Here is a 285,641-nt window from a genome sequence, read left to right on the forward strand (position 1 = left end):
CCCAGCCCCAGCAATCTCTGCAAAGGTGTCCCTTCTCTGGACTCCAGGATTCTATGGTAACTGTGTAACATCTCTAATGATGACCATATTCTGGGCCCAGCGGTGTGGCCTAGCGGCTAAAGTCCTCGTCTTGAATGCACCGGGATCCCATATGGGCGCCGGTTCTAATCCCAGCAGTGCCACTTCCCATCCAGCTCCCTGCTTGTGGCCTGGAAAAGCAGTTGAGGATGGTTCAAAGGCTTGGGACCCTGCACCCACGTGGGAGACCCGGAAGAGGTTCCTGGTCCCGGATTTGGATTGGCGCAGCACTGGCTGTTGCACTCACTTGGGGAGTGAATCATCAGATGGAAGATCTTCCTCTCTGTCTCTCCTCCTCTCTGTATATCTGACTTTGTGATAAAAAAAAAATAATAAATCTTAAAAAAAAAAAAAGACCATATTCCAAGACCCCACGACACCTGTGCAGAGAGCATTATGTGAGGTGCATATGCTGGACAGGAGGGCTGTGGCGGGGCAGGGCAGGTCTGTGCTGGGTTATAGGCCGCAGAGTCACCAAGCTCAGGAGGAACTAAGAGCAGTTCACCCGAGGTCAGAGGAGGAGGAGGAGGAGGAAGGCATGGGGCAACCAGCCCTTCCTGCTCCCACACAGTGGGCCACAGGACAACCCACTACCATCCCCGCTGTAAGGGAAGCTTCCCGAGTTTTGCCTATTATTCCCCATGTGTGCTGAGGGCTTCGGCTACAACAGTGCGTGAGGAATAATGAGACAAAATGGCTCTTTCAAAGTACCATAGAAAAATAGTGTTCACTGGTTTATTTGTCCCAATGAGCAACTGGCTATGTACAAATAAGTGGATCTCCAATGGTGTGTATTAAAAAGAAAAAAACAACAACAACAAAAACAAACATGGCGAGCCTGTCACTTTTTGGAACCTACGTGAAAAACAAAAATTTATTAAGGCACATTTGATCTGTGAATTTTCAAACAAACTTCCTGGTGTGTGATGACGGATAATGTTTCACTTTTGTCCCCAGAACACGTGAGCACCAAAATTCTCCAAGAACACTTGATATTGAGTAGGACAATGAGGAATGTCAAAATCAGGGAGGGGAGGAAGTGAGCCGGAAAAGAAACTCTTTGGGGATGGGTTTTCCGCCAACAGGACGTGCTACCTGCCTCCTGGCACACATAAATACTACCAACAGCACTCAGCCATGGCAGAGCGCGAGCCAACGGAGAGTAAATAAATTAAATGCATTGGAAATACAGAGGATAAAACAAAACAGCTACCAGAGAGAGAAGCAGCCATCTCCAGCAAGGGCACGGACAGCATGACAGGAACAAAACCAGACATTCCCCCCAACATTTCCATCAGGGTTTTTTTTTTTCTTTTTAGCTTATGTAAGTTAGGTTTATTACAATAATTCTTCTTTGTCATTCTAAATATTAATATTTTAACCCTTTAGAGAGAAGGGTCAGGAAGAGGAAAAACAAAATTGTCGACTCCTTCTCAAAACGCGTGGCCAGAGGGATGCCAGCCGGGACGGCCGCTGGCCTGGTGCAGTGCCTTCCTCGCGCCCTTCACGTTAACCTGCCACGAGCCCACACCAAGCACAGTCCAGCTGGGGGCACAGCCACAGCCCCATTTCCTTTTACGGCTGGAACACAAGATGGCTTTCAAAGACAAAGATCAAAACAGGAAAAAGAGAAGACAAGAAAGGTGGAATCTGTGCGATGTTAGAATCACAACACAGCACTGACGGGCGCCAGTGCTGCGTCATGGTAATACTCTGTGGGAGGCTGGAAAGGAAATGTCAAAACAGAACAAAACAACAACAACAACAGAAAAACCCAAACCACCCAGCTTTGTTGGTCAGACACATTTCAAGTCAGAATCAAGCAGTTCGGCTACGGAGCACTGAGCGAGAAGAACGCGTTCAAGGCAAACACTGATCACGCTGTTTTGTTCAAAAAGCTCAAAGGAGCCCTGTGTAAGAAAAACCACTGGTAAAATATATATCCTTGTGTGGACTGCAAAAACAGATCGTACAAAAACTCTTGAAAAATAAATTAGATAATTAAAAAGGTCTCTCCAGCAGCGCTGGGCATCAGGCTGTCCTCACGGAGCCGCTGGTATTGCTGCTTTTACTGTAGCCCGGGTCGTTCTTCTCCAGCCACATCTCTGCCAGCTGCTGGGTGGACCCATACGTGGACGCCTTGGACCCTAAGCACATCTTGTACTGCTTGGGGTCCAGATTGGGGTCACAGAAGACGGGGTGGTGGATGTGCACGACGCCGACCTCCTGGCTCCGGAATGTCTGCAGGCCCGCCTGCACCACCTTGTTGAAGAGGTCCACGTCCTCCAGCCCCCAGCCCTGGATGGAGACGTCGAAGCCGCCCACGCGCACCAGGTCCCCCTTGTAAATGCAGGTGATGCCAAACCCATAGTTCCTCCAGAAGCCAGTCTTCTGCGTGAAGGCAAAATGGTTGTCACTGGGAACCTTCCCGTTATAAACAATCTTTGGATCGTACTGGCTGAAGATGACCGGGAAGTATACCTGTTGGCCCAGAACTGTGTTGGCGCGACACCGCTGCAGGAAGTCCGCGGTGAACACCAGGTCCACGTCGCAGAAGAAGAGCAGGGACTCGTTGCTGAACTGGGAGGACCCCACCTCCAGGGCCAGCGCCCGGGAGAACTCGCCCGCCACGGGCAGGATCTGCATGTCGGCCTTCGGGTACTTGGCGCGGTAGTCGCGCATCAGCTCCACCTGCTTGGCCTTGTCGGGGTTGGAATCCGAGTTGAAGAGCAGCACGACCAGCTTCACGTTCTGATTGGGGATCAGACACGTCTTCTCAAAGTTGCCCATGAACCGCGCGAACATGTCGAAGCGGCCCGACAGCGGGATGAGGATGTTGATCTTGGTGTCTCTGGGTTCTCTGTGCTCCGTCTTCGACCCGGGCAGCTGGAAGGGCACGAGCTTCTTGAGGGAGTTGGACAGAAAGGACAGGGACCCAGACTCCTGGTTGATCTTGTTGGCCAGCTCCTTGGCATCCAGCTCCTCATGCTCCACAAACTGGACCCGGCTGAAGGTCTGCTGCAGGTAGGCGTGCCTCCTCACGGGCACCGTCATCTTCTTGCCTTTGTGCTTCTTGTACAGCAGCAACAGGTCCAGGATGTACTCGGCCCCGTACAGGGGGTTCACGCGCCGGTAGCCGTACTGGATCTCCTTGAAGTCGATGATGCGCCCACGGGTCTTGGCGTTGGCATTGATCATCTCCATCACCTGCATCACAATGTCGTCCAGGGCCTCCCGCTGCGCCGAGTCCATCCCTCGGCGTGGGGGCTGCCCGTCAGTGGCCGAGTACAGGTACTTGCCTGTCAGAAACTCCCACTCGAGAACCTCCTCGCGTTGGCGGGCCTGGAAGCGCATGAAGGAGGGCGGGATGCCCAGCTGCAGGTCCTCCTTGTGGGCCTCCGTGTTGCTGTACTTGCTCATGAGCACAATCTCCCGGTGCAGCTGGATCGTGCGGTGCCGCAGCTCGGCTATTTTGCGGCTCAGCATGTAGCTGTGCAGTCTGTACTGGTAGGGGGGATTCTTGTTGGGGTGCAGCGTGATGGCTCGGTGAATTTTACTGTTGTGGAGGTCTCTGATGTACCCCTTCTTGTTCTGCTCGTAATTCTCATAAAAAAGCTGCTGCATCTGTTGAGGGAAAAAAAAAAACACTGCTTCAGTCTCACAGCCTAAGAGCTCCTCTGGTTGGGCATTCCTGGGTAGCTCTGAAGGCTGACACCAAAATCTAAGAATGAGAAATGCACGTGGGCCACAGACCCCGGAGGGGCCCAGGGAAAGCCCAGGCAACAGTCCAGCAGAGGAAGACACATAATGACTGCCTGGAAGAAACAAGAATTCCCTGAGAGGCAGTGCTGGCCAAGGGGAGGTGCAGCCAACAGACGAGATAAAGAAGATTCCCACCAGGGAAGGGCTGAGCCATGCACAGCAAGCAGGAAAAGGTGCCCTGAGCTGAGGGCTGGAACAGCAAGCCTGCAGCTCCCTTTCCACAGCAGAGACCCCCTTCAGACAGCTCCAGGAGCATCCTGCACTGGAAGGAGGCTTATGAGACCCCCCTCCCAGACTGGCAAGCCCACCACATGCCTGCAGATGAAGGGGCAGTGCCTCTCACTTAGCCTGCTAGCTCAGCCTGGGTCCCCAGCACCCACATGGGCCTGGCACCTGGGGTGCTAAGCCAGAAGCACAAGGCTCCATATCCCAGGCACATGTCCCTTTGTGCTAGGACTCACGCAGGGACAGCAGCCAGCACAGGTGAGGGCGGACGGGGTCCGCACAGCTTGTCTCTGTGAAGAACCCTGCCTTGCAGAAATCATGTGGCAAGCCAGCACCCAACGAGGGTCGGACAGGGCCGGGTCACTTATGTGTATCACTGACAATTGCATGGGGCAGGGGTGTGCAATCTCACAACCAATTAGGAAAGCAATGCCAGTTTTGTTTTGTTAAGAGAATCAGAGCCCACCCAAAGGAGGAGGATAAAACCTAATCCTGACTTTCCCTGGCTCTGCCAGGAACCAAGGCACTGCAGGCCCTCCAAGTGGTGCAGCAACTGCACCTCCCCTACTCCCTGTGTAAACTCCAGGCCACAAACATGAAAAGGATTTTTAAAAAATTATAGAGTGTATTTTGAAAATCCTCAAACACAGCATATTTTGAGTAGTCCTCAAATTTAGAATTATCATAGGCATGTTAATAATGTATGATTTGGCTCATTAAATATAAGCGGAATGTGGAGGCAGGCATTTGGCCCAGCAGCTGAGGCACCTGCTGGCACGCCTGCGTCCTCGGGTCAGGCCCCAATGCAGGTTCCCATATAACACTCAATTCTGGTTTCTGCTTAGTCACCCATACGGGGACCCAGCCTTGGCCCCTGTAGGCTTTGGGAGACATGGGGCAGCAGATGGAGGAGCTTGCTCTACTTCTCTGCTAAATTTGAGACAATTTTAAAGCACTGTGGAAGAAAACACAGGTCAGCGTACACGAGTTATTTAATCATCACAGGCTACTTCTTGCTTTTAAAAGAAAAAACAACTACAAAACCTTGCCGAAATATTCTTTGCGGAACGCAGGCAGCAGCACTGACTTAATCAGCCTGTAATGGTGCTACTGCCAAGCGTCTCGGCAGCCTTGACTCTGGCAAAGCCATCGTGCTCACCAGGGGATGTCCCAGAACCCTGTGTCATTCCACAGCAAGTCTGAGAGCGACTGAAGCTGAGGAACTCCCAGGCCAGCTGGGAATCACCTCCAAGTTTAACAAGTCCCTTCCACGGTCCTCATCAGCCATGGACCCTGGGACGGGGGGCTTCTGGGCTGGGTCTCCCTGCTCCCCCCGTGGAACGCACAGTCCAGCGCACAGGCACTGACCAGTGCCCCGCTCAACAAGCTCTCATTCAGATCCACACGGTGTTCCACTCGCTGCAATTACTCTGTGTCCTCATTTCTTCCACTTGGAAAATTCCTTCAAAGAAAACCTGAGTGGGCTAACCACGCAGACGTCTTCACTGCCGGTTCCAAGAGCCAGTTGCCAGTTTCTGAGTATTTACAGTAACATATGGCCACTGGCAGAGTTCTCAGATAACGGCCCAAAGCAGGTTGAGACTGTTAACAATTAGCCCAGGAACACAGGCTCTGGGGACATATGGTTACCCTGCGTGACCCTGCTGGTCTCCCCTAATTAGTTCTGCATAGGACCTGCCAAATTTCATCTAATTAAGTGCAGAGATTAGGTACTTTGCATTTTAAAGACTCCATTCATGAAACTAAATGTTCCATGGGAATAAAGCTGAGACTCTAGAGTAAAAAATGGGAACTCATTCACATCAATGAGTGTAACGGTTGGTGTCCAATTCTGGAATCTAAACACCTGTTGGACAAGTCTGACCCATTTCAAAATAAATGGGGATTAAGCTTGGCAGAGTCGCGTAAACATGGCTGGCAGTCAGCAAAGGCTTCTGCACAAGGCGGTAAGGGATCCAGCAGGAACAACAGACTTTGCAAGGGAACAGTCGTAGTACGAGTGGAGAGAAGGAGAGCACCCCCCGCCCCCCAGCCCCTCACTGCCTTTCTTTTTAAGGGGTAAGAAGATAAGGAGGCAGCTGTGCTGGACAGGCGGCGCTATCTTTAAATGAACATGGTCCCTGACAAACACTGCGCTGCTGGGATTAGAACCGGCGCCCATATGGGATCCTGGTGCATTCAAGGCGAGGACTTTAGCCACTAGGCCACACCGCTGGGCCCAGAATATGGTCATCATTAGAGATGTTACACAGTTACCATAGAATCCTGGAGTCCAGAGAAGGGACACCTTTGCAGAGGTTGCTGGGGGTGGGGAGGGAGGAAGGGTTCTATGGACGAAACCAGGAAGGTGCAAGGACTACAAGCGGAGAGGGAGAAATGGGCAGCAGGGATGGGGGGGCTGCACCTCAGCCCCAGCCCAGGCAGCAGCGAGGGCGCAGACAGAGCTGTTCCTATCTGCTTTTACAAACCCCACTAGGTGCAGGTCTCCTCACAGCAACATGTCCTCAAGCAAGCTAGTATGGGCCACTGACCACTGTCACACTCTGAAATATGTGCAAAAAGTTTTTATGTGAAAGGCAGAGTTACAGAGAGTGGGAGATACAGAAAGAGAGACACAGAGGTCTTCTATCTGCTGCCTACTCTTCAAATGACCACCAACAGCTGAGGCTGGGCCAGGCCAAAGCAAGGAGCCTCTTCAAGGTCCTCCACATGGATATAGGGGCCCAAGCTCTTAGACCATCCTCTGCTACCTTCCCAGGCACATTAGCAAGGAGCCAGATCAAAAGTGGAGCAACTAGGATTCGAACTGGCGCCCATATGGGAGGCCACTACTGTTGGTGGTGGTTTAACGCCAACGCCACCAATGTCACATCTGACCCCTGCCCAAATCTCTAGATGATTAAACGATTCAGACTGTAGTAGGAAGGACTGCCTAAAAGTAAACCAGGACAAAAATATAACCAAAAACCAACTCTCAGCAGCAAGGTGGATACAGAAGAGGAAGGGGGGCGGGCGGCGGAGACACGTGGTAACAGGCCCGATGTGGTTATGGGGACAGGGCAGGAGAGGAAAGGGGCGAGAACCACCAGGCTTTCACATTCATTTCCTTCTCACTGTCGAATGTCATTTCGCATGTACAAAGATGCTACACGTCACTTGAACTTATGACTCATGTCAAGGGTTGTCCTCCCAAGCTGCCCCTGCCCAGGACTCAGGGAGCAGCTTGGCGGCTAGAGGCCCAACACACCAGGAAAATAAATATTAAATAGCACCAGATGAAACGCTCAGCCAAAATATACAGAGAACTACTAAAACTCAGTAGGAAAAAACAGTTGAAAAGAAGCCAAAAATCTCACCAGACATCTCAACAAAGAACTCGGAGATGGCAAATGAGGGTATGAAGGGAACATGACATTTGCAGCACACCTGTTAGAGGGGGTGAACGTGGAACACAGCCATCAGCACACACTGTGAACATGTGGGGCAGCTCGTGCTTGCATGAACCCAGAACACTCCCCGCACCCAAGCAGGCACTGTGGTGCAGTAAGCTAAGCTGCCAATCACCACACTGGCACATACACAGGAGTGCCAGGTGGAGGCCCGCTCAACTTCTGCTCCAGCTCCTTGCTTGGAAAGAAACAAAGGATGGTTCAAGTGTTTGAGTCCTTGCCACCCACGTGGGAGACCCAGGTGGGATCCCTGGCTCCTGACTTTGGCCTGGTCCAACCCCCCGCTGTTGTGGTCATTCAGGAAATAAACCAGTGGATGGGTGATCTCACTCCCTGTCAGTACTCTTCCAGTACTGGGGCCACGGCAAGTCCAGGGGAGTCGCCCAGAGGAGCTGAACACTCATTTCCCATTCAGTCTCCCAAGCAGCTCCTGCCCAAGAGAGAACTTCCTCTTTCCCAGCAACTCCTCAGGCGTCCTCCCCAAAACAGCTGCTATCTCAGGGTCCAATTACGAGCGAAAGAACACAGAGGAGCACGGCCCCCCGATGTCACGGAGCAGCACCACATCCGGAGAAGCACAACTAAGACGGTGCAGCCCACAGCCATCAGCCGGCACAGCAGCATACCCAACGCATGCTGACCCCGGCAGTCCCCAGAGCGACACCTCACTCACAAGCAGGTACCCACACAAACATGAACTACAAGTTGTGCTTTATTTCTTCCCAGAGGAGGTGGCATCCTCCAATTTGAGATTTTTTTTCCCTCTCAATCTATTTATAAAATTGACAGCAAGCTCATTAAAAGTTTCTTCTTTGCAAGTCAAATTAGGCTATGATAACCAGCAAGACACTTCAACATCTTTCCACCCCCAAATGCAAGGATGTTTGAAAAGCTTTACTTAGCACATCAGAGAAGGGAGAGGGGAGGAGGGGAAGAAGGAAAGGGAGTAGGAAAAGAGGGGAGGAAGACAGGAAGAGGAAGAGAGAGAGAGAGAGAGAGAGAGAGAGAGAGAGGGGCCTTCCCAGGAGCACTCCCAGGCAATGGATCTTAGTCTTAGCAGAGCAGCTAAGACTTCAAACCAGAGTTCAGACGTGGAAGGCCACTGCCACGGCAGGCTGAACTGGCTGCCTGTAACACAGACCCCAAATGCAAGTTTAATCTCAGCCGCATGTCCAAATGCAGTGCTGGGCTGGGGGCATGGCAGGGGACAAAAAGCCACAACAGAAACTTAGAGGAAGACACTAAGAGAGCAGTGCTGGTCTGGACTGACGCGTTCACACTGCACTTTGAGACAAACCCAAGTCCTCATTACATCTTCTGTTGCAGTCAGAATGATTTTCCAGGAGAAAATTTAGATCAAGTAACTCAGGAAACTTCCAACTTGGCATTTACATAATATGAAATTATAAATTTATATAGTTAAACTATAATACAGCAAACACAAAACCAAAACTGCAAATAGAATATCCTAATGATGGGGTTCGAACCACTAAGGACGCCTGCCAGTGGCAGTGTCTGCTGGAAGTCTGTTCCCAACTCAGGGCGGGAGTCCATTAAACCGTACTGTGCAATTGCAGGCTCTGAACCTCCGGCCTCGGTGTGCTGCCACGCATCCAATGCCATCACCTGCGACTCGAGAAACAAAAACTTAACACAGAGAGAGAGGAGAGGCCAAAGCCACGAGAAGGCACTACAGGTTGTGATCAGGCTGCGATCTGCTGGCCAGCCAGCCTCTGCCCTCACTTCCTGTGGCTCCGGCCTCCTGTCCAGTGAGCTCTGACCACACGCTCAGGACCTCCCCGGTGCCATGCTCCCCAGATTTGCCTCCCCTGCAGTCTGAGTCAGCACCCACAGGATCCCCACCCAAGGAGACTGGGGAAAAGCAAAAGGGAAGAGCCTGGAGCTCCAATGCCCATGCACAACAGTGTCCCATCACCCTGCACTGCTCCTCTGCAGGCAGATTCCTGCTCATCCCCGAACCCTGTCTGCTGCTGGTGCTCTGCTGCAACAGGTCGTTCTTATCAGAAGCCACACGAAGTAGAAATCACCTGCCATGTAAACAACCTGTCACTCAATGCCAACTTCTGGCATCGCTTGGCAGCCTGTGGGACAACTCCTACCTGGTAGAGAAGGCAAGCTTGGAGGAACTGCCACTTGACTGAGCTCACTGATGCCAAAACTATGGCCTAGAACAGGGGTTGGCACACTGTGCCCAATGCCCAATCTGGTTGGCTACAGGCTGCCACTGTGGTGCAAGGGGCACAGTTGCTGCCCAAGATATCACATCCCATGGGGTGTCAATGCACAACCCAGCTGCTACATGCCCAACTCCCTATTAATGGCTAAGTCTGGCAAAGCAGAGGATGGCTCAAGGGCTTGGGCCCTGCCACGCATATGGGAGACCTGGATAAACCCACTGACTCCTGGCTTCAGCGTGGCCCAGTACTGGCTTGTGGCTATCTGGAGGAGTGAACCAGCAGACGGAAGATCTTTCTCTCTGCCTCTCCTCCCCTCTATTAACTTGACCTTTCAAACAAATCTTAAAAATAAAAAAGACTGCTGTCTCCACTGAGGCTTTCCCCTCCACACTGCCTCCTCTGGAAAGGGTCCGAGCCAGAGACTTCATGGGAAACCGCCATACTCCCCAACCGAGCCCCTCCTCGCTCTCAGCTCCCTGCCACCCAAGCTGCTGGGCACGGCCAGCTGTGTCTCCCTGTCACCAGCCGAGACACTTCTGCCTTCCTAGCCCTTCAGTGCTAGCAGAACTGCTTCAAAACCATAATGCTAATTCAAAACAAAACAAAAACCAAAGAACAGCTCTGGAGATTGGCTGCTCACTAACCTGAGTATGCTGAATACTACTGAACTGTACACTTAGAAACGACCAAGATGGCAAGTGCCACATTATGTGGATTTACTATAGTTAAAAGCACATTTTTTAAAAGTCATTTCGGAGGCCTCCTATGGCACTCCCTATGGTGTTCCCCATTGGGAAATCCTGCCTGCCCCCTTCTGATCCAATTTCCTGGCTGTGTGCTTCCTGGGAAGACAGGGAAGATGCCCCAAGTACTTGACCTCCTGCTGCTCCTTTGGGAGACCAGGCTGGAGCTCCCAGCCCCTGGCCCAGGGTGGAATTCCTTGCTCCTGTCCTCAATCCAGACCAGTGTGGAGCTCCCGACTCCTGGCTTTAACCCGGTCCGCAGCCATGTGGGGAGTGGACTAGCACAGTGATGTCCTGCAAGTCTCTGTCACTCTGCCCTTCAAATAAATAAATTACAGAAAAAAATAAAAGGTCATTACAAAATAAAAGTCTAAAATCTGAGACATACACAGTGGTGAACATGTGGCGCGGTGGTGAAGCACCCCTGGGTCAGACCCATCACAGTGTCAGTGGGCCTCGCGTGCAGGCAGGGTTCTAACTTCTTTTCCAGCCTCCTGCTAGTCTGCACCCTGGGAGGCAACAATCATGGCTCAAGCAGTTGGATGCCTACCACCCACAGGGCGACACCATTGGCCTGGCCCAGCCACAGCTGTCGTGGATACAAAACAGAAGACAGGAGAGCTCGATTTCGCTCTCTGCCTTTCAAATAAATAAAAGGAAATGATTTTTTAACAAGTTTACGTTTGGGGTAATCACACTACTGTGACTGCCTACTGCACATTAAGTCCACTTATGTCTTTTTTCCTAAAATATGTACATTAAGCTAAATGAAAAACCTGAAGGTGACAACAGAAGAAGCACAAAACGTTGCAGCAAGTTCTGCACGGCCTTATTCTTTGTGGTCTACATTCATTTTACTTTGGTTTTGCGCATAAAAGGCAGTTTCCAGAAACTAAAAGCAGACATAGCACTCCCCAAAATAGAACCCTGCAAGACCACGAAGAGCCGAGTGTGTTCATTCACCCCTGCTTTTAGCCGGGATTGCAGCTACATCAGCAACTGGAGAGAAGTGAGTCACAGAGCCCTTGGAAGCATGTTCTGAAGCATGGCCCGGGACGGGAGGGCTTCTTCCACACTGCTCACTGTAAGCACACACAGCGCTAACAGCCAGCAAATGCCAAGCACAACCATATGATTTCCAATATTTTGCAGCAAATGCACACACACACACACACACACACACACACACACACATTAAACTGACATGTAGGGCCCGGCGGCGTGGCCTAGCGGCTAAAGTCCTCGCCTTGAACACACCAGGATCCCATATACGTGCCGATTCTAATCCTGGCAGCTCCACTTCCCATCCAGCTCCCTGCTTGTGGCCTGGGAAAGCAGTCAAGGATGGCCCAAGGCTCTGGGACCCTGCACCCATGCGTGGGAGACCCGGAAGAAGTTCCTGGATTCTGGCTTTGGATCGGCATAGCATTGGCCGTTGGGCTCACTTGGGGAGTGAATCATCGGATAGAAGATCTTCGTCTCTTGTCTCTCCTCCTCTCTGTATATCTGACTTTCCAATAAATAAATAAATCTTTTAAACTGACATGTAATAGTTGCACTTATCTGGAGGGTACACTGTGATGATCTGACACACATGTACAATTTGTAGTGGTCAAATCGGGGCAGCTCTGCCTCTTAACACATTAGCTGGTTGACAGGTTCTGACCCCTCCCTTCTAGCTCTTTTTAAGACTGACAGTTGCTTGTAAGGTACAGTTGCCTACTGTGCTGCACTGAACACACCTTCTCACCACAGCTGTCCAGGCTGAGAAAGCGGAACACACCTTCTCACCACAGCTGTCCAGGCTGAGAAAGCGGACGGTGGTCCCACAGGCAGACAGTCAGAAGCCCGCCTCTGTGCAGGATTTCAATGCACAAAGTAACAGAATTCTTACACAACACCGCTGGCCAGTGCTGTTGCAGAAGGCAGTCGGTCACACAAGGAACAGGAGAGACAGGCTGGAGCCTGCCTGGCTTCCTGCAGGCTCTGTGGGGTGTCAGCCCAGGGCACAGTGGGAGGATGGACACAGTCTTCTAGAATTCCCATGGCACAACAAAAAATGGCACCAGGGAGGGGCTTGGCTGCTGCTGCATCCACAGGAGACACAGCTAGGGGACCTTTGTCTTGGCAACACAGTCCCTGAATCCTCCCAACACCCCACCAGGAAGACGTTTGCAAGAGGGAGTGCCACAGCTCCCCTGCAGTGAGGTGGGGGTGAGGGCACCCAGGAGGATGGCTGAGCACATGCAGCTGGTGAGCGACCCAGCCTGGTGAGCAACCCAGCCTGGCGCCTCCATGTCCTGACCCTGCAGTACAGCAGGAAAGTGGGGCTCATCTTTAGCAGGGCTTCAGGCTGTATGGAGGGCAGCTGGGGGGCAGGAAGTCAGAGGAACAAGTCTCAGTGAGGGCGGCAGAGCCAGCAGCCGGTAGGACAGGCAGTGAGTGCCCCAAGTGACTCTCAGAGGGGACCGACAGGGCCCAAGTGATAGTGACTCAGAGGGGACCAACAGGGGTCGGAGACCATCTTCCATGTGGTAGTCAGCCAGCCAGGGATAGGCCACAGCCACAGGGGTCCATCCTCTGGCCTCTGGATACCCTTCAGCTTTCACTGTGGGTTCATGGAATGGGGCAGCCTGCTGGGCACCAATTTCAGAGGCTATGGAGGACAGAGGCAGGAGGTATAAAGGGCTCCTACTGAGGAATCTTTTTTTTTTTTAACTTTAAAAGGTTGACTCAGGGTCAGTATTGTTAACACAGAGTACCACTAGACACAATGCCAGCATCCCATAATGACACTTGAGTCCCAGATGCTCCATTCCAATCCAGCTCCGTATTAATTTGCTTGGGAAAACAATGGAAGATGACTCAAGTGTGCTTGGGAGCCCTGAACCCAGGAAGGAACGTGGATGGAGTTCCGGGCTCCCAGCTTCCTCTGGCCCATTGTAGCCATATGGGGAGTGAACCAGTGGATGGAAGATCTCTCTCTTCCTCTTGACCTCTCTCTGTACCTCCACCTTGCAGATAATCTTTTTTTTTTTTTAAATCATTATCAGGAATCCTAAGGAGGTGGCTGGGACTAAAGGACAAAGATGACAAAATGAAAACAAATTAAGCAAAAGGCCCCATTCGAGAGAAACCTGAAGACATTGGCGGGACACGTTGTTTTGGCATTTCAGACAGCTTTTTACAAACTCCGTTAAGAACCAGCTGTAAGCTGGGGGACGTGTCACAGTCTTCAGACTTTCCACGGGATGGAGACCCAGAGTCCACCCTTTCCAAGTCCATTCTGCACTGCTCCTACAGACTGTCTGTCCAGAGAAAAACCTCCCAAGTGCACAGACCCTCCAGCAGGACTCGGGAGCAGCTGTTTTCAAAGAAATGAGAAAATCAGCACAGACCGAGTCTGTGAACAGTGTTCACAACTAGAGCCAAGCTTTAGGGTAAGAGGCTGCTGGGTCCCAGAAGCTACAGGGCAGAATCCCGGGCCCACCTGCCACCCAACAGCCACATCCCGTCCCCCTCTGCAGCACCAGCTCAGATGCTGAGGTCAAAGCCAGACACCCATTCAATGACACGACCGACACCTTCAGGCTTCCCCCATTCACTCAAGCTTTCTTCCAAGAAAGCGAACATTCACCACCAGACCCTGCCTAACCCAGCTCAAAATAAAGTGTCTTCTGGATGAGTCCAGAAGCTGATAAATGCAGCAACTCCAAGTAACAATCATCAGTGGGTGAGAGCTGGCAGAGAAACAGGCTATCTCGGGTCTCGGAATAGCTCCCTCTAAGACAGGCATTAATCACGGGGTTCGGGAAGTCCTTGTACAGTGGAGACACCGCATGGGGGTGAGCTAACACAGCCACCAACACCACGCTGACACCCCACAGGCAGTGAGCTAACACAGCCACCAACACCACGCTGACACCCCACGGGCAGTGAGCTAACACAGCCACCAGGACCACGCTGACACCCCACAGGCAGTGAGCTAACACAGCCACCAAACACCACGCTGACACCCCACGGGCAGTGAGCTAACACAGCCACCAGGACCACGCTGACACCCCACAGGCAGTGAGCTAACACAGCCACCAGGACCACGCTGACACCCCACGGGCAGTGAGCTAACACAGCCACCAGGACCACGCTGACACCCCACGGGCAGTGAGCTAACACAGCCACCAGGACCACGCTGACACCCCACGGGCAGTGAGCTAACACAGCCACCAACACCACACTGACACCCCACGGGCAGTGAGCTAACAGTCACCAGGACCACACTGACACCCCACGGGGCAGTGAGTAACACAGTCACCAACACCATGCTGACACCCCACAGGCAGTGAGCTAACAGTCACCAGGACCACACTGACACCCCACGGGCAGTGAGCTAACACAGCCACCAGGACCACGCTGACACCCCACACAGCCACCCGGACCACGCTGACACCCCATGGGCAGTGAGCCAGCATGACGCCCTGGAACAGACTGATACCTCCCAGGGGTCTGTGAAATGCTATGCTGCAGACAGCACAGTGCTGCTCAGTTGTGGGCGACACCGGCCCACCCACTTGCCAGTCAAGGTCACGGACAGCAACAAGCCTGGGTGAAAATCCACACAGCACATGTGGACCCCACGTGGCACCCAGGACACCTGAGGCATCTGGCCCTCTGCTGGGAAGGACGTTCCCAGGGCTGGTGGTGAAGTTGCGAGTGATGTCATTACCCGTCACTTCCCCATCTGATGACTGCACTCTGTTCCTGGAAGTGAGTGTGATAATCTGGGTGAAGGGTCAGCGCAGGCACTCTGTGTAGGCCTACAACAGTTTCAGAATTTTTTTTTAATTCATTAAAAAGAGTAGTTAAAAATGACCATCTGGAGGAGTGACAAACACTGCCATTTGGCAACCATTAGAGTAATTAATTTTTGCAATACTTCAGACTCCATTCACCAACAAATAAATCATCCAGTTAATGGCAAGAAGCTGCTTACATGTTCTTTACTCAGATTTTCAAAAGGATAAAGCAAGAAGCTTTCGATCCCAATAGTCTGCTTGCAGACTGATGTTCCAATATTTTGTCTTTGGATTTTTCTCCCTTTTTAAAAGGTAATCAGTATGGTAACACCTCATTATATACTCTGAGGTTTCCTAGACAAAAACCTGTTACTATTTCTGCCTCTAACTCATCCTTTTTGCTCACTGTGCTGTGGGCACAACATCAATCTATTATAACCAATAATTTACAGTGCCTCCTCGTTACTAAATTGCCACCATCCATACCAATGACTCAGCAGGGAAAAGCCAGGACACACTGCTACCCGCACACGCATGGCTTCTCCAGCTACCCCTTGGCTTATTTGCCTGCAGAGAGCACCAGAGGAAAACAGCGCCACCAGCCTTTGGGGCCACACGCTCACAGCCTGTCCATCACCAGACCCCACTGGTCTCATGCTGTCATTGCAGCATGTAGCCCACCCAGGTCTCGCCTGCTCCAAGTGCAGAACCCTAGTCCTCAAGATGGCTTAGCGCATCAGTCTGCTGCCCGTGCTGGCTGCTGTTCTCTCCCCTTTCAAGCCCTGCTAGCTGGTCGCAGCTTCCCTGGGCTATGTGCAAGGTCACGGTGCTCGCCAGCACAAGGAGTCGCTGGAGGATGAAACACACAAACCTGAGTGTGCGGCACCCCATAGCCTCCCCCTCAAAGAAGGGCAGTCTGAGCTGCGGGGCTGATCTGAAAGAAGCTCCTGTGGCCGTTTGGGGAGTGAACCAATGGATGAAAGAGCTCTCTCTCTGTAATTCCTACTTTTGAATAAATAAACCTTTGAAAAAAGAGGGAAGCAAGAGTGGATGACACATGACCAAGGGAAGCCTCGCCTGCACGGTGCATCCTCCCAAGCTCCCTGAAACAACATGGCTGTTTGGCAGCTTCCTCCTGCCAAATGCATTCTATACTAAGAGCATTTCCAGCCAGAAAGGAAGACACCACTCCCGACCTGCAGTGGGAACAAAGGGCTTTTCTTCTATACTTCCATACTATACTTTGATACTTCTATACGTTTTTGGCTGCGAGAGGAGGGAGGGAAACCTCTGTGTGCCCCTCAGGCCAGCCACCCTCGGCCACAGCAAGGCCCTCTGATGCCTTCCACGGCAGTCCACCAGTACGTGGGCAGGACACCTTCATGCTGACACGTCTGCTGTACGTGTCCACAGGCCAACACGCTGGATTAACCTCAGAGGAGTGGAACGCCGAAACGCTTCACAATGGAGAATGACAGAGCTGACAGGCAGAGAGGAAACAGATCCTCAAAGACCAGACCACCAACTCAGAAATACTCTGCTTGGATACCTTTCCCAGCAAGCTTCTGGAATACTTTCCAAATGAGGACTGTGGCACGGTCGGTGCTACCTGGGACCAAGCAACCAAAATCAAAACCCGCAAGGCAAGACGGATTAGACTGCCCGAGTCCCGACTCCCCACCTCCAACCTTGACCTTGAAACAAAAAGGCCCTGGTGGGGTCAAGCCAGACTGGGTCCCATGATGCGGTGAGGACGGACAGGTCCAGCAGTCCAGTGTGAATGTTGGAGCTGAGAGGAGGTGCCATTTGGGCTCGGGGTGGCCACAGCAGGGGCCCTGGTGGGGGCTCAGGGCCAGAGTCTTACCAGGCAGCCAGGCAGGTAGGTGGCAGGCAGGAAATTGCTCACATGAAAAAGAAACTGATGCCACTTGTCCATGTGCAGCCATAGGAGCAGGCCTTCTGACTGGTCACAGCAGGAGCTGCAAACATAGGACGGTGGCAGCAAGGCATAACCCTTCAAGTTCAAGTGGATTTGGGGTCCAGCCTGACTCGTGGATGGACACACAGGTCACTCAGGTGTTGCTGTGCCCTTTTCCACTAAAGGGAAGCAGGGTCTCTGAGACAGTGGCCTGCAGGGCTGGGGGCCAGGACAGGCACAGGTACTGGGCCAGAAAGGAAGAGGCCACTCAAGGGACAGCAGGGGCAGAGCCAGACAGGGATGACTGGGACACAGCTGTCAACACGAGATGATAACCCACCGACATCCATGCGCGCGCGCGCGCACACACACACACACACACACACACACACACACACACACACACACACACACCCCAACAGGGACAAGATGCAACTCACAGAGCAGAAAGAATGCAGGAGGGACGCCACAGCCAGCCGGGGCGAGCGAGGGGCATAGGGAATGCCCAGGTCTCCATGCACCTCCCTACAGCGAGGCTCACTGATTTGAGAGCAGCCTCCCAGCGCAGGAAGCTGGCGGATGTCCAAGCAATGAACAGGTGGAACCTGGAACTGTAGAACCTGACGCAGCATTGTGCCAGTGCCACTTCTGCCAACAATCACACACACCTTGATTCTAACAGAAAAGAACGAAAAATGTGGGACCGGTGCAATGGCCTAGCGGCTAAAGTCCTCGTCTGGAATGCACCAGAATCCCATATGGGCACTGATTTCTAATCCCAGCAGCCCCACTTCCCATCCAGCTCCCTGCTTGTGGCCTGGGAAAGCAGCTGAGGACGGCCCAAAGTCTTGGGACCCTACACCAGCATGGGAGACCTGGAAGAGGCTACTGGCTCCTGGCTACTGGCTTTGGATTGGCTCAGCTCTGGTCATTGTGGCCACATGTGGAGTGAATCAATGGATGGAAGATCTTCCTCTGTCTCTCCTCCTCTCTGCATATCTGACTTTCCATAAATTAAAAAAAAAAAGAAGAATCATAATGCAAATAATCCACTATCTGGAATCTTCAAAAGTGTCATGGTCACGAAAAAACAAAAAAACCCAAAAGACAAAAAACAAGTTGAAGGGTTGATTTCAGAAGGAAAGTGAGAAAGAGACTTAGATTGAAAATGCCATCCATTCTCACAGAAGCTAGCTTTTACCAGGTTTACAGGGAAGCCACAGGGATTTACGCCTGCAGGCCATGAAGCATTTCTTCATTTTCAGGAACAAGGGTTAAACAAAAACTTTCATCTCTGATGCTCAATGGACTGGAAAATGTTAGATCAATTCAATGTTCCATAGGAAAAAACTAAATAAAAACAGCAAACACAAGGCCAGTTGCTATGCAACAGTAAGACTAGCCCGCACAGTCAAGAAGGGAGGAGCCGAGATGGCCGCCATGGATCTTGCTCAGTCGGCCACACAGTCAATTCCAAGACTGCTCCTGCGAATGGCTACCCTCTGAGCACACACAGTGCTCACAGCAGCAGGAGGCTGGGAGGCTATCAAGGTGAGAAGCAACTCCACGGGACTGGCACTGTGGCACTGCCGGCTGCTACTGCCCTCTGGGAGTGTCAGGTTGAGTGCAGGCTCCTCTGCTGTCAGGCCAGGGTCCTGCTAGTAGGTTGAGACAGGCAGAGGACTACAGCCCAGGGACTTGGTTCCCTGTTCCTCAGGGGAGACCTGGATGGGTCTCATGGTTCCTGGCCTTAGGCCTGGCCCAGCTGACTGTTACTGCCATTTGGGAGTGAACCAACACGTGGAAGGACTTCATCTCTCCCCTTTGTCATTCTGTCTTTGTCTTTTTAAAGTCAATAGACTGGGGCCCGGTGCGGTGGCACAAGTGGTTAAGGTCCTCGCCTTGCACACCCGGGATCCCATATGGGTGCTGGTTCTATCCCGGCAGCCCCACTTCCCTTCCAGCTCCCTGCCTGTGGCCCGGGAAAGCAGTCGAGGATGGCCCAAAGCTTTGGGACCCTGCGCCCGCGTGGGAGACCCGGAAGAGTCTCCTGGCTTCGGATCGGCATAGCATCGGCCGTTGCGCTCACTTGGGGAGTGAATCATCGGACAGAAGATCTTCCTGTCTCTCCTCTCTATATATCCGCCTTTCCAATAAAAAAAACAATAAAAATAAATCTTAAAAAAAAAATAAATAAAGTCAATAGACTGAAAATAACTCCACGGCAGGCATTTGGGACAAAAACCAAGCCACCACCTAGGACACGGCTATCTCACAGCGTAACGCAAGTTACATGTGCAAGTCCCGGCCCTGCACCTGATTCCAGCTTCCAGCCAAGGTGCACCCTGGAAGGTCGCACGCAGGTGAGGGCTGCAGTCCTTGGCTTCCTGCTGCCCATACAGGAGACAAGGATGGATCTCCAGGCTGCTGCCTTTTGCCTGGTCCAGACCTGGCTACCGGGCACATTTGGGGAATGGACCAGTAGTTTAAAAAATTACCGTGTTTGTCCCACCTCTTTATGACTTTTCAAATAAAAATGATTAAACAAAAAAAATTTTTTTAAAGAACTCTAAAACAAAATGACACTTGACCTGATGACAAGCCAGTTCCATGCTGGGTAGACCAGGGCTGTCTACCTCCAGGGATGCACTGCGTCACCGGAGATCCATTTGGGATGTGTTACTACACAGGACATCTACCCGGAATACAGTAGGACACACGTGCTCTCCTGAGATGTAATATGACATCTGTCCTCTCCTGGGGCCACACATTCCATGGCACGGGGAAATCCTTGTCTTATTCATCTCAGATTTCCTTTGGCTACAAGATGGAGGCTACTTTTTATTCTTACATATTTGCAATATTTCTAAATGTATTCTCCAGAATGCCTTTCCTCTGCAGCAGTCTACTCCATCACACCACGAGCATTCTGCCCGTCAAGGGAAGGGGTCAGTATGCAGCATCAGCTGGGCAAGGCACACCCACGAAGGCCAGGAGGCCAGGACACGCAGGCTCTGCCACATGACAGCAGCCAGCTCAGACTGGGACCCCCGCCGTGGCCCTCCACAGTGGCCACACTCTGCTCCAGGTGAAGGTCCCATGCCCCCGAGCTGCCAGTCCAGGAGGGTTACGCTTTTGGTGCTGTGCCTGTGAGAAACAAGGGAACACTCCCTCCCATGCACACACCGTGCACGGGGCAGTGACCACACGGCACACCGCGCACAGGGGCAGGGGCCACACACGGCACACCGTGCACAGGGCAGTGGCCTGTGGCTGAGCCCAGTGACTGTCACAGAGTAGGCACAAGCATTTGCTAAAAGTCAACTGTGCTGAGTATTGAATGAATCACAGAAACACATCAACATAGGGGTTAGTGACAGGTGTAGTATGCTAATCCACCGTCTCTGACACCAGCATCCCATACCGGTGCCAGTTCAACTATTGGCTGCTCCATTTCTTACCCAGTTCCCTGCTAACGTGTCTGAGAAAATAGTGGGAGACAGCCAAATTACTTGAACCCCTGCACCTACTTTAGAGACCATGACAGAGCTCCAGGCTCCCAGCTTTACCCCAGCCCCAGGTACTGTTGCCATCTGGGAAGTGAACCAGCAGATGCAAGATTTCTCTACAATGGTACTGTTCAAATCTGTCATTAACTAAACTTCATAATGGTGAGAGTGGGCTTATGTACACTCCCTCGTCCCTTTGCCCAGCTCCATCCCCCCCCAATAGAAGGAATGAACATGAATGAGCAATTCACATATATCTTTAAAATCTCCGGCTGAATTCTCCTCGGGTATGAAACATGGCACATGACCACCTTCTGTGAACTGCTCAGACGTTTTTAAGGCTTGTGTCGGTATACTTAGGGCTAAGTACACTGGATGAACAGTCCAGGTGCCCAAGCATATGGACAGCCAGAAAACTACTTGCCAACTACAAAGTCAGAAACACATAATCAAATAAAAACACATCAGCAGACATTAACAAGACAAAACAGGACAGCAGAACAGCTAGAACCCAGAGCACCCGCTAGGCTGGACGGAGTGAGGGTGAGCCCAGAATGATCACTTAGGCCTTATCTCCTCAGGAATGCCTGGAACACCCTGCAGGAACCACTCCAGCCTGTCTCAGCCCACCAGGGCAAGCACCCTGAGCTACCGTCACTCCTCACATGTGCCTTCCAAGATGCTGCTACCTTCTCTCATTCCCGCGCCTGAAATGTACGGTCACCTGTCACACGGAAGTGATCCAGAGTTGTGTCCCACCAGGAAGCCATCTGTCAGACACTCTCCCCACCTACCCCCTCCAACTTGAACTCAAAAGCCTCTGATTCCTATCCTAACAGCTCTGACAACATCAGTCATGGCTCAGGCCAGAGAGCCACTGGAATCTCACTCAAGGATGCTGGCCACGCCACATGCTGCAGCCACGTGGCAGCGCCTTCCAGTGGTCTCCTGAGGCTGATTGGTCTCACAGGTGGTCCAGCAACCACGCTCCGAGAGGTTTACCCAGTCGATTTAATATATGTTGACACAAAAACATGCATTTGAGTTTTATGGATGTTTACAGCATCTTTAATCATAGCTTCCCCATCCCTGAAGCTCCACCAAGCAACATCATTTGGTGATGAAAAGGAAATAAAAAGGACAGGAATAAATTAATGCACACTCCCAAGTGAACGAAGCCAGTCAGAAAAAACCTGTGTAATTCCAATTACACGTCACTCCAGGAGAGGCAAAACCAAAGAGGCAACAAAACCTTATTGGCTGCCGAGGGCACTGTGGGTGAAGGTGGAGGAAGCCCTGAACAGGGCAAGTACAGGGACCCCTAGGGCAGCAGAATTCTTCAGAATGCTAGATATGTGACATGGAGCTTTAAGGAGAGTCAACCATCTCATATACATCAATTACTACAAACAAAACCTTTGAAGAGGTTAGAGATGCCAGATGGCAGTGACTGAACAATATGACTGAATTTAAAATAACAGGACCCCTCTGGGAAGAGGCTGGAAGAAAAGAGAGCTGACCTGAGTCCCTCCAGACCTGAGCCAAGCCTGAAAGACTAAATAAAGGCTCTTGAACCCCTAAACAGCATGGTGCTTCCCATGCAACATGCATGACCACGCCTGAAGCCCTGGATCACACTGGAATGGAGGAACTGGGCCCATGGACAGCAGGTGCTGAAGCTGACACTGGCTGCACTGATACACACACTAAAGTTTAGAGTTGGAGGCACCATCAACTCACATTGCCCTTAATGCAGGTTGACGGCCCGTCAAACATTTAGGCATGCACGGCTCGGGGCACACACACATATGCATTTTCTTGCCCTGCACCCTGAGGAGGTCTGGAACGAAACAGCATCCCAATAACCACAAGCAAACAAGTGCCCAGATCTTGGTGCCCACGGCCTTCTCTGGCAGACAGGGCCTGTGGGGCCTGGGCGTCGTGAAGAACTAACTGATCCTGGGAAGAGGGCAGGGAACACACAAGATGGTCCAGAGCGGCTTCTAGTGCTGAGAGCCAGCAAGGCAGGTCCAACCCACAGAGCACCCAACCCTCAAGACTGGGAAAATTAGAGCAACCAAAATAAAGTGCTGCATAAGCCAAAATAGGAAATCAATACCCACAACCTCATACTAACATAAATAAACAACTGCACAGATAGAGGGTAAGCCAAGGCTCCAGGAGAACTCTGGATTAAATGTCTGGCAAAGTGGAGCACAAGGCCTTCTCTGGGGGTGGCAGGGAGTGAAGCAGACATGCAGAAGAGCATCACACAAGCACCTGAGCAGAACGCTCCACACTGCCAAGGTTGCCAACAAGGACAGCCTAGGATTGCCACAGATCCGGGGGCCATGAGGACACAGGTGAGAGCCAAGAATCTCTGGGTGAAGTGTGGGTAGCTCAGCAACTTTCCCAAGACCTCTCCTGTTCGCCCCCAGCCCCTAGCCCAGCAGCTCTCAGAGTGGGTCTGCCCATGAGACCCCAGACCTGTGATGCGGAGGCACGCTACAGGCTGAGCGTCCTGATATGGGAGCGGGTACCCAAGGAGCAGGTGCTGCTGCAACTCCTGGTCCAGGGATTCCACCCGTAGTATCAGAATCCTGCTTCAAACCAGCCAAGTGAGGACGGTAGCGGGGACCAAGGGCTTGCCATTAACACACCAGGCACCAAGCACAATGGAACTGTGGGAACCCCACTGCCTGGAAACAGAGCTGGGAGTCACCCCTGGGCCTCTCAGAGGCCTGTGCTCCAGGAAGTGCTGAATTCCCTTCTGGGTACTTGGCACACAGACATGTCTTCCCTCTCAGTCCAGGGACCACCCCTACCTGTTCTGGGATTGCAGCCACATCTCTCCAATCCCTATCTCAACCTTCTTGTTCATGGGTGTCAGCTCTTCCTCTGCCTCCCTCAGAACTCTTGGGATGGCCCAAAGGAGGGTCCACACCGCAGACACTCAGCCTCAATCCATCTGCAGAGGCCCTTTGCCAGGCAGAATAACACCCACAATGCCCAGGATTAGCACCTGCTTCCTGGGGGAACCACAGTTCAACCAGCCACAGAGAAGTCAAGAAAACGGCAGAGAATTAAGATTTCTTAACAAGCACTTGTCAGGCTTTTTTCATTCTTGCGATCACCTCAGAATACCACACAAACCTGACTGCCCATGGAGTATTCTCACCTTCTACTTTCTCAAACCCAATCACATGGTTAAAAAACACCCACTGTCAAACAGCCCAGAACAGGCCATGGAAAGTTACCCACTGACATACATTTGGCATGGGTCAGGGGAAGACCAGGGTGAATCTGTCCACGTCATCCACTGACAAACCCAAGCACCAGAACAGTGTGGGTCGAGCCAGGTTTGGTCGCAACAAAGACTAGTGCACAATATGGAATGCTAAGGTGGGTGAGGTTGCCTGTACCGGAAGTGACCACAGCGCCCAACCAGCAAGCGTGAGAACAAGGGGGCAATGCCGGCAGGGGAATAAGGGGTGGTTCCTTTGCTGGACAGCTACTCCCGCTGGAGAGCATAGGCTGGGATGGGGGCAGACCAGACTAGGCAGGGCTATAACACCTGTATGCCTCAGGTGGACTAGATCAGGGAAAAGCCAGGCTGGGCTGATTATTCCTAATGGTGCAAACAAAATTAGAGTGGATGAGGGTTGTTTGGACTTAGCCACAGCATCAGCTGGCAGAAGCTGGCACTGGGGGCTAGTTCTGTCAAGTCAAACCACAGAACTACCTGGAGAGTGCATAATCTGGGAGTGGGAGAGGCCTGGGAGGGAAATAGTGGGCTCCTCCCTCTAGGGTTACCACTTCCACGGGAGGGCATAAAACTGGAACAGTGGCTGGGGTGGAATGGGGTGTGGGACAGACAGGACTACTGCTACACATACTGGCAAACCAGGGTAGGGGGCAGGCCTGGTGGGGGTTATTGCGGGTCGCTCCAACCAGGCTGCAGCTCCCACTGGTTTATGCGAGGGCCGAGTATGTGCTGGGCAGAACCAGGCTGGACTGCAACACCCATTGATTGCAGTGGAAGTCGGGAGTGAAAACAGAACCAACCCAGCAATTGCAACCACCAACTGATCGGGGCGATAGACTGTGCTGGGCCCTGTACTTGCTAGCACATACAAGAATCTGGTTTGAGAACACCTCAGTTTCTTTGGAGATCTCCCCAATCTAAATGCTGGACTCAGAACCCTAACCAAGAAAAGAGAGAAGACAGAACAGGTCAATCAACCATCTCAGCTATATGTTGGCAGCAAAATACGGGGCAAACAGAAACTCTATGATGGACTATGTCAACCAGTGGATTCTTCAAGGACCTCATAGTGCTTGGAGTGGCAAGATTGGCAGCAATTTATAACTGCTGAAATATCAAACCACCTGAGCAAGAACCTCAGAGCATACCCTACATCCGAGATCTGGGGAGGGTGGGAAATTGGGTGGGCCTTCTCCCTTAATACCCCCCTTTAAACATGAAGGAAAAAATATGGAAAAAATAATAGTCTTACCCACTTTCCTGTAGCCCTTGAACCTTTTTACCCTAATTAACTATGTAAAGATTGTCAAAATATAATAAAAAATAATAAAAAAAAAACACCCACTGTCGAGGTGGGAGGATCCAGAGACCCTGAAGGTATTTTGAGGACTTTCTGTTGTTGTTGTTTGAGCAACGGTCCAGAACACTGAAAACTTCCTAACACAGAGTCTAGAAACTGGAGATCCAAAATCTCCAGTTACAATACTTTCAATAATCCAGCTGAACCACAGCCTTAACCTCCACCTCCACACTGGCTTGGCAAGACTAACAAGCAACGCTGGCCAATGCATGACACCTATTATCACCCTAACAAATTCCTAAACAAAGGAACAAAGGGGCTGGCATCACAGTGTGGCAGGTTAAGCCTTGACCTGCAGCACTGGCATCCTCTATGGGTGCTGGCTCCAGTCCCAGCTGCTCTACTTCCAATTTAGATCACTGCTGATGGACTTGAGAAAGTAGCAGAGGATGGCCCACATCCTTGGGCACCTGTAGCCACATGGGAGACTGGGAGAAGCTCCTGGCTCCTGGCTTCAGACCAGCTCAGCTCCAGCTGTTGTGGCCATTTGGGGAGTGAACCAATGGATGAAGGATCTCTCTGTCTCTGCTTCTCTCTCTCTCTGTAACTCTTTCAAATAAAAAATAAACAAATCTTTGAAAAAAAAAATGAAGATACTAAAAATTACTCCAATAAATAAATTTAAGAACCATAAAAAGTCTCCCTTTGTTTAAAATCGTCCACAACCGAAAATGACTGGTTCAAGTAAATAATGACAACATGTACCAGTTAAAAAAAGAACAAAGATTTGCTCTATTTATTTATTTATTATTATTATTTTTAGATTTGCTCCATTTAGAGTATACTGTACTCACACCTATAAAGAGTGACTGATGAGCAGAATCGCAGGCCCTGCAGTGCAACCGCCCAGATCAAGTTCCGAAGCTGTCCTTGCAAGGAACGTGGCCTTGAGTGGGTAAATTAAGTGGAGAAGAGGAAACAGGCTTAGGAAAATACAGCTTAGATGAGTTTTCTCTCTACGCCAAAAAGCAAATGGAGCCTCTTGACCTTATCCATGCCAAAAAAGAAAAAAAAAAAATTACTGGAAAGCTGAATCAATGTTCCATTGTTACAGTCTCCTGAAATCAGCACTGATTTCTAAGTGTTCATTCAGAAATGCTACTGACCTACTGTGACAGCTAGAGTGTGACAGACGGCCTGGCGAGGGAGCTGCACAAACAAAGGCTGTGCCTGGGCCATCCCTGGGGCTCCGGGAAGGCCGTGAGCGACTTCCGAGGGACACACAGAGCTCTAAACAGAAAGCAGCTTTCTTCTTAGAAGAAGGCAGTTTTAAGTGGGAATGTGAACGTCATGCTACAGTCAAACCTCTAGCAGAGCTCTCTGCCCAGCTCGCAGCTCGCTACTCCCACCAGCCACACTCAGCTTTCATCCAAGGTGCTGTCCCCAGCCACCCTGCAGACTGGCCAGCCAGCTGTGGGAAGAGGGGGTGCACCCCTGTACCCTGTCCACTCTCTGAGGGTGCTCTTTTTAAAGCAAATGCTTGCTTTGATAGCATCTCCTCCACTCTCTGGGACATGACCCCAGGTCTCTCATACGTCTGGCACAGCAGGGCCAAGGTCAAAGGCCTGCACCTGCTGAGTGCATGTTGCTGCATCAGTCCACAGCTGGACACAGAGGACAAAAACAGGCAAGAGTAGGCCAAGGTCACCTTGCCATCAAGCCTACCCTGTGGCAACTCTCCTCCATTTGCGGGGCTGGAACCCTCTGGACCTACTGACTTCTTACAAGGCCTGTCCCCGAGCACTGTCACACTGTTCCCAACACATAAGCCCTGGAGGTCTTCTCCCCGCCAACTGCCCTTGAACACCATCCAAGCGCGGCTGACTCCAGCTTCCTCCCCAGCTTTGCCCACACTGGTGACTCCAAGTAACTCAGCATCTTTCCCCTCACTTCCTGACATCCCCGCCGAGAAGCCAAGTCAAGGGAGAGTGGGAGCAGCACTGTGTCCAGCAGACACACAGTTCTCATGTGACTTTAGCCGCTGTTTAAAAAGTGACGTGTTTGCACTGTGTGGGGTGTTCCGATGTTCACATTCACCTTACCTGATGAAATGTGTAAAACTCTAAGTTATTATAGAGTCAATTTATAAACACCGAAATGACAAACAGGCATTCCTCAAGGAGGCAAGAACACACTTGATAAAAGGCATCAGTATGGCTAAGAACATAAATCTGGAGTCCCTGGTGTGGGAGACACACTGACGTATTAATGAGTGTGCAAAGAATGCCTTCAGTATTTCCCCAGCTCAGCGGCTTACAAAAGGAAAAGTTTCACAAGTCAGGGCCCGACACCAAAGAAAGTATTTGTGCTGATTTCTTTTATCCTTACTCTGAGGTATGGAGAAAAAGCCCATAGGAAGTCATTTCTGATTTCTTTATTCCTTCTCTGAGACAAAACTCAGAAGCCAGACACTACAGGGTTACCCGCGATGAGGTCAGCAGGAGCGCTGGCGTTACACTGCTGAGCGAACACGCAAGGATCCCTTTCAGCCGGGGGAAGCTCTGCTCTAACGGACCGTTACACATTTTCTGCAGTAATAACACGGTTCATTATAAGCCCGCTCAGATGATAAGCTCTTTATGAGGTCTCCACGCCTGCAGCCCTGGCAAACAAAGGCCTCCCTGTCTGCTATTTCCTAGAAGTCTCCAGGCTCCCCGTCACATCTTGCACAATGTCCACTCAGCCACAGAGGGCCCAGCGTTCTTCGGACGGGCAGCAGGCATGGCCTGCGAGGCTGGCCCCTGCTGCCAAAGACTCATGAAAGCCAAGATGCTAGAACCCAACTACAGACTTCCTCCTGATCTGTCCCTGCCCACCGTCCCTACCCTCTCCCCGTCCAGAGTGCCACACGGCACATGACCATCACAGTCCCTTCTGCTCTCTCCTCTCTTGAGAGAGCCCTGGCCAGGCGTCCTGTAAAAGGTGCCACCCTCAGGTAGGTGTCGGGTTTTCTCCTGCCCAGGTGGGGTGCTGGGCCGGGAAGCCTACACACCCAGGATGTGCTGTGGAAATGCTGAAGGATGCAAGGGGAGGCGGTGGGCTCTACCCCCACAGGACGCCCTCCCGCCACCGCAGTCACCCAATCACACGCCCTAACTACTTTGTAAAAAGTGCAGATCACTGCATAAGTCAATCTGAGGCTTGAGAGAGATTTCTGACCAGATCACCCAGACACACTTGAAAAACCAACTGCACTTAAAATTATCTTTTAGTTTCAGCTTCTGAATGTCTGCCGGCTTCATCTATGGCCACAAATGCTCTGTTTTCAGTGCCTGGTCAACCCTGGTCTTCCTGCATGCTGCCCACTGACCTCCACTCCCTTCCAACTGGTACGCTACTTAACAGCTGCTACCACAGCCTAGAGGAGAGGAGGAACACAGGCTACACGCATGGACGCAGTGCAGATCTCTGTAACACAGGAGCCGGGGGTCTCTGTAAGCTACAGCTGGCTGCTTCCCACCAGTCTTAATCCAGGATGGTCATGGCCAGACCCAAGGCAGGCTTCTCTACCACCCAATCCAGGGACTAGAAGGGAGATGTTCCCAAACATTGTTGTGTCACAGATGTTTATCTGACTGTGGACGAGCAGCAGCAACTGCTCTTGAACGGGAGCAAAGGCACGAGTCACCACGGAAGCCAGTGTCCAGTGCAGGTCATTGGATTCCACCTGCAAGATGCCAGGCATGGGGCCCAGCAATCTGCTTGTTGGTGGGCACGTCACCTGGTCTTGTGCCTTCCACAAGCAGCTGGGTGGAGATGCAAGGGCAACAGCATGTACTGGGACTGTGAATGCACATATGTGCACACACTTTCCCGACCGAAGCTTCTGCATCGCTCAAGCTTGAGCAAGGCTGTCTTACACGTGCAGACCTTCTGCAGTGTCACCACCACTTCCCTAACGCATCACAGGTGCGTCCTCACTGCCCCCTTGCCTACCGTCAACACCTGCGCCATCGGGCCCACCTGTCACCTTGTCACCCCACCTTAGTGTGTCCCCCCCCTTCTTTCTCCACTTTTGTCCCTCTGCACTCCAAGTCCCACCAGGCTAGAAGATGGTAGAGTCCACTTCCTGTGCTGCTGGGGCCCCAAGTGGGCAGTGTGTTGCTGCCAACAGACACCATAACTTAAGTAATAAATGGATATGCAGGCATGTTGTAACTAGCCGGTCCCAAGTCTTTCTAATTCTTAAGGCACAACACTCTGACTTCCCAAACAGAATAGAAAGGGATACTTAGGAGAAGCTCACCTAGCCACACAAAGCAAATTCAAGTGTAGGGACACCGCAACGGATGGTCTCGGGTGGCTTCAATGAAAGGGAAGAGTTTTATTAAAGACCCCCCAAACATCCTTTCTTCCAGAAAAGTAGAGAGACCACTGCCAAACACTGTCAGAGGCGACCATTTCCGGGCTCTGGATTTGAGCTGACAGTGTGTAATGATATGGAGTGTTTATGGGAACTAAGCTTTGTGCCATTTTTAACTTGCCCTACTCCCATCCCCCACTTCCCGGGTCTGCTTTGGCTTTCAAAACCCAAGCCCACAATCACAGCGAAAAAAATGCAGCCTGAAGCCACCACAAGGGTCACGGGGGGCGCGGGGGAGGGGGGGGCGCTGGAGCGCCTTCAAAGTCCCATTCCTAGCAAACTGCCATCACGCAACCTCTGTGGGGTCCTGAGGCCTCCCTGACATGGCTGTCCTAACCAGCCTGCCCAGAGCTCCCTGCAGCCTCTGCGTATTTGTCAAAATCAAACACAAGCAACTGCTCAATACTGAACTGCCCGAGGGTGTGGCAGACAGGGCAAAGAATGGGCGAGAACCACTTCAGAAGAGAAGCAGGGGAAGAAGCTGTCCATCTGGGGCTCTGCAAAGTCCCAAAGTCTAGATTGCTGAGAGCCCAGAAGGTCACAGGCACGCAAGGGGTTGTTGACAAGCTCAGGAAGGAGGCTGAAAGCCCCGTCACTACCTGACCTCGAGGCATTGCACAAGCAGGAAGTGACGGCCAAGGCACAGCTTTCCACTGCCTGGCCCGTGTTCAGGGCAAGCACCAACAGGTACACACTTTCTCGGCCAACACAAGGATGTGTCTCCCCTCCGGGCACCCAAGAGATCTCTGTCCACTAAGCAAAGCACGCGGACGCCTGAGACCACACACGACAGGGACAGACTTCACCGGGCCACTTCTGAGAACTTGCCACAGCAGCGGCACCGCCAAGCCCTGGGGAGGGGCCAGAGTCTGACATCTCAATAAATCCTCAGATCCTATAAGCAGCTGAGATGGGCACAGAAACAAGACAGCATGGCTCACTCACAGCCGAAAAAGCGCAGCACTAAACAATCAGACATCACTGTTATTACTATTAGGACTATTATTTTAAAGAGTCCAGCAACATTCTGGAGCTGTAAGGCAGTTTCTAAATGAAAATCTCACTGCAGGGCCCAGTGTGGTAGCCTAGTGACTAAAGTCCTCACCTTGAGCACGCCGGGATCCCATATGGGCGCCAGTTCTAATCCCAGCAGCTCCACTTTCCATCCAGCTCCCTGCCTGTGGCCTGGGAAAGCAGTCAAGGACGACACAAAACCTTGGGCCTCTGCACCCACGTGGGAGACCCAGAAGAAGCTCCTGGATCCTAGGTTCAGATTGGCTCAGTTCCAGCCGTTATGGTCACTTGGGGAGTGAATCAGTGGATAGAAGATCTTCCTCGCTTTCTCTCTTCCTCTCTGTATATCTGATTTTCCAATAAATAAATAAATCTTAAAAAAAAAAAACCACCTCACCTCACTTCACCGCAGATTTGAGCAGAGGAGTCAGTGTAATAACCAAAATCGATTGAGACGACCCATACAGAAAAGTTAACAGAGACCAGCAGATGTAGGATGGACTTTCAAGGCAGTGGAGGGTGCGGTGGAAACGATATCTAAAGAAACGAGTGCTACGCGTTCAACTCCAAAGAAAAGCAACCTGCACACCCAAAAAGCTTGACAAACTCCAAGCATGGCAGACCCAAGGAAGTCACTCCACACTGGGCGGCGAAGAGAAGAGCTGGAAGCTGCAAGGGAGTCAGATAACCACACAGAGGGGTTCCGAGCAAGTCTGACACCCAGAAATCAGGGCTGGGGTGGGCATTCAGCCTGGCATGAAGCCATCAAGCAGGACGCCCGTATCCCATGGCAGAGTGTCTGATTCAGCCTTGCTCGTCATTTCAGCTTCTTGTTAACACACAGGAATGATGGCTCTTGATGGGTGGTCAGCTTCCTGCCACCCACATGGACTTGAACTAAGTCCCAGGGCCCCATAGGGAGTGCACCGGTGGACAGGCTGGGGCCCCTGCACCCACATGGGAGACTCGGATCAGCTTAACTCTGGCTGCTTGGCCATTTGGGGAGTCAACCAGTGGATGGAAGATTTCTCTCTGTGGCTCTCCTTCTCTTCATAAATTCGATCTGCCTTTCCAATTAAAAAAAAAAACTTTAAATTAAAAAATAAATAAACTGAAGAGAATGCTTAAGCCATCTTTTCGTTACCTATTAATAACAGTATGGTATAGTGTTTCACATGTTTGTCTAAATAAAACTGCTTCAATTATTTTTCAATGATGTTTCTCAAAAGATTCTGGAATAGTCCGAGTTTATACTCCAACCGCAGGCTGGTGTGTTGAAAGCTCCTGGGCTCAGGAAGGAGGACTCCTGAGGACTCCAGCGGGCGGCACCCAAGCCCCATGGAAAAGGAAACGGAGAGGCCTGAGCACACAGCAAACATCCCAAAGGAGAAAACCTTTATAAAGGACAACAAGAAGCTGCAAGGGAGAAGCTTGCAGCACACTCAAAAATACACCGGACAGACGTTTGTGGCCCAGAGAAGGGAAGAACTCCTTTTAATGAGACATACAGAGCACAAGCCACGAGGAGAGAATGGAGTTGTGATGTGCGTAGAATAAAAACCCCACCAGGAAGAATAGTGAATGACACTGGGCCTGGATTCACAATGCATGCAGAGTAAAAATCCCATGACGCCATCCGGGAAAAGACATCGCTTCCAGAACAAAGTGCTCTAACAAAACCATCATACAGACAGCATCCCAGCAGATGTGGGGCCAAGACTGCAAACAGGCAACAGACAGGAGCAGGGAGAGAGCTCCCACAAGGCAGATGGAGGAAGGGGCAGGCACAGCCCCTGGAGAGCCAGCTCAGGAACTCTGCTGCCATTATGCACTCAAAGGACCAAAAAGCAGAAAGGGCCCTTGACTGGCCTACCCCAGGGTGGACCTCAATGCTGCTGTCCCTGACACAGGCCCCAAGGCCACTTGCAGGGAACATTAAGTCTAAGGGGTGACTTCAAGCACCCAGACAGGGTGACGCCAGGCCCCCTGAATGTAGGGAAAAAAATGGCTGAAGATATCCTCTGATCCCGTGGCCCTTGGACGACACCAATTCCATCTTGGCACTAATCCTACAGCCAAGTTCGTGATAAAGTCCAAGATCCTGGCTCTGCTGGATGTCCATGGATCATTAGGACTGCATAAGACAGGTCTTACCCAATGCAACTCCAGCAAGGCTTCTAAGTGCGAAGAATTCCAAAACACACAAAGGCATTACACAGTTTCACTGTAATGTTATCACTGCGTAAAATTCAGGATATACCACAAGTGGGGGCCACCAGCCTGTGTGAACATCAGCTTGAGTCCTGGCTACTCCTCTTCTAATCCAGCTCCCTGCTAATGCGCCTGGGAAAGGCGCAGGAGACGGCTCCATTGCTTGGGCCTCTGAACCAGTTGGGAGATCTGGAAGAAGCTCCTAGCTCCTGGCTTTGGCCTGGCATAGTGCTGGCCATTGTGGTCATTTGGGGTGTCAACCAGTGGATGGAAAATCTCTCTCTTTTCCTCTGTAATTGTCTTTAAAATAGATAAATTTTAAAAGATACTGCCAGGGCCTGGCATAATGGCTCAGTGGCCAAAAGACTGCCTTGCCTGCGCCGGGATTCCATGTGGGTGCCAGTTCGTGTCCTGGCCGATCCACTTCCCATCCAGCTCCCTGCTTGTGGCCTGGGAAAGCAGTAGAGGATGGCCCAAAGCCTTGGGACCCTGCACCTGCGTGGGAGACCTCAAAGAAGCTTAAGATCAGCTTAGCTCCAGTACAGCAGCCACTTGGGAAATGAACCAGCAGACTGAAGATCTTTCTGCCTCTCCTCTCTATAAATCAGCCTTTCCAATTTAAAAAAAAAGATACAACCAGCTGTAGTCTGCATAAAACAGAAAGAAGCCCCAAGTAACTTTCTTTGCTGCATAAACCCTCACCAAGAGGCTTCCCCTGGATTGAGAACAGGTGTCTGTTCACCGGGGGATTGGGGCTGGATGTGCAGGATCACATACCAATTGTAACTTCATGAATTTACCATCTAAAATCACACGGAAAAGCACCCTTGAAACCCCACCCACTACTCGCAAAGAAACAGTCACAGCAAATGTGGGATGAGAACAGTATGGGCAAGAACTACAACCTCTGCATTTGGTGCCTGTCGCTGCGTGAGCGGGCTGGCAGCCCCCCGGGCCCCTCGTGAGGCCCACGGTCTGCCCCTCCTGACACCGCATGGCTGGCTTCCACGGTGCAGGCCAGGGACACACACCTGCCAATACAGTGGCCAGCTCTAACAGCCCACTCCCCCGACACCTAACAAGCGCAGCTTCTGTGGACGCCGCCCTTTGCATGTCAGGAGAGCTGAGAGGTCACCAGTCAGCCTTGATGAGAGGATAAACAGAGTGCCCTCAGACAGGATGACCGACCCCGAAGCCAAGGTCCAGGTAAATGCAAAATCAATCCCGGCCTTTCACCATCACTCCTCGTGTGGGCTCCTGCCCTGCATGGGCCAGCATGGGAGGAGAACGGGCCTCTGGGAGGCTGGAGCAGAGGACGCTGGCACTTCCACACATGGAGCTGGCACAGGTCAGAGAGGACGACTTGCAGGATGATCATGAACACATCACTGTGACGTCTCTGTCTCTGGAGGCCCCCCACTCCATGCCTCACTGACCGACTCCCCAGCACTGTTAAGGCCAACAGTTCTTCCTACAAGGAGGAACTCTGCTCTTACCTCGTAGGACCAGACGCACTGCACGCCAGCGAAGCGCCGGACACACCTCCCCACCTCCACGTCCTCATGCGTGGTGTACATCTCCCGCAGGCACTTTCCGATGTGCGGGACCATCCTGCGCAGGACCTCGCGGCTCATGATCACACCAGGCCCCCCCATGCAGAAGTTCTCCCCGGGCTCCAGGGCTAGCTTCCCCATCTCCTCCGTGGTGCCCAGGCCCGTCTGCCCCAGGAAGAGGGGCTCGCTGCTGTTCAGACTCCTCAGGAAGTTCTCCAGGCGGTCTCCTTTGATGTACACGTCGTCGTCCGCGCGCATGAACCACTCATACCGGTCCAGGTAGTGGTCGTGCATGTACTTGAGCATCATGAATGACTTCTTCTGCGGAGGGTACGAGTCGTCCACGCCCCGCAGGGGCACCACGGGGATCGGCCCCGATGTGTCCGAGCCCTCGCTGGAGAAGAACTCCACCTTCCCAGGAATGCTCTTAGACCACGTTCTGGAATTAAAGGAAGTATCGGTTAGCCAGCAGAAGTTCCCCAGTTGCCTGCCCTGAAGCTGCCTGATCTGTCTACTTCCTCCTAATGGCCGTTCAGGCCACCGGGAATCGCGGAACCCGCCCAATCCTTAGAGAATCTTGGCCTAAGCCCTGGCTCCAGATGAAACCCAAATGGCCAGGGCAGTGAGATCAGGATGGGAAGGTTCATTTTCTGAGACCACCAACTCCCTGGCCACAAAGCCCCCGCTGCATAAAATCACCACCAGCATCTCCACCAACAAATGAACTGCTCACTCAGCATGTTTTCTCTGCCCAGCAGGTGCCAAGCACGACCCCTAACACACAGCTGACATCAGGAGACGGACAGCTTTCAGCAGAGCCTGCAAACTTGAGACAAGTTCCCCAAGAGAGTGGGGTACAGAAGGCAGCCCAGGCTCTTCCAGGGCAGAGGGACGGCGGAGGGTCTGAGGCAGAGCCTGGCGTGTGGAGGGAAGCAGCGCTGTCATGCAGACATGGAGGTAGGCCCCTCAGGGCCTGGCAGAGCCCACGGAGACATGGGCATCTCTGCACTCTTCAACCCACAGAAGGATAGAGAGATGAGGCAATACAGGTGTGCTCTGAGGTCCCCAGGATGGGGACAGAGAGAGTGGGAAGGAAGCAGCAGGCAGCAGGGAGAAGAGCCATGTGCTCCCACAGCAGTGCAGACTGAGGGAGGAAGGACAGGGTTTGCCCATCTGGCAGCTGGCTACGGATGCGGCATCAGAGGCAGGCACCTTCCCACAGCATTCCTCCACCCTCCCTCTGGCTGGGTGCTGAGAGCTGAGGGCGTACAGCCACGACAACCACTGCTCCCAGGAAACACACACAGAAAGGGGAAACTGCAAAGTCAGGATGAAGAAAGTCACGGATGCACACTTCTGTTCGTCCCAGGGGATGCTGCTGTTATCTTACTTCACTGTTGCAGTTGTGTATGTTAGAGTGAAAAAGTGACTTGAGGAACCATGTACTTTGTTTGAAGGAAAGAGGGACGATGGGAGAGGCAGAGCATGAGCACCTGTACTTCAAATGCCCATGGTGGCCGGAGCCGAGCCGGGGGTCAGCAGGGAAGCAGGAAGCTGGAGCCACGAGCCAGGCCCAGGGACGGCAGGCGCTCTGCTGTGCTGGGCTAAACAGCCACCCAGAGAGCAACCTGAAAAGGAATCTAACGTGTGGAAAGAGGTACATCGCGGGCAAAGTGGGCGCAGCAGGTGGGAGGAGGTGGGCAGAGGTGATCACTGCTACCCTCACATCTCCGCATCGGGAGGGATGCAGAGTCAGGGCCAGGTACGCTCCCAGGACACAGCGCCTCCGCACCTCAGTACACTTCCAAGGTACGAAGCCTATGCCTGCTGTGTAACCGTCACTAACTGAGCCACAAAATTTCTCCCTGCCTACAAAACTGATGTTTTCTTTTTTTTAAGATTTTTAAAAAAATTTTATTGGAAAGGCAGGTTTACAGAGAGGAGAGACAGAGAAGATCTTCCATCCGTTGATTCACTCCCCATGTGGCCGCGATGGCCAGAGCTGTGCCGATCTGAAGCCAGGAGCCTGGAGCCTCCTCCGGTTCTCCCACACACGAGTGCAGGGTCCCAGGGCCGTCCTCGACTGCTTTCCCAGGCCACAAGCAGGGAGCTGGATGGAAAGTAGGGCTGCTGGGATTAGAACCGGCGCCCATTTGGGGTCTTGGCACATTCAAGGCCAGGACCTCAGTCAATAGGCTACCATACTGGCCCCGAAACTGACATTCTAAAACATGGAATTAGTTAAGTTTAAAAACAGTTTACGGGCCCGGCGTGGTAGCCCAGTGGCTGAGGTCTCCTCGCCGTAACACCTGTAAGATGTGTCACGGTTCTTCCTACTGAAAACACGCAACAGCCACTGTCACCCCGTGATGCAGCAACTGTAAAATGCACCCTCGTTTCAGGGAGAGCCCAAGGAGGCAGAGACGCCCATCCTAGTGGCACTGTGGGGCTCAGGGGGCTCCATGTGTCCTACAGACACGCCCCGTCCCCTAAGCAGGAGCCCCGGTTCCCCCTCAGAGAGCCTTCACAGCGTCCCCACAGCGTCACGGTGCCTCTGCCCAGGGATCCTTGGCTGCCTTCTAAGCGACCCAGGGAAAGTTCCAGGGCACCCAGCTGTTTCCTGGGGACTGCGGAGATTTCTCTGTAGGAAGCCTGCACGCTCCAACCCCAGCGAGCGATGGAATGATCTCAACTACTGGGACAGCTTCAGTCGCACTCTTAGTGGAGAGCAGGACAGGGCAAATGAGCACCCCGGGCTGATGCCAGGCTGCTGGGGCCCTGTCCGCCTCAGCAGCAGGCCAGGTTCCTGGAGCGTCACAGTGATGGTCAGCCTGGTGTGACACACCCGCCCCTGTTCCCGGGGAGCTCAGCACGGGCGCAGGTCCTCACTTGGAAGCGCCTTCCCGGTGTGCCTGGCTGTGTGCACCGGCTGTCCTACACATTCTGCCTCCCCAGGGGAGGGGTGTATCCAAAGCTTAGGAGAAAAAACTACCTAGGCGTACTCTTTAATGTAACAAGCAACCAAAGCAATGTTAAGGACTGATGAGATTTTACTTCTGTGTAAAAGAAATATTTTTTCTTTATGTAACAGGCACAAAACTGAGAGAAAAACAGTAAAAGGAGTTCTAAGTTTTGAAGCATGTGACTTCCACTCCCCTTTGCTCACTAAAGGATGGGGGACTCAGCAAGTTTCCCCCCGCCGCTGTTACTCACTCATCTATGGTCACAAAACAGGAAGTCCCAGGCGCTCAGGACAGACTCACCTCTCAAGTGAGAGAAGACAGGAAAACAGGGTTTTCCATGGTAAAACTTAGATATTTATGCTCTTCCCTGTACAAAAAGGGGCTTAAGGCAACTAAAATACCCACAGGATAAGAAAAATCAGCAAGGAAATGAGGCCTCAGCAAAGCAGGAAGGAGAGCCTCAGGGCAAGGCACACAGGCCCCAGCCCCGTGGGCACCGCCCCATGGGCATGCCCCACCTGCTGCACACCAGCATTGGAGCGGGACTGTGTGCCATCGTGACCCCCAGCCGGGCTCAGACAGGCCCGTGTGGCCAGCAGCCTTACAGCAGGGAACCAGGCAGCAAGTCCCTGGGGACACGTGCCCAGGCTCAGGGGTGAACCCTGCTTCCAACACTGACCCTAGGAACTCTCATGGCCCCTGCTCCATGGAGGAGGCCAGGGGCCACCTGAAGCACCTCTGGTTGGTGTGTGGACCCAGTTTGGTCCCCAAAAGGGACACGGAGGGTGGAACCCCACTGCCAGTGGGAGCAGCACTGGTCGTTCCTGGACAGCCGGCAGGAGGTGACTGGCATTGCCAGGCCCACTGCCGCGGAGCTCCGCGTGGGTCCCCGCAGCGCAGTGAATGTATTCAGTTATAGCTTCCCCTCCCGAGAGTGTGGTTTCCGGCTGTGTGGTTTCCTCTTTTAAAATGTTCACTGTCTCGCTGGGCACGTCCTTTGGACATGAGCAGTCACAAGTGCTTTGGGGAGGCAGAACAGAAATCCTGACGTCACATCACACTCCTGCCAAACCATAACACACACGAGGCGAAAGCCAGCCCTACTGAGCCCACCTCAGCATCGGCCTGGCCACCAGCAGGGGACGCATCTCCAGGGCCTTAAGAGCAAAGAGGCACCTGTCCGCCGAGCCCAGGTTTTCAGCAGATGATGGAAGGGTTAACCAGTGGCGACCACAGATATGTCCCACTCCAAACATGAGAATCCAAGCAGACAGGGTCAGAGACAGCAGGTGAATGCTGCCGTCACCTCACCTCGCCTGCCCGCTACTGTGGCACATGCCAAGCATGCCATGTCAACAACACCTAACTGTAACGGGGGAGCTGGAGCTGTGTGGTGCAGACCCCTCTGCAAGAGAAGCTTGCTCAACAACCACCAACGGCTACCCTTTAACGGAACAATTAATGCATTGCAACAACCCATCTCGCATAGCATCTCCATGAGGTGTGGGAGGTATCATTGTGCGCATTTAATGGGTGAGAAGACCAAGGCTCGAGGCCAGAAAGCTGAAGAAGCTCCAACCGTGCTACAGATGGATTGGAGTGACGGAGTGCACTGGCCAGCCCAGGCAGCAGCTGCTCCATCCCACACGTGGGTGCCAGGGGTTATCACCCACATTTTTTTCCAGTCTCTCAGCCACTACTGATAAGGCTGCGGAAACAGTCCTCACAGATAAGGTAGGCAGCCTGACACATACTTCAACCACTTTCACAGGCCCTTTGTCTGCCCGGCCTGCACAAAAACCTGGACAAAACCGGCCAGTTACCAACTGGGGTTGGACTGAACTGAAAGCAGAACACCTGATGCAGACATTAGCTTCTGAAACCCTCTGTGTGTGCTGGACCCACGGCCCAGTCGGCACCTGCCACGTGCCTGTGGCCACCACCAGCATCGCACGCGCGATGCCCAAAGCTCTTCCAGCTGCACTGCTCCTTCCGGGCTCTGGATCTATGACTCCAGTCACCCCTGACCTTCTGGTTCCCAAGAACCAACTGGATGAATGACATTTAACCATCTGCACTAGTCTATAGGGCAAATGTTGAGGCTCCCTTCAGCAATGTCCTCAGTTAAGGCAAGCAGGTGACCTCCAACACTTTAACTCCTACCTGGGTGTCTTGTTCCTCAGAGTCTGCCTAGAATCAATGGCCGCAAAGGCCAACAGCAGGTGGGGAAACTCTGGGGTCCTCAGTGAGCAGCCACAGCAGGACCCATTCACCATCAGGCCAGCGATGAAAGCATAGGGGGTGAACTGGTGCTAACTGTGCTGGGAGGGCGGGCCCCGGGAAGGCAGGTTCTGGGGTCAGGAGGGCCCAGAGTGCCAGCACATGCAGCACTGGAGGAGCCGCGAGCAGGCCGCCAACCACCTCTCCTTCAACCCTCCACTCTCTTAGCCTGGAAACCAGCCAGCGGAAAAACCACCAGATGTAGCCCATGGGAGTTGGCATCCAGGGCTGGCCAGGGGAGCGTGCAGCCCCCAGGCCACATGAGGCCCACGGCCACACAGGGTTCACAGCATCATCTGGTCCTGCCTGGCCAACATAACCACAGGCAGGATTCTAAATTCCACACATCTACAGCAGGCTAATATATAAGTTGGTAACTTTGTACAGCCTGAGAATGCTGCTATAAATGGTTCCTGACAAAAGGAAGTCCTTGCCACCCACTTAACAGTAATGCTGCTGGCTGGTCCTCTAAACACAGATCCTGTGCAGGTGCCCTCCTGCTGGACTGTGTCCCGTCAGCTCCAGACACCTGTAACACAAAACCCACGCTTCCAGGACCAGTCTTGTCCACAGCCCACACCTCACACCCACAGAGCCGTCCCCTCTCCCAGCTGCTTCCCGTGGCTGTCACTGCTCACTGTAGGGGACCCACTGCCGTCTCTGCATCAGCATCCTCCAAGACGGTGACCAGTCCGCACAGTGGGCACAGCGACTCCTTCAGGCCCCTCCACTCCCAGAACCGCCATCCTTTCCTGTCGTAGACTGCACTCAGCAACAACTGGGACCTCTGTGTCAGCAGCAGCTAAACAGACCGGGGAAAGGGAAACCAGCAACAGGAGAACGCCCAGCAAGTGGGCACCACGGGGCAGGAGGCACCAACATGGGAACCCCCGGACCCTTTCACGGAGATAGGGCCCCCACTCTTCACCTCCCACAGAACATTCACGGCCTGGACAGACTGCGTTGCCCAAGTCCACCTGCAGGCTGCTGACCGGGAGTCTCCTGGTCAATGGGTGCCAAGGTGCATTTTAGCCAGGAAAGTGAGCAGTGCTCTAAACTGGTTCTAGATAAACACAGTTTACTCAACCCAAGAAACAGGAAACGAACTCGGAGCACGATAAGGCCGGAGGAGCTTGGTGAGGCTGGGAACAGGAACAGGCGGCCTCAGCCGGAGCCTGGGAAGAGTCACTGGCCAGTGCGACGCGATCGGGAAACGCGACGCGGGCACCTCAGAGGGCTTCTCCAGCTTTCTTCCCACAGGTCCCCGCAGCCTGATGCCAATCTCTGCCCTGCGGCCCTCCCAGGGCACGCACTGGGAAAAAGCGGCCACCTCTTTTCTCCTGAGAAAGTAAAGAACAAGCCTCGCCCATGTGCGGCCTAGGAGAGGTAAGAACTGAACTAAACCCAAGGTGCTGGACCGACCGAGGGTGAGGGCAGACGCCTGCAGCCAGGTCTCAGCAGCAGCAGAACTCTGCAGGCACGGTCAGGTGAAGGAGCCAAGAAACGTTTGAAACAGATGGGAATAAAGAGAATTTCATTTACCGGATATTAAAATGTTACTCAACCTCCAATAATGCCAAAGGGTGGTACTGGCACAAGATTAGAAGGAGAGATCAATGGAGCCAGAGGAAGTTTGAACGTGGTAAAGATGGCATTTGGAATCAGTAGGGAGATGAGCGCTTACCCAACACATGGTGCTGAGACAAGGCACTGCTGGGGGAGGGGGCAGTTACAAGGCTGACACGACGCCTACACTTTCTGAAGTCGGGAAAAGTGAACAGCCACTGCCTGCAATGCTGGCAGCTCATACAGGCACTGCTTCGAGGCCCATTCTGCCATTTACAATCCAGCTCCCTGCTAATCTGCCTGGGAAAACAGCTGAAGACGGCCCAAAGCCCTCCCTGGACCTGCGTGGAAGACCCGGAGGAAGTTCCCAGCTCCTAGCTTCAGGCCAGACACACCCAGCCCGTCTCTGCAGCCACTCAGGGAATGAGCCAGCGAATGGACAATCTCTTAACTCTGCCTTTCAAATAAAAAATAAATCTTAAAAATAAATAAACAGAACTCCCCAAGGCAGTAATTTTCTGAGCTGAAGTGGGGATGAGGGAAACTAACCAGAAAGGGAAAGTTAGACATCAAACTACAAACTCCTCATAGCCAAAATGTAACTAAGAAATCAAACTGTGACTACTAACTAAACACAAGGAATCCTGCTGGAGTCTTCCCAACTGGCCATTAATTAGCATGATAAACAACTCTGGTGGGGTCCAAACACAAACACTGCATCTGTGGACTGCCAGCCACCCACCTGCCTTTCCCACATCAAGGCCCTGGTAGGAGTGCTTTCTCAAAGAGCCAGGACATGGCCAGAGGCGATGGCCTTTCTTGTCCAGGTCTTTCCCAGTCCCTTCTCTCCCTGCCCTGCAGGAAGGCAGCTCCAGCCTTGCGCTGGCATGTCCAACCGGGGATGCCTACAGGAGGCTGCTTGCTGGCACACCTCAGCCTGATGCCATGCTCCCTGAAGCCTCATGACACCCAGAGCAGGGAGGACATCACCCCACCCACCCCTCCCGTTCCAGCACCTATTAGCAGCCAACAACCTCTTTGAGTGGCTTGCCCTGACCAGGAGAGAAAGCCTCTGGGTGATGCTATGCCAGGCTCTCAGGGTCAGGCCCCGCAGGGGTGGCGTGTGGTCAGAGCTCTAACACAGCCTCAGGGCAAGGCCAGCGGCTCCTGGGGCCTGGAGGGTGAGACAGACCACACTGGTCTCTGACCCACACTGGCGTCTTTGAACATCTCCATCTGCTCTGCGATCAGCTGTAACCGCTTCTCTCTGGCGGTGGACCCTCTCTCCACTTTCAGTGCAAAGTGACCATGGGCAATGGCAGGACTGTTCCGCCCATGAAGGGCAGGGTCTGTAACACACACAGGCCCATCTCCCCTCACAGCAGTGATTCGTGGGGGGTGGGGTTTAGCACTTATGGCACCCCAACAACCCCCAAGAACCTGCTGGTCACTGGTCCCCAGACCTAAGCTCTGGCATGGCTAATATCTGGTACCACAATGTCAGTGTGGTGTGCCCTTCATCTGTAAGCCAAGCAACGGTTAACTGGAGCCTCTACTCTTAGACAAAGAATGGATTCACTTTCTTCTGAGAAACACACCTTCCAGCATGCCCGGCTCCAGACCCGGCTCCATCTTGGCCTGGAAGATCTGAAACCTCCTTTTTTGTGAACGGGGCACAGCACTTCCAACCTCAGAGACAGAACAGTATGAAACCTCCAGCCTCCCTCGGGCCTCTCCTGAGAGGTCCTGACAGCTCAGGGCGCCGGCGCCACGTCCTGCAGCCAGCCTAAACAATCGCAAGGTGGGCGAGTGGATGGGCCGAGGGGCAGGGGCCGCCCTGGGAACCCATGGGCCCCTGTCAGATCCGGAAGAGAGAAGAGATAGGAGGTAGCGTTGGCTTGTAGCACAATCTTACATCCACAGTTAAGATCAGGTGGGAGATGTGGCAAGGCGGCCAGAGGTAGCACAAAGCCTGAGCTCCTGAAAGCCATGCCCAAGAGCACAATGCCAACTCCGGCTGGTACAACGCTGCGCACGGTCGGCGCGGTTCTGTGACCATACACGCGTTATTTGCTGGGGCCGGGGGACCAGGGATCACCTAACGACCCGGACGACCTCTTTTGTCATGGCCCTGCAGCTGGCCGCTGGTTCACGGTGACCTGCCACCAAACTGCAAATCCAACAGTGGAGACTCACCCTCAGCCTCTGGCCTGTGTCTAGGAACGTAGCGACCTCAGACAATTTAGGACTGGCACCAAACCCTGGGAGCTGGCCACGCGCATGGCTCCTGCCTGCTGCACCCGGTGCCCGAGCTGCATTCTAAGCTTTTTAACAGAGCCCTCCCTGGCACAGCGCTGGCCCAGGACCTCAGCCAGACACAGGCGGCTCATCACCTTTATTCTCAACCCTTACCTCCTCCTCTTTAGGTGAGGAAGATCCCAAGGGGTTTTTTTTCTCCTCCCAACAGCATCTAGTGCTTCAAATCCCAGCCCCGCCCGGCCAGCAAAGGTGCTGCTTACAAGCGAGGAACCTGGCCAGCCTTGCTCAGCACCCACCGCCCCAGGATCCTCACACAGGGGAACCCAGCCTCTGTCACACAGTCAAGCAGGTGGCCTCCACCCACCTCTGCACTGCTTTCCCACTCCCACGGAACCACGCCTGCCTCTCCAAAACCACCTCCCAGTACTAAAGACTTGGGTTAATCCCTGTTAATCCCCGACGCGCCTGCAGTCACTTCCAGGACTCCTGTGAGGGGAAGCCTGCCCACACTGCTTATTGCCTTGCACCGGGGGCCAAAGCAAGACGCCTTCCATTGAGCCCAACCCGCTCTTGGGGCAGCTTGGTCCCCGATTCTCTTTCCTTGTGTTCAACAGAGCCGGCGTCGCTGAGCTGGTGCAGCCGGCGCCCTGCCTATCCCGTACAGGAATGACTCCCACGGGGAAACCTAAACGCATCCGGACGTGGGCTCGGGCTTTGCACGGGCAGAGAAGCCACCACTGTCACGGGTGCCGGCTGTCCGTCTTCCACAGCCCTAGAAAGCAAACACAGGGCCCTGGGGCTCTTTCAACAAGGGGACTTGCCCGACAGCTCAGTGGGAGACACACACCCAGAGGGGTGACCCTAGTCCCCGAGTCCCTACAAGCCCACCGCGATCCCGGGTGCCGCACACCTCTGATGCCCACGCCCCGCACCGGCCGGGGGAGGGCACCCCGATCCCACGGGAAGCCCCGGAGCCTTGGGATGCCGCACGCGGGAGGAGCGGGGCTCACCTGTAGGCGGCCACGGCGCGGGTCTGCAGGTATTTCTGCGCGGTCATGACTCCCACGAAGAGAAAGTTCCTGTCGCGCGGGCCGCCATCCGGGTCCGAGCCGTGCGGCCAGAGCTGCGCCCCACGCGCGTCGCCGCGCGCCCCACCGGCCTGGGACGCCACGGCCGCCTGCCCGGGCCGGCAGCTCTCCGGGCTGGCGCGGCGCCGCGGGCCCGCTCGCTTCAGCTCCGAGGCGCGGGGCAGGACGAGCCGCGAGGCCAGCACGAAACCCAGCACGAGCCCGAGCAGCACGCTGAGCCAGGCGCGCCGGCCACGCGCGGCCATGCCCGCGCCGCTCCGCCCGCCGGGCCGCCGCCGCCGCCGCAGGCTCCCCGCGCCCTCAGCCCGCCGCCCCCGCCCGCGGAGGCCAGCCCGCCCTAGCGCCGCGAGGTCCGGCCCGGGCAGCGCCGCGGCCGCCGCGGGCCCGCCGCGCCCATCGCGGCCCCCGAGCCGCCCGCAGGCCCCGCGCCGGCGCTTTGTTCCGCACGCCCGCCCCCGCCGCCTGCGCCTTTAAGAGGGGACCATGCCCGGGCGCGACGCGGCGGCGGCGGCGGCTCCTCCCGCTCGTGCGCGGGGGCTCGGGGCCAGCGCGATGGCGACGGCTGTGGCAGCCGGGCCCGGACCCCCGTCCCGCCCCGTTGGCGTCCCGCGGCTGGCTCGGCTCGGCTCGCACTGCGCCCGCCCCAGTCCTCTTCGTGGCCGGCGCCGCCGCTGCACATCCTCCGGCTTAGCTCGCCATTGCAACAGGAGCCCCTCACGTCACGCACAGCGCGTTATGAAGCGCACCGGCGGCGGCGGCAGAAGCGGCGGGCCGTGGCCCCTCTCGGGATCCGTCCGCGCCGCGCGATTGGCGCAAAAGTGAATGGGGGGCGGTTCACGTGGCTAAAGTTTGACCAAAAAAAAAAAAAAAAAAAGAATCCCCGCGCGCGCCCCGCCCACCGCGCGGCCGGGGTCGCGGCGAGGGGCGGCGGGCCTCGGTGAGGCGATCCCGGCCCACGAGCGGGCTCCGCGGTCCGCGCCCGCAGCGCCGGCCCCGCGGTCGCGCCCCCGGCTCCCGGCGCGAGGCGTCGCCTGAAGGACGGCCGGGGGCGTCGCTAGCCGCCGGAGCGCGCCGGCCCGAGGGGGTTCCTGCGGCCCCGGGACGGTCCACGGAGCGCACGTTGCCCTGGCCGGGGCTGTCCTCAGATAAACCCCGGCGCCCCGCCCGCCGCCGGGCCGACCTCCCGGCTCGGGCGCCGCGCTGCCCTCCACACTGCGGCTTTGTTCGCGCCGTGAGGCGGGCAGGAGGCGGCAGGCCGCGGCGGCGAGGCTCCGGGGCGGGGGAGGCCCGTCCTTCACGTCTGTCCAGGCTCGCCCCGGGCTCCCGGGTGCAGCGGGCGCGGAGGATGGGCAGACCGGGGCGGGGCCGTGGGAGCGGGCGGCCAGCGGGTACCCCTTGGCCGGAAGCCACTTGTGAGGGGAGCCGGAGGATGCCGGAGAAAGGCAGGCTAGGGGTTCTGGCTTTGCTGTGGCCCAGTTTGAGGGTCTCCTGTGAGACACTCGGGGTGCGGGTCCCGAAGGCGAGGCGCTGCGCCTAGCACAGATGGTTATGTATAAACGGCCCGTGGGCGGGAGTTTTCTAAGGAAACGAACTGGCCTGCTTCCTTCAAGATGCTCTCAACCGAATGAACCCAAGAATTGGGAGTTGGAAAGCAGGGTACTCCTCGGCTCGCTGGCCACTCTTCTGTGGGCCTTGTGGATCTCCGTCCTGCGTCGTCTTTCTGGGGCATTACTGCTTTGTGACTAGTATAAAAAAAAAAAAAAAGCCATTCCTGAACCTTCCCACAGCCTCCCTAAGAGGTGAGCTACGTCTGAAAAGAAAACGCTCATTGTGCAGGCCCCGCGGGCTGTTCCTCTGCTGGTGAAGAACAGTTAGCCAGGCAGAGCAGGCTTTGGAGCCCAGAAGGAGAGGCAGAAGAAGATGGAAGGGAAGTCCTTCCAGGCACAGCGGGGGTGGGAGGACAGCGCACCGGGTCAGGCTGCTTCCTGGGAATTGCACACAGTGGCTGGTGGCCAGGTCCCGCCCCCTGGTCAGGAGGATCCAGATTGTTCCACGAGGGACCTGGGTCAGGAGGCTGCGTGCTTTCCTCGGTGCTGATCTCATGGCCGGAAGTAAATGCAAGGCGCCAAAGACTTGGGTGACAGATTTCCCAGAGCCCAGACGGCCAGTGACTCAGGGATGGGGCCCCTTCCAGAGTCGGCCAGCTTGACCCGCAAGAGGCCCCGGGGAAGGGAGGCTGAGGAGGGCTGCAGGTGCGTGGAGGTCAGCGCAGGGGTTGCAAGACCAGGATCTTGATTCACTGTGCCGGCAATCTCTGCCGAGTGGCCGGTGGCATTGGCCATCTTCCTTGTGGTAGAAACAGGAGTTGTGGTGTTACTCAGGGCCAGGGGTGTGTAAGGGAGACCCCCGACTCGGAGTTGACTCCATGAGACCTCCTGAAGGTGCACACTGCACCCCAGTGTTGAGTCTGCGAACCCCGCTTGGGCCACACTAGGGTCTCCTGTCTGCACCATGGGGTGCTCAGGCTCCTCCACTGGCACTTGCAGACAAGTTAGAAAGCCACCCAAGGCTGCAGGATCGCCTGACTTCCTGTTAATGCAGTGTGATTCCCAAAGATGTATTAAATCCCATCTTTTCCTAATTGTAGGGGTTTCTGAAACCTTTAGGGACCCCTCTCTTGAGAGGACCTGTTCTTCCAGAAGCTTCTGTCCACAGCCTACCAGGGGAGAGCCTCTCTATCGAGCCCTCTCCTGACACAACCTCCGACTCCAGGAAGCCAGCCAGAAAGGTCCTCATTAACGTCCTGATTTTGCTCAATTTTCCTTTCCTCTTTGCAACATTTCCGGTAGCAAAGATGCCAGGAAGGGCCCGTGAGCTTAGAACTGGGCCACACACATGGGCCCGCACTGCTTGTGCCAGGCTGTCCCACGGCTCCTCATGCTCCCTCGGCCTGCTTGGGTGTGTGCCACAGGTGAGAGAGGAAACGCAGCTGACCTCTGACTGCTTTCCGGGCGGGGATGTCATCTTTCCAGAAACCCTTGGCTGCGTCTGGGGCAGCAGCCTGAGTGATGTTTGGAGACCTCACTGCGGAAGCAACGCAAGCTTGATTGGCAACAGGAGTTTGTCTCTCCCATCCGCTGCAAAGAAATGCGCTCACTTTTAAAGTGCTGCCAGTGTCCCGCAGGCTGGAGGGGCGGCTGGAGCACCAACTTGCCTTGGCCTCAGAGCCCGTGCTGGTCAGCTGGCTGACAGCCTGGCCACCTGAGGGCTTGTCCCAACTGGGGACAGCGCCCGGCAGATACCTTTGGAGCCATGCCAAGTGTGTGGCTTGTGTTTGTGCCACATCTAGGGTAGTGTAAAATTGCTGGGGGAACACACTCAAGCTGCAGAAGTTTAAGTGCCTAAGGTGTGTGCTCCCTCCCCTGAGGTTCAACACAGGGCTGAGAAGAACACGCTCTCACAGCCTCCGGGTAGGCTGTCACGCCCACGCAAGGGAGGGCCAATGGGTGACAGTGCCATGACACCTGCTCTCAGGAGACCTCACAGGAAACAGCTCTACCCACCTGTGGAGGGCCAGCGTGTGCAGGGCAGCTTTGCCAGCATGGCCAACCACAGGTGCATTTACTGTGGGCCCACAGCCCTACTTCCAAGTTTTCTCTTCCCACCATCTTGGGATACAACAACCATGGTACAAGACTGTCCTTGTACCCAATGAGGGGCCAGGAGGGAGGTATGGAGTGGGCACTGTGGGGCCAAACAGTGGTAATGGAAGGGTCCTGGGGTTTCCTCCCAAGAGCTGCCTGGAAATCCTGGCAGAGGAGGCCCTGCCTGACAGTTTGAGCTGCTCTGGTCTGAAGCAAAGCACACCTGGCCCAGTGGAGACAAAACCAGTGAGTGAGGCATGGGGCCACTGCCGTCGTCAGCCAGGGTCCCAGAATCCGAGCCCAGAGCGCCTCGCTTCCTCCTTGCTTTGCTTTAATTCTGTTTATCTGGAAGGCACACGTGTGAACATGCACACAGGTTCCATGTAAGTTCATTTCCCCCACCGCCTGCGACAGCTGGGCCAGTCCAAAGCCAGGGTGCCTGGAACTGAAGCCAGGTCTCTCACACTAGTAGCAGGGACCTACGTACTACACCCTCACCTCCTGCCTTCCAGGGTGCACGTCAGCAGAAAGCAGGAACTGAACACAGGGCCAGGGCTTGAACCGGGCATTCGGCCAGCCGACTTAACCACCTGGCCAGATGCCCATTCCGTCTCTAAGCAAGAATTCCCAGAATTTCCTTTCTCCTTCCACATCTTGTCTCTCCTGCCCTGGCGACTGCTGATGGGGGTTGAAAGCACTCGCTGGCCTTCTTAACCTGGGCTCTCCAGACATTTTCTTGCAGCATGGGAAAGCGTGTGAAAGGGCCTTCTCAGATGGCCAGCTGCTTCTTCCAGGTGTTGCATGCTCCTCCTGAAGCCTATTCCTGGGGCTCCCATAGTCTTGGGTGCTGTGCTGTGTCTTCTTTTGCCCTTAAACACACAAAAGAGGGAAGCCGTCCAAGTTTTCTCAGCTATCTGCCAGGAGTGCTGGACGCCACCAAGGGCTAGTGCGGGTGATGCTGGAACTTCATGACAATGGCGCCCCCTTGAGGCCTCAGCGATTCCTGTTGGGTAAGGATTTCTTTTCATCTCTTACTCAATGGTCAGACATCTTATTTTATGGTTAACCGTAACCTATTTGTAATTATTACCCAACCCAGCATTTTCAAAGGTGATTTCCTGGCTCTGGACATGTGGTTAGCTGGCTCGTGGTGCTGTAAAGCCAGAGGAGTTTGCATTGAAGAGCCATCTGCTTAGAATCTGCCCCTTGCCTCAGGAACTTAGCCGGGGAATTCTGGGTGAGCAAGGGCTCATGTCTGCAGGTTTAGGAGGTGCCCCCCACCCCAGGGATTCTGCCGCTCAGATGGGCTGGGGAGTTATGACTCTGCTTTTGTGTGAGAGATGGGCTTGTGAACTGTCAGCCAGCCAGGCCAGGGCTCATTGTCTCTGATCCTAGATGCTGTAGGGGAAACTTCTGTCTTCTTGCCCCTTCCTAGGGGCCACAGGCAGGAGAGGCTGGACTTTAAGGGTCTGAAGAAGCAGCATCTCCATGGCTGTGAAAACTGACAGCTGTTCAGGACGTTCTCCTGGTCATTCTGCCTGCTCTGAGAGCGTCCAAATATGCAGGTGACCTAGCAGTCCTCGCAGGGCCGTCCCCCTGCCTGGGAATTCCTCCTGTGGACATGGAGTCAGGGTGGGGCAAGGGAACAGGGTTAACAATCCAGGAGACTGTTCACACTATCAGGCTCTCATTGGCCTCCCTGGCACCAGACCGTCGGCAGGGAGCACACCCCTCTCCCACGACGCACTGCTGACCTCCTCGGGGCTGACCTTCTGTCCTCTGCAAATTCTCCTAAAAATGCCATTTTCCATGTTTTCACGTGCGAACTGCAGGCAGAGCAGTTTTCTGCCCAGTGTTGGCCCTGGTTACATCCCCCAGGAAAGGCCCTAGACCCCGGTAACCCCTGAGCTCACAGGGCCCATCCCACCCCAACATGGCTTTTCTTACCAAGTAAACGGAAGGCTGATTCAATCAGATGCACATGAGTGCCGTGGCATAATGGGTCAGTGCCGTTACCTGTGATGCCAGCATCCTATATGGGCACTAGTGTATGCCCCGGCTTGCTTCACTTCAGATCCAGCTCCCTGCTAACAGCCTGGAAAGAGTAATGGAAGATGGCCAAGTGTTTGGGCCGCTAAAGCAATTGGCTCATGGCTTCAGTCTAGCTCAGCCCTGGCCATTGTAGCCATTTGTGGAGTGAACTAGTGGATGGAAGATCTCTCTGTCTTTTTTTCTCTATTACTCTTTCAAATAAATAAATAAATCTTAGAAAGGATCACAGATGCCAAGTGACCTGTAGACAGTTGGCACTGCTATTTGCTGAGAATCTTGGCACTTCAGGGATGCTGAAATTTCACTAAGTGTCTTGATATTGTCCAGTTAATGCTTTTACATGGCTACAAAATGCACACACTGGGGCAGGCCTTTGGCAGGGTGGTCAAGATACTGCAGTTGGAATCTGCTCCACTCTCCATCCAGCGTCCTACAACGCACAGCCCGGGAGGCAGGATGGTTCAAGTTGTCGGTAACTGCCACCCACGCACAAGCCTCGGATTGAGCTCTGAGTGCCTGGTTTGGGTCTTGGCCAGCTTCAATTGGTGTTGGCAACTAGGGAGTGAATCAGAGGATGGAAGATCTGCGTCTCTTTCAAATATTTTTTTTTCAAGAGAACATTCATGCCATTTATTAAGTCAGACATTTATGCTAATGCAAAAAAACATCTTAGCATTTAGTGGCAATAAAGCCCACTGCTTTGCCCACCAAGAACAGAGATAAGAAAAGCAAAGGTGAGATGTGTCACTTAGGCTCTCACCTGCTGGCCTGGAGGCCCAGGCCAACCAAACTCAACTTTGATGATGTCGCGGGAGCAGAGCTCACAGGCCGCAGGGTCTCACAAGAATCACTCGTGTCCTGCAGGAGCCCAGGCAGGGGATAGAAACCCCGCCAATTGCTGGAACAGAGAAGATTTTTCCAAGCTGTCTTATGGAGCTGTGACTGAGATCCCATGGGCTGCATCAGCTTGAACTGGTACATTGTGGGTGCCAGCATGGTGGAGTTCTGGTGAAGGACTGCCTTAGAAGCTGCAATGGTGATCCAGATTGGGATAAACATTGCAGATTGCAGCAGGCATATGAGAGCTGCCAGAGCTGACTCTGGAGCACAACTCTGAGAAAGACCAGGCTATCCAGTACCCCCAGACCCACACCCCAGCAGCAAGGCCTCGCAGCTCCTCCCATGCAGAGGCAGAGTCCTCCATCAGCCTTAGTATTGGTACTGCCCTCGCCACCTGCCTTGGACAGTGGGTCAGCAGCAGACTGTGAATCAAGCAAATGCTTGACAAGCTCGGGCACACTGTTCTTGGAATTGAACCACTTCGTCAACAAGCCTGGGCTGGCCTCCTCTGCAGATGGACAAACACATGAGCCAGCCATTGGCTGCTGGCAGGGAGGCCCCTGGGCCCAGCCAGCCTCCAGCTGAGCCATCAACTGACCACAGATGCTTGAGTGAGTGCGGCCAAGATCAACTGTGCCCAGCCCAGCAGAGTCTGGCTTGTGCCAAGTCATTCCGAGGGGGTGTGGGATGCTCAGAAAGCTGACCCGTCTTCCCAACCGGCCAGCTCCACTCGCTGCACTCTCTGATCACTAGGCCTTATCCCTGAAGATTTACTGATGCCCGTGATGATGGCAAGGGGCCTGAAGTGAATTTTGAGGACACAGCTTCTGAGGTCCGGCACGGTGTGGACCAAGTATTGAGCACTATAGCTTCTCCTGGTTTGTGGCTCTTACAGACCAGTATTTGTGTTTCCCTGAGCTTCATGTGGTGACATCCGGAGGCAAAGCCTTGGGGAGGTGGGCAGGCCATCAGGGTGCAGCCCTCAGAAATGGGACATCCTCAGGAGAGCTCTTCACCACAGAATTTGAGGAGTGGTCAGCTGTTTGCACCCAGGAAGAGGACCCTCACCAGAAACCCAATCTGGGCCTCCCGGCAAGCCACCAATGTGCAGTGCTTGGCCAGAGCAGCTCAGCAATGGGCTTTTCTAAGTTATCCCCCAACATCTCCAACTCCACAAAGGTCAGGCCTGTGGCCACAGAGCACAGATGAGAGGTCCTTGTGGGTCAAACCACTTACTGCAACCTGTACTTTTTGCTGTGGCTTTCAGCCCCATCAGTCATCTGGCTTGTCACTATGCACGGCCCGTCTTCCCGTGACACAGGGTAAGGCCAGTGGGGCCGGGTCTGCACCTGTGTGCTTCGTGGTCTCCTCTGCACTCCCTGGCCTGCCTGGACGCATGTCATCTTTCACACATAACATGACATCGGGCTCTGGTTTATGCTCTAAGTATCTGCACGATCCCTAGGAGATACCTTTGCCCATTGTATGGAATCCACAAGGCCACTTACTTCCAGTGACATCAGAATAATGGTGACCTTCTTGCCTTCTCTTTTTTTAAAAACACACTTTGTTTGAAAGGTAAGGTGAGTGAGAGGGAGGGAGAGAGAGAGCTTCCGTACTCTGGTTCACTCCCTAAATGCCCAAAAGAGTTGAGGCTCGGCCAGACCAAAGCCAGAGATGCCTGGAACTCCACCGGGGTCTCCCAAGTGGCAGACAGGGGCCTGAGGTCTTGGCCATTCTGCCGCCTTCCCAGGCACATTAGCAGGGAGCTGAATGGGAAGTGGAGCAGCCGACACTAGAACTGCTGTGCCACAATGCGGCCTTGTTCTTTAGGGGACTTAACCATGTGATTTACACAACTGAGGAGGCACAATCAGTACCAACAGCAACAGGGAGAGGGCAGGGATAACACCCCTGAGGAAGGGGTCAGGGAGATACAAATGTACTGCTCAGGCCTCTCCTCCAGCATCTGGCCAAGGGCAGGCTGCCACCTGCTGGAGCCTGTCCCCTGGAGAGCAAGCACCTCTTGCCTTCAGATCTACCACAGCGAGGATGGGACTGGACCACTGACAGCCCAACAGCTCCCCAGTGCTCCCTGGCACAGCTGCCAGCCCCACTGCAGCCTAACAGCTCCCCAGTGCCCCCTGGCATGGCCGCCAGCCCCACTGCAGCCTAACAGCTCCCCTATGCCCCCTGGCACGGCTGCCAGCCCCACTGCAGCCTCTGCAAATGGCCAAGGCAGTTGGGAGATGGCCTGGATCTGGCCCAGCCTTTTCTGCCCCAGAAGCCTCAGGTCCCTTCGGGGGGGCACTGCCTAGCACGTGTGGTACACAGCTCTAACCTGCACTCACTGCCTCACAGGACAGTGGCTTCAGTGGGGAGTGACTACACCCACCTGGGTCACCCAAGGCCCTGGGCTGACGGAAACAAAAGGACTAACCTGACAATACCAATTAGGGCCTCGGGCAGATGACTTAACTCGTCTAAGCTTCAGTTCCTGAAAACCAAGGTTAGCAGCAGTACTTACTCACAGGATTGAAGTGGGATTAAATAGAACTGTGTGTACCTGCCACGTGGTAACTGCCCTTCAATGCTGTCACGTGTACCAGGCTCCCTGCCCGCACATCCAGTGCTCGATGTCAGACATTCACAACCCTATTTTTTCACCTGTATTCATGACCTATACTTGGTGAATTTCTGGGGAGAATGAGGCTTGAGGGCAAACCCTGGCGCCCGAGATGCCAGCTTGCCCTCAACCCCAAATTCCAGCACGCAGACAGCAGGAATGGCAGGGGCCTCTGCTTCTACAATGAATATGGACAGCCCCTAAACACAAGAGCTCAACTAAAGAAAACAGATCACAAAAGGATTTTATTTGAACATGAGCTACAGAGAAAGAGATCTTCCATCTGCTGGTTTACTCCCCACATCTGGGGAGGCCAAAGCCAGGAGCCCTACCCAGGTGACCCCTGAGGGGCAGGGGCCCAAGCGCTTGGACCATCTTCCGCTGCTTTTCCCAGGGCAATGGCAGGGAGCTGGATCAGAAATGGAACAGCGGGGACATGAAATGACACCTACATGGAATGCTGGCATCTCAGACAGTGAGTGGCTTTACCTGCTCCAAAGGGAGAGTATTTAAAAGTCTCTTTATGTCCTACAAGGCTCTCTCTCGGAAGTAAACAACAAATCGGGATGGGATATTTTTATAAATCCACTCTCGCTTTGTAAACCTTCCATGCTGGCAGAAAGCCAATCCCATTAAAAAATGAAAAGCAAGAGAAGGATCTCCAAACCTCACAAGACTTGTCCTTGTTCCCAACACTCTCTTGTCTGGGCCCACCTCCCCAACCCGCATTTCCTCCTCCGAAGTGGGGTTCTGTAGTTGCACAGCTTGTCTCCTGCTCTCCCCAGTGCCTCACCCTGGCTTGGAGCACACTGAGGCCCACACAACTTGACTGTACTTTGTCTTCTATCAAGAGACAGAGAAGATTGTCAGTATCAGATGCGAGGACAGTGCTAATTAACTGTCACACAAGATCACTCCAGAATGTTCCATCTCATCCCTGGAAAGGTTAACTTCGCTCCTTCTGTGGCCTGTGCTCTCCTGCAGGGGTTCACACATGGCAGCATGCAGGCCACGTCAGCCCACAAGCCAAAAGTCTTCTTAAAAATGATTTTTAAATTAAGTTGAAAGAGAATCTTCTATCTGTCGGGTCACTGCCCAGACGGCTTCATTCGCCTCCCAAATGGGTACAAAGACCTAAACATCTGAGCCATCTTCTGCTGCTTTTCACAGGTCATTGTCAGAGCACTGGACTGGAAGCCAGGCAGCTGGGACTTGAACACGTGCCCATATGGGATGATGGTGTTACAGGCATCGGCTCTGCTTGCTATGGCATGACACCGAGCTCTAATACGTATATTTTTAATGTGAAAACTTGAGCTGATAAAGGATTTTCACTCTGGTTTGACTCAAGACTGAAGAGATTACAAAAGATGCCATCTTTTCCCCTTACCCACCTTCCTTTTGGATCCTCCCCTGGGTGCCACCCTGAGTAGATGACCCCAGGCTGGGTAGGGAGAATCCTTTCATGAGTCTTGATCTTTTGTTTTCTAAATACAAAATTGTAAGGACAAGGACTTGGGCGGCACAGACGATCTGTAGCCTGTACATCAGCACCCCTTTGTAGAACATCCCCAAGAGCCTTTACCAAAGGACTCAATCAAGGGGATGGAAGGGCAGTGGTCCACAGAGACCACAAAGTCCTGGTCAGCTGTGGTCACCTGAGGCGAGATTACTTTCATCTCTTTTTAGACTGATTTGAAAGAGAAAGGGTGAGATAGGACATGTTCCATCCATTGCTTACTGCCTAAATGGCTGGATCTTCCAGGCCATATCAGAGTCTGCAGCTCCATCCAGGTCCCCCTTGTGGGCACAGGGGCCCAAGCACTTGGGCCACCTGCTGCTGCTTTCCCAGGCATATTAGCAGGGAGGTAGTTAGGATGTGCAGTAGCTGGGATGTAAACTGGCACTCACATGGAATGCTGATGTGGCAGCTTAACCCACCATGCCAAAAAGTAGGTGCCTCCTAACTTACTGTACTTCCTTTTTTTTTTGATATATTTTGAATGTCAGAGTTCTGGAGACTGAGGAAGAGAGGAAGGAGAGGAGAGATACCTCCCATCCCTGGATGGCCATAATGGCTAGTGCTGCACCACCCACAGCCAGAAGTGTGTTCTGCTGCATCTCCCAGGCCATTGTTAGCAGGGCGCTGGATCCAAAGAGGCAGAACTGGGACGTGAACCGGCATCCAAACGGGATGCGGGCGTCTCAGGGGGCCTTGGCCCTCTGTGTCCCGTGACGGCTCCCCCAGGGGGCTGGCTCCTGCAGACAGACCCCAGGGAGTCAGCCATACGCCACACGCATTTGTGAGGAAGAAGCAGTAACAGCTGGAGACTGAGAAAGAAAAAGCTATTTAATCTTTGACAGATTTAGGTCTACAAACAGAATTAACAAGGCTGCTAGAAATGTTTTATTCACTTTTTTTTTAAATATTTATAGTTTTTTTTAAACAAAGTTCTATACACAAAAATAAATATACAGAAATAAACCCCATCAACTGTCTGCATCAGTAATCCTCACTGGTGGGCTCACCATTTATAAGGAAGACATCATTCCACACACCCTGCCACAGCGACTCCTACCGGCCAGGACCTGTACTGTAACGGATCATTACTAGGCTTCCTTCATCAACACTGCTCTGCGGCTGGAGAGCTTAACCTACCAGCCAGAGCTAACCCTGATCCAGGAGTGTAACCACCATCTCTGAGTGGAGTGTGACAAAGCCTAGTGCTAATGCCCATGCCCTATGACCGAAGCCCTTCGAGACACAGGTAGGATGAAGAACAGAGAGAATTCCCACCTCCCCTTGGCCAGTCACTGTGAAAAGTGTGTATAAGGCAATTGAATGGAGGGTTAAAGACTCTCTTTGCTAATGTCCAAAGTGACACTAGCAAGATTCTTAGCCTCATCCACCGGATGATGGGCCACCCCTGCGTCCAGGTCTCCAGGAGCAGGTTCCGCCTCCTTCACCAGTCAGAGGGTTATAACCTGGGGTGGGAGAAAGGAAGCAGAACAGTATTGATGGCTGGGAAATCTGGCAACATTCCACATGCAAAACAAAACTAGGTACAGCAGCAGATACAGAGGCCAGCATGCCCAGTGCTGCAGGATGAGGATTCAAGGTCATGAACAGAGTCCAAGGCCCTTCAGGACTTTAAGCTTCACGTTGGGGCCAGTGTGGCGGTGCAGAGGGGAAAAGCTGCTGCCTACCTTGCCAGCATCCCACAGGGTGCTGGTTCAAGTCCTGCCTGTTCCACTTCCGATCCAGCTCCCTGCTAATGGCCTGGGAAAAGCAGCGGAAGATGGTACAAGTGCTTGGGCCCCTGCACGCAGGTGGGAGACCCAGATGAAGCCCCTGGCTTTGACCTGGCCCAGCCCCAGCCATTGAAGCCATCTGGGGAGTGAGCCAGGAGACACAAGATTTCTCTCTTTTGCTGTGTAATTCGTTTAAGTAAATAAATAAATCTTACTTTTAAAAATTGTTTCCTATTGTGACTGTGTTGGCACTGACTTTCTGGTGGTGAGGACAGGACAGCCCTGCAGCTTCTCAATCCTGGAAAGCTCTGGCCATTCAAGCTGCAGTGGTGTTCTATCACGGGCTGTTCAAGCTACAGAGATGACCCCACCAGACCGAAGCAGCGTGGATCCGTGAGAGCTGGGCACCCATCAGCTCCTGAGTGCCTGCACTCGGAGCCAACCAGAGTCAGCTGCTTTTGCTCCTCAGCTGCTGTGGAGTTATGGAATTTCTGGGCCTCAGTTTCCTTTATTTGTAAAATCAAGGTGGTCCCGGACTGTGGGAACACTGAGCTACTCATGGACATAAGCATATCACGTGCAGTTCGTTCTGTAAGATTTCCTCTCTCCTCCATCTCACCATGCTCTCCCCAGATGTTCCACGTCCCTGGAGTGAGCCGAGCCTTAAGGTCAGCCAAGTGCATGGCCATGCTGCCCAGGAGCCCACTGCCCAGCCTCCCCCAAGGACTCAGACCTGCTGCCCAGGCCTCGGCCTGACCCCCTCCTGTGGAGGAGAAAGTGCTCCTACCCAGAATGCCGGCATTCCTGCTCTTCCCTTCTGTGCGTTAACTTGGAATTTCTGGGCGGTCACAAAGGATTATTCGTTTCTGTTTTTTGTGCAAGTCCCATTTTCCCAGCTGTGAAACTCAGGCACAGGGTGGAGACAGACGGCCAGGGCATTCCCCAGAGGGCAGGGCTGGACTCCGAGCACCACCTGCCTACCTCTCCTTGGGTAAGTTATCTACTAGCAGCAATGTGGCCCTGGAGAGAAAGACCTGAACCATTCATCGTCCCGCTGCAGGGCTGTGCTGGGAGGGGAGCACCCTGCACCGGGAGGGGAGCACCCTGCACCGGGAGGGGAGCACTCTGCACTGGGAGGGGAGCACCCGCACCGGGAGGGGGAGGCCCCAGGCCCTGTGCGGTGCCCGCCTTTGTGTACCCTTCACAACCTGAGCGCGTGGTCACCCTCAAAGAAACAAACAGACCCGTGTCTACCAGTGTCAGCATTCTTTCCCATCTGACAGCACCGGGCGCTTACCCCCGCCCCGCAGAGGCTTTCGGTCAGACTTCCGTTTTGGAATGGCAGACGATGTAGAGGGTCCAGGACCATCTTCTTCCTGTGGGGACAGACACAGGCTTAGGAACCAAGCAAGCCTCCTGCTCCGAAGTCAGCCCCGACGGAATCTCCCGGTCCTACCGGCTGGGGCCTCCTCGCTCGGCCTTGGTAACTCTTGCCTTCTTGCATGCTGTCCCACATCTCAATCTTCTGTCTCCTCTTCTCTTCTTCCAGCTGCAGAGGAATCGGAGGTTGGCCAGGGAGAACACAGCAGCGGCCAGCCATGCACTGAAAGGTCCTTTTAAATACATCTTCCTCTGCATCTCCCTCAGGCACCCTAAGATGTGCAATCTGGTGGTGTGAGCTGAACTTGCAAGCTAGTAAGGCAAGCAGCAAGCACAGGACCAGTCCTAAAACACAGGCAAGTTTGGCCACGCAAGAACTGGGCCAGGCTTGTCGTCACCTGGCTGCTCAGGCTGTGAGCATCAGAGCAGACCTGAAGGTGCTCCGCCAAGTCGAACCCTCCAGAAACCTAAGGCAACACCAGCCTCAGCAGAAAACCACTGCATAGCGAGCGTGCAGTCCCTTAGTGGATGGGCTCCCAGTACGCAGGCTCAGGCACTGCGTGGCACTCCTCGCAGCAATGTCCAGCCACGCCACGGTCACTTCCACTTCTCACTTCTGTTAGAATTCAGACTTAGCCGAGTTCCTCCCTGTTCCAATCATAGCATGATGTCCCAAGGCAATGTGAAAGGTCACCTTGAAAAATACACATCCTGGAAGTGGTGCCATGAGTCCAGTCCCACCACTGCTCCCCCAAGACCCTGTCTGCCCTTGCTCCCTGCCTGCCTTGCCTGTAAGCACAGGAGGGCCTGAAGAGCTACCCTGGAGGGCAGGTGGTTCTGAGCGCCTGGCAGGCTGCAGGGGAAGCCAGAACACAGCCACAGCAGACTCCACAAACAGCAGGTCCCATGCAGCCACAAGCTGGCAGACCCAACCAGAACTACCTAGTTGGACTATTTTAAAACTCAGCTGCCCGCTTGAAATTTGAGGAGGTCCACACTACAATTTTTAAGTTCCCTCGCACACTTTATTTCCACGACATAGATTTTTACGTCATGATTTTGTTCAAGCATCTTAAGAACAATACAAGTACCAGCAGCGGCAGTGAGGCCTGGGCTCAGGAAACAGCAGGGCCACTCGCCACACCCCTTGGTCCTCCCTCCCACTGCACCACTGACTGCCTCATCTCAAGAAACCTTTGAGAACCCCAGCACTGCTCACAGGACCCCTGGTCAGGCCCTCAGCTACGGTCTCTCCTGGGCTCCAGCACCTCAGGGTGCGTGCGCGACAGGGCAGGCAGCAGGCCGTGTCCACGGGATGCCTGCCAAAGCAGCCATCTTTGCTGCCATCCTCCACCCGCACCAGCACAAGTCGGCAAGTGACTCGCAGTTTCCCTGCATGTTACCAGATTCACACGGCCTCCTTCCCAAGCCACAGCCAAATCTCCCTCGCTATCGTCACTACTCCTCACAATGTAGGCCCTAAATTACTGGCTGCTTCTGATGGAACAGGACTCCACTCTAGAGGCCGACAAAGAGCAGCAAGAGGAGCCGCCGTTGCACTGTCCCTTACAATGCCGGCATCCCATGTGGGTGCTGGTGAGACCTGGCTGGCCTGCTTCCCATCCAGTTCCTTACTCACGTGCCTGGGACAGCATCAGCAGATGCCCCGAGTGCTTGGGCCCCTGTCCCAACATGGAAGATCCAGAAGAGGCTCCTGGTTCCTGGCTTCAGCCATTGTGGCTATTTGAGGAATGAACCCAGCAAAGGGAACGTATCTCTAACTCTGGCTTTCAGATAAACAGCATTGAATCTTATTCAAACCAAAGCCACTTCATACCTGTCTTAGTTTTTCCTTATGTTTTTCCACTTGCGCGTTTAGCTCTTCCTGCATTTTCAAACGAGCAGCTGCTAAAGCCTCCTGTCGTTTCACGACCACATCAGGCTCTAAAACATGAGAAAGGGCGAGATAAAGTGTCGGCAACTCGGGTGCACACATCACAGGACCAGCAGGATCTCACAGCAGTAGTCCCACCTGCCCTGCGCACATCCCACAGCTGAGGGGTCAGGGGACGGCCCCTCAGCTCTAAACACCCACATCCGGAAACGAAGGCCTCTGGGCTCCTCCTGGCAGTCCCACACATAAGCATATTCGCCTCGTGGCTGCCCAGCGACGATCTGATGGCCACAGCGAGGTGCCCTTACACAACGTGGACGCCTCCCTAACAGGGAGACAACTGAGGGAAGAGGAAGCTATCACCAGCCCGGTCTGCCACGTAATGAGCCCAGATCTGCATGGGACAAAAGTGACTAAGCAGAACAAAGACTACTCCTTTCATCCAGCATTCAGAACAGACAGGGGCACATGGGTGCCCAGGGGGAGCTATGTGTCTGGCTAGTCCGTGATGGGAAGCCTTCCTCAGTAATGAACGACTCAGGGGAATGCCATCCGCACTTGTTTAATTACACAGGCTCTCAAAATATTCCTCACCATGGCCTAAGTCTCAGCCTGCAGCACCGGCATCCTACGTGGGTGCTGGTTGGAGTCCCTGCTGCAGTGCCTGAGAAAGCATGGCCCAAGTGCTTAGACCCCTGCACCCACATGGGAGAACTGCAATAAAGGTCCTGGTTCTGGCCGGCCCGGCTGCAGCCACTGCTCTCAGTTAGGGTGAACCAGGGCATGGAAGATCTCTTATTTGCTTGTAACTCTGCCTTTCAAATAAAAACAAACAGGGTTCGGTGTGATAGCCCAGTGGCTAAATCCTCACCTTGCATGCATCAGAATCCCAGGTGGGCACTGGTTCTAATCCTGGCAACCCCACTTCCCATCCAGCTCCCTGCTTGTGGCCTGGGAAAGCAGTTGAGGACGGCCCAAAGCCTCGGGACCCTGCACCCATGAGGGAGACCTAGAAGAATCTCCTGACTTCAGATCAGCTCAGCTCAGGCCATTGTGGCCACTTGGGCAGTGAACCAGTGGATGGAAGATCTTTTTCTCCATCTCTTCTTCTCTCTGTAAAGCTGCCTTTCCAATAAAAACAAATAAACCTTTAAAACAAAAACAGATAAACCTAAAACAAACAAAGCCCACACAGAGTCGGCTTCAGAGGCCTGGGACCTGTTCCCCTCACACAAGGAGACTCGCATACTGCTCCCAAGGAGCTACGTGGAAATATTGACAGATGTGGGTGTGGACCGAGGCTTCGCGGATCCGGGATTCCAGATTCCGGGCCCAGCACTCACCTAGGGCGGCCTGGGCGCGCTCCTGCTGCCGCTGCCTCCAGGCCCCGAGGCGGGCGGAGAGCTTCTGGAAGACCACGTAGAGGAGGATGCCGCTGAAGAGGATGTACCAGCCATAGCTCGCCAATAAGGAGCCCACTGCAAGGAAGAAGGCGGCAGGCTTCCAGAACCGGGAACCAGTGACCGCGGCCAGCCTGGGGAGCCGCCGGGCTGCGGAACTTGGCCACCCACGGGCATACGGGGGCGGGGGAACCCGAGAGCCACGGGCTGGGGAGGACCCCCAGGAGGTTCCCGACGCAGGAAGGTCACGCGTGGGGTGGGGAACGAGGTGTTTCGGGGGACCCGGTAACTGCAGCCGAGAGGCTCGCTCGCCCAGAGCAGGGCGCCCCCGCTCCAAGCCGCGGCTTCCCCTACGCCCACCCGGCCAGGCGGAGGTCCGGCTCGGCAGCCCGCCCAGGGCTGCGTGCGGCCATCCACGGTCGTCCAGGCAGAGGGCGACCCACCGATCATGGCGGCGCGCTGGGCAGCGGCCCGCGGCGACTCACCCGTGACGTGCAGGAAACGCAGCCCCTCGGTCTCCAGGGCCGGTCGCGCGGACAGCACGTCGGCCTCTGCCTCCATGACGGCCGCGGCCGGGCGCGTCGCCTCTGCAGCCGGCCGCTTCCGGCTCGTCCCTACGTACACGTGGCGCGCCGGGACGAGCCAGCGGTCCCAGCCACTGGCGGCCCGGCTCCGCCCCGACGCCCGGCTGAGGGCGGGCCGGTGCGGTGGGCGAGGATGCTCTCCTCAGGGCCAGGATGCTCTGTGTACTGCTCGGGGTCTGGGGCCCTGGAGGGCAGGGTCGGCCAGCGAGCCTGGATTCTGCCGGCCTGCCCCTCCCCGGGTGTGAGAAATTCGGGCCTCCGCCTTCTGTTTGTCTGCCTGGAGCCTGAAGTGTCTCCCACGACCCTCGGGGTTCTTGTTCTTCAGAATCAGAAGTTGACATGCGACCAGCAGGAGCCTGCGTCAAGGGTCAGCATCCTGGGAGTTAGGCCCCCACCTGCTTCCCTGCTCTCTCACGCCGGCCATGTCCACTTGCAGATGTGTTCCCACTTTTTATTTCAGGCCCAGGGAGTTCAGTCCTGTGAAAGGCAGGCATCCGGCACTCTGGAGCCAGGTGGGTTGTCCACTCTGGTCACTCCTCCACAGTGTGTCTAATTCCAGAACAGTGGCTATAGAGGACTATCCCAATTGCAAAGACTGACTTGCACGCTGTCCCCTGTCCCCGAGGCCCGCGAATTAATCTGTTATCACAGATGCTGACGGGGGCTGCCTCTGATCACATGGAGGGAAGTCCTGGCTGCTGGCTTGCTTTATCCACCTGTTTCTGTGACATCTATAGTCATGCAAATGGGATTGCCATGGGAGCGTCACTTATGGGGGGGCACTCCTCAGGGTTTTGCAACACAAAATGAAAATCGGCACAAATTCATGAGAATGACATATACATACTGTATATACATACTGTAGTACCTGGATAGGGTTTTGTTTCAGTTCCTAGCATGTTATTTGCATTTTTTTAAGATTTATTTATTTTCATTGGAAAGGCAGATTTACAGAGAGGAGAGACAGAGAAAGATCTCGCATCGTCTGGTCCACTCCCTGTACTGCAACACGAAGCTTGAGGCAGGAGCCTGCAACTCAATCCAGCCTCCCGGGGTGCTCATTAGCACGAAGCTCGGCCTCAAGCTGACCTCTGACCCAAGCTCCCAGTTCATATGCAGTGCCCACCTGTGCCAGCACCTTGTTGTTATGGTGCCTTTGACAAGTTAGGCTATGAGTACATTTGTCCCTTTGACTGGGTGCTACCACGCTGAGCTCATCTACAGCCACAAAGGGCCTTGAGCAAACTTGGCTCAGTACAGCTGCTCAGACGCTTGCCTCTGTAGACCGGGGCAGATGACCGGAGTCTACATGGCTGGCCTCACTGCTGACTGGCAGCCATGTCTGTGGGAAGGTCTTGGACAAGCATTTCTCCAGCCTCTGACCGCCCTGGTCTGAGTGAACAGCGAATGCCAGCCTCTAGCGTTTACTTCTCAGGTAAAGTTGAGCCAGGTGTGCTGTGAGCACAGCCCGAACTGTAGGGGTCAACAGTGCTGTAGCCTCAAAGCCTTTAGTACCAAGGTAGTTAGGCAATATTGTTGTGGTCCCGGCAGAGTGGTAAATCGCCAAACTGGACCTTTCCACCCAAGTACAAACAACAATGGGAATAGAGGTGTGGGTAGCTGAGAACAATCGCCAAGTGTTCCTCAAACATGACCAATGCAAGGGCCCAGCCCAGCCAGTGACCCTCTTGGAGGCTCCCAGTGTGACCTTTACATTGTGCTGATTATGTATGCATGCCACACCTGGTATCAGTTTCCTAATTTGATGTGTTTGCAGGCCCACAGAACAACAGCATTTACAGGTGACACCGCCAGCACAGAACATTCCAGTCAACAAGGCAGCTGCACGTAACCCAGTTCTTCTGGATGTGGCGTGCCTGTCGTCTGAAAGCTCCTCCCAGGTTAGACATGATCCTGAATGCTCCTCACGCACAGGCGGGACAAACCTAACTGGCATCGCAGATGGAGGTTGAGCTCGGGGTGAAGGAGTCCTCGCCTTGCCCTGGTCAGTTTTGCAAAGTTCTCAGCTGAGACAATGACACATACAACGGGAGCAGGGGCCTCTGGCTTTTCCTCACCACGCCAGAGTAACCCTGTCTGTCCAGATCGAGTCAGGAGTGGCATCCAAGTCCCCAGTCACTGCCAAGTGCTACAGGGCACTCAAGGCCAGGGACCCGGGGGAGGCGGGGTGCAACTTTTTAGAGGTTAAGCAGTGTGATCAGTTTCCTTAGGGTGTCCGCAGCTAACTGCAAGCCGCCCACATTGCCGAGCCCAAAGGCCAGCCAGTCTCACCAGGCTGGCTCATGCATGACCCAACAGAAAGACTCCAGGATAAGGTACCAGTCTTCCCAAGATCCTCAACCATGGAAAGGAATGGAATCAGTCCAGTTGTGCTGTCCGATGTGACTGGTCCCCATCACTGTAGTAAGTTACGTGGGCTTGAGTCTTGAAGCTGGGGGCTCTGATCCAGCACAGGAGGGGGCACCCAAGTCCTTCTGTGCTTTGATGCGACAACATGCTCAGAAAAGCATTACCATTCCCTGGTAATGGGCAAGGGAGACCAGGAATGGAACCCGGTCAGTTGGCATCAAGTAGTAAGACTCCACCTATAGGGCCCGGTTACAGGGTCTAGTGGCTAAAGTCCTCACCGTGAACGCACCGGGATCCCATATGGGCGCCGGTTCTAATCCTGGCAACCCCACTTCCCATCCAGCTCCCTGCCTGTGGCCTGGGAAAGCAGTTGAGGACGACCCAAAGCTTTGGGGCCCTGTACCCATGTGGGAAACCTGGAGCAAGTTCCTGGATCCTGGCTTCAGATTGGCATAGCATTGGCCGTTGCACTCACCTGGGGAATCATCAGATGGAAGATCTTCCTCTCTGTCTCTCCTCCTCTCTGTATATCTGACTTTCCAATAAATAATCTTTTTTTTTAATAAAAGACTCCACCTCTAAAGCCCTTCTACTGTGTGTATATGGTTTAATGCTCCTAGAATTTATAAAAAAAAATGCAAAAACTACAAGCCTGCCAACATTAGGAATAAGACTTGAGAAATTAACAAGCTAGTTTGGTTTGGGTTATAAAGGAACTGCTTTTGGAAGAGCTGGAAAAGCACTGGCTAGGGTCAGACTGAGGAACTCCAAGGCCAGGCTCCAGGGAGACCCACTTCCCATCTCCTTTCCAAAGCCTTCTGGAATGCTGGGCCGCACTTTTCCCTGTGGGTCCCCCTTGCAGGTCAGATGGCAGGCTCTCGAAGGCCCAGCTCCTTGTTTGCTAGGCATCTGACTATACTTGGTAAGAACAGAGCATCAGCTGACTGGGAGCCCAAACTACTCAGGGCACTACTTACGGAAGGGGAAGGATCACCTAGAAAACCTGAAACCCGAATCCGGATCAGAGGCTGTTTTGCAAACCCTTCCCAGAAGCCTCATGCTCAGGGAGGGAGGGAGGAGGAACCCCTCACCGATCAAAGTGATGGTGGACGAGACTGACCCACGGACAGACCCCAGCAGCTGCAGGAAGTGTCTCAGCCTGCCAACCAGGCAAGTGACACAGACCCATGGCTGGAAACCACTGTTCTGCTCACACTATCAGCTGACAAGCAGAGGTCACACTTGCCAGCAGTGTCCAAACCAATCAATAACGTGCTAACTTGTATGATTTTGAACAACAGCTCTCCCAGACCTGAACAGATGCATGTCAAAGCTCCCAGGGGATGCCTGATACTAGATAATGACCACTTCCACCCAAGGACTTCAACAAGCTTGCAGAGGAGATGGACACCGCAGCAGCTACGGTGCCATGTGGGAGGTAACATGCTGTAATGGAGTGCCCCAGTTCAAGTTCCGGTTCCGCTTTCTACTCGGCTTCCTGCAGTGTGTCCCCTGGAAGGGGTGATGGCTTGTTTGCATCTTTGCCATCCACCTGGGAGGCCTGGATTGGATTTCAGGTTCCAGACTTCAGACTCTGCCTGCCTTGGCTGTTGCAGCCATGTTGGGGGTGAACTGGCAGACGGAAAATCTTTTAGTCTCTCTCTTCCTTTAAAAATTCATGAAGCTCACACAAAATGCATAATCGTGGATTTCAAAAAACTTTTCTGCACCAAAACTTTTTTTTCTTTTTAATAAAAAGGATTTATCTTTTTACCTGAAAAGGAGATTTACAGAGTGGAGAGGCAGAGAAAAATCTTCCATCCGCTGATTCACTTTCGAAATAGCCCCAGTGGACACAGGTGAGCTGATCCAAAGCCAGGAGCCAGGAACCTCCTCTGGGACTTGCATGTGGATGGCAGGTGCCCAAGGACTCTGAGCATCCTCTGCTGCTTTCCCAGGCCACAGACAGGAAACTGGATCAGAAGTGCAGCAGCTAGGACCCAAACCAGTGCCCATAAGGGATGCTGGCACTTGCAGATGGAGGATTAGCCAGTGAGCAACCGCACTGATCCCCCAAATAAACTTCTAATTTTCCCACGTTTTTTAAACGCTCGCATACACGCTTTTTCCTACAAAGCTCCGGAACTTTCCACTTGCAGACGGCACTCTGGCTTCTCTGGCATAGCCCTGGCGGCAGCACTCTGTGCTTGGGAACCCTGAATGAAATGAGGGTGACTGGAGGACAAGCAACTGAACTGACCCCAAGACAGCCACCGAGCGACCAGCAGGCAGGGGTGCAGACTGCGTGGGTAGCATGGGCCAGGGGCCCAGGTGTATACCACGAGATTTTCAAACTAAAGACTTCCAGATTTTTTCATTTGCTATTTTTGGACTGCAGTTGACCAGTTGAACTGTCTGCAGTGTGACAGTAACTGAAACAGCAAAGCAAGACCACAGGTGAGGAAAGATTCCCAAGTTAGAGATATCATCTTACACATTTCATCTGAAAGGGAGAGTTGCACAGTAAGGGGAGTGAGACTGTCCACCCACTGGGCCGCTACTCAAGTGGCCACAATGATCAGGGCCGGGCCAGCTGGAAGCCAGCAGCCAGGATCTCCACCCACGCCTCCTGTGTGGGCAGCAGGGGACCAAGCTCCTCAGCCATCTGCTGCTTCTTTCCCAGCACTCAGCAGGGAGCTGGATTGGAAGTGGAGCAGCCAGAACTTGGAGCTGGCACTCATGTGGGACGCCAGCAGCACAGGCAGCAGCTCAACCCGCAGCACCACAACGCTGGCCCTAGGGATATTAATCCTTAAGTCTCACAGTTTATGGGCATTTTATGAGAAAAAAATCTAAAGTATTTCACAGTTGACAAGGAAGCCTACCCAGAAATCCTACCGTCCTACACACCCCCACTACACTGTCCCTTATACCGCAAACATACCATGTTGACACATGTTGGCAACACAGTGAGTGGCCTTTATTTTTATGATCTGTAGAAAACTGACATTCAGATTTCAAATTTTACATTACAAAATTATCAGCAGCGGTTTTAAACACTTCCACAATGCTGCCAGGTTCCAGTCTGCTGACACTAATGAGTTATTACTATTCCACATTCACAGAGCAAGACCTGGCTCAAGAGCGTCTACTGCCACCCACACGCCGTACCACTCAGGACCCATTGGTGACTGTGTCTTCTTCCATCTCTTCCTCACCATCATCAGCAGGCCCTGCAGAAAACCACAAAACCAAAGGTCACCTAACGTCAGGGACACTGTTCACTTAGTCAGTGAGCGCATGTGCAGTGACACACACGTATTCCTGCAGGACAGCAAACACAGTACGTGGTGAGCAGCGCCCCCACGCCCGGGCACAAGGCTGCTAGCTGTCCCCCAGGGGACACCCATGGATACAAGGCTGCTAGCTGCACCCCCAGGGGACACCCATGGACACAAGGCTGCTAGCTGCACCCCCAGGAGACACCCACGGATACAAGGCTGTTAGCTGCCCACCCCCAGGGGACACCCATGGACACAAGGCTGCTAGCTGCACCCCCAGGAGACACCCATGGACACAAGGCTGCTAGCTGCACCCCCAGGGGACACCCAAGGACACAAGGCTGCTAGCTGCACCCCCAGGGGAAACCCACAGACACAAGGCTGCTAGCTGCCCACCCCCAGGGGACACCCATGGACACAAGGCTGCTAGCTGCACCCCCAGGAGACACCCAAGGATACAAGGCTGTTAGCTGCCCACCCCCAGGGGACACCCACGGACACAAGGCTGCTAGCTGCACCCCCAGGGGACACCCACGGACACAAGGCTGCTAGCTGCACCCCCAGGGGACACCCACGGACACAAGGCTGCCAGCTGACCTGGTCTGCGCTCTCTGCCAGGTATCTGACCGGCCTGCAGCAGCCCCTTCAGCCTCTCCACTTCAGCCAGGGTCGTTGCATTGGCTATTGCATTCTGGAGGACAGAGGACAAGAGACATGGATGGTTACCCTGACTGGGAATGTCCAGAAAACATCTACAGAAATTTCTGGCAACCTTCCAGACTGTACACGGCTCTGTGAACACTGCAATCGACCTAGAAGCCAAGTCACAGACTTCCAAAACCGGTGGCTTCTTAGCCAACTGGAATTCTGCTTTTGGGTAACTTGAGAGGTAATACAAAATCAGGATTCCGCACTCATCCAACGGGGTTTGTTGGACAGCACCTCATGGAAAGTTAAAAAAAAGGAGGACCCCGACAGCATCACACAGTAAAAGGTGCACCCTGAGAAAATGGCACACCCAGCTGCCCCCGCCTTTACTGACGCCCACACAAAATCAGGCTGAAGTCTGGCCAAGTACATTTAGGTTGGTTCTTAACTGGAAAGACAATGGAAAATAATGATCTGCCACGTTAGAACAAAACTCCATCCTCATGGCACCGCAAAACCCCTCGTGTTGTTACCTTTATTGCCTCGACATCCCCGGGAGTCGGGCCACCCTTCTTCTTGTCCGTCGGCAGACCAGCACCTGGATTAAAACTGGGGAGAGAAAAGAATGCAGCTGCTGTGAAATGCAGCTCTGGAGAAGTTGCTTCTCTTACTTTCAAAAGCTTTTGAAAGTAATTCAACCAGTGTAGTATCTTATCTTTGTTAACAAACTGATACAAGGACCCTCTCCTTCAGAAACATCACCCAGTGCACAGTCCTGGAGAGAAACCAGGATGCCGGCAACGCAACATCGGGCTCAAAATAGAAACGTCAGCCCCACTAACCTGGTGCAAATTTCAAGTGACCATGATGGTCACGCATGATCAGCACGCCAATGCAAGACTACATAACCAGCCACAAGGCTCAGTTCGACTTGGTGCAAGGCAAGCTGCCAGCCACAGTGTTTCTGAAGGGGAGGGAGAGTGAGGTCGGACATCCGTATCTTACGTTTTGCTTCTCCTGGCAATATCCTTTGCAAGCTGTGCACCCCGTTTGCCCTTGAACATTTTCTCTGCTTCCTGACGCTCCTACAGCGACACCACACACAGAGGTAATGGAATTAGGAATACCACAGGCATGTCGATGCATTCCTCAGAAAACACAGAAGGGAACTTTCCTCAAACAGTCTGCGCTGGTCAAAATATCAAAAAGCCAATTTCAAATGAAAAGCAGCCACACTGGTCATGTCTCCTCTGGCGACGTGCCCTCTCCTGCTTTGACAGGGGCTGCCAAGGAGCAAAGCAACTTTAAAACACGAAACAAAACAAAACCTCCTGATAAAGGAGGGAAAAAAATCAGCCAGGTAAAGCTGCTTGAACACACATCCCACTAAACTCCCCGCTGGGACCGGGCAGCCCGGGCACAGCACCACTCCGGCGTCCTGCCAGTGTTGGCCCGCTCCCATTTCATAATCATAATAGAGCATTAATTTAAACCCCTACCATAAACACTATTACGAGAGGAGAAAAAAAGACTCAGCATTTTCCTTCCCACACTTTTTTCTGTGCTTTAATTTACAAACAATAAAACACACTTCCTTAGGCAACTTACAAAAATTAAGAACAAAGTATTAAGAAGAACAGAAAACTCACAAGCAAGAGCATACTTACTTTTAGCTTCACTTTTTGGAAATCCAGGACTCTGACTTGGGGAACCTTGTAAATGACATACAGTCTGTAATGCTTCTTGTTGGTCACGGGGTTTCTTAAGATACTGCAAGGGAACAAGGCACACGGGGTCACAGACCAGCATGCCCAGCACTCCCACAGCCGCAGCAACGGAAGTCACAGCAGCTGGAGAAACGCCTTCCAGAGACAGTTGTTCCTAACATGTATTTATCTGAAAGGCAGACTTGCACACAGGAGAGACCCAGATGTACAGAACTGTCCCTCCAGTAGCTTACTCCCCACATGGCTACAAGAGTCAGGGCCAGGCTGAAGGCAGGAGCTTCTTCTGGGTCTACCACATGGGTGAAGGGTCTCAAGGCTTTGGGCCAGCCTCCACTGCTTTCCCAGCCACAAGCAGAGAGCTGGACAGGAAGTGGAACAGCTGGGACACAAACTGGTGCCGATTTGGGATGCCTGGCACTGGCAGGTAGAGGATTAGCCTGTAAAGGCACCACACCAGCCAATGAGCACTTTGTTATACTTACACAAGACAAACAAGTCTTGGTATTCTATTATTGCATGTAGGGTGACTAGATAACTTTAATGTATTGTCTTTATTTGTTCTGAGCATTAAACAATTGTGTATATATATATACACACACACACACACCACATAGCGTGTTAGCAACATGTACAATTTTTACACATAAGTTAAAAGCACCCAGCATGATGGCCCCAGGATCCCATGAGCGCTGGTCTGTGTCCTGGCTGCCCCACTTCCCATCCAGCTCCCTGCTTAGGGACTGGGAAAGCAGTCGAGGACGGCCCAAAGCCTTGGGACCCTGCACCCTGAGGGAGACCCGGAAGAAGCTCCAGGCTCCTGGCTTCGGATCAGCTCAGCTCCGGCTGTTGCAGCCACTTGGGAAATGAATCATCAGACAGATCTTCCTCTCTGTCTCTCCTCTTCTCTGTATATCTAACTTTCAAATAAAAATAAAATAAATCTTAAAAAAGAAAATCCGTTCTACTTAAAAGAATATATCTATGATGCTGCCAATTTAGCAGGGTATCTTAATAAATAATAAAAGGAATTAAAAACAAAAAACAAAAACCATCTGCATACCTTAGGTAAGTCAGCGATCTGAGTGAGGCCAAGGGGTCCAGGTCAGCCTGCAGAATGGAGAACAGGTAAACACGAACGCCACCTGCCACTGGTACCGGAAGCGGAAGGGGCAACCACAACATGTATCCATACTGATTTATATCTTTTTACTGCACTAGTATCCAACCCAAAACTTGTACACCACAATTGCTGAATTTCTACAGAATATACCGAATACCCCTGGGCTTACACTCAAAGTGTCAGCACCAACAGCTTGTGTCTCAACAGCAGACAAAACCAAAAGGTGGCTTCCTACAGCAAATTCAAATGGTCTTAGAAAGCAGCGAAGGGGTGTGACTCGGGATCAGGCAGGACAACACAGGGACAACACAGCTGCATTCTGGAGAAAGCTCCTCATCCTTAGCTGTGTCTCCTTCTCCCCCACCAGTTTCTTCCAATCACTTTTCAAGGACAAGGAGCAGCATAAAAACAGGATTACTACGGGGGGACAGCAGGGTAGCTTTTTTTATCTTCCCAAATTGCCCCATAAAACAGTACAATGAACACAGCCAAACAAACTAACAAGAAACCCCTGCAAGTCCCTAGGTACAACCCACCAGAGAGTGGGCTATTACCCAGGAATCCTGATGCCGGCCCCAGGAGGGACACTGCTACGAGGCCACAAGATGTGTGAGGTGACTGCAAGAATGCCAGAAGAGGCCCCAAGAGGTAAGAAGGAACACCACGAAGCCGAGAACTCCGGGCTGACAAGCGACAGGCACACAGATAAAGGACAGTGGCCACAGGACTGCTCACCCAGGGACACAGCCTCAGCATCCCGCTGCTTCTACCTGATGCCCACCAGCAACTGTGTCCCCTCCAGGACACACTCTCTCCAAGAGGGAGACTGAGGAAACCGGGTGAGAGAGAACGAGAGGAAGAAAGGAGAGATGCAAGCGGGAAGGGGCACAGGGTGGGAGCCGTCGGGAAGCACACTGGCATTTCCCAGGTACCACCTGCACTAGCAGGCAGCTCCTGGGCCCAGCGCTGGACAAACCGACAGCAGAGCAACAGCTTCTCTCTCTCTCACATACGCACAGTCTAGCACATGTCAATGGACTGCTGGTCCACTGCTTAAGAAGTACATGAGTGGGTACAGAGGTTCGGAAACACCTAAATCACTGCATTGTACCACACAGGAGGATAAAGATATTGCTAAATCTAAACTCTGATAATGATGCTAAGGATAAAAACAGCAAACGGCCCAGCCTTGTGGCATAGCCTGTTAAACCACGACTGAGCAATACCAGCAACCCGTTAGCGCTGGCTGCTGTCCTGGCCAACGTCTCGATTCTGGTCCCTGTGATGTGTGGGGAAAGCAGCAGACATGGCCCCTGTGCCCGGGTCCCTGCCACCCACCCAGGGGACCTGGACGGAGCTCCTGGCACCTCGCCTAACTCTCACAGCGCAGCATGGCCACTGTAGCCACTTGGGGAGTGAACAGCAGACGGAGGATCTTCCTGCCCTTCCCTCCAACTCTGCTTTTCAAAGAATTAAATAAATAAGGAGATTTAAACCCAAGCCATGCAATAACACCTTCATCTTGGCACAGATGTTAGTACACTGTCACTTTCCTCAGGACACACTCCTCAGGGCTGTCACACTGTGAGGTCAAGGCTGCTGAGGGCACGACCAGGACACAGGGGCCCTGCTGGGCACCAAGAAGGGACACACAGATCATTCCAGTTATGGGAACAGGGATGGGCTACAAAGCCACAATAACCCTAAATGCATCAGGTGTAAGAATCAGACATCAGTGTTAAAACGAAACATTCCCCTTACAAAGAGGTTGTATGCAGCATGAGCTCCATGTTGTTATGAATGAAGCACACAGAAGATAATTCTGAAAGTGTAAGTCGGCCCCTGGACATCCTGCAACTCAAGTGTGCAGGTCACCTTGCAGCACAGCTCAGATCCTGGCAGCCACCTGGGGCTGGCACCACCACACGGACACTGCAGCTCCAGAAAAGACAGAAGTTTTCTCATAGCCAGGGGAGAGTTGCGAGGGGAAGAAGCATATTGGAACATCAAAAAGACTCCAACACAGGAAAAAGAAAAGACTCAGAACAGGGCCAGCTGGGGCAGGAGGAGACACCGTAACATTGATGGCCAGAAAGGTCTAGATGCTGAGTTAGTTAACGACTTACGAAAGGAAAGGACGATAATGTGAAATGTTTGCCAAGAAGCAGGTAGCAGTTGTAAGCTTCCTCCAAATAAACTCACCAGCTCCATGAGACTATTGTTGGTGAGGATGAGCTCCGTGAGGCAGGGCAGAGCCTGGTCAAGCCCCTCGCCTATCCGGCTGAAAGACAAACACAACAGAAACACTCAGGGGAGCAAAACTGAGCAAGGCAACGAGCAGGAAACACATGCTTGCTCACAGCAGCCGAGACCCTTCCTGCATGGCTACCAAGTACCAGGAGGAAGCCTTGTCTGAACCGCAGGACCAGTGACCAGGGGGCAACGTGGGCAGCTTCCTGTGCTGGCTGGTGGGCTCCAAGGCAAAGTGCCAGCCCCGTAGAGAGCCCCTCAGCACACGCCACCGCTTCAGTCCGCAGGTGGCACGGAGACACGGTCAGGCACCAGCTGGGAAATGGCAGGCCTACAGGAAATGATTCTACCCAGGAGAAACCCAACTCGCCGTCGTGTCTCATTTGGAAGGAGGGTGGCAGCAAGAGAGACAGAGAAAGAAATCTTTAATCCAGTGATTGATTTCCCAAATGCCCCCGAAGGTGCAGGAAGCAACCAGGATCTGGGACCCCCAGTAGGGTCTCCCACACCGAGGGGAGGACTGGCCCATCGCCTGCTGCAACCCAGGGCACACGCCAGCAGGAGGCTGGGCTGTGACAGGACGGGGGTCCCAAGCAGTGCCTTAACCACTAAGCCAAACACCGGACCCTCTAGTTTTTAAAGACATTACTGATCAATTACCTACAAGCATTCAATAAAAACTTTTTTCCAATAAAACTTACACAGAGCTCATAAAGGTCTAAAACAACTCTAATTTTGTCAAATCATACTCTAGAAATCAGTTAAAAAACAAAACAACACAAAAACACAAACCATGAGTCAACAAGATGGCTCAACTGGCTAATCCTCTACCTCCAAGCCCTGGCATCCAATATGGGCACCAATTCATTCCTGGCTGCTCCACTTCCCATCTGCTTTCTGCTTGTGGCCTGGGAAAGCAACGGAGGACGGCCCAAAGCCTTGGACCCTGCACCCATGTGGGAGACCCACAGGAGGCTCCTGTCTCCTGGCTTCAGATCAGCTCAGCTCTGACCATTGCGGCCAGTTATCTCTCCTCTCTGTAAATCTGCCTTTCCGATAAAAATACATAACTTTCAAGGGATTTTTTAAAGTAACAAAGTCACATTTACAAAGAGGATGAGAGATGGAGAGAAAGATCCTCCATCCACTTATTTACTTCCCAAGTGGCTGGAGCTCAGCTAAACTGGAGCCAGCAGCCAGGAGCTTCTTCTGGGTCTCCCACATGGGTGCAGGGTCCCAAGACCTTGGGCCATCCTCGACTGCTTTCCCAGGCCACAAGCAGGGAGCTGGATGGGAAGTGGAGCAGCTGGGACACAAACTGGTGCCCGTATGGGAACCTGGCAGATGCAAGGCAAGGATTTAGCAACTAGGCTATCATGCCAGGTTCAAAAATAAATAGCTCTTTAAAAATAAAACAAAACTCCAGAAAGCATGAAGTAGATATGTGAGAAAAAAAAAGTAATTACTGGAGCTTTACGGATCGTTTTAATACAATGCCTTTGGTAACTATTTTTAGAAGTCAAAACATGTACAAAACAACATATTCTTTAACAGAGACCATAAATATGCATAGGTTTTGGCAAAATATGCAAATAAAAGTAGGCCAATATCCAACATCAGAATAATTCCTGGAACTCCACAGGAAAAGTGTACCTCACTTCTCCTTCCACAGGGCAGGTGCGAGGCTGGCAGCCGAGGGCACCTGCATCTCACAGGGCAGGCAATCCCTGGGCTCGGACCCGGGGCTGCGGGGCAGTGGTGAGGACACAGGAGCACTGCCTCAGGCTCCCAGCCCCGCTCCACCTTGCTCTACACCTGCTGAGCGAACCAGTGCACAGCATCCTTTCTCAGCAAGCAACAATGTACAAGTGTAACGGGCGGCACCCACAACTTCGGGAGGATTTAGGGGCAAAGTCCGCGCTCACCATATCCGATTGTTGTTCACCAACAAGGTTTTCAGTCTTCTCAGTAGAGGAAAACCATCCAGTTTCCTGATCTCATTGTCCGAAAAGTCAATGGCATCGAACTGGTCTAAGGTAGCGCCGAGGTTTTCAATGACGGGGATCTTATACCCTGTGAGACAGAGGGGGCAGGGGAGGAGGGATTAGTGCAAACCCCTCCGTGCGGCAAACACTGCAGAGCAGTGAAGACCAAGTGTGAGCAGACTCTGGGCTGCCCAGGACGCTCGAGTGGACGCGGGGACGCCGAGGACCGCGAGCACGCGCAGCCGGCCCCGACGCTCACTGACGGCGTCTAACCGCCGGGCATCCCTGCGGGCGAGAGGAGGAAGGAAACGCCGGCGCCACTTCCGAGCTGCGTGCCCACCCGCGCCGGGGGACACCGAGGTCGGCGGGCGCCCACCACGACGAGCCCCGCACGGCCGTGTCTGTGCGTGGGCGCTCCCCGGAAGCCAGGCCGGGCCGGGCGGGAAGGCCGCGGCGCGGGCCCGGCCTCGAGGCCCAGCCCCGCGCCGGCCGCGCGCTGCCCGCGGCCTGCTCGGACTCACCGCGGAGGTCCAGCTCGCGATCCCGCACGGCGTTGGTGTACTGCGCCGCCTGCTCGATCAGCTCCGCCGTCAGCTTCACCATGTTGCCGCCGCCGCCGCCGCCCGCAGCTCCGCGCCGCCCCGACGTCCCAGCGTGCCCCGCGCCTGCCGCCCGACTGAGCCAATGGCAGCCGTGCGGCGCGGCGCGCGCGTGCGCAGAGCGACCGCCGGCTGAAGCCCTGGCGGATTCGGTGTTTCCTGGGCCAGGGCGGCTTGCCCGCTCTGCTGTCGGGGGTTGCTGAGGGGCTGCGAATTTTCCCGTGCACAGGGACGGGGGCGGGTGTGCCTGGGTTGGTCCCAGGGTGGAATTGCTGGGCCGCAGCGTGTAGTCTCGGCATCAGGTCAATGCCCAAGTGGCGCCTCTGCTTCCTGGACCTGATTGAATCTGATACTTCCCTGGTGCACAACGTAACAGCCCCTCGTTGCCTTCTAAAGGACAAACACTATCCTGACCTCTCGTATCCTTTGCTTGGCCTGCTCTGGATGCTTGCAAATAAAATTGGACCTGTACTTCATGTATCTTTTACTCAACCTTAGGTTGATTTTGGTGCAAAACATTTAAAATCCACATATACATGTAAACCCAGGGATGGGCCTGCTGGAACATGGGGCGGGTATGTGTGTGTACACTTTAAATGGATGCTGCGGGTAATATTTGGCGTTTTCTCTCATTTGAATGACTCTGAATGGTTAGTATTGACATTGCTTACTGGTTAGCATTGTATTTCCCTGATAGTAACATGGCTGAGAACGTTTAAAAAAAAAAAGATTTATTCATTATTATTGGAAAGGCACATTTTAAACCGAAGGAGAGACAGAGAGAAAAAGATCTCCCGTCTGCTGGTTCACTCCCCAGATGGCTGCGAAGGGCAGAGCTGAACCTGATTTAAAGCCGGAAGCCTCTTCTGGGTCTCCCATGTGGGTGAGGTCCTAAGGAGTTGGGCCATCCTCTACTGCTTTCCCAGGCCATAAGCAGCGACCTGAATGGGAAGTGGAGCAGCCAGGACACAAGCTGGTGCCTCTATGGGATGTCAGCATTGCACGCAGAGGATTAGCGAGTTGAGCCATTACACTAGCCCCTGAGCTTTTAATTTTTACTATTAAAAAAAAGTTTGGGGCCCAACGCAGTGGCCTAGAGGCTAAAGTACTTGCCTAGAACACTCCAGAATCCCATATGGGCAGCAGTTCTAATCCCAGAGGCTCTGCTTTTGGATGGCCCAAAGCCTTGGGACCCTGTGTGGGAGACCTGGGAGAAGTTCCTGGCTCCTGGTTTCAGATCGGTGCAGTACCAGCTGTTGCAGTCACTTGGGGAGTGAATCATCGGATGGAAGATCTTCCTCTGTCTCTCCTCTTCTCTGTATATCTGACTTTGTGATAAAAATAAAATAAGTCTTTTTTAAAAAACGTTTTATTGTTTGAAAGACAGAGTGACAGATAAGGAAGAACTGAGAAGGCTTCTCTGCTGGTTCACTCCCCATGTGGCCACAACAGCCAGGGCCGGGCTGGGATGAAGCCCCCCCGTCCCACCCTCCCTCTGGCTAGCAGCTTCATCTGGGACTTGCTCATGCAGCGTCCCAAGTGCTTGGGCCATCTTCTGTTTTTCCCAGGCCATCAACAGGCAGCTGGATCAGAACTGGAGCATGAAGCACATGAACTAGTACCCATATGGGATTTGAGAGGCTTAACTTGCTGTGCCACAATGCTAGCCTGCCTTTAGCATAGAAATGTTCTATATCTTATATTAAAAACGCTTCAATTTGTAGTTTACAGAGTTTACGGTCCATCTGAAGGGAAGTAGTGTCTTCGCGATGTTGAGGACTTCTGTCTGCGGACGTGGCCCAGCCTTCGTTTACGTTTCGGCAGTGCTTCTGCAGCTTTTGTGAGCAGATCTTACATGTATCTTTCGCTAGACTTAATCTAGACATGTGATAGTTTTTGATGGTAAGGTAATTTCCTGTCTTAAAATTTTCATTTTTTTTAAACAAACGTCCTTTGATTCCATTTTTTTTTTACCCTCCACATTTATTTTTTATTTGAAAGCAGAATTATAGAGAGAGAGAGGGAAAGAGAGAGACCTGATTCGCCCCCCAGATGGCTGCACCAGCCAGGGCGAGGCCAGGCTGAAAGCAGGAACCAGGAGCTTCTTTTGGGTCTCCCGTGTGAGCAGCGAGCCTTCTTCTACAGCTTTCTCAGGCCGCTAGCTGGGAGCTGAGTAGGAAGCAGGGTAGCTTGGATTCAAACTGGAGCCTGTTTGGGCTGCCAACATTGCAAACAGTAGCTTTACCCACCATGCCATGATGCCAGCCTCTCAAAAGTTCCATTTTCTAATAATTAGTTTCTGCTATATTGAAATACAAGTGCAGTTTGCAAATTGGCATCTTATCTAGCAATCTTGTAAAAATTTATTTTTTATAAGGTTGGTTTATTTTTATTTAAAGGGCAGATTTATAAAGAAAGAGAAGGAGAGACAGATGTTCCATGTCCTGACTCCCCAAATCGCCTCAATGACCAGAGCTGGACCGGTCTGCAGCCAGGAGCCAGTGGCTTGTTCTGGGTCTCCCGAGTGGGTGCAGGAGCCCACGCACCTGGCCTCTCCTCCACTGCCTTCCAGGCTCATCAGGAAGGAGCTTGATCAGAAGAGCGTCAGCCAGGTCTCGAACTGGCACTCCCACAGGATGCCAGCTTTGCAAGCTGCAGCATAACCTACTGAGCCACAGTGCCAGCTCCCTTTGCTGGTTTTTTTCCTTCAACTTTATTCCTCTCCCCAGTTCACACTTGACTGGGACCTTCAGTGTTTTGTGGAGCAGTGGTGATGGTGGATGTCCTTAAGCAGGTGGTGTTTCTTAGTCAAGGGGGGCAGGGGAAGCCCCTCATCAGCTGGGCAGAGTTCAGGTACCACCTGCTAGACTGCCACGAGAAGGCCAGAGAACCATTTGTGTGGGCTTCCTGTCAGATGCCTGGCTTGGGTCAAAGCATGAGGAAGTCTGAGACGCATCCAACAGGGGGTCTGCCACCAACATAGGGCACACAGCTCCACAGGGCTCCAGGTTCTGGGAATCCAAGAATCTGTCACATTGTTCCAGATGGAGGAACCTTAAAGGAATGCAACAACTGAATGCAAAGTGATCCCAGCCTGCAGCCTTCGGTTAGAATTACTAGAGCAAGGCTGCATGGCCATAACACACCAGATTTATTTCTTGATGCTGATGTGTAGGAGAGCATCCTTATAGATAGGGGGTATCCACTAAAGAGTTGGGGGCCCATAGGCTATCAAGTCAACTGTTCAGGACAAAAATTCTGTGCTGTACTTACAGCTATTTTATAATTTTGCTTTGTGATGACTTCCAGGAAGCCGGGAGTTAAAAATCAAAGAATTCAAAGTGCGCTTAGTTCTGGGAAGAACCACCAGGGGGCGTTCGCAGGCCAGGGAAATGTTTGCATCTAACTTTCCTCTTGCTGGGTTATTTCATTAAAACAGGAGTTGGTGTGGGTTTCCCTTGCTTCACCAAACTGACCAGGACAGAAATGGACCCACCAGTGGTAAATTCACTTTGCGGTGTCTCTATGAGGTTGCAAACAGAACTTCCCTTTTGTTTTTCAAACATTGCACGACTGGCTTTCTGGGCTGTTCCAAGCATCCCAGGAAGCCTGGCAGCCACCCCTGGCCTTTCCACCCTGGGTGCAGTCACATCTCTCCCACTGTGACAGCCAAACATGGCTCCAGACTTGGCCAAGTGTCCCCTGAAATCTCCCCCCGATCGAGAACTACTGCTCTGGGCAGTAAGACATTCTTGAAGCTGGCTGCTGTGGCTAAGAGGCTCAGCTGCACCTTTGTGTGGTCAGGGCCAGCTGCTTTCCTACCTCCTTCGGAAGAAGTGGTGTGGTGCAGTGGTCAAACCGCCACCTGGAACACCAGCATCCTATACGAGTGCTGGTTTGAGTCCTGGCTGCTCCACTTCCCATCCACCTCTCTGCTACTGCAGTTGGGAAGGCGATGGAAAATGACCAAGTGCTTGCACCCGGAGGAGTCCAGGCTCCTGGCTTCAGCCTGGCCTGATTCTTAGCTATTGTGGCCATTTAGGGAATGAATCAGTGATGCAATATCTTTTCTCTCCCTCTAATTTAAAATAAAATTTAAAAACATCCTTTTTTCATCTCACTTTTCCACCCCCTTCCCCAGGCACCCTGGCAAACCCAAGGTCCCCTCCAGCTGTGACGTCAAGAGTACAAACCTAACAAAGAACTCTCTCCTCAAGGTCAAGGGCCCCCACTTGCAGACCTTTAAAGCACGTTGGTTTCTCACTTCTTTCATGCTTCTGCATTCCCTTATGGTGAAGGTTTGCACTTCTCTCCCAGCCCTCAGTCAGCAGTGGCCTGAGGAGGTCCCCAAAGCATCTGTGGTCCAGCTCACAAAATGGCCAACTCCAGTTTACAACAAACCCATTGGAGCTGCAACTGGCCAGCTGTGGAAGGACCATCTCCTGCAGAGAGCCCAGGAAGGGTGCACCTTGGCCGGGGGTGGCCCCCGACAAGCCAATGGGCCTCCGAGAGCCATTGTCTGTGAAGATCTGGATGATGCTGTCACTTGAGGAGCCCAGACAACCATCGCCTGAAGGATGGCCATTTGCGATGGGCCCTGTATGGGATCAGGTCCTCTACACAAGGGTTGCTCAGGCTTTGTGGAGAGCCCCTCCCGGCCCCGGAGCAGACTGGGCCAGCTGCAGCAACAGGGTGCTCCTGAGGAGGGGGCAGCTTGGCTTCTTGCAGTCACTGGGCTTTGCAACAGGACAGGTGGTCATGCCTGACTCTGCTCCGAATATGTTGGATTGAAGTTGCCATGGAGTACAGGGCCTGTATGTGGCCTTGTCTGGGCTCTAGGGGGGCGAGACACAACCAAGCTGCAGGGTCTCCTGGTGGGGGAGGCTGTCCCCTTCTGCCTGCTGCCTTCCCTGTCTGGGCTAAGGCACCCCTAACACACTAAATCACCAACACTCCCCTCTGCTGAATCCTCTGTCCCATGGTGCTGGTGGGTTACAGGGCTGCCTCTTGCCCCCTGGCACTGGGCTCCCAGCAGCTGCTTCCTACCGCAGGAACCTGCCCCTGGGTCACAGCTGGAAGCACCAGACGAGCCCCAATGTGGGGGAAAGCAGGATTGAGACAGACCCCTGAGGTCCATGCCAGGGATGAGACTGGTGCCAGTTTTACATGGGAGACATGGTCTGTCTGGTCATTTGTTTCATCATCAGCAGACAGACACAGGTGACCAAAGTGAGAAGGGTCCTGCTGCAGTTCAGTGGGCCCAGCTGAGGCCCAGTACTGGCCCCAGGGCTCCTCCTCCCCTGCAACTGCCTCAACCCCACACTCCCCGGACGGTGTCATCCCTCACTCACCCTCAGTCACTTCCAACAGGTGCATTTCCTTTAGATGCAGCCAAAGGATTCGGAGGATCGTGGACTAACAGCAGCACCTAGCCCACGGGTCTTAGTGGCTGCGCAGAGAACAGCCTTGGACCAGAGCCCGCTCAGTAACTACAGGTGGAAGAGGCTCACAGCTTGGGCCACTGGCAGGTGGCAGGGGGCCCTAGCCAGGCCTCCTTGATCTGATGGGGCTGCCTTTCCTGTGACTTTACAACACCAACATTCACACCACTCGGAGAAGACCTTCGGTATATCAATATTAAATGAGACCATGTCTGTCGCGCACATCTGTCAGCAACAGGGATGACCTCGCTGTTTACACTGAAGAAAACAGTTTCCTTTGCCACAGATGTTAACTCTTTTATTAATTTAAGGTTAACATTGTATTTGCTTTGTTGATTTCTCTTTCTGGAGGTGTGGATTCAATAACAATGGCTAGGATTCCCCCGTCCCCAACCCGGCTCACAGGTGACAAGGCGGATGCACTTGTGATCGAAGGTCGAGGTGGGTGTGGGCGTAGTGGGGAGAGCAGGGTGACACGGGGAAAGACAAGGCTGACAAAATTTAAGGCAAATGTTACTCCCTTATTTGAGGGACTCGATCAAGCAAGATCTGTGCATTTCAATGAAAACATATGAAATATTTGTCAAAATTATTACCGTCGGTAAAAATCAGGACATGTAGCTTATAAAAACACCTACACAGGTTTGGCAGAAACAAAAGCCAACTGTGTCACGTAGGCAGGGAAGAGAGACAGACACAGGCGCCCCACCTTGACAAAGGTGCTTCAGAAAAGATCCTGTAAGACAGGAAGTGATGGGTGACTGACAACCAAGAGGCCGCATGGTCGACGGGGCACCTGCTGGCTGGCCACGGCCGCCTCCTCAACTGGTCCTATGCCAGTGAAAGGTGGTTGTCCAGCTAGGGCAGGAGACTCCCAGAGACACAGGGAGAACGTTGTAGAACAAGGAGCCCTCGGTGCTCTATGGAAAAGCACGCTGTGAGAGGGAACCTTCTAAGTCAGCAGCCGCTGTTTCCACAGGAGCTGACCGTGTAGACAAACTCCATCCCCAGTGGTCACAGGGTTTTATGCCCCTAAACTGACTTTTATTTACAGTCTGGCCAGACTGCCCTGCAGGCTTGGCAGCAGGTGCACAGCTGACGGGCTGTGGTTCAAGGTGCCCGAGGGCAGCCAGCAGGAGGAGGAGGGGAAGAGGACGGTGTGTGAGGCCAGGCGTCTTTGCTCTCTGCTTTGGTCCTGAAGGTTCAGTAAACTTGTGGTCCCAGAAGTGGCTGCGAAGTAGCTGGAGCTGTAGACTTTCCCAGTTCGTCAGAGGCAGAGCTGGGAGGATGTGGCCCTCCTGAAGCACCCCCACCCGCCTGAGCTGGGTGCCCAGGGGTGCTTGAGAAGACCTGGCCCCTGGGGAGATACAGCTGTGGGGGCAGGGCGCCGCCTGGCAGCAGGCTCTGGCCGACCAGTCTGGAGGAAGGTGGGTGGACAGACGGCTGGCCTGGATTGGAGAGCCCTGCTTTGGCAGCAGGCACCCCCTAGCCGGCCATGAGGCAGGTGCGGCAGCAGAACTGAATGAAGAGCTTCCGCTCACACAGCCGGTTGGACTTCACCATCTCACAGAACGTTTCGTCGGCTGGGACCCAGGAAAGGAAAGAGGGAGAGGTCAGATGCTGGGGCCCTGTTGGGATCGCTGATGCTGGGGCCCTGTTGGGATCTTGGCACACAGGATCACGGGGCAAGCGAGCGGATGCATGGGGAGGCGGGCAGCGGCCTTGGGGTTCTGCTGGCTTTTAAGGATGATCCCCTTTATTCACGGACTATACTCAGAGCCTCTCCTGGGGCACTGCCCCCTCACCTCCCCTCACCCACTGTCCTGGGCTGAAGGCAGAAGGTCAGCAGGGGATTCACTCAACAGGAAGCTTCCTGGCCTGGCACAGCATGGGCACCACCTTTGGTCCTCTAGTGAGTCCCCCAGACGGGTGGAGCACAGAGGCAGGGCCTCCCCGGAGACAGCTGGGTCCCTGCTGTTGGGCACTGGCCTGGACCCTGGCCTCTGTCCTCCTGGCCCTGGCCTCAGACACTCCAGGCCTGCTGTCCGGATTTCCTAAGGTCTGACCCCCTCAATGGGGAAGTTGTCACACCTGGCCACACCGAACGCCTGTGCCTTAGCAGAGGGACTGAGAGAACACAGTGATTTTTAACAGTCACTTAACAAACCAACTAGCTGGTGGGCAGCATGTCTGCTGGGTGCATGTATTAGAGGCCTCCAGGGGAGGCAGAAAAGAGGGCAGTTGTCATTCACATTAGCCACAGGAGCCCCTGACAGGTGGCGGGTGGAATCGGGGACAGGCGTATCTGGTCACGGGGGCGGCTGTGCCTGGGTTGTGTTTTCTCCTTTGCCCATGGGCGAGCCCAGCGAGAGCAGCCCCCCGGGGGTGACAGCACCCGCGGCTCACCGTTGCTGCATGTGTGGTTGGTGATGCATGTGGTCCCCAGCTGCGTGAAGCCGCTCTTGCACCTGCTGCAATTCCTGCTGGAGCCCTCGCAGCTCAGGCAGTTTTCATCACACCTGTGGGAAGAGGCAGCTCCCGCTGGGTGTCGGGGAGAGGCTCCACCATCTCAGGGCCCCCGGGCCCTCCCTGGACCCCCTTCTGTCCCTTTAGCAGCTGCCAATGTGCCCCCCACGATGTGCTATGTATTCACAGGTCCTTCTTCCTGTGCGACCTCACCACTCTCCTGCAAGGACCAGTTGGCAGGAGCGTGTCTAAGAGCTGAGGCCAGGCCTGGACTCGCGGACTGCCACTTCTCTGCAGAGCTCAGGTGCTTCTGGGCAGGGTGGGGTGCCGTGACAGACAGGAGGCAGCCCGTGGCCCACACTCTGATATTGAGCCCCTTACAACATGCGGTTTACAGGTGTCCTCCCCACACCTGCGCAGGACACAGTGCTCCCACGTGCTGCCCACCAACCCTGCTACTGCTGGCAAGCCCATGGCTGGAGTTTGGAGAGGGTGAACAGTGGCAGGATGCCCCAGCTGGCCCTGGGAAAGAGCCACTGGGTGCCAGCAGTGAGCCCCTGGGGCCCCTGTTTCAGAGGCTGGCTCTGGTCATATGGCCTCTGCTGGCCCCTAAGTGACTTCTCCAGTCAGGATGGGGTGCACTTTTAGAGTTCTGCAAATGTGGGACACCCCCCCGGAAAACCCGTATCCAGGGGCCTCGCAGTTTTCTCCTTTTGCAGCAAGAACCTGCCACGTGCCCCACCCAGGTTGCCATGGAGGGTTGGTTATATGGGACCCCATTTCTCACGCACTTTTCAGGAGCACTAGGGCCTGGCCCCCAGCATGCTGCCTCCTCACTCCCACCCCAGCAGTGGTCCAGCCGCAGGGGATGCCCCGCCCCCTGGTCTGACCATCTGACTGAGGGCCCGCTGTGGGGCTCATGGGCACCATCTCAGGGCACCATCTGACTCCCCAGGGTCCCTCACAGATGGTGCCCATGAGCCCCACAGCGGGCCCTCAGTCACCTGCCTGAAGCCTGGTACACTCCCACACTGACTGAGTCACTTTAATCAGACAATACAGCGTGGACGGGGCTGGAGTGGTCTCAGCAGGATGTGGTCTCCTTCCAGATTATTTACGGAAAATGTCATCCAAAGGTAATGTTCTAGTGCAAAGACATTTTGCAATCTATGCTTTATAAGGAGTCTTCAAAAAGAAGATAGTAACTACATATCATGAAGAAACTATGCATGTGTTGTAAATAATTTTTTGTAGTTTTTAAAATTTTGTCATTGACATATATATTTGCAAATAAATTTTTATAGCTATATTTTACTTATTTGAAAGACAGAGAGAGAGAGAGAGAGAGAGAGAATCATCTGCTGGTTCACTGCCTAGAATGCTGCAATGGCCAGTGCTGGGCCCGGCAGAAGCCAAGAGCCTGGAACTTCATCTGGCTCTCCTGTGTGGGTGGCAGGCGCCCGAAGCACTGAGACCTTTATCTGCTGCGCTCCCAGGTACTTTAGCAGGGAGTTGGACAGGAAGGGCAGCAGCTGAGACTTGAACCAGCACCCACATGGGATGCTGACACAGCAGGCAGAGGCTTAATTTGTTGTGCCACAATGCAGGCACCATGGGTTTCAGAAATTTTTTGCACCGAAGTACAGTTACCTCTGAATTTCATTTTCCGTTAACTTTTTGAAGTGTCCTAGTGGTGCAACCTCCCAGAGTTCAGGGAGGGAGATGGCAGGAGTCCTGACTTCCTATTGCTGTGGAAAATAACCACAGACATGGCGGGTTCAAGCAACACCCTGTCCACAGGCTCCCACTTACGCAGTCAGAGTCCAGTGGCCAACTCAGGGTCTCACAATGGCTGAGTGGCAGCCTGGCAGCCAGCCTAAGGGCCAAGAAGACACTCCAGGGTCCCAGGGGCAGGGTGGGGGGCTGTCTCCCAGGGGGCTCCTTACTTGCCAGGGGCTCCTACTTCCTTCTGCCAGGGTCACATGCTGGCAGGTGGGGGTATAGGCTCCTGAGCTGCCTCTGGCTCTGCCAGTCTGCTGTACGTGCCTCACCCCAAGGCATCCTGGCAGTGGTGCCCTGCTCAACTCAGGGAGGGAGGGTGCACCCACTGTTGCCTTCTCTCCCCGCATCACTGTCGGGTCATCCTACCAGCCTTTTGTCTTTGGGCTGGTCTGGGAGAGAGCCAGTGAGCAGACACCCCAGAACAAACATGGGCTGTGTGCTTCCTTCAGGAGCTCTTGCCTCACTCCTGTCTCATGAGGCTGCAGGTGTGTCCCCCGGGGAGCAGGGGGTGGAAGGGGAGGGCTGGGGCCTGAGCAGTGAGGCCAGCAGCCCACAGAGCCGCTCAATTCTCCCAAATCCCCTGCTCACTCTTCCTAAGTCCTAGGTGTCCGGTTCCTCTTTTGAGATCTTGTCTCTGCTTTGGCTCTCAGTTCCACCTGCCTCCTGTACATCCAGGCCCATGTCCTGGCCACCTGCTTCCTTGGAGCAGACCCTGCCTGTCCTGGGGGACAGTCACAGTGCCAGTCATTGTCCTGGGGCCTGGGGAAGCCCGTGTCTCCCTCCAAGCCACTGGAGGTCCTTGTCACTGGGAGTCTGATGGGGACTATGGGGCTAGGGGAGTTTGACTGATGGAAGCTTCCTGAAGTACAGTTGTGTCAGCATCCAAGCAGCAGCGCTGGGCAGTTCCTGGTGACATCTGCTAAGCCCTGCTGCACTGGCCCCAGCATTGCGCCCCCACCAGGCTGACAGTGTCAAGCCTGCACCCAGGGAATGCCTTGGCCTCTGCTGCCCACAAAGAGGCTTAGGGGAAGTCCAGAGCCTCCTGCTTTTCTCCAAGGGACGCCACAGCCTCTGGTGTCTGCTGGGGACCCAACCACCACGGCTGAGGCACCCTAGCATTCCCCGGAGTGCTGGCATCTGCCAGGTGAAAGGGATGCTCACTATGCCATCCCATGTTCTCCCTGGGTTGCCATCCTGTGGGTCATTACCCACGGAGCAGCTGCCTGTGTACACAGCCCTGAGCAGGAACCCGTGGGGCTGGTATAGGCAGCAAGCTTCCACTACTCAAGTAGAGAGGCTGGCCTGGCATGGAACTGGCCCCCACGCTTGTGGGTCATCTGAGAACCCGGACTTGGTAGCTTCTGGTTGGCTCAGTGCTGGGTCATTGTTTTGCTTGGTTTTGACTGTTTTTAAGGGGACAGATGACAAATCACACCAGTTCTCAAAGCCAGTCTGGAAAGAGTGAGTCTACCAACCCTGGAAGCTGGCAGCTGGGCATGGTTGCCAATCTTTGGACTGGCAGGAACCTCCAGGGTGCCCTAGTTGAGTCTGTGTCACACAGAAGACCCTAGTCCGGCAGCCCACCCCACTACTGTATGCTCCACGTCACCCTGGTATTCTTGCCTTAACAAGATGGGCGTCCTGCCTGGGTCTGGGTCATCATGTCCTACACAGGACAAACTCCAAGGCAAGTGGCTTCTGTCTCAGTCCAGAGGGAAGACAATGTGGCTGGTCTGATCACTGCATAAGAATGCTAGATGGTATGGGCACCCAGAAAGGCATGGCATGGGGCAGGTGAAGGCAATGATGCTCCTAGGGTGTCAACACATCTGACTTAAACTCTTTACCAACAACCCAAATGCACTTTCCTCAATGACCACCTTTGTAAAGGAATTCTGAGCTGGAGCATGGCTGGGGCCACCCTGTGGGGGCTGGTACTGGTGTGATAGCCCCAAGGACAGGGCATCACTTGGCTTTCTGCCCCATCCCTGCTGCCACCCAGTGCCAGGCACGTCCCTCCCCCAATGCCCCAGGGCAGGAGCATGGCTGCACCTGTTCCCCTCTCCACTGTTTGGCTGGACGCAGCTGCCCACTATGCCCTGGTAGTCTAAGTCATCACTCCAGGGACTTGTACCTGCGACACACTTTGTGGGGCAAGCCCGGCATCTCCTCGGGGTAGAAGCCCTCGCCGCAGGTTGGCACACATTTCCAGTCATGGAAGTGGAAGTTTTTCGCACAGTGAATGCATTCTTCTGTGCTGGGGCCTGAGAAGGACAGGAAAGGCACAGCTGTCAGGGACCCAGCCCAGGCCAGGTTCCGGGGGCAGCATGCAGGCTCTCCTTGGACCCCATCATCTGTACTGCCCTTCCTCCAACACCAGCACCCATGATGCCCAAGGAGCCTGGGGGCGGGCAGGAGTGTGTGGTCACGTCTGTGCTTAGTTCAGTGTTGTGGCGATTACACCTGAGAGGGTAACACAGTGACTTGGAGAAGGCAGGAGGGGCTGGAGGAGGCTGCTGCTGGTGGTGGAGGCTGCACCGTGGCCAAAGTGTCCTGATGGCCCCTGCGCTGCTCCCAAAGGAACCAGGAGGGTGAATGGCACAATAAAAATAAAACTCGAGTGAAATTACAATTCCTAAGCAAGTCATCTTCTCAACTACAGAAAGGCATGTATTTTCTAACACAAAATCTCTTAAGGAGTCGATGACCTATGCATCTTTTAGGCTACACCTTAAAAACCCACAGTCAGAAGAATGACAGCAAAGTGAGCTGGGCTGGAGGGGAGCAGCCACATCCTTTGTGGATGAAAATGAGGCGCCTTGGTTAGGGGCAGGAGAGCGGCAATGCCCATGTCCCACATCGGAGGGGGGCGGTCTAGGTTCAACACCCAGGTCTGCTCTTGATCCCAGCCTCTTGCCAGTGTGTACCCTGGGAAGCTTCTCAGCCCCACGGGACACGAGGGTTGAGTTTCCAGCCCCAGCTGCTGCTGGCACTTGAAGAGTGAGCTAGCAGAATGGAACTCCATCTTGTCTCTCCCGACTTTTCAAAACCAATGAAAAAAAAGGCAAGAAAGGGGCTAGTGCTGTGGTGCAGTGGGCCAAGTCTAGACCTGCTGCACTGGCATCCCACAGGGGTGTCTCTTTGAGTCCCAGGTGCTGCACTTCCAATCTAGCTCTAAGGTGCCTAGGGAAGCAGCAGATGGCTCAAGGATGAGACCAGGAAGAAGCTCCTGCCTCTGGCCCAGAAAGAAATTTAAAAAGCAGGAGAAATGAGCTGCTAAAAGTCCCAAGACCAACAATTTCTTCTGCCATCTGTCTCTACCGTCCTGGTGGTTTTCATTTGCCAGTTCATGTGGTGCTGTCTCGGGTGTTGGAAGTTTCCAGGCAAGGGCTGACCCTCACAGGTGCCTGGGAGTGGCCTCCTGACATGTCCTATGTGGACCCATCATGCCTGGTGGCCAGCTGACCCATGCAGGTAGCTGAGACTGATGCAGGCCAGGCAGCGAGAAACTTCTGGATGACCCAGAGCAGGAAGTGGGGGCACCACTCAGAGGCTGCCCGTGGCCGGATGTTCCTCCCCCAGGAGGAAGCTTCAGACAAATTAAATTCCTGACTGGACTGAGATGAGAAAAGCTACAAGCAACTTTATAAAACTGTCTGCCATCAGGCTGTCTGGGGACCACAGAATGAGAGGTAAACTGACTGAGCTTGAGCGTTACACAGCTGCAGGCCTGACTGAAGTGACTTGGGGCTCCCGTGCAGGTGCTGTGGAGCAGTGGGTTAAGGTGGCACTTGGGACAAGGCATCCTCCATCCAAGTGTGTCCTCCACTTCTCCGCTAATGTGTGCCCTGGGAGGCAGCAGCTGACGGTTCAAGTGCTTGAGAGAACCAAGTGGAGTTCCAGCTCCTGGCTCCTGCCTGGCCAGCCCTGGCCGTGGGGGCACTTGGGCAGTGAACAGCAAATGGAAGACTGATCTCTTTCTCACTTGCTTTCTGTTTTTTAAAAGAATGTATGAGTAAATAAATCACCACAGGTAAGTTTTTAAAACCAACCTGGCCCACCCAGTGAGTCAAGAAACAAAGAGTAAAAATGATATGAAAAGAGAAGTAAAACTGCTAGGAAACTCCTGAATTAGCTGTGGCAGATCCCCAGGACACAGCTCCTTCTGAGCTTGTCTGAAGGGGCTGCATCTCCCACAGGTAGCTGAAGGCCAGCGTGCCCATCACTTGCCCATGTTGCTTGGCCCTGGCAGTGGCCTCTGGACCGCAGAGTGGCTTACAGGGCCACCTGGGGAAGGCTGGCCCATCCTGGAGGCAGGATCGAGGCAAGTGCAACTTAGCAAGGACCTAACCCTTGGCTCTTTCCTGAGAGTATAGCACATCTGATGCAGGTTTGTCAGAATGGAAGAAAGTGCTGAGGGCAACAAAGAGGGTCGAAAGGAAGAACCCCAGCTCAAACCCTAGGCAGCCTACAAGCTCATGATGGGCTTCGGCTTCTGGTGAATGTAGCTCAAGATGAAACCTGAAAAAAAAAACATGCCTTCTCCATTCCTTTGCATAAACCTGTCCTGGGATGCTGAGGTGTGGTACCGCACATTAAACTACTACCTGCCAGGATCCCATTAGAGTGTGCCAGCTGGGGGGGGGGCGGGTCTGGCGGCTCCAGCTCTGATCCAGCTTCCTGTATTGTACCTGCCAGGGTAGCACAAGGCGGTCTAAGCATTTGGGCCTCTGTAAGATGCTCCTGGCTAACTCTGGCCCAGTCCTAGCTCTTGTAGCCATTTAGGGAGTGAACCAGTAGATGGAAGATCCGTCTCATGTTCTCTCTTTCTTATTCTGCCTTTTAGATAGCTAACTAAATAAAACATCACTAAGATTTATTTTAAAAGTGAATAATTTGGGTTGGGCTAGGCTGAGCTAGGAGCCTGGGACTCTATCTGGTGCCTCTCAAGTGCGTGCAGGGGCCCAAGTGCTTGCACTATCTTCCACTGCTTTCTTGGGTGCATTAGTAAGTTACTGGATCAGAACTGGAACAGCTGGGACTTGAACCCATGTCCTTATGGGATGCCTGCCCTGCAGGGTACAGCTTAACCTGTGCCACCATGCTGACCCCAAATAAATGGTCCTCTATAAAGGTAATGCGTGGGAAATATCTGTGCTATAATTTTTGTGGAGATTTAAAATACATGTAGCGCTGTATATGGAAGTCTTTTTCTCTGAACAAAATGTTTATAATAAGTGAAGATTCAGGCACAGACTATAAAAGCTTGTTTTAAAGCCTCTGCCACCTGACCCTTCACCCCACCTCCTAGAGCTCCCCGCATCATCAGGCACACAGCACAGGGCTCCAACCAAGATGACGTTCAGGCAGCGGACATGGCTGTTGCCTCTGCAGCCAGACAGCGTCCACCACCCGGCTGGCTGCCCACTGGGAAGCATCCCTTAGAATGGCCTTCAGTTGTTGGGGTTTTATTTTATTTTGTGTACAAGTTCAGTCTATCCACAGTGTTGTGCAAGCATTGCCGGCACTCACCCATAATTCTCTTCATCTCACACAATTGAAACTCTGTATCCATTAAACAGTCACTCCCCCTCCTCCTCTTCCATTGGCTCCTGGTAGCGCCTTGGTGCTTTTTTGTTTTATTTTGTTTGTTTTTTCCTGAGTTGCCTTTGTGTTTTAATGCTACAGTGGATGCCAAAGTCCGTGAAAGTCCAGCAGTTTGTTCCAGGATAGCTAGTCCACCTGCCTCAGCCACCATGGTTCCGGCAGTCTGCTCCGACTACCCAGCAAAACAAATCTAGGTCCTTGTAGAGCATGTACTCACCCACGCAGGTCCGACAGGTGTGGTGACATTGGCCACACTGGATCAGCTCAGAATCAAAGTAGGTGCCTGGTTCACAGTCGGGGATGCAGCTGCCCCGTGCAAGGCTGCGATGGAGGAAAAGCGACAGGTTTCCACACTGATTCCAAAAGCCTCCGAGACCCCTTCCCAGAGGAAACGTGACCTACTGAAGCACAGCTCTCTATGTCACGAAAGGCTCCCAGCTAAGGAAAGCTGGAAAAGCTCTCCTGGGGCCAGGCAGAGGCCTGGGCCTGGGCAGCAGGGCTGCACGCCACTCCCTCCCCACCCTCTACTGGCTCCTCTTTGCTACAGCTCCTCGAACTTGAAGCTGAGTGCTAGGAGGAAGAGCGGGCAGTGTGGGGCATCCCTGCTGCTGGCTCAGCCTCACCTGCCCAGGTCCTCCTTGAAGGGGCAGCAGAGATAGGGTGTGAGGCCATGGAGGTTGTAGCATGATCCTGCTTGTGCCTCCCCCTGGCTTGAAAGCATCCATCACTTCACAATGAATTGGAAACTGGATCCCCACCAAGGGGCCTACTTCACATGGCTTTCATCTTCCCCTTCTCCAGCCGCACTGTCTGACCAAGCTGGAGCATCCAGGTCAGATCTGGCCTCTGCCACTACCCAGCTGTGCAACCCTAGGTGAGCCAGCTACCTGTTCTGCACCCCCTTGTTTCCTCTGAAAACGGGTTCCTGCATCATGAACTGGCTTGGAGAACTCAGTGGGCAACTAGAAACAAACCACTGGGTGCCTGGCACCTGGCTCTACAAACCCACTGTGATTCCTTTAATTCCTGAGTTTGCCCTGTGCTCTAAATGGGCTTATGGCTAAATGCACTGAACAAGCGCCCTGCTGCACTTCTGTTGGATCCAGAGGGTCCTGCTGGGATACTGTGATTTGTACTTGGACACACAGATTTGCTCTGTCCTGGCACGCAGTTCCTAATACTCCTGGAATCCCCCAAATGAGACACATCGCTCTGTATGTTAATGAGGTGACTGGCAGTATGCTAATGGCTGCTGGGGCCTCCCCAGTGGCCTCACAATAGGAGTTGGCTGCCAGGGAACCCCCCCTCCCAGGATCCAAGAGTTAGTTGTTCAGCCCACCACCCTGACCTGCATGGAGCAGAGAAGAGCTGAAAGCTAACCTGACCACCCAGGGCTGATGATGTCATCCCCCCCATGCTTACATCACAAAGCCACCTGTGCCTAGAGAGCACAGGGTGGTAGGGGCTTCCTGGCTGCTGCACAGGGGCACACCCATGTGCTAGGGTGGTGCCCCAGACTCCTGCACATTTGGTATGGTGGCATTCCCCACACAGGATCGGAGCCATCTGAACTGTGCAACTGTGTCCCCGCTAACATCCTTTGTAATACATGGGCAAAACCAAGTGTTTCCTGACTGCCATGAGCTGCTGTAGCAAATGCATCAAACCTGAGGGGGGCTGTCGCAGGAATGCTTACAGCAGTGGGGCGGAAGTATGATGGACAATGTCAGGACCCAATGACATCACAGGCCCCCCAGCTGCCGTCTACTGGAGAACGGCTCCCATGCAGATTGGTGTGCGCAGGTGAACTTTGTGATGCCAGGTGTGGGGAGCACTAAGTTCCTGTCTCCTGTGGCGCAGGGGCTGCTGTGTGTACAGTGGTTCAGCCATGGCTTTTGTGCTTGATATGGCCATATGAACCTGTCTTGTCTCTATCCACTGGAACATGGGGATGGCTGGGAGACAGCGGCCAGCCCCTCCCCCTGCTGTAATGTGACGGTCATGACCTGGAGTTGGAGCCCAAGAGAATACGTGGCTCACAGCTGACTGCATCCTCAGGGGCAGGTCCCTCCTGTGCTGGACTCCCTGCTTTGGCTGTGTGACCCCTGCTCCCTTGCTACCACACTGTTCCTGAACCAAGCATCCAATGCTGCCCCGCCCCACCCCCAACGAGACACAGCAGAGGTTTCGGTGGGACCCCTGGCTCCCCTCTCCCAAAACGGGTGTTCAGGAGTGGCCACCACAACACTTCCTGTGCCCAGGTTAGTGCTGAGGACCCCAGCAGGTGCTGTCTGCTCCCCTTAGGGCCCAGGACACCAGCGCCACTGGCTTCTCCCAGTTCACCTCAAACCTAGATGAGCAAGTCCAGCTCTAACTGGACCCGAGGCTTTAACAGACTCAAAATCTTTGCCCTGGAAAACAAAAACAAACAAACAAAAAACACCTGGGACCCCCAACGCAACAAAGCGCGGCGCAGGACCTCAGCCCTGGCACCCGACGGGCCTCCAGGAGCCTTGCCTGAATCCCTCTTTGCACACCGTACACCTTTCGGGTTCGTCCACACACTTCTTACAGCTCGGGTGGCATTTCAGGCAATTCTTCTGACCTGGAGAAAAACGGCAAGAGGACAGGAGAACTGAGGGCTCCAGGCCAAGCTGGTGAGTCCCCAGCACTGGGGCTGGCAGGTGGCACCTCCCACTGCCACGCCAACAGTCACGGCACAGCCGGAGCCACATGGACTGCGGGCCTCTCCCCTCCCTGAGGCTTGCGGAGCCGTCCTTCTCCAGGGCACAGGTGTCCTGGTCCCACTCAGGGACTGGCGTCAATTTCCAGATGGCTTAGGTAAGTGCAAAGCCTTGCAAACCTGACAGGGGAGCCTGAGGACCCCGTCCTAGTGGACCCCCACTAGTGCCTTTCCAGGGGTCTGCATCCAAAACCTTCATACGGTGAGATGGGGGTCAATGCTGAGCCACTACACCACACCTTGAGAATCAGGGTCCCTGACGCCTACCTTCGTTTCTCCATTTCAGCTCAGCTCTTCCCAGAAGGTGCTTTTCTCCCTGTTTCAACTGCTGACCACTGCTCTAAGAACACAGCTGACTCCCTGACTCGTGGCCCCATACACCTGTTGTGAGCAGCAGCAGGCAGTCTTTCTTGGGGGAAAAGCTGCAGGGTATCCTCCTCTGGGGCTTAATCAGAGCCCGCCCTCCACAGTGGACATGGACTTGCAAATGCCAGAGATTCTCTGCATTCCGGATCGCTGTGCTCCTGGCCAGTGGGGTGGGCATGTTGGCTATTAACCGACAGGGCCTGAGGGCTCTGACTTTGCCACACCCCCCTTTCCTCACCTTGTGAAAAGCCCTCATCTAAAACCACACTGCATACAAGAAGCACAGGACCCAGAAATTTCTCCCAGGAAAGGGGACCCCAGTCACCATCCCAGGGCCACTTACTGTCATCGGCATAAAAACCAGTAGGACAGAGGGTCACGCAGGTGTTCATCTCCTGGTGGTGATAGAAGCCACGCCGGCAGGACAGGCACTGCGTGGGGCTCCTGCCAGAGCACGTCTCGCAACCTTTGTGGCATCGGCGACAGCGTCGCGCTGCTATGTCCCCAAAGTAGCCCAAAGGGCACGTGCTGACACACTTCCTGTGGGGGCAGAGCCAGGTAAAGGACTTCCCCAGAGTTCAGCTGTCCCTCTCAAGTAAGCAAACCCCTAGGACCCAAACGGGGGTGAAGACAGTTACAGTGTGCTTGGCCTGGAGGCTCTGGCTCAGGCTGCCCAAGCACACAGCAGGGCAGAAGGGATGCAAAGCAATTCAGATGGGTCAGGCACCTGCTTTGACCACACCTGCTGAACCTGCAGGAGGACCTCAGCAGGTCATTCCCAAGTCAGGGCACCATAATGCTGCTATTTGACTTTTGGTTTTGGGTTCTGGCAAAGTTCTGTGGTGGCCATGAGTTCTCCAGGGCAGTGGGAAGAGCCAGAAAGGTCAGCACTCTGCCCAGGCTGAGTGTAACCATTTGAGCAGGACACCATGCCAACCACCCCTGCCTCCCCCACCTCCACAGCACACTGCTGTATGCCTGCTTGGGCCTTTGTTGTGGGTATGGGTGCACTTGTCAGAAAAGTAGGGAAGGGAACTAAAAAGGCAGTTCTCCCAGGGTCCAGCACAATGGCTCCACTGGCTAATCTTCCCCTTTCAGCGCCAGCATCCCATATGGGCACTGGTTCCCAGGTGCTCTACTTCCCACCCAGATCCCTGCTCATGGTTTGGGAAATCAGAGGAAGATGGCCCAAAGTTTTGGGATCCTGAATCTGTGTGGGTGACCCAGAAGAGGCTCTTGGCTTCAGACAGCTCAGCTCTGATCGTTATAACCATTTGGGGAATGAACCAGCGGATGGAAGACCCTTGTCTCTTCTCTCTGTAAATCTGCTTTCCCAATAAAAATAAATCAGTCTTTACCCAGAGGAGCTCAGGGGACAGAGTTCAGGGAGGGGCAGCAGGAATATGCTGAAGCATACTCTCCCCACATGCCAGGGTCAGCGAGCCTGAGCAATGGCCACATGCCTGCAGCCCACAGCTTTCCCTAAGCACCCAGTGTCCCAGGGGCGCAGCAAGGACAGCATCTGTGCAAGCCACACATGCAGCCAGTTGCCAGCTTGTGTGACAGCCAGGTTCCCGCAGCCTGCCTGGCTAGGCCAACAGTATTGAGCCCTGGAGTCACATTTGTCTTAAGTGCCCATGTGAGCAGCCCTGGCATGCTCATAGAACCTGCTTGTATTCAGAAAAATGGACAGAGGGAGGCTTGTGAGCACAGAACTGAAGTGCCACAGCTTGATTTCTCTGGAACAGATAACATAACTTATATGAAGAAATAAAGTGACCGACCTCAGTGCTGTCTCTCCTGGGATGTTACATGAACGTCCACCTTAACAGGAGTTAGGTAGGGTATTCATGGGAGGAAGGGGTCCCTGGGAGTCCAGGAAGATTAAGGGTTACCCCAGCACTTACCTGCTGGTCTTGAGGTTCCCCAGGCTGAAGTGCACGCAGTTCAAGCACTGGTCCGCACCGGGGCCGTCGCAGCCCTTGTCGCCACACTCAGGATGGCAAACACCTTAAAGAGACAAGCATTTCCTTTCGTCCAGAGAGATGCTTTCCCTCCCAGGCCTGGTGCCCTGAATCCCTGGGTCAGAACCCTGAAGACTGGCAGGGGTAGGACATGGTGGCCTAAGAGTGGTGGGTGCTAGGGCCTGGAAGGCCAGGCCACAAGCTATAGCAGCCACTCTCCTGAGACCCAGTCCTGGCCCAGGCTGAGACTAGCCTGGCTCTGGGGTGAGAGTCTGAACATTCTAGACAAGAACTTCCTGGCAATGGGTGAGACAGCCAATGAGATGGGGGACCAAGACCAGACTGTGGCATCCAGGAAGACAGGCATGCAGGGAAGGAAAACCTTCTGAGCCCACTCACTCGCATCACAGTCATTACCCTACCAGTCAGTGTTTTGATGTCCCACTGCGAAGAGCAATGCAAGGCAGTGTGGGCATTTAGGGCATTGGGGATGCCACCACCAAACTGAGAGGACCTAACGTGATTAGTCAGGGATGGTGGATTTCCTGAGTCAGGACCATACAGACTGGCTGTCCCTGAGCAGGTGTGGGGCAGGACCATGACACCCTGGCAGCAGGATGCTGGGGCGGGAGGCAGTGCATATGGCCAAGGTCAAGGCTCCCTGCAGGAACTTCGCTTGTGGCCTCCCTGGCTCCAGCCCCCAGTGGTGGGGAACTGACATCTGCCTGCAGACCCCCTTTGTGTCCACAAATTCTAATGGGGTGCTGGGCGTGGCCAAAGAAGAGACAGGTGTGTTTACTGGGCTCTGGCAAGCCTCTGCCTTCTAAGTGCCTCCCTGGCTGTGCCACAGGGATGGGCCCAGCCCCATGCAGTGCCAGGAAAACCTGTTGGGTTGATCTCAGGAGACACCCGGGACCTTGACAGAACAAGGCCCTTCTGTAAGGTTTGAGTCACCAGGGGTGTGGGGTGCGGGCAGAAGCCCAAGAAGGTCAGTGGGTCAACGTCCCCCCCCCTGACACACTTCTGGGGAACCCGGGCTGGGGGCAGACACGAGTCCTCACTCTGCACTGCCCACAGAGTGGCCTGGTGAACACATGCTCGCCCCTCCCCAGTCCCCCAAGCTCGCACTCCCAGTGCGAGGCCTGGTTACTCTGCTTCCCCTATAGAAGCTTCCTAGATGCTACTACCCTTGCCTGCCCTGTGGATGCCCCCTGAACCGGGGCAGCCCCCTGCCTGCCCTGTGGATGCCCCCTGAACCAGGGCAGCCCCTCCTGCCTGCTTCTGCCATGGGTGCCAATGTTCTCTGTTCTAGACATGCCTACCACTTCCCGAGCCATCCCCATTTCCATGCTGCTTCTCTGGGTTGGAGCCACTGCTCAGCTTCTGTTCTGATGGATGTCTTCCTGGGTCCTTACAGGAGGAACCCCAGAAACCCATGCTTGCTGCCCTGAGGCGGGTCTGAAGACCCACAGATTCTGGTTGTGTCTCCGGCCTCCCCGCAAGCGTGGCCTTGGTGACATAGAGACTCAAGGACACTGCACCCTTTTCTCCTGCAGCTCCCTCATGCCAAAGTCGAGGGAGGCAGCAGGTTTACCTGCTGGATGGACAATTTCCTCTACCTGCAGGAGATCAGAGGTAGGGAACAGTTATCAGAGGTAGGCCACAGTTATTCCACCTGCAGACAGGATGTGGCATGGTGCAGTCACCATGGTGTTCCAGCACCCAGAACTCACACAGCAAAGAACAGGCATTCAATAAACACTTGCTGAGCTGTTAACCAGGGGCAGGGTGCAAGGCAGATGGATGGATGGGGAATGTGTAGAAAGGGAGTAAGTAGTGGGGTCTTCATCATCCAGTAGCAGAATATTCTGCAAGGTCCCACAAGGGGACAGAGTTGTGGACAGCCTGGAGTGCTCTGTGGGAAGCAGACTTCATCCCCACTGATTTCCTGCAGTGGGAAGTGTCGTCAGTACTCCCGAGGGAACCCCCTGCAGGGCTGAGGCCACGCAGCAGCCAGGCCATGGCTGCATGGAGCCCTGGGCTTGGAGGTCTTACACGAGAGTGCCTGAGAAATCATGGGCCAAAGAGCCTCGCAGCTTGCAGCTCTCAAATACCACACATCGTCTCTCGCTTGATGCCCTGGATGAATCCACCTGGCTGGCCTCCAGTCCTAGTCACTCCTCTCCGAAGAACACTCTGGCCCAGTGGTCACTCACGCTAGGGGCAGGGCAGGTGCATGGTGATGTGGCCCATACTTGCCACTGCTTTTGCTCTTCCCTCCATTTGTTCACACACCTCCTGCATCAACTCCCTGACTCCTAACACAAGACTGGGCCTGGGCTGCTAACAGTGGGGCCTCCTCCACATAGAGTTTATTGGAAAACTCCACCTGAAGCCCACTGTGCAGCTGGCTGAGGGTTCTTACAGCAGACCCCAACAGGCAAATGGACGGGAGAAAGCAGTGTGTGGGCCTTCTGGTCAGGCCGTGATACTGTGTGTGCCATCTTTGCCTACAGTTACCCCATCCAGAGAGCACACGGGACTGCAACCCAATGCTATCGGATCTGGTGCACATGCAAGAGTCAGGTTGCCCGACTGTGGATGAGAAGGCGAGGCCGTTCCTTCCCATCCTGCCTGCGTCCTCTGCTCCCACCCCTGAGGAGCATGGCTCGGAGCACCTCACACTGTTGGCTCCACCTTAGGGTGGCTCCCTCTCCTGGGCAGCAGCTCAGTCTGGCCCTAAGGGCCCTGCAGCTGGGCACCCCCACGGGAGCCCCCTCCCTCACAAGGCGTGACCCAACCACCGGCATTCCTCTTTCTATCACTTCCTCTATTTTCCATCCCAGGGAGAGCCATCCTCATCCTTGCGCTGGGTGGTGCACCCCCTATGCCTTGGGCTCCAGCAGATTCCCCACTGTTCTCCATACGGCAATAGTTTCCTTGTCCCCAAAGCCAAGCCAGATGGAGCCTCCACTGATCTGGGCTCATCATCTTCCATGTGTCTTTTGCTCTTGACCTTGCACTGTCCTACAATGTGGGTACACACGATCCCCCACCCCCATCTCTCCCTTGCTACTCTGCCACTGTTCCATCCACACCCCTTTCCCTTGAGACCACCAGGAGCCTTCTAAGAGTGGGGAATTCCCTTGAGGACCCCATCTGTCCATCCCCAGGCCTCACTGGATGGGACCAGGTAAACAAAGCCACAGGAGAGCATCCCAGTGAATTTCCAGGGTGTGAAATTGACTCAGTAGCAGATTCTAAGGGGATGGGGGGAATACCCAGCCTTTTATAAATAATTACTGAATCTTGCCATGGCTTACAAATTACAGGGGAAATGGAACAGATTAATCCATACATAATTCAATGGTCTGCTTTAAAAGAAAGGTAGAAGAAATCTAAAAGGGAATTGGCCATAATTTATGCTTGCTACGTATTAGTAGAATTCTCTATTTTGTTGTTTTTTTCCCTGCAGAAGACATTAGACAACTCAAAGCATTAATATTCTTAGCTAGCACTCATTGTTTATCAAGAGAACACAATATTCAGCCAAGGAGAATATGTCCAACTGCAAACACCACAATTTGGCACAAATTACTATGGAACAGCTCAGAGAGAAGGGAACAGCATTTGATCAAAAATGCTGATAAAAACTGCCCTGCTCTGTGGCTAGAGGTGTCTGAAGTCATGTTCTGGGCTTTGTGGCTTGGGTGCTGGGGTGGAGCAACATGGTGGCCTAGAGCCAGGGGCCACTTCGGCAAGGGGACTGTGGGAGAAGGATGCCTACGTTGCATCATGCTGTGTAGTGAGAGTTGTGAGGACATTTCTGTGTGGTGTCAGTGTGTGTTGATGTTGCCTCATGTGACCACACCCTGGCCTTTTAATGCCAGCCATTGGGATGTCTTCCTTGGCTGTGTGTGTTCACAGATTCAAATTCTTCAGGGTCATCTTTAGGAAGCTTGTCCTTCCCAAGTTGTGGCCATGGACAGGAAATGATGGTCTTGGTGTAGTGAGGAGGCTACACCATGCGATGAGGCTCTCTGGGGCAGAGGATGCCCTGGAGGTAGCTAATTAACCAGGGGGCAGGTCTGGGCCTGGCAGGGCCAGTGCCAGCTGGGAGTACAGGAAGATACTTACTGGTCTGCGGCATACTTACTGGCCTGTAAAATATTAGGAGAGCCTTGGGCGGAAGGAGCTGTGTGAGTGCAAATTACCACCATTATTTCCACTTTCAAGCATGAGGAGTCACAACCACACCCCGCCTCTGCTGCAACAGCTCTGCTGCGTGGGAGCCAGGGTGGGAACGCGGACCACCAGCAGGCTAGCCACAACCTCCAGGCCCTTACCTGTATAATCCTCCTCCTCCTCGGGACCTTCGGCGTGTGCGGGGGATGCAGCAGCCTTGGGGGGCTCGGGCTCTGGGACAGCAAGCTCCAGCATCCGTGAGCGCGACTGATGGGCACTGAAGGTATGGTATGGGTGCTCGGCGGTGCCGTACAAAATGAGGCTCCATTCTTTGAGCTTGCCTGAAAGACACGACACTCTGTCACATGGGGAAATCCACCGGCTTGCACATAGGCCCCTGTCACCCACAGAGAGATGTGCCTGGCTCCTCCCCAGGTCTGGTCCCGTCACTTCCTGGTTACCTGATCACCAGGTGTGCACCTACTGCCTGGGCCATGGTGCTCCTTCCCTGCAAGCTGCTGTCCCTCTATCCCTATTCCACTGACTGCCCCACACTTACTGCATATGTGGCCTCCCACTGTCCTCCTGTGTGACAACTGGGCCTCACGAAGGAACCCTGGCCGCCTGGCTCCTCTACCCTTAAAGCCCACCCAGGGCTGCTCCAACCCAACCAGTGCCACAGAGACTGTGAGGAGGAGGGTGAATGGTACACACCAGACTCTGAGGCTGAGGGGTTGGACAGGACTGGCCCTGTAGCTCACCGGGCTAGACTCTGCTGCTGGTGTACATGGTGCCGGGCTTGACTTGGTTACACAACACAAGGCAGCACTGCTTCACATTAACCATCACCCCAGCTGACAAAGGTACCAGGCCTCCCAAGATTGAGATCATTTAGATGTCTCCCGGAAGTCCCATGTTCGAAACTGAATCATCCGATTCACATACTGGTGGTGTTTGGAGGTGGACAACTTCAGGAGGTCATGAGGTGTGGCCCCTGAGGTAGCACAAGTGCCTTTAGATGGACAGAATGAGACACCAGCGGTCACATGCTGGCTCTGACTCACCTGGCAACATCCTCACTACTCTGGGGCCGTGTTCTTACTTTCCCAGCCTTCAGTGCCATGAGCCAAATAAACTTCTGTTCTTAATAAATCACCCAGAAAATGGACTAAGACCCTGCTCCAAACCCGGACCTGCTTTGCCACAGCCTCTCTTGACCTGATCAGCATGAGATGATACAGGCAAAGTCCTTCAACTTGAGAAAACTTCCTGGGCACATACGGCCTCCCAGACACCTGCATCCGTGACACATACAGTACCCGTTCCCCCGAACGCCTTTATAAATGTGGCTCCTCTCAATATTCGACAACGGCAAGATGATACACTTTGCACAGATCCAGTTGCTGAAGACATGAACACCCAACTGGCAGTGAACCCTCCTTCTATCCCAGCTCCTCCAGATCGAATCTCAGCTTCATTCCCAAGCCACCCTGGTGTCTGAGCACTTGAACTACCAAGTGATGGGCTGTGGTAAAGGTGGGAGGGGGCAATAACTGCAGGACAGGGATGGGAGGTTCCATAACCTGTTATTTGAGCGGAAATTTATTTCAATCCATAGAATGTTTACACAAATAGCTACAGAGGCCAGGCCACTGAAATTAGATTCTTATTTTTGGATACAGTTTTGGTACGACCCTCAATGGATGTTGTGCCCTGCGTGGGAGTAGGGGTGGGATGGAGAGGAGAGCAGAAAGAATTCCCCTGGGTTCATAGCAGCACAGCCTTGGAAAGAAAGGATTCACTTTTTTTTTTTTATCACATTTTTTTGAGGGTTGGTAGATTGGTTCTTTGGTACATTTCCAAGGGAAGGGGCAGTATCTTCATTATAGTTCAGTCACCAAACGCCTGCAATAGCCAGGGCTGGGCCAGGATGACTTCAGTACCCTACAACTCCATCCAGGCTCTCAGGGGCTCAAGTACTTAGGCCATCCTCTGCTGCGCCCAAGGGGCATTAACAGGGAGTTGGATTGGAAGCGGAATAGCGAGGACTCAAACCAGCACTCTACAATGGGATTCGAGCAGCCCAAGCAGACGACTTAACCATTATCACCACAACACCCATCCTGGTTGCTTTGATACCACACACGTTTCCTACTCATATATGAGGAGGATAACACCGAAGAGCAGCACGAGGCAAGACTTCAGTGTGTGTTTCAGAATGCGCAACAGCCGGGGTGGCTCACATCCCAAAGCAGCAGGGCACTCAGGGACCCCAGGAAACCACGTCTCACGTGCTCTACCACTGGAGCTTTGCACTCATCCAAGCAAACAAGCAGGTGCATTCTGGGTGGCACCTTTGCCCTTTGTATCCTGGAGAGCTTCTCCTTGCTGTCCTTTGCTTAAACACCCGCACTCCGGCAGCTGGGGTATCTCCCAATCATCTTGTGCAATTACAAACACCACCTCCTTGGAACCTGTGTGGTAAATTCAATCACCCAGGAGGGACTCAGTGCCGGCTGCATCCACAGCAGGAGCCCTGGGACAACCTGGGGTGAATCTTGATTCCACCTCCTTCCTGTGAGACTGTGTGACCCCTGGGGGCGTGGCTCTCCGTGTGAACCAGGAGAGGAAAGCACTTGGCATGGTGACAGGCCTATGGGCGTTCTGTGAACAGATCCTTCCCCTGTGCAAGCCTGCATTCCCACAGGCAGCCTGGGCTTGGAACAAGCCCCCCTCCACAGCCGGGGACGTGCCTCGGACTGACAATCCAGACTAACTCTCTGTATGAACATCTTTCCATGTGGCTTAAAGCCAGGCAACTTTCTCATGAGATGAAACTTGAAGTTACTTAAAAACTTGGCAATTTAACACAAACACCTTCCGCGAGCAAGTCAGGAGATGTTGCAGAGCACAAATGTATTTCTTAGCTGTGTTCCTGGCCAGGATGGTGGCAGCAGAAAGTGTTTTGTCCAAACTTTGCTTATATTTTTGCTTCTTCTCTCCAAGACAGGAGAACCCACAGGGGTCAGAGCACATGCTGATGGGGACAGGCAAGGGCTGATGGGAAGCAGAAAGGTGCTGATAAGAGGAACAGGTGTTGATGAGGGGTGCAGGCAGGTGTTGATAGAGGACAGAAAGATGCTGACAGTGGGGCAGGCTGTAATGTCCTATTTCATGAAACCCCACAAAGTCACACATTCAAAATGAGGCTCTTTCCTAAAGTTACTTCTTCTCTAGTTACAAAAGAAGAAACATTCTCGAATGCTAGAACATGGAGACAGCATGAGTCTCCAGGACTGGATCCTGTGCACCTACACCACGGTCAAGATCACACAGTTTCCACCTCTCCCAACCAAGTGAGCACACAATCCTGTGGGTCACACAGCATTCACCTCCCTGCTTCACCTGTTCTTGCGGTCCCGTTCTATACGACTGGCAGTATCTGGCACCTGGGTCTTTCTTACCAGATGTATCAGCTTTGGTGGAAACACGTTTCTGGCATTCAATGAATACTTAATAAATATCTGTTGAGTCACTGAATTGATAACTTAACATACCACTTTTGGAGACAGGAAGATATTTCTCCATGTGCATGAAACTCTACCTAACTAATCTCCCTTGACAGATTATAACAGAGTTATAAAAAAAGTTCCCTTCTTTTTTAAGAATAAATTTGCCAGGCACATCACTAGCTGCCATCTGCACTTATGATTCTGACTACATTCCCCCCAAGGAGGAACCATTGAGTCAGAGAGTAAAAGGCATTGATAAGAATCTTAGTACAATTGGCCAAGGAAAGTATTTGAGAGCCCAAGGCTTGGTTCCAAAAGTGCAAGCCACTTCAACAAATGAGCATTCTCCTGCAGGGTCACAGATTCCCCAGCCCCACCAACCCTCATGCCTAGCATACAAGTGACCTCACTGGGCAGGCGGGAGCAGACACACAGGATAAGCAGCAGAGGGAATTGCCAAGCCAAAATGAACTGGGAGTCCCAGTATCCGACACACACATGCCAGTAAAAGCTTCCCCAAAGCCAGCTGCCTTCCCACTGGTTACTTCTAGAGAGAGGAGCCAAGACACATGGGTGCTGAAGGACCAGGGGAGAGACACAGGTCACATGCAGGCTGTCCCAGGTCAGGGACCATGCTCAAGAGAATCCTGCAAGACACGGTTAAGGAGACTGAACTGCTTACTCTTCTACATACCCAGCAGGTGACCAACACCCAACTAGTGCCAGGAAATCATGTAGTCTCCAAGTGAAGTGGAGAGTCTTAAAGATGCTCCAATCCAGGCCTGGCAGGACAGCTCAGTGGCTCAGTCATTGCCTTGCAAGCAACGGGATCCCAAATGGGCACCAGTTTGTGCCCCAGCTGTTCCACTTCCCACCCAGCTCTCTACTTGTGGCCTGAGAGGGTAGTGGAGGATGGCCTGAACCCTTGGGACCCTGCACCCATGTGAAAGACCCAGAAGAAGCTTTTGGCTCCTGACTTTAGATCAGCTCAGCTTCAGCCATTGCGACCACTTGGGGAGTGGACCAGTGGATCCTTGTATTTCCTTCTCTCTTTAAATCTGCCTTTCAGATAAAAATAAATCTTAAAAAAAATAAAGGTGCTCAAATCCAAATTTGCTGGTTTTTTTTTTTTTTTTTTTTTTACACCATCAGATTCCTGAGACTGTCGAAGAAAGAACCACAAATCTACCTGCTTTAACATCTGTGGCCGGCGCTGCCAGCACACTGCCTGCAGAGCTCAACAGCCAAGCCCTGGCCACCGTCATAATCTGCGGTAATGCTGTGGGAGGTGGCCACAAATGGTTCTGTCATCATTCACAAACTTCAAGCCACACAGCCCCTCAGTGAATTAGGCGTCTAATGAACAAACAGGATTATTTCGGGTCTTCAAAGAAACGCTCCTCCCATCCCCAAATGAGGGAAGACAAAGGATGAATTTGCCAGTAGGAATGCCCAACCACAAGGAGATTCCTCTCTGCCCAGTATTTTAAACTAAGGCCTAATAAGAGGGGAATTTGCAGTTGAATGCAAATCTGGTGGTGGGGGGGTGGGCAAAGGTTTTGTTAGATTCAGGACTCTGAGCTAATGCTCTGAAATTCTTGTTTTGTTTTTTTTTAATTTTTAATTTTCTCTTTACCTTAGGAAAATTTATTAATTCGCCTCCCTTCAGCCCTTAAAATATGCAGGGAAATACTTCAGTTGAAACATAAATGAAGGAGAGGCCCGGAGGGTGAAGTGCAGGTCTCTGTTCAGGCTGACATGTCAGTGGGGAGTTTTCCCTTCTGAGGACCAAGGAGACAGCCACTTGAGGGTGGCGGTAGTGAAGTCACACGGTTCATGGCTGAAGTTTGGGAGGAAGGAATGGAAGATGAATGCCTCCATCTATTTATAAAATATACACTAACATTTCAAAAGATGACTTTCACATGATGTGAATTTTATCTCAATAAAGCTTCTGTTAAAAAAATGCTGGCTTCTTCTCTGAAGCCAACACTCGGGAAGCCTGCATCCCACCCCAGAATGTGTGGTTTGAGTCCCAGCTACCCCCAGTTTCTGATCCAGTTCCCTGGCTAATACATCCAGGAGGCCACGGATGATGGTTCAAGTACCTGGGTTCCAGCCCCTCATCCTCCCATGAGGGAGACTCTTGGCTTCTGACTTCAGCCCAGCCCAGCCCAGCCCAGCCCTGGGTATTGTGGGTGTTTGGGGAGTGAACCAGGACGTGTAAGCTCTCTTTCTCTCAAACACACTGATTCTCAAATAATTGTTTTCATTTGTTTGTTGTTTTTTTCTAAGAGTTGTTCTGGCGCCATGGTGGAGGAAAACAGGGGTTACCTGAGCCCAAGCCCACGGTGCAGTGAAGGTTAGTAACCGAGAAGGCTGTGGCCTGACAAAGGGCAGCATTCAGCTCCCATCTGCTCCTGGGAAGGGCGGTGTGAGACTGCACTGTGTCACTCAGAATTGTTTTCTAGACCTTTCCATGTGACATTTTTTGGCACTGAGGTGGGCTGGATAGCTGAAACCAAGGAAAGCAAAACCATGGCTACTGTATATGTACCAACTACACGCACAGAACAAACAGCAGTCATTGACCTGTGTACAAGAACACATGAAGAAATCCTTTTACAAACTCAACAGCCCCTGGACACACCGCCTTTCAAGACTGGTCAAAGTTAACAATGAACAAGTTTGAAAAGCCAAACACCACGGCGTGGTGGATAACGGAGCAGTGACCCTTGTCTCGGACCCACTCCAGGCCTTTTAGAACAGCTGGAGCTGATGTGCTCAGCATTTTCCAGCATCTTGTTGGACAAACTCATGGCGCCGTCCAGTCCCAATGCCTTCTCTTTCCTCGCGGGTGGGGATCAATCAGCCAGCGGGCTCTGTCAGGCCCACAATGTCATCCCGTCTGTCCCTGCCGAGGCAACCACAGGCAGGACTCACAATCCTGTAAGTCTACAGCAGGTGGATCATTTGGTACATCACAGACGATGCTACAAATATCCAAATGCCTCTGGTGGAAAAAGATTTCCTAGCCCTCTCCTACACGCTCCTGCAAATGCAGTTTGCCACAGTTTCCTATGGTCAATACAGGCATTTCCCTCCACTCTGATTTCATATTCTGGGAGATTTCTGTAAATTTATCTTCTAAATTCACTCTAGAATTTAAAATTATTCTTTATTTGACAGGCAGAGCAATAGAGACAAGGGAAGGGAGAGAGATCTTCTGGTTTACTCCTCAGAAGCTGCAAAAAACAGGGTATTGCTAGGCCAAATCCAGGAGTCTGGAACTCCATCCTGGTCTCCCATGTGGGTGTGGCAGGGATCCACGCACTTGGACCAACTTCTGCTGCCTTCCAGGTACATCAGCAGAGAGCTGGATTGGAAATGGAGCAGCTGGGACTTGAACCAGCAATCCAGTGTGGGATCTCAGCACAGCACAGGGTGGTTTAGCATGCTGTGCCACAATGCAGAGGCTCTCTCGGTGTTGCTTTGTAAGATGCAGGACCCGGTTTCGGTCTCACACATGAAATACTTCCTGTTCCTGTAGGACACCCATTACACTTTATAAAAGTTCCTTTTTCCACTGACACCTGCTTCTGCTTTGACACAGGGTCATTTTCTAGAACTTGTAGTGGCTCTTGGGCACCCTCACGATGCAGGAGTGAGGCCCTGGGATACTAGTTGCAGCTCCGTGCATTCTTGGAGTAGGAAATGCATCTGTGTGTGCATGTTCCTCTCACATCAGCAAATGTGCCAGCTCATATAATGTCAGAAAGGCAATGTTAATGGTATACCAGCTGGCTGATACACAAATGTAAAACAGCTCCCATCCGAAACAAGAGAGGTCAGAAGAAAACACAGTATCTTTTAAATTAAAAAAGCACTGTTAGCCCAGAATTCCACACCCAGTGAAAATACCATGTGAATATGGTTGAAATGGAGACATTTTCAAAAACATCAAAGCTGAGCAAATTTTTTACCAGTGAGCCAGCATGACAAGAACTGGCCAGAGGAAGTTGCTCAAGTGGAGGAGGATACGAGACGCAGATTCCCATCTACGGAAGAGGAAGAAGAGCACTGCACATGATAAAGGGATAGATAAACACAGAAGAATCGTGTTTGCTGAGAAGACAAAAGGCTGCTTGGAGCAAAAGATACTGTTCCTGAAAGAGAGAGTTAATAAGCAGACAGAGGTAAAACACACCCCAGCACACGCACAGGGCACGGAGGGAGTGGAGGATGGAACCCTGCCCCTAGCCTCTCACCTTTGTCAAGTGTGAAGTCACACCAGTGAATTCCCCGGAAACAGTAATAAATTAAGGATGCCTACTGTAATTCCCCAAGCAAACAAACTTCGGCTAGAACAGCAGAGCAAATAAAATGCAATGTTAGAGACGTACGATTAACCCAGAGGAGGCAGAAAAGGAGGGACAGAGAACACCTCCTTTTACATAACACTGTTGGATTTGGTCGTGGACAGGAGACTTAGAGTCTTCCTGTTTGTGTTCTTGAGTGAGATTAGCTACAAATTCTCCATTCTCAGAACACACTGTTGGGATTTGGACCAAGGACGCACTGGCGTCGTCGTTGGGCTAATTGGCCATGCTTTCCCTTTTCCAACTGTCCAAAAGAGTTAAAACATTAACCCCGATTCTTCCATTTAAGAGCTTAGAATTGACCAGTGAATCGATCTGGCAACAAGTTTAAATTATATCTATTTCTTTAGCAGCACCATTGTGAATTTTATTTCAACTTGTGTCAATTTTGCATGGTTGTGTAGTTTATTAGACTTGGTTCATTCCACTTTTTTTCCCATGAAGTAGTTTATGGCATCCCCATAAGAGTTTTAATGTTTACAGGATCTATTTAATGTTTCCCATTTCATTTCTGGAATTATATAGTATTGTCGAAATTTTTTTTTTCTTAATTAGCCTTCCTAGAGAGATTTACCAGTTTTATTAGTTTCTTCAAAGAGCCAACTGTGCAGCCTTTCTTCCACATACTTATATAAGCTTTCTTCCTTTGCAAGCTTTGAGTTTATGTTGTTAGTATTGGAGCAAGGACAAAAGCCTTGGATACGCTTTGGTCTTTGACCTGCCCAGCAGCAAGCAGGCCTCCATCCCCTGTGATCTCCTAGAGCTGGCTCCGCCCTGCCCTGACTGGCCCGGGGCACCCACCACCATCCAAAGAGGCCAGCCATCAGCCAGAGTTCTCTCAGTTCCAACAAAAATCCAGTCTAAGTGCTCCCCTTTCAAGCTACTCTTCTACCAGGCTCTTTCCATGCCTCCTAAGCCCTCTCCCTACTATCTCAGCAGCTCAAATGCAGTCCAAACCCTAGGGTTGGCTGTGGCCCAAACCCTCCCAGGTCGCAGCCAGCCGCTGTCCCAAGTTCTCCTTACTATCTTGGCAGTTCAGTTTTAGCCCAGACTGCCCCTGAACCACCAACCCCAAGAGCTCCCACCTGCATTATGTTACATGAGCTATGGGGCTGTGTGGGAGGGTAAGTCTCTCCCAGGCTTATTCTCCGAACAAACCTGGTCTGAGAATTGGTGTTCTTTCTCCTCTTTCCTCACAGTTGATCTTTTTATAACATTGTAAGTCAGACACTTAGGGCAGAAATTCCCAGGCTTCCCTATTCTCTAACAGATGCCGTTAGCGCCTTGAGCTTCTCTCTGACCCCCTACTTCAGTTACCTTCTCCTTGCTTAGATCTGCAATATTGCTATGATCAACCAGTTAAAAATGCTGTCTAATATAAATGAGGAATGTGCTCCTTTGACACTTAAGGTACAAAGGAGTGCTTTTCAATTTTCAAATACTCTCCAAATAAGAGGGAGGGCAAGAGATGGGTAGCAACATTGATGTGAGTTGGGTTAAAAACAGAAGTTTGGAACAACCATGGGTAAGTAGCAGGGCTGTTTGGAAACTGTACCAGGTTCTTCTACACGTTTCCATGGAAGTGGTGGTGGCCCTCCATCCACAATTGCATCTTCTAGAAATGAGAGCTCAGTGACACTCAAGTCTGCTCAGAGAGCTGCCTGCCTCCCTGACATTAGGCACAAGGTAGATGGAACCATCGGGCACAGACTGCAGAATTTCTACTCTGATGTTGGAAGTGAAGACAAGCTCAAGACAGATGTCAATAAAACAGAGGTCAACATAGCACACTGTCAAAAGAGAATAGTTACGCTCCTATGAAAAAGACAAGAAGGAGTCGCTGAAATCATGGAACACTTCAGGAGGGGACAGGCACCGGGAGAGGCCAAGTGCTTCCCTTGTCGTCTGATTATCAAACGTTTTGCTGAGTACACACAGCTGGAGCTGATGAAAGTCAATATGAGCTCTTGATTGAAACAAGGCTCATGCCTGTTCATTCAACAACTATCTATTAGCCATGCTCTAAGGGGCGAGAGGGACGAGCCAGCTGGCTGGGACTCGCACAGGTGACAAAGTCACACAGGACCAGTTCTCCACCAGTCCCTCTGCAGTGCCTCCTGGGGCTCAATGAGCACAGGTGAAGCTCTGCTCCCCTGAAAAGAGGGTGTGCTGCCCAGCTCAGGGGCCAAGGCTTTACTGGGAGGTGCAATGCCAGGACTGTAAGATGGAGGTGGGCTGGGGGAGGAAGGGAAGGAGAAGCCAGCAGAAGGTGCTGTGTTTCTCACCAACTTCAGGGCAAGGTGAAGCTCTGGGAGCTTAGCTCTGCTTCTCACAGGCCCACCTAGCTATGTCACCTGTCACCTACAAGTAGCTATGTGCCAGGCTCAGCTGGTAGGGCATAGCAATGCTGTGGCCTGTCCAGGTCCTGTTAGGTCCTGTTAGGTCCACTGCAGGTCCTACCTGAGTGGGAAGGGGCAACCACAATAAAGTCCACCTTGACCTGCAGGAAGGCCAGGGAACTGAGGAGTAGGGAGCCAGGGCTACAGCAGGAGGCATGGCCTTGGAAGGCCTGTGACAGGAACAGTGTGACTCATATGTATTGGCTAGTCCTAGGTACTGCAAGGGATAAAGCATGGCTCACGAGGGCCGAGAAGTATTCTGCCACAATGGGCTCAGCATCCTTGAGATGTATAATGGAACTGCAGAATGCGGTACCTAACCAACACATGGACTTGGTTACCAGAAGGCTTAATGTCAAGAAACAGTGGTGTTTTGGATGTGACAGGAAAGATGGAAAAGAAGGCAGGGATCTGTTCAGGGTGGTCCCTCATGCCCTTGAACTTCACCCAGGCCTAGGGCAGTGGATTGCATCATCTCCACCACAGACACTAGAAACAGAGTCTGTGTGGACCCCCACGGGGTCTCAAGGCTCACATTTTACATGGCAACTCCCAGGTATGCCACAGCTAGGCTTTGTGTCCACCAACCATCTGATGCCTCATTTGAACCATCTCAGTTCGGGCTTGCTCTTTATGGCTTCTCTGTGCCACCCCACAGCGTTCTTGGCCATGTCTAGTGGAAGCCTGACACTTCTGACCGGGCCTCTTTGATCTCACCCGGCTTCAACTTTCAGGTCGTGGGAAGGAGCGAACCAAAGATGCGGTGCCGCAGAAGTGAACAGGTGGAGTCGGGTGTACTGGGCTGGGCTCCAAGGAAAGCCAAGCTGTGTGGGAATCCCCGACAGCTCTGGGCCTGGAGAGTGTGCCCGGCACATAAGGCACGGAGCAGCCAGTGCCCTCCGTGGCTGGCTGTCTTCATGTGGCAGTGTTCAGACAAAGCCAGGGGTTAGCAAGGCTTTGTCAGGTTTGCCTGGAAAAGCTCCGCTTTGGGAAGAACAGAGGCATGCCTACAGAATTCAAGACTTGGTAGAGCTCTGTCCTGGGTCAGCTGGCAGGAGGGCAAGTCAGCACCTTGGGGTCCTGCTGGGCTCTCCAGTGGCCACTGCCAGTCTCACCTTCCTCAAAGGGCATCTCTGAGCTAGAACTTTCCCACGAGGGGCAGACCAGCTCCTAGGATCCGTGGAAAACTGTACTTGCAGTGGGCAGCCAGGAAGGTAGGAAGAAGGGACAGGGAGGGAGCTGAGCTTCCATAATCCCCCAGAACAGGCAGTGTCAGAAACGGTTCCTTTAGGAAGGTACCCACGGCATGCTGACAGGAGGAACCCCTCTCCGTGAGGTTTCACAGACAGTAAGCAGTACAGGTGCGGGGACACGCCCACCGCCACTGCAGCCCCAAGTGTGAAGGCCATGCCATGCACTTGCTAGTGTTTGTTTTGGGGGTCCCAGGACTTGTGCTCTTGCCATCAAGAGCCTCACCTTCTTAGATCTTCATTTATATTCTCTCCAATGAGGACAAAGGTTGGAGAACCTCTTTTTGCTGGTTATTTTGATTTCTTTACTGTCTTTTTGGGTACTTTTTTTGCTTATTCTTTTTTTTAAGGTTTATTTATTTATTTATATTGGAAAGTCAGATATACAGAGAAGAGAAGAGACAGAGGAAGATGACCTTCTGTCTGCTGATTCACTCCCCAACTGGCGAAACAGCCGGAGCTGAGCTGATAGAAAGCCAGGAGCCAGGAGCTTCTTCTGGGTCTCCCACATGGGTGCAGCGTCCCCAGGCTTTGGGCCATCCCCAACTGCTTTGCCAGGCTACAAGCAGGGAGCTGAATGGGAAGTGGGGCCATTGGGACAGAACCAGCTCCCATATGGGATCCCCACGTTTGCAAGGCGAGGACTTTAGCCACTAGGCCACCAAGCTGGGTCCATTTTGCTTATTCTTTTGCTTATATATTAAGGTATAAAATGTGTGTGTACCATTTGTCATCATCTGATGTTGGGGGATAAAATGTTACAGGGAAAGAAAGTATGTGTCCATTGACTTCTTTAAATATACATCAACAACAGTTGTTTTCATTTCCTCCCTTGACTCTTCAATGGAGACCGCTTACTGATGAGCAAGTTTTAGTCGGAAAAACAGCCTGATTGATTAAGCATGCAGTTAACCAATAGCAATGAGGTCTGCACTCCGCTTAGCAGGTCTTGGAAAGAAATCAGCCAATGAGAGAAGAGCTGATGGTGAGATGGATTCTGGGGGAGGGTCAAGGCGCTTCCGTAGCATCTGGCTCTATTTGGATAAAGAGGCATGAGGGGGTAGGGAGCGGAACCCCTGGTAAGCCCGGGGCTCCGTCACATGCTGAAAGCTTCCTTCCTCCCAATAGGATACTTGCCCCAGAAGACCATTCCTCCCCTTACAATTCTCAATTTGTAGTGTTGTGCCGGCGTTAGCTGAAACATACTCAAAAGAATGGAGTACTAAATTTTCAGGAACCTTGTGAACTAGTTGTTCAATATAACATTTACTTAAAATTGAATTACGTAAACTAAGAATTAAATGTGTTACACTGAAACTAAAAGTACCAAATACTAAAAAGAAACAAATGAAACAAAAGAAACCCCAAAAATCCTTGCCCTCATTGCCTCAGCAGTCACTGTCACTACCTGCTCTGTCCGAGTGACTGGTAGTCATTCCGCCTCTGCTGGGGAAGTGCTGTCTACGGTAGCTCTTCCCAACTCCTTCCAACATCATGCAGCACACTCATATTAAAATAGCAAAATGGGGGCCCGGCTCAATAGCGTAGTGGTTAAAGTCCTCGCCTTGCACACACCAGGATCCCATATTGTCACCGGTTCTAATCCCGGTGGCCCCACTTCCCATCCAGCTCCCTGCTTGTGGCCTGGCAAAGCAGTTGAGGACAGCTCGAATTCTTGGGACCCTGCACCCATGTGGGAGAACCAGAAGAGCTCCTGACTCCTGGCTTCGGATTGGCTCAGCTCCAGCCATTGTGCTCACTTGGGGAGTGAACCATCAGACGGAAGATCTTCCTTTCTTTCTTCCTCTCTGTATATCCTCCTTTCCAATAAAAATAAATAAATCTTAAAAAAAAAAATGGAAAGTCATCTCTCAGAGGTGTTTCTAACATTCCACGTTCCCACAGAAAAACCAAGAACCAATCAAGACTCATTTCCTGCAAGTGGCTAATTTAAAGGAAAACAAAATGTGAATTCCACTGATCCCAGGAGGTCCATTGGGCTTTAGTTCTACTATCTCAACTCCCTTCCAGGATGGCTGCAACAAGGCAACTACACAAACCTCAACCAAATAATTGCTTTATTTGCCTATAAAAGCTTTCTCTTCCAACAGCAGCACTGAACTGCTGTGGTGTGGCACTGCCCGACTGTGAACAGCTGTTCACTCAAATCAACTTTAAATCTTAATGTGCCTCCATTTGTCTTCTGACACTTGAAATCAGCCAGGGTAATCCACTGACACGTGGAAATCGACCCATGCTACAAAGAAGGACTTGATTTACTACGGATCTTCTGCGCTTTAGAAGGCGACGAAAACACACTAAGGATGCAGATCCAACATCACAGCATGTGGTATCTGCACCAGCTGCCTGGGAGAAGCGTGCAAAACCTGGGAAATGGTCTCCCAACATCTGAAAACTCATGTCTAATTAAGCAAACAGGCTGTTCAAATCACAGGGGAAAAAAGGCAGCCCCTTTACGCATCTTGGTTGTTTCTCTGACAAAAATATCAATCAACCTTAATGTTGGAGGGACAGCGGGTCATGAATTGCAATCAGAGGTTGGCTATGGGTCTAAGAGTTTGGCAAGAATCAATGAAAGTCTGAGAATCAACTAGTCATACAGAGTCACTACCTGTACCGCAGAATGAGTAGGTACGTTTGCAAATTACAGACTACCCATTTTTACATAATTAACATTTATAATGAGATCATGTGACATATAGCCACCTGTGTGTGCATGGATCTAGATGCAGACAGACATAATTTTCCCCAGGATATTGTTTCTTTAATAGGTACCTGCACACAGGACAGTATGGGTCAAGGAGCATGACCATGGCATGGAATACCTCAAATCACACCCCCAAAAAGCACACATCTGAATTACCAAGAGGCAGGGCTAGCCTCAACTCCAGCTTGTAAGGCAGGAGTGGGATACTGTGGCCACCAAGCCCGGCTGTGCTGCAAGTGAGTACACACTCCGGCACATGTTCTCGGGCTGCTTGGCACCGCAGCGATGGAGCTGGGCAGCTGTCGGAGAACAGCAAGCCTCATCTAGCTACTATCTGCCCTTGACAGAGAAAGGCGGCTGAGCCCTAGGCTAGAGAGAAGTGAAAAAGACCAGACACGAGATAGAGGGAGCTTTCTGCTGGCTCACTCCTCAGTTGCACAACAAGGCAAGACAAGGAAAGCCAGGAACCCTGAACTCAGTCCAGGTCTCTGATAGGGCTGGCAGGGACAGAAGGACTTGCACCACGACTTTCTGCCTCCTGGGGGGTGCATTGTCAGAAAGCTGGCATGTGGAGCAGAGCTGGGGCTCGAACCATGGGCCTCTGATAGGGGTTGCTGGTGTTTCAAGCAGTTTCATGCCAAATGCCTCGCGTAAGGTATTTTATAAATATGTTTATTTTTAAGCTTACAGTTTTTGTTGTTTTATCAAACAGAAGTTTCCAATTTTACATGGGAACATTTATCCAGATAACTGCTTGCTTCCCTAATGGCTGGCAAGGGTCAGTGGCTTCTCCTCCACATACCCTTCCAATCTTAAATGCCATGGCCGCTGACCCCCCATCCACAGCGCCAAAGGAGTCATTCGGCTAAGGGCTACTGGGAGGAGGCATCCTGCTGGGCTGGGGGAAGGTACAGCTACCCCCTTGCACAATCCACCCCCACGTGTACATGTGTGCACATGCAAGTTACATACACACCCACACATACATGCATATGTTTCCTTCCACACACAGACATAACCTACTGCTGTGATTCGGAGGAGGGTTTGAGGGCTCCATTTCCCCCAAAGGCTCATGTGCCCATAATGACTAGGTTGGATTAGACTGGTGAGGCGGGGTGCTGTGATCAGATCGGGTGGGTTTAGGGGACAGTCACAGACTCACTCACTCCCCCTTGGGCTGCCTCAGGTCTAGGTTTCATGGCAGGTGTCAAGCCACTCTGGTTGAAGTTGGCCTGTGAATTTCCAAAACCGAGAGGAAAAGCAAACTCTCTTGCAATCCTAAGTCACTTAAGTGTTTCATGGTAGTTATAAAAAGCTCACATGTACATACCCACGCAACATATACATGGACATGCATAAACACACATATAACACATAACACATTTATGACATATACACCCCCATATAACACATAGAGAGAGACCCATGAAAAGCCAATGAATATATACACAAATCCACACAACACACACAGACACACAAAGTTTGGGAACTTGCTTTATTCCTAGACAGACTGCAGGCTGACTGCCTACGGCAAGAAAGTCCAAACAGAAAGAAACTAACATGATGCAGTGAATCTGCATGCTGTTTAACTGGACCGTGCGGTCTGTCTCCCTGACAGTTCTTCATTCTGACCACTGTGGATCAAACACTTCCCACACCTGGGGTTTTGAAAAACTGCATTAGGGAAATTCTCAAATGCAAAGCAGAAGAACCAGCATGCTGACTCCCACGCGCTCCCATCCCCCCCAAGCCTAAACTGGCACCTTTTCCAAGCTGGCTTCCTCTGTCCCTTCCCCATTCTCCATCCCACAGCCATGCAGAATTTTAAAGGAAATCCTAGACACTGTAATAGTATTACATGTAAAAACACTACAGCTTGCAACAGCCACAAGAACTAATTTTTGTTAACCTTAGTACCTTATTATGTGTTTGCTTATTTAAGACCCACTGATGCTGGACTGATGTATAATAATGAGATAAAGTTCCATTCAGGCCTGATGGAGACATGTAAGCACCAAAAACACCAAGAAAAACATCAGCACTGTGGCAGCAGATTCTTTTGGAAACAGGAAAGATGAGAGAAAAATGGGGAAATTGTGATCAAGGAGATAAAGTGAATTCCTAGAGTTCAAATGAGCAGCACAGGAGTTTATTATCTTTTTTTTTTTTTAAATGGCATCCATTGTGTCAGGGTCTCTAGTTACTACCATGTGAATACCATGCTTAAGCCCTTTGGAACCAGGAGCCGGGATACACAGCATCGCTCACAGGACATGCACCATGAGGCCTGCTGGATTCTGCTCATCACTGACACACGGAGGCCTCCCCATTCCCTCCCCAGGGGTCGATGGTGCCCGGCACCCCAGCTCCTTCCACGGGCTGGGGACAATGCAAGGGAGCCAGGAGGCCACAGGAATGAAGCCCCATGGCTCTGTGCAAGAGGAACCCCGTGTCCAGGTGGAGCTCTACTGCAGGACACTCAGCTGGACCCTCAGCATGGAGTCAAAGAATGAGGAGGCACTTCTTGCCCCAAGCCCTCCCGCCAGCTCTGGCAGGTGGTAGTGGGGCAGTCAAGGTGAGCAGCTGAGAGAAGCACCGAGCAAAGCTGTCTTGGTACTCCACAAAGCCAAAGCCAGTTCCTGCTGAGCCCATGCAACTGGAGGTCACGAGCAGGTGCGGGGTCCTTCCTGTACTCTAGGCTGTTCAGTGGGATGCACACCTGGACAGGCAGAACGGCCTGATCTCTGATTGGTGCAGGTGCACAGGTTCAGCCTGTGTCTCAGGTGTAACCCCCCAAGGGGCTGCAAGCGGAGGAGGCTGGGACGGGGCCACCATAACCCTGTTACTTGGCTGGATCCTCACCTTCTGCACTGCCCATCTTTCAGGGCGGAACTGCAAGTGCCTGGCCCTGGGTGTGCCTGTAATATTCCCAGACCTGGTGCTAAGCTGACTTTGCCAAAGGTATGCTGAAGGCAGGAACGGATGAATGGAAAGCCGCCTGCACACCACAGCAGGGCTGCGGAGCGGGATCTGCACCTGCTTTCATCCTGGAGCCACCTCCCGGGTGACACACACACCCTTCCCTTGGCCTAGGAACTGAGAATAAAGAAGAGTGACTAAGCTGCTACTCAGCTTTGCAAAAAATGGTTTTAGAACTAATTACATAAGCCAGACTCAATCCGACAGGAGGTGAGTATTATTCAAGCTAGCCTATCACCTGGATCACTTAATTACTTAATAATCTCCAGGCCTACTCTGAGATTTTAAAGCACTTTCACATCGCATACATGCCATCAAGCCAAGGGCTTTTTTTCTTTTCTTTTCCTTTTTTGGTTAAGAAGCAGTGGCCCGAGCCAGGCTGAGACAAGCAACACAGAATTGCATCCACTCCCCCACAGTAACAAACCTTGACATTCTCTGTGAGGACCCAGGACTAGCACTGAGCGATCACGCCCATTTCTGATCAATTCCTACCACGGGCCAGCACAGCAGCTGACCTCCATGACGCTGTCCTTGGCAACGGATTTCTGCTAGGAACCATAATCCAGACCCTGGAACCTGGAGACAAAGTGCACATTTGGCAATCTGTCTCTAAGGTAGCCAGGGGTTTGGGTTGCAAAGTCTTCTGTCCATGGGGTCAGGGGAATGGGGCTCGAGAGCGGGGCCCCTAAGCAAGGGATCTGATGAGGTCAGCAGGGTGGAGTCTTGAGGTGCTGCATTGGGAGTCGGGAAAACGGTGGAGAAGGATCGAGCCATGCATCCAGTGCCAAAGATAACCTACACATAGGGCTCAGAGCCCCTCCCGACCCAGATGCCAGTTCCAAATCCCTTCAGGAGGACACCTCAGGGTACAGCTTCTCGGGGTGCTCTCAGCCACTTGGTGGCTGGCTGCCCAGTGGCTGCAATGGGACCCTGAGTGGGCAGCCGGTGCTTTGACTCACAGCATCCCAGAGCCCCTCCTGCTTCATGGTGTCAGCTGTTCCCTGAGAGCACAGTCTCCCCTTCCTGCTGCTGGCCAGCCCTTTGCTCCCGTCTGCCTGGCTGAGAGGCCCCACCTCTGCAATTGTGGAGGAAGGCCCTGAAGATCGCCCTCCTGCCTGCCACCAATCACTCCCCCTCCTCTGAGACCTCCCTCTGGGCACACGGGGACACTCACTGCTTTGGTGGTGACCCAGCTCTGGCCTGTGCCAAGGCAGGAGATGGGGCAGGGTTAAAGATAATGCACCTGGGAAAGCAGCAAAGCAGCTCAAGCACTTGAGTCCATGTCAGCCACATGGGAAACCCTGTTGAAGCTCCTGGCTTGCGGCTTGGCCTGACCTGGCCTGGCTATTGCAGTGAACTGGGGAGTGAACCAGTGGATGGGAAATTGCTCTGTCCCTCTGTTTTCCCTTCTGGTCAGTTCCCATGTCTGATGTTCTAACGTACAGAAACAGAGTGGCAGAGGGGCAGCTCTGGGATCCCAGCATGCTGTGAGCACCTCCACTCCAGCACCTCATTCCACTTGCTGCAGTGCTGGGAGGGCCCGAGTGTTGCACCAAGCACCAGGCCTAGAGGTGACTGCTGAACAAGAGCACAGCATGCTGGGGAGATTCGGCTGCAGATGCAGTGTCCCGAGGGAGAGCATGGAGCTGCCATGGAACCCAGGCTGACTCTGCTCTGCTTGGGAGGAGACACTGATGCTGACACTGAGCTGTGGTCCAGGGGGAGGCAGCTGTCCCCATCAACACCCACGAGAAAGGGCTCGTTGGGCCCTCGTGGCAGGAGGATGCTGGCCTGCCCTTGCTCAGAGTGGCAGCTCTCTTCAGGGGAAACTTGTATGGGGTGAAACCACCTTAGAAGTCAAGGCAGGAACAGGAAACTCTGAGATGAGCATGAGTTCCCACCCCAAAGTCCCATCTGTCATGGCTAGAAGGTGCCCCGAGGTGTTTATTCTGCTCCCATGGTATCCTGAGACTTTATCTGGGAGTCTCCCTGAATCCATGGGCCTCTAGCCACGAGCTGATTATATTCAGCTCCCGCCACCCTCCACCTGCATGACCCAGCAGCGGGAGGCCCTGGGTCACAATTGAGGAAAGACAAGGCTTCGGGGCAACCTGGGCAGTGTCAAAGACCAGAGCTTCCAGCACTGTGCAGTCAAGGGGCAGAGAGCTGATGCAGCAGCACCTGGCTGGGCAGCAAGGGGTGCGGCAGGTGTACCGGTGTGTGGAGAAGGAGATTCTGGCTGTGCACGCTGCAACCCCAAGCTGGCTCAGTACCCTCTGGTGACAGGCTCCAAAGGCTGTGATCACAGCTGTTACACAGATGTTTCTCTCATGGCCCATCCACCCAACCCTCCACTCTCACACATCTGCTGTGTCAGCTATTCTCAACCCTGCTTCCAGAACCTGGCCGCTTGCTTCCCCACACCTCCACTGCATCTACCCCGAGTCACCTGCTTTGATTACAGCTATGACCCCCAGACCGTGTTCCCTGCCCTGGCCCTCTGCCACCTCACTCCTCACAACTCCAGCCAAGCTGGCAGTGAGCTGATTAACACAGAAGTTCAGAAACTCTCTCCTTTGCTGAAAACCAATTCCACTAAGTGTGTGATGGCCCACAAAACCCTGTGTGACTGGGGCCTACGTCCCACCACAAAGGCCACTTTCCTCTTGGGCAGCATTGGGGCCTTTCTGTGATGCCAAGCTGCTGGCTGGGCCTCGGCATGTGCCTAGCCCTGTGTCCTTTCTGCAGTGCTGCCTGGAGATCCACATTCAAACGTCTTCCAGAAGGCCTTTCCTGGGCACCCTGACATGTTCTTGTCATTCTTCTCTGCTTCATCCTTCCTTCTAGAGCTTCTTATCATCTCACATGCTACAACCTCCTGCATAGGCAGCCTGTTCCACTCTGTGGAATACAAGCCTGGTGTCTGTTTTAACCACCAGAGGATCCCCAGTGCCAGGAAACATCTGATGAACACCCACTTATGAAGGCTACATTCTCAGAACATTTGTCTTCACACAAACTGACAAATTCCACCTCCTAACATCTTGTGTCCTTACTCAAATGAATCTGTGTTTCCTTTTTTCTTTCCCTTCCTGGGAGAGGGGGCATGCTGATAATTTTTTCTTTACTCTACTCTTCCCCTAATGATTCAGAAGGCTAGCATCTTACCCTGAAGTGTGCTTACTTGAGATATTACAGAAGGATAATGGAGTTCCTGCGTCTCTGTCATGTGGAGGACACAACATCATCTATTTATTCCTCTCTGATATAAAATGGGTATCCCCCTACCCTGGCAAGTTCTGTGATTTTTTTTAAGATTTATTATTTTTTTAAATTTTTTATTGGAAAGGCGGATATACAGAGAAGAGAGACAGAGAGGAAGATCTTCTGTCCAATGATTCACTCCCCAAGTGAGCGCAACAGCCAATGCTATGCCGGTCCGAAGCCAGGAGCCTCTTCTGGGTCTCCCATGCGGGTGCAGGGTCCCAAAGCTTTGGGCCATCCTCGACTGCTTTCCCGGGCCACAGGCAGGGAGCTGGAAGGGAAGCAGGGCTGCCGGGATTAGAACCGGCGCCCATTAGGGATCGCGGGGCGTGCAAGGCGAGGACCTTAACCACTGTGCCATTGCGCCGGGCCCAAGTTCTGTGATTTTGTAGAAATCACATGGATGGGAGGGCAAGCAGTCACTCGTCCATGGACAAGGCCTCTAGAAGGCCATGCCCAAGCTGTGACAGAGGGCGCACTGGGGGTCAGTAGAGGGAGGGACAGGTGTGAGTGCCCTGTGGTGGCCAAGACCCAGTGACAGCCAGCCCTGGGGAGGCTCCTACACAGGACACTGAGACATAAGCATGGTCTGTGTCCTTTCCTGCGAAGCCACAGGAAGAGCGAGGGAAGAACCGGTAGACCCTGGGAGGGTACACCACAGGAGAGGGTGTGATGTTTCCTTCCCTGGCTGCACTCTTGTCACCTCTTGGGCCCTGGCAGGCTGAAAGAAAGATGGCCAAGTAAATGACTCGTGATTTAACGAAGCTATGAAAGGGTGGAAAAAATCACCTGATGAGTAATCCGAGAACAAAATGAAGAAAATTATTCCATTTATAGTAACAGAAAGAACACACTTAGGAACAACTGAACTAAGGGACTAAAAGACTCGCATACTAAAATCCATGAAAAAAATATTGAACCAAATTTAAAAATAAATGGAAAGGAATTCCATGTCTAGGCATTGGATGACTTCATTTCGTAAGATGGCCACATTCCAAATATACCAAAAGCTCAACTGTTTTTTCCTTAATAAGAAATGCACAAGTTTATCCTAAAATATATATGATTTGCAAGGGCCTCAGAATATTCAAATTAACACTGACCAAAAACTAAAGTTGGCTGGAGTCCGGCCCTGCAGCCTAGTCAGTTAAGTTGGTGCCTGCAGCACTGGCATCCCATGTGGACACCAGCTCTAGTCCTGGCTTCTCCGCTTCTGATCCAGCTTCCTGCTAATGAGCCTTGGAAAGCAGCAGAGGATGACTCAATTGTATGGGCCACCGCCCTAATATGTGGGAGACATGGAGGAAGCTCTGGGCTCCTGGCTTCAGCCTGGCCTGGCCCCGGCCATTGCAGCCATTTCAGGAGTGAACCAGAGCGGGGAAGACCTTTCTATCTCACCCTCTTTCTCTTTGTAACTCTGCCTTGCAGATAAATTTACAAAATTGTAAGCAAAAGATCAAGTTGGTGGACTCAACTGTCTGATTTCAAAATTTACTATAAAGAAAGCTACAACATTCAATGGACTGTGGTACCAGCAAAAGAGACAGAAGATGCAACAGAATTGGGAGTGCGGCAAAACTTCTTCATTTATGTGTATTAATTCTGTAGAGGGTACCAAGATCATCCAATAGCGAAAGGGCAGCATTTTTCAAGATGGTGTTGGGACAACTGACAGTCGCATGCATATGAGCAAATTAATTTGAATCCTTACTTCATACCATATATAAAAAATGGATCAAACACCTAAATGGAAGAGCTGAAACTACTACATTCTTAGAAGGAAGCCTCAGAGTAAGTCTTCATGATCTTGGACCAGCAGTGGTTTCCTCTATTTGACGTTCAAAGTGCAAGGCACAACAGAAAAACTAAATAAACCCAAAGTATCCATTTCTGTGCATCAAAGGACAACATCAGGAAAGTGAAAAGAAAAATCCACAGGGATCACATACCTCCAAATCAACGACAGAAAGCAACGCAATTCTAGAAATGAGCAATGGATTGCATAGATACCCCCAAAGATACTGCAGAAATAAGCAACAAGCACGTGGAAAGATGCTGAGCCTCACTAGTCACCAGGGAAATGTCAATCAAACCACAAAAACCACTTCAAACCCACTCACAGGATTATAATAGAAATAGTAATAGCGGGCCCAGCGTGATGGCCTAGTGGCTAAAGTCCTTGCCTTGTATGCACCAGGATCCCATATGGGCGCCCAGTGTAATCCTGGTGCTCCACTTCCCATCCAGCTCCCTGCTTGTGGCCTGGGAAGGCAGTCGAAGACAGCCCAGGGACCCTGCACCTGTGTGGGAGAGTTGAAAGAGCTCCTGGCTTCAGGTTGGCGTAGCACTGGCCATTGCAGTCACTTGGGGAGTGAATTAACAGATGGAAGATCTTCCCCTCTGTCTCTTCTCCTCTATGTATATCAGACTTTGCAATAAAAATAAATCTTTAAAAAAAAACAGTAATAGCACATATTAGTGAGGTCATGGGGGACAGAACCACTCACTCATCTGTTGCTACAGGACAGTCACCATGGAAAACCATCTGGCTGTTCCTCTGTAAGTAAAGGTACCAGAGGACTCCACCGCTCCACGCCTTGGCACTAACGGAGATGCAAACAGGTGTCTACCTGAAATGTGTACGTTGATTGAGGAGCAGTCACAACATAGAGGGCAGAACTGAGCCTGATCTCCATCAATAGCAAATGTGTGCTGTCCACCCAGGCAATGAGAGACCAGCTCAGTCACATGGAAATGATGCCCACTCCACACTGACCCTTGAAAACTCCGTGCACAGAGGGCCACGTGTGGTTTGATCCTGTTTATGTGCAATTCCCAAATAGACACACTCAGAGAGACAGGAAGTAGATTACGGGTTTGCAGGGGCTGGGAGGTGAGGTGGGAATGGGGTGTGATCGTTTTAATGTCTCACTTTATTTAGGACTCAGATGGTGCTGTGGCTGCTCAACAAGCCACTGACTGGGAATCCACCAAAGCCACAAAACCACATGATTTAAAACCACGCAAATGGTGGATTTTATATGGATTTTTGCCTCCATAAAACAAAGCACAGACTTACCAGAGCTGTTGCAAATACAGGGGCGGGGGGTGAAAGGGGCTGGAGTCTCCAAGTCTGTAAGAAATCCTCGGGTCACTGACCTTGCTTCTCCGGGTTGCGGACCTGGGATGGCATGTCTTGGATCTCCAAGGTCCACTCTCCATCAGCCTTTTCTCCCCAGCAGTGCACAGTCATGAACTCCCAGTTGGTGAAGCCTTCGTTGGAATGGTCCAGCAGCCTGCAGAGGAGATGCAGTGTTAGGAGAATGTTGTGACACTAGGAAGCAGCCTAAGGAGGGCGTTCTTCTGCATTGCTAACATGCCTGTGTGGCTCAGCCCAGGTACACCCCAGGGCAGGGGGGCAGCAGAGCAACAGTGGGAAGTTGGGGTGCAGGTAACCTAAGGAATTGCTCAATTCTCATGGCACTTCCTCCTCCAGTATCTCACCAGGCTCACACAGCCCAGTGGAAGGCAGGGACACGGTGTGCTGGGGTCTCTTCCCTCCCACCCTGACAGAGTTTACAAGCACTAGGTGGCTGCAGGTCCAAGATTCCATGACCAGCTAAGCTGGGACTGGACCGGGGACATTCTTACTGCCCAAAGCTCCTGCATCCCACCATGCCTCTGAGCAAGTGTCTGGGCCGAATCTTCCTTCTAGGCATTCACAGTGGGAGACTTTTCTACAGCAGGTGGGGTGGGGGGCTGTGGAACAAATGCTTTAGGGCCAGCTCTGGGTACCGCTCTCCAAAAGCTACGCAGACTTGTGGGGGACAGGGTGATTCTTTAGTCTCCAGAGGTTTCAACAATGGCTTTGGTAGGTCTGGTTGTGCTCCAGTGTGGCGAGGAGGCATCTCTGGGGGAGGCATGACAGAGGAGAAGGGAGGACCTGCTTGCAGGTGCTGGTGAGCTTCCCGGACTGAATACAACTACTGCCACCCAAAGTCATGCTGCTGTCACCTGGAACCGATGCCATGGCACTGGGTGGTAGGGAGAGACATGAACGGCCACTGGCATCTCTCAGGGGAGTCCTTGCTCTCCCAGGACAGGGCGAATCCCTGTTTCTGCAGCTCACCCGTCCCTGTCGTCTCTCCTGCACCTGCTCTTTTGCCTGTCTTCAGCTGATGCAGGAGCAGAAGGATGAGAGGCAGCAGCATGGTCTGGACCAGAATGAGTCAAAGCAAACCTCTGTGTCAGCATCCCTATGTGTGTTCTCAGCACCATGGAAATGGCCTGCAGGTGCATGTTCCTTCGGTCTTCCAGGCTGGAAGGCCTCCCTGACTGTCCCCACAAACCCCTGGGCCTCCAGCCTCTATCCAGGCTGCACATCTGGCTCCAGCAGAAGCTGGAAAGCAGCTGTCTGGCACCTTCTCTATTTTCTCGCCTTAGAGGCAACAGCTCCAGGTTCTTCTCACTTCCTCTTTCTTCACAGCCTCATTTCCTGCCTCTTAATTGGTAATAAGCTGTTGTTAGAATGGGACTCTTAACTGTTTACCAGGAACCCAACAGGTGAGTCGGTATGATGGGTTTCTGGACACACAGTGTGTAAAAGCATTTACAGAGGAGCATTCCCTGCAAGGTCAGCAGTGGGAGTGCTTGCTCTTAGGAAACTGCCAAGGCTAGGGCCGAGGGTCGCATAATCCCATGATACCCCAATGCAGCAGGGAGCTGCCACTGTCTTGGAAATGCTGAGGTTCTCCACTTTACTCATGGAGAAGCCTGGCACCCTAAAAGAGCGGCTGAATCCAGCAAGATGTGAACTAGAAAACAACAGGTGCCCATCAAAATTCTGCATAAAATTGCAGAAATTTAACTTAGAAGAAAATGCATTCCCAAGGCTCACATGACTGGTAGGTGGCTGCAGCATGCCCTTGGAAGCGCTGGATGGCACAGATGCAGCACATGGTCTGGCCCTCAGGCAGTAGGCCACACTCCCTGCCATTCCCAGGGCCTCAAGTAAGGAGCAGCTGCAAAGGGTCCAAAGGCAGAGGGAGGGAGGGTGAGGAGGAGGGATGCGAGGGACTTGGATTGGGTGGCTACATGTCAACAGGACCTGGGGGTGGCCAGGCTCTGTCTGGGAGACCTTTCTTCTCCCTCTGCGTCTTTGTAAGAGACAAAAGGGCACCCAGTTCTTCTCCAACCGACCTTCCACAAATGCCCTCCAGGCATGCAGTTGCATCAAAGCACCTGCTAGAATTTCCACCAACTTGTAGATGGTGTCTTAGGGTGAAGGCTTCATAGAGCATCCTGGAAGGCCCTGCTAGCACCTCCACGCCCTGTCCAAGCCTGAATTTTCCAAGAGACACGGTCCAGCTGTTGCAGAGCCATGACTATGTGGGAATAGCTTCAGGAGATAGACGGTACTCCAGCTGTGACCCTCATGGTCACCCATGTGCCTGCTGCAGAAGACAGATGCTGATTCCCCACCATCCATCCAGAAGCCCCTCCATGACACAAGAAAACAAGGGGCATGACAATTCTCCCGCAGCACAGGAGGGAGGCTGCTGGCAGACATGCAGAGTGCCTTCCCAGGATGCTGGAGGTGCGGGCTTGGTCTGGGTGGCCCTAGTGCACCTGCTGAGTCTACCAAGAGCCCAGCCCTCTCAGGTCTTACCTCTTAGCCAGGAGCTGAGACTTGGTTCCCGAGGGAGAGGTGAGGTGGATCTGGAGGTCTCCTCGCCGCGGGTGTGAGATGGAGATGCGGGCTACCACATGTTCCAGGTAGACCACACGCTGATCCGAGTGGTCGGCACAGGCGCTGGTCAGGGCAGTGCTGCGTAGCACCTGCACCACCGGGATGCTCCTGGGAAGGGAGGGGCAGTGAGGACAGGGTGCCTACCCGGAACTACTTCACCCAGCTGGAAGGCGCTTCCTGCTCTCCGGAATGCACTACAGAGTAAGCTCCTGTTTGGGCTTCAGGGTCCACAGGCAGCACTCACTGGCTCTCTTCCTGTCAGGCTGGAACCTGCAAGCATTTATTAACACACCACTTCCTTCCAAAGACTGATCTTCAAAATGGACACCTTGGTGTAGCATACTAATCCTCTGCCTACAACAGCATCCCATATGGGCACTGGTTCCTGTCCTGGATGCTCCACTTCTGATCTAGTTCCCTGATTATGGCCTGGGAAAGCGGCAGAGGATGGCACAAGTCCTTGGGCTCCTGCACTCCCATGGGAGACTGGGAGGAAGCTCTTGGGTTCTAGGCTTAGGAAAGTCCCAGCTCTGGTTGTCGTGACCATTTGGGGAGTGAACTAGCAGATAGAAGATTCTCTCTATGTCTCTCCTTCTCTCAGTAACTCTCCCTTTCAAATAAAAATAAATCTTAAAAAAATAATTTATTAAGAAAAAGGGTAGCACAATGTGGAGTGAGAGCAGACAGCCTGCATCCAACGTAAGGAGAGACATGCTAGGGTTGGCAGCTTGTTCTGGCACCTTCACACTGTGCCTTACAAGGACGCCCTCGGGGACTGCCACACAAGGAATGTGGGGCTGCAGTCTACTCTTGTGCTAAACACCCTGGTCCAGACTGTCACAGAGGAACCCCACCTGACCCCTCAACCGTACAGTCCCTCTTCTGCCATGGGTTGGAGATCCATCCCATGAGGATGGTTCTCAGTCCAAATCCAGGCAGCTTTACCCCCGCAGAAGGAATTGAGTCCCCATCACACAACAAGGTCTCCTTCCTTCCTTTTTTGTCCCCGTCCAGCAATGACACTAAAATGACGAGGAACACTCTCGAGGGTCTGGAAAAACAGGAACCACCACCGCAACCGGAACACACAACAAATGAACACACAAATGAACCGACGAACCAACCAACCTTTATTGCTGAAAGCGGGCTGCTTATATACAGTTCTCCACCAATCACTTCTCCCCTTGGGTCCACTTGGCGCTACCTGATAGGCCAGTAGCAATGACATAATTGCAGCGAGGGCATCAGCCTATCCCCATGACTTCCTGTTTGCCTACTGGTGGGACCAACCCCGCCTCCTGGCCCTGGGCCAACCGCCACCTTGCGACTGCCTATCATACATGTGGGGTCAGCTCCAGGGCACTGCTCCCCACACTTTTTCAAGATTAATTCATTTCTTATTGGAAAGGCAGATTTATAGAGAAGGAGATACAGAGAAAAAGATCTTCCATCTGCTGGTTCACTCTTCAAGGGCCACAATGGCCAGAGTTAAGTCAACCCAAAGCCAGGAGCCAGGAGCCTCCTCCAGGTTTCCCATGCTGGTGCAGGGTCCCAAGGTTTTGGGCCATTCTCTGTTGCTTTCCCAGGCCATAAGCAGGGAGGTGAATGGGAAGTGCAGCAGCCAGGACATGAATAGCGCCTATACTGGATCCTGGTGCATGTAAGGTGAGGGTTTAGCCACTGAGCCATTGTACCAGGTCCTCAACAAGGTATTTCTACCCAAACTCTCTGATCCACTCCTCATCTCAACAGAAACAGGGTCTGCCTCCCAAATGCTACTTATACAGCCAAGTTCAGCTCTCCCCTGCCTCTTTTGGGCCACCTTGGCTCACAACCCCAACCCAACTGGCTGAAGAAAGATGGCATTCTTCAAGGTAGACCTTACCGCCATCCACAGCACACCAGTAACTCCCCACTTCCCTCCAACACCAAACGGCTGGTGCTCAGTTTATTATGGGAGCATGTTTCCCATAAGCCCTGACTTGCCTCTTGGGAGACTATGAGCCAGCAAGTGCCCTGAGCCTCTTACAATGACACAGCCAGGCTCTCAGGGGCCTGAGTCATAAAAAGCTATCCAAACAAGGAGAAGCAGTGATGTCATTCCCTCAGAGACTCTGTAAACATTTGCAAACATGCTTTGCACACACTGTAAACTGACTTAGAGACGCTGCCTTCTTTCACTGCCTCCTCCTAAGTTCTCCGGTGTCTGTTTACCAGGCCACAACAGGCAGTTCCCCGCCGTGGCCGTAAGACATGCGACACAATGGAGAGCTCTGGAGCGCGTCAGGCCCTGCAGGGCCCACATACGACTTGGGTTAAAGCACTCAGTGACATTGGCATGAAAATTGTCAAGTGGCTATGGGGGTAGAGGGTGGGATGGGGGTCTCAAGGCATGAGGGTAGAGTGAACTCAGCAATGTTCCTCTGGGGCTGCCCGTCAAGATCCCAGACTCAGGAATGACCCTCCATGTTTACACTTCTGGGACTCAACAAGCAAGCCGAGGCCAACAGAGAGCAAGAACGGAACAAAGTTCAAAGAGCATCTCCACCCACTAGGATGTGCTAACTGGCATGGGGGGTGGGGAGCAACAGCCCTGAAGTTGCAAGGAAGAAACCTGGAAAAGACAACACCCAGCCACACCATTCCCCACTCTCCCTGCACCCATCCCAGAGTGCCATGCATGGGGAAAAAACCTCAAAGTCCCCTGCTGACTCTGCCATGGCTCCGGGTGGGGCTGGCTCAGCTTACCAAGAGATACTTCCTTGCTGCCTACAGGATGACTGGCTGGGGTGGGCGGTGCTCAGTGCCTCTGGGAGTCCAGGAGTCTTTGGCTTGGGTTTTCAAAGCCAAGACCTTCCACCTAGTGGGGGTCCAGGAGCCAAAGCGGCTGCGCGTGAAGCAGTGCTAACAGTAAGGGTTACTTTCTGTGTGAACAGCTTGGCTCAGGGCACCGGGGCGCCCCATTTTCGCCTGTTCTTGTGGAGCTGTTGGAGTGGGTGGATGGTTGGAGGGCTACTGCAAGGCGCCGAGGTGTCCCCTCCTCAGGCACCCCTGGCTCTCCCCACACGTGATTTTTGTGCCAGCTGTTGAAGCAAACCACCGCTCCCACCCCAGGTCAGGGGGCTTTTCCATTTCCTTAAGAAAAAGAGCAGTGGCGGCAGAGGTTTTCAATTTGAAATACTCCCCGAGAGCAGGGCTGAGAGCTGGGCTGAGATCAGCTTTCAACAGCAACTCCAGGCAGGAGGCAGGAGTCGGTGCGGGGGTGTCAATGCTGCTCAGGGCATCTGTATTCTGTCACAAAGTGCAGAGGCTTGAGCCTGGCTCGGCCTCTCGTTCCAGCTTCCTGCTAACGGGCACCCTGGCAGACAGCAGTGAGGGCGCAAGTAGCTGGGCTCCTGCCAGCCAGGTTTGGAGACCTGGTCCAGCCTAGGCTATCGTGGGCATTTGGGGAATGAGCCAGCGATGGCAAATGGTTCTTTCTCTATCTTTGAATAATTTTTTAAAGTGTCTTTTAAAATTGCTATATTAATTATACATATTTGTAGGGTGCAGGGTGCTATTTTGACACAAGTAAACAATGCATGAAGGCCACACTGGGATAATTAGCATATCTGTGATTCAAAACTTCTTGTTCCTTTGGGCTTCTGATCACATTTGCTTCAACCAGCCAGCAGAGCCCTGTTTTACATGTCCTCTAGCCTGATCATTTGGAAATGTGCAAGACATTAATGGTAACCATGGTCACCCTGCCGAGCTCTAACACAGACACTGAGTTGACCGACACAGTCGTATTTTGCAGACCTTTCTCCATGTCCCTCACCCTGCCTTTCCAGCCTCTAGGAACCACCTGTCCACCCTCCACGTCCTTGAGGACACAGTGATGATGCTAGCAGGAAGCTGCTCGGCGTGCTGGGGGCGTAGCTGGCTCGTCAGCGCTTCCCACAGTGACGCTGTCATGCCCTCAGCACGGCGGTCTTTAGGGTCTCAAGTAGACGGATCTGCTCATGACCTGGTAGACATTCCTGCTGACCACTAGTTCACCTTGTAAACTTGCCTTAGATAGAGGAAATGATTTGTGATGATCAAATTCACAGCTCATCATTGAAGTTGCAAACTAAAACTTTTTAAAAAACCTAACATCAGGGGCCAGAGGGACAGATAGCTCAATTGTCTAATCCTCTACTTTCAAGCGCCAGAATCCCTATGGGTGCCGATTCATGTCCTCCTGCTCCACTTCCCATCCAGCTCCTGCTTGTGGCCTGGGAAAGCAGTAGAGAATGCCTCAAAGCCTTGGGGCCCTGCACCTGTGTGGGAGACCCAGAAGAGGCTCCTGGCTTCAGATTGGCTTAGCTCTAGCTGATGTGTCCATTTGGGGAGTGAACCAGCAAATGAAAGATCTTTCTGTCTGTCTCTCCTCTCTGTAAATGTGCCTTTGCAATAAAAATAAATAAGTAAATAAACGTAAAAGCTACAGACAATGCTGTCTGAGATGAATGTGTGCTCAAGTGCAATGCTTTGGTCTAGAGCACACATCCAGCCTCTTCCACCTGAAAGGGCTGGGATTCAATCACAGCAGGACCCACAGCCAACTCTCCTAAGTGTTCTAGGAGTCTGTATTTGCATATTCGTGAGCTTGCTGAAATCCATTTGTCACCACCCCTACTCACCTACATCAATATCTGAGGTGCTCTGTGGTTCTTTCCCGTAAGGGTCACTTACAAAGATGTGCAGGACGGCAAAGTGTGGGAGTCACACATAGGCACACTCCAGCTGACACATAGGCACACTCCAGCTGACGTCAGCCAACGCTGGGCCCTGCCTTTCTCCTCTCAACTTTCATTCCTTCATCCCTTGAGCTATTGACAAAGTGCTTAGCCCTGCACACCTGTGTGCTTTCTGCCCACGAGTTCACGGGAGCTGGCGTGCTGTCCAGGTGCTCCTGAGTGCCAGAAGCTGGGATGTCTTATGTGGATGGGGTTGGTGTGCTGCTGGTATTCCATATGGGCAGCAGTTCAAGTCCTGGTAGCTCTACTTCCTGTCTAGCTCCCTGTTTATGGCCTGAGAAAGTAGCAGAGGATCACTCAGGGCCTTTGGACCCTGCACTCACATAGGAGACCTGGGAAAAACTTCTGGCTCCGGGCTTTAGACTAGCCCAGATCTGCCTGTTGCAGCCATTTTGGGAGTACACTAGCAGATGGAAGATCTCTCTGTGCTTCCTTCTCGGTCTGTAACTCTGCCTTTACAATAAAAATAAATAAATCTTAAACACTCTCCCCGTTTTACCCGTCTCTCTCCTTCCCTCCCTCCCTCTCTCTCTCTCTCTCTCTCTTACACACACACACACAAGTTGATAAAACACAAATCTGAATCCATCAGTTCAAGAGAATGCGGTGAGCAGAAGTTTACAGGAGGCTTCCTTGCTGGTTCCCCTTGCTGGGGCTCAGGAACTGACACCCCCAAAGTAAAGACCACCGCAGAATCAGAGTCCCTCTCTATACTTTCCCTGTACCCAAGCTTCCTGTACCTCTCTCTTGCCCCCAGGACCAGCACAGAACTGGAGTCTCTCTTCCCAAAGCAGGCTGTAAGATCTACTACAAACATTAATCGGCTCTGCCATTCTGTCTCAGAGCTGGCCACTTAGACATTCTCTGCCCTGCCTTGTCTGATTGGTCCTAAGACCCTCATTCCACAAGCGGTCCTATGACATGCCAGGGAAGGACAGCCTAAAAGGATCCAGAAGGATCCAAGCAGACAAGACTTGGTTGGCACCCAATCATCTTCCTGCATGGGTGCCCTCTGTTTCACCCACTTCATCTGATGCAGGCTTGACAATGGACAGCTCAGCCTGCAGCTTTGAGCCCTACGGTAAGCCTCCTGCTTCTTGCACGACTTGGCTCCAACCAGCATCCTGGGTCTCACACTTGCTAATTGCCCTCTGGTATAAGTGTGTCACAACGGCCGGCACCCCTAACACAGGGATAAGTGTGTCACAACGGCCGGCACCCCTAACACAGGGAGCACATCCACCACTCCAGTGTTTGACATGACCTTATAGCTACTATGAGTAGCACTATGAGTTGACTCAAATTCAAGCATTAATTTTAGCAGTAAACAGCCTTTGCAAGTTTCAGAGGGGGAAGAAAAACTGGTTTGCTTCAAGACTCAGCTTGGAAGGGTCACCAGTGTTTATGAGGGGGACACCAAGAGGCAGAGGGAACATGAGGGCACAGGGCAGGTGTTCCAGGTTTGCCCAGACATGCTCCACCTAGCATCAGCTGGATGGGGGAGAGCACGCAGCAGTCTCTGGGGTATCCAGGGATGTACAGATGTTCTGGAGGGAGGCCCTGGGAAGGGTGGAAAAGCGCTGTGAGAATTGGGGGGAAAGGTTCTGTGCCAGACAGAGCCCAAAGAGAAGAGCGGCTTTAGCTCCGTAACTAGATAACAAACCAGGCTGTGCACCTGTGCTCAGCAGGCGGCCAGCTGACTTGGACCCAACCTGATTCATCACAGATCAAATATCTTTAAATGCATGCCTAAGGCAAGGCCGGGATTCATGGATCATTTTTAAGAAAATGTCATGAGAGGTTTAAAGGAGCAGCTGTGGCTGCTGGCCTGGCTCAGCTGCTGCAAACAGACCACCAGGAGCCACCCCCGGGAATAGATGCCCGGCCGAGTCTGGCGGACCCTCCAGGTAGCTAGGGTCCAGGTGCATTCCCATTCTAGAGGCAGCTTGCCCAGGTGGAGGAGAAACAGAGGGAAAGAATGCAAGGGGAAGTTGGGGTGCAGTTCCTCTCCTTGGCTCAGCACCGCCTGGGCCCCACCTCAAGGTGGACACTAGAGGCAGCAGTCCGGATCTGTTTGCTTCAGTTTGTTCATCTGTACACTGGGGACAAGGACAGAACCTCATGCCCTTGTGTGCTCCTTCATACACGATGCTCAGGGTCTCGCTACTGCTTGGTGAATGCCTCTGTCCACTCAGCCACAGGACACATGGAGCTATTTACCAACACCCGTCACACACAGTCTGCTCCATTCAAGTTCCAGGAAGATCAGTGGTGTGTGGTTCATAGGGGGTTAATTCTCAGGCACCTGTAAATGATCTGGAACATTCACAGCAGCATGGGCTAGCATGGTGGGTGGGTGGGTGGGTGGGTGGGTGGGTGGGTGGGTGGGTGTGTGTGTGTGTGTGTGTGTGTGTTTGGGACTGGGGAGGGGAGGGGTTAAATAAAACACAGGCCACAGTAAGCCATCACTCATCAGACCCAGAACCTTCCACACTTGGTAAGACATCACATGTGTGGTGGCACCTGCTCTATGCTGGTGAAGAAGACCGTTTCTTGTCTTCTGTGCACCTGACCAGGTGTTACGGGCAAGTTCTCACAGGACGTCTCACAGCAGCCTGGGTTTCAAAGAAGCAAGGGAGGTGCCAGCAGGAGAAGCCCAAAGGTGCTAGCAAGATGCTTAGCAAGCAGGGCCTTATGTCCCATCACACGTATTGGGCCACACTTGACTTTTTCCTTGCCAGGATCTGTCCCATCCTTCTCTGTGTAGCACACACAGATGTTCACATGGCCTAGCACGGGCAGCTGTCCCTGTTCACCATCCCGTCAGCCTTCCTTCGATCACATGAAAGTTCTGAATCCACCAGAGCCCTCATGTCTGACAGTGGGGGCTGGCAGGTCTTTGAGCTTCCCTGTGGGCCTAGACGTTGTAGTGGAGACCTGGGCACCTGAGGCTCAGGCTCCTAAGGCATCTTTTTTCTCTCATTAACACAGCTTCATCCATCCCTACCCTGGCAGTCCCCCCCACCCCACCCTTCTTCATTCTCATCTTTCAAGGAGATCCCGGCAGGGGCAGGTGCATTGCCAAACCCTGCCCCCCACTACATGGGCAGCAAACAGGCTGGACATGCCCAAGGTCACATGAGGTCCCTCTCCTCTGGCTGGCCTTCATGGTATAGTCCTGTAGAGCCCCAGTGGCTGCCACCACCAGCTGCTGTGAGCAGGCTGGGGCCCAAGAAGGGTGTACAGCAAGGGCGGCCCCACAGCTCCTGCTGTCATTGTCTGCCAAGACCTGTCTTCTGAAACCACGACCACATCCTAGGAACCAGATACATCATGCAGCTCAGGGCTGGAGCTGGGGGAGAGGGGTTCCTGCTGCTGACTTTGCATATGACCAGAGGGGTGGACAGAGCCCGGGTCCTGTTAATGAGGCAGGTACACAGCAGTGTGGGCTGCCCACAGTGAGGCTGGCCTCTGAGCCCTCCAGGACACTTGGACTAAACATCCACCAGGCTCAGCTCTCTGACTTGGGCCCTCTCCAACGATAAGGGAGAGGTAGGTAACATAACCCATGCAGTGTGCACACAGCTGCCTGAGCAATGAGAACAGAAAGCACATCCCCCTAGCCCTGGGCTTCCTCTCGCTGCATCTCTGCTCCCCTCAAGGGCAAGCAACAGTGGCCACATCTGGGACCCTCCAAAGAGAGGTCACAAGAGCAGACAGTTGGATGGAGCGATGTACATGGCAGACGGCCAGACAAGTTGACCTTTCATTTTCAAGTCATGTGACTCCAGCAGCTGGGACAAAGCCCAGGTGACAACTGTGATGAGGGTGACTGGCTACAGCCTCGGGGACCCTCAGATGACCTGCGTAGGTAGGCAGGGGTTGCAGCTCCTGGGAGTTTGGGAGAGGGCTAGTGGCACCCTCCCCACTGCCACACTCCTCTCTCCAGAGGCCCTCTATCCTCGAGAACAATCACCTTGTGGAGTTAGGCAAGCGGCTCGAGACAGAACATTCCAGAAAGGAGCCTGGCAAGGGGAAAGATGATTTTTCTTTAGAAACAGGAGCCCGATTCTTGCCATCCCTGGGAGTCTGTGGAGTTTTGATTTCCTCAAAGGACAGGAACAATGTCACAGTGTATGCTACCCTCAACCTGCACTGTTGAGAGCCTGTGCTGCTGCCACTTAAAAAGCAAAATAAAATCAAAATAAAAACAAGCCACTCGCCACCTAGGCACCACCCAGCCATCTTAAAACGCCTTCTGGCAAGAGAAGAATGCTTCATTCAGGAGCCACCCTGCCGGGCAGTCTGGTGGGAGGGACCGGGGCAGCCCCACCGAGGCAGAAAGCAGACCCTGGAGCCGGCATTGCCTTACCTGGCAACTGGTTATCTGTGTTACCGGCGCTTTCTCCAACAAGAAGAGCCAACTAAGGCAAAAGGCCTCCTTTATCTCCGAGCTTCCCCCTGTCCCACCCCAGATCTGATAGTCTCTAGTTCCCTAAGGAAAACAATGCTAGCAGAAGTCAGGGTTGACCCTGGCTCCAAAGGTCAGTGTAGACAATGAGCAAGAACCAAACCAAACCACGGTGATTGTTGGAAAGGCCCTCCTGGGGGCTGGTTCTGCAGCTCTTCAGCCAAGTAAGACTTCCCGAACTCCTGTCATGTGTGAGACACACTTGCTGGACGTCATGTGGCACAAGTGCCCATCGGCTAAGAGGTTGTCTCGTATAACACCGTATACATGTATGGGTAAAGCAACACAGGGCTTCGCACCATTTCCTGTTCTGTTTTTCTTGACCTGGGGGTCACAAACAGCTGCACCTTGAAATGGAGTCTCTCCAGTCGGATGTCAAGACCCAGAGGACCCCACTCTTTATCTGGGGGACAGCTGTGGCAGCAGAGTAGTGGGGAGTGTCCTGACCACAGGAGAGGGGCAGGCAGGGTCTTGTGCCCCCTGCTTGTCTCAGTTGAACAGAACAACCCCAGCACGTACACCCTGGAGATTGCAAGCAGGCAGAAACAAGCGCAGAGCTAGGAAATGAACCCCTTCCCTGCCATGGAATAGGAGTAGGTGCTGCTGCTCTTGGCTAAGCACACTGTGAGTCCTCAGAGCAGGCTGGGTGGGCACAGAAAGGACCCCATGGAATGCCCCTTGGTATATCCTGCTGGGCAGGACAGACCCATGGTCTGGTTAGTTACGGTTAATATTACAGACAGGATATTCCAACACAGCCCAAGGGATTTGGGTTGGGATGGGTTCCCTACTGCGAAGCCACCTGTACTTCAAAATGATTGCAATGCGTAGAGCAGCAGGTCCCAGCTGCACAGCCCACAAGAAATGATTTAGACACACACACACATACACAGCCCTGTACCGCCATGACCACCCCGGGCAGCAGGCTCGGGTCCTATGTGCGTGGGCAGTCACTGGGGTGGGAGGGGAGAGCCTCACCTGGGCCTCTTGTCCACGGTGGCCACACACATGTGCTGGGAGGGCACTGCCGTCCACTTCTTGGCCTCCAGGACCAAAGCTTCGGCATCCACCAAGCCAAATCCATACAGATGGCTAACTGAAAAGACAGGGCCATCAGCGCCAGGCTCTCAGCCACCCCTGCCCCCTCCTCCCATCCTGCCACCGCCTCAACCTTACACCTCTGCTGGGCCCCACGGGGGTGGGCACCTGATCAACCAGGTCCTGAACTTTTTCGGGCATGTCCCGTTGGGATGCAGTGTGGGAGTGTGGGAAGGCCTAGGGCTCCCTTTCGCACAGACTGGAACAGATCTCTCTTGCTTTGAAGGACCCGCCAGCCCCTGTACCCGCTGAGCCCATGACCAGGCAGGAGACACGCACCCTGTGCTCTACTGCGCTGCACCGAGTGCTACAGAGCAAGGCTGGGGTTTTTGGCTATTTCCTCTCCCAACTCAGTTTTCAGGGCACTGGGATCAGTGGCAATGCCACGCAGCACAGTGAGGCAGAAGGGTGTTAAATTTGGCTGGGGGTACAGAAGGGTTTCTAAGCTGAATGAATGAGGCAAGGTCGGGAACTAGATACAATCTATTTTCCTATTTAATTAGGCCAACATTGCAATGGAGGGCGGCTCTGGTTACAGCTCAGCACCCACACCAACATTCCTGTGAATTGGAGACGAACCAGGTGCCTGTAATGGCCTCCTTGTTGAAAGGAATGTCCCTTGGCCACCAAGGGTCAAAGCAAAGCTTGACCTGCACCAGATACACTGCCGTATCAGGCTTGGGTTCACAGCCTTCAGGCCAAATGTCAGAGAAGAAATCTTGCTGTTTGATCTCAGCAAAGCCAGCAGCCCAGTCCTGCCCAGGGACTCATGCCTGTGCGTGCCAGACTGGATGGGTGAGGGAGGCCCTCTTGCCCTGTGAATTATCTGCCTAACTCAGGGGCTGGCCACCAAAAGTTTTACACAAAAAGTAACTTACACAACTATCTCAAGGCTGAAAGAAGAGGAAGTTTAAAAATCAGAGTCGCTCAGGGCTAAGAATGCAAGAGGCCCTCAGGTGCCATGCAGACAACATCATGCATCTTGATAATCACAGACAAAACTTGTCTGAATGGGCATAACTACAACTCACGTCCAGGATTAACCACGTGGCAGGGTTCCTTCACGTTACAAGAAAGCCACATCTGCAAGAGTCAACTGAAGTGCTGCTGCGTGTGGCAGCAGTGGCGAATCTTAGGGACCCTGAGCCTCGATGGATTTAGGGTTCTCCCTGAGACCAGTGTGAGCCTTCTGGTGCTTTCCATAAATCACCAAGTCTGTGCTGCTCATTCTTACGACTCATGCTCTTTGGAGATGCTATTAAGGGATTCAAGGGAATTCACTTCACCCCGTGGGTCCCCGGATCCAATGCCATACAAGCCCAGCCCCTACACACAGCAGTCGCACCTTTGTGTCCGGCGCCATTGACCTTCCAGTCACTTGCTTTCAGGTGGGCCGGCCGGGAGGTCTTGACGAGCAGGTGCTGGACATCCCTCCAGGTTAACTGGCTGCTGCAAGGACACATGAACAGCCACTGAGGTCCGCCCAGGCCAGGGACAATGGGCACACATGGCAGCTGAGGGAGTGTGCCCAGAGCTGGCCCCGGGGTTAGCAATCACATTCCCTGGCACAGATCTAGAGCTCCAACTCTTGGTGAAGAAGCTTCCAGCAATGACATCCCGAGCTAGAAGAGATTTCAGGTTCTTGGATCAGGGATGTTCGGCCTGTACATTTCGAGTCCAATTACAAGAACAGGCAAATTCACAGATGGGTGGCCTGGGACAAGGCACGGGAAGAGCGTGGGGACCTGAAATGTGTCCTTTCCCAAGATTTGCTTGTTAATGTCCTAAGCTCAGAGGCTCTGAACATGACTGTATTTGGCAATGGTGCCTTCTACAAGGTAATTAAGGCAAAATAACGTCTGGAGTGGCATTCATCCAAGATGGCCACAGACCACCTGCCCAGGGAATCCGGACACAGCCACCTCTGGGAGGAACCAGAGAGAAGGCAGCTACCACCTGCTGAGACCCCGCCCAAGGGCGTCCAGCCTCTAACAGGCCTGGGGCACAGACACCCATGTGCAGTGCCAGGCCATCACAGCCTGAGCAGGGTGCGACCTGGGCTTCCCGGGATAAGACTTGCGTGTGGGAAGTGGAAGCAGGTCTGGAGGTGGATGGCAGTAGCAGCCATAGTCGGTACCCAACGCCACAGATCTGCACACGGCCATGATGCCGCTGTTCAGCCATGCGCTCAACCCCGGACAGAGAAAGGAGGAAGGGACGTACTTGGCCTCCAGAGCCAGAGCGATGATGCCAGCTACCATGGGGGCTGAGACTGAGGTCCCCGTATGGCCATCCGTGCAGCGCTGGCGCAGGTCCGTGGTGACCTGGACGAGAGGGATGCAGAGATCAAGTCACTCCTAGCAGAAGTCAAGTTTCCGCAGCTGCTACTAGGGGGTGGGACTCTGGGCCCCAGGGGCAGATTTCTGTACATGCAAGAGGGGAATTCACCTCAGGCCAACCAGGCAGGAGGAGGGCTGGCAGCTATGAGCCATGCCCCTGGGAGCTTTTTGTAGCACCTAGCTCCCTGTCACTACTGTAGCAGGCTGGGCAGACAGGCAGGCAGAGCAGGGTGACATGACCCCACAGAGGGAACCTCCACTTGCCCTTCTTCTTGGGGCACCTGGCATCCTGTCACTGACATGGTAGAGTCCCCGTGGCAAGCCCACCAGTCAGAGCCCACTCCCAAGCCACCCTAGCTGGAGGCTGCTCTTAAACAGGTACCCAGGTAGCTCAGAGAGTTTTTGCCATTTGGTCATGGATGCCATGGATGCCATTTGGTTCCACCTGGCAGTCCTCCTGAGGTCTGTGAGAGGTAGCACAAACAAGGCACCTGGGTCTACTGCACGGGCAGGCAGACCCGCAGCAGCTCTGACCTCGCAGGGCCTTCTGAGCTGGACAATGGAATCAGATGCTCTCTTTGGGAAGAGGAGGCTGGCCCTGCTGGCCACCTACTCCTCCCCCTCCTCTGACCATCACCCCCGGCCACCGACCAAGGTGGGTGTCAATGCAGGTCCCATTACAGCACAGCACAGGGCATACCTCCCTTCCGAGCCAAGGTGGGGAGCAGCTGCCTGAGAGCAACACCCATGGGATTCAACAAGATGATACTGTGGCCCTAGGCTCTCTGCCCTGCTGTGATTCCCACGTGCCTGAGGAAGGCATTAAGGTTGCTCATCAGCTGACCATAAGCCTGGGAGATTATCCAGGATCACAGGTGGGCCCAGCGTAACCACAGGACTCTTAGAGGTACAAGGGAAGGCGGCAAAGCCTGTTGGGGTGATCCGTGGTATGAAGAGGGAGCCAGGGGACACAGCCAAGGCACATGGTGACCCCAGAGCCAAGAATGGTCCTCAGCTGATTGCCCATGAGGAAATAGGAACCTCCCTCCTATGACCACGGGAAACTGAATGCTGCCAACACCCAAGGAAGAAGCCAACACATCTGCTGAGGGCCTCCAGAGAGGAACTTGAGCCTGTTGGCACCTTGGCTTCAGCCCTGGGAGACCCAGCAAGGCTGTTGGAGCCTGGAGCTGCAGGCCTGCACCTCCTGCTATACCTGCAATCTTTAGTTCTCGCAGCAACAGAAAGGCGACACTCGCACCCACCCAACTGGCACCACCCCAAGGCATCAAAATCTTCCAGGATAACCATCCACACCCACTGCCAAACATAGCTCTTTCTCAGGACTCGAGTGGCTGAGTTACCCAGGAGAGATGCTGAGCCTGCGCCATCTGGGCATAGAAGACTGGACGCCAGTGTCCCACTCCTGCCTTGCTTGTACTTGCTTGGCCGAGCTTGGGAGCCTCTGAGGGTAGGGAAGCAGGTGCAAGGCCATGAGCTCTCTGTTCCCAGCATCCTTCACTGCCAACAGCACGAGGACACGCCCTCCATGGGGCTTCACTGCAGACCACAGCAGTGCAGGTGCTCTACAGACTCGGGCTAGGCAATGGCAGCCAGCGAGGGAAACGAGGGTGACTGAGCCATGGCGGCTCCCTGGGAGCCCATGGCTGGCACCCCATGTGCAGCAACAGGGTCCTGGGGAGTGAGCAGAGAGGACTGAACCAAACTCGACAGTTTCCTCGTGCGTGTTCCTAGCACTGAGCCTGGACCACGGGGCCTGTTCGGTGGCCAGGCGAATGCTGACCTGGGAACTGTGACAGGCACCCTCAGGGGCTGAGCGTACACGCAGGCTCTGTGGTGCAGGGGGAGCACCATCCCCACTATCAGGGAACCCATACTGCGACTGTGCAGGGTGCTCTCTAAGCCCTCCTCCCAACAAAGTCACTTAAAACACACAACAAAAAAGAGAGTGAAGGCATTCTGAAGCTCCAGCATGTGCACCCACAGGCATGCACACCCTGGCAGCACAACCTGAGCACACACAGCCACAAGCCCAGCCTCCAGGACTGGGAGACGTGGCGCCCGAGTGAACCAGGCACCTGTTGGCATCCCGGCTGCCCATCCCAGCGTGTATGCTTGGATGGAGCAGGAAAAGCACAGCTTAAGTGAGTCCTTGGTGCAGTAGCTTGGGCCGTTGGCAGGCCAGAGGGGGGAAAGCTGCAGGCCGACCTCTCACACGCGCAAAGCAAAGCAGAGAACAGGAAGCCCGCCTGCTCCTGCTGGAAGAATGTAAATCTGCAAATGATTTCTAAAGGTGTGGCTGAGCAGCAGGAGGAATGAAAAAATGGTAGTGAGCTATAAAATAAAATCTTGTCTGGCCAGCTCCAAAGTCTCATATTTTTAAAAAATAGTCTAAAACTCAGGTTAGTGACTGTGCATTTAAATTCTGCATTAATTTGGGCTGGAACTTTTTTTTAAGTAGGAAAGTGTGCAGGGAAAAAAGCAGCAGAGATGCCTCCCATTTGCTAAATAGTTACGGCTTAAAAGATGAATCATTCTTACAGTCACCTAAGTGGGTGGCACAGACGGAAGCTTCTGCTTGAGGTGGAGTGCCCAGTGCAGGTCCTGTGGGAACGAGGCAATGCCTAGAAGAACATTTCTAGAATGTTCCACAAGGAAGTCAAGACTTTGACTCTATTTTACACATTGGAACCACACTGGTCAACTGGACTCCAAGGGATGTGACCATAGAATGCCAGAGAGCTAAAATGAGAGACAGCGAGCATGAACCCCATCCTTAAAGTGTATTTTTAGATCGCTCAAGCCGGAGTCAGTTGCCAAGGGTGTTCCTGGGAACAAAGCTGAACAGCAAGGTCTGGGGATGAGTGCCAGGTCCCTGAGGTTAAGCTGGAGGCCCCGGGATCTGGAACAATCCGGCCTTGACCTCACTCATCTTTGCTGGGAAGCCCATGTCCCATGCTCTCCCGCCAGGCAAGAGAACTCACGATTTTCCGCTCGTAAAAGGCCCCGCTGCTGTAGGTGGTGGCTAGCGTGGAGGCGCACTCCTCCAGGTACCAGGGCTTGTAGCCGTTCTCAGTGGTGCTGCTCACGGAGATGGTGTAGATGCTGTTGGTATAGCCATCGCAGGAGCAGTAGTCGCCCTCTCGCCCACCGTTCCCAGACGCCCACACGAAAATGGAGCCCAGGCCCTGCCGGCCCTGGAGGGGAGGAAGCAGCCGATGTCAGCTCTACCAGCTAAAGCCTGGCAGGTAGGGGAGCTGGGGCAGGGCTGGGGGTGGGGTGGCTCTTTGTACCTGGCCAGCATCAAGTTATCACAGAGCACAACAAGGTGCCAGCCACCAGCAGCTTGCCTTTTTTTTTTTTTTTTTAAAGATTGTTGATTTGTTTGAAAGACAGAGTTTTAGAGAGAGAAAGAACCAGAGAGAACTTCTATCTGCTGGTTCACTCCCTGAATGTCTGCAATGGCCTGAGCTGGGCAAGGCATCCGGAACTCCATCTGGGTCTCCCAAGTAGGTGGCAGGTGCTCAAGCACTTGGGCCATCTTGTGCTGTTCTCCCAGGCCATCAGCAGGAAGTTGCACTGCAGGTCAAGCAGTTGGGACTTGAACTAGCAACGCACATAGGTCGTGGTGGCTTCACCAGAACACCACAATTCTGGCCTCAGGAGCTTGGCGTCAAGGCTCTGTTCTGGTTTTAATGGTGCCTTTCTGTCTACAACATCAGCTGAAAAACTGGAGAAGCACAGGTTCACGCAGGAAGAGGGGTAGGAAAGACTACAAGTTCTCCCAGGAAAACTCGGGTGCCCAACAGAAGCTGCTCTCTTGCCCACAATCGCCTCCATGGTGGCTGAGAGTTGGAGACCTACTAGTGTCACAGGGACACTGAGACGACAGGTGACAGCACTGTCGGTAAGCTAACCTTTTTTGGATTGCAAGAGCCGGTCTTGCAGGGAGAACAAATATATACAATGCCCCAGTCGAGGAGAAGCCCTTCTTGGAGAGTGAAACCATCCTGAACACAGGGGCTGGAGGCTGAGCAGGGCAAAGGGTCCTGGTCCCCAGTGCCAGGGGGCAATGCATGGGCATCCCATTTAGAACCCTCTGCGCTCTCAGCCATGGGTGAGGGTTGGCACTGTCAGACCATCAATGCCTGTCCTAGTTGTAGGCTTCATCCAGATGCAGGTTTCTAAGACACATGCATGAAAATAAGGGAAGGTTCCTCAGTAACCTCTGACCAGACCAGGCATCATCCTGCCCACAGACATGTGCCAAGAGCTGGCTTGCAGGATTCTAGAACCATGGGTGCAGTCCTAGCAGCTGAATCTGCAGCAGGTGCAGAACCAGCCCCAGAACAGTGCCCCCATCTGAAGCTAAATCTGCTGGGCTGTGATCGCGCCTCTGCTGTTCAAACACACAGCCATCAGTCATGGTTAGGGTAACACTGACCTTCACCTTGTAATGCTAATTGCGTCAACTTGAAACGCTACAACCCCTGGCCATGGCATACTTAGCCCCAGACGCTGGGTTCTCCTGTCACCACCACGTGACAGAGCAGAGACACCTGCTCTGTGAGCCCCCACACCAGTCTGAGGCTCCCAGCAGAGATGCAGGAAGGTTCCTGACTCTGAGCTCAGCTGCTTCCTTCACTCTGCCTCCAAGGAGGGGCACCGCAGAAAATTTATTCACGCGCAGTAAGACAGTTCATCTGGGGTCAGCGCCACAGTGCATTGGGTTAAGCTGATGCTTGTGATACCAGCATCTCGTGAGAACGCCAACTTGAGTCCCAGCGGCTCTGCTTCCTACCCAGCTTCCTGCTAATGAGCTTGGGAAAGTGTGAAAGATGGTCCAAGTGCTTGGGCCCCTCTCCCCCATCCCGCCCAAATAGAAGGCTCAGGTAGAGTTCCAGGCTTCTAGCTCCAGCCTGGTCCAGCCCCAGTTGTTGCGGTCATCTGGAGAGCAAACCAGCAGATGGAAGATCTCTCTCTTTTTCTCTGTCACTCTTCTTAATCACAATCATATTAATAATAATCCCTAAGGATCAGCACAGTGCACACTAATCCTCTGCCTGCAGTCCCAGCATCCCATATGGACACTGGTTTGAGCTGCAGACACTTCACTTGTGCTCCAGCTCCCTGCTAATAGCCTAAGAAAGCATCAGAGCATGGCTCAAGTCCTTGGGCTCTTGCATCTACATGGGAGACCTGGAAGAGGTTCCTGGCTTGGGACCAGTCCAGCTTCCTCCACTGCAGCCATCTGGGGAGTGAACCAGCAGATGGAAACGTTCTCTCTCTCCCTCTTTCTTTCTGTAACTATTTCAAGTAAAAATAAATAAATCTTAAAAAAAAAAAAACCTTGATATTCTGAAAGAACGGCACAAAGTACTATGGGAAAGGTATATCTGCATTTAACGACCTGGAGGAAAGCACAAATTGAAAGCCACTTTTGAGCAACGAACATCTACTGAAAGGCATTTGCCTGCCACAGCCTATCCTTATTCCACAGGACAATCAGTCCAGACACCAATTCAAAATTATCCATAAAACACCATCGCATGGCAGAGGGGAGCTTGCAGCCTTACTGCTCCAAGGCCATGGCCCACAGGGCGCTCCCCAAACTTGAGCCCCATTCAATGCAGATCCTGATCTTGCCTAGTAGGTGAGCTCCCCGGTGATGCCAACGTGGCTGGTTCTATACCCTGCCTGGAATACCCAGGGCCTAAGGCACCATCTCACACCAACCATTACCTGGACAGTGCCTCCCCAAAGTACCAACTGTCTCTTGGCACACTTAAACTGGTTCCTAGAAAGGAAACATGGGAGCGAGCTGAAGGGAGACAGCAAACTCGGAGATCTGGGGTATGAACAACACACCTCCGCTAGATCTCCAGATGGCTTCACCCAGAAACCACTGGCTAGCAGCATCCTCAGGGCCATTCTGTTCTGTAATGCCACAACTTCAGCCTGATCAAGTCACAGCCTGGGGTCCTCCCTGGGGTGACTTTGTCCCAGATGGGCTGCCAAGTGCCCACTGGCCACCTGGACAAGGCCAACGTTCCTAGGGGCCATGAGGTCTGAGCTCAGCCTGCATACAAGCCCTGAGATGAGTGGGCCTTGTAAGCCTCGCCATGTGGCCGGGTCTCTGTGCCCAGCTGCAGCTGCCACAGGCTCCCAGCAGCAGGCCATGTCATCCAGTACAGACAAAGGCAGATTTGACTGCAAACAATCACAGGTGACAAACAGGGCAGCCAGGGGAGACCACAGGTGCTGAGAGAGGGGGTGGATGGGGAATGTAGTTGGGTTTGAGATTGTTCAGTTTCAAGGAGGATTTTCTGTGACAGCTTCAGACAGCTATGATTTAAGGTTCCCTCTATGACATATTTTACTTGAGAATGACTAAAGAAAAAAAAATTAAATGACCTCAATATTTCAAGAAACCATGACAAGAAGGTGAGGGACCACACGGCCCTCCTGCAGTCTCCAAGCATCCTTGTCTGAATGCAGAGGTCAGTGCAGGTGTGAGCAATGCTTCGTGCAGCTCCACTAGCCAAAGTCTCCTCCAGGCTCCATCTCCACATACCCCAGCAACAACATCCACTGAGGCAATGGGTTGCACCCCAAAACCATGGCCTCTTGCTCAAGCCACCCTCTCAGAAGCCTGAGTTCATCATTAACTGTAGGACGTTGCATGTCTCCTGTCAGTAGGCTGGGGTTGCAGGGAGATCAGGGACGGGAGTGGAGTAACACAAAGACGTGAGATGTTTACATGGTGGGTCCTTGCAGCCAGGGCTGGGATGGCTTTAGCAGGCCAGTGTGCTCCCTGCCCTGGCCCCAGCCCAGCCCAGCCCAGCCCAGCTGCTCAGCAACCTGCCTGAAGCCACCTTAGTGTTTCCCGCAGGCCCTACAATTAAAAGGAAGCTGCTGAGTGTCCACACTGGAGCCTGGGCCACGTGGTGTGGATGTGCCATGTGTGCCTACACCACCCCTCTTCCTTCACTGAATTTCTTCTCATGTGGAGTACCTGAGTGAGGACACAAGAATGGATGCCCCTACCTTCTCTCTCTGTTTTTTTTTTTAAAGATCTGTTTATTTGTTTGGAAGTCAGAGTTTCAGGAAGGAGAGACAGAGAAATTTTCCATCTGCTGGTTCATTTCCCAAGTGGCCACAATAGTCAAGACAAAGCAAGTCAAAGCCAGGAACCACAAGCTTCTTCTGGGTCTCTCACCCAGTGTCAGGGATCCAAGTCCTTGAGCTGTCCTCCCAGGCTGTTAGCAAGGAGCTGACGGGAAGTGGAGCAGCTGAGATACGAACCAGGGAGCATATGGGATACCAGCACTGCAGGTGCTGGCATCCTCCCCACCATAATGCTGGCTCCAGAAGTCCCTATGCCTAGTCACTCAAGCCCTGAGTAGTCAGGGTGAGGGAAACATCAGTGCCACAGGTACAGGAGCAGGTGCGAGCAGGTGCGAGCAGGTGTGAGCAGGTGCAGCTCAGGCGCACTGGCAAGGGGCAGAGGCTAGAGCAAGCTCCGATCCCAGGAAATGTATAGAAAAAGGGGAGCTCGGGGCTAAGGGAGAAAAGAACTCCCACAAGTGATCAAACAACGTGCCCAGGAAAGCAGTTACATCCCAGTACTTGCAACAAGGAAATCATGTGTAAGAGTTTAAGAAAAAAATTTCTCCTCGGGGCCAGGTCAGAAGCCAGCCAAGAAAGGTCATTGCAATACAGACCTCTGGTACTACTTGGTGATTATTTTTCTAACAATGCTTCAGTGGGCTCCAAACGACAAACAAACAAAAATTTAATGTTTTGAATCACATAAGTAGGGGCTAGAATTGTGACATAGCACCTTAAGCTGCTGCCTGTGGTGCCAGCAACCACTATGGGTATTGGTATTAGGAGTCCTTGCTATCCCACTCTCTGTTAATGACCTGGGGAAGCAGTGGAAGATGTGGGCTCCTGTACCCAGGTGGGAGACCGAGATGAAGCTCCTGGCTTTGGACTGGCCCAGCCCTGGCTGTTGCAGCCATCTGGGAGTAAACCTGAAGATGGAAAATCTGTCTCTCCTTTCTCTCGCTATAACTCTTTAAAAAAATCATAGAATAAAATGGACATGGTGCCCTCCATGCCCCCAGGCAGAGGTCAGAGATAACTGCCCTCTCTACAGAGACCTCGACCCTGCCAGGGCCTCCGGGACACTGACCACAGCAGTGTCTGCCTGTTCCAAGGAGCTGCCTGTGCAGCAGAAAGCTCTATGCTGGATACTTCCCTGGACAGCTGAGCCACATCCTGGGGCACCTTCTCCACCTGCACAGCCCAAACACCAGGCCAGGGGATCCAAGAGGGGCTCCTGCCACCTGCCTAGGCAGATCCAAGCCTGACACCCAGCTGCTTCCCACAGCACAGCAGGGATCTCAAGCCCATTCCTGGAGCCCCATGAGATGCTTCCCACCCCCTGGCCTCAGCCCTGTCCACTGTTTCAGGGCTAAGGCTGGTGTGGCCTCCATCCCTCCCCCAGGAAGTGGCCCCCATGGCCCTGGGTCACTCATACCTTTTTAATGCCATACTCAAAAGCCTGCTTGGCCAGGCGACCAGGCCCATCCACGGTCTTCCCATCATCATCCGGCCCCCAGCTGGCACTGTAGATGTCAATGTAGTTGGGTCGGATGCCCAGTGATTTGGCCTCCACCACATCGGTGACGTCACCATCCAGCATACGGATTCCTGCAAGCAGAGGGCTCCACATCAGTCAGGGGCTGGGGACTGAACCCCAGGAGGTAAGGGCTCAGGTAGGGTCTACTGGAAGGAACTGTCCATCCATGGGAAAGTTCTGGAAGGTTTGCTGTCCCATCCTAGGCTGGCTGACTTAAAGGAATGAAATGTGCCTCAGGTGCGCCCTAAAGCACTGCCACTGTATGGTGGTGAGGAAGGACATGATCCAGCAGCTTCCGGAAGGGAAGGAAACGGGGTCACCTCTGGCAGGTGGTGGGTTCTCGGAGACAGGAACCCTGAGTACAACTGCCTTCAAAGCCCAAACAGTGAACTTCCCCTGAGGTTAAGCAACGAGACAGGACTCAGAAGGAAGAAGCACAGAAAGCAGAGCTTGGCATGTGGGATCCTCTTGAGGGAAGCAGGGACAAACATTCCATGTGAATTAGTCCTCTCACCACATTAAGACTTACGTATTTATTTGAAAGGCAGCATTACAGAGATAAAGAGAGAGAGAGAGAATCTTTCATCTGTTGGTTCACTTTCCAAATGTCCACAATGGCCAGGGGTAGGCTATTCCAAAGCCAGTCTTCCAAGTCTCCCACTTGGGTGCAGGGGCCCAAGGACTTGGGCCATCTTTAACTGCTTTCCCAGGTGCATTGGCAGAGAGCTAGATTGTAAGTGGAGCAGGCAGGACTCGCGTAGGTGCCACTGGCAGCAGCTTTACCCACTATACCACTCCATGCATTTAATCACAGGGTTGATGTTGTGGTGTAGCAAACTAAGCCACCAACTTGAGCTGTCCACATCTCCAGTTTGAGTCCCGGCTGCTTTGCCTGTAGTCCAGCTCCCTGCTAATGCATCTGGGAGGATGTTCAGAATGCTTGGGGCTCTCCCACCCATGTGGGAGACCAGGAAGAAGCTCCGGCTCCTGGCTTCAGATTAGCCTGGCCCCGGTCTTCATGGCCATGTGGGGAGTGAACCAGTGGATGGAAGATCCCTCTCTCCTCTCTCTTTAATTCTATCATTCAAATAAAAATAAATCTTTTTTTTTTTTTTTAACAAAAAAGAGAAGATGGCAGACAGCATGAGCCCTCTGCTCAACACAGGAGTGAGGATGTCACCCCCGGGACCTCCTTCCCCTTCCCCGCTGTGTCCTCCCTGGCACCCTGTCAGAGGGCATGCTCAGAATGCTGGATGACTCATACCATGCTGTTTGCAACCTGCTGTTTTGAGGATAAGCACTCTTCTACGACACTTCCTCTGTCTTGCCTGCACAGGGAACTTACAGGCCACCAGAGACCCCTCCCAGTCCTGGCCCTGGCTCCCCACGATGCTTCAGGTATCTCCCTGAGGACCCATGCCCCTTTTCAGGTCAGGGGTCATGACGGGGCCAAGTGCCTCTCCGGTTTGCTAGCACCCAAGTGTCCAGCACGAGGCTCCTTCCTTTTCCATTTCTATTTCTTCAAGCCAAACACAGAGCCTACCCAGGTTCAGCTCGGCACATCTTTTTCTTTAATCTTAAAGATTTGCTAACAGAGTGATGTGAAAGAGTCACATAAGGGATGAGCAATCTTCCATCCATTGGTTCACCTCCCCAAACGACCGTAACCACCAGGGCTGAGCCAGGCGGAAGCCAGGAGCCAGGAGCTGCTTCTGGCAGCAGCAGGAGTCCAAGCACTAGGGATGCTGGGCCCATGTGCCTCATGGACAGTGAGTGCAGCCAGTGTAGGAAGTTGGTTGTCAACTGCAGGACCCAGTCCGGAGCAGAATCCTACACACAACATGCCCACACATCGCAGAGAGCAATGATGGGCATGAGCACAAAAGGGTCACCACACCAGCCAGGGTACAGAGTGAGGCTGGGCCCAACTCTGGGCTCTGGGTAAAAACTCTTCAGCAATGCCCTTGGTGACCCAACACTGCCATGATAAGGCCCGAACACCCCCTCACCACTAGCATGGACTTTAAGTTCATCTGAGTCCAGGAGTCAAATCCTACCCAAACTACAGCACCCCACCAGCCAGACAGGCCACCAAAACCAATTCTGATGCCCTAAAGGTGAAATTGCACCTGCTGCTCCTTGGCCATTTCCATACAAATCACTAGCATTGAACTGCTCATTCTGGAACAAGCAGAACAGGCAGCTAGACACCCAAAAATATGGAAGGACATAAAATCAAACGATTTCCTGACAGCTCTCACAATACTTCTCAACTTGGAAGAGGACGGACGGATGTGTGGGGAAGCAAGCGTCGTGTATTTAGACATTAATGGAACATCTATTTTCCCCAACACTGACAAGTCGCCAAGCGAGAAAAGGTAAATATTTTCAGTGGACGCCTGCTGCTCCAACATTAGCTTGAAATGTGAATGGCTCTCTGCAAATGCCAAAGAGAGGGAAAACAGTAATCACTTTTCTAATGAAAAAAGAAAGGCCCATTTGCTGTAAATTGCTGGGTACAAAAATAATTTGGACAGACTGTTCTGACGGTGAATTAACTCCCCGTTGTCAGCAAGCTAATGGAGTGCCGCCCCGCACGCTGGCTTCACAGCTCAGTGGGATCAACACGCTTGACCTGTCAGCTACTCGGATGCAGCTGTGGGCACGGGGTGGGAGGTGGCTGCTGTGTGCCCAGGTGAAGGATGCAGGCTCTGAGACCCTCTTGGTGACACCTCGTGCAGGTCTGCCTCGCTCTCTACCATATACACATCTTTCAAAAACTGCTTAAATCCCAACATTTGTTTTTTAATGCCATGGGAGGACTTGCTAAAATGGATGATTTTACAAGCTTCTTGGTGAAGTTAAACAACAACAACATGTCTTTTCTCCCCCTCCCTGGCTTCTTATTTTGATTTTTCAGAACAGGTTTGCGGGAGGCAAGGTGGACCCATCAACACACAGGGGCTCTAGGGAGCAGCACAAGACAGGGCGTGGTGAGTGGGGCACCTGCAGCCATCCATGCACACACACACATTCACAGTACATGGAAAAGTACACACACACACAGGTAGGAGGAATACAAGCACACGGCACACACACAATTCAAGAAGTCCATCCTGTCCTGACTGCAAACGTCTGCAGGAAGCCACGGCGCCGGGCAGCTGGGCCATTTGTGTCCGTGGAGAAGTAATGACTTTTGCCTCCAGCTAATGAATGGCAATGTAAGAGCCGTGAGAGCGGTAGGCAAAATTAGACCATGTGTGACCAATGGGCCTCCAGGACACATTTTGCTCATTAATCCTGAGCCTATTTTAGTAAATCCACAGAGGGTTTTTCTTTCTCTTTTCTTTTCTTTCTTCTTGTTTTTTTTTTTTTTTTTCCTTTTTCCAACAGAACAACATTACATCTTGTGCTAGGAGTGGCTGTTCTGGGCCAACAAAGGTCTCAGCAGCTGTTTAGACACAACACCGACCTACAGGCTGTCCCCATTAGCACTCAAGATGGGACTCCTGGCTCCCCAGAATGCACCTGCACACAACATTGGTGAAAGCAGCTTGAGGGAGCCAGGGCTGCCAGGCTGTCAGGGTGCTTCTCCATCCACATTGTGGCAGGCGCGATGCGTAGCAGGTGCGATGGGCAGTCCACTGCTGCCTCCTGCTTCAGTCCTGGTCCTGACAGACCCACGATAGCTGTTTGCAGAGTGGAAAGGCAGCTGCAGTCAGAGAGGTGAGATCACAGATGTGTGTCTGTGTTCTGTGACCTCAGTGCTGCTGCAGTGAGCCCACAAACTTGTTCTCACATCCGACTGGAGGCCTGGAACGAGGCTGGTTCCAGATGTGGGCTGTTCTAAGCATGTCTTCTCAATGTCTCTATTCTGACGCATGAAACTACCTAGGTCTCACAGACCCCTCTTCCAGTGCTGGCCAATTCCCAGGGGAGGTAAAGAATCGCCCACCTTCCATGTGCCAATCTGCCATCCACAGCCTGTGTCCCACCACCTCCCTTCCTGGGCTCACATGTTCTCTCTGCCCTCCTCACCCTAGGGCCTGTTCCAAAGGACAGCCCCTTGGTACCTGCCAGTCCTGCACCTGCTTGCCCTGCCTTCCTGGCTGTTCTCCATGGAAACACCGTCACAGCTCCTGTCCACATTTCCCCAACCTGTCTCTGTCTCCTGCCCTATCCAGGCATGACCCTACTGGGGCCCTGTGTGCCGTGCTGTGCTCTTGCCTCCTGGGAATTGTGAGCCACACTCTACTCTTTCAATCAATGTCAGTCACTTCCTCAGCTGCTGGCCTTGCCAAAGCCGCGCAACAATGCAAGGTCTCTGTCCAAACAGGCTTTTGCAGCATCAGGCCCTGCGAGAACTTCAAAGGGAGGGGAGGAACTTGGGTTGTGCAGATCTGACACCTGCCTGGACTATTCCTTGCTGCTCCTCCCCCCCAACCCCAGGAAAAGGGGGCTGTAAAACTAAGGGGCACTGCCCAGGATGGCCAGTGGCAGCTTGGGACACAGGAGCCAACAGCAGGCTTCTGAGCCTGTAGGCTCAGCTGGCAAAAAAGCCCAGGTGGATTTGCACTGACAACAGAGAAACCAAATCCACAGCTCGCCGTGGTTGCTGCAGGAGACCATGCCCAGCAGAGCACATGGGCCACGGACAGCTTGAACAGGTTTATTTTGTTCCAGTGCTATATTTGTCACAGGAAGTCCTCCTGTGAGCATCTGCAAGGACACTGCAAGGACTGCCCAGAGCCAGTCTCACCTGTTCCACAGGTACAGGCCACAGCAGAGTGACCTCAGGGAGGGCGTGGCCATCAGAGACCCAGGGCACGGGGCAGGGCTGACCTGTGTACCTCCTCCTTCTAGTTTTGCTGTGAGCTAGTGGCAAGGTTGGGTGGCGGGGCTTTGGGGTGAAGCAGGATGAAGGAGGCAGAGCCCCAGCTCCAGATGACATAGGGTCTGAACGCTCACCAGCTCCCCACAAACTTCTCAGCACGTCTGAGACCTTTTGGCTTTGCAAAGCTCTAGGGGACTTTGCAATATTAGTCGGCCCTTCTTCAAATGTTCATAGACCAAACAGCTTCACAGTAGTGCTAAGGAGGCCGGATGCTATGACACAGAACCAACACCATTAACCACTTTTTATGGGCACAGATTAATTTCTCTGGGAGGCACTTAAATGTTTTCATGTTTATGAAAGGAAAAACATGAATCAGTTTCCCGAGCAAACTACGGAGCAAACACACCAGCAGAGACCTGGCTGTGGTCCTTGACTTATTCCCAGAAGCAGTGAAAACACAGCCTGAAAAGACCCGTGAGCCTTGGCGGGGGCCAGGGGGTGGGGGCTGGCAGGGTACTCCTCACACTCCAGGGAGCCTGGCCCAGAAGCCACCTGTCCCCTGCCCAGCTTCCTCCTCACCCAGAGCCCCATGCTACTGGCACCAAGACCAGCAGGTGTCTAGGACAGCCCTCTTGTCCTAGGAAAACTCTCCCACCTTGTTAAGCAATGTATAAGAAACCTGCCACAGGTAGGGCTTTGTTTAATGCTACAGGGGTAGGGCGGGCAACACAGTCCAGCCAGGCTCCTGGCTTCAGCCTGGCCCAGTCCCAACCAATGCAGCCACACAGGCTGAACCAACAAGTGGCAGAATTCTTTATCTCTCTGCCTTTCAAATATAGAAAATAAATTTTTACAAAATAATAATTTAAAAAGTTACAGACACAAGGCTGTCCATGATAGCTTTGGCTGAGGAAGAGGCAGTGGCACAAGTGGCTCCCCGGGCAGCCCAGGTTACAATGGGGCCTGGAGCCAGGAGGAGCCAGCACGGTGGACAGGCGCCCACGCACAGACATCAGCAGGAAGAGCTCTCTGGGGAACTCAGCATGGAGCTAAGCTTGTGAGGGCATTGAGCTGAAGCCAGGGAATGCAGCCTAGTCTGCATGTCCCCTTTAGCACCATCGGGCAGAAGCAGATGGGCTAAGAGAGCAGCAGTGTTACACGGAGTGAGAGAGAAGTGGAAGTGGGCTCTAGAATGCAGCACAGCAGGGAAGCCGCCGCCTGCAGTGCCAACATCCCATACAGGCCCAGCTAGAGAGCCAGCTGCTCCACTTCTCATCCAGCTCCCTGCTAATGCCCTGGGAAAGCAGTGGAGGACAGCCCAAGGCCTTGGGCCCCTGCACCCACATGGGAGACCCAGAAGAATCTCTGCAGACCCAGAAGACTATGGGCTCCTGGCTTCAGACTGAACCAGAAACAGCTTTGGCCATTGTGGCCATTTGGGGAGTGAACCACTGGATGAAAGCTCTCTCTCTTCTCTGTAACTCCGCCTTTCAAATACGTAGAATAAATCTTAAAAGAGAGAGAGGAGCAAACTAAAAAGTGAAACAAAAACCAGATAAACCCAAAGAGATCAGGTCACAAGAACAAACAGAAAAGGCCTTGGAAGTGTCACAAGCATCCTCACAACAACATAAGCAGATGCACTTGTGTTACCGGGCAGACACAGTGCAACCTTCTCCCCATTCTCCCGACTACAAAAAAGCCCAACCCAGAAAACAAGCCAGCAAACTCTGAAGGGGAGAGGAGAAGGCAGGTGGGCCGGGGACCCGAGGCACAGCGACACACAGCTGGCCTCCTGCCAGGTCTCCGCATGGTTCCCATGGCCGAAGGTGCCCACACCGGCCACCCAGAGTCAAAGGTCCGCAGACAGCAAAGCCACAACAAATGCCTACATGCTCCAGTGCGAACCCAGCAGAGGGCTGGTCCCAGAACACAGTAGCAGCCACATAATGACTGCTCCACTAGAGCCAAGCACCACAAGAAAAACGGCAGGACCCATCCCTCTGTGGGGCAGCCAAGCCTCCATAGGAGGTCCAGACCTCCACCCAGGGAGGAAGCCACAAGGCACCCTCAGGCTCTACTGGCTGCTGTGAAAGCAGCGAGAGGAACGTGGGTCTGTATCCTCTGGAACAGACACACAGACACAGTCCATGGTGTCTGCGGACAGGACAGCACCCAGAAGGCCTGCTCTGCTACCCCTGCCCCTGGTGATCAGATGTCCTTTCCTCCTTCCTGGATCTGCATCCGGAGGTCCCAGGGAGACTCTGGATTTCCACCGTGGCCGAGGGAAATGACGTGACCTCCCTGGGGTGTCACTGGAGGCATGCGGGCACCTGGAGCTCCCACCATTCTGACCTGGAAGTCTGCCTGCACCTGGCAGTCACGACCCAGTGCTGTATTCCTCGCCCTCAGCCGTGGCTGCACCAGACAAAGCCAGCTGAGCCAGGCTCGCAGCACTTCACACATCAAACAACATGTGGGTTTCAGGAAACAATCCCGCACAACCAGTCAGATCTCAACCGGCCAAGGCGGTGACAAGGACACTAGCACAATCTGACAGACTGTGAAGCCAGCATGATGAACTGCGTCACTGGGAACTTACAAATAATGAGCAAAACTGGGCAGCTCCTCACAGAAACAGACGATATAAACGAGAATCAGACAGAGCTATCCTGACAGAAAGTACAGTAATCGAAATAAAAAGCTCAGTGGAGTTTTTCAATAACAGATTGCAGGTAACAGACAAAGGAAATGTACTGGAAAACAGAATAATAGAAACTACCCAATCTGAACAACAGAAATAAAAGAAGTTTTTTAAAAAAATGAACAAAGGGGCTGGCATTGTACCACAGTGAGTTATGCTACCACCTCTGACACCGGTATCCCAATGGGCTCTGGCTCCAGTCCCGGCTGCTCCACTTTTGATCCAGCTCTCTGTCAATGGCCTGGGAAAATAATGGGTGATGAACTCACATTTTTGGGTCCCTGCACCCATGTGGGAGACTCAGATGAAGCTCCTGGGTGCTGGTTTCTGGCTTAAGCACCTGCTCTTACAGCCATTTGGGGTCTGAATGAGCAGATGAAAAATCTCCCTCTCTTCCAACTCTGACTTTCAAATAAATAAGTAAAATAAGTCTTAAAAGTTTCAGCAGAGACTCAGGAACATATGGGACTAAAACAAACATCTAAACTCATGTTTCTGCATTTCCATAAGAAGAGCAGGACTGAACAAAAAGCCACCCAAGGAAACAATGGCTAAAGGACATCCAAATGTGGAAAGAGACACATACACACAGAGTCACTAAGATTTGCTTCTCCTTTTGAGTTTCACTAAATGATGTCTGATGGGGGAGGCAAAAATGACAGCATTATCTAATATGAGCCAAAAAGATATATTTTAGGTAATTATATCACAACAAGTGTATCTGAGAGAGGAGAATGGGACGTAAAGGAAGGCACAGTTTGCAGACTCCAAGCTGGCAGGATGATGACGCTGGTACACAGTGGTGAGCTATGCCTATAGAACATGCTACAAAGAGAGCCCACCGAGAAAGTTACATAGTCAAAAAGCACTGGATAACCAAAGCGTAGTTCCCAAGTGTTCAGCTAACCCAAAGAAAAATAAACAAAAGGCAGAGAAAACAACTATAAAATAACAGGTTTATGCCCTAACAAATCAGTCATTACATTAAATATAAATTATTTAAATTCAGCAATTTAAAGATTTATTTTTATTATTATTTCATTGGAAAGGCGGATATACAGAGAGGAGAGACAGAGAGGAAGATCTTCCGTCCGATGATTCACTCCCCAAGTGAGCGCAACGGGCCGATACTATGCCGATCCGAAGCCAGGAGCCTCTTCCGGGTCTCCCACGCGGGTGCAGGTTCCCAAAGCCTTGGGCCGTCCTCGACTGCTTTCCCAGGCCACAGGCAGGGAGCTGGAAGGGAAGCGGGGCTGCCGGGACTAGAACCGGCGCCCACATGGGATCGCAGGGCGTGCAAGGCGAGGACCTTTAACCACTTGCGCCACCGCGCCAGGCCCTAAATTCAGCAATTTAAAGAAAGTGATTGCTAAGTATTTAGTCCAAACACATGCTGTTGAACAGAAACTCGGTTCAAATATAACAACATAGGTAAGTTAAAAGTAAAGGACAGAAGTGGTAATATCATGTAACCATTAATCAAAGAGAAGCAGAAATGACTGCATGAATATCAGATAAAATAAACTTTAGAGTCAACAAAATCATCAGAGGCAGAGAAAAATGCAGTTATGGGTCTGTATTTTTAAAATTTTTTTGAACTTAATATCTAAACCTAGCCAAATTGCAGGAAGAAAATTAAAACCTTTTTTTTTTTTTAGGTTTCAAAGCTCAAAAGACTACTATCTATAAACCTACCCATATGCACAGCAAGCACTCAAAAACATGTCTTAAAGAAAATGATTTTGTACATGAGAAAATCCAGTAAAATTACAAGGTAACATGAAAGGAAGATTTGAGAAATCACAGCAATCAAAGGAATTGGTCTACCTTTACAGGCCGCTCCACCCTGTGGACAGATGACACGAAACTGTCATGAATAACACCCAGTGACCTCAGCTCGTGGAGAAGCTGAGAGGATGCAGAGTTGGGTAAGCTGTTGGCTTTGCCCAGGGAAAGGGCACGAGCACTCCTACTGTAGGTAAGCATAAACCGACAGCCATGTGATCTAGGGTAACCGGCTTAGAATGAAAAGAAACTGAGAGAAGACACTGTACCTACAAAGGCATGTGTCTACATCTGTACGCATGCCTTCTCTCTCTCATACACACACACTCCAAAGTATGACACACAGGAATAAATCCAAACAAAGCACAACTTCAACCTGCACCTGGATGAATACTTGCACCATATCCCCTTTTTAAGAGCCTTTTCAATTGTGTTAAATAAATGCACAGACACATGCTGCTTACAAAATAAGGTTAAAACTGGGGGAAATGAAAGAACATTTTTAAAAAAATCCCTGATAGTGTGATAACTGCAAGTGTGGCAGTATGCATATGTACCAATGTGCAAGTAAAAAACAAAACAAAACAAAAGACAGGACAAAGAGGAAGGCTACCATGTGGACTGAAGGCATACAACACTGAGAAGAGGTGCCTCGCGTCTACGCTGTAACACAGCCGTACAAGCTACACTGCAGAACAGGAAGCCACTGACCCACCTGTACCATTACAGAAATGAACAGTCTGGCCCCAAAACAGGGAGATCCCAAACCAGGAAGATCCCAGAACGTCTGGATCAGTTGGGTCACACACAAGGGTGAAAAATACAGAGCTCTTTGTGTTGGTAGGGGCCAAGCTGAGGACGCAAGGTCTGTTGGCAAGGTTGCGGTGGGGCCAACTAGCCCCAGGAGGCAGAAGCAGCGGCCTCAACTCGCATTGCCGTGAGGGCCTAGCATGCACCAGACTGTAGGTTCTATAAGAGAAACCCCAAATTCATATTTGTACCAAAAAAAAACCCTCTTAATATGTCACTGTGTGCTTAGTTTTAAAAAACCAACCACCTAGACCAAACCAAGCAGCTGTAGATGGCAGGCAGCTGCGGGCCACCAGCTGCAGCCTTAAGGCTAACATGCACACACACTGTGTTTCGGATTCGCTGTGTCGGATAGAATGGTCTGCAGGATCGATACACGTGTGCTCAGTAAGGACAAAATGAAAATACTTGTCAAATGTCCACCAGGATATTTACAAAGGTTGAACATATGTTTGGACACAAGAAAATTCCTAATCAATTCCAAACAGTAGATATCACTGAATAATCTCTGATCCTCATGCAATAAAGGTAAAAATTAGCAACAAAAGGAGCAGCAGAAGTAACCATTTGGGAAGTTTTCTAATCTTTTCTAGGGGACTGATGCTGAGGCACAGTGAGTTAAGGTTCTGCCTGCAATGCTGGCACCCCGTAAGGGTCTAGGTTCAAGTCCTAGCTATTCTACTTCCAATCCAGCTCCTGCTAATGTGCCTGCGAAGGTAGCAGAAAATGGTACAAGTGGTGCACTTGGGACCCTGCCACCCACGTGGGAGACGTGGATGGAGTGCCAGGCGTCTGGCTTTGGCCTGTTCCAGCCCAAGCCTTAGGGGCCATTTCGGAAGCAGAGGACAGATAGCCACTCAAGCAAGCAAGCACTCTGCAACCTCCTCTCCCCACTCCTTAATGCTGCTTTTCAAATAAATATAAAGTCTCTTCTAAGTGATTCTTGTATCAAAGAGAAAAATTCAGAAATGGAGAGCATTAAGAGCCCCATGCAATTAAGCCAGTGATAAACGTTGAAAGGAAAATCTAGAGAACATTTATTTATTAGAACACATAAAATCGAAAAACAAAGAAGGCTTCCATCGTAGGAGCTAGGGACAAACATCACACACATTTAAAAGCTGAAGGAACTAACAGAGGCAAGTAAGAATTCATGAAGTAGAAAGAAGAGGAACTTTCAAATCCTACTTCATCGGAAAGGGCAGCTTTTGATGAATCCAGGGGAAACGAATCGCTGTCAGAGACAGGATTAGGAACAATTGCAGCTATCAAGATGGAGGATGGTTCTTAAAGTCATGAACATATTCAGTTGAGGTCATATATTTTAAAGTCTGGCGAAATGGGCGAGTTTCTGGGAAAATTTAATTAACTAAAATTTCCTCAAGGAAAAATAAAAAAAACCTGAATAGACCCAGTCCTTTGGAAACCTGAATATCCACACAGAGTGACTGATGGGTTTTAACATTTCAAAACCCAGGCGTCATCCGTAACACACAGTGTTCCAGAGTGCTGCCAGCAGTTTCCTAACGTCCTGCGAGATTGGCCTCCTTCTGATACCTGACTGTGGAGAGGCAGTGCTGCCCACTCAGGAGGCCCACACTGAACGTCTCCTTCCCAGGTCAGGGCTCCCCCCAGGCCGGGGCTCCCACCCAGGTCAGGGCTCCCACCCAGGTCAGGGCCCCCCAGGTCAGGGCCCCCCCAGCTCAGGGCTCCCTCCAGCTCAGGGCTCCCACCCAGGTCAGGGCTCTCCCCTCCTCAGGGCTCTCCCCACTCAGAGCTCCCCTCAGGTCAGGGCTTCCCCCAGGTCAAGGCCCCCCCCCAGGCCAGGGCTCCCACCCAGGTCAGGGGTCCCCCCCAGGTCAGGGCTCCACCCCCCCAGGTCAGGGCTCCCCCCAGGCCAAGGCTCCCCCCCATCAGGACTCCCCCAGGTAAGGGCTCCCCCCCAGATCAGGGCTCCCCCCAGGTCAGGACTCCCCTAGGCCAGGGCCCCCCCAGGTCAGGGCTCCCCTAGGCCAGGGCCCCCCCAGGTCAGGGCTCCCCCCAGGTCAGGGCTCCCCCCAGGTCAGGGCTCCCCTAGGTCAGGGCTCCCCCCAGGTCAGGGCTCCCCCCCCAGGTCAGGACTCCCCCAGGCCAGGGCTCCCCAGCTCAGGGCTCCCCTGAGGTAGGACTCCCCCAGGTCAGGACTCCCCTAGGCCAGGGCCCCCCCAGGTCAGGGCTCCCCTAGGCCAGGGCTCCCCCCAGGTCAGGGCTCCCCCCCCCAGGTCAGGACTCCCCCAGGCCAGGGCTCCCCAGCTCAGGGCTCCCCTGAGGTAGGACTCCCCCAGGTCAGGGCTCCCCAGCCCTGGCTACTGCAGGTACCTGGGGCGTGGATCCACAGACAGAAGACAGTTCACGCTCGCTCGCTCGCTTACTCTCTCCCTCCCTCCTTCTCTCCCACTCCTCCTCCCTCTCCCTCTTTTTCTGCCTTTCAAATAAATCTTTAAAAATGTGTTTTGGAAATTAAGAAAGAAAAATCACTAATATAATTTAATAATATTCAACAGATCAAATAGTAAAACTGAATAAAAAAACCACAATGATCTCAATAGACTTAAAACATGTAATAAAATTCAGTGTTCATTCCTGATCAGATTTTTGGTAAATTAGAAATATAATAAAACGTTTTTGATAAATGATAATTATAGGAAACCTACACCATTGCTGCTAGTGGTCTAAAACTAGAAGCATGCCAGTGATATAAAACAGAACTAGGGATCCATGAACCACTATTCAATATTCACCAGGCGTCCCCATATGTTGAAATAAGATAAGAAAAAAAAGTTGTTTTTGTTAACTTGATAGAATCACCTGTATGTTCACAGCTAGTTAAGCTCACACTGATTTGGAAAAGCTAAAAGGATCAAGGGGCAAAACCAGGGTCCCTAGAGCTCGACAGACAGAAACAACAGCACGTGCCCTTGGCCACTCCAGGAACCATCAGTCGCAGAGAAAACCAAGCCAGGAATAAAGCTAGTGAGCACTAGGAAGGATTTAAACAGAGAAAGGAATACAACTCCCTTCAATGACGTAAAACAAGACCTGCATTAACAGACATGCCATGTACTTGGGTGGGAAGACTCCATATGCACAGGCTGTCATTTCTGCCCCGATTAATCTACAAAGTCCATGCCACCCCAGGCAAAATCCCTCCAGGACTTCTTTGTTTAAATGTGAGATTCCTAAGCTCATCTGAAAGGAAAAATGTGCAAAATCAGCCATGAAGTTTTTGAGGAACTGAAGTGACAGGAAAAATTAGCAGAAAATGTTAGAAGACCAAAATTCTTCCCAGGTATATTCAACAGGTGGTACTATTCAGGATTAAAAAAACAAACAACCCACAGGCTAATGAAACCAAAGGCAGGATCCAGCACACACATCGGAACCTAAAATGTCGATAATGTGGATGTAGGGATCATTGAGTGTAATTTTTATAGAAAACAAAATCAGAGGGCAGCGCTGTGGCACAGTAGGCTAAGCTTTCAGCTACGGTGCATCCGCATAGGCACAGGTTCGTATCTGGCTGCTCCACTTCCCATCCAGCTTCCTGTCTGTGGCCTGGGTAAGCAGCGGAGGATGGCCAAGTCCTTGGGTGACTAGGAAGAAGTTCTGTCTCCTGGCTTTGGGTTGGTCCAACTCTGGCTATTGCAACTATTTGGAAAGTGAACCAATAGATGGAAGCTCCTTCTCTGTTTTTTTTTCTCTGTAAATCTTCCTTTCAAATAAAAATAAAAATTTTCAAAAGAAAAAAAAAAGATATCAGATTTCTCTTTCCCATCAGTCACAGAAAAACATTCCATATGGATTAAAAAGCTAAGCAGGAATGACAAAAACATCCAACTTTTAAGATGAACTATTGTTCACAAACCACTGTTTTTTCAAATAAATAAATAAAATAAAACCAGGAAAACAGACTTGGGGTTTTCTAAGCTGGATCTTAAACCCCAGAGTCATAAAGAAAAGAGAACAAACTTGATATTATAACAACTCTAACCAGATTTTTAAAATAAAATGCTACATGTAGGAAAAAATTAAAAATTCAATGTGCAGCTTGGAGATGTCATAAAAAATTAAACTTCCGTAAAATGCAATTTACCAGGGACTACCCCCATTCTCCTCTCAGAACGCAAAGATGACAGCATGCAGGCCTGCAGATTCCTGGGATTGGAGAACCCTCCCCACCCATTCCCCACAAGGTAGGAGTCACCCCTAGGGACACTGTGCTGAACAGTTGCACTATATCTTTCATTGAAGTATTTTTATACAATAAAACACGTAAGAAACTTGTGCAATATTACAAAGAGAGCAAGCTAAATTCTGTCTACACAAGCATGCGGTCCACGTTTTAGGTGATTTTATAATGTGTCCACAAATTCTTGTACACTTTCCTAGTCAAAGCATGGAGCCAGACTTCCTGCTCCTTAGATACACAGTAAACTGTGTCTGTGTAACAAACAGGGTGGTGGAGGAGATGGGGTGAGACTCTGGGACTAGTCCTCCCTGCTCCCCTCAACTGGGACTATCTGCAGTGAGGGAGGCTAGCTCCAGCGGATGGGGACCCGTGGACCACACTAGGCACAGAGGCACACATGGTGAGAACTCAAAGCAGCCAGCAAGGAGCCAAGGCACAGCAAGCAGCCACATCTGTGACCCCATGTGGAAGTAGATGCTCCAGCCCGGGTTAAGCTTTCTCAATGCCCTCACAGCCACTGGGCCAGAGCCATTTGGCCCGGCCCTGTGCTAAAACTGAATGTCTGTTACTATAAGTGTCCCTTGGAATGACAGTCATGGAGCCATGGAGAATTGATGCACAACCAAATTGGTACAGAAACATAAACCGCAAGCTTTAGCTCCAACAATGGCAGAGTAGTTCGTAGTTGACTAACTCTTCTAAAGATAACCATCATAAACTCTGAAAACAATATTTATTTGAAACAACCGTAGCTTGAGGGTACTGGAGGGTAACCCAAAGAAAGAAGAAGCACAAGGTGAGGTGTGTCCTCCAAAGAAGGGAGGTGTTGTGGGACTGATCCAAGTCATGGGACTTGTCCCCTAGGGAGTGCCCCACTCCCCGGGCAGAGAGTAAAAGTCAGTTAGGAACATGTCCTCTTCATTCTCCCCAGCCGGTCAGGAGAAGCTGGGGATCTGGCAAAACCTCAGAAGAGAGAGGACATGCAAACTCCCTGAAATCCCTTGGCTGACCTCTGACCTTTACATGTCTGGGCACAAAGCTAACAAATCTGAGAGGAAACAAGAGCTGAAGAGCTGAAGGAGTTGAGCAGATATTTCAACTGCTGCCCACTGCAGGGCACTCAGTCTGGGCTCTGCCAGGCTCAGTTACAGGTCTTGGCAAACACGCCCTTGAAAAAGCACAGGTGTCGTGGTACAGGAACAGAGCTATGTGTCCGGGCTAAGGTCTATTTCTTGAGACTAAGAGGAAATCAGAAGCCAAGCATTAAAACCATGAATAATACAAGTTCAAATAAACTCAGCCATAAAGAGATTCTACCATGCAGCCAAACAAGGGCAAAGGTGTAATAATTGCTGGACCTGTAAGTGATTGCCACCTAATTATAAAGAGCAAAATTTATCACTGGAAACTTACCCATAAATGACCCAGTCATTGTAATCAGTACAAAAAGACTTCATCTCTTCTAGGCATGTTAAGGAACTTAAATACAGATGTAATGGGTGAGGAGACAAGGAAACCCAGGAGAGCTTTAGAAACAATAAAAAGAAAAATGGAAATCGTAAGACAGAAATGTGCAATCCACAAGGTTTTAGAGATATCACTGGCTAGGTCTCTGGGCGAGGTGGCCATTTGGGGAGTGAACCAGCGGATGGAAGATTCTCTATGGCTCTCCTCTCTCTGTGACTCTTCCTTTCAAATAATAAAAGAAGTTTTTATGAACTTGAAGAAAGTTTGATAAAAATCATCAAACTTGAAGCATGGAGAGAAACAAAGGATTTAAAAAATAAACAGAGACACCGTGAGGTTTCTCAAGCAGTCTACCCACAACCAACTGGTGTCAAGGTGGAATGAAAAAAAGCTAAGAAAGATTAACACTTTTTTCCAAATTCAAGGGGGAAAATGAGTCCACTAAGAAACAGAGCAAGCCCCAAGCTAGAATCATATAAGGAAAAACGCAAAAAAGGGTATTGTATTCAAAGGCACATTAAAAAAAAAAAACCAACTATATTTAAAAAAATCCTCAAATCCCAATACGTAAAAGATACAAGGGCGATGGCTGACTCAGCACAAGGCACAATGGGTCCCAAAAGACAATGGAACAGCGGCTTAAAATTGTTCAGAGAAAAATATCTCACTCCAGAACATTAGGCTTTGCAAAAATGTTTCCAAAAATGAAGACAGAGATCGTTACAAATAAACCTGAGAGAATTCCTTTCACCAGGATGCCCAAACTACAAAGAAAAAAAAAAAAAAACTGAAAGAAATTCTCCAGGCTCAAGAAAATGGAAACAAGATGTAAATCTAATGCTGGGAAAGGTCAGAGTCGTGGGAGTGGAATAGAGGTGGGTAAATAGGTTACAGCCTACTGAGCATTTAAAGCAAGAAAAACAGCACCGTGCAGTGGTTTTAGAACATATGAAGTAAAATACATAAACAGCAGCGCCAAGGATAGAGTGTGAACTGAACTCCTCTGCCTAAGATTCATATATTACCTATACAACAGTACACGAGTTAGACAAAATCCAAAACTTCTTTGAGGACTGACATGACACTGCAATTGGAAAACGCCACATCTGATCTCCTATGATGGGCCCCCCTCAAAAGGCAGGTGCACTAAGAACATAGCAAATGACCTTCGTTCTATGTGGATAGCTTATCTATGCAACAGAAGTGGAGTCTATGTTTAGATTTGGGTCTCATGCCCAACGTATTTTATTTATATATATGAAAAGATTCCAAAATCTAAAAAAAAAAAAATCCGAAATCTAAAACAACACTTCTGGTCCCAAGAATTTGGGGTAAGGGATAATGAACCTGTACTATGCATCCCAGAGAGACTGGGATAAGTTAGGACCAAGATCATAGCCTTACTTGAGCAATAATTAAAGAAGGAAAGGAAGGAAGGAAGGAAGGAAAGGAGAGAGGGAGGGAGGGAGGGAAGGAAAGGGGGAGAGAGGCAGAAAGAGAGAGAAAGAGTGAGAGAAAGAGAAGAAGGTAGGAAGAGAGGGAGGGAAAAACAACAAAAAAGCTAGTTCCATGGTCAGCCCTAGGGGTATCTGGGAGAGATTCCCTGCCTGTGCCAGCCTACTCAGATGCAGAGGCTGTGCTACACTGGGGCTGGCCCACCCAAACACTGTGCCACACTTAGGTGGGCTTGGCAGGTAGGCTGGAGGGAGGTGTGGCTGCCTGTATGGGGGCTGATGGGCTGACAGTATATCACAACACGGAAGCCTCAGTCTATCACTCGGCCTCAGTCAAGGCCAAGGTCACAGCCACATTCCAGTGGTCCAGCCTCAGTCCCAGGCTCCCTCAAGCTTGTCCCACCTGAGATATTCTCATGGTATTAAAATGACAGAAAGCTAACTCCTGCAAGCCCACAGCTGCTGTCCAGCCCCTCACTCAGAGCAAATGTTCGTTCTCCTTTCTGGGAGCATCCACAGGGGAGACAAGCTGAGCTCCCAGCCAGTACTCTCACATTGGCGTCTGGCTGCATCGCCATGCCTAACCTGGGCAGTCAGCAGGCTCGGCCCAGAGAGGTTCTGTGCATTGTTCAAGGGTACACAGCTGGTGAGTGGTGGTGATGGGTCTGGTGCTTGTGCCAGCTCGATTCTGCAGCCCTTTGGGAGGGGGTCCTCCTCATTGTCCAGGCTCCTGGGAGAACCCGCACATCTCCAGAAGAATGAGGCCCTTAGCTAAGACTCCTGATTCTAACCAAGACTCCGGAACATGCCCGTGGAAGATGAGAGGAACACCTGTTATGGAGCCACAACACCTGCCCATTCTAAAGGTCACCCAGGGCAAGATGTGCAAAAGCCCGGGATCTGCTATCTAAACACAACTCAAGAAAGTCCCCAAGGATGTGGGTTCCAGGAAGCCCCTGGGCCAACCTCTGCTCTTCAGGCTGTTGGTGATTCCTGCTGTGGGGCTACCAGGGGCTGCGAAGGGATAGGAGGGGCTGCAGCCATCCCCGGAAGGCACGGCAGCAGCCACCTATCTGAGTGCGGCCGGGCTGCCCAGGTGCTATTGGCAGTCACTGGAGCTTCCTGGCAGCTCTCCTCTGCTCCCACCAGCATCATTCCCAGCTAAAGCAGAAGGCAGGGGCAGCAGAAGCAGGTGAACAGGCTGGCGTGGGAGTCGGGACTTGGAAAGGAAAAGATTGAAACTTTAGATGAGAGGACACAGAGCAGGCCAAGGGCTTGTGGCAGCAGAGAGCCAATGTGGCTGTTTACTGGGGTATCTGCCAGGTAGAGGCCAGCTTAGCAGGTCCAGAGGGGGTTTTGTGGGGGTGGGGGGGAGGCAGAGACTGCTCAGGTGAAATGGAGAGAAATTACCGTCTAGGCAATGGCACACATGGCATTGCAGCTGCTGGCCCCAGGTTCTGGCACGACCATGAGGCCACTGAGCCCACTGAGCCCACAGGAGAGGTGCTCGGGGCCCCCAGACCCTCAGCTCTCCAGCTGCGCATACCCCAGGCTTACCTCCAATTTTCGCATTGTATGCTATGCCCACAATGCAGTATGAATTGTTTGCAGAAGCCGCAACTTCTCCCGCACAGCGAGTGCCATGTCTGAAGCAAAGGAGAAAACAAGGTGAGGGCCCAGTCCTGGTAATTCCTGGGGATCTGTAAGCACCCCAACCTAACATCTGCATCCTTTTCCATCACCATCATTGTGCACCTGGAGACAGCACCAAGCCAGGCTTGGCACAGCCCTTCCTGGATCCGGCAAGGGGCATGCCCCTGGGCAGCAGGGGTTAGAGGCACATGCTCCCGGCACCCTTGGCCACGTTCCTACAAGGGGACTATCAACACATCGCTTGACACCAACAGGTGTGACATCAGTACCTGTCTATCTGAAAGAAAAAACCAACTGGCACCAAAGTCTCAGGTCATGTCCCCTGTGTTGCTATGGCACTACACTGCCCCTGGGGACAATCGCCTCAGCATTGCCACTGCTAGCTAAGCAGCAGCCAAGCACGCAGCTCTAAGCTTGATGCTCTGCACCAGCGGAGGGCGGGGGATGGGAGGAGAGGGAGACCGTGAAGAAATTACGAGAATAACAAATGGCTATCTTCAGTAATGAGTCCATGTTCAATGTGCCACCTCAAGTCAATTCCTTCCATGGAGGCCAAAAATATGGGCAAATTTAAACAGTGCGTGGCTGTAAAGAGCCCATGGGGATTGGAGTCATCGATTCAAATTTAAAGCTGCCTTCACAGCGCTTTGGAAGGGCAAGGCTGTTGTCCTCGGTGACTGGGCTCGGCCCCAGGGCCGGCGCTGGTCACAGGGCACACAGCTCGATTCGATCCTGCCCTTCAAGGGTCACTGCCTGGAATCCGGATCATTGTTCCATGCCCTCCCCTGCTGTGGGGCGGCAAGGGCACCCTGAGACGTGAGGCCACAGCCTCTGCTGGCTCCCGGGACACTGCAGCCCAGCAGGGCCTCTCCCCAACCGGACACCATGCCACACCTTGCATGCAAGGTTTAGAAGCAGGGCAGCCTGCAGGTTGAGCCAGGCAAGCGCCTGGTCCAGAATAAGGTGCTTCTCTTGCTGTTTCTGGAAGAACACTAAGGGCTCAGGGCATGCCCCCCTGTCCCCATCTCCTGCCCGGCAGAGGGTCCAGCCAGCAGCATGCATGAGTATCCAGGGCCTGGACTGTCCAACAACAATCCCCGTGGTGCCCTGACAGCCACTTGGTGGGCTTCTTGCCTATCCCCCCTTCTTGGGCGGTCTCTAAGATGACTCCTACAATGTCCCCCAATGGGCACGGATCTCCAGCCAGGGAATGGCAGAGCTAGGCATCGGCTAGCAGCACTCAGGCCCCTTTGCGCAGCTCCTGAGGTCAAGGATGGGACCAGTAATGCTCAGGCCTGTGCGCTCCAGCACACCATGGCTGTTCGCTCAGCCAGCCCCAGAGACCCCTCAACTTTCTCTATTCCAACACAGCCAGACACTGGAACAGTTTCTATTTCCAGCTGAGCCACAGGAGCTACACCACTGTAGGAAGAGGCTGGCTCCAGAGACGCCTCCATTCGTGGCCTGCAGGGTTGTGTGGACACAGCTTCTGGCTCCTGGTAGAAGCCCAATGGACAGTGTTGGGGTGGGCAGGGAAGCAGCCTCAGCCTGTGCTACATCTGGGACTGTCACATGCAAGCTGCAGCTGGGGGCGGGGCGAGCCAGGAGGACATGGAGGAGGGTCCAGAATGACATACTTATTCTCGTTGCTGGCGTCATATCGTGGAGATGGGTCATAGTCGTTTCCATTGACGTCATAGCTTGCGTAGGAATCCTACCAATGAAGCCACAGTGAGAGTGGGGAAATGACCCAGCACTTACACAAATCTGTCTTCTGTGATTTTTTTTTTAAAGGCTTCTCTTGGAAAATAAAGGAAACCACACTCTGGGTTTTCCCCTGACTTTATCCATCCACATTCACAACTTTTTTTTTCACTGTGGTAAAGCCCTTATGAATAAAACTTGCCATCTCAGTCACTTACAGGTGCACAACTTGGTGGCATAAAGCATGTTCTCACTGAAATGGAAACACCACCACCCTGTTTCCTGAACTCTTAAACCTGCAAAACTGGAGCTCTGCTCTCACCGCTCCTCCCCAGCCCCTGGCGGCCAGCACTCTACCCCTTGCCCCATGGCTGGAATCTCACAGCTTCTGTCCTGGGGAGTGATGGCGTCTCTCCCTTAGCATGTCCAACCAACCCATCCACGTGTCCACAGACGGACGAATTTCCTTCACTTTTTGTTCATTTGCTCACATCTTTGAATAGCAGTGATCACAGGGCTGTGTGTCTGCCTTCTAAAACACATCAGATCAGAAAAGCTGTCTGGTGCGGTGGGCATAGACTTCAAAACTCGCCACAAAGGGCTCCCTCTGCGGATGTCAAATGGACCTGATGTGGTATACTCAGCCCCTCTTGGCCGCAGGCTCCTGAGAACATCTAATGATTTTCTCCTATTTGCCCTGTGCCAGGTTCTCTTCTCCACCCTTATAAGCGCCATGAATCCTTACCATAATGCTGGGAAATAACCTCCTATATGACCCCATCCTGCAGCTGGGCACAAAAAGGTCATCGGTTTGCTCAAGGTCCCCGAGTTGTGCGACGAGCCCAGGCAGCCCATGTCTTAACCCTATGATGATGGCCCCTATCACTAAAGCCCTACAATGCCCATCTTGACTATGGGTTTCTTAATTCACCTGAAAGGCATCCTGGGACCAGCCCAGTTGACAGTGTGCACCTGTCAGCACAGGGGCTTGACTTACATAATTGGGGGCCAGGTCAGGGTGATTCCGCTCTATGCCGTCGTCCAGGATGGTGACCACCACGTTCTTCCCCGTGTAGCCCCTCTTCCATGCTGCCTGCACATTCATCTCCGACCGGCACCGGCTGTTCTTGTCGCCACAGTGCTACGTGCACAGACCACACAAAGCCCCCCACCCCACAATGCCTTGACATGCACCCTCTGCAGACAGATGCCCGGGGCACACCCACAGACAGGGCCTTATGTTTGCCAATCAATACGAGGAGACCCCAGCCCCACCTCTTCCTCCCCTCCCAACACACAGGCGGTACAAAGTGAAGGGTTTCTCTTGCTTTTTCTGCACCTGGCACTTCTGTCATTCTCCCCTCCCATCAGTGAGGGTGTCAACTTGCCTGCTTAGTTCTACACCAAATGACTTCTCTGTCTAAGGAGAGCCACCCAGGCTACTTCAATTTCAGAGAAAACTCCCGAGGCAGCTCTCATGGTGTCCAGACTTATAGGCAGAAGTCATGAGAAGCTGGGGCTGTGTTGGGGAGCTACATGACCCCCCTGCAAGCTGGGGCCCCCACTCACCATGTACCACATGTTGGACCAAATGGGGTCATTGAAATAAAGGGTCTGCGTGTCGCTCCGCACCTGTCTCTTCACCCTGCGCTTCACCGTCTGTTGCTGTAGCCACTTGACCTGTCAGGGAGAAATGACATTACTGCTTGCTAGGGTTTGCACGGAACGTAAGCATGTCTCCAACAGTTCATGTGTCAGAAGCCTAGTCATTGTCAGTGGGGCAGGGGACAGGTGGCAGGACCTAGAAGTGGGGAACTCTGGAAGGTGAGAGTTTGGGTTGCAGGGACTCCACACTAGGGAAGATCAGCGGTGATTTCTTGCAGTGAGTTTTCATGAAAGCAAAGCCACCCAAGCACCTCCTCCCACCTCTCTGCACAGCTGTTTCTCCTTGTGCTTCTCAGCCATGCTGGGATGTAGCCAAGGGCCCTCACCAGAGGCCACTTGGTCTCAGACTTTCAGCTTCCAAACCTGTGAACTAAATGGACTTTTTCTTTCTACACACCCAGTCCCAAGTGTTTTGTCTGAAAAATGGAGTGATGGGAACTGGTACTGTGCTGCCGCAGGCTGAGCCACTGCCTAACACCAGCATCCCATGGGAACACCTACTTGAGCCCCAGTCATTCTTCTACCGATCCAGCTCCCCACTCACAGCCCCAATGCTTGGGCCCTTGTCATCCACATGGGAGACCCAGATGGGAGTTCCAGGCTCCTGGCTTGAGCCTGGCCCAACACTGGCCACTGGGGCCATATGGGGAGTGAATCAATGCATGGAAGCTTACTCTCTTTTTTTCTTTGTCTCTCCCCGCTTCTACCTTTCAAACAAACTTTCTCTTGCTTTAAAGAAATAAATGGACTGTTCCTAAAACAACCACCTGGACAGTGCATTCCAAGGGGACATTTCTATTCCATTTATTTTATTTTTAATTTAATGTAATTTAATTGTATGCTTTATTTATCTGAAAAAGACAGTGAGTGAGTGAGTGTGTGTGTGTGTGTGTGTGTGTATGTGTGTATGAGAGAGAGGAAGAGAAATTTTTCATTTGCCAGATCACTTTCTAGATGGCTACAACAGCCTGTGCTGGGCCAGGATGGATCCTGGAGCCAGGAGCTTCATTTGGGTACCCACATGGGTAGTAGCACTTGGGCCATCCCTGACTGCTACCCCAGGAGGTTAGCAGGGAGCTGGATGGGAAGGAAGCAGCCAGTGCTCCTAGGGGATGCTGGAATCGGAACACTGGTTTTACTCCACAATACTGCTCTGCCATTTTTACTTCAGAATGAGCATATTTGAAAAATTCTGAATTTGTGTGCATATCTGGAAGGAAGAAATAATATCACTTTGATTCTAAAGTGATTCCACCAAGAGGGGGTGGAACTTGTGGAATTGCCAATAAATTATCAGGTGATCCTTATCCCCTCCCCCAAAGGAAATTCAGGTAAGGCGAGAGGAGGAGCAGAGAGGGAGGCCACAGTTTGATCAAGCTGTCATGGGAGCTGTCGCAGGATAAGCACTGGAGTAAGCAAACCACTGATCCATACAATGGAATCTGACAGCCACTGGAAATGCAGTCCTGACACGAGCAGAGAAAACTCCAGAAAAGATGCAGCAAAACATTAAGCGCGGCAAGGCCCGGACGCTGACATTATCACGGACTCACACATTTCTAAGTGCTCTACTCCTCTTTCAGTTGGCAGATTTATCTTCACAATCAAGGAACATAATTCGAGAGGTAGCATAAAGGATTTAAGGCAGAGAACAGGAATCCGGCTGGCTGGGCCAAAACCCAGTGGTAGTCAGTTCATCTCCCTGAGCTGTGTGTTCATCCACAGAAACTGGATCATTGTTGCCAAGTGGGATCATCTAGAAGGAGCCCAGACGAGGGTTGCGTGCATGGTCAGTATTGTCACTATGTGTTGATTTACTGCAAGACCAGAGACCGCGCTCTCAGCTGCCAGTTCCTTGCCCAAACAGCCTCAAAAGCTCAGGCTGGGCCAGGGCAAAGCTAGGAGCTGACAACTCTGTAAAGCCTCTCCCAACGGGCCTGCCACCTTGGGGTGCGTTAGAAGAAAATGTGCAGGGACCTGAACCCGGGCTGATATGGGATGCAGGTGGCCTGCCCCCTCCTTTTTTTTTTTTTAAAGTTTCCTGGGGGTGGGGCAGGCATTGTGCTGCAGTGGCTCGGACCTCTTGGGAAGACCACACCCCTAGGAACAGATCCCGACACCTTGGCTTCTCATCCAGCTTTCTACTAATATACCCACAGCCTAAGGGCCACCAAGCTCCGTTGGCAGCCTGGCAGCCCTGGTGGGCACCTGGTCCAGAGAATGCCCACACGGTGGCTGCTTAGGAGCCCTGCCAAGAGCTCAGTCGATTTGGGTTCTGTCACTTACAAAAGTCTCAGCTCCAAGTTCAAGATCATCTGTAATTGCTCCTGGAAGGCACTTCCAAAGTACTTGAAACACTGAGACATTCTGCTTACTGCACCTACTGATAGTAACCCACAAAAGCCATAACTTGAGAGATCTGATCTTGTGTCAAACACCCAGGTCAGGATCTGTCCTGCATCCTGCCAGATGAAGCCCAGCACCCGCTGCCAGGCTGTACCCCAAGCCACCCTGCAGAGAGAGACGGAGATGAGTAGCTGACTTCCCCCAAAGTTAGTCAGCATTTGCCAAAAGGCTTGGCTCTGCTGCAGAACCCTATGTCGACACACATGGACTTGAGGCACTGCCTGGGTCACAGCTGAGACCCTGGCCTGGTGTTTGAGGTCAGAGTCCGTTAGGGGTCCCCCTCCTACTGCTGGTACTGCTAAGTCTAATGCAGAGGGTTCTGTGGAGCTGAGGCCACAGGGTGGGAACCCTAGGGAGGGAGAGGGGACTGAGGGCAGAAACTCTTGACTAATGTTTAAAGCGTGGAGTAGCCTGCGTGCACCCCAGGGGCACACTCTGTCCAGAACCACCACCTGCGCCAAAGGCCTCCTGGACCCCACGTCTCACGCTGAGCATTCTCTTCCTGTATCTTGCTGGACCCAGGATGCTACCCCAGCTGGCATCTCCCATAGAAGCCACCTCAAAGTGAGCGGCATTGCAATGCCCTTGTTTTCCAAGTCGGAATGACCCGGGGTTTTTCTCTAATGTTCCCTAGTCATCAACCTTACAGTGTCAGACTCCCAGCCTGCAATAAGTCACCTACGATGGCCACTATCCCCTGGATCCATCAGGTAGTCACAATGGTCTCCAGTGGGGCACCCTGGCCTCCATCCTGCATGTGACAGCACAGGATGGATTCCTGCACTCCATGTCACCCCCAGGCCAGTCACAGTGCCCAAAACCTCAGCAGCCTGCCCTACCTCTTGGCATAGCAGGCTGGGGCCATCCACACCACCCCTGGAGCAGCAGCCCCAACACTGCCGCCTCCCTGAGGCCCGGTTGCTTCTCCAGTCTATCGCTTCCCACCTCACTGGACTGACCTGGGCTCAGCCTTCAACCCTCACCACCATCTGGAAACTTCCAACACCCCAAGCTAGACAGGGCAGGGCTTCCCCTTCAGGCTTCCCCAGGAATGTTTCTCTCCCAACTGCACCTAAAATGTGGCATGGAAACCCATCTTGCCCTTAGTGACAGGGATATGTTCCCGCAGCTTGCAGCTGATGGCTGCCCAGGGCACTGGAGACGAGGGGCTGGTCTGCTCTGGACCGGCATGTCTCCCAGGCTTCAGCCTGGAACAGGAGGGGCCACAGGAGCCAGTTACATCATCGACCTGGCGGGATTCCAGTTGACCAATGGCACACCTGAATGGACATTCCTTACATAGTTGGGGCATGGACAGCCCCTTTGCCTGCCCACGTGTCTAGAGGGGTATAAAACTCCTCCACACGTATCTCAGATGCCCTTTTTGCGTCCCTCTTCCTTCCCCTCTACACAAAGGGGGCCCAGGAGCAGATTTTCCAATAAAGCTTCCATTACAACTCTGAACAACTTGCTGATATTATTCCAGCAGCGGGCGGGTGGTCGGTGGTCATCACCTAACAGCAGCACGCTCTGCCTGTAACAGGCACCTGTGCAGTACTCAAACACTGACCTTCTCAGTGGAAAACCAAACTGAAAGCTGGCCTGGGATGAATGCAAAGCCAGGCTTCTCTCAAGGGTCAGAGGTCAGGGCCTGTGCGGCCCCAGCCTGCAGGTCTCCAGGGGTTTTTCTGTTTTCCCTCCCCCCATCAGCATGCCCCATGCAGGCAGGGCCTATGCAGGCAGGGCCTATGCAGGCAGTGCACACTGCTGCATCTCAGGCAAGACCTCACTAAGTGTTTCTCGAACAAAGGAATGAAGTGACACACAGACTTCTAAGTAGAAATAGTGTGTCTCCAGTCTCTGGCGATGCTGGCTGGCTTTTCTGTGGATGATCATGTCACTCGCCGAATCCTTGTCCACCATTCCTGGGGTCCTGTTCCCGTCGGACTGATTGCTTCCGGCCGAGCCGGTCCGTCGCAGATCAGCCATGAAGGAACCCGGGGTGGCAGGAGCTGGGCTAGCCCAACGCCATGTGGAGCCCAACCCAAACCTTGTCTCTGCTCAAACCGATTCAGCACCTGGATCTCCAGAAGTCTGCGCTGGAGAGGATGAAGTCCCACCCCCACTGTCCTTTCAGACATTTCCTGTCTGCCTCTGGCTCAGCATGCAGCCCACATAGCAAGGAGAGCTCTCCGCAGCGGCAGGAACAGCATCCCATGACGGTCTCAAGGTTACAGCCACTGCGAGATCGTCTGCCTCTCCAAAGCCAGGCCTTCCTCCACTTTTCTCCTGGGGAAGTGCAAACTAAACACACTGCAAAAGATGAGCTAAACTCCAAAGAGGCTCACCCAGAAACCCCACTTCCTAGCAGGACCCCACCAGACGTCATGGTCATTAACATCTTGGAACTCACACGTGTCCAACCACATGTCCAGGCACGGTAGTCCTGGCCATGTTCTCTTGGCTGTGGCCAGAAGCCTGCAGGACACGTGAGGCCTCGGTATGACAAAGGACACACATGGGAGGGTGTTTTAAAGCTCCTGCCTGCCCCTAAGCCAGAGTCACCAGGGAGGAGCACAAAGGCCTGCTTGTGTGCACCCCAAGCCATGCCTGGGGATTCCTACGAGGTGTGGGGTTCTAGAGTCTGTTCTGAGATGGACAAAGCCAATAAAGAACCTTAAGAGACTCCTTTCTGGAGCCTCCCAGGGTCCCATGTAGCAAACACACTCTTGAACCAAGAGGCTCCCTCACCCACCTGCTAAGTCCCCAACAGCAGCACCAGGGGCTTCTGTGGCCCGCGGACAGCTGCCTCGAGAAGGGAGACAGCCCTGGCAGCTCGCTCTCCCCTCCTTCCTCACACGTGGGAGCAGGACCAGGGGGACCCGGCCAAGGAGGAGGTCAGGGACCTCCAACCTCCAAGCCACTGCGATGGGCAGGACCTGGCCTAAGCAGCCCCCAGGGCACCTCAAGCTGAAACCTCCTCCCTGTTGTGGGGTTGTGTGGTATTCAAGAAAACAGATCTAACCTGCTGAGGCTGTTTAAAGAGAGAGGGAGAGAGAGAGAGCAGCTGACAACTTTCACAGTTCTTCCAGGATCCCGGATGCTCAACAATTGTCCAGCTTAGCAGCTCTCCGGGAGGAGGGAAATGGGTTCCTTCCCATGGACACAACAGCTGTCACTCCTGGAGGGCAGTGGGGGACTAGCACCGTGAGGCAGGGATGGTGAAATGGCTCCACAGGGCCCCCTGCAGCTGGCTTTCAACCACCTTGGGGCAGGGCCGGGGGTGACAGCGTGACTCCTGCGGTCCAGGACAGCAGACAAAGCAGTCAAGTAGATTCTCGGGGCCTCGAGACTCTCCCATGGCACCTGGGATCCTGGCCACCCCTGCTCTTCGCCCTTCCACACCTGCAGACAGCATCTGAGGTCATGGCCAGTGTTTTCATCAGAGGAGGAGATCAGCCAAACACATGCTGAGGAAGGACCACGTGATGCCACAGTGTGGAGGCGGCCCTCTGCCTTCACCTGCCCTAACCTTGAACCCTAGCAACCCGGAATCATGTTATGTAAACCACTCAGGTGCTGGTGCACTTGGTCAAGGCCGCCCCAGCAAATGATCACATGTGTGAAGCCAGCATGATGCCAATGTGCCCAGCCGACCAGCCCCTGCTGGCTGGGGCTGCCTTAGCAAACACCAGATGCAGCCTGGCTCACTGACGCCCCCTTCAGGGTTTCCAGCAGCATTTAACCAAGGTGGACCATGATGGTCTTTCCAAGCATTCCTACAGAAAAAAGCTGAGAAGTGAAAATCCAGGGCCTGTTCCTGGAACCTAAACTCTGTAAACGGGGACCCAGCTCAATCAACACGCACTAAGCCGGTCGTCCACCTGCTATCGATTCAGTGACCAACAGACATGCCAGCGAATACAAACTGGCCGTGGAGAGCACTGCATTGCATCAGCAAGAGATGAACTCGCACATGTCCAACCACGAGCTCCTCCTCTCCCCAGTGCATCGTCCTCAGGCCAGTTGGTTCACTTCTCATAGTCTCTCCCCTGCCTGCTGACTGCAACTCCCAGGACCAGCTGCAGACCCCCTGCCGGCCCTGGCTAGCTCCCAGGCACACAAATGCTCGCACCATCAAACAGTGCCCCATGCCCCCTTCTCCGAGGTCACACCCAGAATATAAACCTGCAGCTGCTTGGCCAGGCTGGAGGACTGGCGCAGGCTCCCAGGAGCAGGGCTGCAGGTGCATGGGGAGTGGGGCGGGGCTGGCAGCAGCCAGTGCCGAGGGGAGGAGTGATGGCCACTGAGAATGCCCCTAAAGGGCCAGCAGGACCGTGCCTCAGAGGCCACAAGGTTGCCAGACCAAAGAGGGCCTGGGACTTAACAGTTCATGTCCACTCCTTGGCAGCAGGGACAGCAAGTGGATGGGGGTGAGGATGCTCCTCAGGGGGCCAGCATGGAGGGCAGTGCAGGGGTCCCAGTGACGGAAAGCAGGTGGTTACCCTAGGTGAGGGGTGCAGGCCAGGATGAGCAAGGTTGTGGAACAGCTCCAATGAACGGGGCAAGGCTGGGGAGTTTTGGGTTTGCACCTCGGCATCAGACATGCTTTCTCTGAGACACAGCAATGAGCCATCTGTGTTTGGGACATTGTGACTTGGAGACATTGATAAGACAGACAACCAAGTGAATGTGCTGGACATGCGGGTCACATGATGAAACAGCAGCAGCTTCCTAGGAGTATTTTAAAACTCCAACTTTTTGCCAATTCACAGCGGCTGGGCCACTTAGAACCAGCTGGGCTATGCTGAGAACATGCGGGGACGGCCTGCTATTTCCGTCCTCCCAGGCGCCATGGATGGGCGTCACAATTGCTGTCACCATCGGTTGGGGACAGCCTGAGGCTTCCTCTCCCCCTGGCAGCCAGTGGCCACCCCTGCTCTCGCTGGTTACTGTCCAGCAAGCCCAATCTGGTCACTTGCTTTCCTTAGGCCTTTATTTACTGGGGACTTTGTGTTTGTTTGCTCTGCGAATGGCTGCAGCACACCCAACTGTCAGATAAAACTCCAGCTGCGACAGATGGAAGGATCAGCCCCACGCTGCATCACAGCTGGAAGAAACCTGAGCCCCGGTTACACTCTGGGGGCAAAGTCTCCACTGACAACACATAGGGCTTGCTCAGCTCTGGAACCCACACGGCAATGTGGGGAGCTTTCAAGTGCTACAGGGACGCCTCAAGTTCAAGTCGGGGGCTCCCACTGCCACAGAAGGACCTCCCTAAGCATATCTTTACCCTCCCATTCCCACCACCAAACTGGCTGAGAAGGGAAGGGGAGGGCGGACAGGGCTGAACCCGACTCATCCGGCTAAAATGTACGGTTTGGAAGACACAGGCAGCAACAGCTAACTGAAAGCCAGCTTGGAGCAGGCCCAGCACGAGTAATTGAAAAAAAATCCGTGAGCCCTTTCAGCTATTGGCTGACGCGGAGGGAGCACCCAACCTTCTCCAGACTCTTGGCAAAGGAGCAAGTTAAAAACAAATGCTTTCAGTTTGGTGAAATGACAGCCCTCGGAAAACCCAGGGATGACAGAGAACTCGGCTTACACTCGGGCTGTTCTCCCCGGGATGGGCCCATCGACCGCACAGTTTGAGTAAAATGACCCTTTTCAAAGATGGTAAAAATAGAGTCACATCAAGGTAATTAGGAGTGTAAGGGAAAGAACAGCACAACCCTGGGAGAGGATTGTTGTAAAAAGACGCCTATGAGTGTGTGAGTGTGTGAGAGAGTGTGTGAGTGTGTGAGTGTGAGTGTGTGTGTGTGTGTGTGTGTGTGTGTGTGTAGGCATGCGTATGAGAGTCTGAGTGTGAACGTGTTTGAGAGCTCCTGGGTGCACGTGAGAAAGTGCTTGCAGGATCATAGAGAACTACACCACCTCCCCTCCCTCCATGTGCTGCTGTAACAAATGCACACTCCATTCGTTTTTAGGTAACTATGGGGAGGATCGTAAATTCTGTCACTTATCGGAGCTCTCTTATACAATAGAGACTGGAGCTAATTAAAATAAAATGCCATCTGTATTCAATCGAACTCTATCCTAAGCCCTATAACATTCATTTCCAGTTCAGTCATTCAAATGTAATGGCAATTTTGCATTCCAATGTCCCTGAATAATATTAACTCATCTTTTCCTTTGGTTAATAATATTAATGACAAGGCTCTCCAGATGTTAAGGTGTCACCCAAGTCCTCAGCTAACACAGAAAAAACCCTTCTGATGCACTGTGATAAACCATAACCTTAAATACTTATCTCAAACAGCTCATTCTGCCAAGCATTTAATCAGAGCCACTAGGCAAAGTAAATATTAGTCAGACGGATGCCTAATTGATTTGCTTTGCCTTAAAACTCAGCTAATTTGAATCGAGGTATTTTAGTTGCAATTCTGAATTCATAATTGGCTCAGCTGTCTACATGCATTTCCTGAGGCTACAACTTTAATGAGAACTGCGAGAGAGACAATCGGCCAATCACGTGGAGGCTGGGCAGGGCTGGGCCAGCCGGGCTGTTTACCTTTCCCAGTCTTTCTTCTTTACTGGCAGGAGGCTTTGATAGCAGGCCTGCCAGGAGCTTGTTAGGAAGCTGTGCATAAAAGGGGACTTGATTCAAAAACACAAAAGTGCCGTAGACTCTGGTTAGGAAATCTACCTTTCCTTCTGTCGCCTGCGAGGAGACAGCCAATCACTGGGAACACTTTGCCGGCAGATCCAAAATCACGGAGCGCTTTCAAACCTCGAACTAGTCCACGAAACAGCTCCCTGCTGCAGGAGGCGGCACGTCTGGGGCACAGGGACCCTTTCACTTGCCTGGAATCCGTCTCTGCTGCTGTGGCATACACAGGTCTCTGGTCCCAAGGGCACAGGCCTGCCTTTGGCGGCACAAAGCCTTGGCCCCAGCAAGTGCACAGCTGGAAGAGCACTGGAGCTGAGGACTTCTGAAAGTTTTAAAGTTGAGTCACCAAAAACAGAGGCTCTAGAATAGCACAGATGAAGGCACCTTATCTACTCTGCCTTCACACTGACAAGAAGCCCACTTCCCCAGCCTATCCAGGGAGTGTGCACCATAGGGGGCTTGCAACAGCTCTCTACTGGACCAATCAAGCAAGGCTCAGTGAACTGCTCAGCTGCTAGTGAGAAGCTACAGCGACTTCCTTGCTGGCTTGACACCTTATCCAGTATGACAAGTGACAGTCACTTGGAACTTCCCAGAACACAGGTGCCCGCGAGGGTCACCCTGCACTCCTTGTTCAGGTCTCCCCTGCCACGCCTGTCTTGTGTGTGGGGGGGTCTGCTTACACCCCTCTGCCAGCCCCACTCTGTGAGAATTAGCTACTACAGCCGGTCTTTGCTCCCCAGAGCAAGAAAATATTCCAGCCCTTTGGGAAAGTATTCTTTCAAGTTCTCATGGTGTATGCACAAGTCCATATAATCATAACCCCATATGATTCCACGAGGTGGTGCGTGTTAAAAAGATCCTAAATATATGGTAATCTTTGATATACTGTTTCTTTCATTGCTATTAAGAAAAATGGAATTGTCATAATTTTATATCTATTTCTTTCCATCTGTACATCTACCCACCCACCCATTCACCCACCCATCCATCCATTCCTCATCCACCCATCTATCCATCCACCCAATCATCTGGCCATCCACTCAACTATCTACCCATCATTTTACTCACTAACCCATCCATCCATCTATCCATCTACTACTGGTCGATCCATACATAAAGTTGTCCACCTACCCACCCATCCATCTATTCATCTGTTCCATTCATTCATCCATCCATCCACCTATCCACCTTTAAAACGAATTCAGAAACATACTCCAGGGGTTAGCACCATGGCATGGCCGACAGCCTCTGCCCAAACTGTTGACATCCCATCTGGCTGCCAGTTTGTGTCCCACTGCTCCACTTTCCATCCAGCTCCCTGCTAACGCATCTGGGAGAGCAGCGGGATATGTCCCAAGTGCTTGGGCTCTTGTACCATTGGGGAGACCCAGAAGAAGCTCTTTGGCTGCTGGTTGCAGATAGGCCTGGCTCTAGCTATCATGGGCATTTGGGGAGTGAGCCAGTAGACTGAAGATCTCTCTCTGTCTCTCCTTCTCTTTTTGTAACTCTTTCAAATAAAAATAAGTAAATAAATAAGCAGATTGAATGATAGCATCTTAAGTCTTAAAAGACATAATAATAGTCCAGACACGTCTGTGTTTTCAGAGCCCAGTTACATGAGTGAGCTCCCTGGGACCTCTTCCTCATGTTCTGCAGATCTGGACTCCCACAGAGCAAAGCAGACAGCACACCCAGGGTGACATGTCTCCCCCATCTGCTATGACTGTTGGTGAAACAGAATAAGGCAAAACCAAGAACCCCTTCCCCACAGATACCTCATTACACATTTTTCTCTGCATTTTTCTCTGGGAACAGCTGACCTTGTGTCACATACCAGGCAGGGAGCCTAAACTAGCATTTATCACACTGCTGCTAAGAGAAGACAACTTCCAGGTCAGGCACCATGAGGCTATAGGTTAAGTTACCATTGGGATGCCTGAGTCCCGTATCAGAGGGCCTGCTACTCCACCTGCTGTCCAGCTCCACAGGGAAAGCAGATGATGGCTCTGGCATTTGAGTCGCCTGCCCCCACATGGAAGACCCAGACAGAGTTTCTGCTTCCTGGGTTCAGTTGTTGGGGAGTGAACCAGCAGATGCAAGATCTCACTCTCTCTCTCTGTCCCTCTGTCAGTCTTCCTTTCAAGTGATCAGAAAAACCTTTTATTAACTGCATTAAAATTAAGATCTATTAACGTCCACATTTATTTATTAGGGTGGCTGCTACTTCATGCATGAACTTAGGTGATCCTCGGGACACGCAACGCCGCTGTGATCTGTCACACGCTTTTCTCTTGTCTGCATGAATTGTCAGTTCCACTGCCAACACCACTAGCCTTGCTGTGGACGAGCCAGCCACGAGGCAGATTTTAAAGGACCTGTGGAATAGGTGAACTTACTGAGGATTCACGTGGCTACCTCACATTTTTAATATTAACCAACTATCAGTTGACTGATAGGCATCAAATACTAATTTCAAATCTATGCTAGACGTTTAATTATCTACACAATAAACATGAATTACATTACAGCTTGAAATGTCAGCTGCTTTGGGGTGAGTGTCCAGTGTTAAGTCATCAGTTAAAATGTCTGTGTCCCATAGCAGAGTATCTGGGTGTGATAGCCGCTTCCGGTTGCCTGCCACCCACGGAGGAGACCTGCATGGAGTTTCCAGATTCCAACTTTAATCTGGCTCAGCCCTGCAAACCCTTGGGGAATGAGCTGGTGAAGGGACACTCTTTGTCTCTCCCTCTTTCTTCTGCTCTCCAATAAAGAATTTGAAAAAAAAAAAAAAGTAGCACCTTTTCAGAACTATTGTCTTAAATAAATCTCAAAGACTACATGAATGTTTCAGGAAAAATAGCTACAGTTATTTCCCAGGCTTAAAATGCCTAGTAACCTTTATGATCTCTGTGAAAACAAGCACGGCAACATCTGCCTGACCTGGAATTTCACTGTTGAAATGTTTGCTTCAACGGCCTAGTGTTTTACTTGATGGTGAGATTCACACCCGTATCTCTCTTGTAATGTTGGAACAGTTGGATGATTTCTGAAATATGAGTGGGTGCACACCACAATGGCTGCTGCCACAATGGTTCTGCTGAGAACTTAGATTGTGGGATCTGACATGTGGGATCTAACATGTGGGATCTGACATGTGGGATCTAACATGTGGGATCTGACGCACAGGATCTAACATGCAGGATCTAACACACAGGATCTAATGTGGGCTCTAACATGCGGGATCAAACATGTGGGATCTAACACGCGGGATCTAACATGTAGGATCTAACATGCGGGATCTAACACATAGTATCCAACACGTGGGATCTAACATGCGGGATCTAACACATAGGATCTAACACATGGGATCTAACATGTGGGATCTAACATGCGGGATCTAACACATAGGATCTAACATGTGGGATCTAACATGTAGGATCTAACACGCGGGATCTAACATGTGGGATCTAACACATGGGATCTAACATGCAGGATCTAACACACAGGATCTAATGTAGGATCTAACACACGGGATCTAACACATGGGATCTAACATGTAGGATCTGACATGTGGGATCTAACACGCAGGATCTAACACGTAGGATCTGACATGCAGGATCTAACACGTAGGATCTGACATGAAGGATCTAACACGTAGGATCTAACATGTGGGATCTAACACATGGGATCTAACACGCAGGATCTAACACGTAGGATCTAACGTGGGATCTAACATGTAGGATCTAACATGCAGGATCTAACACATGGGATCTAACATGCAGGATCTAACATGCAGAGGATCCAGATGGCTTGGTAGGCAGCTTCACCCCCACTTTGTCTAAATCCAGATGCATCTATAAAACAAATGTCCACCTCGAGCCACAGGAAAGCCCATACTCTGCCTTTAGGAACAGCCCCAGCCCGTGGATACCTGAGGGTCCATTCTGAGGAACGTGTGAGGGCCTCTACTACTGAGGGTCGATCTCTTAAAGGTTTTGCTGTGATAGAAATGGTAGTAATCCTCCAGGTTTCCAATCTGCAAAACAAGAAGGGAGAATCCATCAATCACTCTGGTGTCTAACAAGCAACATCCCATAAAAATCTTACCCTGTCCCCTGTTCCACTGAGGCTCATTCTGTCCCGAGGGAAAACACAAGCCTCACCCACCCCACCCTCCACCCCTGCCAAGCTTCCTACTTGCCTAGGGTCAGTATGTAGGAAAGGCGATATGGATTGAGACCCTCCCTTATAGACACACGAAGTTCTATTTCCCACAAATGGTACTCTTCACATCATATCCTTCACAGCCTGTGCTAGCTCAGTCAAGATGCCTTTAACATGAATGAATGTTCTTTTAGGGTCAGACATTGCCTAAGTAGCTAAGTTAGTGTCAAGTCAGGTCTACACCAAAATACTCAGAAACAAACTCCATCCTCTCCACCCCACGAGTCAACTGAAATATCTAAGAACAAACACTCAGTCTCAAGTGCAACACGGGAGCCAAAGAAAACACACAGACCCATCTGTTCCTCGGGACTAGGGGAGGGCCAGATGAGAACAGCCAGAGCCTCCAGGGTGTCCAGTTTGGCGGGACTGGGGGAGACGCCACAGGGCCCAGGACCTTGGCTCCAGGAAGAGCTGATCACCCACTTGTCTGAGAAGCCCTGATCATCATCGGGGGTACCTGCTTCTTGTTCTAACTCCCACTAGCTGCAAAACACACCCTTGGAAGCTATAAGTCAAGATGCAAGATTTGGACTAGCTCTTGATGGTTCTCTCTTACTGTGCCTAATTTACAAATTCCAGGAGGCCGGCACGGTGGCATTAACCGTGACTGCCATCTGTTTTACTGGCAACCCATAGGGCTGCAGGTTTGAATCATGGCTGCTCCACTTCTGATCTGGTTCCCTGCTCAAGGCCTGGAAAAAGCAACAGAGAATGACCCACGTACCTGGGTCCCTGCCACCCGTGTGGGAGATTCAGAACAATTTCCTGGCTTTGGTCAGGCACAGGGACAGCCACTGCAGCCAGCTGGGGGAGAATCCGTAGATGAAAGATTCTCTCGTCTCCCTTTGTAACTCTGACTTTCAAAATAAATTTAAAATAATAATAATAATAAACCTTGTCACAGGTGTGCATGTGTAGAAGACAGCACATACAGGCCTCACTAGCATTCATAGGTTTCCTGGGAAGGTCTGGAAACTTCTCTCCAGCCGACAAGCAGAGATCAACTAACCCCTTGCCTGCCTTCCTCATTCTCATCCATTCTGTATGCCATGGCTGACCCAAAGGCAGTGACGGCCCAACAGGGACCGAGATGCTGCGCGTGTCCCAGTCCACATATTCACCCAAAAGGACACAGCAGACAGAGAGGCTCACTAGTACCCTGCATTTCTCCTTCGCAGCAATGCAGAAATCTGGCTGCCTCCTGGTTTGGGGTTAAAAAACACCCCTTATCCTTCACATCAGGAACTACCCTTTTTCACTTAGGCTTGCTTCTAATACTTACAACCACAGAACATCAAATACCAGGACAGTCAGGAGAATCAAAACAGGTACCTCCTACACAGTGTCTACAACCTGCCAGGCTGTCAACCGATGGTGGCTGGCCCTGGAGCCAGGACAATCTCTCTGGCTTCTCTCCCAGTCCTTGCATTTTCTCTCTTGAGATCTGATCTGGCCAAATCTGGGTCTGTACTGGAACCCAACCTCTCTCCCTGCTAGATGACCTTGGGTCATCCTGAGACCAGTAACTACCACTTTGCAGGTGGCTCCAAGAATTGAATGAGACAGGCAGAGGTGAAAAAGCCAACAGCACCAGGGAGGTGAAGCATCTGGCAGATGGGTTTCTGTAACTCAGTCTCAGTTCATTTTCTGCACTCTTGTGCATCAAGCACTTTCATTTCTCCTTCTACAGACAAGACACCTCACTCATTTCCGCACAGAGTTAATGGCTACATATGTGCAAAGGCTCCAATCATGGAGTCTTAACCCAGAGCTTGTGTTTCATCAGCATGTTTGCCTACATGCTGGGAGATATGACATAAGCTTTGGTCACATAATTCTGGGTGTTCAAGTCAATTCCTATTCCGAGACATGGAGAACCCACGGGTGAACAAAACTTACTGGCAAATTGAATTAACCATAGAGCTGCTGACACTTGGCATATTAACGTCAGAGCAACCCCTGGAAGCCACATGGGCTGTTCAGCCAGGCCAGAGGCAGCCACCCTTCCCCTGGAGGTCACTCCCTGAATCTGGACAGCAATGACCATTTCTTAGTAATGGCCCATGGGGTCTGGGCTGAAGGGAGCTGTTCTCCTCAAACAGATGGCCTTGTCTCCACAGTGTGAATGAGGCAAAGCACGTCTTGGGGCTGGAGCAGCCAGCTCCACATCTGCTTGGACATTTAAGTCCAGCCCGGGGCAGAGGTTGAGAGCCAGGGGAGGGGTGGGGCAGTTGCCCTCCTTCCCTGCAGAGCCAGCTGCAGGAGCTGGAATCATCAGATTTCTCTGTTGTGATCACAGAGCATATGTCCCTTCGTGATGATTTCACTCATCTTATTTTTCACTGACTCCATTCGGCAGCATTTCCCCATAGTTCCTCCATGTGGTAGCATGTATCTGAATTTCCTTCTTGGTTTAAGGTTGAATACTATTCTATTGTATGCAAATGCATGGATTTAGCCAAAAACCAACAAGGCATACGTGGGTTACTCCACTTACTGAGTGCTGTACATAGGCTGCCTTGAACATGGGGCACAATAGTTGCACAAGTCCCTGCGCTCAGTTCTTTAGGCAAGTTCTCTCCCCTTAAGTTTCACTGGAACATAGCCATACCCACTCACTTACCTGTGCAAATGTGAAGGCCAAGGCCAGGCTCAACGTAGGAACCTCCTCAGTGTGCCCATAGAAAAGCAAGTGATGACATCTGATGCCACATGACACACAGGGGCATGACAGAGTCAGCAAGGATGGCTACACCTCAGATCGGGAGGGGTCAGACTTATGACACTCATCACCCAGACCTCTGTAGCGGATACAGTCCCCAGCATTGTAGGGCCTAGGTTTCCTCCCTTACATACACACCTAGGGTACAGTTCAACCTATAAATCTGCCAGAGTGGAAGACTAACAATAATGAAATGGAACCATTATAACAGCACACCGTAAGATGAGTCCCTTAGTGACCATGCATTATTTATTTCTGGAATGCTTCACTTCATGTTTTCAGACTGGGATGGACCTCAGATAATGAAACCATGAACAGAGGAGCCTCTGACAAAAGGGGTGGGCGGGACAGTCAGAAGAACGGGGAGGAGCAACATAAAGACTTCAGGGCAAGCTTCTAGGGAAAGAGCCACTATTTTTATTTGATATTTGTGGTGATATTACAACAGCTGCTGTTCCCAGCTTGGCAGCCTGGCCCTCCTGGACTGGTGTCCTTGGCTGTGGCTTAGTGGAGTCTACACAGGTGGCAGCCACGGCTCGGCACCTCACTTCTCAAGTCAGACACCAAGCAGCCTTTCCGGCAGGGAGCTCACCAGCTTCAACGGCAGCTAGTGGCCATGGTGGCTTCTCTTCTCACCTTTGTCTTTGGGGGAAAAGACAGATTCCCTCCCCATGCTCCTGGGGCCACAGCCTGGCCCTGCTCAGCCCTGCACCCTTTCCAGACCCCCATCCACTCCTCATCAATGAATCAAGTTTGTCCGTTGCAGCACGAAAATTTGCACATGCACCTTTTTTTTCCTGCCTAGAGTCTGTGCTAATTGGAGCTAGCCTCCTCCTCCTCCTGCTCTCTCCAAGGAAATAAAATAAACATCTTGCTCCTCATGGACTGTTCATATCTCTCTCCTCCCTGACATGTCATCGTGCACACAACTTGATAAGATTGGTAATGCCGCTGGAAACTCGTGGCATGTGTCTTCCATGGAGACACACACGATGAGGGGAGCTGACTGTTGCTTTGCCAGTTGCTCCTGCAGACATATAGACTGTCTGAACAAGGAGACTCTGAAAAGTTCATTAAAATACGGAATTAAACAAGTTGATTTGGGGAAAAAATTGTCTGAAATCCACACATGGCTTTTTTGTAAAGTGCATTTCAAAAAAAAAGAACCTTCTGAAGATCGCTCGTCCATGGAGCTGGTATACAACACAGAAGGCACAAACCCGAGTAGGGTTAACAAAGAAGGCAACTGGCCCTCCTCCCTCTCCAGTGCCCACTGAAGTCCCCACTTTCTCCGCATGTTCCCAGCTCCAAGCCAGCTGCTGGCCGGGGCCGCTGGCACTTGCTAGGGCAGCCAACTTGCAGTCCAGTGAGTTAGAGGGGATGGACTCACCTCGTAGCTGCCAGAGGCCGCTCTGGGGACTGCCCTCCGAGGCTCAGAGTGGAGGACCTGCGTGCGCAGGAACACACATTGCAGCACAGCGGAGGCCCCAGGCTGCCATGGGGAACCCAAGCACCTGGGCTCTGCTCCAGCACCAGGCTCTCCCATGTAGGACCCATGACCTTAGCCAAGGTTCACCCTTCCGAGTCCTAGCACAGGAAGCATGGCAGATGCCTTGGTGGACTGTGCTCCATAGGCATGTCCCTGTGTGCACATTCTTGGACATGTGTGTGTTGCCATGTACACATACATGTACCTATGCAGGCCTGGGTGCCCAAGTATGTGGACGTACAAGTGTGTGTGTACGCACATATAGACACAGGTAGGGCTTAATGCTGGTGTGTGAGATGAGAGCTGCTGTGTGATTTCATCCCTGCACCCCATCACAGCCCTGGAATGTGCTGACACACCTGTAAGCCACTGGTCAACCATGGCCACAGCCTCTTGTTGCACAGGCTGCCTGGGGCTGCTTGCCAATCGCACAGCACATGGGGTTTCTTACACGAAACTTGCTTTAAAACCAGAAGGGGCATACTCCAAAGCAACGAGGAAGTCGTGTCTAGTTAACACCCACAGTGCTCACACAGTTGTCTCTGATCACACTGCACACAACTGCACCTGCCGCTTTCACACAGCTGGCAGTGCTGCAGATGTGTCCTCACCAGCACCCCCACACCCAGCTCTGATGCTCTGAGTGAGAGCACCGCCCCGGCTGCATCTCACCCAGTGACCGTTCTAATCACAGTATGCATGCTGGCTTGTTGAGATGCCATGACATGGTACGGCATGTGTATGTGGTATGTGCACAGATGTGCATGTGTCTGTAGAAATAGGTGTGTGTAGAAGTTCAGACTTGTCTGGGTGTGGATATAATTAGCTGTATGTGTGCACCAATGGGCATGTGTGTGTGTGTGAACACAAATGACTACACGCATATACCAAATGGGCATGTGCATATACGAGCCTATGTATCCAGATGTGCCTGTGTGTCAATCAGGAGTATGGAAATACATGGTTTTATGTGTGTGTGTGTACAGATAAGCACAGCTTTACATGTGCATGGGTATATATATTCAGATACATGTGAGAGCACATATACAGTTGTGTCTATGTGCATGTACAGACATGTTTCAATGTGTGTATTCAGACGCATGTCATTTTGGTTCTATGGCTGGATATATATGTGGGTGGGTGTGTATACACGTGGGGGTATGTGCAACCTGCACGAGGTACATAAGCCATTGGCTCTGTGATGCCCCCAGGCCAGGCCCTGGTTTTCGCACAGCCCTCACACTCACGCTAACTCCCCTCTTGGCCAGAGTCTGCTAATCAGAGCCCTGGGGTCTGGGGCTCCCTAACCTGGTGGGGTTAGGATGGCCCAACAGCCCGAGTAAAGCCAATCAGGGGTTCTACCAGTGTGCAAGCTGCAGCTGAGACACAGATTCCGCACGCCTCTCCCACTGTGCACTCAAGGGCAGGAGGGACGCCTTCCATCAGCCCTCGGAGCCCAGCACCCTGAGGTGCCTCAGGGCCTCTGCCAGGCCGTTCTGAGGCCACAGGCAGACCAGCCAGCCCACCAGTTGTTTGGTTCCATGGGAACTCCAACTCCCTCCAGCTTCTCTGAAGCCACGAGGCAGGCAGCACAGCACAGGACTTGGCTCTGCATCCCAGGGGTCAGCACATCTGGTCAGAGATGGAGGCGCTGAGGCCCACAGGTGGGGCTGAGAGTAAACAACTCGAAAGCAAACAAGGCAGAGGGGTGGCCTGGGCAGGGTGTTTACAGGAAGAGCCGCTCTTGAGGACAGGTGCGGTCAGCCCAGACCTCCATGCTGCTCCCTGCAGGGAAGGTGAGAGGGGAGACAGCACTCAGTGGATGCCGTCAGCTCGGGCTCAGGCTGATGTCTTAAACACGAAGTGCACGACTTAGTGTGTGGACATGCTGGAGGCGGCGGCAGGGAACTGACCACCCTCGGCTTGCAGCAGAGGTACTGTATCCACCCTCATGACATCAGCCCGGTCCAAGAGCTTGGCCGCCCACGAGCTCGCCAGTGGACACGACTGCAGATGCAGGTGCAAAGCTGTCAACCAGCAAGAAGGGCTTGGGGGTGGGGCGGGTAGAGGAGACGCTCAGCGCTTGCCTTGGCCAGTTCCTACCACCCTGGGTCACTGCAGTCAACCCCCGACACACAGCCACAGAATGTCACAATTCAAGGTCTCCCCTGAGATGAACCAAGCCTCATCTCCGTGTCACTCCCAAAGCCTGCCTCTGGCTGGGAAGAGACATCCCCGTCCACCCTGTCTGCTTCCGGGGCGGTTCAAGACTGAGCCAAGTTATATAATGTCACTGACCCCAGTTGGTCTGCCTAAGGAAAACACAACTAATTAGAGCCTATAAAAACCTACACACCAAATTAATTCTGTACTGCCCCAATGACTTCCGCCCGGACATAGTTTCAAATATAGATGGCCACCAAGCCTATATTTAGCCACCAGTGTGTTACCTGGTATTTATAATTAAGGAAGTCTTGAAAGAGAGAGGGAGGGTGAGGGAGAGGAAGGGAGAATGGACATTTTGTTGTTATTTTTTTTCCTCCAAGCACTTTTTTAAAAAACTGCTTCCCTTTTCAATCACACATCCACAGGGCAGCATTCTGCCACAGCAATAATTGCAGTTCTGACCCGAGTCAAGATCATTGCACCATTTCCCAGGCTCCTAAAATGGTTTTCTTCATCACACATCTACCCAAAACAGTGCAATTAAGCAGCGCGACTTTGCTACAGATTCCTGAACGTCATTAATTCTGACTTAGCAGACTTCATCTCCACTTCCCGTAAGCCAACAGACCTAACAGCGTGACTTCGGCTGGGGGTGCGGCCATACGCACACAGCTCAGCCCCAACTTCCAAATCCACAAAGAGTACTGTGATAACTCCTTCCGCCTTGGTTTTAAACCATCTGCTGGGCAGAGATTTCTTTATCGCAGTCTTGACCTCTTTGATTTACATAAAAAGTGAGCATGGGGCCTGGTGCGGTGGCGCAAGTGGTTGAGGTCCTCGCCTTGCATGCCCGGGATCCCATGTGGGCGCCGGTTCTGGTCCCAGCAGCCCCACTTCCCATCCAGCTCCCTGTCTGTGGCCCGGGAAAGCAGTCGAGGACGGCCCAAAGCTTTGGGACCCTGCACCCGCGTGGGAGACCCGGAGGAGGCACCTGGCTTCGGATCGGCATAACATTGGCTGTTGCGCTCACTTGGGGAGTGGATCGTCGGATGGAGGATCTTCCTCTCTGTCTCTCTCTGTGTATCTGCCTTTCCAATAAAACATAATAAAAATAAATCTTTAAAAAAAATAAAAAATAAAAAAAAAAGTGAGCGTGGACATTGTGGTGTGGCACGTTAAGCTGCCATCTGGGACACCCACATTCCCAACTGGAGTGTCTAGCACAAATCGCAGCTGCTTCACTTCCCATCCAGCTTCCTGCTGAGGTGACTGGGAGGCAGTGGCCAAGGGCTCGATGCTTGGGTCTGTGCCAGCCACATGGGAGACCAGGATGAAGTTCAAGGCTCCTGGCTTTGGCCTGGCCCCGCCCCAGCTGTTCCAAACAGTTGGGGAATGAACCAGTAGATAGAAGTTCACTTTCTCTGCCTTTCAAATAAGTATGTAAATATTTTCTTTTTAAAATATAAGAACCTCCTCTTAGGAAAGTAACTACTGTAAAGCCATCATAAGGGGCAGAGGGCAGCATGTGTGGGAAAGGACAAGCAAGGGACACGGGGTGGCTCAGAACAGGGCATCCCTGGAATGCAGCCCACTCTGGGAGTTGGAAGCCCAGCAGATGAGGAAAGGCCTTTCTTGGGAGAGGTGCAGCCCCAGGCAAAACAGGCCAGTGACCCACAGGGAGGCAGCTCAGTGCCCCACGGGAAGATGGCCCGGTGCCCCACAGAGAGATGGCTCAGTGCCCCATGGGAAGGTGTCCTGGTGCCCCACGGGAAGATGGCCCAGTGCCCCACAGAGAGATGGCTCAGTGCCCCACAAGGAGAAGCTTGCTACGTGTCCACGTCCAGGAGCCACAGGAGCGGGTTTCCTGCTGCTGGAGAAGTAAGTGATATAAAGGAGGTGTCAACTAGCAGGAATAGGTGCAACTAGAATTAGGGATCCAGCTGTCACCACCCACAACGTCAGAAGCAGAGGAGCCTGATGAAGGTATACACAGATCACCCTGGGGACAAAGGGAATGTCAAGATGACTACCTGTCCTAGTGGGCTAATCCAAGAGTCATCATAAATGGAAGTGGACCAAGAATAAGCCCAAAGCTTTATAGGAATACCTGGACAGTTTTTATAGTTTCAAAGTAACTCTTCACAAAATACTAATTATAAAGGCAAAAAGAGACTACAGTGCAAATCCTGGCAAAGGAGTCGACACAGTGGATAATGCCACTGGTATCTGTGATACCAGCATCCCATATCAGCCCTGGTTCAAGTCCTGGCTGTGATACTTCTGTCAGGCTCCCTGCTGATGTGCCTGGCATGCAGTGGGAGGCCTGGATGGAATGGCAGGCTTTGGCCACTTGGGGAATGAACCAGCAGACAGATCTCTCTGCGTGACTTGCCCTCTCACTCTCCAACTCTGCCTTTCCAATAAGTAGATATTTTTAAAAATTGATGGTAAGGTCAGCTTTGTGCCACATGCTCCTGCAGGTTCCCTGCAGGGGAGGGACAGGGCCCCCACAGTGGGCAGCAGGGGGCTGAGAAGCCAGACCAGCCCTCCTGAACTTGGCCGCAGAAACTGGCACACAGGTGGTTTAGGAGCTCTCATTTGAGATGTCAACACCAGCATGTGGCCTGCCCCAATCACTGCTGATAGTGGCAAGTGAAGTGCAGCCATGGCCCAGCCACCAACAGCTGTGAACAGCACAGTGGCCAGGCTGTTGCACCACAACCCAACAGCAAAACTAAACCTCCCTGAGAGGTCAAAGAGCTAGTGGGGTGGGGTCCAGAGGTGGCTGTCTGGGCACCAGCTTGGGGTTCCACAGCAGATGAAGGTCATGTTCAAAGAGGCTACAAGGTTAAAAAAATTAAAAAAAAAAAAGAAAACAAGCTTTTGTTCTTATGAAAGAAATATTGGAAATTTAAACTTTAATATCTAAAACATTCTCACCAGAGAGCAGTTATCCTAAGGGAAATGAAATCGCATTTTAGAGAAATTAAGCTCCAAAATTATCACTTTCAAAATAAGCTCCTGGAGCCAGCCTGGTACTGCAACAGGTTAAGTCACTGCTTATCACATCCACATCCCATTATCAAGCGGGTTCAAGTCCTGGCTGCTCCAATTCTGATGTGGCTCTCAGCTAATGCATCTGCTAAGGCAGCAACCGATGGTCCGAGTGCTTGGATCCTGGACATCCATGTGGGAATTCCACAGAGGAATTCCTGGTTCTCAACTTCAGCCTGGCCTGGCCTAGCCCTGGCTACTGGGACTATTTAGGGATGAGAACTAGGGAATGGAAGATCTGTGTGTGTGACTTGTTGTTGTTGGGACTTATTTATTTTTATTGGAAAGGCAGATCAACAGAGAGAAGGAGAGACAGAAAGATCTTCTGTCCACTGATTCACTTCCCAATTGGCTGCAATGGCCCAAAGCAAAGCCCATCAGAAGCTAGAAGCTTCTTCCAGGTCTCCCATATGGTTACAGGGTCCCAAGGCATTGGGCCATCCTCTATTGCTTCCCCGGGTCACAAAGCAAGGAGCTAGATGGGAAATGGATCAGCTGGGACAAAAAACTGGCACCCATATGGGATCCCAGCAGGTGCAAAGTAAGGGTTTAACCATTGAGATATCATGCCAGGCCCACCACTCTGCTTTTCAAATAAATACACAAATACTTGTTATAACCAGAAGGACTGAGAGCAGCCATCAGGGACACTTGTACAGCCAGGCTTATTCCTGTGCTATTCACAACAGTCAAGGGGTAGAAGCTACTGCCTGCTGTGTTTGTCCACTCTGAAACTCACCTTGACTTTAACACCACTGAGGTGGGTTGGAAAGTGAGGTCTTCACGAGGCAATCAGCCCCTCTAGAGGGATGAATGCTTCTCTCTGCAGAGTGGGCTCTCACTCCAGGGGAGTGGGGACCAGGGTTTCCTGTGATGGGGCAAGTCCACCCCTGCATCCTGCCTCTTCCACTGGCACCTGCCTGTCCTGCCTCCCACCATGCGTCGATATAGCCTGGAGTCCTCTCTCCAGGAGGTCCTTCCATTCCAGCCCTCTCAGGTACCAGAGCTGGAGCTGGTTTCTGCAGGCTTCAACTACCTCTTGTGTTCTGTGACAGAAGATGGCCTGAGACAGTGTACAAATGACAGGGGATCTGTCTGTAAGTAGAACGTTCCTGAGTGTAAAAGAGGAAGAGATTCCAACACACACTGCAACCTGCAGGAGCCATAAGGAATTCATAGAAAGACTTCACCCACAAAAAGAAAAATAATGTGGGCCTCCACTTCTTTTTTTAAAGATTTATTTATTTTTATTGGAAAGGCAGATATACAGAGAGAAAGATCTTCTGTCCATTGCTACACTCTCCAAGTGCTTGTTAACAGCCCGAGCTAAGTCAATCTGAAGCCAGAGCTAGGAGCTTTTCCTGGGTTTCTCACATGGGTGCAGGGTCCTAAGGCTTTGTTTGGGCCATCCTCTATTGCTTTCCCAGGCCACAAAAAGCAGTTGTTTGGGAGGAGTCACAGGGCCCCTGCTATGGGAGAGTTCCTAGCTCCTGGCTCTGCAATCACGGGCATTTGGGAGTAGAACTTGTCTAGGCCTCTTCCTGCAAATCAAGGCGTTGGATGGAGCCATGGCTCAGCCACCTTTGCCCCACCATGCCCACAGTTTCCACTCTTCGGGAAAGAACTGCCCAGCTCTCACACTGGCACATGTGGTTTATAGAATATTTGAGAAGGAATGATATAGGTAGAACCTCCACTTCAACACCACTGTGATCATGCCACCCCAGAGCTGAGAAAAGAAAATTCTGAGGAGAAATTTGGAGGAAATGCAGTGTGCTATTCCCATTGCCTTCTCCTGGCCAGCCATGATGCACCAGGGTGGCACACCCCACAGAGCAGGTGCTGAGAACTGGCAGGGGACAAGGCAGCATATCTCCTAAGTTTGCCAGGGCGAGGGCACACAAGGAGTGGGTAGGATGGTGAGTGGGACAGTAATGAAGACTCCCTGCACTCCATGGGGACCCTCTACTCAGCAGCTGAGATCCTGGCTTGGAGCCAGACTGACCCAGACCTGAATGCCAGCTCCTCCGGGACCGAATGGCAAAGACATGTGCGACTCATCTGTAATGCCCCTTTGCCGTATGGAACCTATCCCTATCCCCCAGTCCAGCACCACGGAACCTCCCAGAACCTCCCAGAAGCCAAACCTCAACTGCTCCAGGACAATCCCACTGCTTAAGATGCCCTGAGGTCAACTCTCCCCACCACCACTTATGATGCCAGCTCCCATTCTAGAGCACTGGTTCAAAGCCTCATCACTCCACTTCCAAAATAGCTCCCTGTTAACATACCTATGATATTTGATTGATGAGTTTAAGCCATTTACATTCAGGGTTAGTATGAATGGATAGCAATTTGGTCCTATCGTTTTAGCAATGCATTGTTCATTGCTTTAGTCTTCCGCTGTTATTTTACTGGGATATTCTTCGCATTTGCCTTTGGTTTTGTCTGGTGCTATTCCTCTTCTCTGTCAAGAGAACATCTTGAAGTATCCTTTGTAGGGCAGTTTTGGAAGAGGCATATTCAACTTTTCTTTACTGTGGAAGAATTTCATTTCATTTTCAAATATAAAGGAAAGCTTTGTTGGGCACGTTATCTTGGCCCGACAATTTTTTTCTTTTAGAATCTGGAATATGTCACTCCATTCTCTTCTGGCCTATAGAGTTTCCTGTGAGAGATCTCCTGTGAGTTTAATTGGCATTCCTTTATATGTCAATTGATTTTTTTCACATGCACATTTAAGGATCTTTTCCTTATGTTTGATTGAAGAGAGCTTGATGATCATGTGTCATATGAAGACTGCTTTTGGTCAAGCCTGTTGGGAGTTCTGTGCCCTTCCTGGATATTGTTTTCCAATTCTTTCTCTAGATTAGGGAAATTTTCCCTTATTATTTCATCAAATACATTTTTAAGCCCAGCTTCTCTTTCTGCGCCTTCTGGAACTTCCATAACTCTTACATTTGGCCTTTTAATAATCTTTCAATTCTTGAATACTTTTTATAGCCTGATCTAGCTCTGCTTCCAGTTTTTTTTGTTTCCCCCTGGTGACAGGAAATATCTTCTGATTTTGAGGTTCTTTCTTCTGCTTGTTTCATCCTATTTTGGAGATTCTTCACTGTATGAGTTCACTCCCAGCTCCATGCATGTGCAGTACTGTCCCATAGCCTTTGCTGCCTTAAACAAAACAGTGCCTGATTCTGCTCTAGGAGGTGGACGAGGCTATGAAATCCACCCTGTTCCTGCACCGCCCATCTGGGACTTGCTGCTCTGTCTCTGCTCCTGGTCAAATCAAATAGACCAGCAGGATGGGCAGTTCTTTGTCTGGGTTCACTGCCTGAGCTCTCATTGAGTATCCCTTCCCATCTTGTTGCTGGTAGAGTTCTGGCTGCCAGTGCAATTCAGATCACCACTCACTAAATGCTGTTGTGGTATTAGTCACTACAATACTGCACCATTGTGTCCACTGCTTTCCTGTGTCTCTCAGTTTCCAGGTACCCCTCTGCTGTGGTTCTGTCCTCTCTTATTTCCTGAAATGGGCACTCTCTGCTTCACACTGGCGGATGCTTCTTTATCTGTTTAAACATGTCCTTACCCTATTCCGCCATCTTGGTTCTCCTTCAAATGAATCTTTAAAAAAAAATTACTTGATCACTAAAATAATGATCTTCCAGATATCTTGATAATCATCCCTCTTATCTCAGTCACCGTGAACACTGGCTCAACTCGCCTCCTGTGCCAATAACTCTTTCACCAGCAGGACTCACCACAACCTTCTTGGCACCTGCTCCTTCGTCCAGCCCACCCCACCTGGTCCTCCAGTGCCATGTTGTCCCTTTGGCAGCTGTGTCCATCAGATTTCCTTGTCCCTCGGGTACTCTTGCTCCCCGGGTCCCTGATGACTGACATCAGAGAAATGAGTACTGTGACTTCCCTCTCAGCAGGGCACCACTTTCCACACCTGCAGCCCAGACCCTCCCAACTCCAACCCCTTGGCATCTTCCCTGGTGGATCTTCCTTCATCACCCCTGCAGTCCTTTCCTATGGGTTCTGGAGAACCCTCCATTCCTAACCCCTCCACAGTGCCCCCACCCCCACCCAGCTCCCTTGGCCCTGCCCTACCCTCCACCAGGCCAACTTGTCCCCACATAGCAAGGTCAGCTCATGGGTGTTCCGCTTGATCAGTGCCCTGGGTTCGGGGCCCACAGGACACGGGGCCAGCTCAACCACAGGAGTCCCCGGAACTGTGGAAAGGATGGCCCCAGGACTGCTCTACAGACTCAGAACCTGGCCTACTGAAGGGACCAGCATCCTCCTCCAAGCACACAGACTATTTCCAAAGGGGCAGCCAGCACTGGGACTTCACACAGCACTTACTCCCACCCTACCCCATACCAGATGCTAAAGAACTCATTTCTGCAGCAGCAGAGTCTCATGGCAAACTCTAACAATGAAGCCAGAGGTCGCAGGCATAAAGAGAAACTGTCTAAGGTGACATCAGAGGGGTTTAAAACCGGGATGCGGCAGTAAAGAAAACACCCCTCATGACCACTTGGGGCAGGAGCAACCAGGACACTGAGAGGGCAGTCCACCCCAGTGATTCCCGTCGGAAGGACAATGCTGACCATTCGCGAGCTCAGACGGCCAACTGCAGAGTTGAAACAGGAGAGGAGCTGGCAGACTGAGCAGCAGAGCTCCAGCAAATGGAAAGCCAGCTTGTACCAATGAAGAAAACTTTTTCAAAGATTTATTTATTTGTTTGAAAGATAGACTTAAAGAGAAATTCCATCTTCTGGCTCACTCCCTATGTAGCTGAAATGACCAGGGTTGATTCCAGGAGTCAGGGGCCTCACCCAGGTCTCCCACACGAGTGGCAGGTGCCCAAGGACTGGGCCCCCTCACACTGCTTGTGCAGGTGCCTCAGCAGGGAGCCAGACTGGAAGCAAAACAACAGGACTCTGATCAGCAAGAGAGAACATTAGAAGCCAAAAGCAATTCTTTAAAATCTAAGCAGAGGGGCAGACACTGCACACAATGTGGCTAAGATGCTACTTGGGCCACTGGAATCCTTTATCACATTGTCTGGGTTGGAGTTGCTGCTTGCGGCTTCAGCTTCCTGCTAACACACACCCTGGGGGGCACCGGGTGGGTGGCTCATAAGTTGGGTCCCTGCCACCATCTGCTCACTCATCAGGACTCCCAGCTGTTACCTGGCCTAACCATCTGGAAGGTGACACAGCAGATGGGAGATTTCTGTCGGCTTTCCAACAAGTAAAATAAATGCAAGACGATTGTGCAAATCTCACAGGAAAACAAAAAACTAGCAAGAGAGGAAAACCCGCAGCAAAGCTGCCAAAGAAAAGCAGAGACAACACAGAGGAGCAGAATTATAAATCAAGACAGATAACACAGGGTTTTACAAGATAAGGCATCACTATCAATAGTAACTAATACATCTGAAAACTTGGACAACATGAGCAAGTACCTAGAAAATTACCTCTTACAAAAATAAAGAAAGAAGACAGAAAACAGACTGTCTACTAAGATCACTGAAGCAGCAGCAAAACGTCTCTCTCCCACACAGAAATCAGGCCTACGGTTTCACAGACGAGCAGAGCCCTGCACGTCAAAGCACGGATCAGCTGTGCCTTGCACACACTCTTCCATGGAACTGAAAAGTGAAACTCTACAAAGCCACAGTAACTTGAGCATTGACACCAGACAAGGATGGCCCCAAGGAGAAATGACAGGTTAACTTTAGCTATATGCACGTAGAAGCTGGACTCTTAGCTGGAATATTAGAAACCCAAATTCAGAAAATAATAATAATAATAATAAAGATCATTTACCAAGATCACAATGAATTTATTGTGGAATTACAAGGATAGTTTAAACCTAGAAAATCAGCCAATAGAACTCACTCCATTAACAGGACTAAAGGTGAGGCTGGAAAAGCTACCTGTAAGATTCAAACCCCATGGAATTAAATTCCTCGTAAGTCAGAAAAAGAAGGCAACAACTTCCTTAGCCTGTTAAAAAGTTATCCATGAAAATGAGCAGAGAGGCCGGCACACTGGAATAGCACGCCAATCCTCTGCCTGTGGTGCCAGTTTGAGTCGTGGCTGCTCCACTTCTGATCCTGCTCCCTGCTGACGCCAGCGAAAGCAGCAAAGGATGGCTCAAGTCCTTGGGGCCCTGCACCCAAGTGGGAGACCTGGAAGAACCTCCTGGCTCCCAGATTCAGACCAGCCCAGCTCTGACTGTAGCAGTCATTTGGAGTAAACCAACTGATGGAAGAGTCTTTCCTTCCCTCTTCCTCTCTCTATGAATCTTTCAAATAAAATAAATATTTTAAATGTGAAGAAAATATCAGCCTGAGTGGGGAAATACTGGAAGCATTCCTTTGAAAATCAAAAACAAGATAGGAATATCCATAATCAATTATTTTACTCAACATTAAAGTGAACATTACAACCAGCACCACTCACAATAAATAAATAGCTTAATGATTAATCAGAAAGACATGAAACCTTATTTAAACGTGATATGACTAGCTACACAGGAAACCATAATAAATCAATGTCTTCCTATTGTTTACATAGGAAAGTCATATAGAAATTATCTTAAAAATAAAAGAGTTTGAGTTTAGCACGATAGCCTAGAAGCTGAAGTCCTCGTCTTGCACTTGCTCGGATCCCATATGGGTGCTGGTTTTAATCCCAGCGGCCTCACTTCCCATTCAGCTCCCTGGGAAAGCAGTCGAGGATGGTCCAAAGCCTTGGGACTCTGCACCTTTGTGGGAGACCCAGAAGCAGCTCTGGGCCCCTGGCTTCAGAATGATACAGTTCCAGCCACTGTGGCCACTTGGGGTATGAATCAACAGACAGAAGATCTTCTCTGTCTCTCCTCCTCTATGTATACCTGACTTTCCAGTAAAAAAAAATTTTAAAAGGAATTTATAGCAAGGAGGCTAGATATGAGACCAATATTTTAAAAATTACATTTCTATTTACTATTAATAACTATAAGGGAGATCATGGTATTACTATAGCAGAGTAAATTTTAACAACTCACTAATATCTCAAGGAGACTAAAAGAGATGTACTATATTCATGGATAGGAAGACCCTCCCCCATCTCATAAAGAGGTACCAGATACATTTTTTTTATTAAGAAATACTTTAATCAAAATCCTGATAGGTTTTCATTGGTTTTATTACAGAACTTGCCAAAGTGACTCAAACTCAGTGTGGAAGAATACAAAACCAAGAATAGTGTTCAGACACCTGAAAAAGATTTGCCCTGCAGAATACCAACCTTTATCATAGAGCTATTGCCAGACCAAAAACTACTGAGACCACAGGGCTGTTGAAATAAAACGGTTTATTGAACCCAGAGAAGGGGCTGCACTGGGACAAGTTCCCAAAAGGTCCAGCCATTGGGCTAGGCAGCAGTTGGCACACTGTGTGCCAGACTGAGGGTGAAGAGTCCTTTGGGGATGGAAAGCATAACTGGGTAAGGTTGAATCTACAAGGGCTACAGCTAAGAGAGGTGAGGTGAGAGAGACCCCACCCGTAGCAGAAACATTTCCAGACTGCTTGGGGTTGGAAGTCCAGAAGGTGTGGCCAGGGGATGATTCCTGACCCTGACTCAGGAATGTGAAACAGATTTTCTGTAGGTTTCCCAGGCTGTTAACTGATTAACCTCTCTTATCTCTCCCCTCTCTGCCCTTCTGCCTTTGGAATTAAACTGAGAACACATGAGACTTTCTTCTTTATCACTGTACCTTACTGGGCCAGAGACAGACAGCTTTACTTCCGAAAAGATATAGCACCAGGCAACACATGGCATTTGGGAAATGACAGAATATTGGGATGAACTGATCAGTTTGGGACAGGTGGCATTCCTACAGGGTCAGAAGAAAAAAAGGCCTCCTGCTCGCGTACACACACACACACACACACACACACACACACACACGATGCGGCAATAAACTTCTTCAACTCTGCAACTTCCTCCACATGCCTCTTTGCTCAGAAATATGGGTCATGGCTGCTGGGTTCCTCTCCCACTATGGGTTGGGTTTGATAATGGAGAACCTGTGGAAGACAGGGAAGGAGGGAGGTGGTGGTCCCTCTGTACAAGATTACTCAAGGCCCTGGGTCTTCCTGAAGACCCCTGTTCTCTCCTTCAGGGTCCCATCCCTCCACATTGCCTTCCCTCTTCCATTCCAAGAGAGCCGCGTGAGGGAGGGAGTCCTGGGAACTCTGCCCACGCCTGGGGAAAGGCCCATCGAGGAAGCCGGCTCAAAGTTCCCGGTCTGTGAACCCTCTCTTCTGCCCTGGGAGCTTCCCTGATAAAGCCACTATGGCTTCAGAGTGGTCGGGGGTGGAGGCACAATCAGAGAGAGTTGTGTCCTCCAGGCACCTGAGATACTCACCTGGCCAACCTGTGGGCAGCGTGTGTGAGAGAGAAGGGAGAAAATACTGGGGTAACACACAACATTGTAAATGACACGCAAACCCATAGCATCCACACTTACGTAGGACAGAAGCAGTCCTGGGGGTGGGAGGCATCGGCAGACAGGGAGGACAGTGTGGCCATCGTGGTTGCAAAAACCCTAAGCTTGATTGTTCTTGTCCTAGGCAATGTGTGACTTGAAATTTTTTTGACAAATGGAATTAGAAGATACATTTACTTTGATGCAAAAAAAAGTTTTGAAACCCATGCAGACAAGAGATGTTTGAAATGATCATGAAGAATGCCTAACATGGAAAAATGATGCATGTGCAAGGGGAGCACTCCCTTGGGGGAGAGTCCTTCCATCCTGCAGGCGACCAGGGAAGACTCCAGCAGCTGGCTTGCCAATCTCACGGGGATGTGGGTCCTGAGTGCCAGAGACCACCCCAGGAGAAGCAGTCTGGCACCCAGACACTGGGAAGTGCTTGTCCGCTGTGTAGCACACAGGAGGGCTTCACCAACCAAGGGAGGGCAGGGGCCCAGTAGGGATGGCCCCGCAAGAGGCAGTAAGAGTGTGCAAGGAGCCTTCCTTTACATCCTGCTCAAACAATGCTGCAGCCACTTCCTCGCAGGCAGCTGTGAGGTTCTGGGCATCTGCAGGCTCCCCACTGGCCCCTGGCCACAAGCTCTGAACGCACACTGCTCCTGCACTCCAGACACACCCCTGTGAAGCCTCCTCTTGTTCTGTGCATGAGGGCAGGTCCACCCGGCAGGGCATCAGGGCCCTGGCAGCTCCTCCCAGGGTGAGCCCCCAGCAGCAGAGCGGGCATGTGCATACAGACCTCATGAAGGCCGGCCCTCAGCCTGGTTCCACGCTGCTCTCAGCAGCGGCCCTCTGGGGTATAGACACCAGACAGGAGCTTTTTCACCCTGCAGGTCAGGGGACTTCTTTTTAAAAAGGTTTATTTATTTGAAAGGTAGAGTTACAGAGAGAGAAGGAGAGATAGAGCTGTGTGGACCCAAAGCCAAGAGCCAGGAGCTTCTTCTGGGTCTGTCTCATGGGTGCAGGGGTTCGAGGCCTCGGGCCATCCTCTGCTACTTTCCCAAGCACATTAGCAGGGAGCTGGATCAGAAGTAGAACCATCAGGACTTAAACCAGAGCCCATACAGGATGCTGGCACCCCACCTCCCCACACACACACCCCTGGCAGAGGCATAACTTGCTATGCCACCATGCTGGTCCCAGATGTTTTCTTAAACAACAGGCGAAGCATCACCCATGAGAAGAGACACCAGTGTCATGCAGAATGGGGCAGAGGAGGAGGAGATATTGAGGACCCTTTTAAAAGAATAGCAGGGTATAACTGGAAGGTGGCAGCCACTGACTAAAAGTATGCTTTGTGCACTCTAAAATGACCATTCCATGTGTAAAAATAAGGATAATTTTTTTGATATCCCAAGTGAGAAGATAAACTTGAATGACATGAGATTAAAACCAGAGGAGGCAGAAGGAGATGGGTGGGTGGAAGAAAGAACAAATGCACACAAGAACAGCTGCCGAGGATGTGACCCCCTGAACCAAGCGATCTCCTTCAATGTGAGCAGTCAAAGCAGGCACGTGAGAGAGCAGGCCAGAGCGGACGAAGCGCTGCAAAAGCTGCTGCAAAGGAACAGCATCAAGCAAGCAGAAACAGCCCACAAGATGGGAGTCACCAATGAAACACGTAATCCCATGGAAAGTAGGCAACACTCCTGAATCGACTTTTCTCCTAAAAAGAGCCACAAACGCCCTGTGAGCACCTGAAGATGCCCTGCAACACCATCAGGAAATGTAAATCCAGACCTCATCAAGCACCTGCCATTGCAGGCTCTCCAGTGGGCTCCTGATGAGAAAGGGTGCCGGTTCATGTCCTGGTGGCCCCACTGCCCATCCAGCTCCCTGCTTGTGGCCTGAGAAAGCAGTGGAGCATGGCCCAAAGCCTTGGGACCCTGCACCCATGTGGGAGACCTGGTAGAAACTCTTGGCTCCTGGCTTCAGATTGGCTCAGCTCCAGCAAACGCAGCCTGTAGCGGAGTGAATCAACAGATGGAAGATCTTCCTCTTTGTCTCTCCTCGCTGTATATCTCACTTTCCAATAAAATAAATAAATCCAAGAGAGAGGGACTGGCACGACAGTGTAGCAGTTAAATTCCTTGCCTTGAATGCGCCAGGATCCCATATGGGCGCCGGTTCTAATCCCACCTGCCCCTGCTTCCCATCCAGCTCCTGCTTGTGGCCTGGGAAAGCAGTTGAGGATGACCCTGCACCCATGTGGGAGACCCAGAAGAAGCTCCTGGCTCCTGGCTTCAGATTGGCTCAGCTGCAGACATTGAGGCCACCTGGGGAGTGAACCATCAGACGGAAGATCTTCCTCTCTGTCTCTCCTCCTCTCTGTATATCTGCCTTTCCAGTTAAAAAAAAAATTTTTTTTTTAAATCATAGGGCCAATGTCACGGCACAGCAAGGAGACGGCTCATGTCCTTGGAACCCTGCAGCCATGTGGGAGACCTGGAAGAAGCTCCTGGCTCCTGGCCTCAGACCAACCCAGCTCTGGCTATTAAGGCCACTTAGGGAGTGAACCAGTCAGGGGAAGATTTCTCTTTCCTTCTCTGTTAACTCTGCCTTTCAAATAAAAGCAATAATACTTTTTTGCAAAAATCACAAAGTGGGCAACACTAATTGCCACACCTGTAACAGACACACGGTTTGCACCCAGACTATAGGAATTCAGGCCATCTCAATGCTGGGCATTTTGCACTAAAGTTTCCTACAGGGCTGTTCTAAGTAACAACGTCCCTAACCCCCTTCACTGCTGGAGGAATGGACAGATCCCTCCTGCTGTGTTGCCCAGAACCCCTGGAAAGCAGTGGAAACTAAGTGTACCACAGCTCCAATTAGTGTATTCTATGTGCACTGTAACTACATTGCAGCCCAGCCATGGGGACCCGCTGCTGTGTTGCCCAGAACATGGTACAATGAATGGACAGCTCACAAACAAAAAATACACCATGCCTTCCCAAGACACACATCAAGTCCTTGGGGGACCTGGAAGAAGCTCCTGGCTCCTCGATGTATTCAGCAGGTGCACAGTGACTCGCCATGGGGCTGCAGTGTGGGGGCTCTGTCAGCAAGGCGGCAGAGGAATGGGGAGGAAATACCAGGAGATTTTCAACTGGGGAAAAGAGAATTAAAATACGTTCTGGTGCAAAAAGTTTTCAATCCCTGTCTGTCTTTTCCATGAACTTTCTAAGTTTTGCTTTGGGGCAGGGCAGTGGCTCCACAGGTGCTGCCATTACACTCTGGTAACTAATCTAGATCACAGGAAATGCCTTATCTGTATCAAAGATAAGCAAGGGAGAGCGTGTGCAGCCTCTGCTCTGCTGTCATTTCTGAAGATGAGTCACCTGAGGTCCCGCCCTCACCTGCTTCCTGCAGGGAGAGGGAGGAAAGGACCTTATGGGCTGACTGTAGGGACAAATGACACTGTTCCTTGGGGAAGTTCCTTGCCCAGGAGCAGTTTGTCACCCAGTGGGCTGTTGAATCTGACCCACATTAACAGGTGGTTTTTCCCCAGGAGTAGCTCCAGGCTCTCCCTGCCACACTCTCTTCCTTTTTTCCAGATTATTCCTGGCTGCAGAACCTAACATTTTCATTTTCTAGACTCTTTTGCAGCTAGCACAGCCATGGGATACAGTTCTACCCTGGAAGCATACATGACAAATTCCAGGGAATGATGCCTGGGTGAAAAAAGGAAAGGCCTTCACCTCTTTGGTCCCTGGCCCTACCTGCTGCCTGGCACCCGGGCAGGAGACCAGATATAGCACTGGGGGCACAAGGCTGCTGTGAGGCAATGAGACCTCCCTGGGCAGAGAGGCAGATGGACAGAAGACCCTACTGGGCATACTACCAGCCTGGCACCAATGGACCAAAGAAAACATTAATTCCACTTTTCCCAAGCTACTCCTGGCTGGGTTGTCTCCTGCATCTACAACATGATAACACCATGAAACTAGTGCTACTCAGGACATGACCCGTGCTGCATCAGTCCCATGCCAAGGCGAACCATCCAGTCTCTCTGGAATGGGAGAAGGGGGTCTGGTGGCGCTAGCTGACTGCAGCCATGTGAATATTTACAAGGTTCTAGCAGAAAAGCCAATCCCGGGAGCCCAAGTCACTCCGGCAAAAGGGACACAGCTCTTCCATGCCTTCCCTCCCAGGATCTCATCTGAGGAGCAAGTTCTACCTCTTTCTATAGCACTCACTTTAGGAAATCCCCACTCACTCATCAACTCTCTTTTAAAACTGTTCATTGTGGGGCCAGAGCCTTGACATAGCAAGCTAAGCTTCTGTCTGTAATGCCAGCATCCCAAATGGGGACCAACTCGAGTCCTGGCTGCTCTACTTCTGATCCAGCTTCCTGCTAATGTGCCTGGGAAAGTAGCAAAAGACGGCTCAAATCCTTGGCCCCCTGAACCCAAGTGGGAGACCCACAAGAAGCTCACAGCTCCTGGCCCAGGTCTAGCCTAGCTCTGGCCATTGCAGTCACCTGCAGAGTGGACCAGCAGATGGAAGATCTTTCTGTCTCTCTCCCTCTCTAGTGACTCCTTTTTTAAGGTGCTCACTGGATTCCAGCTTTTAAGTGGCTACACATTGTGTGTTCTGTCCCATCACCAGGCTATCCCAGGAGTTAGACATTGCTCCTTGCCATGCACAACATGAAGCACCAGCACCGGGCTGGCTGCTAGAACCAACCTGGAAACAGCTGAGGAGGCAGATTATGGTTATTTACATATTTTATCATATTTAATGCAATTCATTTTGTCAGCATCTCTCAAAGCACATTAAGTGTTTAATTGGTTTTATTTGCTTTTCCAACAATGCCATTTATTTGTCTCTATCATGTAATTAGTGTAAGCTCTGCATTTGTTTTCCCCCTGGAGTCAGCTTCACACTCACTCCTTTTCATTATGAAATACTCTACCCCCCTGTTTACTCTGAACTAGGCCCTTATTTTTTAATGCAAGTTCCCTGCACTGGGCGCTCTCAGATGACGCGCTTTCTGCAAAATGCCACATCTCCCTCCTGGAATGCAAACCCTCTTCTCGTCTTACCACTGTCCCTTCTTACAGCTAAACATCCGTGCATTTCTGTGATGCGTTGTGCGTTCCAAGCTTCACATCCCTCCAGCACTCATTTTAATAGAATTAGGAGAATCTATAAATAAAAGCGGCTTCTTAGAATACTGCCTCCATTCTTCTCTCTCCCCCTCCCTAACCCCACTTCTCAGGCATGCCCAAAATGGACCAGCAGCCCCCGGCACATGAAGCCCTTTCTCCAACGATGGGGGTGGATGTGACTCCCGTGGCTTCTTGGCTGGTCCAAAACAGGGGACCCCATCCATGTCTGTCCAAGGTGGCCACTGTAAGAACGGCTGCAGGAACCTCCCTCCCATCACACCACTCCAGAGATGCTGCAAATTCTATAGCAAATCCATACCAACTCAGACCCTGAAACCAGGAAAATACCACAGAGTAAGACCAAGGAAATCATGTGCAGGAGGCCTGCGCAGACACCCCACACACACTCTGGGGAGTCTGTACCTTCTCCTGGAAGACTGCCCCCTGAGGCTGGGATACTCATGTGACCCCAGAACACACCTCACCAGGGCACACATCGCCTCATCTAGATTCAATGAACACTTCTTCAATGACATCATTTGCCCTACTAAACCCCTAAGGAATGGAATCCTCATCTCAAAGCACAACTGAAGGAGGCATCTGCCAAGATGACACAAGATTCCCCCAAATATGCATTCCAGCCCCGCCACGAACCCCGATACCTTTGCTTCCCAATGCCTCGCGATGCAAACTGTGACACGCTTAGCAGAGCGGGGAGAACATCGGGGGTGACTCCTGGGAAATCTCCTCACCGCATTTCTTCCCTCCTTTCTCCCTCCTGCTCACCTGTCAATTCACCTTGGGTTTGGTGCTTTCTGACATGAACGACACACCAACCAGTACACACTCCCTCTAAATATTTCATTGTCACAGTTATATAGACAGACAGGCTTCTTTCTTATGAGGTCAAATCTACATAAAACAAACTGGGCAAATGTGAATTATACATTTATTGGGCTTCGGTTAAATATGTGCACTTGCATGGCCCAAGCCCCTACCAGGATTCAGATGGCAGCGCTACCCCAGAAAGTCCCCCATCTGTCACCCCTCAAGTCTTCTCCCATACATACAGGTGGGTTCTTTACTCAGCACAATTGGCTTTGTCCATAACAGGGATCCATTAGCTCCTGCATGAGGCTTCTCTCACTGGGCATCACATCTCTAGGACATCCACACGGGCATCGTGGCTATCGTATTTGTCTAGCCCTTCACCTGGACAGAGACCTCAGAAACTTACAATGCGATCAACAACTTCAATGGCCCAACAGACTCTCTATCTTCCAGGAAAAAGAAACAGAGAGAGAGAGAGGAAGGACGAACAAAAAGTCGCAGAGAGGCACAGCCCAGGTTGATCAGAGCTCAGCAGGCGACAAGCAGCCTGGTTCATGCTCTGGCTTGATTCCCTCGTCAAAGCCCCACAGCCAGGTGGGGAGGCCCCAGCCCGGCTCCTGCTGGCATGGGGAAGGCCAGGTCATGGCAGGCAGACTGTCATCTGCTGTTGAAAGGCTAATGCTCAAGATGCACAGGTCAGACTGAGCTCCGTGATAACCTTCCCCCGCCCCCAGCCCTGGAACACCTCCATGCAGATGGACTGAGTAGGTGTGAAAAGATGCGTGTTCTCTCAGCACTACGCGCGCCAGAAACACTGCCCGGCCTACAGCCGTGGGATCTCATCCACCCAGACTGACGACACGGTCCAAACCAAACACAGCCACTGCACAGAGAGGCACAGGGGCAGGCGCACCCACAATTGTCCTCGGCCTCGGGCGGGCAGAGAGGAGGGGCAAAAAGACCCGTCAAAGGCAGCACCTGGCCATGGACAGATGCCTCCCCACACACACTCACATAGGAGGTCAGTGTTTGGGGGATACGCAGGAGGAGGCTGGGGGCCACCTGGCACAGCCGCAGGCACGGACCAAGTACAAAGTGCTGGGAGCGCCCTGCTTCAGGAAGGGAGCCCTGTGCTGGAAAGTAGAAACCAGTTGGAGTCTGGGTTTCTGCAGCCACGGAGCTCCTGACACAGAGGCAGAGAAATGCACTCAGCGTGGAAGGCACCTGCCAGGCCACACACAGATTCCTCTATTTTGATCCCGCCTCTCAACCAGCCACATGAGCCCATACGGGGCCAGCTTGCCACCGTGATCAGATAACAGAGCACGGCAGAAAACCCAGCTGCTTGAGACACCTCACCCACCAGGCTGTGCTGACAAGTTCATCTGACACCAGGACACGACGCTCTGCGGGAACTGCCCAACTTGGGCTTCTATGCCTTATGCTAGGATGGAAGGCCATGGGAGCCCAGGACTGGCCAAGTTGGTCCACGTACACTTGGTACTGGGGCTGACAGAACCAACATGAAAAGCAGAGACGGGCACGCACTGTGTACATGCAGACCATTCAAACTCAATCATAAAGGGTTATATTGACAGCTGGAGAGAAATAGTTTTCTTTCTTTCTTTTTAATAGACATTACGCTTTCAGGAACACACATTGGGACTTTGTTTGCATAAGTTTTAGGGAAAAACAACACAAAACAAAACACAGCAGAGGGCTGAGATCTATGTCGGTTGACTGCACTCGTGGCCAAAAATGGACTTATTTTTCTGTGTTCAGAACTGTGCCCAGACACACACACCTAAATAAACTCCAGCTGGGACAAGGAGGCATGGTCCCAGGCACGTGGCACCGCATAGACATGAAACCGCAGGCTTCTCTGTGCCCTGGAGAAGACACATCGAAAGCTAAAATGGGCAGCTGGGCTGGCATTCCTGGGGCTCATGGCCTGCCTCCCAGCACATCTTTATAGCTCAGTGCTCTGTACCATATGTGTGCCAGGCTTCACCTTGGCTTTCAATAAATATTTGCTGTATAACAGCACCAGCCAATGAGGGCCCCTACCGCTAACATTACCCTTGCTGAGGCCTTTGCATCCCTGGGGACGCTCCCACCCCATCCTTACCTCACTGAGCTGACTCGCCCTTTCCTAGCAACTCCTACTCTGTGCCCCATCCCCAAGAAGTCCTAGTCCCCAGCTACACCCGTGAGCAGATGGAAGGTACCAGAAAGAAATTGCATCCTTCCGTGGTACTCTGCTAGCATCTTTTGATCCCTTCTCCTTGCAGCCCAAGGTAGGCCAGCTACTGCCACTGGTGGTCCATGGTAGCTCACACCTCTTCCTGTTGAGTCCTCATCTCCTCTGGAAGAAAACTAAGTGAGACTCACTGAGAGCCCATCTGCCCAGACCCAACTCCTTTTCCATCCCTGCCTCCAGCTACACAGGGTGCCCTCAAGTCTCAAAGCCTCCCCACCTATTCCCAGCTGCAAATCAACTCCATGCTTCCTGTCCACTTAAGTTCTCCCTCGGTTTCAGGGAGCACCTAGTCTTATTCCTCTCTGGGTGACACAAAGTGACAAGTCCAAAGCCTGGCAAACAAATAGCACCACAGATTTTACTTAAAAAAAAAAAAAAAAGAAAGAAACAACCAGCAGGCAAACCCTGAGTTGAGTTCAAAGCACAGAGACAGATGGCAAGAATTTCTGTAACATAATTCCAAGCAAGGGATTAACACCCACAATGGAGACAAGCACCTAAAAATCACCCAGATAAAGGACAAACAACCCAACTGGAGAAAACACGCACACAACAGAAATAAGCAATTCAAAGAGTGAAAGGTACTGATAAATACACAAGGAGATATTTCGTTTTGATGGTAATCAGAATAAAAGCAAATCAAACCACCACCAGATCTCCTTCTCACCTACAAGACCTGGCAATCCATCAGCTCCCCCCAGCACTGGGAGCCTCCCCTGACTCAGTGACAGAGAGGCATGGTCTGACAGCACCTGCCTGGAGAGCAGCACTCACTGCCCGACATCATGGCCCACGTGTCTTTGCACTCCAACGTGGAGTTCCCCAACACCTGGAGACCGACCAACTCAGTTCAAACACTGGCTGCAGCCTGGACAAGCCACGTGCCCATGGATGAGTTACTTAGTCCCTGTCTGCTTTAGTCTCCTTATAATAACAGCACTTGCCACCTAGGGCTTCTAAGAAGATGAAATGAATTGATACAGGGCAAGCACTGGGGAAATTGCCTGGCACATTGCAAGGGCCATGGAGGTACCTGAGGTCCACACTTACACTTGTTGGTATTAGCCATTATGCATCTTAAAGAAATTCCAATACATGTGCAGGGAGAGGCACCACTGAGGGTGAACACTGCAACACTTTGTAATAGGAAACAAACTGCAGACAAATCAAAGGAACATTCATAAGCTGTGTAACAAAATGCCGCATCCATAAAAAGGCTATAAAACTATTTAAAGCTGTTTAAAAAGAATGAAGTAGATCTTTAAGCACCAGCATGGAAAAGGAACAAGAAGGGGAAGAAGGAGATAGGGTTTGTTTTGTTGGTTTTTCTTTTTCTTCCTTATATATCTGCCTGAATTCTTTATGCTGGAGGAGTATTGGTAGGAGAGACATGTCACCTTAAAAAAATAAAACCGCTCAAGAAAGCCTTACAGATTAAATGGCACACATGTTACCAGGCCATAAACGTCTGCCAGGCCGAGAAAAGTGGGTCAGGTGCCTCGCAGGGGCACAGGGCGTGCCAGGGCAGCAGCAGAGTCACCTCCCTGTACAATCTTGACGGTCCAGACCAGCAGCGACACCTCCGCCTCCCCAGGGAGTCACAAGGAATCCTGTGACCTACATGTCAGGGAGAGATCAAGTGATTTATGAAGCAGCCACGCAAGGGCATACTCAGCAGCCATTAAAAATTACACCATCATTAGCTGTCGACTTGGGAGGGACCAACTGTAAAGCTGTACAATCCAATTTGCAGACAGCGTGTGTGTGTCCTTGTACACACACACACCCAACACACCAAAAGAACACAGTCCAAAATGTTGAGGGATGATTGGGTGGTGGGGTTAGGGACATTTTTTCCCCTCTATTCTTCTCTGTGTCCTAAATTCTCTGTATACTCAATGTTTCTGTATGAGCTGAGAAAAATCAGGCAATGCCAACAGCATCATCACTAGCCGGGCCACCCTCTGTGCAAGCCTGTTCTCTCCTCTCCCGGGGCTCCACTTCCAGTTCTGATGCTCAACTCTGTGGGTTCCACTTTCTCCCTGGGGTGGGAAGCTCACAAGCTCACTCAGGTAAGCTAGGGGAGGGTCCACAGGGGGGCTTCCCGCCCTTGGGACTCTCAGATACCATCTCAAGGATACTGGCTTGCTTTCTGCACAAAGGGAGAGTCCTCAACAAGTCACACTTTGGGGTTGTGGGAGGTGAGCCAGCACTGCAGTGCAGCAAATTAAGCTGTTGCCTACAGTGCAGGTATCCCATATAGGCACTGGTTCAACACTTGGAAGCTCTACTTCCCACCCAGTTCCCCGTTAACGGCCTGGGAAAGTAGTGCAGGATGGCTCAAGTCCTTGAGACCCTGCATCCACGTGGAAGACCCAGAAGAGGCTCCTCGCTCCTGGCTTTGGTCCAACCCAACTCTGGCCTTTGTAACCATTGGGGAATGAACTAGTGGATGGAGGAAGATCTCTCTCCCCTCTCTCCCCTCTCTCTGCCTCTTCTTCACTCTCTATTATAAAGCTATCTTTCAAATAAATAAATAAATATTTTAAGGAGAAAAGTATCACAAATAAAAGTATCCCGCACGCAGAAGTGGCTAAAACAAAATCAGCATTCTCTCATGCTGATGCCCTGGGGATCACCAAAGGCATCACAAAACCACAAAGAGAAGTAACTTGGACGTTTCGCCCTCACTCAACCTTGCACACATCAGGACTGGGCTGGGCCTGGGGAACCACACAGCAGCAAGGCAAAGACGCTGACCGTGCTTGACCATGGCCAACAGGAGAGTCAGACATGTCTGTGTGCCACAGCCAAGCCCGTCCATGGGGGTCAGCAGCAAGGCAGAGGGCTCCAGGCAGACCAGATGAAGCACACTACAGTGCACCAGCCTCTACTGACACCAGCAGTATGTGTGGGTTCCATGCTCTTTACCACCAATGGGTTAGCTGCACAGAGGACAGCCCATGAGGGCGGACAGAGAGAATAACAAGGCCAGCATGAAAGGAGGTAAGTGAGCAGGCATAGCCAGGGCTGTGGCCACAGGTGAGGCAACAGGGGGAGCTGGACACAGGCTGCATGGGATGTGTAGCTGGGAGCTACAGGGCCAAGAGTAAGGGCCTGGCTTGCAGCCCAGGGAACAGAGGTCGGAAGGAGAGGCAGAACAGGTGTGGGCGTGCAATTCCTCGACTACAAACACACACACAAGCACACACACACACACACACAGCCTTCTCCCACCAGGCCTGGCCTGCAGACAGAGGATCCTTAGGGGACGATAGGGCAGCCCCTGGCCGTCTACTCCCCAACCCTGTCTTCTGTCTTCCCAGATTGTCCTGTGAGAGGAGTCTGGTAATAGCCAGCACATGGGACAAGGTGGTTCCTGCTGGACTTGCCTGCAGGGGGAGTCCAGGAGTCCACACCAGAAACCCCATGCCACCCTCAGTCCCCACCCTGGGGACAACAGTGTGGCCAATGTTTGGAGCTCTGGAATGCGGGTCCATGTGGGCCATTTCTTTCCACTTAGAAGACGAGGAACCCATCACGCCTATGCAGATCAGGGGCAAACTCCAGAGGCCCAGGAAGGGTAGCAGACTGGCACAGATGGCCACTTCCCCTCCTGGCTCAGGCCAGCAGGTGGGTTGTGCATGGCCAAGCAGAGCGGCATAGCGCGCCAGGCTATAGGCCCCTGGGGAACGCAGTTTGTTTGTGCCCAAGAAACTCAGGCGTAGACAATGAGACCATTTCTTCCTCTCCACAGTGCCACTGCCTCGACACTGAGGGCATTGATGGGCTGGTTACCATGGGAACCCAAGGCTGCCAATCCCATCCCACGGAACATGAGGCTCCTGACAGCTGACAGCCATTCATCCTTGTCCTCACAGACCAGCCTGGGGTTGGAGGAAGATGAGGGTGCTGGGGCTGGCCCTTGGGGGTCTCCAGACCTCCCCCAATGCCCAAGAGCAGAAGGTTCAGGACATGGTGTGGCAGGACCCATGGGTCACCCACACAGGGACCAGCCCACACAGGAGCTCCAGAGGGCGAAGGATTATGGAGGAAAAGCCAGGGAACCAAATGTACATGTAGAACTTCATCCTGTTGCTTCCCTCCCGGAAGCTCTGGCTAAGCTAAGGTAACAAACGCATGACTCTCAGCTGCAGACTGCCTGGTCAGTCGGAACTGACCTCGGGCAAGCCATCTCAGGACTGACTCATCCAAGAACCCAAACAACATACGGAAAATCTCCCCCTAGCTGTCCCTCTTTCTATGCAACTCTGGCTTTTAATTAAGTAACTAATCATTTATATGGAAAAGATTTACTTCATTTATTTGAAAGAGTTACAGACATAGGGAGAGACAGAGAGAAGTCTTCCACCTGCTGGTTCACTCTCTAAATGGCTACCACTGCTGAAGCTGAGCCAGCCCAAAGCCAGGTGACCAGAAGTTCTTCTAGATCTCCTACATGGATGAAGGAGCCTAAGCACTTGAATCTTCTTCTATGGCAGGGAGCCGAGTCAGAAGTAGGACAGCCTGGACTGGAAGTAGCACTCCTGTGTACCAAGATGCCAACCTTAAACTGGCACCTGTATGGAATGTATCACAGGTGGCAGCTTACCCACCATGCCACAGTGCTTGCTCCTAAAATATATATATTTTCAATGATTAGCCCCATTGATCAGGGGTGGTTCAAGCGGCTGGGAGGGCTGGAGGACATTGGGGGATTGTTTCCTTCCTTGGAGAAGAGAGACGAAATCTCTACACTGCTGAGGAGTACGAATGTCTCCAGTGCTATCTGGTGTGCATGCATGTGTGTGCATCTGGGGGAAGAGCGTAGGACAGCAGCTTGGAAGGGTCACACGGGCTCACCACCAATCACCTGCTCATCTCAGCAGCGCGGACAGGCTCAACCTTGTCTGAGAACTACACCTGCCCCGTGATGGCCAATGGAGAAGAATTGGAGAATGTAGGCTCAGGCCCTGGGCTCTCAGGACGTAACTGGACCTGTGGCCTCAGCCCCATTAAGTGGACCTGGCAGCCCCTCAGGGCAGAGCTAGTGTGAGAGACCACAAGCAAGAAAGAGCCCTTATGTGGGGAGATGGGGGACCTGGCCAAGATGCGGTCACAGGAGCCAGGAGGCACACAGGGATCCGGAAAGGAGACAGGCATCTTGGGCACTGTGTGTGTGCAAGGTGCCGGGAGAATGTGAGGGGCAAGCCATGCAGAGGCTGCAAGTCCCAGAGACACAGCACTCTCCTCCGAGGCTCAGTGTCGGTTCTGACACCACCCACAGTGAATGGTGGAAAGTGACTTGGACGGTCTGCAGGCTCCCCTACCCCAGCCACAGCTCCCAGTTCCCAATTTGCCCCAACTGACTTGTGAATTAAAGAAACTAGCCGGCTCAGGCCTGCTCCTGGGTGTGCCCCGGGATGTTGCTCTGTGGCATTTTCCCAACTACATATGCCTAGGGCTAGTTTGGGCTCCACTTTCCACTCAGCTAAAACGCTGTTCACTGAAACCTGCAACTCAGCAGATGCGCCAAACGGGAGGCTGAATGCAACAAGTCCACAAGTCCAAGAGCTTTCTGTACCCCCAGGTCTCACTCCCGGCTCAGAGCACAAGAGCAAGACAGCCTTAGGCCAGGAACCAACACCTGACACGAGGATGTGGGGTTTGCTGTTCTGGGCTCTTCAAGCCTCTGATGCTGTGGCCCAGGATGTTAACCTGGCAGAGCCATCAGCTTGCCATGTGCTGCAGGGGCAGGCTGTCAGCTGCCCAGGAACCCTCCTGGGCTCACAAATGAATTCCACAGACCCACCTGAGAAGCTGAGCCAAGGACAGCCCACTCTGCAGCTATTTTAAGTAATACTATTTAAGGCAAGTTCAACATCATTTAAGGCTCTCAGATCTTTTAGGGCCCTGGCAGCCTGCCCACCTTTTTATGTTCAGACTCAGAAGCAACAAATTAGCTCAATACCCCAGGCAAAGTAAAAATGCAACGGGAGGCATGGCGTCGAGTGCCACCCTTAAGATAAACATCATTCCCAGCATGCACAGACGCCAAACGGCAGGGAGCAGGAGTGAGCACAGAGCACCTCAGGGCAGGGAGCTGGTGTGAGCACAGAGCACCTCGGGGCTGCAGGGAGCTGGTGTGAGTACAGAGCACATCGGGGCTGCAGGGAGATGGTGTGAGCACAGAGCACCTCGGGGCTGCAGGGAGATGGTGTGAGCACAGAGCACCTCGGGGCTGCAGGGAGCTGGTGTGAGTACAGAGCACTTCGGGGCTGCAGGGAGCTGGTGTGAGCACAGAGCACATCGGGGCTGCAGGGAGCTGGTGTGAGTACAGAGCACATCGGGGCTGCAGGGAGCTGGTGTGAGTACAGAGCACTTCGGGGCTGCAGGGAGCTGGTGTGAGTACAGAGCACATCGGGGCTGCAGGGAGCTGGTGTGAGCACAGAGCACCTCGGGGCTGCAGGGAGCTGGTGTGAGTACAGAGCACATCGGGGCTGCAGGGAGATGGTGTGAGTACAGAGCACCTCGGGGCTGCAGGGAGATGGTGTGAGCACAGAGCACCTCGGGGCTGCAGGGAGCTGGTGTGAGCACAGAGCACCTCGGGGCTGCAGGGAGCTGGTGTGAGTACAGAGCACCTCGGGGCTGCAGGGAGATGGTGTGAGCACAGAGCACCTCGGGGCTGCAGGGAGCTGGTGTGAGTACAGAGCACCTCGGGGCTGCAGGGAGATGGTGTGAGCACAGAGCACCTCGGGGCTGCAGGGAGCAGTGTGAGGAGGAAGCACCTCAGAGCTGCCTTAAACTGGTGTCTGGGGGTAGCACCTCAGGGCTGCAAGGATGTACATGGAGCACCTTGGGGCTACAGGGAGCTGGTGTGTGTAGGGAGCACCTCAGGGCTGCAGGGAGCACATGTGCGCAGAGCAGCTCATTGCTGTTCTTGGTCCTCAGTGTCAAAGACAACAAACACAGGTTGCAGGGAAGGCCCCCTCTGCCATGGAGATGGGCCAGGCGGACGGGAAGGGCAGTGAGTGGGAGCCATGGGGCTGGCTCTGTCTAAAGAGCTGTGTGACCTGCAGCCAAACACCAACAAGTGCACTGGCCCAGCTTGGAAGTCCAGTGCAGGGACGGACCCAAAGGCCCTGTGCAGCAAGAGATGCACTTCAGGTGGTCCAGGACCCCCCAAGGACCACAGTGCTGCTGTGTGTGCAAAACATGCATCCCGGGCCTGGCGGCGTGGCCTAGCGGCTAAAGTCCTCAACTTGAATGTGCCCGGCATCCCTAATGGGCGCCAGTTCTAATCCCGGCAGCTCCACTTCCCATCCAGCTCCCTGCTTGTGGCCTGGGAAAGCAGTTGAGGACAGCCCAAGGCTTTGGGACACTGCACCCATGTGGGAGACCCGGAAGAGGTTCCTGGTTCCCGGCTTCAGATAGGCCAAGCACCAGCCATTGAACTCACTTGGGGAGTGAATCAACAGACGGAATATCTTCCTCTCTGTCTCTCCTCCTCGCTGTATATCTGACTTTGTAATAAAAATAAATAAATCTTTAAAAACAAAAACAAAACATACATCCCCTTTCCTACATTTGGTGAATGTTTGTGTATGTAAATATATGCATGTGTATGCAAATATATACATGTGTGTATATATATGCTTCTGTGTATGTATACGTATCCAGAGCAATACACTCTGACACAAATTTAAAAAATGCACAATGCATGTTCCATGTACCCTACATATATAGCTGTTTTGTTCTGGAATCCCTTCAGGCAACACCTGTGGCTCTTCAAGCCTCTTAAGGAAATGGTGTTGGGGCCACTGCAGGTTAACCTTCTGCCTGTGACACCGACATCCCCCTTGGGGAGCACAGTAAGTCCTGGCTGCTCCACTTCCAACCCAGTGCCCCACGAAAGGCCTAGGAAAAGCAGTGAAAGATGGCCCAAGCTTTGGGCCCCTGCACCCATGTGGGAGACCATCCACACAGTTTAAGTCACCCCAAGTGGCCAGAAGTACCCGACACACAGTCACCAGCTACAGATGACAGCTCTCAGCGCACAGACACAGCAAGGCTTGCACAGCTCATAGGACAGGGAATCAAACAATCTGCTTTGGGTGCAAAGAAAACTTACCAAATCTAAGCACAGTTCTTCCAAGGTGTCTGCTCTTCGTGACCCTTTTGAAGACCGCTATGTGTATGGATTCCAAATTTCTTGCACCAAAATGAGCTCATCTTTTAATTCCATATGCCATGCAACATTTGTTCCTTCCTCTTGGGGGTGTGCGTTATGAATGAGAACACCGCACACCAGGCACGAAGCTCCTCCCCCAGCCTGTTCCTCTCGCCTCGCTGGAGGTGGCTAGCACATGCACCCACTGAGCAGGGACTGCCCAGACCCCAGAGCTTCCTCTTCATTAAATACCATGGGTATACATCCCCATTTTCTATCTGGCATGTATCTTTTTCTTAATGATATATAGTAATCTACAATGTTATAAATCCTTTCTCCAATGTACTACTTGCTTTTCAAAACAGATTTGTTTACTCATGCATTTGAAAGGAAGAGTTACAGGAAGAGAGGAAGAAAGAGATCTCATCCACTGGTTCACTCTCCAATGATCAACAGCTGGAGTCGGGCCAGACTGACACCAGGTGCTCGGCCTCCCAAAGGGATACAGGGGCCCAAGCACTTGAGCCATCTTTTACTGCTTTCCCAGGCACATTAGCAGAGTTAGATCAGAAGTGGAACAGCCAGGACTTGAACTGGCACTCAAATGGCATACCAGCATCACGGGCAGCGGCTCAAAGGGCTGCGTCACAATGCTGGCTGCTACGACTTGCTATGTCACCTTCATTTATACATTATCTTCACACGCTGTGTACTCCCCTTTTTTTAATGTCATAAAGGTCTCCTGCTATGGATCCGCAATGCTGTGTGGAATTTATTGTGAACAGTTCATTTCCCGCAGTAGCACAAAACGGCCTTTCCTTCCCCATCCATCTGCAATGATTCCACGCACACGCTCCTGCTCAGGCTTGGGGCTGTGTCAAGTGTCCCGAGGACCAGACCATCACAGGACCAATGCCAAACTGCTCAGATCACATCTCCCTTCAGAATTATTTCAGTATTTCCTTGAGAGGTAAACAGCCCCCATTCCCTAGCTTATTCCCCACATGCCCTGGGGGCAGGGCCAAGCCAAAGCCAGGAGCCTGGAATTCCATCCTGGTCTCCTATGGGTGTGCCGAATGGAAGCAGAGCCGGGATTTCACAGGTGCTGTCCTGACTCCTGTGCCACACCCCTACCCCTCCTCTCCACTGTGCTTCGCCTGATGAATTCTAGGATGATCTGTGCGATCGCATAGTGCATGTAACATCTGGTAACTAGATGCCACTGAATTAACAGATTAGGTAACAACTACCGCCCCCTCCATACATAAACTTAATATATCTCTCTGCATTCAGACTTCTTAAATTCTTCATAATTTCCTCAAAACACATTTCAACATTTTAGATTTATTCCAAAGTATCGTATAGCTTTTACACAAGGATGAGTTATAGTTTCTCTTATTTCCTTAGCTATGACTGCTGTGCAGACAGCTATGGGAGATCAAGCAACCTATTTATTTATTTTTCTTCTGAGTTCTAATCTTTAATCTCTGGCTACTCTCAGATCATCTGCGTACTTACGTCATCCGGTAATAACGACATCTGATGCCCCAAATCTTGATCCCTTTTGTAAAAGCCTTATCTGGAATAAGGACTAGAGGGGCAAAAAGGGGCAATTCTACTTGTGTCCGAGGATCGATAATTTTTTTTTCTCAGAGCCTTTCTCAGTCTCCAAAAGGAACCCAGCGTTCCATCACCACCAACCTCAGTCACCTCCGGACCACACTAAATAAGCTGCATCAGTTTGTCCATTGTACAAGAAAGTAAACCAATCCAAGCCAGTCACTAGAAAGCAGCGAGAATTCCAGAGGCGAAGCCATGCAGGTCAAGGCAGATGGCAGGAGACCCAGGCAGAGCGCTGAGCCCTCAGCCTCCCCTCCAGCCAGCATCTCACTCCTGAGTCACAGATGCCCCTGGCTGCATGGAGGTGCTCGGGGATTTAAAGAGTTCCTAGTGAGTGGGGAGAGCTTCCGGGCCTGTCCACATCAGCTGCAAGGAGAAAGTGGTGTTGGCACAGCGCTCTGAGTCACCCTGGAGGGTCACACACCTTCCAGACCCCGCCTGTCCCCTTCCCCCACCCCAACTCGGTCCTCCATGAAAGTGGGCAGGGATGGCCCACGGAGGAGGGAGGAGCACAGGCAGGGAGGAACCTTCTCTGTGCCCACCCCTCACCCAGACAAATCCAGGCACACAGACAGAAACACACTGCTCAGTGAGCCTAGCAGTGGCTTCAAAGGGTCAGCACAAACAAAAGCTGGGCATTCTCACTTCCCAGGGCCCAGGACTGGGGTGGGCCCTGTGGGAGGGGTACTGTCCTTCTTGGCCTCTCCCCTGCCATGTCCAGGCACCCACAGCCCAACTTTAGCTCCTTTCTGCTCACTTAATTACAGGAGCCAGAAACCCGGCCCTTTGTAATTTCCCATGCACTCCAAGAGTGACTTTGGGCAGAAGACAAATTGCTGGGCCACCTGGGGGAGGGGGAGATGCGTGTGGCAAGAGGAGGGGTGGCCTCCGCCAACAGGAGCAGCCTCCTCACTGCACCACCAGCTGGGGGAGATTCAGGTACGAGAGAGAGACACGAGGAGCCACCCAGAGGCAGAAGCTTAGATCACAGCGCCTGAAAAGACTCCAGCGCCTACGAACCTGTGTGTGTACACATTCAACTTGCGATATTTCACATACACATGGAACTCGGGATTACACTCCTTTAGATCAACTCCGGGAGTGTATGTCAGAAACCAGACTCATCACCACGCGCCCTGCGCCCCGCGCCACACACACACACACCCCTTCCAAGGGCCGCACGGCACACGTGAGCCTGTCCCCACCGCACTCTGTTGCTGCAGAAATACCCCTGGCGCCAGTGCACACTCTAAGAGGCTACAACTGAATTGAACGCGGTCTGGCACTGGGTGTGAGTCTCGAGGCGGCGCTTCCTGCCACTTCACCCAGTGCCCAGGGCCTGGCGTGTAGATGTGAACAGCACTTAGTACCACCCCAGCCCCCGGGGCAGGGAACACGCTTCAGCCTGCGGAACCCCTTCTCCAGTGGCCACGCAAGGGGACTCGTCCCGCAGGGGAGCTGCAGCAGGATAAACACCTGCTGTGGCGTTCCTGAGTGCCCACAGCTGGTCCCTGGCTCACTGGCAGCTTTGGGGCTAGGCTGATGGGTGGGAGTACAGTCCTGGCTCTCCAGGGATGATCACGTCCGGCAGCGGCCACGCAACTCTGCAAGGCACACAGTAGGCACAGTCACATCCCTACAGCCGAGTAAGTCCAGCAAGTGACTTACCCAAGACCTCACAGTTCAGAGGCAGGAGGTTGCCGCTGAACTCAGAAAAGCCTCCAAAATGAAGCAATCCTCCCAGATGCCCGAAGGGTTGTGAACACTGTGTCCCTAACCTCACCGAGAGGGCTGCTGCCGGGTCCCGTGCTGTCCCTGGGAGCCTGCCCGAGCGCCGCCAAGGGAGGGAGCACGGATGTCCCCGAGTCCGGGCCACGCGCACGTCACCCAGGCCAGCGGCCGCCCGTCGAGGTGAAGCTGGCGCACGGACCCGAGAGTGCGCCCCATCCGGACAGCGCTGTAGGCAGAGCGCGGCGCCGGAGACGCTCCCCACCGCAGCACGGCCCGGCAGGTGTGTGTGCGCGCCGGAACCCAGCGTCCACGGCCACACTTCCGAGCGCCCGGCCCGGTTGCACAGCCCGCAAGCTGCGGCCCGTACTCCAGGCCTGAGAGGTCGCCCCGCCCGAGTCCCGCGCCCGCGCTCCCCAGCAACTGCTCGCGGGGGGGAACCCCGAGATCGCGCGAGCCTAGCCATCCCGGACGCCTGCCCAGGCGCGGCCGCGGTCCCGGCGGGCGATCGCGGCGCCCCCTGCGCGTGCCCGCCGGCGCCGGGAAAGTTTGCGGCGCGCGGGGCCGGCCGCACTCACCTGGCCCAAGTTGAGGTAGCCGTGCGCCGCGGCCACGCGGTCCGCCGCGGCCGGGCCGCCCAGCACTTGCACTGCCCAGTGGTTGGTGTAGACGGGTCGCGGCGGCGGCAGCGCGGAGCAGGCGGCAGGCAGCGCCAGCAGCAGCAGCCAGCGCCAGGGACGCGGCGCCGGCGGCCGGAGTCCGCGCCCGCCGGCGTCCCCCGCGCCCGCGGCGTTGGCGGCAGCTGCGGCGGTGGCCCGGGGAGGCGGTCGGGGCCCGGGCGCAGGCGGCGCGCGCGGAGGCATGGCAGCGGCGGCTCGCGCGGCGCCCGAGCGGCGAGTGCGCCGGGGGGTGGGGAGCCGCCTTTTAAAGCCGCTCCGCGCCGGGAAGCGCCGCCGCCGCCGCGGGCGGGAGCGAGGGAGGAGGCGGCGGCCGCGGCGCGTTCCCGCCTGCGCGGCCCGCGGCGCCCCCGGGCCCGCGCTCCTGTGCCCGGTGCCGGCTGCGCCGACCGCGCCGCAGGAGAGGCCCGAACGGTCTCCGCCGGGGCAGCTCCTCCGCAGACTTATGGGGTCCTCAGGCCCGGAACGGCACCAAGGGGCAGCTTCGGTCCCGGAGCATCTCAGGTAAGTCCCCTATCGCCTCCTACCTACCCCGTTCTCCTGAGGAGATGCCGTAAGAAGGCGTCCTCCACAGGTGAGGCACCTGGGAAGCTGTCCTCACCAGTTGGGACTCCCAGGCCATGTGGCTTTGCTCACATCGCCCGCACAGGGTCCCCTGGGAAAGGCTTCCAGAAAGCCCTGGTCCCCCAGAGCCGGCCTGATGGAAGGGACAGAGGCACCTGGTAGGCGGCCCGAGTGAAGGGAGTTTCCGACCCTCCCCTTAGCATCCCAGGGCCCTTGGCAAGTGATTGGTCTTGTTGATCCCAGGCACGCCAGCCGTAAAATGGGGGTACCAGAGGCCCCTACCCCTCAGGCCGGCTCAGGATGAGGTCAGCTCCTGCGGTTAGAGTCGGCTGCCAGGGAATGTTTGTTTTGATGCAGCCAGGGCCTGCCACGTGCTAGGTGTGTTAGCTGGATCCTGCGTACCCTGAAGAGCATCCTCTCCCCCGTGCCAGAGCTGAGCTGGTGTGGGGAGGACCTCCGCTGCTTCAGTGAGTGTCACCACTGCTGGCTGCAGCAGCCTGGTGTCTGGTCGCTACTTAGCGGTATTATCCCCAGAGAACCATGGAGATGCGTGCCAGCCATCCAGCCAGGAGAGGTGGCAAGCTCAAGACCATCATGCCCTCTGCTTGTCCTTCCCAAAGTTATCGCTCCCTGCAAACCTGGAGCAGTGGGTGAGCCTTCAGCCTGGATAATAATGGGAAGCCTTCCATGGGAGGGAGACTGTCTCCAGGAGGCCACTTGTGCCTGGCGCTTATGGAAGGGGGATGAGGTGGGGCAGGGGAGACCCTTGGCCCAGCAGTTAAGTTGTGGTTTGTAGTTCCCTCTGTTCATGTGTGGGTTCTAGCCCCCCAGCTCTGCTTCCACTTCCTGCTTCCAGCTCCCTGGGGAGGCAGCGGGTCATGGCTCAGCAAGTTACATTCCTGGCCCATGTGAGAGACTTGGTTAGATGTCTGGTATCCTGGGTATGGTCTGGCCCAACCCAGTGTGGGCATTTGGTGATCCCAAAGACAGATCTCTTTCCTCCATCCCCTACCTGCCACCTTGTCTCACAATAAATTGAGTTTGTAAAGAAAGAATTCACTGTGGCTCATGCAGCTTGGCAGGTGGAGGTGAGGGACCTAGCAGGGGGTTGGGGGAGGACAGGACCCACAGAGACGGGTTCCCCAAGTGCTTTCCAGCCTCCCTCCTTGGGTTTTGTAACTCACATGATTCATCTTTTCTGCCAAGGTGAGTCACCCCTAATGGAGGTGGGAGAGTGGGAGGTATGTGCAAGACCCAAGCCAGACAGGCCACCTGCATCTTGAGGTTCCCGCAGGGACCTGGGATCTGTGCCCCAGCAGCCTTCTCTTTGCTGCGTGGATGCAGCTTCTTTTCCCACTAGCCACTCTCCAGGGCCAAATGAAGTCCTCCCCTGGTCAGCCACTCCAGGCTCGCCCCTGCTGCAGGCACTGCACCTGCCTGGATGCCTGCCGACCCCTGCTCCACCTGGGAGTCATGCAGCTCTAACTCAACAGGTAGGAAACACGCCACACCTGTTGTGCTCAAGCATCCAGAACCTTCTTCCAGTCTGCTGGACGTCACCCTGACCGCCCAGTCAGCTGACTGCCAGAAGAAAGACCCGGACTGGCTCAGGAGTCAGACGAGAGACCCAAGATCACTTCGCAGTGACACGTTAGGGGATTCCTGCCGCTCCTCTGGTCCCTGTTGGCCAGGCTGTCTCTCAGGCTCCTGTGTTTCCTGGGTTGTGCTTCTTCGGAAAGTGTAGATGACGAAATGAGAAGAGCAATTTCTTGCAGTGCCTTAGTTTTTCATGACACGCATGTTCATGGCTGCGCATGAGGCCTGCCTCTCGATGCTGTGTGCTGCGCACGCTTGGAGTGAAGCCTGGACTTGTACGTCCCTTTCAGGGGGAGGCATCACCCCGTGACAGCGGTGGCTTTGACAAGCAGAGATAAGGGGTTTTTCATAATCATTTGGTAGACTAGGAGAATCGGCCTACTGAACTGAGAGGAGTCCAGGACCCATCTGCATTTTTGTTTGGAGGGATCTGGGTTTATTATGTTAACAAGTCTCATCTTTTGAGGCTCATCTTGGCGTTGGTCACGGAAGTGCCCCTGCCCCCTTCCCCACCGTGTGTGAGTAGACCGGCTCCTCAAAATATCCCAAACCATATCTCCTCCAGTGGCTCTCCTGATTTAAGCAGTAACAGGATTAAGTCCATCACCAGGGTAGCAGGTGGTACTGGGATTTATAATTCTTTTGGGATGTCCCTAGGGGTTCACACAGCTCTGGGAAGGGGTCCTGCTGCCACTTGCCCAGATCTGGCTATGTGTCAGAAGTTGCAGAAAATGTTTCCATGTGAAGGTGATGTTTATATTCACTTCTTTCCCCAAGCAGAGAGCCGTGGCTGTTTGACAGCAAAGTCCCTCTGATCAGCCTGGAGCCCAGGACCACAGCAGAAAGCAACTGGACGGCAGAAGACTGCATGGCACCCCGAGCAGGTACCTCCTAGAGCTGATTGAGTGCTCCGCAGCGTGGAGAAGCAGAAGGGGCTGCATGCTCTATCTGTGGGCTCGCTGGTACATACGTGTGTGTGTGTGGGTGTGTGATCTGTGATTCTGGAGAATAGATAGTTTAGCGGCCACTTTGCATCCATTTGGGGGAGTGAACAAATGAATAGAAGACCTCTCTGTCTCTCCTTCTCTGCAAAAGTCTGATTTCAAATAAAAATAGATAAATCCATAAAGAAAGAAGGAAGGAAGGGCAGACTTATGCAGGGGCTGGCATCCCATATGGGCACTAGTCCTGGGTGCTCCTCTTCTGATCCAGCTCTCTGCTAATGCACTGGGAAAGCAGCAGAAGATGGCCCAAGTTCTTGGGCACCTACGTCCACGTGGGAGACCGGAAGAAGCTCCTGGCTCCTGGCTTCAGATGAGCCCAGTTCTGACTATTACAGCCTTTTGTGGAATGACTAATGGATGGAAGATCTGTCTTTCTCTCTGTATAACTTTGCCTTTCAAATAAGGATAATAAAATCCTAAAAAGAAAGAAAGGGCCTGTACAAACTGCTTCTCTTGCTAAATGAGAAACATTGAGCATCCTGTAATATCTCAGTATTCTTTTTCATGGGTCCCCACTTGGAAATTTAGTGTCAAATAGAGAATTTAAAAGCAAAACATCTTTTTGCTTTGGCTTCCAGGAAGCTCGGGTCTGCATGTTTATTTCCTCTTTGCTGAAGTAGTTAGGATGCCCAACTGAAAGGGGTATGACTAGGAAACACAGTTCATGATTCCAGGAAGGGGAATGGGTGAAAGGTGGGTGCAGGGGTCATTCTGGCTCTCCTGCCATAGTCCTAGCTGATGGTCCCACATGGGAGTCTGGGGGCCCTTAAGACACGGCCTTCCTGGGTCTGCAATGTCGCTCTCCTTAGGGAGGGGACCCCACAAGTCCCTCACTGATTTCCTCTGGACCCCACTGGCCAGAACCAGGGCACAGACCCAGCCCCACTGCCAAAGAATCCTTGTCAACTATGTACGTGGCAGTGGGGTGGAAACTTTGTATGGCATGCACCTTGCTGCCCCTGGCAAGGATTCTGTTAGCACCACTGCCACCTTCCCGACTCTAACTTTGTACCACCCTCCTACCACTTGTGCCAGGCCTACCACAGACTGCAAATTAGTGTTTATTGAGAGGAGCAAAAGAAGAAAGGGAGGATGGGATGGAAGAAGGGGAGCAATGGACGAAGGGGTACAACAAGAGAGGCCAGAATGCAGGGCAGAAGGCACAGGTTCAGCACTCGAAGCAGTGACACAGACCTGCCTACAGCAGCTAGACTTGTTTTCTCGGACCCAGAGCCACCCACAACAAGACTGTCCCTGCCCTGATCCCCTGATCCCCTGATCCCCGATCCCCTGAGAACCCAGCCTCTGGGGCGGGGGTTGCACCTGCCCCATGCCCTGGTCCTGCATCCCGGGCAGAGCCTCGCCTTGCCCCTGCTCAGGGTGTCATCCACATTGCTGCTTCCTCCATGGAGACCTCCACACTACGTATGACTGCTGCCTGTTACACTTCTCTCAAGGGCAGAACAAGGGTGTTGCGACCACCCGTGGCTCAGTGTCACTCATCCACTTGGGCCAAATAGCCACTGCCCCAGAAGGCACTGAACCCAAAGGTCCCATTCTAATGGCACTGAGCCCTCGTGCCCACCTCCTGGTTCTCCTACCTCAGGTTCCATTCCTGCTTCCTTCTCAGCCTTGGAGAGCCCTGCATAGCCAGTTCCGGGCTTCTGTGTTCTCCCCAATGGCCTTAGCATCCTTGTAACTCTCCCACCTCCCGGTGGCTGCCATGCATACTGCTGACTTGGACCTAGACAGACAATACCTGTTTCCCTGGGGCATCTAAAGTGCATCCTTTGACCACGGGGAATTGGACTGCCCTTGTAAGCCAAGAACTCTGAGGTCATCCACTCCCTTTCGGATCTCCCACATAGGATGGAAGAAGCCCAGATCCTTCCTCACAGGATCTAATGTCATCAGAACAACAGCCGGGAGCCCTGAGCAGACCTGTGAAACAGAAGAACAGTAAACTTCCTTTGGGACTTGGGAGAGGAAGTCCCCATTTCCCCTGGTCCTCACTTAGTTCCAACTTTGGATCCCCACCCTCTCTTGCAATGATCATCAGGGTCGCTCTGGAGCCTCCCCCTGAAAAAAATTAGATTAGATAGAGACCAATAAGGAAAGCTTAGAACCAGACAGGAAACGGTCAGCTTGAACTCACATGTACCTTACTAGGTAGGACACAAAGATTAGGTACTCCTCACTGGGGTATTAAAGATTTCTTTGCACACCCCCCCCCAAAAAAAACTGTTCTGTGCCTCATTTGTTGACACATGCCTTGTTAGAGTTATAAGCCGGTTCGGACTAAGTCTAAAATGTCTCAAGTTCAGTAAAGATAATGCTTCAACACTACAAACTGCTAAATGTAAACATAGAAATAGACACGAGACAGCTGAATAGTACCCTATAGCCATTTTAAGGTATATAGCAGCTGGATGTGTATAAACAAAAATTGAAATGTCAATGAAGTAGTCACAGGATGTGGTTAAGAACTTGCATTTTCTAACATATTGGTCACTCAATACCATGTCAGTTAACTCCATAACGTTGTAAATTGTTGTTGATGTTGTGGCTTTTCACTGGACGGGATGCTATTCTGCTAACTCTGCTTTCAGACCAGAGATGGTCTTCCCAAGAAACTGCTGAATTTATCTGGACAATAAGATGCTGGACTCTATGCATTGCACATGCTTGCAATGAAGGAATCATGACTGGATTTGAACTGCAACAAGGTTGAGGAACCCATCATGGGAGAGGGTGTGGGGAGACGTTGGGGAAATCCCAGAGACTATGAAATTGTGTCATAAAATGAAATGAAATTTAAAAATAATAATAATAAAATTTAAAAAGGAAAATAAATAAATAAAGTGCATCCTTCATGAACCTTGACCTCCCCAACCCCCGTTGAAGGTCCCCCTCTTGTGCCTGCCTTCCCCCAGCTCAACTGGAGCCAAGTCCATCCTGCTGTTATGCAGGCCAAGGCCCCACATGCCTGAGCCCAGGCTGCTAGCACATCCAGAGGGTCTGCCTTGGGAATCCAGCCACGGTGCGCTGAGCCCACCCCAACTCTGTGCCACCTCCGCTGTCCCCACTGTGGCTCAACAGCCTCCTCGCCAGCTTCCCTGGCCTGTCCTTGCAGGACATCCGTGGCCAGCACAAAGGTGCGTGTGAAAGACGCTAGTTCCTTGACCCAAAATTCTCCGGGTCCCCAGATTCAGGCAGAGAAGGAGCCCGCGGGTTTCCCACAACATGCACGTGCACACCTGTATGTGTCAGGCATGCAGTGTGCACGTCTACCCACATATGCTCAGTGCAAAGGTGTGCACGGGTGTGCACAGGGCACACACATGCATGGTACACACGCGTACTCACGGATGCCCACATACTCAGTGGGATCTGCCAGATGCTGGACGAACATCGAGCAGGATGACCAGGGCTTCCCAGAGGCAGTGCCTTTTATAAACAGGAAATAGCTCCCTACTCCCCGATGTGCCCATGGGAGGAGGGTCTGAGTGCTGAAGTATGGAGGCACAGCACGACCATCTCTGCCTCTCCTGGGTGGAGGTGTTCACGCTGAGCACCCTGTGGTGGGCCCACGGGGGGCAAAAGACCCAGGGAGGAGGAAGCTTGCTGTCGTAGAGGAGTGAGAGGGGACAGGTGAGGCAAGCCAGAGGCCAGGTTGGCCAAGGTGGGACACTCCTGTGCCCCAGCTAGAGGCTCTCAGACCTGTGTTTGCAGCCTTGCTCTGTCCATAGGAGGCCTCCCCCAGTTCCCACCCTCACTGGGGCTCCCTCCCATTTCCTTGCATCTCCAGGCAGCACCAACCCCTGCCAATCCCTCGTGGCGATTCGCAGGAACACCTGTAGCCCCATGACCTGGCTGTGTCCTGACGTCTCTCTGTCCCTCCTGGAACACCCCAGGGCTTCAGCCACTACCTCCTCTGCCGTCTTCAGCTGCCAGGCACTCCCAGGAACTGCCCTGGCCCAGCAGTGAGTTTCCCAGCTGAGAGGGTGGAGTTCAGACTCGGCCCCATCCAGGCCCCATAGCAGCAGCGCTGTCTTTCCTGCTCTTCCTGCCCCTCCCTAGAGCCGCGGGCTCTCCCAGGTGGACTGGCCGTGCAGGCCTGGGCACCTTGGCTCTCACTGTCTCCTCCCTAGCCTTTCCCGGTACCACTCCTGCATGGTGACACTCCTGGGGGCCCACACTGCAGGTCCCTAGAGATTTACCCTCTGAGCTGGTTGTTCACTGCAGTGTTTTCCAGGGCCACCTTGCTGCCCTCTCTCTGGGACTGGCATATTCAAGGGCCCTGAGGCCAAAGGCCTGGTGTGGCATAAAAGCTGCAGAGGAAGCAGAGGGCAGGCAGGGAGAACAATGAGTGAATTGGCATGCTACTGACAGGGCTGAACAGGGATTCCAAGAGGTTTAGAAAAATCCAGTGGAAGCCTAAATTTGTTCTAGAAATGTGATGGCTAAGGGCTAGTGTGGCATTTCAAGTTAAGCCACTATATGCGATACTGGCATCCCCTATGGGCACCAATTCAAATTCCAGGGGCTCAACTTCCAAACCAGCTTCCTGCTAATACAGTATGGGAAAGCAGCGGAGGATGGTCCAAGTGTTTTAGACTGCTGCAACATGCATGGGAAGCTCCTGGCTCGTGGCTTCAGCTGGACCCGGCCTTGGCCCTTGTGGCCATCGGAGAATGAACCAGCAGATGGGAGAGTGTATGTGTGCTTCTTTTGATAACTCTGCCTTTCAAATAAATGCGTCAATAAATCATAAAAAAAAAAGAATGCGATGGCCAGCTGGAATCCCAAATGTCACCCACTCTGTGTTCTCACTCCGCAATCATTTCCTTAAAAAGGTAAAAACTTATGTCTGTGGGTGTGCAGGAGCTGCCAGCAGCCTCTGGGGACCCATGAAGGTCAGGAGCTTCCAGCCCTGTGGCTAGAGTGGCCTTCAGCCTTCCTGAGCTGGCGTCTAGGGGGTCCCAGGAGTGGTGACAACATTTTCATGCAGTAAGAAAAGCCAAGGGCAGAGACGGGTGAAGGCAAGGCACCCCAGGGCTCCCAGCAGCAAGTTGGGGAACAGGTGGGCTCCTACCCACGCCACGCAGGGCTCTGCTGCTGATCCCAGCCTTATTTCTTGCCCAACTGATAGTCTTGGGCAGGCTTCAGGTGAATGGGGAGCCCACCCTCCTCACCGACTGTGCCTCCATTTCCCTCACGATGGATGAGGTCTGCCCTCACTGTGCCCCCTGAGAGAGGTCAGCAGGAAACCCCTCAAGATGGGACTCCCTGCATTGTTGGTGCTGGCGAGAGCCGGGGAGTGGCGAGGCGAGTAGAAGGGTGGGCCCATGCCCAGCTACAATCCCAGCTCTGAAAAACTCAAGTGGTTTCTTATCTCTCTTGGATCTGCGAGGTACATTCAAAGTTTCCCCAAATCCTCCTGCAGCTTTTTATATACACCTCACTATTTATAGTCTAACTCCCCGAATCTTCAGCCAGAGGCACTCTGGCAATACTTCCTGTCCATGCCAGACTCTCCTGCCCAGCCATGATGCGTGGCTGACAAGCCTCTCCCCTCGGCCCCCCAGGCGTGCCACCTGCCAAGGCCTCAGCTGGCTCCACCCTTTCAGCCCCAGGGTTTCCTGTGCCTGTAATGCCACTCCCCTTTGGGGAGCCCCAGCAGCCACCCCCTATTCCCACCTTCCAGAACTGTCATTTCTTAAAGGCTGGGCACTTGGTGACCAAACGCCATCTCAGGCGCCAGTGACGCTGTGTCTGGCTCCCTACGTCAGCATTGGGACCAAGGCTGTATTCTTATTCTTTCTCCATTCTGAGCATCTCTCTCCCTCCCTCCTGTGCAAATGACCTGAAGTTAGAAGCCAGCAAAACCAAACCACATGCACCCTCTCATGCATGACCGTCACCAGTCACAGGTGGGCTCCCTGGATGGCAGGCTAGGAGCTTTTCACCCTCGGCTTCTCAGGACAATGCCTGCTCCCACGTGGGTGCAGGAGCCCAAGCACATGGGCCATCCTCTGCTGCTTTCCCAGGTGCATCGGCAGGGATCTGGATTGAAAGTAGAGCAGCTGGGATTTGGATTGGCACCCGTTGGCCTCTGAGCCAGAGGTTCAATTCAGAGCTGCTACTTCCTAGCTATGTGGCTAACTGATGCTGTGGTCGTGCTGACCTCAGAGAATTGGTATAGATAAAGCACTGCACTTGTGCCAGGCACGTCCACAGCATTATGGAAGAGCTAGTATTGCATGGCAGAACCTGGGCAATGGGGTGGTGCTGGGGCTTAACAAGTTAGGCCACCATTTGCAACACCAGCGTCCTATATCACAGTGCTGGTCTGAATCCCGGCTGCTCCACTTGCAATCCAGCTCCTGGCTAACACTCCAGAGCAGGCAGCACAAGGTGGCCCAGGGGTTGGGTTCCTTGCCACCATGCAAGAGACCAAAGTGGATTCCTGGCTCCTGACTTCAGCTTTAAACCTAATTTTGGTCATTTGGGGGAGTAAACCAGAAGATCAAAGATTCTCTCTCCCTTTCAAATAAATTAGTAAATATTTTTTTTAAGCGTTTGTGAGGTCTGACTGCTGTCTGTATGAATAGATGTTTCTGGAAGTGTCTATTCCCCATGGGAAGCAGCCTTGCCTCAGCATCCAGAGCCTCAGCTTATTCCTGGAGATTCCCAACCAAGAGGAGGCAAGAGGCAAGGAAGAAAGGAGAGGCATGTCACCTGTGTCCCGATTGTCATGTCAGGCCCAGAGGGAGACAGGGCCTGGCCAAGGTCTCACCACTGGACTTGCCAGGGCTCAGGTAAAGAGTTAGGGCAGCTGGGTGGCTGTGAAGGCAGGAGACCAAGGTGGCACGTGGAGGGCTGAGGAGGGTCCTGGAGGGCAGCAGAGAGAAGACAGCACTCTCCCTCAGCCCCAGCCACAGGGGGAGCAGCGGGCTGCGGACCCCGAGAGATGGCTGGGCCTCCGTCACCACCTGCCTTGTCCTGATGCAGGGCTGGACTCCATCCTGGGGCACCAGGTGGCTCCCTGGGGACCAGCTGGCCTCACTGCCACCCTCTAGAGGTAGGAAAGATGCAGTGCGTGGAGGGGTCCACCTGTCAAACTCCAGACCCTAAACAGCCTTGACCATACATGCCACACTCCCCAGACCTCTCTTCTCAGGACAGTGAACACCCTTGGGTGCCAGTGGAACTGGTGATGGTGTTGGAAAGGTTGCAGAGGTGCCAGCTCTTTTGCGTCCCCCTCAGAGGCAGAGTGTAGCCATCTGAGAGTGGGGAGGGGGTACATGACTCTGTGCTCTGCTTTTGGGGGGTCTGGTGTGTTCCTGGAGCCTACCCCTAGGCACTCGGGACTTGAATAACAGCTCCTTGGATCAAAAGGTCAGGAAGCCTCCTCCACAGGGTCATGTGGCCACGGGCTCAGCCATCCACTGTGAATATTCTCTTACAAATAAAAATTATGGTGCACTTAAAAAGGAGCACATTATGTCAGCCCTGGTGATAAGACAATTTATGACTGGCTACAAAAAGAAGGTTCCAACCTGGTGCTGGGAGCTGGCTCAGCAGGCTGTAAATTAGGAGCGGTCCTCTCCCTGGCAGGGATAAATCCCCCTGTCAGTCACAGCGTGCTCTTCCTGCAGCAGGGGCAGGCTGAGAGCCCTGAGCGCACGTCGAGAGAGCTGCCTGCCCCACTGCCCAGTGCGCTCTGTTGCTCTGTCGCCTGCACACATCCAGAGCCCCTGCTTAGGGGTGTATCTCTTCTGTGACCTCAGGGAAGCACTGCTGTTGGTGCTACCTGCATCAGGCAAGGAAAAGCTGAGTTCTAAAGCAAAGAGGTGAGCTTCCTGCACCTCACCCGCTGTGCTCCCCACGCCGCGGCGAACCCACAGGGGGAGGTAAGAGGGGGGTCCCCCTGCTGAGAGGGGGGTCCAGGCAGGCCTGGAGAGCAGCTACCGCAGGTGTTAGAGGAGCAGTGCCTTCCTCCCCGCAGCAGCTGACCTCACGGGGCAATCCCTGGGCCTTCTCTGCCACTCTCCAAATCAACAAAAACAGAACCATGCAACTCCCAGCTGCCCCTGATCCTGCCTTCTTCCCTTGCAGAAGCATCCTGTGCCATTCACCCCTGCTGTGAGCGCCACCTTCTCAGCACCACTCCAAGGGATGGTTCCCGCAGTGCTCCCTGTCTGTGCTCCTAGTACAGCAGCAGCTCACAGAGGCACGGGAGCAGGTCCCGTGTCTGCTGGAGACAAGCATGGACTTCATTGTCTTCTGTTGAGACAGAGGGCTTAGCAGTGGGGTTCACTGACAAGTACTAGGTGCCCAGGTCCAAGTTAAACAAGGAGACAAATGTGTAGCATGCCCCCATATCCCACGCGATATTTGGGATGTGCTTGTGCTGAAATGTTATTTACTTGTCACTTGTCTGAAACTCATACTGAGCTAGATATCCTTCCTTTTATTGGTTAAATCCGGCTCTGGGTGGGGTGTGTCCAAGGCCCAAGTTGGCCCTGGGTCAGGAAAACGCATTACTGATCAACAGGGCAAAAAAAAAAGTGATAGGCTACGGTGCTATTGCAATCTACAGAACATGAATCTGTTGTAGTCGAGAATCAAGGCAACTCCAACCCTTGAAACTGTGTTCAGTATAGCTCAAGCAGACAAAAAGGAAAGACACTGAGGGAAGGAGGGAGGGAGGGAGAGAGAGAGAGAGAGAGAAAGAGAGAGAGAGAGAGAGAGAAGGCTGAAAGCAGCGTGTGGGAGGTCCTGTCCGTCATGGGTGGTGCCTACTCTGTGCCCATTGGGACAGCTTTGTGAGCTGGCATTGCAGCCAGGGCTGGGGACCCAGAGCAGAGTCCCTCTGCTGCCCTCTCATCTCCAGATCTCATGGGGCTCCAGGCCAGGGAGGAGCGGTGGGGAGAGGAGCTCGTCCTAGGACTCCACCCAGAGCTCCACCCAGAGCCCCCAACATCAGCACCGCCAACTGAGCTCGCTCCTCACTGCCTCCTCTGCCTCCTGCTCCCCGCTAAGCTCCAGACACCCCCAAACAAAAGGACAATGGTGCAGGACAGAGGCACCTCCTCCTAACGTATTCTCTAACTTGTTCTAGTTGAATTTTCCGTTTGGTGTTTATTTAGCTTTTCCAACAACCCCCATACATGTTTTCTGGGGGTTTTCCAGTGCAAGGGAGTGTGAGACACCTGTATATAGCCTACCGTGAGTTCCCAGGCTGTCACTAGGTCTGCCCTCAGCGACAAGGTGCCCGTGAGCTTTCCCAGCATTGTGTGTGTCAAACAGGGGGCAGTGAAACAACTGTCCTGTGGGTGAGACACACTTGGAATGTTGGAGGTGGACAGTGAGGCCACTCCAACCCGGGCAGGAGGACTTTTGCAAGGAGGAGTCCATCCCAGGGACAAAAATGTCACCAGCCCTGTCCTCCAGGTCTGAAAGATTGTTGAGATAAAAGGGGTGAGGACAGGGTGAGGGAAGGACCTGGAAAGTTGGTTTATCCAATAACCCGTAAACTGTGGTTCAACATTAACCGGTCCTATTTAGGATCTATAGAATCACATCAATGCTCTGTCATGGGTTAAATTGTATCCACGACAGAGTATTTGGGGGAACTGTTTTCTAATTATCTAGAAGTTGATCATTCACAGTGCCCGTATCTGGTCACTTTGTGCTAGCTGCAAGTTTTGGCCAGGGGTCATTTTGTGGGGTCCAGAATGGGCTGCGCCTGCCACCTCCAGGCCCCTGAGTTCTGTTACGAATGATTTTTGCCCAAAGGTAAAAAGGATGGATCAGGGCAGAAAAAGCAGGTTGCAGGCTGCCCCCGAACAAGCTCATTAAAGGGCAGAGAGCTACGGAAATGTCACCAGCTCTTGCTAACTGCCCATTATTCAAATGCTCTCCGGCTGAGTGCATCTGGTGCGATGCTGTTCCTGCTGCCTGCTCCAGGCAAGAGGAAGCTCCCACCGGCACACGCAGTCATGGGTTGGACCCTGAGGGAGGCTTACTCCCAGGTGTCATGGCGATGGAGGCACGGGCACCATGGGCGCGGAGGCAACCTGCGGCTCTTTCCCCATCCCTATGGGTGTCACGCGAAGCCCTTGCAGCTTCTCTTTCTGAGTGAGGCCTGGATGGACTCTGCCCGTGAGAAAGATAACCAGCGGCCCTTGGACTGAGTCCAGCAGCCAGGCTTGATGGGGAGTATGTGGAGGAGAGACTGGGATTGCTGGGGAGAGTGTGGGGCTGCTGGGTGAGACTATGGGACATCCAGGGGTCTGGGAAAGCAGGTGTGTCCAACAGGGGCTCAGGTGGACAGAGATGCACTCTCGGAGTGGGTAGTGCCATCCAACTGGCCAGGCCTCAGGGAGGACGGCAAGGTTGCAGCACTGGAGCAGGGACCCACTTCCCTCTCCTGCCTGTGGGCACTGGGACCCCACCCACTCTGGGCTTTTTGGACCCCAGGACTCACACCAGTACCACCTTTTTCCACTCACCTGCACCGCTAGGGTTCTCAGCCTTCTGGCCTGCGACTGAGAGCAATGCCAGGAGCTTCCCTGTTTCCAAGACCTCAGACTTTGGGCCAGGATGCTAGTGTCAGAGGGTCTCCGGCTGGCAGAAGGCTTACCCGGGGGATTCTCATGTGATCAAATGCCCCTAATAAAACGCCTTGCACATCTCCCTATAGCTGTATCTATCTTTGTGAATCATCTATCGTTTGTTTAATATCATCTCTATCCATCTGTCATCTATATCACCCTTCTATCATATCTAGCTATCAATCTGTTTTATCCTCCCAGGAGAACACTGACCAGGACGGGCTGCATGCCTGGCCACATGAAAATGCTCCACCTGTGAAATCTGCCCACACTTTCCAGGACTCTGCCACTGCCCTGAACTGCAGGTCAGAGCACTTGCTGGGGCAGAACCCCGAGGGCCCATGGTGCCCCCGTGCAGCTTGGCTCTCAGAGTGGCAGAGGTATGTCAGCAGTGACATCACCCAGCAGTCAATGCCCTGGTGCCTGCTGGGTCAGAGTCCGTGGGACCCTGTGTCTGTGAGCTGGGCTGTCCCGTGTGGGTCACATCTGCTAGGAGAGGAATGTGTCTGAAAAGTGACACACAGCAGGAACTTTGCACCCACTACGGTAAAGGACATCTGTGGTCAGCACAGCAGTGGGGCCTGGCTGCTTGAGGAAAGGTGAAAAAAAAGGAGGGGGATCCCAAATCTCTCCAATGACACTGGGTCCCCTGGAAGGATCTTAATGTGGCCGGAAGTCAAGATAGAATCCCAGGGCACTGGTTCTAATCCTGGTAGCTCCATTTCCCACCCAGCTCCCTGCTTGTGGCCTGGGAAAGCAGTCAAGGACAGCCTAAAGCCTTGGGACCCTGCACTTGCATGGGAGACCTGGAAAGAAGTTCCTGGCCCCGGCTGCTGGCTCCTGGTTCCTGGCTTTGAATTGGCGCAGCACCGGCCATTGCCGCCTCTTGGGGAGTGAATCATCGGATGGAAGATCTTCCTCTCTGTCTGTCCTCTTCTCTGTACATCTGCCTTTCCAATAAAATAAATAATAAGTCTTTTTTTAAAAAGAGAATCCCAGGATAGAACATCCCAGGATGTTCAGTCCCCACTGGTGGGTGCCTCCATCCTTAACCTTTCTTTTTTTCTTCTGAGTAACATTTTGCAAGCACAGTTTGGCAACGGTGATTCAAACTCAGACATTTGCACATACACACACAATCAATCAATCAATCACATACACTATTGTCAAAATGATGCTTCATTTCTCCTTAATTTGGGCACTGGAAGAATGAATGAGGAAGAGGCTGCTCCTGCCACCTATTGCCCCCTCCCCCGGCCAGGCCAGCACCCTGGAGCCTGAGAACAGCGGCCAGATGCTGAAGACACCAAGGCCCTAATGGTTTACACATTCCTGCACGTCCAGGTTTCAGAAGCTGAATTTTCGTCTGTTCATTTGAAGCTCCTCAGAAAGTATCTGCAGATATGCATGGTAGCAAAAAGACATATTCTCCCAATCCATTCCCTTTTCCCAACCAGTGTCCCAACAGCCACCTCTGTTAACCATTTTACATTAAAAAGATTTTTTTTCTGGCAGTTGCTACACTAAACCGAAACAGCTAGCTCATACCTCTGTGCTGATATTCAGCCTAGGCACTGTCCGTTGAGTAAATGTGGAAGGTTTGCACTGTTGACTTGCTTTTTTAAAAAATGCCATTTATTTGCAAGAGTGTGAGAAAGAGAGAGATCTCCCATGTGCTGGTTTATTCCTCAATTATTGCAGAAGATGTGCTGGGCGGGATTGAAGTCGGGAGCCGAGAGCTCCACCTGGGAGTCCCAAGTAGGTGGCAGAAACTCAGTTCCTGGAGCTGTCACCTGCTGCCTCCCAGGGTCTCATTAGCAGGAGGCTGGAACAGGGAGAGGGGTTGGGACTCACGCCCGTTCATTCCTGCATGGTGATGGCTCCATCATCTCAGCAAACACCTGTCTTCAGTGATACACAAGGCATTAGCCGACGTACGCGGCATGCTCTCCTATAGCTTCATAATTGCAATATTAATCTCAGCTTTAGGGTTGTTTATCTTTTCTGACTTTCAGTCTCATCCCCAAATCTCATTTCCTGTTCTTTTATTCTCAAGTAATAGACCAGTTTCTCTTAGCTACAGTTTAACTTTTGCATGGTCAGAGTTGATATTTTCATAAACTATCTTGTAAACATGTCTGTCATGTTTCATCCCCAGCTTGATTCTAAAAAAAAAATCCAAAACCCCTTCAAATCCATCATTAAGGTAGAGCTTTGTCTCATCAATAAGCCCACTGTTATTCACTACCCGAAGAGTCAGTTATTCAATTCATGCCACCTATATAGAGGTAACATGGGTCTCCAATATGGCCTTTTGTTTTCTTGGGATTTTCAATTGCCTTACTTTTACTTTAATAAAAGAATCATAACTTGGCCAGACACTTAATCACACTGTCTCTAGAAGCTTTTTGTTGGCTGTATCCTGCGGTGCCACATAGAGTAGTCGGGAGCTGAATTCTCAGAGCAGCTGAGAAAAAACCCTGTTGTGCTCATGTACTTAACAGTCCTCTGAGTATTGCATTTTGAGCTTTAAGATCTGTCTTCCAGAACTTTTTTCCCCTATTCTCAGAGGACTGTATTATTTTTGCTTTTTTGAGAAGGACTTTTTCTTCCCTTTTGTTTATTTATTTTTTCCTGGAAGCTATTAGGAACTCTTCTTTATGTCTGATGTTTGGGAAGATCAGGAGCAAGCAGCAAGGTGTGAGTCTGCTTTTTCCGCCTGCTTGTAATGCAAAGATTCCATACCTCCATTCTGGGAAGCCGGCTTCCATCATGTCTTTATTCTTTTACTTTTGATTTTAAAAGTTGTACATTTACACGGCTTTAAAAAGTCTATAGCTCTACAAGTAAAATAATGAAGGCCAGGGCTTCCTTCTCACTCTATAGAAGCTACTACTTTTGATGTTTTCAGTTTGGGTTTTTTTTTTTTTCTATTTGTGTTCCTATTTCTAAACATGTTTGAGTTCCTATTTAATCAATTTCATTAATAAGCTTTCCATCTATTTACCTCAGGCAATAAGTAATAAAGGTTTAGTTTTCCCACTCCTTTTACATACACACATTCTCTCTCTCTCTTTTAAAGATTTATTTATCTGAAAGGCAGGGTTGTGATATGGGTGGAGGGAAGAGGAGAAGAGAGAGAAAGAGAGAGTATCTTCCAAGTGCTTTTTCACTGCCCAAATGACAATAATGTCTGAGCTGTGCCAGACTAAAGCCAGGATCCTGAACATCCATCTGGTCCCCCATGTGGGTGGTGGCAGCCAAGTGCTCCAGCCATCCTGAGCCGTTTTCCCAAGTGCATTATCAGGGAGCCGGATCAGAAGTGGAACAGTCAGATTTGAACCAGTGCTCAAATGGGAAGCTGCTGTCAGGTAGTGGTTTAATCTATTGCACCACAACCCTACCTCTTCCCACACATTTTTCAAAACATTTATTTTATTTTTATTTGAAAGGCTCTCTATTTTATAGAGAGAAGGTGAGAGAGAGAGAGAGATCCTACTTGCTTGTTTAGTCTTCAAAAGGCCACAACAGTCAGAACTGAGTCAATCTGAAGCCAGGATCTAACAGCATCTTCTAGGGCCAAGGACATGAGCCATCTTCCACTGCTTTCTCAGGCTACAAGCAGGGAGTTGAATTGGAAGTAGAGCAACCAGGACACAAACTGGTGCCTATATGAGATGCTGGCACCATGGTGGAGGCTAAGCTTGCACCAGAAATCTTCCCTCCTCGCTCCCAAAACACATATTCACACACATCATGATTTTTTTTATTAATAAATGCTGATTTATATTATGGTGGCTATGGAAGTGGGATTTGAGGCTGTACCCAGATGGTGTATTGTGTTTCCTTACACAGGTTTTGTGCTCACAGGAGTCTCTATGTCTCCCATGTGTTTGATTTTCTTTGCATTGAGAACCTGGACTGCGTGTCCGAAGGTGTTGAGTCATCTCGCATGGTGATTGTGGGGCTGAAAATGGAGAATTCTCCACTGGAAATCATATTCAGTACAGACTTGGAAGGCTTTGCGCTAGGCTCGTTTAGCCTGCGGTGAGAGAAGGCGGTGAGAAGGCTGCTGCAAAGCTAGCCTGGACCTTGAGCAGGTGACTCTGGGGTAAGGGAGACTTCTCAGCTTCACGTTCAGTCCTTGTGCTTGGCACTTGCTCTGGAAATTCATGTCCTTCGTGTCCTGCAAATTTTCCTGAGTTATTTCTTGGCTGAATTATTCCCTTTGCTTTACTTCTTCTTTATTTCTGAAAGTCCTGTGATTGAAGCGGTTGTGTTTCCTGTGTAGCTTGGTTTTCTTGCCTTTCAGCTTTGTTGTAGTGGTTGTTCTCATGATTGAAGATTTCCCCAGCTTTCTAGGTTTTTATTAGATGTTCATTTTTGCTTTTGTGTTTTTTAGATTCCAAGATCATCTTTGTTTTCTAACTGTTCCTTTTCACAAGGATATTGTGCTTCTGCCTTGTTGGGGAATTGTTCATTCCTGATTGTCTATATTTAAATACTTCGCTTGGGGGCAGCGATTGCAACCTAGCTGGCTAATCTTCTGCTTGAAATGCCTACTTCCGAAGTTTTAGCTCTGACTACTTTTCTCTTCCAGTCCAGTTCTTTGGTCAACATGCTTGGGAGGCCACAAGCCAAGACCCAAGCGTTTGGGCTCCTGCCACACACATGGGAGACCTGCGTGGAGTTCTTGGCCGCTGGTTTTGGCCTGGCCCAGCTCTGGCATTTTGGGGAATAAATCAGCGGATGGATGAGCGCTCTGTCGTCTCTGTTTCTCTCTGTGTGTCACTGTTTCAATAAGCAAATAAATAAATAATAAATCTATGCAAAAACAAGCATATAATGTGGTAGGTTCTCAGTACGTATCTGTCCATGAAACCATTCCTGTAGCCAACATAATAAACAAATCCATCTCCACCTGAAGTTTTCTCATGCTTCCTGTGATCTCTTGCCCTTTTCTCTCCCTGAGTCCCACTTATCGTTTGTAATTCCTGATTTCTGTCACTGTAGGTTAGTCTGCATTTTGTAGAACTTCACAGAAGTGGAATTAGAAAGTTTGCACCCGTGTTCCACATACAGACCATCCTTTCTGATGTCTACATCGCATTGCATAGCACCTTAGACACACCATGTTTTGTTCATCCATTTCCTTATTCATTGACCTTCGGCTCGTTACAAAGAAAGTTGTCTTGAACATCCATGCATGGACATATGCTTTTGTTTCTCTGGGTAAATACCAACAGTAAAATTATTGCATCACATATAGGTGTTTAACTGCTAAAGAAATGGCATGCATTGGTTACCTACTCTTGGATAACCAAACACTCCAACATATACCAGTTAAAAACACACACTATAAAAAAAGATTAATTTGTTTATTTGAAAGGCGGAGTTATAGAGAGAAAAGGAGAGATGGAGAGATTTTCTACCCACTGATTCACTCTCCAAATAGTTGCAACAGCTTGAACTCATCTCATCCAAAGTCAGGAGCCAGGGACTTCTTCTGGGTCCCCCACATGAGTGCAGGAGCCCAAAGACTTGGGCCATCCTCTGCTGCTTTCCTAGGCACATAGCATGGAGCTGGATCAGAAATGGAGCTACTGGGACTCAAAACAGTACCCATATGGATTGCCAGTGCTGCAGGAGAAAGCCTAGCTTGCTACACCACAATGCCTGCCATGGTACACATACTTTTCGATCTCAGAATAAATACAGGTCAGGAATCCAGGCTCAGTTTGGCTGAGTGATGGAGGGCTTGGGCAGCCCTGAGGAAGGGGCGTGAGTCCCAGCTCACTCCTGCCGTTGCTCTGCGCTCCGAGGCCTCAGTGCCTCCTTGCCCTTGAAGGTAGACCTCTGCCAGGCATGCCTCTGCAGTAGAGCGACTTGATTCCTGTATGCCAGAAGAGTCGGTTAACAAGCCAGAAGCCACATCCCTGCAGCCAAGCCATGCCGGTGGCTGCACTTCCACGCTGCTCTCTGGGTTAGAAGACAGTTTCTCCAGGAGAGGGGATTACACAAAGCCATAAGTGCGGGGAGGGGAAGGGTAGACATGTTGGGGGTCGTGGCCCCCTGAAAATGCCTTTCAACAGCTTTCCAAGGAACTGTACCACGTCACATGCATACCAGAAGTTTTCAAAACTCTTAGTTGCTCTCTAATGTTTTGAATTGTTCGGCTTTTAAATGCAAACATTCTAGGAACAGCGGGTTAAGCCACTGTCAGCGATGCTGGTGTCTCTTATGAGGGTCAGTTTGTGTCCTGACTGCTCCACTTGCAACGTAGCTCCTTGCCAATGTGCCTGGGAAAGCAGCAGAAGACGGGGCCCCGGGGTACTTGGGCCCCTGCCACCCATGTGGGAGCCCCAGGTGGACTTGCAGGCTCCTGGCTTCAGCCTGGCCCAGTCTGGGGTGTTTCAACCGTTTGGGAAGTGAACCAGCGGATGGAAGGTTCTCTCTTCTCTGTGTCTGTACTTCTGTCCTTAAAAATAAATAAAATATTTTTTAAAATGTAAGCATTCTAGAAAGTCTGCAGTGCGACATATTGACTGCAGAATGTAGTGTGGATTTTAATTTGCATTTCCACACGGTTATTGATAACCAGCATTGCTTTTTTTGTACATAGCTCCGATCTGTGATTTCCTTCAGTGAAGCATTATTTAAATCTTTTGCTCCTTGGAAAACAACACGAATTGGCTGATCGTTATCACACTTGAAGCATGCTTTACATATTCCGGATGCAAACCTTTATCAGATATGAACTCGCAGAGGCGTTCTCCAAGCCTGGGACTTGCCTATTTACTTTCAACGACTTTCAAAGACATTTTTGACATGAATGTAGTGTAAGGGATCTTCTTCTCTCGTAGCACTTGTGCGTGTGCTGCTGAAGTCGTACCTGAGCGACCCTCACCCGGCCCCAGCTCATCAAGCTTTCTGTTTATTTGCTTCATTTAGGTTTTACATCTACTGTCTGTGACCCAATATAAAACAGTAACCCAGGGTCATTATTTTGTCACGCGTATCTGTGTAATGGTTGCAGCGTTGTTGAAACAGTTAGCTTTCTCCCCATGAGCTGCTTCGGCCCCGTGTATGAGAATCAGTGCCTGGACCTGCGGCTCTCCTTCCTCCGTCTACCTCTGTCCCACAGCCGCATGGTGCGTTAACTGTAACACCATCATAAATTGTGTAATTGAGTAGAGGATGTTCTTCAAATGTGTTCTTCTTTTTTCCCCAAGACGTTTGGGTTTTTCTAGATCCCGTGCATTTTCCACATAAATTTTAGAAATAGTTTGTCCATGGCTGTGAAGCATTGTCTTGGGATTTGGGGATTTTGATCATAAGTCTATCACATGTATATGTCAGTTTGGAAAGCATTATCTTTTTAAAGATTTATTTATTTATTGGGGCCCAGTACAGTAGCCTAGGAGTTAAAGTTCTCACTTTGCACCCGCCGGGACCCCATATGGGCATGCTTCCCATTTAGCTCCCTGCCTATGGCCTGGAAAAGCAGTTGAGCATGGCCCAAAGCCTTGGGAGTCTGCACCCACGTGGGAGACCTAAAGAGGCTCCTGGCTTCGGATCCACTTAACTCTGACCATTGTGGCCACTTGGGGAGTGAGTCAATGAACAGAGGATCTTCCTTAGTCTTACTTATTTTTATTGGAAGGGGAGATCTACAGAGAGAAGGAAATAAAGAGAGACAGATCTTCCATTTACTGGTTCACTCCCCAAGTAGCTGCAATGGCTGGAGCTGAGCCAATCCAAAAACCAGGAGTTTCTTCCAGGTCTCCCACATGGGTGCAGGGTGCTTTGGGGAGTCCTCCTCTGTCTTCTCAGGCCACAAGCAGGGAGCTGCATGGGAAGTGGAGCAGCGGGGACAGGAACTGGTGCCCACTCGGGACCGCCTCGTGTGCAAGGTGAGGACTAAAGTGCTGAGCCTCAGGGCGGGGCCTGAAAGTCTGTCTTAAAGATGTGACAGGGCCTGGCGCGGTGGCGCAAGTGGTTAGGTCCTCGCCTTGCACGCCCGGGATCCCATATGGGCGCCGGTTCTAATCCCGGCAGCCCCGCTTCCCTTCCAGCTCCCTGCCTGTGGCCTGGGAAAGCAGTCGAGGACGGCCCAAAGCTTTGGGACCCTGCACCCACGTGGGAGACCCGGAAGAGGCTCCTGGCTTCGGATCGGCATAGTATCGGCCCGTTGCGCTCACTTGGGGAGTGAATCATCGGACGGAAGATCTTCCTCTCTGTCTCTCCTCTCTGTATATCCGCCTTTCCAATGAAAAAATAATAAAAAATAAATCTTAAAGATGTGACAGCTCTGAGCCTGAGCACGGCCTCCGTGTTCACTCAGGCCTCTTTGCTGCTTCTCACAGCGGTTCTGCAACGGGAAGCTCATCTTCCAGCCAATCTACCCTTAATTACTTGATATGTTTGTTACTCATGTAAATCACATTGCTTGTGTAACTGTTTCTAATTAGTCATTGCTAATATATAGAAACACATTGGCTTTTCTTTGGAATGCTGATGCTGTAGCTTGCCACCGCACTGTACTTGCTTCTTATTTTAGTAGGTTTTGCAGAACCTATAAGGGTTTTCTGTGTAAATGATCAGATAAGGGAGTTTCTGTTTGGGTCAGGAGGCAGCTTTTCCGTTTTTTTTTCCCCCACCCCTCAATCTGTATTTCCCGGGTTCACAGAGCGGGTCAGAACCTCGAGGACAAAGCTGAGTGGGAGCCATGGAAGCAGATACTCCAGCTTCCTCCTAATCTTAGAGAAAAGGCACGTTGTTTTCTTTCTCTTGTAAAAGATAGTAATAGAGATACAAAGTCAACATCATAAAAGAAACTTTTAGAAGCAGAATTGAATTCTTGTGCTGAACCAGAGTTTATGTTAAAGGAACATTTAGATCCACAGCTAACTGGGCAGACCGTTGTCTTGGCACCTCCTCTCGGTGCCCATAGGTTCACAGCTAACTGGGCAGACTGTTGTCTCGGGCACCTTCTGTCGGTGCCCACAGACTCTGCTGTCCTTTACCCGAATCTGTCACAGTCCCGGAACCTACATGGACACACGATGCTAGAGTTTTCTCTCAGTGTTGTGCCTGCCGCGGGTTTGGACGCCTTTGCAACATGCACCTGCTTCGGCAGTGTCACACAGAACAGTCTCATGGCCCACACAGCCTAGCTTGCCTAGACTTCCTTCCTGCCTCCCTCTAATCTATCCCAACCATTGATCTTTCGTTCTAATTTTAATTTCTTTACACTTTTACTTCTTTTTATTATTATTACCATTTTATGATACAGTTCTAAACCTTACCTCCTCCCCAAACCCTTCCCTCCTCACTGGGTTACCCTGCATCATTACTATGATATAGTTCTTCATACACAGTCATATGTCCATCATTGTGGGCATGGACAATGGCAGAGAGTCCAGCATCCTATTGTCAAGATAGAGTAAACACTTTCATTGGGAGTCCATCTTTGTCTGGAGGTAGAGATGCATACTGCATTGCATCCTCACATCTAGATATGATAGTCTCCGTTACACAGTTACTATACATCCCCTTAAATGAAAAGCCACAATACAAAATCAACAACAGGAAGAAAAAGAACATTAACAACATCATGAAGTTAAATAACATGCTTATTTCATTTCTTCAGCGACTAATGTGTCGCTGAAGAAATGAAAAAAAAAATCAAGAACATTCATGAAGAAAATGATGCCACTGAATGATCTATAGATCAAAGAATTTAATGAGAAAGAGTTTTGAAGAGATGAAACTAAAAAAAAAAATCAAAATCCACGAGACATAGTTTCCATTGATCTTTGTTGGTGAGATATGTCTCCTGTAGGCAACAAATAGATAGGTTTTGTTTTTTTAATTCAGTCTACTAATCTATGATATTTGGTTGATGAGTTTAAGCCATTTACATTCAGGGTTAGTATGAATGGATGGCAATTTGGTCCTATCGTTTTAGCAATGCGTTGTTCATTGAGTTAGTCTTCCGCTGTTATTTTACTGGGATGTTCTTCGCATTTGCCTTTGGTTTTGTCTGGTGCTATTCCTCTTCTCTGTCAAGAGAACATCTTGAAGTATCCTTTGTAGGGCAAGTTTGGAACAGGCATATACTTTTAACTTCTCTTTACTGTGGAAGAATTTCATTTTATTTTCAAATGTAAAGGAAAGCTTTGCTGGTTACGTTATCCTGAGCCCACAATTTTTTTCTTTTAGAATCTGGAATATGTAACTCCATTCTCTCCTGGCCTATAGAGTCTCCTGTGAGAGATCTCCTGTGAGTTTAATTGGCATTCCTCTATATGTCAATTGATTTTTTTCACATACACATTTAAGGATCTTTTCCTTATGTTTGATTGAAGAGAGCTTGATGATCATGTGTCATGGTGAAGCTTGCTTTTGGCTAACCCTGTTGAGAGTTCTGTGTCCCTCCTGGATGTTGTTTTCCAATTCTTTCTCTAGATTAGGGAAATTTTCCCTTATTATTTGATTACATGCGTTTGTAAACTCAGCTTCTCTTTCTGCACCTTCTGGGACTCCCATAAACTTATATTTGGCCTTTTAATAATGTTTTTCAATTCTTGAATACCTTTCTTTTCTTCACCCATCTCTGCTTCCAGCTTTTTGTTTGTTCCACTGTTTATAATTTCTAGTATATCAGCTTTCATTTGATTCATTTCCTGTGTGATATATTCCTTAAGTTCTTTGAACTCCTGCTTTATGTGCTTCTCTTTGTTGAGAAGAAGCTTTATAACAGGTGTTTTGAATTCTGCATCACCAATTTTTTTGGGGTATTCCTCAGTTAACTCTGAGGTTGACAAAGACTTGCTCCTTTGCAGGGGAGTTGTCAGTAATATTCATTGTGTCACTGTCTCTTCTTTTGCTTTTGATCATTGTACTTCTGGTTAGCAGAGTCTTCTCTTTGGGGCAGATTTCTAAGCTGTGTCACCCACAGGTCTACAGTTCAGTTTTACTTATTGCAGTTGTACACAGCTCTTCACTTGCAGTCAGTTGTGCCACTCCCTCCAGCAAGTTCCAGGTCTGGGTTCTTATGTAAGATTTCCACCATGTCTCTGTAGCTCCAGCTCCTGGCTCACCAATCTCCAATCTTCCTGTGATACGATGCTGAGGCTGCACTGTTGTCTGTACAACCTTTCTCCCACTTCCGGCTGCAGCAGGTCCCAGGATTAGGGAGACACCAGGTGTCCTATATAGCTAGGTTGTTGGTGATACTGATCTTGTGGGAACCTGTTGGCCATTAGGTTTAGGGGCCACAAGGACCTATTTTGACCCATATGATGGCCAAGTCAGTATTATTTTTCCCTGTGGGACCAGTACAATGCAATGAGTTCAGTGAGTTTTCACCAAGCTCAGCGCATGTGCAGCTCACTATTGTCCCTTCAGTCTTAAATTCTTTGCCACACAGTACGAAATGGCACCTAATGTGCTGCTACTAGAGTTCTGGATCTGCTGGCCGTCAGGTCTGAGGGCTACCCAGACCTGTCTTGGGTGGAACCTGTTGGATAACATGTTGTTGCAGTTCACTGAGTCAGAAATGAGTTCACTTCCAACTCAGTGTATGCTGAGTCCTGTCCTTTCTCATAGCCTTTGCCTTCCTAAACAAAATGGCACCTGGTTCAGCTCTAGGGAGACTGGGCTGCAAAATCTTCCCTGTTCCTGCACCACCCCGTGTGCTACTGTCTCTGCTCCTGGTCAAGTCAAGCAGACCAGCAGAACAAGCAGATTTGTTGTTGTTGTTGTTGTTGTTGTTGTTGTTTGGTCTGGGTTTACCTCCTGAGCTCTCATTGAGTATCCCTTTCCCTTCCCACTTTGTTGCTTGTGGAGTTCCACCTGCCAGTTTAATTCAGATCACCACTCGCTGAATGCCACTGGTATCAGTCGCTGAAACACCACACCGTTGTGTCCACAGCTTTCCTGTGTCTGTCAGTCTCCAGGTGTCCCTCTGCTGTTGTTCTGTCCTCTCTTATTTCCTGAAATGGATCCTCTCTGCTTCACACTGGCTAATGTTTCTTTATCTGTTTAAATGTGACCTTACCCTATTCTACCATCTTAATTTTTCTCCAACCATTGATCTTTTTCCTGCCTCCAGGCTTTGACTTTTCAAGAAAATACTACAGCTGGAGTCATATGCCCTTCAGATTGCCTTCCCTCTCCTAACAATATGCACTTCAATTTCCTCTTGTGTTTTTATGACTTAATAGCCTTATTATTTTTTTTAAAAAATTATTTATTTGGGAGGCAGAGCTATAGAGTATTAGATCTCTCATCCTCTGGCTCATTCATTGCCCAAATGGTCGTAACAGCCAGGACTGGGCCAGGATGAAGCCAGGAACTTCTTCCAGATCTCCCACATGGGTGGCACGTGGACACTGAATTTTGTTCAGTATTTTCTGCATATATTGAGATGGTTATATGATTCTTTCACTTTGAAACTGCTAGTACAATGAATTACATTCTTTGAATTTTTTAATATTCTGAGTTAAGACCTCACTTGGTACTGGTGTATTATCTTTTTTACCATTGGATTCACCTTGCCAAGTTTCATTCATTATTTTTGCATCTGTACTTATGCAAGATACTTGTAGTTTTGTTTTCTTGTAATTCTTCATCCACTTTTGGTGGCAGGATAAGGATGGTCTCTAAGGATGAGTTAGGGAGTCTTCCCTCTCCTTCAGCTTCCTGGCAGAGTTTGTACGAGCTTGACTTAACCTCTCCCTTCAATGTATGTCAGTGTAGTCATCTAAGGCTTGGATTTGTTTTTCCGTTTGTTTGTTTTTTGTTTTTTTTGAGGAAGATTTTTACTAACAAAACCAGTTTCTTAAATAGTTGTAAGTCTATTTTTTTTTGGCTTTTTATTGTACCACAAACTTCATGAGATGAATTTTACCATTTTAATAGTACAGTTCAGTGGCCATGTTCTGTAACCATCACCACTATCCTTTTTATAGAATTAATAAAAATGTATTTCAGACAAAAACTCTATACTCATCCAATAACCGTGCTCCTCCCTCCTGGGTCCTGATAACTGCTTTTCCTCTCCCTGAACCTTCCTAGTCTAGATACCCCATAAAAGCTCGGTCATGCCATACTCATTCGTTCTGGCCTCTTGGCAAAATGTTTGTAAGGTCCAGCTATATTGTTGCATCTGTCAGAATCTTACTCCTTTTGATATGTTTCTTTGTGAGTGGCTTTGGCAGTTTGTGGCTTTCAAGTAAATTGTCTATGTTTACATTTTATCAGCACAAAGTTGTTTATCTTTTCATCTTTGTTTTAAATATCTGCGGAGTCTCCAGCTGTTTCTCTTCTCAACATTGCTCCTTTGTATCTTCTTGATCTTTCTGGCAGAGGCTCATTGAGTCTGTTGATTTTATCAAAGAACAAACTTTTTGTTTAATGGATTTTTGTTCCTATTGCTTTTCTGTTTTTTTAATTTATATTCTTACCTTGGTTCCTTTTCTTACTTTGAGGTTATATGACTCTTCTTTTGTTCCTCATTTCAGATGCTTGAAGCTGAAATGATTGATATTAAACCTTTTTTTTCCTAATTATCCTAAGTATCCAGTATTCCTAAGTATTCAGTGCTATGGATGTACCTCTGTATGCTGCTTTAGCTGCAGCCCACGGATTTCAAGAGGGAGACTTTTTGTTTGGAATCAGTCTCCCTTGGATTTATTTCTTGAATCATGTGTTATTTAAAGATGCATTTAATTTTCACATATTTGTGGTATTCCAAATACCCACTAATTATTGACTTTTAATTTATTTCCACTCTGATCAGAGAGGTACTTTGATTTAAGTTCTTGTACATACGTAGAACTGTGTCTTTTTTTTTTTTACAGCCAAGAATGAAGTCGAACTCAGTAAATGTTTGGCGTGCCCTGGAAAGCAGTACAGTCTTCTGCTGCTGGGTGGCCTGGTCTATAAATAGCCATGAGCTCATGTTGGTTGGCAGGGTTGTGCAAGCCTCCTCTTTCCTAACTGATTTCTACCTGCTTGCTCTACAAATTCCTCAGTGTGGGATGTTGAAATGCCTAACTACAAGTTGAATTTTTCCATTTCTTCCCACACTTCTGTTCACCCTTGATTTGTGAATTTGAAGCTCTCCAACGATATGCATAAATGTTTAGGTTTGTTCTCAATGTTCTCGGTAAATTGCATCCTTTATCATTACGCAATTACCTTCTTTGTCCCTGCTTACATTCTTAGCGCTGAAATTTACCTGTCAACATCTCGTGGGTTCTTTGAACTGATATTGGAATAACATATTTCTTAAACCTGGTTTTGAACTTCTATCCATTTTCCAAACTTGACTGCTAATCTGTTTATATCTCATTTGTTGGCTCACTCTTCAAATGCCCAAAACGGCTGAAATGAGACTGGGAGAGGGGTGGAGGAGACTGGGAGCTGGGAACCCCGTTACTTCTTGCCTTAGCAGCAAGCTGGACCAAGGAAGTGCAACCAAGGATTGAAGCCAGGCACTCCAATGCAAGACGTGGGCATCTCAGCCAACGTCTTCATCACTAGGCTGCACACACCTGCTCTCTTTTTTTTCTTTTAAAGATTTATTTATTTTTTATTGCAAAGTCAGATATACAGAGAGGAAGAGAGACAGAGAGAAAGGTTTTCCATCCAATGATTCACTCCCCAAGTGACCACAATGGCCAGTTCTGTGCTGATCCGAAGCCAGGAGCCAGGAGCCTCCTCCAGGTCTCCCACACGGGTGCAGGGTCCCAAGGCTTTGGGAGTAGTAGTCCTCGACTACTTTCCCAGGCCAGAAGCAGAGAGCTGGATGGGAAGTGGAGCTGCCAGGATTAGAACCGGCGCCTACATGGGGTGCCGGGCACATTCAAGGTGAGGACTTTAGCCGCTAGGCCATGCTGCCAGGTCCCACGTGCTCTATTTTAACAGTTTTATTGCAGGTGATCCTCAGAGGTTTACCCACTTGCTGCATAGACCGTTCACCCAGCCTTGCTCTGTGACACATCCCTGTCGCCTTCGCCCACCACTCCTGGGCCTTCAGGTTTCTGCAGCTTCTAGGCAGGGCCTGGCTTTCTTGGACCTGGTAGCATTTGGTGCTTGTCAGCTGCTACCCAGCTTCTTTGAGCTGCTGCACCTGTAGCTGTGTCCTCTAGTTGCCAGTTCAGCGAAGCCGTGAGTGCAAGCAGCAGTGCCTGCAGGTGCTGTCCCTGCCACAGTAACCAGCAGCTGTCTTCCTGGGACGTGTGTGCTTTGCATCTGACAGCGTCCTTCTCTCCCTTTTTGCTTTTTCAGACACCTCAGTGGCTGGCTCTGGAACCACCCTTTGGCTTTCTTGAGCTCTTTCCCACACTGAGGTCTCTCAGTGTCTGGACAATTCCCTCCACCCCCTGTCTCAGCCCTTCTATTCAACTCTTAGTTTCCAGGAATTTCTTATCCTCTTTTCAGAGCATCCACTTCTGATTTTATGGGTTGCAAAATCCCCCCAAGTCTCTCCTAAGAGGTGAATTTAGTTTGTCAAGTTCTTTCTGTTCTGTGGCTTTTTGCCTGCCAATGGATTTGCTTCTTTTGCTCAGTGTGTGTCTGGGGTCCTGTTGTCCTCTCCTTGGCTCATGCTGGAGGGCGGAGAAGCCTGGTAACAGTGGTTGACCTGCAGTGTCTCTTCAACATGCCTCCCCATGAGCTTACCATAAGGTTGACTGGATCTCTGCCTGCAGGGTAGGCTTCTGTGGGTGGGTAGCCTTTGTAGGGTTTTGATGGTCTTGGGCTCACGCTTCATGTTGCAACAGGTGAGCATGGACTGGAATCTTAGATTTCAAGGGTCCTCTGTTTTTAGGGAGAAGCCTGGTACGTTCGTTTGCCTAGGAGAAGCCATCTGCCTGTGAAGCGGAGAGGGTTTAAGGAGGGCATCTGCTGGCACTGTTTTGCTGACAAACCTTTAGAGGACTTCCTGGTCAGTGCCACAGTCTGTCCTACAACCACAGCCTCACTGCTCGGTCTCCAAGCAGGAGCTCCCGCAGCCCCGCCTCTGGGTCCTCTGCCCTCCGACAGTCTCTTGCACCATTTCTAGCCCCTGCTTGCATATAACCCTCCTTCCTGTTTGGGGAGATTATTTCATTTTGCCCTTCTTTATTGGGATTTGCAAAATCCACCATCTTAATCCAAAAGTTTGTTTTCCTCTAGTTTTACGAGCCCTTAAGCTTCTACAGAACAAAGACAATAATTGATTTTCTCTGAGTGGAGTCCACAGACCTTCCAAGTTCTCCGGCCATCCAGCGCCATGTGCTAGCAGTGTGCCGCACAGGCTGTCCGCTAGCGGAAGGGTTGGACCTAAAGCCACCACCGCGAGAGATGACAAATACTGACTCACCTGCAGCCACATCGTGAGATTCAGCTGGCTTGGAGCTGCAGTGGTGTGCTCCTTGGGTGAGCCCACGCTGCCAACAGCACATTGTCCCAAGTCCAACGTTGGCGACAGGCTGCTGAAGCCAGCAGCCCAGGGACCTGCTGCCCGGTGTGTGCCCCGCCCAGAGTCAACTCAGGACAGCGGGTTTCAGGATGCCAGTGCCTCCCAGCAGGTGATGAGTCACCCACTGCAGAGATGAACCCAGAGGAAATGAGGCTGTAGGAGAAACCTCAGTGCTCATCGCTGGAGAAAGGTCAGCCCACGTGCTGCCTGGATCAGTGAGTGACCCTTGCTTTGCCCAGTTGTCTCTTCTGCTTTCCTACACTGTGCTTGGGCATCAGTAAGAGTAATCCCCAGATCCACTCTCTGATTAACAAAAAATCCTCACTTTCAGACGACCTCTGCGCCTCCACAGGTTCCTACGTCAACACGGCCCGTGGCACCATTTCTACAACATGGTACTTGACACTTCCGGTGACACCCATGATAAGAAGATCATTTCCAATGTACAAGTCTCCTCCAGGCAGAATGCAAAACAGCTCTGCACCTTTACCCGTCTGTCCTGTCTTCAGCTATTTGCAGCTACGTTTTTAAAAACATGCCATTTAAATATGGACAGCAACTTCCTGTTCCACTTTGGATGCAGCCACTGACAAGAAATATGGCCTTCGGTGGTGAGGGAGGGGAAAAAATAGTTTGTGTATACAAAGCCCTAACATAATAAACAAGCAGAAGCACTTCCTGATAAATAGTGCCAAGCAAACATTTCATATCCTTGCCTCTGCTGTATCCAAAATATTTTTACTAGACCAAGTGCAAAGTATTATTATCATTAATATTAAGTTTATCCTGCTTGAGAGGGTTCCAGGCCCCAGTCCTACCAGAAAGTCTGGTAGGAGCCAAGGGTAAGGACGTTCATCGTGGCAGTGAGTCTGACCTTAATTCTCTTCATACAAATGCTGCAGAGCTGGGCAGGGCTGGAAACCTCCCCGTGCCACTGCAGCCCACACCCCGCAGCCCCAGGCCTGCAGTGGGCACCCCAGGACCCAGTGGAATGGAAATTCCAGGGCAGGGAGCAGATGTCTGATCCATCCCGGTGTCAGCATGGCAGGGAAGGCAGCTGTGTGCCCACAGCAACCCTGTGGGGGGCAGCCAGGGCACCGGGTCAAAGGGCGGTGGCCTTGGAGGTCCCTGTGCCATCAGCCATGCTCTCACTCACACACATCTTCCTGAACAAAATCTGAACTCCAGAGAGGAAAGGGAATTTGAACTTGTGTGGCTGCGGGGCGGCACGTGACCAAGAGGTACCTTCCCAGGCCCCCACCTCCCACCCCACTTAGCTTTTCCCTTGGGGAATTATGGCAGAATAAAGTCGGGAGAGGAGAATGGGAGAAGCCCTGTAGGACAGACTGGAACCCTCCTGGCCCATCATGGCCCTGGGAGGCCATGCAGAGGGAGACGGACCTCACAGGCACGTCTGTCACAGCCACTTGGGCTCTGCCGAGCTGTGAGGCAGGTCCAGGCACCTTGTCCCCAGGAGCGGGGCCAGACGTCTTTGCGTGGAGACCGTGTCCCAGCCTGTTACCCTGGCCACTGCCCTGCCCTGCCTTCTGCTCTTCCCGGCTCCCAGCTCATCCTTAGGGTGGGAAGACAGCCAGGAGTCACATGATGTGGGGTGAGAGACGCGGGGCTCAGCCAGGGGCGTGTCCCTATGCGTCACGGAGCTGCCTTTCAGCCAGTGCTTGCTGGAGGAGCCAAGGCTGAATGAATGAAGGAAGAATGAAGGAATGCATAGAGCAGCTCTCTGTCTTTCGGAAATGTCTGGGAGGAAGGTTGACAGCCAGGCTCCCACTCTGGACCCTCTGGAGTGTGGATGTGAGATCATGCCCCCCAAGACGTTGCCAATGGGCAGGTCCCTGGGCCGGGGGCCCCTGTGGCTCAGAGAACTCCCAGTGAGTGTGGCTTAGACAATGAAGACGGTTTGTGCCACATACACGTTCACACACCTGCACACACCCATACACATATGTACCTACACACACATACATGTACAAACATACACTTGCACACACTGGCATGGACATGTCAACACACACACACACTGAGGACTCCAGCAACAGGCAGTCCCAGGTGAGCAACTTCCCAGGGGCTCTGCATTTCCTGCAGCACCTAGGGGCGACTGTGCAGGGCAGAATGGGGAAGGGAATGAGCGGTGTCGCCACGGCTGCCTCTTGGTCCTTCCCTGTCCCCTCAGAGTCACAGCACTCCAGGCAGACCTTGGCCAGAGCCTGATCATCCAACCCACGGGGAGGCCAAGGAGAGTCGGCGGTCACCAGAATATGCCTGAATATTCTGGAAGTCTTTCTTCCCAGGTCTGTGCCAGTGCAAGGGGTACGATTCCACTTCACCAGCCTATAGGAGGTCACCTCTGTGCTCTGCCTTCCTGCCTCCTATCAGGCGCCCAGGGTCTAAGACGTACTGGGGGCAGTGGCAAGTCCCACAAGTTTCCAAGCTCTTTTGTGTTGCGATAACACAGCAGCACAGCAGAGCCAGGCAGTCCTTCCCTGCCGTGTGGCGCTGCTCCATGTGCCTGGGCAAGGCGCCCCCGTGTGACTGTGCTGATGTGAGTCACAGCGGAGAACCGAGATAGCTGGAGGCAGCCTTCCTCATCTGACAACGATGCTGTGAGCCCCAGAAAGGTGCACTCTAGTCCTAACCAGCGCCCAGTGTCCTTGGGCTGATGGGAGACATTAACAAACAGACAGACAGGCGGGAGGCTTGCCTTGTGATGCTGCTCGTGCGGACCAAGGAGTGCCAGAGTGAGCAGAGGCCAGGGAAGGCAAGAGGGAGCCTGGCCTGGAGGCATCAAGGGAGCAGGGCCTTGCCACCCCCTTGGCTTTGGACCTCCAGCCTCGGAGGTTGAAGGCTCTGCAGATTTTTGTTGTTCAGACCTCTCCAATGGAGATCCACTTGTCGAGCAGTCCCAGGCACTGATGGAGATGACAGTATGACAAGTCAGGGTAGTAGGGACACAGAGGGAGAATGTGTGCTCCTCCTGCTTCTGGACATCAGACAGGAGAAGAATATATGGCAGAGTGTCCCTAAGCACTCAGCTGAGGACCCTGCATCCCTAGAGAGAGGCTCAGCCCTGTAGCTAAACTCAAACCCTTGTCTGGTCTGTGCAACCTTGGGAGAGCTGCTACACATCTCTGTGCCTCTGCGGGATCATGTGCAGAAGAAAGCTCTAGCAGGACTGTAAGGGTGAACCAACGAGCCAGCGAACACGGACCACTAAGTGTGGCAGGTGCCTCTGCTCGCAGGACATCTCATAGCCTCCCCATTCTCCCATCCCCCACCCATACACCCAGCTGTACTGAAGCCAAGGCAGACAGACGCACCTGCTACACCACAGCGCCAGCCCCCAACAATACTCTATCTTTATGGTACCCATCCCTCCCTCTGTCCCTTCTCTGCCCCACCCCCAACCCTTGCACTTCTCCTCTATCACTCCCACCACCAAGATTGTACAAGATTCTGTTTGATGACTGTGATTATGTTTTCTGTTCTTTGTGAAGTTCAGTCTGTGGGTTGCAAACATCTAAATGCCAATGTTGCAATTGTGACTCTGTAAAGCACGCTTCATAGCAGCTAAGTGGCCCCACCTGACGGAGAGAGATTCTACATCCAAGTCAGACAGTGTCTTCCCCTTGTGCCCCTCCTCCTTCTGCTGAAAGCCAGAGCACATTTTCAGCCGGCTCACTATTCGATCACGTGACTCAGAGCAACTTCCCAAGCTCCTACCCTTTGTGCTCTAAATCGCCTTTCTTTGACTGACAAGGAATATCTGTCTCCTGGTTCTGAGGTTTCCAAACCTTGCCATCTCTGCTATTTAGTTGCTGCCACAGCTCCAAACTTATCATCATGTGCTCCTGGATGTGTGGCTCGGAGCTGGAAGCCCAAGGACTGTGTCACTCCCTAACTTCTGGCGGTGTGACGTGCTGGATATTGGAGGGCAGGAAGATGGAGAAGGCATCCCGCCACCTCCGGGCCCAATGGCAGCAGCCGGCCAGTCGTATGGTGGCTGGAGGCCATGGCAGTGGCCAGAGGCTGAATCCCAGCTTCTGGATAAGCTTTGGGTAGCCCACTGTCCTTCTGATTCTACCGGCCCTGCAGGAGGTTACCAGCCTCCTACATGGTGGGAGTCAAGTCCTGATTGCATTTGGAGAAAGGGTCTGTAGGAGATAGTTAAGTCATGAATGGGGAGCCTCAAATCTTACATACCTGGTGTTCCTAGAAGAGGAGGAGATGGCAGAATCCTCTCTCTGAGCAAAGGCACATGGAGAGAAGGCCGCTGAGGCAGGCAGCAGGGCAGCCCTCACCAGATACCCACATTAACAGCATCTTGGTCCTGGGGTTCCAGCCTCCAGAATTGCAGAAGGTATCTGCTAGCTCCTACTGTTGAATCCTGCATCTGCTCACTGCGTTTTCCTCTTTGCCTTTCAGCGTTGTGCACGTCCACCAACATTTCCAGAAGGTCACTGGTTCTTCCGTGCCCAGGGCATTGGTGAGTCCATTTCTCACCAATGTGGCCTTCTCCATCAGTAATGCTGCTTTTCCTGTCTAATGCACCTTGCAATCCTGTCTCAGGGTCTCCATCGCTCTACCTACAGTATGCATCCAGGGCTGCACTTTGTCCATTACAGTACTTAGCATATTAGTATCATGGTTTAGATTTCTGATGTTTGTTCAGCCTCTTCAAACTATGTTTTTCCAGGGTGGTTTTTTTGTTGGGGGGGGGGAGGTTGGTCTGTTAGCATAAGCTGTAACTTCATATGAAAATCCAGACATGAGGGACCGAGTAAAAGGAACGAAAGAAAACAGGGCCAGTGCTGCGGCTCAACAGGTTAACCCTCTGCCATGTGGTCTTGGCATTCCACATGGGTGCCAGTTTGTGTGCCAGCTGCATCACTTCTGATCCAGCTCTCTGCTTCTGGCCTGGGAAAGCAGTCAAGGACGAGCCAAAGTCTTGGGACCCGTGCACCTGCAAGGGAGACCCAGAGGAAGCTCCTCTCTCCCTGCTAAGGATATCAGTCGAGCTCTGGCCATCATGGCCACTCGGGGAGTGAACCAGAGGATGAAAGACATTCTCTCTCTGTCTCTCCATCTCTCTGTAAGATATGCCTTTCAAGTAAGAATAAATAAATATTTTTTTTAATCTTGGATTCCTTTTTTAAGGAAGTAGATTAAGTAAGTAGTTAGTGTGACATTCTGTGCTTACCTTGGTAGAGGTTAAGGTGTTTGTGTTACTTCTGATGGGTGTAGGGGTCAGAGATTAGAATCTCCTCTGGTGCACTTGTTTTTTTCATGCTTTCATTGTTTGAATTCTTTATTTGTGTACAAAGATTTATTTATTAATTGGAAATTTAGAGTTACAGAAAGAGACAGAGGGAAAGAAAAAGATCCTCCATTCACTAGTTTACTCCCAACATGGCCACAACAGCCAGAGCTGAAATGATCTGAAGCCAGAAGCTTCTTTCCGGGTCTCCCACCCTGGTCCAGGGGTCCAAGGACTTGAACTATCCTCCACTGCTTTCCTAGACCATAAGCAGGAACTTGGACCAGAAAAGGAGATGCTAGATTCTAATTGGCACCCATACAGGATGTCAGCACCGCAGGCAGAAGCTTAGCATGCAATGCCATATCACCAGCCCCTGGAGAATTCTTGTTAAACAACGCATGAGCTGCGTAGCCCTTCCTGTTGTGATCCCATGTGACCACACAGGAGCTTATTGGTGTAGGGGAAGGGAACACCCTGTGCTCCAACCATTGCTTGGAGTTTGTGAGAGATAGTGGGAGCTTCGAGAAGTCTCCTCAGCTTTGTGCAGTTTCCCCTGGGGGAGAAGGCGCTGGCAACACTCCCGTTGGCTGCACCCTGGCAGAACAGTTAACCCTGAGGTGGGCTCTGTGCAGGACAGAATGCTCTGGGCTCATTCCCAGTGTCCTCACCCCTCACCCCAACAGAAAAGCAGAGGGACCCTGCTCCTTCCCGCCTAGAGAGACCCCCGCAGGGAGCTTGGGGACCAAGCAACAAGCACTTCCGGACCCCCAGGACGTGCTCAGCCTTGAGGTCCAGCTCTCCTGGCTGCGCTCTGGTGGTCTGTGACCACGTGTGTCCTTCCAGCTCAGGGCCAGCAGGCGGTCTTCGAGCTGGGTTCTCTGAGGACTCTGGGAGGTTGGCTCTGTTGGCTTTGTTTTGTTTCTTCTTGTCAAGCAGAAATGTTGTACCAAGTACCACACATGCTGGACCCAACACTGGAAGTCGGGATCATCCATTTTAATTCAGTCCCATGGTTTTCAGCTCTCCTGTGCTTGATGTATCCAGAGTTTCCTGACTGGACGCGGGCTGGGGAGCAGAACTGGGCATCCAACCCAGGCCCTCCAACGTGGCGCCTGAGACCCAAGTGGAACCTTTACCACATGCCTTCCCCAGGGACACTGCATTATGATCTAGAGTGGCAGTGGCTTTCTCAGTCTGAGGACTCATGTCACCGATCCTTGAGAAACTGTCTGCTGTGAGACCTTAGCTGACTGTCCTAATGCTCGCTCTGGGACTATGACAATCCAGCATGGATCTGTCTACTGTCCTCTCATGTCTTCAGTTTCTTTCTCTTTTCACTCTGCAATCTGTGAATTTACCAACTTTACCATAAGGACGACTTTCAAATGTTTGCTTAAGTGTTCTTGAAGCTTTAAATGATCACATTTTTAATTTCTGGGGTTCCTTATTATCTAATTGCTTTTTCTTTATAGTCTTTGTAGTATAGATTTAAAAACTTCCCATCACTCTCTGAAGAGACCAGTTAAAACTTACAAGGTGTTATCTTCTGGTCCCTGCATTGTATCCCCGTAGGATTGGTCATGCTGCTCCCTCGTATTTCTCTCCTGTGCCTGGTGACTGCCGGCCGCCCTGCAGAGTGGCTGTTTGCAGTGGATGTGCTGTTTGCGGCTATAGGAGGTCTGACCTCGTGGTCCACAAGCTTTGTTTTGGGATGAACCCCTGGAGAGAAGGCTGGTGCACCAGAGCGAAAAAGGCCTTATTCTAGGCCGGGGGTTTCTCTGTTCTGGCTAGGGCTGGTCAAGAGCTGAAAATCCTGATCCCCAGAGCCCCATGCAGAACCAAGAAAAGGGCCCGTGGATCCCTGGGGCCAGTGGACAGTACAGATTCCTGGGACCCCGGGACCCCTGCACCCCTGCACCTGCTGTCACAGGTCCTCAGGCAGATTGCAGCAGCTGTTGCTGGTGCAGGAATGTATTTTGAGCCCCCTTCTTTGGAGTAACACAGCCCACACTGGAAGCCCAGCTCTGCTTGGGCAGTTTGTTCAATGTCTCTTAGGAAGGATGCTCGGGCAATGATGAGTGTGTGTCTGGGAGGTCCCTGGGGTTCAGGGGCAGTTAGGTACCCCACCCCCAGCCTTGCCAGCAATGCTTTGAGGGGTGGGTTTCACCTCTTTTCTGACTTGTCCGTTGATTTTTCAGGCATCACTGTGACAGCTATCACAGCCCTTTCCACTCCTGAGGCCCCTGCTCCGGGCCCCTGGCACCAAGCACCCTCATCCTCTCCCTCTGGCCACTCTGTGTATCCTGGACACTTCCCGTCCTCCCAAGGCTGCCCTCCAGCCATTCTGAGGCTCATCAGGGGCCAGCTTGCTGCCTAGAGGTGCCCATGTTTTACCAAAAAGTCAAAGGCAATTTTCTCACAACTTCTTGGTCCACTTAGGTGAGATGCCTCTGGGTCCCATGGTGTCCGGAGACCTGGCTGTGGGGATGTGCTGGGCGACTCTTGCCCTCTCAGGAGGAGACCCCTCTCACAGGAAGTAGCCCAGAGGGACACACAGGTGCCCTACCTGGCCCATAGGCAGACTGCCGTCTTGCAGCCACCGTCCCTTCTCCCTGTTAGATAAGAACCTGTCTTACAGAAGTTAAAGTGAATCGAAGTTCACTTTATTTTGAGAGCTTCACGGGAGCTCTCGAGATAAAGTGACCTTAAATGAGTTTAGTTTTGAGATGCTCTCAACAGCTCTTGGGATAATTATCTCAGAGCCTCACACAGCCTGGCTGGAAACCTCTGACTCAAACTGGATAACAGTAATCCGAGGCCTTGCACAGGAGACCACAGCAGGATGGGCAAGGTACGTGCGGGAAGGAGAGGCTGCCCCCACTCCGGAAGCTAGAGCATCAGCTGTGACCCTTGCTGCCCCAACACGCTCCCTGCCCCCACGCCTCACCCACCTGCCTGGGCTCACCACATTGTGGGCAAGGAGGGGATCTGACCTCCCAGCCCAGCCTGGCCTTTTACCTACAGAAGCATTCGAAGTACAGGCACCTGCTGTTCACACCTGACCGGGCACCCCCCTGGGAGTACCTCCAAGGGGACAGGAGACCCCCTCCCTGCAGAGCCGGAAAGCCAGGGTCTGCACGTCCCTGGAGGCAGGAGGGGCTGCTGTTTACATTTCTGAGGATAGAGTGACAGACAGAAGGAAACAGACACGCTGGGCCTTTCCCAGCACTCTGTAACCAGGGAGACAGGGGTGCTGGGAGCCAAAGGCTGGCTCTGGGCCTGAAACAGCAATTACTTAAATATTTAAAGCAGCCACCCCGTGCGCCCAGCCCAAGGAGGAGGCTCTTGGTTAATATTTAACCCAGGTCCAGGCCCAGGCCCTCACAGGGAAAACAGCTGTGTATCAGGAAACCCAGCAAACACCCAGGGGGCTGCAAGTTGTGGGGCACCTCTAGGCACAGACCACTCTCAGGGTCCTACTTCTGCACAGCTCAAATGGGGACCCCAGTAGTCCTAGGCAGAGGCAACTGGGTGTAGTATCCCCTGGGTGCAGAACAAGCTGGAAATACACCGCCCAGGCTCAGCTGTCCTGCTCAGGGCTCAAGGGTTGCAGGGAGCCCGGCCCTGCAGCTGAGCCTGGGCGGTGGCTGCTGGCTGGCCCCTACCTAACTCAGGCAGCTGTGCTGAGCCCTGGCTGGGCTGGCCTTCTGGCTCTGGAGCACTGTCCCAGGAAGGCTCCCTGGGGAAACGCTACTAGATTGGGGTAGGAACTCTCGAGTAGGAACTAGAACCTGCACAAAAACCCACAGCCTGCTTGATACTCTACCAGCTCATGACGCTAAGCTAGACCATCACCTGGGGTGACAAGCTAGCCTGTTTTCAGGGAAAGCTGTGCAGGAGTTTTGGTGACATTGAGTATCCAAGGCCTAACTTGCAGCCACCTCATTGTCTCCAGCGCTGTTCCGTGGAGGCCTCCTGGAGCCGCACAGGAGCACGCCTGGGTGGCCCAGTGCTGAGGTCCCAGGTTAGGTCCAGGGAACTTACCATCTTGGTTTTAGATGCCACCTCGGTGCTGCTGCCCTTGAGGTCATGTGAGGGCTAAGACACCTGCTCCCCCTTGCACCATCCGGGGTGTTGCTTCTGAAGCTGTCCAGTCCACACCCATAACCCCTGGCCACTTCCTGGAATGTCCCTGCCCAAGAAATGGTTGACCTTGACCCACTGATCTTGCTTCTAACTGTGGCTTGCACACCTGCCCATTTCTTAGGAAGGACAAAATGCAGAGCAGAGTCCCTGCCCTCGGGAATCTGGGGATGCCAGTTCAACTAATTTTTGGTTCTTAGAATCTGGGCAGATATTTAGCTCTGAGTTACACAGCATAAATTTTAAAAAATAATTTTTATTTTACTTGAAAGTCAGAGCTACAGAGAGACATAGAGATCTTCCATTTTCCCCCAAAAGGCTGCAATAGCCTAAGCTGGGATGATCTAAAGCCTGCGGGGGTGGGGCGGGGGTGTGCAGGGTCCCAAGGACTTGGGTCATGCTCTGCTACGTTCCCAGGCCATAAACAGGTAGCTGGATCTGAAGTGGAGCCGCTGGGACTAGAACCAGCTCTCATATAGGCTGCTGGCGCTGCATCTGGAGGATTAACAGGTTATGCTACATACTATCTATGATGGGCACCGGGCTGCTTAGGTGCTGCCGTAGTCCTTGGCCTTTCTGTACTTGCAGCAGAGCCAGGAAGGGCAGAAATGGAAGGAACATTTGCAGGAGTTACAGAAAACTCACAGAACCTTCTTGCTTCTGCTGGTGACCCTACCTTGGCAGAACGGGAGCCCACAGGCCAATCCTCTGGTCCCCTTCTGTGGGTGTCACACTGGCTCACGCAAGGCTTGTCCACAATACGTGTTGGAGTTTAAACCTTGCTTTGGGGTCTCGCATGGACGGTGGTGTTCCTGGTGGGTGAGGGTTCAGGAGCAGTGCCCACGTGGAACTCGGACGGCTTCCTGAATAGTTGGAGGATCACACGCCTGCCACCAGTGGCATGTGCTGCCCAGGGCAACCTCGGGACTCTGGCGGCTCAAAGGCCACCTGCAGAACCAGGAGCCAAAACAAACTTCTCTGCCTTCCAGCAACCCAGTCTGTGCCATTATGTTCTTAGCAAGTGCGCCAATGTGTTGCCCAGCCCTTGCATCGAGTTTATAATTGGGAGAGTCAGCCGTGCAGGTAGGAGGTGAGACATGGCCACATTACAAAGCTCAGAATGTGCTCCGTCTCCCCTGCAGGGAGCCACTCCTCGGCCCTAAAGGCACACTGGGTTCCTCTTCCACTCCCCTGCAGCCAAGCCACATCACAGGCCACACCTTGATCAAATGTCCCAGGCTCAGCCCCAGGCTCTCAGCATCTCCTGGCTTCTGGCCATCTTCCCAAAGTGCTCACGCAGCCACTCACGCACAGGCCACTCCACCTCCTTTGCACGCATCTGTCTGCCTGTGATTCACCAGCTTGCTTTGAAGGGCACATCCAGGGTAGGTCTCTGCTGGGGGCCATCTGGGGACTGGCTCTTGTCCTTGCAGTGCCCTCTGCACTGCCATGGCTGGTCTGGCATAGAGCTCAGCTTCCAGCAGCTCACACAGACCAGGCACAGCATGTCCTGCCCTCCCCACTTCCTCTTTTCCCTTTGACATGCGCAAATCACACACAGCAATCAAGAGCCAGAGCCCCCGGGGCACAGGTGTGGCTACCTGCCTCAGTCACATGGGGTGGAACAGGATGGCAAGTCCGGGGGTGCAGAATACCCCCAGCATGCCTTCTTCCTCTCGCACAGGTCATGGCAGGTTCTGTATAACTCCAAACAGCAGAGGCCTCAGCTCAGCTGAGCAACTGGACATACTTGGTGTCCACAGAGGGGGGCCTGACCCTGACCAAGCCTCGGGCGACAAGGAATTGTGGCAGGGGACAGCTCGAGAGAGCACAATTCGTCCAAAAGCTGGGCAGCGCAGACTAATGGAAAGTGTGGACAGAGGCGGATCACCGTGGGGAGGGGTCACAGGCAAATCCGTCCTGTGCAGGCAAAGACAGAGCCTAGCAAACTTCAGGAGCACATGGCCCCTGCTGGGAGGTGGCTCTGACCAATACGGCAGGTGGCAGAGGCTCCTGCATCCTGTCCCCTGGCACAGCGGCCCTGCTGGGACAAGTGCTCTGTGTCTTCATCCTGAAGGCACATTCCCTACTGTGTCCCGAAGGTCCCTGGGACCACCTGCAGGCTGACGCCGCTCTCCCAACCCACAGTGTCCAGGATGTGCGCCTGCAGCTTCGCTTTCCTGTCTGCCTCCAGGGATGTCCTGGCCAGCGAAGTGGCATCCCTAGCGCCTCCCAGAGCTGGCATCCCTCTCACCATGACTCTGCCTGTGCCATCCATCACCCTCGATGGTGGAGCCAGGGAAGCAGCCAAGGCTCCTGGGGATGGCCTGCTGTGCACCTGACGGCAGAGGGGCCCACTTAGCTGGCACCCCGCAGTGTTTTGCTTATTCTGGCTTCAGAGATGGTTGGAGCACTTCCTTGCCTATTCAGACCTTTACAGCAGGAGTCAGACTCAACACGCGAGGAATGTGGCTTAAAGCAGAGACGTGACGAGCAGCTTGCTTACTGACTTTTTTTTAAGTCAGTGCAAATATTTTTGGAATTTAATTTTCCTTAAGGAAAAAAAAAACAACCCAAGTTGTAGACAGGGCGTCTGCATCCTGTGTTTGAGGAGCCAGGGCCTCTGGGGTCTTTATTTGTAAACCCAGCATGGTGACATCTGACCCCACACACCCACCCACAGTTCCCTCCCGCCTCTCCTCCCTCCCTTTCATCTTCTTGCACGACTCTGGACAATAAAACAACACCCTCGGAGCTTTGAGACATGGAAAGAAGATAAGACCAGCAAGCCACTACCGTGAGACTGTGGGGTCTGTGACAATGGACATGCTCTGACCAGCACACACACAGTGGCAGCCGTCACTGGCTCCTGTGGGGACACAGCGCAGAGCAGAATGGAAACAGAGGGGGCCTGTGCTGTAAAAGCCACAGCCTTCAGGAAGAGCAGCATCCCATATGGGCTGTTTGAATCCCAGCTGCTCCACTTCCTATCCAGCTCCCAGCTTACAGCCTGGAAAAGTGGTGGAGGATGGCCCAAGCCCACACTTGGGGCCCAGTGTGGTGAGAAAGCAGCAATACTTAGAGGACATCCCGGCAAATGACTGCAGCAACATTGCCGGCCCCACTCGCCCCTCCCGCTGAGCTCTGCTTCCAGTCCCAGTGGCTGGGGAGAGGGATGCCTGTACCTCCTGAGGCAAGACCAGGACTTCTGTTCTGGCGAGCCTCCCTTTCTCTGCTCAGGACAGCTGCCATGTTGAGAGGAAGCCCTGCACACTCATGGGGCCAGCACCGGCAGCTGGCGCCCCCTGCTGGTCAGGTGTGTGAGCCAGCCTGCAGGTGCCGCCAAGCCTCTGGGCTTCTAGCACCGCGCAGACATCAGGGTAAGGCGCTGTTATCCGCCCCTCTCAGTCTGGGCGGAGACTGTTACACAGCCATCGTAACTGGAGCAGTGTGCGTGTGTATACAGATGAGTCTGTTTGTGTGTATATGTGTGCATATATTGCACATGTGTGTAGTCTACTGTGTGTGTAGGCATGTGTACGTGCACATATCTGTACGTTCACACATGTGTTTATTCAGTATGTTAATGTGTCTTGTGTGTGCACCTCAAGTATCTGAATAGAGATTGCAGCTGCCAGCCCCTGTTTCCTAATGCTACAAAAATGGTGAAAGTAGGGCTTTAAGCAATATGACTGGACCACTGTGTCTCCCCAGGCTCGTTGTGCTGGGTCAGCACATGTCCTGTGCAGGCCCAGATGGGGGCAAGTCTGCAGGAGTGTCCAGTAAGAGCGTGCCGCATCACCGTCCACCAGCTGGGCACTTCTGCATCGTGTGTGTGCGGGCCTGTGTATGTGCAAAGGATGTGTGTGCACACGGAGTGGGACTCCCGGTATGCCCGCGACACGTTCCCACACAGACTCCAAACACCAGCCAGAGGCCAAGCGAGCGTTCTCGCCTTCCACACTGCGTTAGGGGTGCTGCCTCTAGGAACCACAGGACCACTCAGATACCCCCACATGTCATGCTTTGGAAATGCAGCTGCCGGGCGACAGGACCAACAGTCTGCCCACTGACAGCTGAGTGGCAGGCAAGCTGCCTGGGGGAAGTTGGGAGGTGGACAGAGCCGCAGCACTTTTTTTTCCCTAAACCAGGGCCATCTCAACTGTCTCCTCTCACTCTAGGGCCTCCTCCACTTCCTAACCCTGCCAAGAACACCCCACCATCTCAACATGTCAAAACCAAAGGAGTTGCTCACTGAAGCTCCCTAACTGGGAAGCCTCTTGACTTCCCCTTGGTTCCTCTTTGCCCTTCCTTATCTAACAGAGCCTGGATGTTAAAGAACCAATCCAAGTGAATATGGACTCCTCAACAATGCCTTTGACACTACACAATCAGTACTGTGCACCAGCACTGTCGTTGGGTATAGTACACTCGGTACTAGTCACAAGGTACTACACACTTAGTATTGCATGTTATTAGTTACAATGCACTTGGTACTAAAAACTAGGTACTATGCGTATGTTGTGCTAAGTACTACACATTTGGTTCTGTGTGCTAGGAACTATACATGTGGTGCTATGCTCTGGATGCTGTGCAGTAAGTACTTGGCGTCGTGCCTTTGGTACTGTGTACTTGGTACTCTGCACTAGCTACCATGTCCATGGCATGAAGCAGCTGATATTTGCACTTCGGATTACACATCTGATGCATTAAGTACATTAGGCATAACATTCTTGGCATGCTGGATTAGGTAATCTAATCTTCATATTTGATGGTTACACTAAGTATAAATTCTTGGTCCTGGTCCAGGCCCAGCCCAGGATGCTATGAGCATTTGGAGAGTAAACCAGCAGATTGGGAACATTAAAAAAAATAAATAAAATAAATGGACAAAGGCTGAGGGAACAGGGGATGGTGGCCAAGGCCACTGCTCGGTACTTGTAGTCCAGCTTACAGAGTCAGGGATCTGGGCTGGCATCCCTGCATTTGTGTGGAGGCAGGGACCCCAGGTATTGTGGGTGCTGGCCAGCACTGGGGCATGGCTTCTAGCATCCCACTGTGGGAACTGGGGGCGCAGGCTGTGAGAGGGAACGCAGGCTGTGAGAGGGGATTCAGGCTGTGTGAGGGGACATAGGCTGTGTGAGGGGACTCAGGCTGTGAGAGGGGACTCAGGCTGTGAGAGGGGATGCAGGCTGGTGGGCGCTGCTGGAGGGCATGGGGGCAGGGGGAGAGGCAATCTAGGAACAGGTACAGGAATCCCAACAGCCCATCCTCCTCTTTCTCCCCCACCCCGGTCACCACAAGTCTGGTGCCCAGCCGGGGCCTCCGAGGCAACCCTAAATGCAAGCTTTTGTTTGGGGTTGCAGCCTGATGGAGAGAACCTGGAGCCCTCTCCCCATGCCCTATGTCCGGGCAGTCATCTGTGGAAGTTACTACCGTTCTCCTGTAGGCATGGCTGGAACCCCAATGCTCCTGGGCTGGGGGTGGGGGTTGGCACCTGTTCACAGACTCTCTGTTCCCTGTCTGCACAAGCTGGCACCCAGGGGGCACTGATGACCACGGGGAAACAGGACATGTCTAGCCTGCTGTCCCTAGGGCAACGCCTCCAGGACACCGCTGGCTCCCTGCTCAGCTGCCGCTGCCCCTCCAGGGTCCTCTCCTACTGCTGCTACGAGGTCTTGTCTTAAATATCCAGGGCTGAGCCATGAATCCAACAGAGCAAACCAACAGGGCCACATGGGAAGACCCCACAGCTGTCGCTGTCCCTGCACACAGCCCAGTACCTTTGCCTGCTGAGAGTGAAGGGTCTCCCCTCCTCCTCTCTCCAACGAGGTTCTCTGCCCTCATCCTTCCCTGCCCTCCCCAGCATCTAACCCAGCACTCTGGAAAAGCACTTGGCTGCAGCCAGAAGAGGGGCACCGGGGATGTGGGCTGGGGGCTGGCTGCCAGGCACTGCCCCTGTGTCATGGGGCGGCAGCCTTTCCTCTAAAAATGGCGCTTCCCAAGGCCCCCAGCGGATCCCTGAAGCCATAGCGTGGTGTTAGTGATGAATATTCCTGTTTCCCCATGCACATCTGGGAGGTTTAATTTATACGTTAGACCCAGGAAGAAGCTAACATTAAGTACGAATAGAATAGCACAATTAAAGGCACACATTGTTACAGAGGCTTGTTTTGTTTTTAAGGTTTGTTTATTTTGGGTCTGCCGTGACTGCTTGATCGCCTGATCCTCTGCGTTGCAAGCACCAGAATCCCTGTGGGCACCAGTTTGTGTCCTGGTTGCTCCACTTCCCATCCAGCTCCCTGCTTGTGGCCTGGGAAGGCAGCAGAGGATGGCTCAAAGCCTTGGGACCCTGACCCATGTGGGAGAGACCCAGAAGAAACTCCTGGCTCTTGGCTTTGGATCCGCTCAATTCTGGCTATGACATTCATTTTGGGAGCAAACCAGCAGATGGAAGAGCTTTCTTTCTCTCCTTTATGTAGATATGCCTTTCCAATAAAAATAAATAAATCATTTTGAAAAGATTTCTTTTACTTGTAAGAGTCACAGAGAGGAGAGATAAAGAGATCTTCCATTCTCTGGTTCACCCCCCCCCCTCCAAATGTTTGCAATGGCCAGAGCTGGGCTGACTGAAGCCAGGAGCCAGGGGTTCCTTCAGGATTCCCACATGGGTGCAGGGAACAAAGCACTTGAGTCATCCTCCACAGCTTTCCCAACCCATTAGCAGTGAGCTAGATGGGAAGTAGAGCAACTGGGACTTGAACTAGTGTCCACTAGCATTGCAGGTGGAGAATTAGTTTGCTTTGCCACTGTGCCTGTGCCAACAGAAGCTGTTTTTATCTTCTGTGATTTGTTTCTGGAATATTCCACTCATTATTCTCAGACACTGGTTGCTCAGCATGGACTGTAGAATGTAAAGTCACAGATGGGGTTGCTGAGGAAGCGGACACAGAAGCTCAGGGGCATGACGGACAGCACGGGGCAGTGGGGCATTTCGGGTTGGGGACAGTGGGCCAGCCCTTTTCCACACCTGCTCCCACATCTCAACCTCAGAGCTATAGGACCAAGGCCTCAGGTCTTAGCCCAAAGGTGGAGCTGAGGTATGAATCTAGTGGGTTCTGGAAGGTTCTGTCCACCCAAAGCAAGGCTTGGCTTTGGAACCAGCCAAGCAGAAAAGGTTGGCTCTCCCTCTTCTCTGGATTGGGCAGCCTCCCCTTTGGCTCTCACCCTGGGTATGGGCTCCAGCTGCCCCACTCTGAGCATGCATTGAGTCCGGGTTCTTGCTGTCCCGTCTCATGCGGGGAAGAGAGCAAGGTCTGGGCTCACACAGTGGGGCTGGACATTCAGGACCCTCTGTCTGGCTCCCAGGCTCCCATACCAGACCCAGCACTGCCCACGTGGCCTGTTCTGCTCAGGGGGGATGCAGAGGTTACCACCAGTGACCTTCAAATTTGAATGAACTTGGCCCTTGGGGGAGGCAACAGCAAGTGACAAATGAGAGACCTGGAGCCTGGAGAGCCAAGGGGTGAAGGAAGTACTCAGAGCTCTCCTTGCAGCCCTGTGCAAAGCCAGAAGGTTGTAAGAACTTCCTTGGCTATTGCTAAACTGGTACTGTAGGACCCACGCTCCCCACAGCATGCCCGCTTCTCCTGGCTCCTCTTTGTGCCCCCTCTTCCTCGCCCCACCCTGCTGCTTCTGAGGTCAGGGTGGGCGTCATTGAATAGCCAAGTTCGGGGGTCACAGCTTCCGAAAGAATAATATGGAAAAACTGTTACAAGGGTGGTTACAACACAGGATAGCTGCGAGTCTCAACCATTAAGAGAGAGGAAAACTGGCATGGAAGTCAGCAAAATCACAAGGTATTTCCTGCGAGGGATTGTGGGGCATCCTTGGAAAGGTCTCAAGCTGGAATAAGTTGTGAAATCCCGGTTTTAAAGAGGACAAGCTCTGCTGGGAGTCTCCCCAGCAGTGAAGGCTTTGGCACAGGCTCAGGATGGGAGGTTGGGTATTTGCTTGCCGCCGTTAATTGTTGAGCCCTGGACCAGGGAGAGCCTTCTATAAACGCCCATTTAGAATTAATGGGAGACAGGGGAGGTCATTGTGGGCCAGAGCACCCAAGGACCCATGAACAGGAAATCAAGACGAAGGAGCTACCTGGGGGTATGCGCAATACAGGGGGTCTGAGCGGGTTTTTCGCTAAGAGTGCTTGCTGAATACATGCATTTGGCTAAGCCTTCACCCTGCCAGGGCGCCCTGTGCATGCTGCAAGCGGCCAAGGTGGTGTCTGGTATTGTCTTAGTCTGTTTCGTGTTCCTGGAGGTTGGGAAGCCCAAGGTGGAGCAGACCGTGATGGAGACGTGGGTGGGAGCGTGTGCCGTGGGCCTGAGAAGGGGCTGAAGGAAGCTCGCTCTCTGCTGCTCAGTCAAAAATCACTAAAATGTTTGCTCTGCTGGCAGACAAGGGGGTGGCTGGCCTCGGGGTCTTGAGAGCCACGGTCTTGCTGGGTTAGGGGCTTTTTAGGGCTGCATGGAGAGGGCGCTAGGCCCCCTTCTCAGGCGCTGAGCTTGTCCCCAGATGGGTGGCAATGCTTCCTTCTCTGGCTGGTCCCTGAAGGCCACGGATATAGTCCAACCAGATCCTCCTGCTCTACAAAAGAAGCTGAGCTGAGGGATGACAGACAATTTATGCCTTAGGACATGGGCAAGCAGAAAGCCAGCCGCTCAGCCCCCAAAACACCAGCTCTGTGACTCAGTACTTGACATCATGGTGGGGCCTGGCACAGTAGCCTAGCAGTTGAAGTCCTCACTTTGCATGTACTGGGATCCCATATGGGCGCTGGTTCTAATCCCTGCAGCCCTTCTTCCTATCCAACTCCCTATCTGTGGCCTAGAAAAGGAGTCAAGGGCAGTTCAAAGCTTTGGGACCCTGTACTTGCGTGGGAGACCCGGACAAGCTCCAGGCTCCTGGCATTGGATCGTCTCAGCTCTGGCCATTGTTGCTGCTTGGGGAGTGAATCATCGGACAGAAGATCTTCCTCTCTGTCTCTCCTTCTCTCTATAAATCTGACTTTCCAATAAAAGTAAAATAAATCTTTAAAAGAAAAAGCACATGGTGTGGACTCGCTTTTACAGCAGCCTGCTCTTGCAATCACTGCTTGCTCACTCACTCCTGTGCTAGTGCCCTGGCTCTGTCTCCCAGCTCTGGGCTTCTGGGGATTTCCAACACACAGAACCTGGGGGATAGCACCAACCCATTCCAGCTGTGTACAGCGACACCTGGAGTTGGTGGTGAGTTGAGAAACAGTCTCGTTACAACCAACAGGCAACACTGCTCCTGCCTGTCTGGAGGGAATGTTATCAAAAGCCTCAAAACCGTGCAAACCAATTTTACAAGCAACAATGCTTGGTGACTTGTTTCAGACCAACACTCTCATCAAGAATGACAACAAAGGTGACAGGAAGCCCTAGGGCAAAGATGACTTGGGGTCAAGTCCTAGAGAAGCAAGACAGACAGGAAGAGGAGACTGGAATTTGGTGTCATCTCTCTGAGATCTCTCTCTCTCTCTCTCACATCTATTTGTGCTGTCCTCTATTTGTTTATCTTCTATCTACCTAAGCATCTGAGTCCATCTCTGCCATCTACCTGTAAGCTGTGTGTTTATCCATCCATCCATTACCCATCTCTGTTTATCCATCTATCATCTCCTACACAATGGATCTACTCATCATCTTTCGCTCTCTCTTTTTTTTAAGAGCTATTCATTTTTATTGGGAAGGCAGATTTGCAGACAAGGAGAGACCTTTGTCTTCCATCTGATGGCTCACTCCCCAAATGGCTGCAATAGCCAGAGCTGAGCCAATCTGGAGCCAGGAGCCAGGAGCTTCTTCTGGGTCTCCCAAGCAGATGCAGGGTCCCAAGGTTGATGGGAAGTGGAGCAGCTGGGACTTGAACCAGCATCCATAGGGATGCTGGCCCTTGCAGGAGAGGCTTAGCCAGTTACATCATTGCACCAGGCCCCTATTTCTTGTCTTTTACCAATTCACAAGTTGTAGCTGAGGGGCTGAGAAGCCGAGCCACAGGCAGGGACCGAGATGCTGACGAGGTGGGCAGATCTGTTGGCTGATCACAGGCTGGGGCACAGAATTCAGTGTTAGGGGAGATGCAGGGGAGCAGTGAGGATGTGTACCCCGGGCTTTCACTAGAAGCCCCAAGACTCCACTGCAAACCCCGTCTCCCAAAAGAGCCCTCAGCACAAGCTGAATCAAACAGGATGGCCATCCTGGATCACCCCACTCCAGTGCTGACCTTCTGCTGCAAAGCCTCTCTGGGAATGCGTCATCTTCTTTCTTTCACACCTTCCTGGGGCAAAGGCAACTTGGTGCGGGAAGTTGCCACGCACCGCCTCAGGTTTCTCTACAATCCTCACACACAGTGTCTGACATTTGACAAAAAAGAACTAGGCAAGGAAAGCCGCGAGATTGGAGCTTGGTATTATCAGGCTATAAAAATCTTTATGGGGGGTGGCACCCTGCGGGGGAGGGAGTGTCATTCCATTTGGTGCAGACTTGGCTGCTCCACTTTCAATTCAGTTACTTGCTAATGTATCTGAAACAGCAGGAAAATATGACCCAGTCCATGGACCCCTACAGCCCACAAGAGACCTGGAAGAAGCTCCCAGCCTCTGCCTTTGGCCTGCCCGACCCTGGCCACGGAGGGTGAACCAGTGGATGGAAAACTGCTCTGTCTCCCCCTTTCCCTCCCTCCCTCTTTCTCTGCAACCATGCCTTTCAAATAAATTAAATGACTTTAAAAAACCCTTGGAAATGAGTGAGACTAAAATGTTTCAGAAATGAATGCCAAGACACATGTTTTCGGTAGTATTCTGGAAGCTTAAGCAGGCTTTGGTGACTTCCCATCCATCATGGCACCCTCTTGCATTGGGAGTGACCTAACCCCAGGGTGCTGTTGGAGCCCAGCCTGGGCCAGATGAGGTTGCCAGGGGGTTGTGGCTTACCCAAGCAGTACCACCCAGACTGGAGGGTTGGAGAGGGGGCTGGTGGTAAACACTGCACGTCTGGACAAGCCCCCTCCAATAATCCATGTTCTATGCTTATTACAAAGTGCATAAGATTCAGGAATTTATTGGGCCTGGCGGCGTGGCCTAGCGGCTAAAGTCCTTGCCTTGAATGCCCTGGAATCCCATATGGGCACCGGTTCTAATCCCGGCGGCCCCGCTTCCCGTCCAGCTCCCTGCCTGTGGCCCGGGAAAGCAGTCAAGGACGGCCCAAAGCTTTGGGAACCTGCACCCATGTGGGAGACCCGGAAGAATCTCCTGGCTTCGGATCGGCATAGTATCGGCCATTGCGCTCACTTGGGGAGTGAATCATCGGACAAAAGATCTTCCTCTCTGTCTCTTCTCCTCTGTATATCTGACTTTCCAATAAATAAATAAATAAATCTTAAAAAAAAAAAGATTCAGGAATTTATCAAGAAATAAGGCTGATTCAGGCCCACAGTCCTGGGAGTCCATGGTCCAGCATGGCTTTTGCTAAGGGCCTCTGGAGGAGGAGCCAAAAGGGGTGTGTGAAGGAGAGGGCAGAGAGGGAGAGGAGGCTGAACTGGCTTCCCAACAGCCCATTCTCCCACACAGGTGAGTCCATTCCCAAGGGAGCTGACCCCATCTCAAGAGAAACACACTAATCTCTCTTAATAACCTCTAAACATCACCACATTGGCAACCAGACTTCAACATGAGTCTGTGTGGGAACAAACCACATCCAAACCATAGCCATGCCCTGGCTGAGCTCCGGGCCAGCATGCAGAACCACTGGTGAGTGTCTGCAGAGTAGGTGAGAAGTAGCAGACCAACCGACAGTAGCAGCCTCTGTGCTTGCGCATGTCCACATGCCCCTGGAGCTCAGCCTTGGGGCTGTGTCATCTGGCAAGATCTGAACCTTTCTCACGACGATGGGACAGACAAGTCATTGCTTTGAGGGCAAGTCAAGTACCAGGCATCTTCAGAACATGATTTTGTGCCACTGAGCTCTGCTCCCAGGTATAACATCAAATCCCACAGTTGCTGATGGACTCTGAACCCAGAAGTGGAGGGGGTTAGCCCTGCCTTGGGGCCTGAGATGTCCCATTGTCCCCTGAGAAGGACAGGCTATTTGACTGCTTCATCGCCAGGGTGAGGAGGCACACTGGGTAACTCCTACCCCCAGACTCTTGCCTGGCAGCATGGTGACAGTTTGTGGATGCAGGTGCTTCTGTTGGACGATGAAGTTAACCCAGAGGTTCTGTCCATGGCTTAGTTAACAAAAAAATCAGAGCAACTGACAGGCACCAAGGACACTGCATCCTTCCCTGGCCTCTGACCAGGGACTCAGCCCCTCCCCTCCTCACCAGCTGCTCTTCAGGCTCCTGCAGCATGGCTAGGAGGAGGCTAAGGAGTGGGTGTCTCCCCACGGCTAGGGGGTGGGTGTGGCTTGTCCCTCCAGAGCCTGGTCCCCAATGTGATGGGTGGCATGGGGAGGGGGTGGAGACGGGGCGGTGATTAGGTCACAGGATACTGGTTCCACCCTTTCATCCCATCCAACGTGTAGCTGTTAGCGTGCCCTTTGTAAAGGACTCTTCTCAAACTTCAAGGGTCACAAGATCCCAGTAGGAAGCACTTAGGAAGCAGATGAGCAGCAAAATAAAGAACAAATTTTGGCTATTTATTCCCCTTAGCCTGTGTTTTATACATAAATATCTCTCCAGAGATTTTTCATGTATACCTATACTTTGCCTGAGATGTATATATATATATTTAGAACAACGAGTTTATTCCCTACACAGAATTGCATATTTAACTTCTTTCACTCAACAGCATGCAGATTTCCTGTTATTAAACAGTCAACGTCAAGGCTTTCAGTTGCATGTATTCCTACTTTCTGGATTATTGCATTTGAGCAGGCACCCTATCAGGGGACGTTTAAGTTGAAAGTGGCTCTGAAAACTCTTTTGACATTGATGCTCAATTATTTTGTTCTTTCCTGTAATGGATGTAAAAGTTCTGTTCTCAGGAGCACTTAATTATTCCCCTATTTTTCTGGAACCATCCAAGTGTCATGACTTTTTCTTCCTTCAGACCAGCGTTGGCTGCAGGGCCATCCTGCTGGGGGCTGACTCACAGGAGTAATGAGCTTGGGTTTATTGCCTGTTAATATTGAAGGTTTTTTGCTGTTGTTATTGCTGTTTCCCATCCCATGCTCAGTGGCCAGAAACAGCCCATATGTGTTACCTTCCTGAAAGTTCTAAGCTGGATAAGGGTCTTACTGACTTGGGATCCGGTCTGGGCCAGTGGTGTCCGTCTGTCTCCAGGGACTCTGGGGAAGAGAATTTGCCTCCTCACCTTGCCACGTCTCCAAAAGCTGCCCTGGCTCCTTGACCTTCGACCCTTACTCTACATCTGAAGCACTCCCTGGGTCTCCTTTCCTTGTCACACCTTTCACTGAACACATTCTTTCTTTAAAGTCAGAGCTACAAAGAGACAGAGGGACAGAGAGACAGCAAGAGAAAGATTTCCATCCGCTGGTCCACTTCCCATATGATCACAACAGCTAGACCTGAGCCAATCCGAAGCCAGGAACCAGGAGCTTCTTCCAAGTATCCCACACGCGTGCAGAGGCCCAAGCACTTGAGCGATCCTCCACTGGCCGACCATACCATGAACAGGGAACTTGATTGGAACTGGAGCAGCCAGGAACTCTGGTGTCACGATGCCAACCCACACACAATTTTTTTTAATCCTCTCTCTCTTGGGCCCAAAGTGGTGGTCCTGTGGTTAAATCCTTGCTTTGTAGTACCAGCATCCCATATGGACGCTGGTTTGTGTCCTAGCTGCTCCACTTCCCATCCAGCTCCCTGCCTGTGGCCTGGGAAAGCAGTAAAGGATGGTCCAAAGCCTTGGGACCCTGCACCCACATGGGAGACCGAGAAGATACACCTGTCTCCTGATTTTGTATTGGCTCAGTTCTGGATGTTGCAGCCACTTGGGGAGTGAACCAATGGATGGAAGATCTTTCTCTTTATATCTCATTCTCTCAGTAAATCTGCCTTTTCAATAAAACACAAATAAACCTTTCTTAAAAATCTTCTCCCTCTTGCTGGAGGAAGACAGTGATAGGTGGCCTCAGCAGAGACCTCCAGCAGGCTCTGTACTGTGGGCGTCAAGTGCCCAGTTCTAGCCACAGGACAGCAGTGTGGAAGGCAGCTTGCAGGAGGAGCCACTCGTGCCCTTGGCGGTCAAGCCACCATCTTACAGGGAGGAAAGGGACTCTGAAAAGGCCATGCCAGCACCAGGGGTCTTCTGCAGCCACTGAGGCAGGTGACCACTCTGTTTCCCCAGAGGTTCTCAAGCAAGGTGAGCTTGTCAGTGTGGGAAGAAGGGGAACACCCAGGACATGCATATAATTTGGCCTTGGATTCCCTGTCAGATAAACAGTGAGCAACTTTGTAGCGCAAATAGGTTCCCGAAAACTCATGGCTCCATACTCGCACAAAATAATTATTTGTTGTTTGTCTGACATTCAGATCTCACCAGGCACCCTGTGTTTTCCCTGGCAGCCCAGGGCAGGCAGGAGGACACACTTCTAATTCGGGCACCGGATTCCCTGAATTCAGCCTTGTGGTTGAGGCTCCCTGACTCACAGCGAAGCAGTCCCCACAAAGCTCTTTTTTTGCTCCCATAACCTCAATTCCCCAGGGTCTAACTCACAGCTTGCCTCCTCCTCCAGGAAGTCTCTCCTGAGGGCTCTTTGCCCATCCACCTCGAGGCCAAGGGAGGCCTCCCGTGTCCCCAGAGCTGGGCACTGTCCTTGCTTACTGGGCAGAGGGCAGGGCACAGTTTGAATAAAAACCTTCAAAGAATGTAATGAGATGCTTTAAGAGATGGGGTAGGGGATGAAATAGCTATTTAAAAGCCCAGCGATCCAGTCACCCTACCCATTTGGGGGTGCTTTCCTTCCTTGCCAGCTCTCCACCAATCAATAGATTCATTGTTGACTACCTGTTGGAAGGAGGGAAGGGAGAAGTAAAGTAGCTGGTTCCACTGCACCATAAATGTCTGCAATACTACCAAATCCCTCCAGGGGCGCCCCAACTTAAGCTGCGTTTCTTGTAGGGATTAGGACACAAAAGGGTGGGCTTCGGATGAAGTAAGTAAGGCTGGAATCTCTGCCTGAACAAGCTGAGGGGGCTGGAAGGCTTGGGGAGCTTGGAGAGCGGTGTGAAGTCTGGAGGAGGGGAAGGTGGTGGACAGTCACACTGTGGGGGCAGGGGGGGCTTCAGGCATGGGGCCCAGGATGGGATCCACAGCAAGAGCAGCTGAGTGCGTGAGGACAGCCCAACAGGGGAGGTTGGTTTCAGTGGGGCAGCCTAGCTGGGCAGAGGCAAGCATGGGTCTTGAAAGTTCCCCAGGGGCATCTTAGGGTCAGACAAGGGAAGAGGACCCATAAAACATTGTTGTGGGGGCAGCGCCAGCAATGTGACAGTGGGGGCTGCAGCACAAGCCAAGGGGACAGGGGACTCAGCTGGCTCACGAGTTTCCCAGAAGAATGTTCTAGAAGCCTTAGGCTAGGGAGAGCAAAAAGTCTACAAGCAAGGGAGCCCAATGTGGCTGATTCTAAAGTAGGGTATGGAAGAGCTGAGGGGTTCTGGGAGAGGATGGGGGATGCTGGTAGGGTGGGGGGTCACATGGCAGCAGATGTCTGAGGCTTCAGGGTTGTGGGGGCCCGTGAGTGAGTATCAGTGACTTTAGGAGCATATGTGAGGGGCTGCGTGGCAAGTGCATGGAGATGTTGCGAGTGTGTGGTGATGCGGTGTTCTCGTGGAAGGCTCAGAACATCTACAGGACATGCGGGCTCCATCCTGGAATACGGGTGGACGAGGCGTCGTGATCAGATCCAGGTTGGCAGGAGAGGCCAAGCAGAGCTCATTGCCAGCAGTACATGGGCATCCCGGCTGGGCAGAAATGTGCTCCTAATGTCCTCTAAGAGAAGTAAGGGACCTTGTGACACACAGCCACCTATGTACTCAATACACGGAGGTCACAGGTCACTTGGCCCCTGGCAGGGTTTCTGACAAGCGACCTGTGAGATGTCATCGTTGTGCTGACACTGAGTGTCCTCCAAGCTCATGGCGTGGCCTGTGTACCCTGCACCAACACTATGCAGTGTGTGTGATACCATGTTGCTCTTAGGACTACGATGAGCACAACGATGGACACTTTACAGGTGTGCTGGACTGCTCGCATCTGTAGGAGCTGCCAGTGCAGTGGGTGTGCCTGAACCACCATGACCTCACACTCCCAAGGACTCACGCTGTGATGTCATGAAGACCATGATGTCACTAGGTGATGGGAATTTTCCAACCACAGTATAACTGTTTTGTTTAATCTCTTTGCTGCTTTGAAAGGCAATGCTACAGAGGGAGGAGAGACACTCAGAAAACCCCTCCATTCACTGGTTCACTCCCCAAGGAACTACAGCAACCAGGACCAAGAACCCATTGGGTTGTCAGTATGGGGCCTGTCAGTACAGGGGCCCAAATACTTGGGCCATTTTCCATTGCTTTCCCCAGGCACATGAGCAGAGAGCTGGATCAGATGTGGGGCATCCAGGAGTTGAACTTGCATCCATATGTGATACCAGCATCACAGGTAGTGGCCTGACTTGCTGTGCCACAATGCTGTCCCATTTTTCCATTAATTATTTTTATGTTTTGGTGATTTTTTTTTTTTATTGGAAAGGCGGATATACAGAGAGGAGAGACAGAGAGGAAGATCTTCCGTCCGATGATTCACTCCCCAGGTGGCCGCAACAGCTGGAGCTGAGCCAATCCGAAGCCAGGAGCCTCTTCCGGGTCTCTCACACAGGTGCAGGGCCCAAAGTTTTGGGATAGAACCGGCGCCCATATGGGATCCCAGGCGTGCAAGGCGAGGACCTTAACCACTGTGCCATTGCGCTGGGCCCTGTTTTGGTGATTTTTACATAGTTGATTAGGGTGATAAGGGTCAAGGGCTACAGGAAGGTGGGTGAGATCACCATTTCCATGTTTTCTTTTTTTCCTTCCTGTATCTGGGGAAAGGGGGGAGATGAGGAGAGAAGCCACACCCAGCTTCCCAAACGTCTCTGCACTCTGGGATGGAGGACAGCCACCTGACACCACCCCAGGGTCCGTGACATGGGGCATGCTCTGAGGGGCCTGCTCATGAGGTTTTGATAGGCCAACAGTTCTGAATTACTGCCTATCTCACCACTCCAAGCACGATGAAATCTCTCCAAAATCCACTGGCTGACATAGTCTACCTTAGAGTCTCCATTTGCCCAGATTTTCACTGCCAGCACTTGGCTGGAGTAGTTGATTGATTTGTTCTGTCCTCCATCTCCTGTTGTGGTACCGGGTGTCCTCTGCGGATTTCGGTGGACTTCCATGTCCTCCATGTGCACCTGGATATTCTGTCCACTACTCCATCTAAACCACTGAGGAGGCCAGCTGACACATGTACTTCACAGTCAGACCATGGAAACCGCAGTTCTCTCCATGTTTGGAGTTCTGAATTCAGCAATTCAGTTGAGGGATCCCCAAAGAAACTTCATCTGAGGTGATCCCAGACCTGATTCTTGTATGTGCTTGCAATACAGGGTCTGACATAGTCCCTTGCCCCAATCAGCTTATGCACATGCTGGTGGTTGCAATTGCTGGGTCAGTTCTGTTTCCAGCCCTGTCTTCCACTGGAACCAATGAGTGTTGCAGTCTAGCCTGATTCTGCCCAGCACACACTCGGCCCTCACATAAACCAGTGGGAACTGCAGCCTAGGCCCCTATCAGGCCTCTCTGCTGCCCTGGTTCCTATGCCTGCCAATATACACAGCAGACTGGTCCTGTCTGTCCCACATCCCATTCAGCTCTTATACATGTCAATGGGTATTGAAGCCTAGTTCAACCCAACCAACCCCACTATCCAGCACACACATATGCTGGCAGGTGCCACTCTGTCTAGCCATGCCTGCCTCAGTCCTGCTTTCCAGTCAGGGTGGTAACCCAAGAAGGAGGTGCCCACTATTTTCCTACTGAGCCCATTCCCGCTCCCAGATCATGTACACTCTCCAGGTGGTTCGGCAGGTTACCTTGACAGTATTTGCCCCCTACCCATGCCAGCATCTGCCAGCTGATGCTGAGGCAAGGCCCAACCACACCCACTCTGGCTTATGCATACACCAGTAGAAACAGTCAACCGAGCCTGGCTTTCCCAAGTACAGCTCACATGAGGCCAACAGCTATTGTAGCCCTGCTCAGCCTGCTCTGCCCCCATCCCAACTCACGTTCTCCAGTGGGAGTAGTGGTCCAGCAGAAGAGCCCCACGCAGCCCCCTGCTGGCTTCATCCCCTTCCCCTGTGGTCTCACATGCGCTGGTTAGGTGCTGCGGCCCAGTATGGCATGGTCTGCCTCACCTCAGCATTTGCCAGTGGGCAGTGTAGCCTGACCGGGCCCAGCCCAGCCCCAATTCCAGCTCATGCTGGTGGGTAACAGCCTAGCTTAGCCAAACTGGCACCCAGTCCTGGCCCTCATGTGAACTGGCTTGTGTTGTGACCCAACCCAGCCCGAACCACAGTCCATTCTGGTGCTCAGATTTGCCAGGGGGTGAGATGAACTGGCCCAGCCTGGTTTACCCTCAGCCTGTGCCAAATGTATGCCAGTGGATACCATTCCCTGACCTGGTCTGGGCTGTTCCCTCTCTTGGTTCTTGTGCTTACCTGCAGGGACTGTGTCCTGACACAGGAGTTTCCCAAGCTCTTCCACCAGAACCTCTCCCAATGCCAGATCTCATGCCCATCAGTGAGTTCACGGCCAGTCCTACTTAGTTAACCTCCTAGCAGAAACTGTGGCCTTTCCTGACTGACCCTCACCCATTACAGTTTTTACTGTTGGGTATTACAGCCCAGCCAAGCCTGGTCCACACCCAGACATAGCTCAGACGTGCCTCAGCAGGGGCAGAGACCTAGCCTAGCCCGTCCTACACCTATACTGGTTCTCATGAGCACCGGTGGGTGCAGGAGTCTAGCCCAGTCTGGCACACCACTGACCCAGTCCACAGCCATGCTGAGGAATACTGCAGCCATGTCCAGAACAGATAACATCCCCCATTCTGGCCCTTATGCTCATCACCAGGAACCACAACCCAGCCAGGGCGTCACCCCTTTGCTCCCCAACCAAGCCTGTTTCCAGCCACATATCTTGTGTATGCCAGTAGTTGCTCTGACCCAGCTTGGCATAACCTCTTCCCTGTCTTGGCCTTTGCCTTTGGATGGTGCACCCTCACCTGACCTGGCCTGCCCCTAGTCCCAGCTCTCACTGGAGGGTGTTGCATACTGACCTTGCTTAGTCTGCTCCCATCCCTCATGCAAACTGGTAGGTGTGACAGTTTATCCCGGAATGACCTGCACTGCAGCCTGGCTTCTGCACTTGCCAGTGAGCAAAGGTTTGCTCAGCCCTGCTTAATCTGCCCCTTCCCAAAACCAACCCACACATTTGCCATCAGTTGGAGCTACTATGCCCTACTTGCCTGACCCCTAGGCCTGGACCATGTGCTCACCAGCAAGAGCTATGACCTACTAGGGGAATTTCCCATGTTCTCCCACTCGGTCCACTGCCAAACTCAGATCTCATGCATGCCAGCAGGTGCTAGGTTCTTGCCTGGCATAATCTGCCCTCCACCTTGGCCTTGTATGAGCTGGTAAATGTGACCCGGCCTGCCCCACACCCTGTTTTAGGATATATACGCAGGTGCTGCAGCCTGGACCTGGCCAGACTATTCTCAGTCTCAGTCCCTGTACCTGTGAGTGTGGCAGGTTCCATGGTCACACCTAGCTTAGCCCAACTCTTGAGCTAACCAACAGGACTTGTATTTCCACTGGGTTAGACATATCCCCCAGAGAATCTTCCCCCAGACCTGGTTCACTCATGTGCTGGTTAATAACATGACCCTGCCTGATGTGACCCATCCTCTGTTCCGACATTCAATCTGGTACTGTGATCCAGCCCTGCTAGACGGGCCCCCAGCCCTCACTTTCATGTGGACTGGCGTGTGGTGGTCAACGTGGTTAATGTTCCATGTTAACAAGCCCTACTCAGGACTCTCATGTGGGCTGGTGCATCAGTCTGACCCATACAGATCTTCCAGTTTCTCCCCTCCGGACCACCAGGTCTCAGTTCCCCGCCAGTACAGTGGCCCTGTCGTTCGGAGTCCATCAGAATTCTTTCCACACCTACCCACAGCACACCGGAGGCCACCAGCTTGAGCCATCCCAAAGGTGCCCTGCTCCACCATGCGGACTGTGTGTCACACATGACTAGGACACACAGCCATCTTAGCGGTCATCTCAACCGACAGGCCAGATGCCTCTTCCACATTCCACTGTTGACATGAACATCTATGTGCCCAGCATGGCACTACTGTGAGCAAGGCTGCTGTGGGCTGCCCAGGGCACGCCATGCAGCACATACACGCATGTACTCTGGTTGGACATGTTTGTTGGGGCAGAGTTGCTGGGTCATAGGTTTAGTGTGTGATAGACTAGCTTCAACAAGCACTCAAGCCTTTACCAGACTGCTCCCACGACACTCACAGCCACATTACCAGCACAGGAGAGCTCTAGAAACTTGGGATTTTCCACCTATTTCACTTTGGCCATTCTGGTGAGTGGGCAGCAGTATCTCACTGTAGCTTTGAGTTTGCACTGCCCTGAAGTCTAACAAGTCTGAAAGAGGATACTATGGTATATTCCTCCTTGAAGCATCTGCTCAGACCTAGGGTGATTTGAAGTTGGGTTATCCTGTCTTCTTCTCCCTGACATGTAAGCATTGGACACATATTCTGTATAAAAGTCCATTGTCGGGCCCGGTGTGGTGGCGCACTGGTTAAGGTCCTCGCCTTGCACGCCCAGGATCCCATATGGGCATCGGTTCTAATCCTGGCAGCCCCGCTTCCCTTCCAGCTCCCTGCCTGTGGCCCGGGAAAGCAGTCGAGGACGGCCCAAAGCTTTGGGACCCTGCACCCACATGGGAGACCCGGAAGAGGCTCCTGGCTTCGGATCGGCATGGCATCGACCGTTGCGCTCACTTGGGGAGTGAATCATCGGACGGAAGATCTTCTTCTCTGTCTCTCCTCTATGTATATCTGCCTTTCCAATAAAAATAAAATAAATCTTTAAAAAAAAGTCCATTGTCAGATTAATAAATTGCCAAGAGACAATGCTGATATCACACCCTTGAAGAATTTTTCTGCAGGCATGACTTCAGGGGGATGCCGGGTCCTCAGGGTGCTGCCACAGTGGGAGCTATTCACCATCACTCCAGAGACGGAGGTATAGGGGGTCAACTTGTGCTAACTGTGCTGGGAGGACGGGCCCTGGGAAGGCAGCCCATCTGGTTCTGGGGTCAAGAGGGCCCAGAGTGCCGCCACGTGCAGCCCTGGAGCTGAGAGAAGCAGCAGGCAAGCTGCCAACCTTCTCTCCCTTCCACTCTCCACTCTCCTGCTGGGGCCTCCATTGCCCGAGCCTGGAAGCCAGCCAGCTAGAAAATCCACCAGATGCACCGCACTGGAGTCAGCATCCAGGGCTGGCCAGGGGAGTGTCCAGTCCCCGGGCCACATGAGGCCCTCAGTAACACAGGGCCCACAGCGTCATCTAGTCCTACCTGGCCACAGACAGGACTTGAAATTCAACACATCTATAGCAGGCTAATATTGAAGGTGGTAGTTTTGTGTAGTTTCTATATGATACCACAAATATACAAAAGCTTCCCCAGAGCTGCTGTGATTTTTAGAGTTCAGGGGTGCAGAGAAAGACAAAGAAGGGGACTCCCAGTCAGTGGAAGAGGGATAATGAGGAGGCCAGCAAGGAGGGGCGGCCCAAGATTAGCCTGTGTGGTCTGCCTGCGCTGGTCTCACACCCTCCTGGCCACTAGACAGCAGCTACTGTGGCTTTGGCTCTTAGAACTGGCACCAGCTAAAAATACCCAGTGTGGTCGTTGGCTGTTCATTCTGTGGCTTACAACGAAGAATCCTAATTTACACACCTGTCAGTAATAAATGCCTCTTCTTGGTGCTTGGAGTTGGGTGTTTGTCACTTGCAAACAATAAAATAGAATAGAATAAAATAAAATAAAATAAAATAAAATAAAAAAATAAAATAAAATAAAATAAAATAAAATAAAATAAAATAAAATAAAATAAAATCGTGCAGGCATTTATGGCACAGCAGGCTTAGGTCGATGTTTAGGATGCCAGCATCCCACCCACACTGGAGTGCTGGTTGGAGTCTCTGCAACTCCACTTTCGCTTTAGCTTCTTGCTAATGTGACTAGGAAGGCAACAGAGGATGGCCCAAGTGCCTGTCGGGGAGACTCAGATGAAGTTCTTGGCCCCTGGGGCTTCAGCCCGGCACAGCCCCAGCTGTTGCACCCACTTAAGGAAGCAAACCAGCACGTGGAAGATCTCTTTCTATCCATTGCTTGGCCCTTGAAACACATAGTAAAAACTTAAAAAGAAATGTGAAATGGTTAAGCAATCTTTGAGCTAAATAATAAAGGTTTCCTTTTTGAGGAAGCCGTGGGCAGTCATGTTTACAGAGGGGGGAGGCTGCGAGAAGCACAGGAGGATTGACTGAGGGGGTTGGGCACTAGCTGGAGTACTCAGAAATCCTCCTTGTGCCAGTGACTCACCTGCTGCCGTGTTCTCCCTTGGGTGCTGCTGGCCCGGAGGCCTAAGGTGCAGCTTAAGTGTGGACAGACACTTGCTGAGGATTCTAAGTGCCGCAGGCCGGCTCCAGCTTTCCCACAGCCAGGCTCCCTGGAGTTAACAAGAGCAGAGCATAAGATTCAGCCAGGCACAGCCTGTGGGATGCGTGAAGACAGAGCCATCGTTACACCTTTCGTATTTATGTCCCTACACACAGGATTAGAGGGCAGGAGGCCAGAGCCGTGGAAGATCCACCGGGCTGAATCCTCATTAAGTGCTCCTTTTCTGCTGGGAGCTCAGTTCCCAGGGGAGCAGGTGAGTTCCCAGCCCACTCTGCGTCCTCACTCACCACCAGCCTTCCCCACCCCGGATGTGTTCCAACTCTGTCCTCTACAGACCCAAACCCACCCGCCTGCCTCAAAGGGAGTCTCCAGCAAAGCAAGCTGCCTGCTTCCACCACGGACACTCTCTTGCCTTGCCTGTACCCACCCAGTACATTCGCACAGAACTCAGGTCCCCAAAACGTTCTTCAGCACATCCTCTCTCGGCCGAACGGGAGGGCAAAGCTTCACGAAAAGTAAGCAGCAGCAAAACCCAAGAGAACTGGAAACACACGTGTGCGTAACAACATGCGCATGAATTTTACAGTACTACTCATCACAGCCAAAAGAAGAGAATAAGACCTAGATGCCTACCAACTGACAAATGCATAAACAAAAGGCAGTCCATCCCC

The 285,641-nt window shown here is 52.0% G+C and overlaps 4 protein-coding genes across 8 annotated transcripts; all 4 read right to left on the reverse strand.

Annotated features, from left to right (window-relative positions):
* Positions 1 to 788: 788 nt before the first annotated feature.
* Positions 789 to 44,872, reverse strand: CHSY1 (chondroitin sulfate synthase 1). The gene is made up of 3 exons (XM_040968366.1): positions 44,541 to 44,872; positions 34,406 to 34,901; positions 789 to 3,702 (listed from the first exon to the last, which is right to left on the reverse strand). Exons 1-3 carry the CDS (start codon positions 44,861 to 44,863, stop codon positions 2,110 to 2,112), a joined length of 2,412 nt encoding a protein of 803 aa, XP_040824300.1. The 5' UTR covers positions 44,864 to 44,872; the 3' UTR covers positions 789 to 2,109.
* Positions 44,873 to 56,109: 11,237 nt separating this feature from the next.
* Positions 56,110 to 62,284, reverse strand: SELENOS (selenoprotein S). Of its 3 annotated transcripts, none has more exons than XM_040969575.1 (6): positions 62,192 to 62,284; positions 61,650 to 61,784; positions 60,250 to 60,356; positions 58,489 to 58,581; positions 58,330 to 58,408; positions 56,110 to 56,765 (listed from the first exon to the last, which is right to left on the reverse strand). In XM_040969575.1, the coding sequence occupies exons 1-6, from the start codon at positions 62,265 to 62,267 to the stop codon at positions 56,683 to 56,685; spliced, it is 573 nt and encodes a 190-aa protein (XP_040825509.1). In that variant the 5' UTR covers positions 62,268 to 62,284; the 3' UTR covers positions 56,110 to 56,682. The 3 variants fall into 3 exon arrangements, with proteins under 3 accessions (XP_040825509.1, XP_040825508.1, XP_040825510.1); XM_040969574.1 differs by having other exon boundaries at positions 62,150 to 62,284; XM_040969576.1 differs by having other exon boundaries at positions 58,319 to 58,408; positions 62,150 to 62,284.
* A 5,334-nt stretch (positions 62,285 to 67,618) lies between these two features.
* On the reverse strand, positions 67,619 to 76,301 carry SNRPA1 (small nuclear ribonucleoprotein polypeptide A'). The gene is made up of 9 exons (XM_040969367.1): positions 76,193 to 76,301; positions 75,612 to 75,759; positions 73,639 to 73,717; positions 71,377 to 71,423; positions 70,257 to 70,359; positions 69,595 to 69,674; positions 69,123 to 69,198; positions 68,539 to 68,632; positions 67,619 to 67,893 (listed from the first exon to the last, which is right to left on the reverse strand). The coding sequence occupies exons 1-9, from the start codon at positions 76,272 to 76,274 to the stop codon at positions 67,835 to 67,837; spliced, it is 768 nt and encodes a 255-aa protein (XP_040825301.1). The 5' UTR covers positions 76,275 to 76,301; the 3' UTR covers positions 67,619 to 67,834.
* A 6,881-nt stretch (positions 76,302 to 83,182) lies between these two features.
* PCSK6 (proprotein convertase subtilisin/kexin type 6) lies at positions 83,183 to 222,773 on the reverse strand. 3 transcript variants are annotated; one of them, XM_040968765.1, is made up of 22 exons: positions 222,352 to 222,773; positions 183,765 to 183,869; positions 170,659 to 170,769; positions 170,087 to 170,230; positions 169,023 to 169,099; positions 167,290 to 167,378; positions 148,346 to 148,518; positions 142,785 to 142,997; positions 139,664 to 139,764; positions 138,786 to 138,889; positions 137,321 to 137,438; positions 127,007 to 127,195; positions 124,498 to 124,634; positions 100,986 to 101,165; positions 100,796 to 100,834; positions 96,583 to 96,685; positions 95,019 to 95,215; positions 94,084 to 94,171; positions 91,784 to 91,887; positions 88,094 to 88,223; positions 84,118 to 84,230; positions 83,183 to 83,294 (listed from the first exon to the last, which is right to left on the reverse strand). In XM_040968765.1, exons 1-22 carry the CDS (start codon positions 222,634 to 222,636, stop codon positions 83,197 to 83,199), a joined length of 2,898 nt encoding a protein of 965 aa, XP_040824699.1. In that variant the 5' UTR covers positions 222,637 to 222,773; the 3' UTR covers positions 83,183 to 83,196. The 3 variants fall into 3 exon arrangements, with proteins under 3 accessions (XP_040824699.1, XP_040824700.1, XP_040824701.1); XM_040968766.1 differs by lacking the exon at positions 100,796 to 100,834 and having other exon boundaries at positions 222,352 to 222,703; XM_040968767.1 differs by lacking the exons at positions 137,321 to 137,438; positions 138,786 to 138,889 and having other exon boundaries at positions 222,352 to 222,672.
* Positions 222,774 to 285,641: the final 62,868 nt, after the last annotated feature.

Source organism: Ochotona curzoniae, unplaced genomic scaffold, assembly GCF_017591425.1.
Source record: "Ochotona curzoniae isolate NIBS_2020 unplaced genomic scaffold, NIBS_Ocur_1.0 scaffold_4701, whole genome shotgun sequence".
Taxonomy (NCBI): Eukaryota; Metazoa; Chordata; class Mammalia; order Lagomorpha; family Ochotonidae; genus Ochotona; species Ochotona curzoniae.

What these genes read in the sequence shown, in the direction of transcription:
- CHSY1 (XM_040968366.1), bottom strand. Translation starts at nt 44,863, where the DNA reads ATGGCCGCGCGTGGCCGGCGCGCCTGGCTCAGCGTGCTGCTCGGGCTC. An exon ending in CGCGCCGTGGCCGCCTACAG is followed by an intron (nt 34,902 to 44,540) that starts GTGAGCCCCGCT and finishes CTTTAATTCCAG; the next exon opens with AACGTGGTCTAAGAGCATTC. An exon ending in AGTGCGTCTGGTCCTACGAG is followed by an intron (nt 3,703 to 34,405) that starts GTAAGAGCAGAG and finishes TTCCCTCAACAG; the next exon opens with ATGCAGCAGCTTTTTTATGA.
- PCSK6 (XM_040968765.1), bottom strand. Translation starts at nt 222,636, where the DNA reads ATGCCTCCGCGCGCGCCGCCTGCGCCCGGGCCCCGACCGCCTCCCCGG. An exon ending in CACCTGTCGGACCTGCGTGG is followed by an intron (nt 88,224 to 91,783) that starts GTGAGTACATGC and finishes TGTCCTTCTCAG; the next exon opens with GCCCCAGCACAGAAGAATGC. An exon ending in CCCCACAAAGTGTGTCGCAG is followed by an intron (nt 84,231 to 88,093) that starts GTACAAGTCCCT and finishes CTCTTCCCACAG; the next exon opens with GTGTGATGAAAACTGCCTGA.
- SNRPA1 (XM_040969367.1), bottom strand. Translation starts at nt 76,274, where the DNA reads ATGGTGAAGCTGACGGCGGAGCTGATCGAGCAGGCGGCGCAGTACACC. An exon ending in GTGAACAACAATCGGATATG is followed by an intron (nt 73,718 to 75,611) that starts GTGAGCGCGGAC and finishes TTTGTCTTTCAG; the next exon opens with CCGGATAGGCGAGGGGCTTG. An exon ending in TCCAAAAAGTGAAGCTAAAA is followed by an intron (nt 69,675 to 70,256) that starts GTAAGTATGCTC and finishes GTGTCGCTGTAG; the next exon opens with GAGCGTCAGGAAGCAGAGAA.
- SELENOS (XM_040969574.1), bottom strand. Translation starts at nt 62,267, where the DNA reads ATGGAGGCAGAGGCCGACGTGCTGTCCGCGCGACCGGCCCTGGAGACC. An exon ending in GCGCGCCCAGGCCGCCCTAG is followed by an intron (nt 60,357 to 61,649) that starts GTGAGTGCTGGG and finishes CTCATGTTTTAG; the next exon opens with AGCCTGATGTGGTCGTGAAA. An exon ending in AAAGCCTCTGCGGGGCGGGG is followed by an intron (nt 56,766 to 58,329) that starts GTAAGCGCCCGG and finishes CTCCCACCCCAG; the next exon opens with GTTATAACCCTCTGACTGGT.